This window comes from Vipera ursinii (assembly GCF_947247035.1).
Source record: "Vipera ursinii genome assembly, chromosome: Z".
NCBI lineage: Eukaryota > Metazoa > Chordata > Lepidosauria > Squamata > Viperidae > Vipera > Vipera ursinii.
In genome coordinates this window covers 107689361-107977718 of record NC_139517.1, presented here as the reverse complement: position 1 = coordinate 107977718, position 288358 = coordinate 107689361, and the positions used below count along the sequence as shown (strand labels likewise).

At 37.7% G+C, this 288358-nt stretch overlaps 6 protein-coding genes across 20 annotated transcripts in view; 4 read left to right on the top strand and 2 right to left on the bottom strand.

The window, feature by feature from the left end:
- The window catches only part of LOC310650207 (protein lifeguard 1-like), a gene marked incomplete at both ends in the record, with an annotated part of 9635 nt that extends 6113 nt beyond the window's left edge, over positions 1-3522 (top strand). The window contains 3 exons of the mRNA XM_083379039.1: positions 1661-1750; positions 1850-1987; positions 3373-3522. Coding sequence (XP_083235165.1) covers positions 1661-1750; positions 1850-1987; positions 3373-3522 — 378 coding nt within the window. The remainder of the gene's footprint in view (positions 1-1660; positions 1751-1849; positions 1988-3372) is intronic.
- Positions 3523-4017: 495 nt separating this feature from the next.
- Positions 4018-67029, bottom strand: ANKIB1 (ankyrin repeat and IBR domain containing 1). Of its 6 annotated transcripts, none has more exons than XM_083377258.1 (21): positions 66694-67029; positions 52393-52655; positions 50797-51097; positions 47206-47388; positions 41976-42093; positions 36031-36239; positions 33399-33487; positions 32591-32735; positions 30620-30786; positions 28120-28208; positions 26925-27055; positions 26453-26587; positions 24811-24897; positions 24652-24718; positions 23501-23646; positions 19807-19985; positions 17958-18009; positions 10648-10759; positions 8982-9115; positions 8641-8773; positions 4018-8325 (listed from the first exon to the last, which is right to left on the bottom strand). In XM_083377258.1, the coding sequence occupies exons 2-21, from the start codon at positions 52578-52580 to the stop codon at positions 8039-8041; spliced, it is 2952 nt and encodes a 983-aa protein (XP_083233384.1). In that variant the 5' UTR covers positions 52581-52655; positions 66694-67029; the 3' UTR covers positions 4018-8038. The 6 variants fall into 6 exon arrangements, with proteins under 6 accessions (XP_083233384.1, XP_083233385.1, XP_083233380.1 ...); XM_083377259.1 differs by having other exon boundaries at positions 9072-9115; XM_083377254.1 differs by having other exon boundaries at positions 4018-8773.
- An 80-nt stretch (positions 67030-67109) lies between these two features.
- KRIT1 (KRIT1 ankyrin repeat containing) lies at positions 67110-95324 on the top strand (the record flags this gene model as incomplete). 4 transcript variants are annotated; one of them, XR_014494313.1, is made up of 17 exons in its annotated part: positions 67110-67194; positions 70826-70964; positions 73743-73902; positions 74565-74654; positions 76065-76194; positions 77175-77418; positions 77507-77622; positions 78911-79054; positions 82978-83134; positions 84092-84199; positions 84988-85144; positions 86407-86558; positions 88891-89057; positions 89239-89326; positions 90455-90555; positions 93477-93593; positions 94839-95324. XR_014494313.1 is itself a non-coding variant. In XM_083378580.1 (17 exons), the coding sequence occupies 16 exons, from the start codon at positions 70860-70862 to the stop codon at positions 94902-94904; spliced, it is 2208 nt and encodes a 735-aa protein (XP_083234706.1). In that variant the 3' UTR covers positions 94905-95324. The 4 variants fall into 4 exon arrangements, 3 of the variants coding, with proteins under 3 accessions (XP_083234706.1, XP_083234707.1, XP_083234708.1); XM_083378580.1 differs by having other exon boundaries at positions 90349-90555; XM_083378581.1 differs by having other exon boundaries at positions 67131-67194; positions 70841-70964; positions 90349-90555.
- A 4300-nt stretch (positions 95325-99624) lies between these two features.
- On the top strand, positions 99625-109625 carry LRRD1 (leucine rich repeats and death domain containing 1; the record flags this gene model as incomplete). Its single annotated transcript, XM_083379038.1, has 7 exons — positions 99625-101580; positions 102759-102957; positions 103472-103633; positions 105597-105648; positions 107341-107504; positions 109086-109206; positions 109445-109625. 7 exons carry the CDS (start codon positions 99625-99627, stop codon positions 109623-109625), a joined length of 2835 nt encoding a protein of 944 aa, XP_083235164.1.
- Positions 109626-127977: 18352 nt separating this feature from the next.
- On the top strand, positions 127978-144916 carry CYP51A1 (cytochrome P450 family 51 subfamily A member 1; the record flags this gene model as incomplete). The annotated part of the gene is given in 11 exon segments (XM_083378583.1): positions 127978-128039; positions 128041-128236; positions 131167-131265; positions 132808-132984; positions 133737-133863; positions 134874-135048; positions 137220-137339; positions 138286-138481; positions 142225-142320; positions 142692-142860; positions 144323-144916. Coding segments are annotated over 11 exon segments (1614 nt in total). The 3' UTR covers positions 144520-144916.
- An 853-nt stretch (positions 144917-145769) lies between these two features.
- Positions 145770-265978, bottom strand: AKAP9 (A-kinase anchoring protein 9). Of its 7 annotated transcripts, XM_083378570.1 has the most exons (51): positions 265477-265971; positions 248696-248947; positions 245189-245233; positions 241870-241920; positions 241164-241334; positions 237181-237336; positions 235271-235462; positions 232147-234564; positions 229368-229566; positions 229137-229216; positions 228724-228829; positions 227862-227959; positions 225573-225675; positions 224951-225149; positions 222512-222602; positions 221431-221505; positions 218943-219275; positions 215520-215726; positions 215021-215152; positions 214475-214578; positions 213433-213620; positions 201955-202163; positions 194725-194887; positions 187256-187468; positions 186005-186043; positions 184438-184670; positions 182644-182763; positions 179826-180002; positions 179595-179699; positions 177930-178082; positions 177525-177704; positions 175973-176968; positions 175268-175402; positions 172799-173260; positions 172461-172518; positions 172243-172364; positions 171438-171629; positions 169869-170057; positions 167951-168092; positions 167191-167386; positions 166483-166633; positions 162030-162653; positions 159311-159528; positions 158720-158825; positions 156570-156746; positions 154028-154228; positions 152857-153089; positions 152285-152370; positions 149963-150086; positions 146793-146932; positions 145770-146308 (listed from the first exon to the last, which is right to left on the bottom strand). In XM_083378570.1, exons 1-51 carry the CDS (start codon positions 265522-265524, stop codon positions 146265-146267), a joined length of 11436 nt encoding a protein of 3811 aa, XP_083234696.1. In that variant the 5' UTR covers positions 265525-265971; the 3' UTR covers positions 145770-146264. The 7 variants fall into 7 exon arrangements, 5 of the variants coding, with proteins under 5 accessions (XP_083234696.1, XP_083234698.1, XP_083234699.1 ...); XR_014494312.1 differs by lacking the exon at positions 149963-150086 and having other exon boundaries at positions 265477-265974; XM_083378572.1 differs by lacking the exon at positions 182644-182763 and having other exon boundaries at positions 265477-265972.
- Positions 265979-288358: the final 22380 nt, after the last annotated feature.

Here is a 288358-nt window from a genome sequence, read left to right as displayed (position 1 = left end):
TTCTATGTATATGCCTGCTTATTAGGGCTTTCACACACACACACCCAAGCGGCATTATTACAAAGTCAGCTTAATTGCCCCCAACAATCTGGGTCCTCATTTTACCTACCTCGGAAGGATGGAAGGCTGAGTCAACCTTGAGCCTGGTGGGATGCAAACCTGCACTAATTGCAGGCAGCTGGTGTTACTTAAGGAGGCATTAGCCCACTGCTCCACCAAGGCTCCATAGCTAGAAGAGTGACATTAAGTCCCATTTACTCAATGGAGACCTGGTTATACTTGTTACTTATGAGTTGTTTGCCTATAGACATGGAGTTTGCATGGATAAGTATAATAAAATAGGGGACTCATCTATTCAAAATATAGGTTAAAAATTACGATAGTAATTTTACATTAGAAATACACCTGCACACGTGTGTGTCTCTGTGTGTATACATATACACACACACGTTTGCATTAGATAATTATATGTAGAATTGTAATTATACTGTTAATCATTGTAATGTCATATTATTATTTTTCTATTTTTAATATACTTTTTAAGCATCATGTAATTTTTAAATATTCTATATGCCTGTTTTTTCCTTTTCCTGTTATTTTAAAAGCAATAAAAATAAACAGCACTAATTTGCATTTTTATAGTAATGTGATTAAATATTACAATTACAAGAATAAAAAGTAGTATGCTCAAAAGGTTGTTGAACAAGTAGCTGTTAAATGAGGTATTTGTCTATATTTTGAAAAATAACAAAAACAAAATTTTAAAAATTCGTTCAATAGAAATGTTTGGATTCATCTTTTCCTGAAGTACATTTATTAGTATTAAAATAAATTGTAAATTCTGAGAGTTGAATCAAAGAAAAGACTACTACATAGGGAAAGGAAAGCATCCAAGATATAAAGTGGCATAGAAGATTTTTATTAAGACTGTTCAGTTACTATTGGTCCCAAAGCAGTGGACGGGATCCTTGAGGATCTCATCTGTTTTAGATCTGTGTCGCTCCTGGTTGGTTAAAGCTTTCTAAGAAACATGTAATTGGATCCAAATAGAGGTGACTTCATCTCTGAGGCAATCATACTGGCCCTTCTTCCTCAAGAAACCATCATTGGACCCACAAGGAACATCTCTTTGGTGGGTTTAGAGCTTTGAGATTCGAAAGAGCTTTAAATCCACAGGAGACATGCTTCTTATGAGAAGTAACTGTCTGGTGCACTTGTGGAAAGTCCTGTCTTTCTCTGACCCACTCACCTGCTTTTCATTCGGCTGTGGTTTTGAACACCACTCTTAATGGAGCTGCCTTGTGTTCCTCATTTCTTCTCTGGAAGTTGCCTTTTACAAGGTGCTGAAGACCTGGTTCTTCCACCTTACTGAAATCATTGTGTATGTGTGAGTCATCCATCATCCCAGGTACAATGTTCTGTTTCAATTTTGCATTGAGTTGACTGCCATATAAATTTAAGAAATAAAAATTTAGCAGAGATACTAAGTTTGGTAGGGACTCCAGTGTATTTATTAAGAAACCAATTATGAAAATGTTGTGATGAGGATGAAATGGGATTACTTAGAATTTTTCATTGTATGCATCATATTATTCAGATATTCTAGATCTTAATATTTGTGAGATGACAAAAATATGATTCTATTGTTGCTTCTCTTCAGTGGCAACTTACCATCACATCTGGAATATTGTTAGTCATGTTGCTTTCATTAACCATTACTGGAGTTCTTTGTATCTTCATGCAATCACAAGTAAGTGAAGTACTTTCATTTTTTTGTCTCAGAACTTTTTTGTTTTACCCATTTGATTCTTAATTTCATAAGCTATTTCCTATCTTGTTAAACGCTAAGGAAGAATGCAACTATAATCATTTTAGCTTTTATACTGTAATTATGGTTGCAAATACTTTTAATTCTGCTAAATCAGCCTTTGGTTTTCCAAATTCAGCTGAACTCAGTCATGTGGAGTCTCCTGGTACAGTGGTACAGGTAATATGGCACTGTCTTTTCAATGCAATTGGAGGTACAATTTTTATGATTTTTTTTGGCTGGAAGACTATAGTTTCATTAGAAGTACAGCATTTAACTTTTATATGTGGAATTTTTACTGAAAGCATATCAGACACTTCACAAAAGGTAAACATATTTGGGGAAAAAGCAAGAACTGGTAAGCAGGTAAATGTATAATGCCAAAAATAGTTTAAATGCTAGCTCTCTAGCAAAAAGAACCTGTGGAGCAACACTCTACATCAAATAGACAGAAGGATGAGCCCAATATGGCATATTTTTGGAATAAATGAAGAGCTTGCATGTAACAGGTGGGCCACGAAGGGGCACAGCTGGCATGCAACTTCATATAAACAAATTATCTGGATAAGAAGTCCCATCATGGTAAATTAATTGTTAACTCCCAAAGGGGTAGATGAAGCATATGAAGAATGTCACCACAATTCTCAATTTAGGACCAATTTAGTGAAGTGTTGTCCTATTTTACCCTTACACAGTGCTGCAATGAAGAAGGGTAGAAACATCTGAAGATGTCAAACCATCAAGAAAAGATGGTACAAAAATAGTCATTACCACAGGGCCCTCATCTAACTGACAGTTAAACCCTCCCCCCATTTTTCCCTGTAGTATGTTTGCAGAGCAGACATAGATCATTGGTTCTGTTCATTTTAAAAGCAAAATAGTACAACTCTTAGACAAGTAGCTTCAACTTAAATCTACATCAAATCCTTAACCCAAGGAAAATACTTGCCTTCCAGGAAATGGACAGCAAATCACATGGATACTACTATATTTTAAGGAACCCTAATTACTTTTGTTCCTGCTTAATTCTAATTCAAAATTTGTATTTTGCAGTTGACAGAAGTATTTTATTCTGGTGTTGGAACACTTCTTTTTGGCATAGTAAGTTTTTAACTTAAATTAGCTACAGATCAAATCTATACCACATAGTGAGAGGCAAACAGCACTATGCAAAACTGAAACTCATTACAGCTTATTTCTATTAAAATGTGTCTTAAATGATTATCTGAATTAGGTCATCAAAATTTATGACCATGTCTGTTTTGCTTACTTTCTAATGAGTTTATTTTCTGAATATAAACCTTAAGATGATACCATTGTATTAGAAATTCTAACAATAATTACAACAAAAAGGGATTGTTTTTATTAATAGAGAGCTTTACCACATTAAAATATTAAGATCACTTAACTAGATCTTTGAAGGTTAAGGTGATAAAAACAGTTAATTATGCAAACTGTTATGTTAGGTAATTGCTTTTAAAATAAATTATATCTTCTGTGAGAAGTGAGAGGAAGATTTAGTAACATAAATGCAATAACTGCATTTTTCTTTTGTTTTTTAAAAGTACCTATTGGTCGACACACAACTAATGCTGGGAAAGAAGCATCATTACCGCCTGAATCCAGATGAATATGTATTTGCTGTATTGAATGTCTACATTGACATTCTCAATATGTTTTTATTTATTTTGAGATTTGTTGGTTTCATGAAGTGAAAAGAATGCTATATGGGTTGAATAAAGAAGATTGTACAAAAGTAGCAGTTTCAAGAGAACTTCCAGGCAGAAAAAAAAGAATTTATGAAACATTTATAGAATTTATGCCATAACAACACTACAAAAATTTGAATCAAACAAATATAATTCACACACAGTTAGTCCTTGGTTGATTACCATTTATTCAGCTAGTCCCCAAAGTTATGGCTGATGCAGCAGTAACATGATAAAAATTCAGCCATTTATCAACCTCTACACATTTACAACTTCAGGGGCATTTCAGCTCTCCCATCCACCTATCTCTCCTCCTCCCCTCCATCTTAGTCTTTTTTTACTATCCTGCTCAGTGGCACTTCTTGCTGATGCTGGCAGCGGTAGGGATGAGTTGAGTTTTGCCCAGTGGCATTGGGAGTGCTGCCTCAAGCCACAGCCAATAGCCCTATGTCACTGGGCAAAACTCAACTCATTCCCATAGGGAAGGCTGTTGGCTGTGGCTTGAGGCAGCACTCCCCAGTGACAGTGGTGGTGTGCTGGAGCTTATATAGCTGAGGTCCAGGAATGATGGTGGCCAGTTGACAATGCTGAAGGTCCCAGTGCTATTATATAGGGTGGCAGAGATGGGGGAAAGATAGGCAGGTGGGGGAAGGTGTAGAGGAGGAAGTCCCTTACTTTACCAAGGTTGGGGGCTGACAGGGACTAAGCTGGGAATGGCTTGGTTTGGTTTGGCCCCTCACCTAAGGACCAGTGTCAGGGACTGAAACAGCGACTGAAATTGTGAAATTGCATTTTTCAACTGCATCACTTAGATCGAAATTCTGGTCTCAATTACCCATATCAACAAAGACTACCTGCAAATGTAGTATAGAAATGTTAAAAGTGTAAATAAATATCTACAAAGATATAATATTTCTGAAAGACTTAAGACGTTTTATAATCTAACATTGGAATAAAGGTTGACACCAACTTTATTCATTTATCCTTCTTATAATGTTTATTAGATCTGTTAACAATAAACATTTCAAATGAATGATTGATATTTCAGGGCAAATTTGCACTTCAATCAGTATTCCTTCCTGGTTTCAGTTTAAAAAATGCACAAGTAACTGAGATTTTTCTAAGCAGAACTATTAACAGTGCTATTTATTTTCATTAGAGTTTCAGCTGTTAAATGCTTAATTATCTTTGGACTATTTCTGTTCAAAATACCTATTTCTAACATTATACAATGTTTGAAATAGAATAGTGAGTTTGATCTCAAGATTCCTTTCTGCATTCAGAAGATGTCTTCTGCTTCAGGGGGTTTGGTTTGATTTTATAGGTAGTCCTTGACTTATGGCCGTAATTGAGTCTTAATTTTCTGTTGTTGAGACAGTTAAGTAAATTTTGCCTCATTTTACAACATTTTAACCACAGTTGTTAAGTGAATCACTGCAGTTGTTAAGTTAGTAACATGGTTGTTAAATGAATCTGGCTTCCACATTGACTTTGCTAGTCAGAAAGTCACAAAGGTGATCACATGATTCTGATTTGCTGCAACCATCATAAATATAAATTAGTTGCCAAGGATCTGAATTTTGATCATGTGACCATGGGGATGCTGCAACAATTGTATGTATGAAAGCTGGTCATAAGTCACTTTTTTCAAAATGCAGTTTTAACTTTGAACAGTCACTAAATGAATAGCTGTAAATCCAGGACCACCTGTATTGCAGATGATGTTTGTTCTTTACACAGGAACAAACTACTTCTGTGCAGCATAAGAATTATTAGTAAACCCTCTACTAGAAAATCTCAGCAAATTGTTGCATACCAGTATGAACTTTTTTTATTCGAAACACCATTCTTTCATCTAAAACAATATTTGGTAAAGAAATACAAGGGATAAAAGCAATTAGTTTAAGTAATAAATGTTTAATCAAAATTTTTACATATTATTAATAGCATTCATTTGGCCAAACATCTATACGGTTGTAATATCCTACTGTATATAAAGTGGGAATGTATCAAGTATATACTATGAAAGTGCAAATACCATTTTCAAGATTATAGTAGTTTTGTTTTTCTTTATAAAATTAATTGGTTTACAAAATAGGCTTGCCAAACTTTCTTTCAGAATTCTAAATTCAATTAGTGGGATGGTCTTAAATTTTAAATGTGTCAAGAAAATACAAATTTAATATGCTAAATTTCATGCTCAGAATAAATTTAACAATGGAATATACTTCACAATTTAAACCAAGTTACAGAAAACCAGAACCCACAAACTTCACTATCATCACAAAAAGCACTCATACATATCTTCTCTTAGCTTTGCAAGACATCTTAATGCAATATACAAAACCATGTAATATTCTATTTGGAAATTAAAATTCAAGGAAGCTGTATGTGTATTTAAAATATTTAAGACCAATTAGTGATGACAGTGTCTTCAAGATTTATTTTAACTTAGAAAGGTTTCTGTAATAGCTTTCTAAAGAGATAATTTTCCAAGACTAGAAAAAGGGAATCAACACCAATACTTTCAGGACAGGTCAATTAGAAGCCAAGCTAGAAAATATAATGGAGGTATAGCATATAATAACAGAGAAGCAGACTACTCCTTCCAAATAATGTCAATAAACAGAGTTTTTTAAAAATGGATTAAATAGTTAATATTTAATTTTATGAGCCACAGGGACTGCAAGATCCCAACAGTTATGCTTAAATGAAGGATTTAACACTTTTTTTTGTAACACCTAGTAATCAATATATATACCTTTTCTGCCATCAAAATACCTTACTGTACACAATCAGTAGCAAGTTTTTGTATCAGACATATCATATCAAGTCAAACGAAAAAGAAATGGAGTATTTAATTCATTTTTGCTTCTGTTAACCTAGATTTTGATTATATGCAAGCAAAACAGTAATTTAAAACAATTACTTCTAGTTAAAGTTACAATCTGCATCACTAATTTACAATGAGGTTTTGATGTTTTTAAGCCAATTTCAACAAAACTTTTCTTCACAGTAGGACACTATTAGGGAAGGTTTGGGGTTTTTTGTGTTTTTTTTTACAAAATATGAAACACCAATCATACACTAAATGAACATTGTGCAGTTGAAAAGAATACATTGTAGTGTTTATTATTTCTGAAAAACGTTGACAGTTATGATACTCCCTGCGTAACTATAGTGTCTACAAACAAGGAATTTGTCTGAACAGCTGAATTTCACGCCCACTTTGCAGAGTGCCTGTGCTGGAAACACACACTCTTATTCCTGTGTTTCCCTCTCTTTTCAGCTGAAGCTCATACAACTTCACAGAGGGAAACAAGTAGGCTGGATGGAAATACAGGAGGCACACACAGATACTAATATATGCTGTACTGCCCTCAAATGCATGCTGACAAAGATAGGGTAGGGAGAGAAGGAGAAAAATAAGGCTCTCTGGAATCCTATGGGGATCCTTCAAGGTGTGCATGCTATACCTGTACGGGGAAGGCTTATACCCTATATAGGTACTGAGTGGAAAGGAAAGGCCATGAGTGGTTTTATGGAGGTTTCTGCAGTTCATAGCATAGTATACTCCAGAACAGATAACTAATATTCATTTAACTGTGGCAACTATTTAGCTTAGGCAAAGGCACAGTAACATGTTGTTTGTGATATTATTAATCTTTCCTGGGTTGGGTGGCGGCAAGGAGGCTGTCTCTAGCTTATGAAAGTTGCAAACTTGGTTGTTTTGTAAAATGTTACTGCTCAAAGCAACTGCACTCATAGTGCATAGAATGAATAGAGAAGATGGCACTTCTGTTAAAATGTCTTTTCAACTGAGCCAACTTGGCTGTTTAAAATAATGCCTTTAATAGGAGAATTAGATTTAATTAAGATAAAATTATGCTAATGCAATCATAATGTTGATGAGTGAAATTTCAAAAAGCTATGTCTCTATGTGTACGTGTTCATGTGTATGTGTTCTTTACATCCTTAAAAATAAGAGCATAAAAATAATACTGCATATTTTTATGTTGATTTGCTGCTCAGTTTGGCACATCTGTACTGGTATATAAACATGAAAAGTTTACTCGAATTAGAAAAAGTTCACTTTACTTCAGTTCATACTGTTACTGATTAACTGGGGGAAATAAGACATAATTTTAGTGCTAAACCTTTTTAAAGGATAAGACAAATGAGAGAAAAAGGAGAAAATGTTTTCTTTAAACGAAGAAAGGAAGCCTTTCAAGTTAAGGATCGTCAGCCTAAGGCTAAATAGATAATGCATTATGTTTGGAACATGGAGTACAAGCTTTTTACTTCCTCCAAATAAGCAAGCCGTGTTACTGTCCAATGTAATAGAAATTCCCTGAAAGGTTCAAATAAGCTTCATAAAGAACACCAAGGAAATTTCTGTTTATCCCATTCTGGTAAACAACTGCTAGCGTTGGTCAAAGTTTCCACTATATATTGTACCATTGGTAATTGCCTAGTCATTTTGGCTCCACAAACAATTCATGTTTTTTCAGACTTTTTGTGATTATACCAAATGCACATGTTCAGCCCATTCAGGTGAAGTTTTAGATGTCTGACGCGAAAGATCTGAATTTACAATTTGACTGCTAGTGTCTCCAGAAGCATCTTCACTTGGTGGAACTGTTTCTCCATAACTAATGTCTCCAGCTGCAGCACCTTCTTCTCTTTGAGTGCCTTCATTTTTGATGGCCTCTTCAGAAGGTGCATTTTCCTCTAGAAGATCTTGTCTTACTTGTGGCTGCTCCATTAACCTCTCTTCAGTACTGGGTTGCTCTGAATCATCATCTGCTTCTGTAATTGCGGAAGGAATGAGTGCAATACTCTGAGGATTCATGTCATGGAACCAAGCCATTATGTTTCCAAGGAGATTTTCATTTATATTAAGATCTTGGCTACCTGAGTCAGATTCACCAGATGCTGAATATAAGCCACTTCTTGTATTATTGAAAGTGCGAGAACTAAGATGGTCTGTCAAAAACTGATCACTGTCTGCACTTAATTTTATCAGGCTATCACCAAGTTCTAAAAGTTCAGTGCTACTTAGAGCTGCTCTTGGATTATCTACATTTACTGGGCCAGATTCTAATCTTGTAGGCAAAGAAGTACCTATTGCTCCTAATGAAGCTTCATTAGTCAGGAAGTCTCTAGTTTCATCGTCAATAACTAGGCCAGATTCTTGCAATGATAACTGAATAGCAAGAAGTATGTTTGGATCATCTTCATCCAAGGAACTCAGAGCCTATAAGAGATATCAAAATTAAGAAATGCCTATATACTGTATGCCAGTATAATCAATAATGATTATTTCGGCTAAGACTCTATTTGAAATCTTATGTAGTCAGTTCTATAACTAATAATATATATTTTCTAATAAGCTGATGAAGTTAGAAGATAGACAGATACAAGCTAAAGAAATCAAATAGTAAAGAAAAGATAAAGGACTATACCTGCAGAGAATCCTGGTTTTCAGAGCGACTAACAGGAGTATAGTCATGAAGAGAAGAGCTGTGAAGGATACTCATGGAAGCTGAACTCACCATGGAATTACCATGTCTTCTGTTACTGCCAGCTTCTTGAGTATCTGCTCAAGGAAAGTTTACAAATTAATACAAGGAGCTTACTTGTCTCTCTCCCCGTCTTTTAATCCACTGTTTTTATGTGAACTGAAGTGATGCTACAGAATATTTGGGATTAAAACATCTCTCCCTCTCTCTCTCTCTCTCTCACACACACACCACAAATGTTCTTTTAATAACTTTGGGGAAGGAAAGCCTTCAAGTTAGTCTTTGACACATGGTGACTGCTTAGGTTAGCTCCTCCAGTTTTCTTGGCAACGTTTTCAATTTCCCCATTGTCTTCTTCCTAGGGCTGAGAGAGACTGGTGCAAGATCACTCAGTTGTCTTCATGCCTAAGACTAGAACTCATTAAGCTATATCAAGCTGGGAGGTGGCTTGAAGAATTATATTGAGAAATTGGAAATGTAATATTATTTCAGATGTTAAGGAATGATTATTGGAAATGTGTGATCTATCTGTTCTTGAAAAGAAAAAATAGTATCTTCTATTTTTAGTATTTAGTATTATATAAATACTATTTTAGTATTTAGCATTTAGTAATAGCATTTTCTACTAATCAAAGGATAAAGCAATATGTGTTACTATGTCAGAGATTTTGTGATATTTTACAACATTTTGTACTAATAATATTACAATATTCTATGAGTAAACCAGTAAGTATTGATAAGTATAAAATTTCTTTTTCTTTTCTTTTTTGGTTTGTATTGTTGGTTGGTTGGAGGTTTAGTTTGTATTCTTGTCTTTTCTATTTTTTTTTTTGCTTTGATGTCATTTTTTTTAAGTTTAAAGATGGTTCTATTATTTAACATTTAAGAATGTTAAATAAAAATAAAAAGACAGATTTCCAAAATATCAAGATACAGTGCTTTTTTTTGTCATAGAACACACTGGAACAGAGTTCTGGCACCTTTTTTCAACAGATTTTCCAATTTTAAAAGTAACTTTTGAAAATTTGATGTTTGGTCCACGTGGATGTGAATTGCCCTGTTGAGCGTAGCACATCAGCGGCAAAATCATTAAAACAGTGCATGTGGGCTGCTTGTGTGTCGAGTCTGATGCATGCGTACTTCGTCTGCACTGGTTGTGATGGTACCACTTGGCTTGTGGCACTGCTCGGCTTGTGATCGGTCGTGTGGTTGTGCGCTGAATGCTTACTGTGGGTGGCGACCATTATGTTTTGTTACACAACTGACATGTATGGGTGTGTGTATAGTGATTGACTAAGTGCGAAAAGTAAATAATTTCTTTATTTTTAAAAATTGTTGGTGAATTGAAAATCTTTTTAAAATTTTTGGTGTAAAAGTGTGATCCCAAATTTAAAAAATGGGAAAAAATACTATTTAGTTCTTAACCACCGGTCCTGCTAAGAATTGAATATGTAATTTTTTAAATAAAAGATTAACAAGGTGTGAGTTCTGGTACCTTTCTTCTTACAAAAAAAGCACTGTCAAGATATGATAGTCCTCCATTAAACTTCTGATTAAAAAAAGAAAATCAAGCTAGTTTAAAGGAAAATAAAACTGTAGAAAACGTTACCTAGTGTACTCTCACTTGGATCATCAGGATCTGGGGCATTACTCAGCAAACCCTGCATATCTCCACGTCGGCGCTGTCTGTGTCTCCTCCGATACTGAAATTCAGCATATTCCTGCATAAACCAAATGTTACAAAATACAGGGAAGCATGCAGTAATATATTTGGAGCACAACAAACAGCACGCTTAATGGAAAAAAAAACACTCCCTGTGATTTTATGCACGATAAAATCACTTGTTTCATAAAAAGTAAATAACTAAGTAGCAACCAACACCATGCAGTTTTTGTAAATAAAACTCCAAAAATACCAAAATTTGCTAAATAAATTCAGCTAATAGATTAATGAAGCTGCTGCTGCTGCATGATTGGTTGCATATATATATATATATATATATATATATATATATATATATATATATATATATATATATATATATATATATATATGTGCCTGCATTATTGATATTGCAGTTCTTATTCTTCTTTTATCCACGCTGATACAATGTAGCAGATTTGATGAACAGACTTTTGCTTCCCTTCTACTCTTTGTATAATAAAATAAATACTGCAAACAAAAATTGCCTGGTAATGTCTCTGTTAAAACACTTAGCAAGTACACCAGCTCAGTGTTCTTTTCTTATTAGTTAATTATCAAAATAATCTGCAGCAGTTTTAGTGAGTGTCATATTGATAAATTATACCTTTGGATTTAGTACCCTAGCAAACTCATGGTCATGAATCAATATTTAAAAATAATATTCAGTTGGTCTAATCAACATATTTTCCATTAACTGCTTATTACGTAATGTGAAAAAAAATTCTTGACTTACAGTTCTGTGAAATCCTGGAACAATTTTTGTTCAAAATGAACAGGGTGACAGTTGATTATTTTCAGTCACTTTATTTTGCTTTATCTTGTGCTTTTTTTTTTGAAGGAACACAGAAATCTGTAGCCCAAATTACTTTTAAAGTGTGCCTAGTCCTAACTGACAAGTATTCTTTATTTCAAAAATCAAGAGCGCAGGTCAAAAATTTGAGCACACATCCACAATTGCAATGGAACTCAATGGGGGACATATGAGTAGGCATTGTAAACCTAAGATATCAGCAATATTTATTTGTTGTCCAGAAATGGTATATATTTCACATAAGCCTAACTAGCTTAAGTTTGTGACTAATTAGACTGTGGTGCTAAAGTTTGAGGGAGGGGTTGAAAAGACTGTACATTATAATGTTATTATTTCTAACTAATATCAGAATCAGATGCTGTCAGTGATATAAAATGCATGAAATAGTTTAGAGGAAATTCTTGGGGGAAAAATTGTTGGTTTAGTCAATGATAAGAGTTCTGAATTAGACAAATCTTTTCATCTAATGCTTCTAAGATGACTTTTTTTTACTAACTTGCTTCAACTTTTCAAAATATTCTCATCTTAAATACTGATCAAGTTTAGTTTAGGTAATAATTTCATTGTTTAGCGTTATATAATAAACAGGCTAATTCTCAAATAAATCATTAATTTCTCTCATACCAGTTATACAGCAGTGCAAACTTCAAATAATATTTACTGATTTTGAATAATTAAAATGTTTTATTGCAAACATTTAATTATTGGGGAAAAAAGCCAGCCAGTTTATCTGAATATAAGAAGCAAACTATAGTCTTGCAAGCATAATGCTATCCAGTGACTATAAAAAGGAAATATGCATAAGTATGCAATTGTATAAATCACAAAACTATCCTAAAGAAAGGATTGAAGAAGGAAAAAAACCCCTTCCTCTCTATCCCAGTTAATTAGCTTCGCATTTTCGTATTTATATTTTACATGCCTGCTATTAGCAAGATTTATTTTTTAATTTCCTTTTCATTTCCCCCCACTCTTTTGTACCTGCTAACGACACATTAGGCTGGGGCTACTTGGGCTCTTATAGCTACATGGAAAGTGTTTCTTTGATATTCATTTTTCCAGTTTTTATTCACTCCACTGTGCTATCTTTCACAGTACGATGAACTCGTTCATACAAATGATGCTAATTGTAAGGCACAGATCAAAAACAAAATGCTAAAGATAAAAAGGCATAGTCAACTATGCTTTTACACATGTGAATAATGCTCCTGCATAGTAATTGTGTCAGAGTTGCAGCAGTCTTTTTGCTGGAAGCACTCACCACCAAATGGATACACTTGATCATAGTTTCCACCTGTTCCTTTAATTTCCCAAAACTGGCTCAGCCCTTGAAAAAAAATGAGTCCTTATGAGATGTCAGGAGAGGAGATAATAGCTGAGTGATTCCAGAGATGACTATCTGAAGAACTACAGTCAGAGGTAAGCAATCTGTATTTTTAATCCATAGTCTCTGTGGTTGTTTTGTAAAGATAAGTAACAAGCTTACATTAACAGAGATACAAGAATATGCCCAAACACATAAGTACAAAAGAGCACTACCTTCTCAATTTTTTTTCTGTAATTTTTTTGGCAATAATATTGAATGAAAAATTAGCAGTTATTTATATAAGCCCAATGAAAAGAAAATAACTTTGGAAAAACTTTCTAAAAGAAGATCTCTGCTTGCAAGGTAGTGGATACTCACTTTGCAAAATTGATAAGTAAGGTTAGCCAACTTTGGTAGCATATGAATAACCAAAGCAATACAATCCACACAAAAATCTAATGCACTACAAATATCTAGGATCTGATGTAAAAGAAAGTGAAGCAAGTAAGACAAGTAGTTGATAGGAAGCAGAAACAAATTTGTGAAAAAACATTATATAAAACCAATGTTTAGTTCTTGTAGTGGTAGAAATAGGGATGATCAACTCATAACGGAACACAACCAAATAGACACCATTACTATCACCATGTAACTTTTAATAAAAGATTCTTGAAAAGTAAGTGAAATTAAATTTTGAAATATAGAGTGTAGAAAGTAATTCACAGGTCCCTAACAAGATCAGAAGTAGACTATCTCATCCAGGTGGCTACATATGTGTAATGGGTCCTTTTAAGCCGAAGTCAGGATTTTTATCACTTCCTTTGAAAAGAAATTGGTGGAACATTTCACTAATACTAAAGGGAATGATCTTTTGAGACAACATACTAAAATTCTGCTATTCAGTAAGAACATCTAATTTTTGCAGCAACTGAAAGTTTTATGTGCCATTCCATGAAATCTCTGGCTAACACCAACTCTTGGGATTCTGACAAATAACTTTAAATGCTAAAAATGGCCATCACTGTTAAAACCACAGGAGGACGAAGCCTTGCATTTTAAGAGTAAACCAAATCTAGCCTATTCTCTGGTATATCCATACAGTTTAAAATATAGAACAAGAGCTATTTTATTATTTATTTCCTTTCTTTACAAGAATGCCACTTAAGAGTTTATCAGTTGCTTCTCTAAATACAATGAAAATAAATCCTTGGAATGCAATAAAATTAATCTCCTAGAATTGGGGAAAAGTACTGGAAAATGAGATTGCTGATGATTTGACCACCAGAACCAGAGATCATTTAAAAACATCATCCTTGGGACAAGCTTAGAAATGCTCAATTCCAGAATGTTCTCTCCCTACTGGATAGAATGTCTGAGAATAATATTAAAATTAATTCAAGGCAAATTGATTTGATGGACAATTTAGGGCTTATTGATATATGCAGACAGAATCAGCAATTCAAGAAAATACACCTACTTTTTCTGAAAAACAGGATGCTTTTCCAGGATAGATATGATTTGCATTTCAAAGAATCTGGCTAGTATACTAAGGTTTCTAAAGTAGGGATTCAACCAAAGACTTTTTAAGATCATAATCCTATAGGTTTATGGAAAAAAAATCCAGTTCTTAAGTTTTATAGAAATAAGAAATAGTGGAGGATTGTAAAAAATATTTTTTAGAAATAATTTAGATAAAAATACTGATTTAAGAATTTGGGACACAAGTAAAACTTTTATCAGAAGTTATTTTAGACAATATAATAAGACAAAATAACAAAAGAAGAGGCAGAAGAAAGCATAACCTATTTTGGATGATATAAAGAGACAAGAAGAAAAATTAAATAAATTTCCACTCAAGGCAAGTATGTCTTAACAAAATAAAACGTCTACATTATCAATGTTAAGTTAGAAAAATGGAAATAAAAATGAACTATATAAGCAATAAAACCCTTGAGTTTGCAAACAAACCAGGGAAATGGCTGGCATATAAATTACAAGAAAATAATGTTGAAATTTCAAATGAAAGATACTGTACTAATGGATAGCATAACAATACAGAAAGCATTTTATCAATATTATTTCATCTTGTATAATGCAAGTAACTTATCTCTGGAGAACATAGATGATGCCCTAAAAAACAAAATGTACTGAGAATTACAGAAGAACAAAAATTTTGAATGGATCTATAAAAATAAGCGAAGTTTGTGAAGCTACAAAAAAGATTAGCAGAAAAGGTTCCTGGATTGGATGGATTTCTAGGTTCTTATTATAAATGTTTTGAGAATAAACTTTTACAATCTTTACAAAATACAATGGATATCCTAGAGGGAGGAAAAACGCTAGGAAGTTGGAAAGAGGCTAATATGGTAGTAATACCTAGAGGAACAAAATTTGGCTTTAACAAGGAAGTATGGATTGATATAATTATTGAATAATGACTAAAAGTTGTTTAAAACAATTCTGACTGATAGACTAAAAGTATTTTTTTTTAAATTATTCATGAGGATCAATATGGATTTCTACCTAGAATACAGTTAAAGCACAATATTAGAAATGTGTTAGCCATTTTGAAATATTTGGCATAACATAAATGAAAAATAAGCCATTTGATTTTCTTAAATGCGTACTAGTCCTTGGATTGGACCTTCTTGTTCAAAGTTTTGGAATAATTTGAACGTGGCTTTCTTACTGAAAGTTTTGTAAGATAATGAACTTTGGAAAGAACTTTATATAAAATGGGTAAGATTGATTTATACTTCATAGGAAGCATGAATAATTGTTAACGGATATCAAAGAAAGGATACAGAAAGGAATAGGGCGGGGATGCCCACTGTCTCCTATCTTGTTTATTTTGGTTTTGAAATACCGAATTATAAGACAGGATAAGAGATTGAGGGAGTAATTTTAAAAAAAACACCTTACAAGTTCTGCAGGTTACTTTGTGTTGTCTTCTTAGCAGCATTCACTCTTTCATCAGACAAAATTGTCTGGAACGTATAAAGGCACTTCAAAATTACAGTGGAATTGTGAACATAAGAACATTTCATCATGCTTGGTGGATATGTAGAAAATTTTGGATTCAAATACTGATTCAGAGGATTTTAAAGTTTAAGGGATAACTGAGACCAGAAGTCTTTATTCTGGGATTGATGAAAAAAGATTGGAAAAAAGTCTCAGAACTTGGTTTTTTTCTAATATGATAAGTACAGCCAGATTATTGTACCGTATTTATAAAGTTTCAGCAATACTTACAATGGAAGATTGGTTCATGAAGATGATGAAGATGCTGAGATGGCCAAACTGATTTACTGGATTAAGGAAAGGTTATTATGTTTACTGTTGACTGGAAATCCTTTACAGACTTTTTGCGTATAACAGAATAAATGAATTTATGATTTATGGTTTTGATGATTATACATTAAATTATAAAAAGAAGAGAGTCAGGTTGAGGATTTAGAAAAAGAGGTAAATTTATAAATTGTAGTTATAACTGCTGTAGAAAAGATTGAAGCCACATCTTGTTATCTTTTTTCTTTTTTTCTATTTTCCATTTCTTTCACTTCTAGTTTTTCTTTTATTTCTATCTCTTTTTTCTTGCTTATGTATATTAAGTATTAGTTTTTATCTTCATTTTTAAAATTTTAAATAAAATTATGAAAAAGAAATGCTTAGTTCCAAAATAAATAATATCAACTCCAGAGAAAAGGTTGCCAACAGTCATCACCCATCCCCATTTTCAGATGTACAATTCCTTCAAGCTTGTTCAATGAAGCAATGGCAATGTATACAAGACAGATGAGACAAAGAGACTGTCTATAGTCAGAATACTTCCTGAAGGCTATTTTATATGACACAAAGTATGTAGTTTCTCGAATGGTGTAGGGTGGAATGGACTGAAGCTCAAAGTTGCATGCAGAGCAGACAATAATTTTTTAAAAAGAAAAGGTTTTAAAATGTAAAACTACAATTGTCATCCACAAAGAAAAACAAGAGGAAACAAATGTTCTCTGAGAAGAATATCCAGATGCAATTGCTTATTTTGCAGTAAAAAAGAAACTGCCCAGAGATGGGTAGAAACTACAGCCAGGAATATACATGCTGGAATAAAGATATTCCTGCCAAAAGATCTTCCACAGCACTAGATATTTCCTGTATTTCATTTTTTAAAAAAAAATTATCTGAATATAATACAAAATACAAAAGAAAATAACAGGAAAACAAGGGAGGAAAAAAGGAAGAGAGTGAAAAAAGAAAGAAAAGGCATTGATTTTCTGCCTAGATGTTTCCAACATGAACTCTGTGCAGGAGCATCAACTTTATGGGCAAGATACCAAGAGCACAAAAAAAGATAAATATCTTGGCCATCACATGACAGATGTAAAAAATATGTTTCCATGACACAAAAAAGAAAATTAAACTCTTCTGGTAATCTGGTACAATGTTACATCTAGCTTTTTTGTTTGTGATCCAATGCCTGTGCAGAAAAATAGTTAAAACCTGTCTTACAGGAACATATTTGCACCCATTAAAAGGGAAGAGTTTTAAATACTTATAACTATAAGACTATAATCAAATAAGAAGCATTAAAAAGAAAAAAAATGAAAATTATGTACCAATATCATAGCTACATAGTAAACTCAATTCAGGAGCCAGCTCGGTAAGTGATTGTTGTTTTGTGGTACACTGTTGGCAAGGTTGCTGTGCCATGACAACCTTAAGTGAAGCTTTCATTTTCTAACAATCAGGAACAAGTAGGGAACTTCATTTGCAAGGGATGGAACACTCTCATTTGTTTAACTAAGTTCAAAATTCTGTTTTAGTTGTGACAATTATCACCATTTGCCCTGCCAGAGCTCAAGTAGACCTTGAGAAGCTGGAAGACCAGGGTGCCCGATCAAACCCTTAAGGATAGAAATTCACCGCTAGATAGAAAAAAAAACCTTGCATTTGTAAATCTACAAAAAATAGAAAGCCTATCCACACCTTGCAAACTTTTATACAATTTGCAACAACATTGGGAAGCTATTCATGCAAAGTGTAATTTCTTAATCATTTCTGTAATAAGCAAATTCATATAACTAAAATGACAAAAATTACCTCGGGGGATGCAAATCCTAAATATTCCCAATCCCATGTTCCACCAGCAAAGCTATAAATTAAACATACTTTGTTATTGGAGAACAGAATTAACTATGAACAACTTCCCCTTAATCAGACAATTGAAAAATTATTTGCTAATTAGCTATAATTTTAATAGCATTAATAAGCCAAGAAAATTTAAAAAAATTGTCAAGATTTCAAATTATCAATCTAAACATTCATTCATTGCATGGACACAAAAACATCCCACTCAATCCAATCCCACCAATTTGTTTATTTGAAGCATGGGTAGCTAGTGCTACTTCCTAGTTGGCCAATAAACTGCAACATTTTAAATTATTTATAATTTCAACTTTCTTGGCTACCACTAATAAAGACTCTGGGTAGCTAGCAAGGATTAGAACAGTAGAACAATTAAAACAAAATTCTAATGATGTGGGAGAGGAGGAAATGGAACCAAACAATTCAGTAACATCCAGCCTTACATCCTGCTTTCTTGAAAGCAAGCAAGGTCAAGGATCTGTGGATCCTGGAGGAAATTTTCTGCTAATGCCTCAGGAAAAGGTATAACATACATAAATATTAGAATGGACAATAACTACTTTGAGAACCTAATAGTCTAATGCAATATTTGAATCAGAAACATTCAAAATTATAATTCAACCTTCTATACCTTGTGCTGAAAATGAGTGGTTGAAGTAATATTCTCTTCTCTGAAGCAGTTCAAGAAGAGCCCATTAACCTTGTTAGAAACATTTTCACATTTTTTTCTGTCATAATGATTAATTTTCATGTGTAATTCTATTTTCAAGGTACTACCTTCTCATTTATTTAATTTATTTATATAGCTACCCATCTCACATATCTGACTCTAGGCAGCTTATAATAAAATAAGTAAGAATGCATAAAATATACAATATAGAAAATAAAATTTTTCCTTCTCCTATAAATAATATTTGATATAAAATATTTGATTTAATATGAACATTTACAATGACAATAAATTTTATTTACTAAATGTATAGACTGTCCACTTCATATATATATGAATTTGGGCAGCTCGCATTTAAAACAGAGTGAAAACCAACCACAGTTAAAATAGCAAAAATGTTATCAAAATAGTGTCTGAAAAGGCATACAAATATTCAAACAAGCCATGACACAAGTTCACCTGTGCTATCAGGGCCCCAGGCTCTATGACAAAACCAGGTTTTAATGACCTGTGAGATATCAGCAGGGTTAGGGCAATTAATAAGTTAATCAGACTATATAGCATACTTATCAAATACCACAGAGCTCTAATTCCTGGTATTGGCATGATTCTGTACTCATAAAAAGGTCAACAAATAAAATTCTGTGTTTCATAACACAGCACATATATGCAGAGGCATCTCCATATACATTTTAGTTCAAAATTTCTAAGGAGCAATTCTGCACTGTCACCTCTAGCAAAATGGAACATGTATAACTCTTCTCGTTATTTTAATTTTAGTCACAAGCACCAATGCACTCCATGACTTAAAGTAATTAAGCAATGAATGATTAAACCAACACTGAAAATTTTTAAAAATGAATTATTCAAAGCAAACTTTTAAGAGCTATTTGTTCTATTTTTCTAAGTCATGGATGGGTAACCTGACGCTTTCCAGATATTTTATACTTCAACTCGTATCAACTCAGCTAATATTGGCAATATTAAGAGAATATAAGGAGCCCAAAACAACTGGACATCATCAGTTTATTATACCTTACTCTCAGCAAACAAGGTTGTAAGACAGGCTTACCATACTTGGTACTTACAAATTGTAGCTCTTTTGGGATGCAAATCTCTATTTTATGGGATTACCTGCGCCTTGGAGCTTCTGGAGAATCAGCAGGAGCAACTCCACGGGCTACAGAGGCTAAGAACTCTTGCCTCTTCTGTTGAACAAGGCAAGCTGCCCGGATAATTTTATGACGGGGAGTACGAAGGTAAGGTCTGTTCACTTTTTGAGCAAGATCTTCTGTAACCATTTCAAGGTCTGTCTATAATAGAAAATAATATCCATAACCAACACTTTACAAGGTGAATAATGGTGCAATTTCCAGCAAATATATGCCATAAAAATGCCTGTTAAATAATCATTAATGAAGACAGATACAAATAAATGCATTCCCCATTATAAAGGCCAAGGATACATATAAAATTAATATGGTTCCAGTGAAAAGTGGAGGTTTCAATGACTTACTATTTTATAACTATGTAATCCATTTAAGCAGAAAGCATTACAACAATACAAGAATGTACTTTTTACTGTACCAATAAAAGAATAGGAAATCCTTTGAGTCTTAGATAGGCAGACAACATAGCAAGAGTCTAATCAGTGTAATCCCTTTGAAACATTTTTAAAATGCACTTCAAAGACTTTTATAAGAAAGAAGAATATCCATTTAATGTGGATTAAAATTTATTAATGCAAACTACAAAAAATAATTTGGGCAAAAACTAAGTAAAATGATTATAAATTATAATTATAAAATTATAAAATTATACCAGCTGAAAAGAGCTGGTTACTGAACTATAACTGTTGTTTGCACATTTATGAATGTGCATATCTGGGTTCTGTGTTAGATTCATATATATCTAGATTATTAAGTCTGCTTATAAAAATAAATCTATGAGATAGGTTGAGTTAAGAAAATGGGGCTGACTCAAGCTTATCTACTGAGTTTCTATGGGCAAAGTTAGATTTGAACCTGTTTCATAATGCTCCTAGGACCTAGGCATGTATGGTGAGCTTGTGACATGCCATTATGTTTTGGGTGACATGCCAGCATTCCCAACACCCAATAACTATTCTCAAAAACATGCCCTGTTCTTGTACAATTTTTGCAGGTTGCACAATGCTCTTGTATGTCCTCCAGATCCCCTGGAAATCATACCAGAAGCTTCAAAAACTGTGCAAGAATGGGATGTGTTTTTGCATGATTTTCAAAAGCTGCATAGGCTACAGAACATCATTCTTCAAAACCACCTTAAGATCAAAGGCATGTGACCCAGAGCAGTCTTGAATAAGCCACAGGGGTCTGTCACAAAGAACATCACCTAAAGGTAAGTGGCTCATGGCAGATCCTGGGAAGTAATGGGTTATGGGGGCAATCCCACCATTCCCAAGACTGGTGCACTTTGCGAATGGTGTGAGGCAGCCTTTCTGGGAGGCACTGGGGCTGAAGTGAAGTCGTGGGTTTCTACTTCAGGCTCAGCTTTGACCTTGCTGCGAAGAGCCACAGTTCAGGGTGACTTGGATTGGAGATGGGGGAAATAAGAAAATTGTTTCTGTCTTGTTCAGAGGAGAGGGTGTGACACACTAGCAGGGTCAAGTTTGAATTTTTGATGTACTGAGCCCAAAAGGTTGGCCATCACTGTCCTAATCCAACTTAACAATTACACTATATTGATAAGAATAAAACAAAGATTAAAATTGGGTTCAAGGGAGTCTTCATATAGTGCCTTGGACAAGCAAAGTTTTTTATTTTCCACTATTAAAGTTGTTTTTATATTATGTTTCTATAATGCCAAATCTATCAAAGTCAGTTTTCCCCCCTATGGAATTGACAAAGTATTTGCAATACAATTAATCAAAACACTGGCAGTAAATAAGCTGTGTTTGTAAGGCATGACTAGTTTATAAAATTATGCCTTGAGAAGTGTGGGATGGGGTGCAGAATGCCTAGCCAATTCAACTGACTGAGGTCAGAGTCTTCCTATCAAGCAACTACTTAAGGTTAATGGTGAAGATCCAAGCAGTGCTGAAGCATTAACTTCCTATGTGATCTTTTATTATGAGATGGTAGAACAGTTGGGAAAAGTCATAATTGGTAGCAGAGAGCCATGAATAGGTCAGGCTACGTTTTGGAAAGCTAGTGAGGACTCAAAGCAATGCTTTAAGCTGCATGGAATGATTTATTTGGTCAAGGCTGCATAGTACCGTATATACTTGAGTATAAGCCGAATTTTTCAACCCACTTTTTGGGCTGAAAAATTCCACTTCGGCTTATACTCCAGTCAACAAAAAAACTTACCGAGGACTTGTGCGCGGCCGAGGCTTTGGTGCTTCCGGGATCGCGCGCACCTCTCCCAAGCCACCGCCGTCCGAGACCTGCCGACGTTTGGGGAGGTTTGGGGAGGTGCGCGCGCACCTCCCCAAACCTCCCCAAACCTCCCCAGGTCTCCGTTCCTCCGCGCAGACGTTTGGGGAGGTTTGGGGAGGCGCCCAAACCTCCCCAAACGTCGGCAGGTCTGCACGGAGGAACGGAGACCTGGGGAGGTTTGGGGAGGCGCCCAAACCTCCCCAAACGTCGGCAGGTCTGCGCGGAGGAACGGAGACCTGGGGAGGTTTGGGGAGGCGCCCAAACCTCCCCAAACGTCGGCAGGAGGAACGGAGACCTGCCGACGTTTGGGGAGGTTTGGGGAGGCGCCCAAACCTCCCCAAACGTCGGCAGGTCTGCGCGGAGGAACGGAGACCTGCCGACGTTTGGGGAGGTTTGGGGAGGCGCCCAAACCTCCCCAAACGTCGGCAGGTCTCCGTTCCTCCGCGCCCTGCCTGCCTGCTTCTTTCCGCAGCGGAAAGAAGCAGGCAGGCAGGGCGCGGAGGTCCGGAGACCTGCCAACGTTTGGGGAGGTTTGGGGAGGTGCGCGCGCACCTCCCCAAACCTCCCCAAACTTCGGCAGGTCTCCGGACGGCGGCGGCTTGGGAGAGGTGCGCGCGATCCTGGAAGCACCGAAGCCTCGGCCGCGCGCAAGTCCTCGGTAAGCTCCGGGCGGTCACTTGCTTCGCATCTCCTGAGGGAAGGGGGGGCGACTGGAGCGGGCGTGTTTCCTTGCCTGCTGGGCGCCACGATTTGCCCGGGGAACGCGCGGGCCCCGAATGGCAGCGTGGAGCGAGGAAGCGGACAGCCAGGGCTTCCCCGAGAGCCGCGGCCACACAGGGTATTCCTGTGTATTCAGGCTTGCAAAATGGCGGATCGAGCCTCTGCTGACGGCAGAGGCTTGCAGAACGGCGGATCGGCTTATACTCGAGTCAATAACTTTTTCCAGTTTTTGGGGGTGAAATTGGGGGTCTCGGCTTATACTCGAGTCGGCTTATACTCAAGTATATACGGTAATACCTGTTTGTGTAGATATAATCTTACAACCAAAACCCATTATTTTTCTACTATTTTCTAAAAGGTATTCAAAAGCTAATGCAGGGCTAGATTTATTGGCCATGCCTATAATATGATACAAAAATGCTGAAAGGGGAATAACAGATAAGGGTATTGCTGTGGCAATCAGAAGAGTAATGAAGATTCTGTTGGGAGTTCTACTTAAGTCCATACTGCACACAATATATTCAGATGTATGTCACCTATATATACAATGTTGGTATAGCACACTTGCAAAAACAACAACATAGGAATTGCTATTTTCTGAGTTGGCTATGCAGGCACAGAATCACTTTGTCTGAATCTTGATAAAGAAGAATTGTAGAACAAGAGCCACCACAAGGTAATAGATTTACCTGCATGAGTTCAAATATTTCTTTCTTTGTGCTTTTTGGCTCTAGAAAGAATCCATAAGGATAAGAACACTTCAGAATACGTCGAGTTTTGAGGAGTTCTTGTACTGCATCTTCAATGAATGTGGTATCAGGACAACTTCCTTCTGCTGCAAGACATGTTTGAGTATTGCAAGTAATGTTTATTTTTCTGGTTCCTGAAAAAAACTACTTCAACAAGCATAAGATGTCTTCTGAATTAAGCAAAAACTATATATATATATCAGACTTGACTTCAAATAAAAAAATACTTGCAAATGACCATATTCACTTTCATATTGATGATATTCAGATTTCTGCAATTGGTAAAATTAATTATGATAGCCATCCAAAGCAAATAGATATTTCAAGATATAAACATAACTGGTTTTCTCTAACTGAAAAGTGAACAATTCTTAGTTACATAATGAATTTGAATTCAATGAAGAAACTTTTGAGTGGATAAATTTTAAATTTTAATTATATTCTTAACAATGCTTTATTTCTTCATTCAAATATTTGTAACTTTTTCTATAGCAATAAATGGCTGGCACATTATTAACAATTACTATATAAAACTGTAAACAACCTGCACAGAAACAGAGTAAGTTCTGACCAGTAGTCATTCAGACCAACATTTTTGGTAAATATCCAATTTTTTTTCTTGAAATTAAGAAGGAAACAACAGCACTGGAATTAAAAATGCCTTTCCTTATATCCATAGGTAATGCATAGTTGTGGTGAATACAAAAGAAAATTCTTCACCTTATCTTAAAAAGGACATATGTATCTAGAGAACAATGCGTCCTTAAATATAAAAAGGGAGTATTTAGCTGGGCAAAAATATTTTGGGTTTTGTTCAGACTGAAGCATCAATTCAAAGAGAAATGCAGGAAACGCATCTGTTTGATGCTAGTATATTGTATATCAAAGAGAGATTTAGAATGAGATTTAGTTGCTACAATTTTGTTGCAGAGAATATGACATATTTTTAAATATGCCTAAAATGCTATTATATTTAATATAATGTATTAGATCATTAATCAAAAATAGCGGGCAAAAATAATTAAATTAATGCAATGTTATCATTCTGAGTCCTAGACCACACTGTAAAAAACAAAAACAAAGGCACCTACATCCACCAAGAGCTCTACTTAGCTGCTCCATCTTTTCTTTGGCTGTTTTGAGAAGGCGCTGTTCCAACTAAAAGAAATAAAATGAAGAAAATATGAAAACTTTGTATTTTGAACAAATAAAGTTGGAAAGTGATTTAACACAACTATTTGTAATCATACTTGATAGCTGAGCTCATGGTTCTTAAATCTTGTATAGTAGTGCATAAATCTATCAAGTTCTTGAAATCTTTTGTGTTTCTTTTCAGCCTGGAAAAAAATATTTAAAAATGGAAGATAAAAGCTGATTTTAAATTCTCCTCATAAGCAAGACCAAATATTCCACAATTCTTAAATTGTATACTATAGAAATATACTCTCACACAGTAATGAATATTGCACAAATAGATGCACTGGAAGTATTATATTAAATTAGAGTTTTAAAAGTCAAGCGAGGCCAAACATGTCTGGATACAATGCTCACTCCATTCTAAGATGAGATGGAATAGTGGTCCCATAATGGTTTCCTTAATTATAAAAGGTGTGTTCTAAAAAAAAGGTCAGGTTAGGCCTCCTCTACTTATTAACTAGAGATTCTGGCTTAATAGTTTACAAGAGACAGTTGCTGACTACAAAAACACAAGGTCTCTTTTTCCTTCTGTAGTCCAATATAATGGGCCTTAAAACTGAAGCCTCCTCCATCTCTTTTCTATATTGCCGCTTTCAATATGCTGGTGATGACCTATAAAGCCCTAAATGGCTTGGGTCCAGGATATCTGAGGGAACACCTGCTGCCGGCATCAAGTTCCCTTCGTCCTGTGCGCTCCCACAGGGAGGGCCTTCTCAGGGTGCCGCCGGCAAAGGATTGCCGGAGGGCGACACCCAGGGGGAGGGCCTTCTCTGTGGGCGCGCCTGCCCTTTGGAACCAGTTACCCGTAGAGCTCAGGACTGCCCCAGATTTTCGTTCGTTCCGCCGGGACCTGAAGACCTGGCTCTTTGAGCTTTCCGGCCAGGATTGAGAACTTTTAATTTTTAGCCTATTGCAATTGGGTTTTTAATTAGAGTTAAGGGTTTTAGATTTTAATTAAGGATAATTTAATTTATTTTAATTTGTTATTAACTTTTGTATTGTTATGTTGTTTTAATCGCCTTGTGAACCGCCCTGGGTCCTACAGGAGAAGGGCGGTATATAAGTTTAAATAATAATAATAATAATATAAGGCAGATGGAAGGACATTTTAACAAATTCAAAATATATACCAACATTCCCATGATGCAATTAATGAACTGAACTATTAAGGGTTTTTTTAAGTCAAAGTAATGCAACTATTATTATGAACCATTAAATCAAATTTGGTTGTTGGTAAAGAATATTCTGGCTTACATTTGAAACAGATTTTCAAAAACAATGATTCAGTTCCTCTCATCACAAGAAAGGCTTTAATCTTTTACTTCACATCTGTTTTATGTACCTTTAATTTTGAATACTGGTAGAAAATTTGGTTGGTTTTCAATTACAGCTGATTTTGACCTTTGCTTAAAATTCTGTTATGCACAGAAGACACGGGTGAAGAATGTTTATGAGGCTCATATTACATATATTTTGGAAACAGATGTATGATGAATACTTAACTAACAAAAATACTTTTTAAGGTTAGATTTAACATCATCTTGGTTCAGCTGAACATGGTACTTTTACCTAATGTTAAATGTCTAGTTATGACTCAATTACAGCTTAGCACAATGTATGAACCATCCATTACATTCAAAACAAGAGAATAACATATAATGATAATCTATTTCTGAAAATAAGTCATTTTCTTACCTCTGCTGTCATTTCTTTAGATTGTTCTTCTACATGTTGAATTACTTCATAGCGAGTACATCTATAATATCCTCCAGTAGAAGAACTATGTTTTTTCCATTCTTCAAGGCATATCCAACAGAAATCATATTTGCACTAGAAAGGGAAAAGATTTACATACAATATTCTGGTATATACCATACTACACTGCAAATGGAATTATGTATGTGATGTCTTTAGTAACATGCCTTTATCAATCCTTTAGCAAAGTCAAAAACTGATAAATTATTATTAACTAAGAATAATCTGGAATTATTATCTAGAATGTGATTTAGATAAATGTTGCTTTTTACAACAGCATACTACCCTAAAATATGGTTTGGCTGAACTGTGCCTGTCTTTCTGAAAATACTAAATATACCTTCTGGTTCTTTTTATTTTTCTTTAGACATTGGGTCTAGGAGTGTCATAACCCTGGACAATATTTGTTCACCTTTGCACACTGCATGTGGTTGCATCCTTCATTTTTCTGAATGGGAGATTTACAATTGGCACATGGTTTGGAGTTTGTGAGTAACCATAAGCAGTTGGCAGCATCTTCATAAGCTTCACTAACTCCCACGACTTTGAAGAGGGAAACAAAAATATTAGGTGCATATAATGTTCATATAATATTTTCTTAAAACAAAAGGTTCACTGCACTTCCTGTTTTTTTAAAGTTTGTAACCTAACACTGAAAAAGATCCACTTGTGGGACCATCCCTCAATGTTCAAAGAAACTTTGCATTTCAAAGATAAATCTAACACAGAACTTAATTGAACTTGAAAACCATTTGAGATTATAATTTCATATTTATGTGACACTGACCACAGGGGTCCTGCACCTCTCCCACTTCTCCCATCTGCCTATCTCTCCCCCCATCTCAGCTGGCCATCCAGTGCACCAACGAGTGCAAGGCTGCCGTGACACAGGAGGCCCAAGCCTCTTCCCTACCTGTTACATCCAAGAACCTACGCCAGTTACAAGGCCCAGCAGCATACATAAATTGCTCCACTTACCCTTTCAACTATTTGCAGCTACTGGCAGGTATGTCCAGCCGATGCAAAGCATGGCCTTCCTACAGAGACTGTCTTGTGTCATACTGCAAGTGGGCATCATAGACATGATACTTTGGAACGTTCCTTTCCAAAGTCGTGTGATTTGGAGGAACCTTCCAAAGGATTGGGAGAATGATGCCAGCTCTTGCGATCATTCAGAAGGCTAGAAAGAGGATCTTTTTGAGCAATCAGCTTTACTAGCCTTCTACACTTTCAAGGCTAGAAAGGTAGCAAAGACAAAAAAAGGAACCTTCCAAACAACTGCGAGAATGCTGCTTGCAGAATGATTTGAGGTGGCCTCTGTAACAAGGCCAGGCCTCATGTCAATTGGATATGCTTGTCAGCAGCAACAACAAACTCCCCCCCCCAAATAAAATAAATAAATAAGTGGAGCAATTTGTGCATACTATTGGGCCCTGCAACTGGTAGAAGATTCCCAGCATGGTGGGATGGGGGGAAGAGGTCCGGTTCTCCTGGTCCACAATAGGTTTCCATGCACCAGTGAGTCCTGTAACCTGCATGAGTCTTATAACACATTGCATACAGTTTCTATAAAATAAAGGAAAAAAAATTACAATGGACATTCTTACGCTCTTCAGGTTTCATTTCTGTTATTTTCTGCAGCCAGTTTTTCCAAGTTTCACAATCACAAGGTTCATGAGCTTCACCTAAACACTCCCTAAAAATAAACAAAGGGTTAGAATAAGGGGAAAACTAAACTTCACATTAAAACAAATGAAACACTTACTACAGAATTTTTGAGAATAATTGTAAAAAACTGATTTTTTAAATCTATTACCAGAGCTCATTAAGCTGGCCAGGTGTGAATTCACATACAAGAGCCCCGCGTCTACAGAGTGTCCTGTCTAAAGCCCAAGAAGATTTAGGATGGGAATCCTACCCCTACACAGTGTATGTTTAGGTATTGCTCCCTTCATTTCTTTCATGTCCTACAATAAGAAGAGTGAAAATTGAGGTGCCTAACACTGAAATTTTCCTAAAGTGAAGAAAACTCTACACAGTGCTGTAAGCAACCCAAAAGATAAGATCTGAAATATGGCGTAGAAGTGAACAAAGCTCTCTCTCGGGCACAAATGAAGCCTAGTCAGAACAGGAGTTTACTTGCTTATATTTTACTTATTAGATATACATTCTGTGTTTCCTCAAGACAGCTTACCTGGCAGGTCACAATTTATTTTACCCCCGTGACAATACTGTAAGACAGAATGGCTGAAACAGAAAGTGATTGGCCCAAAGCCAGCCAGTCAGATGCCATAGTTAATTATTGACTTGCATCTTAACTTCCTTGGTTATAATCTAATACCACTATAACACACTTGTTGTTAAAGACAGACCAAATATTGAATATCAGCTCTCAAATAACAGGCCAAATTTATATGATCTAGGTAGGATTCCCAAAATTATTCAAGGCAGTTAATCTTTCTATTTCATCCATCTGCTAGGGCATAATTTTATCTTTTTCTAAAATATTTGAGAATTATATAAATGATACTTCTGAGCATTTGCAGAGAATTAATCCCTCTCTGCAATCTACATGCAGATTGGCATCACTTACTATTTCTCAGGAGTAAGAAACTCCACAGAAAAAAAGCAGAGAGATAATTCTTTTTTTGCAAGTTTCAGCAACCACATTTTTTTGGAACAGGAAAGAATACTTAAAAACTGGTTAAGCGGCAATATTATGACTACTTATACACAGCAGGGCTATTTCCCCCCCCCCCTATCCTTATTCAAAATTCAAACTCACAGATCAGTTTAGGAAATTTTTTATGCATTAGGAAGAATAGCAGGTGCCTGATGGATAAAAAAATGTGACCATGGCTAGGAATAGCCAGTCTTCTAGATACTAAAAGTATATATTGTTTGTTGCAACTACAACATTAAAATGTTAACTTTCAACATCCTGGTTTTCAATATCAATTTACAGTAATATATATTCCTTACATCAGAAGTTGGTAATATTCAGACGTGCAAGTAGTCCTCAGTTAACAATGACAACTTAGACCAGAATTTTCATTGCTATGTGGTATGGTCGTAAAGTGTGACATCATGTGACAACACTAAATTAGCGATGATTATCCCAGCAATCCCAGATGCCATTGTTAGGTGACGATTCTGGATGATTAAGTGGCTTTCAACAAGCAAAGTCAGTGGGAAAGTTAGGAAGTTCACAAGCAGGCTGGTGGGCAGGTAATAGGTTACTGGGTGCAGAAGTGTGTGCAAGAGACCAATGTTGCAGAATACAAACAAGGTGGGGCTTGGGGAGGATGCTGTAGACAGGGACAACATATGAGGCTTGGGTGGTTGCTGCAAAGTGCAAAGAACTAGTGTGGAGCAAAATAAGTAAAGTAGGACTCACTGGCTACTATAGGGTACAGAGGTGGAAGCTGTAAGTGTACATGGAAGACCAAAATAAGCTCAGTAGGGCAGTGTGTTATGAGTGTGACAGGCTTGGGATAGCTGCCCCAGAGTGTAGGATGGACTTGTGTGATGCAAGCATGATGGGGCTCAAAGTGGCTGCTGCAGGGTGTTGGACGGTATATGAGTGGCTGGTGAGGTGCAGTGGACATGTGGCAGGACTGGACTGGTTGCTGCAGGGTGGAACAGACGTACTTGAGTGACCTGAAACCTCCCCTGTCAGCTTCCTTATTGACTTTGCTTGTGGGAAACCAGCAAGGAAGGTCTCAAATTGCAATCATGTGACTGTGGGATACTGTAAGCTGGTTGCCAAGTGCCCAGATGGCCAGAACTTTGATGGTAAGTCATAAATACCACTCATTCAGCACTGTTGTAACTTTGAATAAGTGATTATTAATCAAGGACTATCTGCACTGAACATCCAATTAAAAAGACCACTAAAATCTAATAATTAATTTTTTATTCAACTATTGAACAATTTGAATTAAAAACATTTATTTAAATAAAATCAGAATATTGAAGACAGGCAAAAATATATTTACAAAACATGAATTATATCAGCTCCCACAAGTGTTAATTATTTTAATGCTTATACGCGGCTTTTAAAACTAGTCCAGTAAAATTCCAGGATCAAAATCAAACAAACATTACCAGCAGAAAAGATGTCCTTTCCCACAATCCACAGCAGGGGCTCTTAATAATGGGAAACTAAGTGTTTCTGAACCAGTTGTATTAGATCCTTGTCTTGTTAGCCTGACTGCTCTTTCACAGGCTGGTGTAGGGCACCATTTAATAGAGGGATTATTTTCAACAAAGGCCTAAAAAGAAGATTTAAAAAATGGAACTGGAAATTAGTTTCCATTATGAACTAAATCTTTCTATATAGTTGATGAAAAAGCTGAGTAGTCTGAAGTAGCTATATGGTTTAAAATAACTGTTAAGTATAAAAATATATCAAGCTAAATAACTTTACTGATTTTAAACACGTATCCCAAGAATTATGCGGTACAAATTTTATGCACATTGAATTATTAATATAATTTAAAAACAAAATGTTACAGTGATAGGAAACTTTAATAAGATTCACCTGAGAGCGAGCTACTGAGGACAGAGTAGGTCCTATGTTTATTAAGTAAAACTGTAAAATACCAACATACTAAAATTATTTATTCTCAGTAAATGGCTGATTTAAATGAATTCAGTCAGCCAATCAATCAATCAAATAAATAATTGCAATCAGACAAATTGTTCCCAGCTAATAACTTTTTAAATTACTCAATGGCTTGTCCAAAGTTTATAGTACATGTCAAACACAAGCCCCACAGGCCAGATCTGGCCCACAATGGGCCCAGATTTAGCCTGCTGGGCCACCCTGGACATAGCGAGGGACTGGCCCTGCCCGCCCAACCCATCCCAGGCCGGTGTCCTCCAGTGCACGCACAGGAGGCGGTGAGCACGCAGGGGCCAACAGTGTCTGGCAGCAGTTGCAGCCCACTGGCCCCTTGGCTGGCACACTCGGGAGCTCTGCAGCCCACTGCGACCACTGGGCTAGATATCCAAGCAGCAAGCACAGAACTGTCAGCAGGTAAAGGCAGAGATGAGGTGGGAGGCATATGATCCAGCCTGCTCCTGCCCTGTCCCAACATCTGTGTTTGTGCAGCCACCATGGCTGGGCTGGGGCAGGTGGCTGTGTGGCCGCCTAGCGCATCTGATGAACCGGACTGTGTGCCTCCCACCCACGCCTCTGCTTCTGTCTGCTATCAGTGCTGCTGCTGTGCCTGCTGCTTGGAGGGCTGGCCTGATGGTTGCAGCGGGCTGTGGAGTCCAAGAGTCCCCAAGAGGCAGCTGAGACTCTGCCATCTGCGCAGCGCAGGTGGCTCTGGTGTGACTGCTGGGCTGTCTCCCAAAAGTGTGGGAGAAGTGTGGGAGCTGCCTGTCCCATCCCAACCATGGCAGCCGCGGGCAAGCAAAGACAGATGGGGTGACACTGACCGGTTGAACTGCCTAGCTGTGGCTTGTGCACTCAGCCCCTGCCATCTAATCTCGCCTTCCAGCAAGTTCAAGGGCCAGGCTGGGTGCCTGCCATCCAGGGCCTGGGTAGCCCGTGCTGCTGTCTGTGTGCTTCTTAGCTGCCTGAGATGGTTGGCAAGTCTCCTCTGATGGATCAAGCCCTGGCGACCCACAGGGGCCCCCAACATGAGCAATGGTGAGTTGGCCATTCTCCTCCCAGCCATGCTCACCCAGTAAGCTGTGACCATCCAGCCAGACCCACCCTGGCCACACCTACCCAGTCTTCTGTGACCACTCTGGCCATGCCCAAACAGCCCCCTGAGGGCAACCACAATGCTGATGCGGGCCTCAATGAAATTGAGTTTGACACCCCTGATTTATAGGATGCAAAGCCCAAAAAGAACTTTAAATTATATATACATTCAATTATCAGAGTAATTTGGATCATGACTAAGTGAACGTATAAATTATTTTCCAGTGCAGCAGTCAAATACTCTGATGTTTCTGTGGAGCAGCAATTATTTGCCTGCCTTTCTGAGAGATTTCTTGTCAATTTAGAATAACAAACTCAACCAGATGGTTAAACCACATTCTCATAATCACACAGTTTACCTTAATATCAAACTGTAGGTAGCGTTTATCCATCTCCTTGGAAACCACACTTTCTATTATCTCCACTGGAACAAGCTGAAAGCAATCATACGCTGGGCAAAATATATTATGAGCTTCACCCTCTTGAATCTTCATATTCAAAAATCTATTAAATGTATATAAAGATTAAAAAACAAATATCAGCTCCCTGAAAGATACAGAGCAAAATTAACTTTCAATAATAGTTTATCTATCAGGACTACCCAACAATTTGTAGTTGACAAGTAGTTCTAAATGTTTTTTTCAACCACACTGGAGGTGGTCAACAAAATGAAGAATATACTTATAAAAGATTCACATGGGGTTGTTTCTATCATAATAAACTTTCAATGTTTCAGTCTTATGAGAAAGACTACGGCTTGGTTAAAGTGTCACCCACAAGCACAAAACTCTGATTTTATCTCTCTTCTCCCTTTCTTTTATTGTTTCACTTGCTTTATTGTGCATTTAATCTTTTTATCTTTAGGATAAGCCACCTTCTAGATGGTGATCAGCCAGCCTGGAAAAAACAGGCCCCATCATTAATGGGAATGATACATTCCAGCAAATGAAAGCAAGATTGCAAAAAAGAAAAAAGAAAAAGAAAGAAAGACAAATACACTCAGTATATAATTAATTACATTATCAAATTTTCTACATTAATGTAAATGAATAGGATTTATTTCTGATGATAACTAGCATTTATCTATCAAAACTTTTTAAAAATATAATAATTAGACTTTGGGCCATCCAAAATAGTTTTTCATAAAAAAGTTAAATTTGTACTTACGCTTCCCAACATGCTCTACAAAATTCATGCCCACAAGGCATATCTACTGGATCTTCAAAGATAGAAATGTTACACATACAAATTTCACACTGCAGATAAAAAAAACAGTTTAAAATTAGTCTGTGTATTTAAGATGGTCTGGTCTGGTTCAAAGCCTCTTCTAATTGCTTCCATTTTATTAATTTCATTTACCTTCTACCCTGTCTGATTTTGCTGAAACTTGAGAGTAACAACCTGTTGAGATGGTGATGGTGGTGAAGAGATGTAGTTGAATGAAGATAAAAGTAATAACTTATATTGATTGGTTCAAACATTTCTAGCATTTCAAAAGAACAGTGAACAAAAACCATTCTGTAAAATGTTACTCTGTTTTTTAAGATGAAAAATTAGACTTAACAAGGTCATATTTTCCAAGGCTTAGAAATTGCCATTCTAATTCAACTAAACTATCATTGTTATATATTTCTGAATCCACTGAACAGCCATTTTTACACTGGTTGAAAGAAGACTTTTTATCTGTCTGACTGATAAATCAGGTGTACTATTCTTCCCTGGAGGGAAATCTAATATAGACAATGCATCCACTGCTAACATTAAATTACCAGATTACTGCCATACTCTGTTTGTGAAGTAGCCTATCAAGGCAATATATCCCCCAAATGTAGTAGCAAGGATTGTGAGTAATGCTTTTATTTAATATCATCATCACCTCCCCCACAGCTTCATTAGCTACCCATTATTTTCCAGGCTCTATAAAGCTTTCAATGGTTTGGACCCAATTACTAGAACTGTGTACTCTGGTCTGTCTTGCACTCTTAAGTGCATAGTGAGTCACTTTTTCCAAGTCTCTTAATAATAGCAACCAACAATGCCTTTTCTTACAGGTAGTCCTTGATGTATGACCACAATTGTGTCTGGAACTTCCATTGCTAAGTGATGTATGAGTTGTGCCTGATTTTATGACTTTTTTTTTTGCTATGGTCTTGCAGTCATTAATGAATGTGGCTTGCTCCACTAATTTTGTTTCTCAGAAGCTCCTGGGAAGATTGTAAATGGCAATCACTGACCCTAGGACGCTGAAATTATTATAAATAAGTGCTGGTTGTCAAGTGCCTGAATTGTGATCATGTGACCATGAACAATGTAATGGCAATAAGTGCGAGGATCAGGTTGCAAATCACTTTTTTCAGCAGTATTTAACTTTTAAGAGTCATTAAATGAACTACTGGAATTGGAGCTCCCTGGAACAAGTTCTTTTGAAATTAAGAGTATTTCCTTTTTGTTATGGTTTAAATGGGACAAGAGTACATAAGCCAAGGCCATTTATACACAGGTCATTTATAAATATTTAAATAATGTTTATGCTTGACACTGATAAGGCAAATATGAAAAAACATGATTCTAGAACTTATTTTAAAATGGAAAGTGCGTGTGTAGTATTAAAAAGGGACTGTTTTTCAAAGGGATTTTCCAATTGTAATGAAAAACTTTGACATATTAAAAGTAGCATGCTCTTGCTGATATATGCAAGACCACAAAGTAATAGCCTTCCTCGTCTACTGTAATACCAGAGTATTAGCAGACTGACTTTTAAAATTAGATAGTGATTGCTGTAAGGTAAGAGGGAGACAGAAACAGAAAAGAAACAAGAAAATCTAAGTACAATGAAGGAATTACATACAACAGAAATTAAAATTTTCAATGGAACTAACAAGGGCATTATGTGAACTCTCAATATCAGACCTCTCAATGCAAAACTACCAGAATGAAACAAAATATAGTACTTTTCTTATCACAAAAAGTAGCAGTCAAAAAAGATCATGAAATTAATATTAAAAGGAATTTCCACTGTTACGGTTTTCACCTTTCCTCTCTTAAAAGTACAGGCAGTTCTTAATTTACAACCACAATTGAAATCGGAATTTCCATTGTAAGGGCAGTCATAAAATGAGTTATCCCATAACAGGATCTGATTTTACAACTGTTTGCCATGGTTGTTAAGCAAATCACCTGGTCACTAAATGAATCACACATGTGTTAATCTGGCTTCCACAATGCTTTCCTTGTCTTAAACTGGTGGGAAGAAGACACATGACCTAAACCTCTAATGATTCCTGCATCTCAGCATAGAATTAGGAGTATTTGCTCACTACAGCTTATGAGTTCGGTTCTGCATACAAGGGTATTGCCTAAGCCAGACTAATAAAGCTGTAGTTTAATAGCAATTTTTTTCTGGTCAAAGTGAGATTTCATTCTACTACCTAATATTAAAAAAATGCTGTTGCAGCTACTTAAAAATATGACTCTGTGAGATATTTAACAACTTGGAAATGTAGTGTAATCATGTAATATTACTTGCACAAATAATATATTGTTGTATATTGAATGCTAGCGTGATATACTAGTTAAAATGGTGGATGAAGAAGCAGGAAGACTGAAGTTCTTGTTCACCTCAGACACAGTTACTAGACGACCCTGAGTCAGCCATGTTCTTCCAGCCCAATCTACCCCACAAGGTTCTTACTGTAGGGACAAAAATAACTGAGCACTTATATAGAACGGAGGATACAAATCTAATAAATAAATACAATATTGTATCATTCTAGAAAGTCATTTTAAGAATGAAGCCTACCATAATTGTCTCAATGTCCCCTGGTGAGAGGCTAATTTCATCTGGAGAAGTGATAGAAGAACGAGTAGTCCGGGGAGTTCTTGGTGAAGGAAGTGTATCCCAGGCATTATATCCACTTGGGGGTGGTGTTGGCATTTGAACACCTGAACGCTGGCAGCAGTTCTCTGGATTAGTCATCCAAGCTTCCAGTAATTTTTCCCTGTCCCAATCTTAAACAAAGTGTCAAGAAAGTAGGATAAGCAACAATCTTTCAACAAAATGTTATAGAATTTTAAAGTATAGATGTTATAATCTTATACATACATACACAGGCATATGTAATTGTGAAGAAAAATCTTCAGAATTAAGAATTTAATATTAGGACTAAACACAATATTATATTTAGAGCAGCTTTCCAGCTGTTAAGACATTGGAGGTCATCTAGTCCAACCCCCTGCTAAGGCAGGAAACCCTATACCATTTCAGACAAATGGCTGTCCAGTCTCTTCTTAAATACATTTAAATACATACAAATTTTTAAGATCTACTGTAAATACCAACCCCAAATATCCACCATTATTAGATCTTGATTATCCTACAATCTTTAACAAGTTCCATTTCTAAATCTTATTTCTATCAAAGTCCTCCATTAATCTCTATTATTATTATTATTATTATTATTATTATTATTATTATTATTATTATTATTATTATTATTTCCTTAAATCTAAATGCAGCCCGTGTCATTCTTTGAATCTTAAGATCTTTAAATAAAACCAAGGATTGCACAGCTTCCGAAACTATTTCTTGTAACTGTCGCTCTCCTTCGTCCTTTCCTTTTTTGACTTTTGAGGATGTCGGTAAGCCTACGTTTAATACATTAGAATAAAAATCACGTGCCTTCCCTACTGCATTAAGACAATATCTTTCTCCAGAATAATTCACCACAATCCCCGATGGTATCTCCCACCTGAACCGAAGCTGTTGTTTCTAATTCATCTGTCAGAAAGAAAAAATCTTTCCTTTTTCTCAAAATTCTTGGAGGAATCTCTTTCAGAATCAGAACCTCCTGATTGGCCACTTTAAGTCTTTTATTACAAGAGATTTGAATGATCTCATTTCTAATCCTTCTCTTTGTAAAATACACAACCACATCCCTTGGCAGTTTCCTTTGTTTAGCAATCCAAGAATTAACACGAAATACTCTATCTATCTTCCCCCAAAAATCGTCAGGTTGAAACCCCAAAATAGGCGCCAGGGCATCCACCGTCTCTTCCAGATTCTCCTGCGGATTTTCTTTCAAGCCTCTGATCCTCAAGGCGAATTCCATATCTCTATATTGCATCATCATTTCATCTTCAAGTTTTTCCATTTTATTCTCCACTTCACCCATTTTAGCCTCCAGCATCAGATTATTTTGTTTCACTTCTTCCACACATTCATCCAGATTCTCAATACAGCCTGAAAACACTTGAAGTGCCATCAAAGTATCCTCCCTTATTTTCTTGCTCTCCTTTCCAATAAATTCTGCCACCTTCTCAAATATTTTTTCAGACTGAATTTTTAAGGCATAGTTTAGAGCATATTGTAAATCTTTTAAAGTCAATACAGATGCAGCAGCTTTGGGAGGTAACTTCAAAGACTGTGTTCCAGATTGCTGAAGAAACAATACCTCCACACTTTTAAAAACGGGTCTATGCGGTTTGGGAGCCATTTTTGCAACTAATAACTTTCAATACACACTTTCACTTTCCAGTCCATTTATTACTTTGTAGTTAAACTGTGAAATATCCAAATCTTGAAAATAACTTTTTAGCACCTCCAAATTATAACTAGATCTTTTAAGGTTTTAAAAGTCCATTTTACATATTCCTACTCAGTTCAAACAGTCACTTTACTTTGAAAAAAAAAACACTTTCGCTTCTTGTTAAAAAGAAAAAAAAATCAGTCAGGCACCATCTTCCCCTTCTTTCAAAACGATCGTTGGAGCAGGAAGAGAGTTTGAGTTTCAGAGTTAAAGCTTTGTACTTGATATTTATATTGCTCCTGCATCAGCCCTGCTGCTACCATCACTCAAGATGTCAATCAGATCCGGCAGGAGTGGATTCAGCGTCTTGTTCTGCTAAAGCAGAAGAGTCCTTCGTTCGGAGCATTTCCAGGCTTCGGGGGGGCTCTCACCCTTCATGCCCCAGAACATTTGTTCTGGGGCTCTAGGGGAGCTCTACCCCTACCTGGAAGCTCCCCCTTCCCTCTTTGCCCGAGAAGGGTTTTTGAGCGGCAGAACAGCTGATCGTCAGCTATTCCGCCACTTCAACGGGATCGAAGGGCTGGTGGTTGAATCCGACCATCCTCGCCGCTGAAACGCCACCCAGAAGTCCAGTTATCCTCTTTTACTGTTATACACCTTGCTGTTAGATAAATTCCCAAATACTCAACTTTTTTAACTGTTTGAAGATTTGTTTTTCTTATAAATTGCGTTTTCAGTTTTTCTGTTAAGTTATTTGTCAAAACTTTAGTGTTTTCTCTATTTATTATCAGGCCTGCGACGTCTCAATATTGTTCTATTGTATCCAACAATTTTGTGCTTGTTTCCAAAGGTTCTAATATAAAAACCAGGTCATCTGCAAACGCTTGCAATTTGTATTTTTCACCCTTAATCTCTAATCCTTTAATCTCGCAATCTTGTCTAATATTTCTATTCAGTACTTCCAAGGTTAATATCAATAGTGGTGGGGATAGAGGGCATCCCTGTCTTGTGCCCTTTTTAATACTGAAATTTTCTGTATAGTGTCCATTTACGATTATTTTGGCAGTCTGTTTATCATAAATTGCATGAATTGCATTCATAAAGTTTTCCCCAAAGTCCATTTCAACGAATTGCTGAAACATACCGGTAAACTGCCAATTTAGATTATCAAATGCTTTTTGTGCATCAAGAAATATCAACACCACCTGTTTCCCTGGATGAGCTTCGTAGTACTCTAAAACATCCAGGATTGTTCTTAAGTTATTTTTTATGTGTCTTTTTGGTAAAAAACCATTTTGGTCTGTATGTATAAATTCATTCAAAAATTTCTTAATTCTTTCTGCCATTATCGAAGCAAAGATTTTATAATCCACATTTAATAATGATATTGGTCTGTAATTTTTTATATGTGTCAAGTCTGTATCTTCTTTGGGTATTAAGGTAATATTAGCTTCAGTCCATGTGTTTGGTATTTTAGTTTCCAGGAGAATTTCATTGCAGAAATCTTTCAAGGTTGGAGTTAAGACATCTTGCAACGCAGTGTAAAATTCTGCAGGTAGCCCATCTGGCCCCGGAGTCTTATCCTTGTTTTGCCTTTTTATAGCTTCTGTAATCTCCATCATTGCTATTGGTTCATTTAATATATTGTGAATACTCTGGGGGACTTTTGGCAGGTTTGCTTTTTTTAAGTACTGCTGTATTTCTTCCTTAGAGACTTCCTTTGCTTTGTAAAGTGTCTCATAATATTCTAACAATTTTTTCATTGCATCATTTTGAAACTGTATTTCTCCTTTTGTATCTTGTAGTTTCTTTATCATTTTCTTTTCTTTTTCTTTTTCCAGTCTATATCCTAACCATCTTCCCGGTTTATTAGTGTTTTCAAACAAGTTCTGTTTGGCCCATTTAATCTGTTGAGCCATTGATTCCATGTCAGCTAGGTTTAGTTTATGCTTTATTATTTCCATTTGTTTCCTGAGTGTAACTTTATCTGAGTCTATTTGTAGATCAGATTCTAGGTTTCAAAGTTCCTCCCTCAAAGTTAATTGTAATCATTTCTGTTCTTTATTCTTCTTAGCAATATAAGTTATAGCCAGGCCTCTAAAGTATGCTTTAGCAGTGTCCCAAACATTTTGGAGTGATGTTTCTTCTTTCTTGTTTATTTTGAAGAAAAATTCCATTTCCTTTGTCACTAGTTGTAGAAATTCTTTTCCCTTCAATATCAATTTGTTTAGATACCATCTAGGTTTCTTCTTAATTCCTTTCCAAGTCATTTTTATTGGATTATGGTCTGCCCAGTCATTCGTTTCAATTTCCGCATCTTGAATCATCAATTTCAGGTCCAACGAAATCCATATCATGTCAATTCTTGACCATGTTTTATGTCTATTTGAGTAAAATGTATACTGTAATTTCTCTGGGTTTTTCTCTCACCATATGTCTAGAATGCTGAATTCTTCTATCACCTTTGAAAATGCTCTAGGTAACAGATTTCCTTCTTTCTTTCCTTGCTTAGCACTTTTATAATCCAAAGTTCCATCCACTATTGCATTAAAATCTCCCATTATAAAGAAGTTTTGGCAGTTTAGATCTAATATTATCTTGTGGAATTCAAGATAAAATTGTTCTTGTTTGTCATTCGGCGCATATATTCCAATCATTAATATTTGCTTTTGGTCCATCATAATTTCCACCATTAAGATTCTCCCTTCTTCATCAGCATAGATTTGTTTGGGAGTCATCTTTTCTTTGATATAAAAAGCTACTCCTCTTTTCTTTTGAGATGCCAATGCAAAGAAAAGTGCCAATTTTTGGTTGCTCTAGAATTTTAATATGTTGCCTCTTACTATGTGTTTCCTGAAGACAAATTATATCCGTTTAATTTTTGTAAACGTGTAAATATTTTTCTCCTTTCTGAGGGGGAGTTTAAACCATTAATATTTATTGATAGTATCCCAGTCTCCTCCATCCTTTTCAATTATATTTAGGTCTTAATCTCCTAGTTGATCTTATGTGTCTCTGGTCTCTTGGTCTCGCGCCTTCTTCTGAATAGGAGGCTTTGGTCTCTTCCCTCGCTCCTTGGTCGGCCTCGTCTTCAGCTGTCATTTCCTCTTATTTTTTGGGTTCCGGGGCATCTCTCTCCAGAGAGGCTCGGTGACTATCAAAGAACTCCAGTGCTTTAAGTGGTGTGTCTAATCTATATCTTTTTCTATCCCAGAAAATTAAAATTCCAGCATCATTCCTTATATATTTTAGCTTCCAGTCCCCTGATCATTTTTGTTGCTCTTCTTTGCACTCTTTCTAGAGTCTCAACATCTTTTTTACATCATGGTGACCAAAACTAGATGCAGTATTCCAACTGTGGTCTTAGCAAGGCATTATAAAGTGGTATTAACACTTCACATGATCTTGATTCTTACCTTGAATTTGCACATAAATGAGATCAATCATCTGAACCTATTTAAGTAAATTAGTCTAAATCTCTAAAATTTGAGTTAATTCTTTAAAGAACGTGACTAAATCAAATCATGATCCAAATCTCACCTTATTCTGGATTATTAATTGGACTGTAGAAATATTCAAAAAAATTGTCATAACTCTCCATCCTTGCTATAAACGTAAGAACTGTTAGCTTTAAGTTAATTAGTCTTATCTAATATATTTTATTCTTCAAGAAAAGGAATAAATAATTCAATCTATTTCCCTTCTCTTGCAGCTAAGAATTCCATAAAAGAGATATATCTGCAATTAACATCACTATTAGGATATTCTCAGTGGTGGGATTCAAATATATGAACAACCGGTTCCTTGTGTGGATGCCGCTTCTGGAAGTCCATTCTGGGCCTGGGCAACAAAAAATTAGCTACCGGTTCTGCCAAACTGGTGCGAACTGAATGAATGAATCCCACCACTGGTTATTCTTTCATAAAGAGAAGACCTATCTAGCATCAGAGGAAAATGATTTCCAACATTTAGTGTCCAGGCACCAATAAAATTATTATTTTTTCCATGATGATCATTAAAATGCTAAATATAATCTCACTAGTATCAACATTAAAAACGATTTTATACTTTGCAACATAAGGAATGGATTAAATTACCAGAAATGCAAAATCGAATAAAGTATTTAAGCAATTTGCGTTTACAACAGTCTGTCATTTTTATTGGAAAAGCAGAGGAAAAACATATTAGCATATTTTGTTATTAAAATTTTGCTGATTACCATGAGCTCGGAGCAAAGCTTCGGCAGTAAATAATGGTGCTTGCAGCATATCAGCAGATTCTACAATCAGCATATCTTTGAGCTTTCGAAGATCCTGAGGTCGTAGTCCTTCATATGGCTATGTGATGGAATGAATAAGTAATAAAAATATTTTATTTATAAGTATGTTTCAAAATGAACCGGAAAAAAATTCTTAAAATGAATTTTTTGGCAACTATTCAAGGCAACCTAACCTCCACATTTTTTTACACAATAATCCCTTATTATACCAGGGACCCGAAATTGATTTTTGAAGCCCTCAGAGCCATCAAGGCCTGTCCATTTCAGTGGAAAGTGGAATAAAAAGCTGTGAGTTTTACTTTTAATATTTTTTCCAATACAAATGTGAAGAAAGAGAGAGAGAAGCTTGGTCTTGATTATATACATATAGCTTCACTGAGTGTGCACTATCATCCTGGCCAATGCAGATTTCAGGCCAAAACAAAACCCAAACATTCCCCTATAAAGTTTGTACTTGTCCTTGTAACCGAAACTTTAATGCAAGTTAGTGGAGGGCACATTTAGAAGATTGTTGCTAAATTTTAAAGTTATATATAGTCTGTGTAAGAGTTAGAGATTATGACTTTCAATTTTTAGCCAATTTGAATAATAAAGAATTCAAAATCACTAGAGTAGATATGCAATGTGCTCAAGCGTGTATTTCAGCATATATATGGAGTAACAATTATTTTTCAGATTTTTTTAAAGGAAACTAATGGCTCCTAGAATGTCACGTTTCTTCAGGTTGTCATTAAGTATTTTTTCTTCTCCTATTGAATCTTTCAGAAAGCATGAATTTATACAATGTTCTGTTATGATATATATAACTAGGGCAGGGGTAGGCAACCTTGGCTCTTTTATGACTCATGGACTTCAACTCCCAGAATTCCTGAGTCAGCACAGCTGACTCAGAACAGAAAGGCATCCAAAAAGAGAAGCCACCTTCTGGTTGGTGATTCAATTATAAGGGATGTAAATTTAGGAAAGGACACAGAGGTTTTGAAAGAGGTCAGGTGTCTTCCAGGTGCTACTGCCAGTAGGGACAAGAAGCGTATTTCTAAAATAATCAAGAATGCCAGCAAGGACTGTGATGTGGAGGCTATTGTACATCTTGGCACTAATGATCTGTCCCAAACAGATGTACTCTCTGTGCAGAATGATTTCCAGAGCTTGGGGCAGGAACTTAGCAGAATAGGCTGTAGGCTTACTTTTTCAGAGGTTTTACCAGTGTATAAGGAGCAAAATGGAAAAGGCCAACGTATAGCAGAATTTAATATTTATTTATTTAATTGCTTTTATATACCCTATAGCCCTATTTTATATACCCTATAGCCCTATGTGGCTAAAGGAGTGGTGTAAAGAAGGCGGCTTTGGTTATATTAGTCACGATGTCTGTAGCTGGTCCAATGAAAAAATGTATAAAAGAGATGGTCTGCATCCATCCAAGAAAGGGACTGAATTACTTGGCAATAAATTCACAGCTTTTCTGGAGGAACATTTAAACTAAACAATGGGGACAGTGAGTTAATTGATACAGAACATCACTGTCCCCGGCAATCTCAGAAAATAGGGGAAGCCAGGCACCACACAAGTTATGCAGCAAGTAAACACAGGGTCAGTCATAAAGGACTCAAATGTCTATACACTAATGCACAGAGTATGAACAGTAAGCAGGGTGAACTAGAAATTCAGGTAAATGAGGGCAGATATGATATTGTTGCCATTACGGAAACATGGTGGGACGAAAGCTACAAATGGAACACACAGCTAGAGGGATTTAAACTATTTAAAAGAAACAGACTAAACAAAAGAGGAGGTGGAGTTGCTCTCTATATAAGAAATAACTTTATCTCTACAGAAATAGAGCACAACAATGACGAAAACTGTAAACTTGAATGCATTTGGGTCAATATAAAAGGGGGGGGGATGACATTGCCATAGGTGTATTACTATAGGCTGTCCAATCAAGCAGAGGAAATAGATGAACTTTTTGCTAGTCAGCTAACTAAGGTATGTAAGAAGCACATCACAATAGTAATGGGGGACTTTAATTACCCTGATATCAACTGGGAGACAAACTCTGTACCGTGGAAGATCAAACAGATTCCTGACAAACCTAGCAGACAACTTTCTCTCCCAAAAAGTAGAGAAGGGAACTAGGGGATTAGCCATATTGGATTTAATTCTCACTAACAGAGATGAAATGATAGAAAATGTCAAAGCCACAGGAACCTTGGGGGGAAGTGATAATGCAATATTGGAATTCAACATTCTGGAGGCACAAGGAATAGAACACAGCCAGACTAGAATCTTGGACTTTAAAAGAGCTAATTTCAATAAACTTAGAGAGACCATGGGAAGAATTCCATGGATGAGAATCCTAGAGGGGAAAACAACTCAAGAAGCTTGGGAAATTTTGAAAAGTGAGATAATAAAGGCCCAGTCTAGTACAATACCAACAAAGAAGAAAAATAACAGCTCTCAAAAGAAACCAGCATGGCTGCATAAAGAACTCTCTGATAAATTGAAAGATAAAAAGGACAAGTATAAGAATTGGAAAGAGGGGCACATAACTAAGGCAGAATATCAGCAAACAGCCTGTGCCTGCAAAGATGAAGTGAGGAAAGCTAGGGCTCAAAATGAACTAAGGCTTGCGACCAAAGTCAAAAATAACAAACAGTGCTTCTTTCAACATATAAAAAACAAGAAAAAAGTTAAGGAAATGATTGGTCCATTAGTGGGGGAAAGTGGCAAGAAGGTGACAAGCAACAGGGAGAAAGCAGAACTATTTAACTTGTTTTTTGCATCTGTCTTTACACAAAGGGAAAAAACAGTCCAACCTACCAAAACCAATGCCATAAAAAACAGAATAGAAATGTAAGTTAAGATAGGTACAAAAATGGTAAGTGAACACCTGTCCAGCCTAGATGAGTTCAAATCACCAGGACCAGATGGATTACACCCCAAAGTGCTCAAGGAACTGGCAGACGTGATCTCAGAACCACTGAACTATATTTTTCAAAGATCCTGGAGCACTGGGCAATTACCAGAGGACTGGAAGAGAGCTGATGTAGTTCCCATCTTCAAAAAAGGGAAAATAGATCCAGGAAACTACAGACCTATCAGCCTGACCTCAATACCTGGGAAGATTCTGGAAAAGATAATCAAACAACAAATCAGCGAACACCTTGATGCAAACAAAGTCATCACTAAAAGTCAACATGGGTTTGTCAAAAACAGATCATGCCAGACAAATCTTATTACATTCTTTGACCAAGTGACAAAATTAGTGGACCAGAGGAATGCTGTAGATATAATTTACTTGGACTTCAGTAAGGCATTTGATAAAGTAGATCACAACCTACTACTTGATAAGATAGAAAAATGTGGGTTAGATAGCATCACCACCAGATGGATTTGTAGCTGGCTGACAGGCCGTACTCAGCGTGTGGTCCTCAATGGAACCGCATCTACATGGAAGTAAGTGTGTAGTGGGGTGCCCCAGGGCTCTGTTCTGGGCCCAGTGCTCTTCAATATCTTCATTAACAATTTGGATGAGGGGAAAGATGGGGAACTCATCAAATTTGCAGACGACACCAAGCTGGCAGGAATAGCCAATACTCCAGAAGATAGGCTTAAAATACAGGAGGATCTGGACAGACTCAAACACTGGGCGCTATCTAACAAAATGAAATTCAATGGTGAAAAAAGTAAGGTTCTACATTTAGGCAGGAAAAATCAAATGCACAGGTATAGTATAGGTGGTAACTTGCTCAATAGTACTAACTGTGAGAGGGATCTCGAAGTCCTAGTAGACATTCACTTCAGTATGAGCCAGCAGTGTGCTGCAGCTGCCAAAACAGCCAACACAGTGCTAGGCTGCATTAACAGAGGGATAGAATCAAGATCAAGTGAAGTACTAATACCACTTTACAATGCCTTGGTAAGGCCACACCTGGAATACTGCATCCAGTTTTGGTCACCACGATGTAAAAAAGATGTCGAGACTCTAGAAAGGGTACAGAGAAGAGCAACAAAGATGATTGGGGGACTGGAGGCTAAAAGATATAGGAAATGGTTGCTGGAATTGGGTATGTGTAGTTTAATGAAGAGAAGGATGAGGGGTGACATGATAGCAGTGTTCCAATATCTCAGGGGCTGCCACAAGAAAGAGGGAGTCTAACTATTCTCCAAAGCACCTGAAAGCAGGACAAGAAGCAATGGATGGAAACTAGTCAAGGAGAGAAGCAACCTAGAACTAAGGAGAAACTTCCTGACAGTTAGAACAATTAACCAGTGGAACAACCTGCCTCCAGAGGTGGTGAATGCTCCAACACTGGAAGTTTTTAAGAAGAGATTGGACAGCCATTTGCCTGAAATGGTATAGGGTTTCCTGCCTCAGCAGTGGGTTGGACTAGATGACCTCCAAGGTCCCTTCCAACTTATTATTATTATTATTATTATTATTCCCCTCATTTTCTATTATTATGCTTCGTTATAATGCAGATCCTCCATTTTAACTCTTTTAAAGAAATTGGAGAGTTAAAACCGTAATGTTGTTATACCTATCAGAACTTTTAAAAACTACTGAAAACAGCCCGAGGCACAAAACAGATATATTTTTTAAGATTACACAGGTTTGCAAGTATATTATGCTGCTTTCAGTTTTTACTTGGTTTACTGCTACCTTTCAGAGGATTATCAGCTTTTAACACAATAGGTCGAATCAGGGGTCCCCTATACCCAGGCTGGGAACTAGCACCTGTCCATGGCTGCCAGGAACCAGACTACACATACGAGTGAAACCTCATCTGCGCAAGTGCAGGATCCAAGCAGTGCGCGAAACCATGCCCCACTGGTCCATGGAAAAAACACACTCCAGGAAACCAGTCCCTGGTGACCAAAAGATTGGGGACTACTGGGTCAGTTCAAAGAAGGAAGAGGGAGCAAATCACATTAAAAAACTCTGCTTTCCAAAAGTCTCTGTAGAGTTTGTGTTTATTAGAGAATGCAACAGCTAGATGTATAAATCAAGTTGCTATAAAGCAGTTCCTTGTGATTCTAATACACAAGCCCAAGAGCTTACAATAAACATTACACAGTTCTCTAGTGACTCAGGCTTTTTCTAATAAAAAGCACATTAAGAAGATGCATATTTGGCTAATATAAATCATTCTTCATTTTAATTTACCTCCTTTTTATCTAAAGCAGCATATTCCGCTTCAATACTTTCAGCTTCAGGATCTCGTGAAAAAACCATCTGAGATTCTAAATTGAGAGCTAACTCTTTGTGGTGCTGCTTCTCTGCACAGTCACAGGGAGTATCTTTATTTTCATTTTCAGCAAACAAGTCTCCACCATGTTTTACAAGAAGCTGAAAATTAAATGGAAATATCAGTGTCTTTTTTGATACTACATATAATACTATAGAAAGTCAAGAAATTTCAGGAGCTATTTTTATATAAACATCTTACAAACTTTCAGACGCTGTAGGAGAATATGAAGCAATGACTTTATATGATAGTTTTTTTTCACTGATAGTACAACCAAAATATTTAAGAGAAGTGCAAATTTAAGGTGGCTGCTAGCATGTGTTGATTTAGAGGTTTGATGTGTTGATGTATGATTTTGGCAACTTGGAATATGGTCTTTTTCAACTAAGAGGTGGAAATATTGTTAGATCACGACATGTGAACTGCTGGAGAAGACGGCAAAAGTCTCTGTTGTCCTGTTTAGGCACCATGGCTTGAGGTACAGAACTTGCTCTAATTTGGAGATTTTATCTGGGAGTCCACATGGTTGGTTAATCCCTGGCATTAGAATTCTGGACAGTTTTAAGTTGGCAGTTAACATTTTGGCAATCTGTCTCTATGTCATGAAAGTCTAGGTTTACCAGAGTGGAAGGAAGCAAGAGCTTCAAGAAAGCATGAGGTTTTGGTTGGCAGCTACTGACATAGCATCAGTTCCATTGGCTTATTATTTTTTATCCATTGACTTTTTAATTCATCTGGATTTTTCAGGAAAATGGTTTGGAAGACTGTTTCTTTTTATTATAGTCTGGAATGTGACAATGTCATTGCTGCACTACTGTAACCTGCATTAATGCCTAGGAACTGCTTCTTGCAAAGGACTTTGGAGACAGCACTGGGTTTGGACTTTGGGATCTTGTCTTGTTACGTGGGTGAAAGCAAAGGCTTCAAGTTTTCCATTTTTATCAGGGCTTCCTTATTTGGTGAAAGCAAACTTATGGCACCTAAGCAGCTGATCTAACCTAAAGTTACTGACTGAATGTTCCTTTATCAAAAGGCTGTGGATTTCCTTGGGAGACAGAAAAAGTATTAGCTAGAAGGTAAAGGTCATGGAACAGGACCTTGATTGCAATGCACAAAGTAGGTGTGGTGGGTCATGTTGGGAAAAGCAGATTCCATATCTTTATATGACTCCCTCCTTCTGGATCCTAATCCTCACATCAAGAGCCAGAGCCAGTTCTTTGGATTTCAGGGGCACCTGTACAGCTATTAAATGCTAGAACTCCACAATTGCACTATGCATAAAAGGGCAGACCTAGCTAATATTACCAAAATCTGGAAGGGGGAGAAAGGAGGAAATTACACTCTCAGAAATCTGGCCAAGGATCAGGTTTGGCACTAATCTCTGAGCAATCTGTATTCTCTTTGAAGGATATGTTCTCTTCATGAATAAGGTGATGGAATGGGAAGGGGATTTTAGATACCCTTGGATTTACTTTACTCCCCAACTTTTCTCCCTTGTGAAAACACTCATTATTAGATAGGAAACAGGAATAGGGAAATTGCAGGCTCTCAACTTTAGTTAAACTCCCTTTTTGCTTTCACCAAAGATCAAAGTCTTCCCCCTACTTAGGAATGTTTTCTTTATCAGCCAGCTTCATTTAAGTGTTAACAAGCAATAACTTCTAGAAAGTGTTATAGTGATTGGGTCATACAATTATTTTTTTTATCTCTCCTATAGTGGAGACTGTAAAAAAATATCAATGAACAATTATACACTTGTTTCAAAAATGTATCAAAATTATATTAAATTCCAAGCTTGCCACATGCAAATGGACCCAGTATTTAATATTAGTTTAAATGGTGCTCTAACATTTTTCAATACAGCATCAAGAAACTTCATGCACTGTAGCTGAGGGTAGGACTTCTCCAGCAGTTCACTGTCATATACGTATCACTCATGCCACATGTATTATTCATGGCATACTTATGCTCAGATTTAAAAACCTATAATTCCTCTAGTATTTATTTATTTTTTTATTTTTATTACATTTATATCCCGCCCTTCTCCGAAGACTCAGGGCGGCTTACAAGCTTAGTAGTATGGGATATAAAAGAAGCTTCCCCAAAGAATGTGTACTGTTAACACATTTGAGTGTTCCCTGGGCAACAGGTTATAGCTGGCTAATCCTTTCAATCCAGAAGCATCCAAAGTGTAGTGAGGTGCTCATTTCTATGCAATTAATTTTGCTAGTTTCTGGGCAAGATCTGTTAACTAGTACATATTTTAACCTGATATTTTATATTTTTAATTTTATGTCATTTAGTATGCCTTATTTTAATTGTGACATGAATAAACAAACATCTAATAGTAATATGGCATAGCAGTTTAAGCTCTAGCATGTGTAATCTGTAGTTGTCACCACTCAGTCTTCCTTCTACAATTTTACTTTTAATCAAACATTATTTTTAGCATCATCACTCTTTTCCACAAGCCAGTGGCAAATAATAGGGCTTGGCATTATCTTTTGCAGAAACAACATTTTGTTTTTTTCAAGTGATTCTCTCCAATAAAGAGCCTCGTAGAAATTTAGCTTTAAAAATCTTGTGATCAGATTGAAATCTTGGCCCTTTCTCAGGTCTCTCATCCTGGCTAAATAAACCTAGTCAATAAGGAAATAACAAGAAATTCTAGAGCTGCTGGAAATACTGAAGTATTCCTGGCTTCTCCATGGTAACTATGTAACTTGAAGAATCGTCTAAAAGTTGGTATTTAAGTTTAAATTCAGAGGTTACACTTCTACAACTAAGATAGTAAAACATATGGAATGCCATAAGGTATTTTAAGAATAGCTACTGTGCTTGATGAAGCAAATCTGTTGAAGTTAAACAGTGACTGAATGGAACCTCATTCCAAATTTGATAAGTATTACCTGTAATTCCATACAGAAGAAAAGCAGGATATAAATGTAAAAAATGTAATATAAAATATGGCTCTTGATGTAGTGTGTCTTTAGTGCTTTAACACTCTTAAATTATTAACATTGCCTGATATTTATGACGTTGCTTATCTTCTGTGCCAAGTATATGTTTTTTATTTACTTCAGCAAGTATTTACAGTAGTCCTCAACTTATAGCCACTTAGTGACCATTTGAAGTTACAAAAGCAGTGAAAATATTGATTTATAATCAGTCCTTACACTTACAGTTGTCACAATATCCCCACAATCATATGACAAAAATTTGGACTTTTAGCAACTGGAATATATTTACAATAGTTGCAGAGACCTGGGGTCATGTGATCATCATTTGTCACCTTCCCAACTGGCTTCTGAAAGGCAAGGTCAATGGGAGAAGCTCATTCATATAACAACCATATGATTCACTAAACAACTGCAATGATTTGCTCAATAAGCCTAGCAAGAAAGACTAAAACCAGGCATAACTCATTTAACAACCATCATGCTTAGCAAAGAAAATCTTGGTCCCAACTGTGATCATAAATCAAGGTCTACCTATTCATGAATTTTTACCTCTACACAAGTTTTCATTCCTGAGGCAGCAGCATAGTGCAAAGGTGTATTTTTTTTGTTATCAACAGCATCAATGGCAGCTCTTTCATATTCTCCTTGATCAAGCTTAGCTCCTTTCCATTTTAAGATCATCTGTAGACAATCTGCTCTTCTGAAATCATCTTCAAAGGGTCTTGTCAGGCGAGGTTGAAGAGCTCCATCAGAAATCATAATCTGAGGTCCCATACAAAGCAAGTGCATAGAAGTTTCATTGTGCACATTTCGTTTATTTGGGTTCCCATCTCTCACAAAAAGGAAAGTCCTGTACAAAGAGAATAATTATGTAATTGGAGGACAATTTTTACTACTCTGATTTTTAAGCAGCTCTGAATTATATTTTTCCTATGCTACTGAATTGAAAATGTTTCAGGAAAAATAATAATTAGTTCTTGAATTCTTTCTGCTAAGACATGCAATTAAAATAAGTACTGAACTTTTTACTAATGTGATAGTTCCAGGATAGCTAAAATAGTGAAATCACTGAAGAGAAAATTTTACATACAGTTCTGATGTGTGTAAAACAGTTCACAAGAAGAAAAAAATAAACAGTAATTATACTTTCAGATTTTTAATATGAACTTTGGTCTCTTACTAACAAATTGCAGTTGTAAATAACCAATCACATATTATTATAGCACACAGCCAAAATGCTACAACTGCATATCGAGAGAAAAATAAGTACAAAAATATAAGAAAAACTAAAAAGCATCTCTTGATCATGGCTGTATAAGATATTTCTGCAAGGACAGAAAAATGTAAAACTAATAATTTTCAATCACTTTTAGAACAAAATGGTCATCCATGAAGAACATATTTTACCTCTTTAGAGGTATAAAACAAGTTGTAATTTTAGTATGTTTAAATGATATAGTTACATATTATATCAAGCTATATATAGACTGCTGAATAAATTATAAAAAGCCAGAATTAAATAATATAGACGAGCAAAGCAAAGAGCAAAGCTATTACCGCTTCTTTGGCCAATTTCACATTTTTCACCTTTCTCCTTGATTTATAAATGTCTTGCCTTGCATTTTTGTGATTTAAGATAGATATTTGCATGAGGCACAAGAACAAACCAAGAATTATCCACAATTGCAGAAGTCAAGCAAGCCATTTCACTGACCATCTCACTAAGTTACAACTACAGTCAATAACCCAAGAGCAAACTATGTTTTCAAACAGTGCTTAATGTCCTAAAACTTTTGGCTTATTACTAATCCACCACAAAATAAAATATTATGGCTTTTTATCTAAGCATATATAGCAATCTAGTTAGCTAAGTGAAAAATACGGAAATAGCCTTCCACTTGACATTTTAAATGAACAGAATATTATGTTGCCAGGAGACTTTCCCAGCTTCCATGCATCCTATTGATACATTTCATTGTGTTCGTTTATTTGGGTCTGGCAGAAATACTAATCAGTACTGTCCATGCTTTATGAAATTACATTTCCACTTCAAAAATAAAATCATGTAGGAACCATCTGGTAATAATGTAATCTTATTGTGTGTCTCACTGAAGCAAGATGAAAATGTACGTGTACAATGCTCACCCCAATATTCGATTCATCCCATGCCTAGCAGCATAATGTAATGGAGTATTGTGCTGGTAAGGTTCTCCATAAGAAATATTAGGATCCAGAGATTCTTTTAATTGAGGATTGCTCTCATATATTTGGCAGGCCAAATTTTCATCTCCATTTGTAAGTGCTTTGCGAAACTTAGTAGTTGTATTTCCCATGTTGATACTAATAAGCGTGCTTCTTTTGTGCCTTTTCAATAACTTGGGCTGAAGATCAGTAGCATGTTTTTAAGTCTGAAAGAAAAAAATAGTATTCCAATTCTACTGAAAAATTTTACTATGTTTTGTCAAAACTGATTATACTGAATAATTACAATAAATCATAATCTTAAACTTCAATGACTTTATCTAGACAAAAGGGAATTCTTCTAGCTATTCCTACACAGTTTTAAAATGTATTCTGTTAAATTATAACATCTTTACTAGAAAAACCTAATAAAATATTATGTCCAAAAACACACTTTGAACTCTAACCACTGGAAAAAGCAATATAAGCTTCCATCAAATTTATTCTGCAACAATACAAGATAACCTGCTAATTATAGCATAGTTAACAAAGAATTAAAAGACACTGAAATTGGAAATTGGAGTTAAAAGGTATCCTATACTGGGCAAAATGTTGTTTAATTCAGTTAATTAATTCAGCTAATTGAATTAGGAAATGCTAAATTTTACAATGACTTCTACTTTAAACTAGTATGGAATTAAAATAGAGAAAAATCTCAATGTATTTGGATGAGATGCTGTGTCTTAAGTAAGAATTTTTATGGCAAACACTTTCAGTAAACAGATAAGCCTTTTGTAAGCATCACATGTTCTTTGCAATGTTTTAAAGTACTTTATTGATTTTGTGCCTTTTTGTTCCCATTGTCTAAAACAGAAACTTTAGCATAAAGTTTGTACTATTCGCTACAACTAATAATTTTATTATGTGATGATATCATAAAACTGAGAGATAATTCAAAAGATCTGAACAGGATGTGCAGACCATGGATGTGTGACCCTATTTTTTCTGCCCCAATGGGGTTGCAACATTCATAGCAACTTTGTGCCATAGAAGTTATTTGGGTACAATAAGGTTTAGATAAAGTTGTTAAAGTGCATCTTCTGTGTATTTCTGCCAGAATTCTTCCATAATATTGTTTGTTGTTTAATCTATGTGCTCATAAAGACAAACAAACACCAAAAGACAATAGCTGAACTGAAGAGAAACAAAAACTAGACAAACAAAATGAAAGAAATTAATCTGAAGAGGCAAAGAATTACAGAGATGACTTTGGAGAAACAGTATTACAAAACCATGTTTTAAGTCTGTGAGTCAAAGAAAATTTTTGAAAGGAATTCAAACTGACTCTGCCTTAAATACTTGAGTTATAAAAGGAAGGTAAAGGAAAACATGGCTTGACTTTCAGGATTCTGCCATTATAGCCTAAGCTAATAAAGTACAGTTCCAGTCATTATCAAGACTGTCTCCTTCCTGTTCCATGCTGAAGAGCTGACAGGAGACTAGAGAAAAGCAGGTTAGACTGGAAAGCAAGGAAGTAAAGCTTGAAGATGCAGACATTACTTAACTGTGGTCCTGTGCCAAAAGAGAAGCTAATATTTCCAACATTCCTTTTCATTACTTTACAAGGGATATAATTAATCAATCAATCAAATTTATAGACTGCTCATCTCTCTCATAGAGCAACTCTGTGTATAAAAACAAAAAGTTATCAAAGAATAAATATAATTTGCTGGCATTATCATTATGATTGTATTAAGAAATATATTGAGTAATTGCTTTCTACCAACAGCTTATAAATATATAGTTCACTTTTTACATTACAATGAAGCAATATAATCAGGTTATGCTACTTAAAAGATATTTCCTGTCAGGACATAAAATTTAACAAAATAAGAGAGATTTCATTTTAGCATTTAATGGAATATAAACACTAAGATAATAGCTAAAGTTACTTAAAAGATAGGGAGGAGAGCAGATTGATGGAGCTTATTCCATACAGGTAGTCCTTGTTTAACAATGCTAATTGGGTCTCCAAACTCCGTTGTTAAATAACAAAGTCATAGGTCAAAAAATCTTTGTGACTGCCTCATTTATTTCTGGCAGTTCTGGCTGCTGTTGTTAAGCAAGGATTGTTTGGGTTATTAAGTGAGGCCCTCACATGACTGAATTCCAATTATTATTGGTTTTGCTTATTGGAACCCAGAAGAGAAGGTCAAAAATCATGATCACAGGACTGCAAGACACTGTGACAGCCATAATTATAAGGTCTGCTCATAACTATCAATCATGATTGCAGTCATACATTTGAATAGTCACTGAATGAGTAATTGATAAACATAGATTAACAGTGGAGAATAGACAAATTCCATACTCCATAAACAGTGTACACTATCACAAAACTGTATAAAAATTGTGATTTTCCTTTTATGAAAATCTCAAAATGTAATAATTAACTTCATTTACAATATCAAGGTAATGACCCATTTTGTATTACCTAATTCAGCTTAATAGGATATGAATAAATGTTTGCTATGCCTGTAAATCCATGACATGAACTGTAGTTAAACTAGAAACTATCAGGTTCATAATAGTTTTCTGTTTTATCTGCATCAAGAAAACCAGATCAATGAAAGTCATTCTAGCTCACTTTGGCAAAATACACCCATCCAAAAGAGGTCAAAGTATCTTCTATTCCCAGTGCTTTTTTTTTGTAAAACAAAAAGGTGCCGGAACTCACACATGTCATACAACCCGCCTTGCCTACCCTACAAGGTTCCATCCAAAAAAGGTGCCGGAACTCCATTCTGAGCGTTCTATGACAAAAAAGCCCTGTCTATTCCCAATAACAACTATCATTTGAAATAGTGTGTTATTATGAACCCGTAGTAAAACATGTGAAGTATTACTAAGTCACACTCTGACAAGAATTTATCACAATACAATTGAAATATAATGAATAGATAAAATCTTGACTATGCTTTAAAATAGCACCAATTATCTCTACTAAAGGGGAAATAAATAACTATTGAACCCTATTATGATAGCATTTGCTTTAAAAGTACATATACACGAAATCTAACATTTATATAATCAAAACCATTATTGACTAAAATTTAGGATGTTATTTCAATTTGGTTATATAACAAAAAAAATTATATTGAACTACGAAATAACATAAAACAACTTAATATTTGTGAATGTAACCCAGAATTCACTGTAATTTATTGGCATTGCATAGCAATGCTACACAGAAATAAGGTAATTAAAATAAACAATTAGAAATTGTTTGTTGACTTCAGATCACAAAAAAATATTCAGCTATATTAGTATAGGACTATAAAAGTGGGAAAAACATTTGAGAGCTATTTAGCAACTACAGGATGCATTCTCTTACCAAGTATTACTTCAATTTGTGCTGTTGTTGCTGTTGCCAAGCAGCAGCACTTGGGAACTCAAGAAGAATGATGACACTAAGTAGAGTATTTACCTTTCAGAAAAGTATTAACCTGAACAGATAGTTCATTCATTAAGCAAATACTTTTTAAGACATATACAAAATACCATAACATTTTAACTTATCCAATTGCAAATAGAGATTTACAACAAAAATGAACTTTCCCCCAGTCTACCGAAGAAAAATTCTCTTAACCTTATTCTGAAGATGTTCTTTATGCTTTTTCATCCAAATTAGCTGATTTTGTCAATGCTGAGGAGCTAAGCAGGATCAGGCCCAGGTAGTACTTGGATAAAAGGCCACTAGGACCATAAGCAAAATTAGGGAGCTGGAAAAAAATTTCTGGAAAAAAAGCAATTGGTAAATTGTGTCCACATTTGGCAAGAAAACTACTGTACTGATTTATGTGCCATCAAATTGTTTCCAAAGTGTTTTGTTCTGAGTTACATGCTTTTCGTTTCATGAACATTCCTAAATTACATATATACAGGTAGTACTTGCTTAACAGCTGCCCTGTTTAGTGACTATTCAAAAGTTCCTACAAGCACAGCTGCAGAGGGGGCTAGCAGCAAATAAGTTATGGAGGCAGGTACCATCTTAGGTTCTTTTCTGAATGGATAAGGAGCATCATTTTTCAATCACTAAAATGTGACTACTTGTTAGGGCCCAGCACTAAACGGATTATAGATTATTTGTTTCTTAGGCATGAAATTAGGAAAGACTTACACATTTAATAGAGAATATATTAACCAAGAATGCTCAGCTAAGAGGAAGCAGATATATCAACAGCCTTAAGAAACTTGAATTGAAATATAAATTATTACGCCTAACTATTATATATATTATTCCCCATTGGCTGTATTATTCTTGCCAATGGCATATCATACAGTGAAATGTCTATTAAAGATGTACTGATTACATTAGCTCGTTAATGAATTACTAATGGGGAGAGGTTTCTTCCAATGGACAGGAAGAAATCTTAAGTCGCGATTTCTACTTAGAAGAAGAAATACTTAATCCCTTTCCGTTGTTTTGAAATGTACTTCACAACAGATTCAACTACTTTTTGCGGTCTCCTATAAGGAGTTTTATATTTTTTATTGAAAAATATTTCCTTGATCCTTTTTCTCTAGACTGGGTGGTTAGTAATAAGCCTACAAAGTCTGCATTCAAACATACCGGTAACTTGAATCTCAAGAAGGCATAGGAGCAAAGATGAAATACATACATAAATACACTGCTCAAAAAATAAAGCAACCAGTAATAGTTTTTGCATTTAGCCAGGGCTTTTTTTCCTCATAGAACGCTCAGAACGGAGTTCCGGCACCTTTGTTGGATGGAACCTTGTAGGGTAGGCAAAGCGGGTTGTATGACATGTGTGAGTTCCGGCACCTTTTTCTTTTACAAAAAAGCACTGCATTTAGCACTAACAATCTATTGGAATAAATTTATTTCTCAATAAATCCATAGCTGCTCTTTAGCCCTATGCTCAAATAATTGCTTCTTTACTTCAGCACTTTTTCCCATCCAGTCTAGCCCATTATTACAAGGACTAGAGCAATCTATGCTGCTGTACTAGCTAGGCTTGAAAAATTTTAAATGTTTAAAACAAAACAACAACCAGAAACAATCACACGTAACAAAACAAAAATCCAGCTGCAATGCTCATTAGAGCTCAGAATACTGAGATGTTTCTCAAAACAGCTAAATCTAAGCTTAGTGGGAAAAATATCTTTGGAACATATCTTTTGTATTGAGTTTAAAACATTGAAACTGCTCTGAATTTTTCAAATCCAAAACTATATCATACTCAAAAGTATCCAGCAAAACTGCAAGTACTGGAAAGGTTTTTGTAAATATTCAGTCCAAAATAATTTCATACAATTTGGATTCACCTAAATTGTATGACTTTGATGTAAGTACATTAATCTGTATGTAATTTATCTGATGGGAATATTTATTATGTAAAAATAAAATAAACCATTTCAAATTTGCAGAACCCCCCTACTTTAATGATATAATACTTTCAGCTGAAAGGATGGCTGCTGAGATCACAGAACTGCTTTTTCAATAAATTTTCCTTAGCAATTGTATCTTTCATTCTAAATAAGAATTCTGGCAAGTTTGAAAATGCTAATATATTTTGAATTTCAAAAACAGAAATTGTAACTCTTAACTCATGTTCTGACCAAAACATTGGAATTTACAAAAATAAATTGTGCACATTTTATATTCTAACTCTAAAGGTCTATTAAGTCTGAAACAGGATGTGTAATTTGAATTATCATATAAATCAGGTGTGTCAAACTCAATTTCACTGAGGGCCACATCAGCATTGCAGTTGCCCCCAGGGGGCCTACTGGGTGGGCATGGCCAGTTCAGCATCATTTGCGTCAAGGGTGCCTGTGGAGGCCTGTGCAGGAGTGGGACAGATCTGAGGGTCTCTGGCAGAAGGGGGTGGGACAGGGGCAAGTGCAAAGGCATGGTCCACTGGAGGAGCCTCACTGTTCCTCTCAGGCCATGCGACAAGGGGCTGGGTGGTGCTGCAGGCTGCCTGGAGCCCTGGGCAGCAGAGGTCAAACACCCAGCCTGGCCCTCAAGCACCTGCGGCACCAAGCCCAGCCACACTTCCCCAAGAGGGTGCCCAGCTATACTTACCTCCTCCTCAAGGCTGCTGCTGCTGTGCTTGCTCTCCTTAGCCAGGCTGCTCATGATGGGTATGAGGACAAAGTCAGAGGGAAGCCCCACTCCCTCTCCATGGGAGGAGACCCATCTTTGTATCCAAAGCAATAGGATGGGAGACCCCCAGGATAGGCCAGGAGGAGGGGGCAAGGGGATGGTGAAAGGGCAGCAGGGCAGGACTAAGGCAGGACTTCCCTCAGACCCTCCCTCTCCTTCCTTCCTTAGAACAGAATGGTGGGAAAATATGAGGGAGGGAGAAAAACAGGCAAGAAACGCAGCTGGGGAGGTGTCACCCTTCATGAGGAATGCAGAAATGCACCATCGACTGGAAGTGGCCAGCCCATGGCCCTTGCCTATTTCACATATCTGGCTTGGTGGGCTTTGGGGGAGGGGATGTCAAGAACAATGTGAGAGTCAACGTTACCTGCACAATGCCGCCCAGCCCTCCTGGTTTCGGCAGGCAGCGGTGCGCTCTCCTCATAGCACCGAGAGGCTGACCTGGGCAGTGCGAAGCTCACCAGCTTTGCACCTTGCTGCCTGCTGAAACCAGACAGGCTGGGAGCTAGGCAGCATTGCACTTCTCATCAGATTCGCAACACCTGGCTCAGTTCTTGGTGCTATGAGAAAAGCGCCCCGCTGCCTCCCAAAATCGGGCAGGCTAGGGCAGACATGTCAAACACAAGGCCCGGGGGCCGGATCCGGCCCGCGAAGTGGTTTCATGTGGCCCGTGAAGCCATCTTGGAAACAGTGAGGGAACGGCACCCACTGCCTTGGCCCTGGCCCAGAGACCCTCCTTTTGCCAGAGACCCTCAGATCTGTCCCACTCCTGCCCAGGCCCCCATAGGCACCCTTGATGCGAATGATGTAGAGCTGGCCACGCCCACCCAGTAGGCCATACGCACTTTAGCCATGCCCACCCAATAGGCCACGCCCACCCTGGCCATACCCACCTGGCCCCCTGAGGGCAACCGCAATGCTGATGCGGCCCTCAATGAAATTGAGTTTGATACCCCTGGGCTAGGGGCTGAGCGGCATCACACTTCTTTTTGGATTCATGCTGCCCAGCTCAGCCTCTTGACGCTGTGAGGACAGCGCCCCAGTGCCTGCAGAAACCCATCCCCCGGAGCCCATCAAGCCGGATATGTGAAGTAGGTGAGTGCCATTTGCTGGCCACTTCCACATGATGATGCATATCTTCATTCCCCACAAAGGGTGACACCTCCCCAGCGTGTGCCCAGGAGGCAGGGCTGATGCGGCAAGGGACGGTCCCTCGCTGTTTCCAGACAGCCTTGTGGAGCTAAGACTGAATGTGTTTCAGCATAGATGGCCACCACAAAATTGTACATTGGCTCCCAGGCGGCCTGGGCCGGGGCCAAGGCAGCGGGGGTTATTTCCTCACTGTTTCCAGGATGGCTTCGCGGGCCACATGAAACATCATGGGCCGCATCTGGCCCGCAGGCCTTGTGTTTGACATGTCTGATATAAATCAATAGATGCTTCACTGCATTTATTGGTGAAAAGAACTTTTAACTTCAAATATGCAGCTTTGCAGACATGCCATATTTAAATTATTAACCTCAGAGAACTTAATCAGAAAGTACCCATTTTCAGTCAGCATTATATTACTAAACTGAAGATTCAATACCAGTAGTGCTTACAACTAGTCATTTAACAACCGTTTGAAATTACAATAGCATTGAAAAAGTGATTTAAGTGGTCACTTGTGAAATGATCCTTCAAGGATTTAAGTGGTCCTTAAAAAGTGGTCACAGCACCTCCACAGTTACATGATCAAAATTTTGGCAATTGGCATCCTGGGACCTTCTGATCACTATTTGCAACCTTCTTAACCAGCTTCCGAACAAGCAAAGTCAATGGAAGCCAGATTCACTTAACAACTGCATTATTCACATTAGAAATGCAGTGACTTGTATAATAATAATAATAATAATAATAATAATAATAATAATAATAATAATAATAATAATAAGAAGAAGAAGAAGAAGAAGAAGAAGAAGAAGAAGAAGAAGAAGAAGAAGAAGAAGAAGAAGAAGAAGAAGAAGAAGTTGTTGGAAGGGACCTTGGAGGTCATCTAGTCCAACTCCCTGCTAAGGCAGGAATCCCTATACCATTTCAGACAAATGGCTGTCCAGTCTCTTCTTAAAAACATCCAGTGTTGGAGCATTCACCACTTCTAGAGGCAGGTTGTTCCACTGGTTAGTTGTTCTAACTGTCAGGAAGTTTCTCCTTAGTTCTAGGTTGCTTCTCTCCTTGACTAGTTTCCATCCGTTGCTTCTTGTCCTGCTTTCAGGTGCTTTGGAGAATAGCTTGACTCCCTCTTCTTTGTGGCAGCCCCTGAGATATTGGAACGCTGCTATCATGTCACCCCTCACCCTTCTCTTCATTAAACTAGACTTACCCAATTCCAGCAATCGTTCCCTATATGTTTTAGCCTCCAGTCCCCCAATCATCTTTGTTGCTCTTCTCTGTACTCTTTCTAGAGTCTCGACATCTTTTTTACATCGTGGTGACCAAAACTGGATGCAGTATTCCAGGTGTGGCCTTACCAAGGCATTGTAAAGTGGTATTAGTACTTCACGTGATCTTGATTCTATCCCTCTGTTAATGCAGCCTAGCACTGTGTTGGCTGTTTAGGCAGCTGCAGCACACTGCTGGCTCATATTTAAGTGATTGTCCACTAGGACTCCGAGATCTCTCCCACAGTTACTACTATCGAGCAAGGTACCACCTATACTATACCTGTGCATTTGATTTTTCCTGCCTAAATGTAGAACCTTACTTTTTTCACCATTGAATTTCATTTTGTTAGATAGTGCCCAGTGTTCGAGTCTGTTCATATCCTCCTGTATTTTAAGCCTATCTTCTGGAGTATTGGCTATTCCTGCCAGGTTGGTGTCATCTGCAAATTTGATGAGTTCCCCATCTATCCCCTCATCCAAATCGTTGATGAAGATGTTGAAGAGCACTGGGCCCAGAACAGAGCCCTGGGGCACCCCACTACACACTTCCTTCCATGTAGATGCAGTTCCATTGAGGACCACACGCTGAGTACGGCCTGTCAGCCAGCTACAAATCCATCTGGTGGTGATGCTATCTAACCCACATTTTTAATAACTATGGCAAAAAAAATCACAAAATTGGGCATGACTCACTTAATAATTGCCCTGCTTAACAATGGGAATTCTGGTCCCAGTTATGGCTATAAGTAGAGGATGACCTGAAAACAATTTAGACTTTGTAATAATTAAAAAATTGGGTTCCTGAATACAGGTACCTTTTTACTGCACCCCAATAAACTTTAAGAGATAGAATCACAGTTTCAATACATTTGTTCATCTCACTGCCAAATAATCAACCATTAGTTTAAAAAAATCAAATTTTATTAGAAAACAGTTTCTGTGCTTTTTAATAGTAGTTTTGAACTTTCTGAAAAGTTTGATATGATTTGAGTTGAACAATTTAATAAATATTATAATTTTAAAGCAGGAAAGTGAGCTTAGTTTTTTTAAAACCTAAGCAGCATTTGGCACAATAAAAGCTAAAAAAACATAACATACTGAATGCTGACATATTTTCAAGATGTTGGTGATCAACAACAAATAAACATTAAAATCAGCAACGGTGAGGGCAAAATCTTTCCTTGTTTGTATTCTGTGAAGATTCATATCTTTTCCATTTTTATCCATCATCCAGGTATTCAATTCTATTTTTTTTCAGATTGATTAGCATGAAATAAAGTTCAAAGTTCATCATGTTTATTATCATAGAAAAAAAAGTTTTTCACTTTCTCTGTATTAGATTGTTCAACAATATAGCTAAGTATTACAGCAATAGCATATGCTTTGGGTAAGAACTGTGTATTACATCTTTCATGCTAAACAGTGCATTCTATTTATGAGACTATGTCATATGATTCACTTCTTTAAAAGAAGACTCAATTAAAAGGACATTTCTGATCTTCTGCATTTATTAATAATCTATCCCAGTAGAACAAAGCAAAAGCAGCCACTTTTAACTATTAAAGTCTCTTAAACACTAACAGAAAGACATTTGTTTACAGCTTTAATTGTTGATGCTTTGAAATAGTATGTTTAGGAAATACTAAGTAATTACAAAACACAGAAGGTATTCATATTTATTTTTTAAAAATATCTTAAGTAAAACAAAGTGCTTAATTTTCAATTATCCAAGCCAATATGCTGAAACTGAAAGGCAGTGATCTTTTGAAAACCTTAGTTTATAAACAGTAATCATTTTCTTCTTCTGTACATTCTTCATTAAAAAAGTAACAATGCCTTTATAAATTTTGAAAATTACTAAAGAAATATAAATTGTTTATATACACACATACATACACATAAACATACATGCAATTAAATCTGTGTAAATGTGAAATCACAAATTTTACATATGTGATTAGATCTATATCTATTAGATATTAGATCTATTAGATCTCTCAGCGGCCTTTGATACCATCGACCACGGTATCTTGCTGCATTGTCTTGAGGAGTTGGGAGTGGGAGGCACCGTTCTACGATGGTTCTCCTCCTATCTCTCGGGCCGTTCGCAGACGGTGTTGGCAGGGGGGCAGAGGTCAACCCCTAGGCCCCTTAGTTGTGGGGTGCCTCAGGGGTCGGTGCTCTCGCCCCTCCTGTTCAACATCTATATGAAGCCGCTGGGAGTGATCAACCGTGGCTTCGGGGTGAAGTATCATCAATATGCTGATGATACCCAGCTTTTCATCTCCAACCCGAACCAACCCAGTGATGCCCTCGATGTGATGTCCCGTTGCCTGGAAGCGGTACAGATTTGGATGGGAAAGAACAGGCTCCGGCTCAACCCGGCCAAGACTGAGTGGCTTTACGTACCGACATCACGTTTAGTCCAAGAGGTTCCATCTTTGATTATAGGAGGAGAGATGTTACCTCCCGTTGATAGAGCACTCAATCTAGGCGTCCTCCTGGATTCACGACTCAGTTTTGAAGATCATATTGGAGTCGTGGCTAGGGGGGCATTTGCCCAATTTGTCTGGTACACCAGTTGTGCCCCTTTCTGGACCGAGATGCCCTACGTACAGTCACTCACGCACTTGTTAACTCCTGTATAGACTACTGCAATGCTCTCTACAAGGGGCTGCCCTTGAAGACCACCCGGAGGCTTCAGCTGGTGCAGAATGCGGCTGCACGGGTAGTGATGGGAGCATCCCGATACTCCCATATTACACCCCTCCTGCGTGAGCTGCATTGGCTACCGGTTGCCCTCCGGGTGAGATTTAAGGTGCTGGTACTTACCTTTAAAGCCCTACATGGCTTAGGCCCGGGATACTTGCAGGACATCTGCTGCCGGGAACGTAACAGTACGTAACAGTACGCTCACACAGAGAAGGCCTCCTCAGGGTACCGTTGGCTAGACAATGTTGGCTGGTGACCCCCAGGGGGAGGGCCTTCTCTGTGGGAGCGCCAGCCCTGTGGAACCAGCTCCCCCCTGAGCTTCGGTTGGCCCAAGATCTCCAGTCCTTTCGCCGCGGCCTCAAAACACTCCTTTTCCACCTGGCTGACCTGGACTGACAGGGATTTTAATTATGTTTACAATTTTAACTCTAATCTTTAATTTATTTTAATTTTTAATTTTAATTTATTGTACAGAGACCTTTAATTTTGTTGTTGTTAGCTGCCCTGAGTCCTTCGGGAGATAGGGCGGGATATAAGTCCCATTAATAAATAATAAATAAATAAATAAATATAAAAATATATTCATGTAAGTTTTATATATGTATCTGATTTAATTCTATGGTTTAGCTATTGCTTTCCTTCCCCACTTTTTTAATTTTTCCCCTTTTCTTACCTTTTTTAAAAAAGTATTAGAGATAAAACTACTTGGTTCAGAATTTTTTATGAAATTATAGTAAGAGTCAAAGAGTTGTAAAGGCTATTTGAGCTCCCTGAGTCCAATCTCATTAATCTCAGAAATTTATACTAAAATGATTCCCAATAGATTTTATTTAATTCTGCCCATTTCAGTCCCTAAAGATTATGCTTGCTATAGAATATTAAGAGAGAGAAAAACAAGGTAATAAAATCTAACTCAAAATCAAAACCAAATAAATCAGCTTAGGCTTGATATAGTTTGAAATAAAATTATAGAATTTTATGGAATTAACGTGCATGCAATTGCAATAATCACAAACATCTCCAGCGCTTCCATTGGTATATATGGATGTACATAATATGTTGCTGTTCAGTTGCCAAGTGGTATCCAATTCCCTGCAACCTCATGGTATAGGTATATGCTTAATTATACCTATCATTAAGGAACTTTTTCCTAACAATCAATTCCTTACTGAAACTTCAATAGCCTCCACTATATGGTAATAGGGAATAAGTCTCACCCTTCTTTTGTATGAAAGAAAAGTGCTTTACTGTTTTAGTTGTGATTTCTTAAAGTTATATTATAAAAACACTCATAGAAAGGATTAGTTTACAGTTTGCTGCACCTTTTTCTTTATCAGTTATAGTTTAATTTTTTTTCTGAAAATGTGGCACTCGTAACTGGATAAAGATATGTTGGTTGGATAAATGAGTAATATAATTACTCCCCATACTTTGGAAACTACCTAATTTAAATGCAATTATGCTTAGCAGCCATTCAATTTTATTGGAAATTTCTAAAACATTTTCCTTTCTCAAGCTTTTCAGATAAGGTCCCTTTCATTTAACCACACAAAAGGTTCAATTTAATCCCACAGCTTTAGCCATAAATTCTCATTGTCCATTTTGGGTTTGCCATCTAGCTGAATGCTAGCTGAACTTAAAGGCAGCTTTTAAAAATGGACAAATGAAGGAACATCCTATTCAAAGTGATTGAAATCTAAGAGCCTGTCCTCAGGCTTTTGTTTGTAGAGGATAATGCTACTAAATACATTCAAGTCTAACAGCTGTTTCCATAAACAGTGGGCATACTTAAAGATCAATAATAAAAATAGGATAGCTCTAATCACAATCTGAATTCTGTCAATAGAAATAGAATGAAATAGAAAAATAAAAAGCTTTTCTTGAACCATTCCATGATGTAACAGGGAGAAATTTGATTTGCCTGTTTTGAAAATCACTTTGTTTGCCTAGAAAAGTCAAAGTTAGCAGATAAATTGAATCTGTCACCTGATCAATTTTGTAAGAAAGAAGTGGAAATTTATGTGGTAAATTGGAAAGCACTTCACACTAGCCCCTTACATAATAATTTCTGAGAAATCCGTGCACAGACAGTACTCCATTATCAATCAGTAAATTAACTTTCTACAACTCTAATTTGATGCATGTCTTTCCATATAAAAGACCACATCCTTCAATTCATTGTTAATTAGAATCAATTAGAACCTGTCCATCCTACATCAAAAATTGCCAAAATCTATTGGAAATCTTTATTTTACTTGCTAAACTTACACTGAAAAATAAAACATTTCCCGAGAGGGGGAAAATAATCTACCCCTTCCTCTGGATTACTGTTTACGAGAATAGTCCGAAGGGGGTGGTGGTGTTTCCAACCCGGCTGCTGGAAATCTCAGCCAAACGCTCTGAGGCAAAAGCTAAGCCCCGCGTTTTCTGAACCGGACTTTCTTCCACCCGCCTGGGTCTCCACCTTCCACGGGCCTTCCATAGTACCACAGATCCGTCCAACTCGCCCCCATAAACTCCCCCGAAAGGCATTTAAGTTTCGGCTAGGACCACAGCTTTACCGTTGTTGTTTTTTATTAAACCTTGAGGCTAATCTGCCTACCGGCGCCGAGATTTGCAGTCTCCCCCGGCCTTGAGCGTCTCCTTCCCAGCAGCGCCTACAGGGAAGGGGCATGAGAAAGTATATGGGGATGGGGAGGGAGATCCCTCTCGTACAAACGGTACAAGGGTTACCAAGACTGCGGTTCTCCCTTTTAAGTGCCAGGCGTATCTGGGGACGAAGGAGGAAGACGTCTCGTTCCGAGTACCCTCACACCGTTCCCCTCAGCAACGCTTCCCATCTGCTCTGGGAGCCTCTAACCTTCTTCCATCCACCCCGCAGCGCTCCTGGGGCAACCTCTGCCCGTGTGCCTGTCGCCCCCCCCCCTTCGCGCTTACCGAGCTGCTTTTCCCGGGCGATCGGCCTGCTTTCCAGGCGCCGAGGACAAGGTAGACAGCCGCCGCCGGCTTCCACGGAAGGAGAATCAGGAGATGCAGGAACGAAGCCGGATGAGAATCGGAGCGGCCGCTCCGGAGCGTCTCCACTCCCCGCTTTGTTCCGCGCAGGCTGCAGGGCTGCTCGTAAGGCTGCTCTTCGGAGTGCCGATCCCGTCCGCGGTTCTCTTTCCTCAGCCTCCCCTTCTTCTGACCGGCCCTCACAGCCCCGACTTAAGCCGATCCATCTCCGGCAGCCACAACAAGGCGACTGCTCCTCCCGCGACCAGCGGCGGCGCCCATTTATCAGGCCTCCGACCCGGAACCTTATCGGCCGCCGGAGCCGCACGGGAACCGGATCTAAGGCCGGCTAAATGGGTGGGAGTAGGGCGGAGCCCCGCCGGAGAGAAGCGAAACCCGGGCTTGGAGGATGCGCCTCTTTCTGGAGAGTCTCCAGGCTCCGTGGTAAGGAAAACCGAGAGTTTCCAAAGCTAAAGCGCTCCAGGGCTTTATCTCGCTCTCTGTCCCTTTGGTCCCGCTGCAGATGCTCGTTCAAGGTAGCCAATCGGCGAACCTCCGCAGCTCCTTCCCTCCCGAAATCGGTGGTCCTCTTATTAAGGACCACTTGGGCTGTCTTTGCGTTGGGAATGCGTGGATCTTTCCGACTGAGACCAGTATGGGTTGTTGCTTAAAATCACTGCATGCAGGAAAAGAAATAATAAAATCTGTGTTCGTATTAATATAGCCTGTTCAGCACTGATAATGCTACCCAGTTTGGGTAACGAAACGTCTGCAAGAAAACAAGCAAGCTCAGAGAGCACCATGGACCCAGCAGTTACTGATTTCTACTAAGAAGTTATTGAGCGTCAGTTTGGTGTAGTGGTTAGGGCATCGTGCTAGAAAACGGGAGATCTGTGAAGTCTAGTTCCGCTTTAGGTACAAAGCCAGCTGGCTGACAGAAGTCCCTTCACTTTCTCTCAGCCCTAGGAAGAAGGTGATGGCAAACAACTGAACAGAACTGAAGAGAAACCCCTGTCAAGAAAACTGCAGGGACTTGTCCAGGCAAACTCAGAGAATGATTGTATCTTGTATCTATAGGGACTCCTCTTGTTTAACACTGCTTATGACTGTACTTGCAGTCTGTAATCATCCATTCTAAGAAAATTTGCAGCACTATAATTTTGAGAGCAGCCTGTTTGTTGGAGGAGGCCATGAGTTCTAGATCCACCTTAGGCATGAAGCTAGTCAATCCCTCTCAGCCCTAGGATCAAGAAAGTAGAAAACCACTGATGAATTTTTGCCAAAAAAACCCTCTGCAGAGACAACTGCAATTGCCAGGAGTCGAAAACTGAATAAAAAATCTTGATACTACAGGTAGTCCTCAACTTACGATCACAACTGAGCCTAAATTTTTGTTGTTAAGTGAGACATTTGTTAAATGAATTTTGCCCCATTTTATGACCTTTCTTGCCACAGTTGTTAAGTGAATCAGTGCAGTTGATAAGTTAGTAAGCTGGTTGTTAAGTGACTTTCCTTATGAAAAGGTTGCAAAGGTCATCACATGACCTTGAGGCACAGCAATGGTGATAAGTATGAACCACTTGCCAAGCATTGCATTTTGATCACATGGTCATGGGGATGCTACAAAGGTCATAACTGAAAAATGGACATGCCACTTCTTTTAGTGCAGTTGTAACTTTGAATGGTTACCAAGTGAACTGTTGTAAGTTGAGGACTACAATGGTTGTTCTACCACCCAGAATGGAAATGTTGCTTTGATAGAGTTTTTGTCCACCACAGTTACATTTAGGGGGACACTTTTATCATCAGTTTCTAATGAGCCTATAAACTGGCCTTCTATTTTAGTGTTCTCTATATAGATATCTTAATGCTATAAAACTGAAAAGAACTATTGCCCAGCAATGGAACAAAATAATATAGACCATATAAACCAACTTGTGGTTGATCTAGATGCCAAAATGTGCTACATATTAATATGGTGGCACTCTTAAAAAACTTAATAAACTCAATCTCAACCCTGTGTCATTTTCAAATCAGGCATATGACACATTGCTAACAACCTTTTGACAGTTATATAAGGCAAGAGTCCCATTTGACAATATAGGGAAAAATTTGTTGTTGTTAGCTGCGAAGTCGTGTCCGACCCATCGCGACCCTATGGACAATGTTCCTCCAGGCCTTCCTGTCCTCTACCATCTTCTGGAGTCCATTTAAGCTCACACCTACTGCTTCAGTCACTCCATCCAGCCACCTCATTCTCTGTCGTCCCCTTCTTCTCTTGCCCTCAATCTTTCCCAGCATTAGGCTCTTCTCCAGTGAAAAATATAACATCATAAATGGCAATTTCTCCCATTTTTTAATAATTAAAAGTATCTTTTCTGGAGTTGAGAAACATCAAAGGGAGTCTGCTAGAAGAAACTGACAAATCAAAAGTTTCAACTCTATCTATCATGGCTTCAGTAGTGGGTAGCTTTGCCTTTTAATCAAACTATGGCTGAGTGTGTCCAGTTAGCTAAGCCTCAGGCAAATAACCTACATCCTGGCTTTCATTGTGCTTTTTTATGGGGACAAAGATCATAATCTGAAACAGATAGGCCTGTAAGGGCTTCTAAGATTTAAAAGCAGTCAAACCTATTTTTGATCTTACACAATAGTTTTCATGTTCTTTATCTTAAACAGTGAAAAAATGTGCCACCATTTTTTTCAGTAACAGGTAGGAGGGACAGACTCCAAAAAAGGGAGCTTGAAACTTTTGAGTCTTGATTTGGTTGTTGTGTAAATCTAATCAGATGTTTAAGTATAAATTGTAGTTAAGTAAACTTAGGGTTCATTTGCAGGAACCTATATTTACCAATGTAAAAATTTATGTTATAAATTAATAGATGCTTTGTGAGTAATTATATATGAGTGGCATTCTTCATCATTGTTTATAATCTCACCCCACTGAAAATCTATTCTGTATTTACATTGTAAGCTGGTTAAAAATGTCATGCCTTTAATAATCTATAAAATCATGCTATAATAAATAATAAATAATAAAATTGTACAAGATTTTGTTAGAATAGTCCAAATAAGATTGATCTGTCAAACACTGTACTTTGGTACAGTATATATATTTCATTTAGAATCTTTTTAAAAGATAACTACTTTGACTTTTGAGTTATCAGAAAGTTATAAAGAGCCTTGGTGGAGCAGTGGGCTAATGCCTCCTTAAGTAACACCAGCTGCCTGCAATTAGTGCAGGTTCACATCCCACCAGGCTCAAGGTTGACTCAGCCTTCCATCCTTCCGAAGTAGGTAAACTGAGGACCCAGATTGTTGGGGGCAATTAAGCTGACTTTGTAATAATGCCGCTTGCGGGTGTGTGTGAAAGCCCTAATAAGCAGGCATATACATAGAATGAAGGCTACTGCTAAGCTTGTAAGCCGCCCTGACTGAGTCTTCGGAGAAGGGCAGGATATAAATGGAATTAAAATAAAATAAATAAATAAATAAAATATAAATAACGTAATTTCAGACTTGTATACAATACCTATAAATAGACAAAGGACTGATTATTTTTGCCCACATGTAGTTATTTTCATATCGGAAACTTGAAGCTTGATATTGAAAGCATCACATGAAAATCAGCTTTGCTAAATCATAATGAAATTGTGTTTGCTTTAATGAGATCTTCGAGTAGAAAGGCTGACTGCAGAAATGCAGCACATGGAGAATTTCATATATCTACCTTTTGAAATAAAGTACTTATATGGAAGAGTGCAGTCTTTGTATCTTTATAGGAAGGGAGGTAATTCAGTCTCTCCCCCTCCAGTGTCTAGCAATATCAAAAATGAAAGCATTAGAATCTTTTCAATCTGTGAGGTTAGCTCACAAACATCTGTTGCAAACTGCAAAGTTTATCTTAAAAAGGATACCAACCTAGCTTTAGAAACTACAGATAGACAATTTCTTGTTGCATATGATTTGCAAGCATATGATTTCATGTAATATTCATGTAGACTAAGAAGGACAGAGCAATTGAAACACTGCTGGTTTTGGAACCTTGTTTTCTGAATGTAATTGTTATTTTCAGTTTATTTTTTTCCAGTAAGAAAAGTTAACAACAAATGATGGGAAATCCAGAAACTATAACAGAAGCCTATGTGGCTGTCATTCGTCCAAAAAATACTGCAAGCCTCAATTCTCGTGAATATCGTGCTAAATCCTATGAGGTAAAATAAGGGGGGGGCGGAGTTTACTTTAATAAAAATAACTTTTATAATTACCAGTAATTACATTTAGTTATCAATATATCAGTGGTGGGATTCAAATATGTGAACAACTGGTTCTCTGTGTGGATGCTGTTTCCCAAAGTCCATTCTGGGCCTGAGCAACAAAAAAAGTAGCTTTCCATCTTTCCAAGATTGGTAAAATGAGGACCTAGATCATGGGTGTCAAACTCGTGACATCGTTTGATGTGTCACGACATATCGCGACCTTTTTCCCATTTTCGGCAATGGGGTAAGTGCGATTTTGGCGTGACGCATACAACCTGCGGGCCGGCAGTTTGACACCCCTTGCTTAGATTGTTGGGACAATATACTGACATTTGAAAACTTCTCAGAGAATGCTGTAAAGCACTATGGAGCGGTATTGTGCTATTGCTGTTGCTCTCTCTTTTTACTTTATTATATAATTCTTCAATAAATTTAAAACCATTTAATTGTGATAAACTAATTTCAACCATAAACTTTTAAAATATTGTATTTAAAGCAAATCCATGCTTAATGATCAGAACTGACAGAAACAAATAGTGACAAAAGTTCTATTGAAATGTACCGTACTTTGACAAATTAAAAAAGAAAATAAATGTTATATTTAAAAAAAAAAGATTCATAGAAAAAAATAATCTATAGTTGATTTATAAAAAAACAAGTCTTGCTTCTAAACATGATGCAATAGTTTTTGAATATGTCCAGAAATTTCTTGACAAAGTATTTAGTTACTACTTTCATGAAGTATATATATTTTTGCTGATAATTTCTCCTGACATTAGTTTTATTGCATTTACTTTACATGCAGTAAAGTATGCCCTATTTTACCATTGCTAGTCTGAACTTTTGTGAATTATAATTTCCACAGGAGAATTTTGGATTGGGAAAGATTAGGCTATATTATCCCAAAAGTTAGGTATGTGTTAGTTTTTTAAATAAATATTATCTGGACTGAGTTCGATCCTGTTTCCCCTGATGATGTGGACAGGATTATGGGGAGTCTGAGCTCTACCACCTGTTTATTGGACCCGTGCCCCTCCTGGCTGGTTTTTGCGGCCCGGGAAGAGACACGAGGCTGGTTCCAGGCAGTAATAACTGCTTCCTTGAAGGAGTGTATCTTCCCCTCCGCCTTGAAGGAGGCGGTGGTGAGACCCCTCCTCAAGAAGCCTGCCCTGGACCTAGCTGTTTTAAACAACTATCGTCCCGTCTCCAACCTTCGTTTTCTGGCGAAGGTTGTTGAGAGTGTGGTGGCGCATTAGCTTCCCCTGTTCCTGGAGGAAACTGATTATCTGGACCTGTACCAATCGGGTTTCAGGCCCGGGCACAGCACGGAGGCGGCATTGGTCGCGCTGGTGAATGATATCTGGCGGGCTTGGGACAGGGGTTATTCCTCTGTCCTAGTCCTATTAGATCTCTCAGCGGCTTTTGATAGCATCGACCATGGTATCCTACTGCGGCGTCTCGGGGTTGGTAGTGGGAGGCACCGTTTTACGGTGGTTCTCCTATCTCTGGGCCACTCGCAGTCGGTGTTGACAGGAGGGCAGAGATCCGCCCCGAGGCCTCTCGTTTGTGGAGTTCCTCAGGGGTTGGTTCTCTCTCCCCTCCTGTTCAACATCTATATGAAGCCGCTGGGTGAGATCATTCGTGGTTTTGGGGTGGGGTATCATCAGTACGTTGATGATACCCAACTTTTTTTCTCCACTCCGAACCAACCCAGTGATGCCCTCACCGTGATGTCCCGCTGCCTGGAGGTGGTCCAGGTTTGGATGGGGAGAAACAGGCTTCGTCTCAATCCTGCCAAGACTGAGTGGCTATGCATACCGGCATCTCGGGTTAACCAAACTATTCCATCATTAACTATGGGGGGTGAGGTGTTACCCCCCCGTTGATAGGGCTCGCAACTTGGGTGTCCTCCTGGATTCACGGCTCAGTTTTGAAGACCATATAGGAGCCGTGACCAGGGGGGCTTTTGCCCAGGTTTGCCTGGTGCACCAGTTGCGACCCTACCTGAACCGAGATGCCCTACGCACAGTCACTCATGCGCTCGTGACCTCCCGTTTAGACTACTGCAATGCTCTCTACATGGGGCTGCCCTTGAGGACCACACGGAGGCTTCAGCTGGTGCAAAATGCAGCCGCGCGAGTTGTGATGGGGGTTTCCCGTTACTCCCATGTAACACCTCTGCTCCGCGAGCTGCATTGGCTTCCGGTTGCCCTCCGGGTGAGATTCAAGGTGCTGGTGATGACCTATAAAGCCCTAAATGGCTTGGGTCCAGGATATCTGAGGGAACACCTGCTGCCGGCATCAAATTCCCTTTGTCTTGTGCGCTCCCACAGGGAGGGCCTTCTCAGGGTGCCGCCGGTAAAAGAATGCTGGCGGATAACACCCAGGGGTAGGACCTTTTCAGTGGGTGCGCCTGCCCTTTGGAACCAGCTGCCCATGGAGCTTAAGACTGCCCCCGACCTTCGATCATTTCGCCGAGACCTGAAGACCTGGCTCTTGGAGCTTTCCGGCCCAGGCTGAGTTTTAATTAGGGTTTTAACTGGGTTTTTATATGTTTTATATTTTTTCAGGGATTTAGTTTAATCTTTTTAATTGTTCTTAATTTTTGTATTGACGTTTTTATGCCCTGTAAACTGCCCTGAGTCCTACGGGAAAGGGCGGTATATAAATTCAATAAAATTAAATTAAATTAAATTTTTGCGCTTCGCTAATATTTAATTTTATCACTGCAAGATTTTGTTACTTGAGGTTCCCATTGAAGGACATAAGAAAAAGAGAAGGAAAATGTTATTAGAAACTAAGATTCAGGAAGGCAGTGATACAACCCAAAGCATCCTGGACTATATACTAGAAACCACCAAACCAATTTCACCAGGAAACCAAGGGATTAAAGGTAATGATGGCTTTAATACTTGTGTTCTGTGTTTTCCTATAACCAACGAAAAAAGAAGAATATTTCCAAACTCTAATCCCATCAGTTAATAATCCTGCCTCATGCTTGGTAGCATTCAATCCAACTAAAATATTGTTCTAATTCTCTGAATGCTTGCTAGAAAAGATGCATTTTGATTTCTTTTTGCAGTATAGATGATTTTATCTATCTAAAAGAAAAATGAAAAGTTCCATACCCTTTCTCTTGTCTTTTCTAATCTAATTTCAGATGCTTTGAGTAAGTCCTGAAATGTTAATATATGGTCAGAAAGTACAGAAAATAAGCTTTTATAATATTTAAACAGCTTAGGTCCCAGTTAAATACTTTCTAATGTATTGGTGTGTTATAGCAGTTTTTCCTAAAGATCATCAACTATGTACTGTAAATCAAGAGGCAGGACGAAGTCTTACTTGATAATTTAAAATCATCAATGATCTGATAACCCTTTGTATTCACAAACATTTTTATATCCACTGTTACTTCCAAATCTTCAGATTTTTCAAGAATATTTCTTGAATTCTAAATTTGGAGGGCATCAATCAAGTTTTCAGTATATTTTATATGTGGTAGAAAAATACTGCTTCATCTATTTAATTGACAAAAAAATTCTTATTTATATGAAGGAAAAAGAGTTCTGCTAATGAAGACATTTCCTCTTGGTGAGGACACAGGCAAGGACGCATCTCTTTTCGTTGTACCAACAGTTGTCAAAGGTAAGATAAAAAGTGCATTTTAAAAGTACAGTTGTTAATCAAAAGTGAGAAAATACTCTGTATATATGTATTGCTTTTGTTGGAGAATTTTTTGGATTTCTCTATATTAGTTTTGATGTGGCTTATGTGTTTTTTTTATTTGTTGATTTTTTACGTGGCTGTTGTTTACGTTTATGTGATACAGATGAATAAGTCACCTATGCTGTTTATTTAACTAATCCCATTACTTTCTTTTGCCTAAATGTGCATTTTACAGTGTTTATGAAAACACGTTTATGTCTCAGTCTTTTTTGTTTGTTTGTTTTGGTTATCTTTCACTAATCTCATTAGAATTTTTTTGTGAAATCAGCCATGGAGAAGAAAGTTTTATGCCAGTAGTTACCAATATGTAGGAAGGTACTACAGATGATTCTTGGGCAGGCATTTTTAATGCACATCTAAGGATTTCCTATTTTTTCTATGGTGACTAGTGGTACTACTGCTTTAAAAACTGTCAGTGATGTAATTATCTGTGTAAAACATTGATTCACAAACATTACTCCAAGTTGTCCATGGAGATTCTCAATCTATAGTTATACCGAGGGCTTTTTTTCTCATAGAACGCTCAGAATGGAGTTCCGGCACCTTTTTTGGATGGAACCTTGTAGAGTAGGCAAGGCAGGTTGTGTGACATGTGTGAGTTCTGGCACCTTTTTCTTTTACAAAAAAAGCACTGGTTATACCAAAGGTGGTTTTTCAAAATGCAGCTGGACTTTCTTGTTTTTTTCCTTGAAAACCTTTCGCTGAAGAACTGAAGAAGAACTGAAGAAGCTTCTTGGCCTTTTGGACGACATCACTCCAGGTTCCAAAGATAGATTTTTGCCTTAAAACAAAGATGCTTTCTTTAATTTCTTAAATTATAATATTTTTACTTTACCAGTTTATCACTTAACTAGTTTATCTTCTGGGCTATAATTGTTTTGCCAATACTTAAGTTTGTTAGAGTATTTTAAGTTTATTATTAATTATCATTCACTGGATATTCATCTTCCTTAAAATGATTTGTTTGTCATTATCTGTAAACTATGAACTTTGGCTGTTTCTTTATTAATATCTTAGAGCCATAAGCCATATTTTTTCTTTAGCTTATACAGTTTAGTTTAGACATTCACAGAAAAGAAGCAGGAGCAACCAAGAATCCATATTTGGTTAAAATGATACTTGAAGGACTACAATGACAAATTATGAGGCCTTTGTAAGCAATTTTTTTCCCGCAGAAATGAATTACTGCAGTTGGATGATACGGCAGTAAAAGTATTTCTGTTCAATCTAAGGAGAATATGTTGAAAAATATACCTACGGGAATAAAAGTATGAAAGTAAAATGTAAAAAGACAGCTAAAAGAATTTTTTTAAAAAATTTTCTTTATAGATAATACAAAATATGTTTACAGTCCTGGATGCCCAGTTTTCTACTGTTTACAAGACATCATGAGAGTCTGCAGTGAATCCAGTTCTCATTTTGCTACAATTACAGCTAGAATGTTACTTTTCTTAGATAAGTAAGAAATGTTTTGCAAAAGTACTTGATATTAAAATTCTATCTATCTATCTATCTATCTATCTATCTATCTATCTATCTATCTATCTATCTATGTATCTTAACTTTTCTGAGATACATAGTGCCTGGTGCATGGAATGGAGAAATGCATTTTGTATCTAATATGAAATAAAAACTATGGGACAGAAATTCAACTGAACTTTTCTGATCCAGTTATAATACAGTTGAATGAAACTCAAACACTTCGATAATTATAAGTTTCAGCTACCCCCCCAACCCCCCCGCCACAACTCCGTGGAGAGGTCTGAGAGGGCAAATGTGGTGAGGCATCAATGTTTCACATATCTTTCCTTCTTCGTGGGTCAGCCTGCCTGTCCTCCATACCCCTCCCTACCTGATGGAGCTGTTTGCTGCCACCTTTGAAGTCTAATGCAACATATCCAACAAACTCAGGTGTTCCATTTGGGAAAGTAAAAGGAAAGGAAGCTTGGATAGATATGATGTTGTATTGTTGAATAAAAGGGCAGCAACCAAATGGTGATGTTATTGTGTCTGAATTCAAGTGTAACATATCCAGCCTACCTATCCATTCCTTACATCTTGCTGCTACGTTTCTTTCCCTTACTTCTCCATAACTGCCATCATCATATCTTGCCATTAGTGGCTTTGGGTTTTTCCCATTCTTCTCACCCTAAAATACTTCTGGTTGGAGCATACATGTTTCAGATCCACGTCCTGATGAAATGTTTTAGTCTAAATATGAACCATCCACAAATAGTTGTTACATGCATGTCCCTAATGTATTTATATGTACATTCCTGCCAGAATTCATACTTTAAAAAGGGCATGTTAACAGAAATATTAACAGTATATGTAAAATGATCCCTACCATTTATAAGTGGGGCAGTATGGAGCAATCATCCTGTTTCTTGTCTGATTACAAAGGTAATACTGATGAGTCTAACCCATTCTTTTATGCAGATGGTTAGAAGAACGGCATTCGCAGTCACATTCAATCCCAGCTTTATTCAGACCATCTCCTTTAGAGCGAATTAAAACAAATGTTACAAACCCTGCCTATGCTCTTGAACCCGGACAGAGCGAGAGTTCCCTTCACATGGGATACACTGCGTTGGAAATCAAGAGCAAAATGCTTGCGCTAGAGAAGGCGGACATGTGTATTTACAACCCTTTATTTGGATCTGATCTTCAATACACCAACAGAGTAAGAAGAAATAATTATTAATATCACTTTTGGGCTTATTATTTTCATTTTGGGCTTTAAACTTTTTAAAATTCTGCAATATTTCCAGGTGGACAAAGTGGTTATAAATCCGTACTTTGGACTTGGAGCTCCAGATTATTCAAAAATACAGATTCCAAAACGGGAAAAGTGGCAGCGCAGCATGAGCAGTGTGATGGAAGACAAGTACTATGTTATTTTTATTCATTTTAATTGTTTGTTGTTGTTTTAACCAGTCATAACTGACTCTTGGTGACTTTATACGCAAGTGCTCTCCATGCTGTCCTGTCAAGCACAGCTTTCAATTGTTGGATATTCCTTTTTGTATCATGTTTTATATCAGGCATGTCAAACCCATGACCTCACATGACATTGCGCGACGTATTGCGACTTTTCCCCCATTGCCGGCAAACTTTTTTGGCAGTTTGACATGCCTATTTTATATTATCAAGTCAGCGTGTTCTTGCCCCTTCTTCTTGTTCCACTAACCATTCCTAGCATCATTGACTTCTCCAATGAATTTGCATGCATGACACGGCCAAAGTAAATGAGGTGTTAGCTTCTAATGATGTGTCTGGTTTTATACAATTCAGCATCTCTCTGTTGGTTGGTATGGTTGTCAATACACAATAATTTATGCTAGCAGCACAGTGCAAAGGTGCCAATTTGAATTATATTTTCATTCAAATAATTTTCTTTGTTTAAATATGCCTTTGATAAGCTTTATTTATTGATTTTATTATTGCTTTTGGTAGGGCGAAAGTTCTTAGAAGAGGAATGGCACCTAAGTACCAATACCCAAACAAACTCTGCTGATACAAAAACTTACACAGGATCACTCGTAGTTAATGTTTGAATAGGAGCCCAAAAGGAAATTCTAAAGCAGTAAACTAGACTGGAAAGTTACAAAAACATGCTAAAAATAAACTGTTTCTAGTGCTGCCAAAAAACTATATAGATGAGTGTCTGAAAGCATTGGGAATGGAATTCAACATGAAGTAAACCTTTCTTATATATAATATACAGAACATATTTTAAAAAGGTTTTGTCAAAAGTGAATGGATTTTTAAAATGAAATATGTTACTGGACTAGATCTTTGAAATATAATATAAACTTGGCATGTAATTTGTTCAAGTGTATTCACTTGCACACTGCATTATAAAATTGATTCATACACCATTTTGTGCACATTCATAATATCTTATATTCTAACTGTTTTCTACTGAGACACAATTTATTTATTTATTTATTTATTTATTTATTTATTTATTTATTTATTTATTTATTTTGGGACTTATATGCCGCCCTATCTCCCAGAGGACTCAGGGCGGCTAACAAAAATAAAAAAACCAACAGTACAAAGGTTAAGAAAAAATTAAATAACAGCCCCAAATATTAATTACACAGTTAAAAATTAAAACTTTTAAAAACCCATCATCAATTTAAATATTATATCTTTTTTATTTCTTTTAGGGAACGTCAGTGGGTTGATGATTTTCCTCTTCATCGCAGTGCTTGTGAAGGTGATACTGAATTATTGAGTCAACTTTTGGATGAAAACTTCTCAGTAAATCAGTTGGATAGTGACCACTGGGCACCTATCCATTATGCATGCTGGTGAGTTCAATGCAGTTGCAGATCAACCTAGAATTGTTCAGAATTAAACTGATTTTAATATTTATTTTATTTTTATTACATTTATATCCCGCCCTTCTCCGAAGACTCAGGGCGGCTTACAAGCTTAGCAGTAGGAAAAAAACTCATTGCAAAGCTTGTGACTAAAGTCACAATGCCACATTTCGGTCTCCTTCCTGATTACTCCTTGAGGTGCCAAAATAGAGCTGATCCAACAGCCATCCAGCTCCACCTCTGATATAGCCAAAGACTCCTGGATGAAAAAGCATGTCAAGTTGTGATAGATCAACAAAAAAGGATTGATCTTTTGATGGTGTAGATCAGACATCAATATTCCAGGTTAACAAGAAAATTATATCATCATTCAAAGATAGTCAAATGGTTTGGATTTGATTTTAGTGAGCTAATCACCTGAGATCATTGTATTGAGCTGAAGAGCCAATGGGAAACAACCAAGCCTCCTGCAAGAGTTAGCTTATCTCATGCAAATTCTGTAATTGTTCCTGGGGATCTTGTTCTTAGAATACAAAATCAGCACAGGCTGATAAAGTTTGTGTTGCAGGGACATTTTTCAGCAACAATGGGTGGAGGATTGATGGTTCTTGCTATATGCTGCTCTGCACAATTGGATCAGCAAGACATCTGCCTCCTGCTCCCTATTTGTTGTTTATAAATCCAACTGTATATAGCAATAGCACTTAGACATATACCAATTCATAGTGCTTTTTAGCTCTCTCTAAGCCAGACGTGTCAAACACAAGGCCCGGGGGCCGGATCCGGCCCGCAAAGTGGTTTCATGTGGCCCGCGAAGCCATCCTGGAAACAGTGAGGGAACGGCCCCCACTGCCTTGGCCCTGGCCCAGAGACCCTCCTTCTGCCAGAGACCCTCAGATCTGTCCCACTCCTGCCCAGGCCCCCATAGGCACCCTTGATGCGAACGATGTAGAGCTGGCCACGCCCACCCAGTAGGCCATATGCACTCTAGCCACGCCCACCCAGTAGGCCACGCCCACCCAGGCCACACCCACCCAGCCCCCTGAGGGTAACCGCAGTGCTGATGCGGCCCTCAATGAAATTGAGTTTGACACCCCTGCTCTAAGCAGTTTAGAGTCAACATATTGCCCCCAATATCTTGATGTGTTTGAACCCCCCCCCCTCCCCGGATCCATAGCTCAAAAGGAGGACGATGTCCCAGCCATTCTGTTCTCCACTGAGGGGAGACAGTTTGTTTTCAGCAGTTGAGGAAACAAAATCTGTTAGTGGCTGAGCTGCAACCACTCTTTCCAATAGTTTTCCTCAGATTTTCTAACTTGTATAGAATATTATTTTGTTTGTCTCTTGATAAAGAGCCAAAAGTGCTGATAAGTCCTGCTTCAGCTGAGTCTGGAAAGTCTTCATTTAGTACTTGGGTGTCAAACTCGCAACATCATGTGATGTGTTGTGACGTTATTGCAACTTTTTTGCCATTGCCAGCAATGGGGTGAGCATGGTTTCACTATGATGCATCCAGGCCGTGGGCTGGCAGTTTTTGACATCCCTGATTTAGTAGATCCAACTGACTCCCATGGCTCCACTTTCTCAAATCCAGGGGCAGTGCAGTGGCTGCCTTGGAGTCATCTAGGACTAAGATGGTTGTTTGATATAGCTGACCTAGAATTGAATAGAGGTTTAATCTTTTTTTTGATGAAAGACTGCTGGACAAGATTTGAAACCAACCTAAATATGCTATCTTTTTAAATAACATCAGTAGGATAGTACGTTGTTTAAAAGAAGAAACTGTTATGATTTAAGGCACTTGGGAGCCTTTCAGAAGCACATAGATCTATTTGGCCATGCTGGCTATAAGTTGGCTTAGAGAAGTTACTATTGCTGTCTTAAAATTTCAGCATTTGATATTACAGCTATTAAAAAATGCTGAGAGCAGTCTGTTGTGTCTGCTATAAGCAGTTTGAATTACAAAGATTTTTCTGTAGCAGCTGAGGGAGCTTTGGTATGTGTGAAGCACACTCCTTTTGCCCTATGGAGCTTTAAAGCAGGGGTGTCAAACTGCTGGCCCACAGGCTGGTTTCATCATACTGAAGCCGCGCCCACCCCATTGCCAGCAATGCAAAAAGTTGTGATATGTCACGACACGTCACATGATGTGGCGAGTTTGACACCCGTGCTTTAAAGAGTATTCAGGTAGTATGGCATTTTGTCAGATTGTTTTACTTTTTCTTTACTTGCCCCAGATAAAAGGGTTAAATAGACTGCTTTGATAGACATGAATGGTCCAGTGTAATGCTTTTAAATATAAATTTATATACTGTATATCCTTTCAGCATGTCCGGTTCATGTTTTATGGATGAGGAGTGCTCAAATAATGGAGATCAAAGTTTAAGCTGTAAGCAGGCACTGTTTTGCCATATACTCTATTGAATTTTCCCAGGGGAACTTGTACCTCTTCTGATTTCAGCTTTTATCTTTAAGCTTGTTTTCAATTCCCAAGGCTGGTAGATGGACTAATTAGCTGGAATGAGAGTCCATGAGGGAGTCCTGACTCCCATTTTGTTCTTCCCTAACAGATAGGAATGTTCTGACAGCTGTTGTTGTTCTGTTTCTGTTTGAAGGTTCCATTCTATGGAATTAAATTTGACTGAAATAAAGAAGCATATGTTTTACTTACAGATCCTTCTTGTAAAGTGTTCTATCTTTGTTTGGCTGATCTCTGTAAGGAAGAGTCCAGGCTCATGACATATCACTTCTTTCTTTTTCCCACATCATTCAAGTCCACACAAAAAAAATCTTTATCTAAGCTTTTACCTTCACATTTGTTTCAGCCAAAGTAATATAAACTGACTTTAAAAGATTAAAAATTGTTTAAAATTAATGAGATAGTTAAAAGAAAAGGAGAGACTAGAAAATGTGTGGTACTGAGCTGATAGCTTTTGTTTCCCCTCTGCTCTGAGTGAATATTGCTGTAGTTGATTTTGTGAAGTGGGCAAAGTCTAGCTTCTATATCCCATATTGGGAAGTTTGAATCCCATTAATAAGATTCCGGGAGAGATTATTATGCTACAGTGCAAATCTAAATGAAGCCATAGTGGATGTATGCCCATCATCTACACCTCTATACTATCCCCATGATAATAATAGTATTTCAAAAACTTCTGATGATATTTATTCATTGGCTATGAAAAGATGTTCTGGCAAATCAAATATAATTTGTTTTGTGGAGTCTTGGCTAGTCTCACCTGGTTGTCAGCAGGTGAGACTGCTTTGCTGCTGTTAAGAGCTGCCTTCCTGCTGTAAAATACCTTGAATCTTTGTTGAGAATGATGGAGATTCCTTTTTTTTTAGACATTTGCAGTCAGACAAGAACAGTAAGGTGTTATTTTGTCTGGGCCTCATAGTAGAAGCCTCAACGCTTCCCTGTAAAGGTGCTTTTTATAATTTTGTTTATATTCACTACTGACCATTAGAAAGAATGAGCTAATTGATTTTATTCTTGTTGGAACCTATCAGGCATAAATGACTGCCTTATGCTAGGTTGTATATATGTTATATGTTCAACCCTTTACTGGAATTTAAACTTAGAGGCTGTGAACATTTTATTTGAAAAATCTGGATAAAAATATCTGGCCTCCTTAAGATATTGGGGAAAAACTTACTTCATTTAGAATCCTAAATAAAGGCATAAACAACTTATTTTTTTATTAGATTGCACCTATATTCTGAGGAAGGCAGGGTATTCAAAAAATCTGTTGTGTTGTTTGTACCAGGATTATTGATGAGCAAGTTTAATCCCTTGGAGGGTTTCTAGAATTATTTTATACATGTTTATGTATTTATTTTTATTTTTTCATATAGGTACCCATCTCACAAAGAAGTGACCCTATTTTCTTCTTTTTCTTTTCTTTGGGCAGGTATGGAAAAGTAGAAGCAACACGAATGCTGTTAGAGAAAGGAAAGTGCAATCCAAATTTGTTGAATGGACAACTCAGCTCTCCTCTTCATTTTGCTTCTGGTGGTGGTCATGCCGATATTGTTCAGATTCTCCTAAACCATCCAGAAATTGACAGGGTAAGATTTTTTTGCCAGCTGTATTTAAACTTGCTTAAAGGAATAAATTTTGTTCTTTGAATTACAAAAGTAGGTGTGCTTTTCATTATCTTTATCTTTATCTTTATTAGACTTATATACCGCCCTTCTCCCGTAGGACTCAGGGCGGTTCACAAGGTTTTATTAAAATAACAATACAACAATTACAAAAATTAAAAACAGTTAAAATAATTACATTTAGACCTTGAATAAATATAAAACCCCAATTAAAATCCAATTATCACAGTGGTACACTAAAAAGTTAAGATTCTAAAGGAAAAACTGATTTTTCCTGCAGTGTTTCTGATTTGCTATTGCTAAAGTAATGATTGACATCATTGCCACCCTTTGAACAGTATATGTAATTGACCTTTTCCCAGGAAGGACCGGAAAAGTTTCAAAAGTGCTTTTATTTATATTTAGAAGTGGTTTGAACTTAAAACCTAAAAGATCCAGATCTTAAGTGTTGGAAATGGAAAGCATGATGAGTTATGGAGACTTTTAGATGATAACTTAAGAAGGCTTTTGGGACAGGAAAGGTATTGTACATGTTGCAATTCTTACCCAAACTGTAACATTAATATAGCAGATGTTTTACAGGAAAGCAATCTCAGGTACAAGTCCCTGCAATTCTGCAAATTGGAAAAGATACCTCTGTGAAATCCTGGAGAGATCAGGAACTTTTGTTATGTTGAACACCAAAAAAGAAAAGAAAAGAAAAGAAAATATAAACACACCCCAAATCTTATGAAAAATTACTTTTTGTGACTATTTTGTGAGATTTCAATGCCTTTTTAAAATTATTAAATAACAGTGGCGTAAAAATATAGGTAAAAATTCTTGGGTTAGATAAACTCAAGTCTCACTAAAAGGAAAGTACCATTTGATTTTATATTTGCAAAACTGTATTTTTGCAAGTTGTCTTATTTCTGTTTGTAGCACATCACTGATCAACAAGGAAGAACACCACTGAATATCTGTGAAGAAAACAAACAAAATGAGTGGGGAAAAACAGCTATGTTACTTAAAGAGGCCATTAATAAACAAGTAGGCATCATGTTTCTAATATTATAATATCTACATTTTATAGGTTAAAAACGTTTATATCAAGTATAATTGACTGATTTTAGACCATTATAGAAAGGCCAAGAACTAAAATCTTTGTTAAAATTAATAATGTAATTGAATAAATAATGGTTTTCTAAAACAGAGCAGGGTGTTTCTTTTGCATTGTAATTTTCTTATATTGCTTTCTATCAGTATGATGTGTTTTCAGTAGATTAAAACAAACTTTTCTGTAATTCTTGGAATTTTATGGTGAACTCTACTAATGCTTCTCCTGACCTTGTGCATAGAAAACAGGATGAAAGATCATTCTTGACCTTGACTTGTACTTTGGGGACACTCATACATTGTAATTTTTTTAATTTATTTTATTTTAATTCCATTTATATCCTGCCCTTCTCCGAAGACTCAGGGCGGCTTACAATCTAAAGCACAAATCAATGTGCTTAGCAATAGCCTTCATTCTATGTATATGCCTGCTTATTAGGGCTTTCACACACACGCCAAGCGGCATTATTACAAAGTCAGCTTAATTGCCCCCAACAATCTGGGTCCTCATTTTACCTACCTCGGAAGGATGGAAGGCTGAGTCAACCTTGAGCCTGGTGGGACGTGAACCTGCACTAATTGCAGGCAGCTGGTGTTACTTAAGGAGGCATTAGCCCACTGCTCCACCAAGGCTCTTTTGGGAAAGTTCCGATAACTATGTATTTTGTTTTGCTATTAATACTATGCAAAATTTGCTGATCTTCATCTTCAATTTTCCATAGTATGAAAAAGTACGAATTTATCGAATGGATGGTTCATATCGTTCTGTGGAATTGAAATATGGAAACAATACTACTGTGCAGCAGATAATGGAAGGCATGCGTCTTTCTCAAGACACACAGCAATACTTCACTATTTGGATCTGTTCTGAAAACCTTAGTAAGTAATTAAAAATGCTTTAGTTGTTTCTGAAACATGTTGATTTTAGGGTACTTTTTTTTCTTTTACTTTCAATAGTTTCAACAGCAGTAGAAGTTGTATACAGGTTGTCCTTGACTGTGACCACAGTTGAGACCAATTTCTTTTGCTAAGTGAGACAGTTGTTAAGTGAGTTTGCTCCATTTTATGACCTTTCTTGTCACAGTTGTTAAGTGAATCACTGCAGTGGTTGAGTTAGTAACATGGTTATTAAGTGAATCTGGCTTTCCCATTGACGTTGCTTGTCAACAGGTCACAAAAGTTGATCACCTCATCCGGGAACCCTGCAGCCATCATAAATAAGTGTCAGTTGCCAAGCTTTTAAATTTTGATCACGCAACGGTGGGGGATCCTACAATAGTTGTAACTGTGAAAAACAATCACAAGTCACCTTTTTCAGTGTAATTTTGAACAGTCACTGTTATAAGTCGAGGACTACCTGTACTTAAATTATTTTTTAATAGCAACTGGGCAAAGCCCTTAAATCCTATAAACTCAGTTTGAATGACCATAGAAGCTAGTAAGATCCTAATGACATTAATGAAAAGAACGACATTCTCTTTGGTTGACATGATTTGAAGCAAGAACATGCAGATTCAGATGCTCACCAATAAAGATAGGAGGAAAATCTTAGTTTCAGCTGAGCAGGGTTTTTTTTATATACAAACTAAAAGCTATGGCTTAAATAAATAGGTTTCCTAAGCAAGCTACAAAAGCAATTCAGGCTTTGAAATTAGTTGTGTAGTAAATGAATAGAATTTACTTTAAAATTCAGTGTATGATTTGCATGTAAGCAATACATTTTGAACCTGTTAAGTGAAATTAAATTCTAGTTTATTCCACTCCTGATCATGAAAGTGGGATGAGGATGGCTTAAGATGAGAGCTTGACATTTCATACCATTTTTCTTGTGTACCAGAAATTGAATTATACTTCATAGTGAAAATATTATCAGAATTTGTGGGGGGGAAATGATCAGCCCCATTTCCTCAACTCAAAATGGAGCACTAATATGATTTGCTGGTATGAAAAAGCAGAATTATGAATTACAAATTCTATAGTGATTCAAAAATTATTAATTTCCAAGTATTTAGAATTTAAATTTAACTTGAGGAATAATTTTTGAATTCCTTCCTCTTTTAATCAGTATAACCTTTAAAGCTAAAAAGCTGTCGCATATATGCCTTTGGTATGTACCTTTAAATAGAGCTCTTGTTGTATAGGTCTCCAGCTGAAGCCGTATCATAAGCCTCTCCAGCATGTTCATGACTGGCCTGAAATACTCACTGAATTAACAATCCTGGATCCTCAGAGGGAAACACCTCAGCTATTCTTGAAAAGGGATGTGAGACTACCTTTAGAGATTGAAAAAAAGGTTGGCATTACAAGTTACTCTATGTCACATGCAAGGTCAAAACCAGAGTATGAAACTGGAAGCCAATCAGTAAAGTGCTGTCTGAATGTTCCAGAAATTATTCTATGCACACACTTGACAAGGCAAATGATCTTGCTTAATGGGATACTTCCTATGCATCAGACTAATGAGCCATAAAAACCAACTACTATCATTAACTATTAATTTTTTTGTTTGTTAAATATTTGTCATTGGCTGATTTTTAAACAGTTTGTATATTTGCTTTTTTAATAACTACAAAGTTATTTGTGACTTTGAACCAAGGTGGCATACTGCCCGTCTTTTGAAATAGGCCAGGTAGGGAAACAGTCTCCACAAAGATTACTTTATTGTTGCAATGTGTAGTAATAAAATCTTGAAAGCCTGGCAGAATTTGCTCTGCCCTCATATACCAAAAAGAATCAAGGTGGAACAGTCTTGGGTTGTTTTTTTTCAACCTTTCCTCTCTTTCAGGACTAAGCTAATGGAGCCACTCTTGCAGCCCCTTTTTAAGGTTATCTTGCTATCATTGTATAACCTACACATATTCCATCTGTAACGTATAATAAAATCCAAATTTCACTGATTTTAATTATTATGAAACATCAGTTATTTGTGGTTATTTAAAGGAAGGTTATGGTTACTTCACTTGGAAAATATATACAGTTTTTAAAATGTAGTAATGTACAGTACATCTTCTGAAGTAAATTTGTAGGATTTATTTCCTGAAAAAAAATGACTGCAGTCAAAAGCTGGTTGTTGTTTTTTCTCGAAAAGTATTTATATGATTCGTTATATAACAATTTTTAAAAAGCTAAGAAATTAGTTTTTATGATAAGATCAAACTAATTTTGATTAGTTTGGCAGAGGTCAGCCTCGAGGCCTCTCATTTGTGGAGTTCCTCAGGGGTCGGTCCTCTCACCTCTCCTGTTCAACATCTATATGAAGCCGCTGGGTGAGATCATTCGTGGTTTTGGAGTGGGGTATCATCAGTACGCTGATGATACCCAGCTTTTTATCTCTACCCCAAACCACCCCAGTGATGCCCTCGATGTGATGTCCCATTGCCTAGAGGCGGTTCATGTCTGGATGGGGAGGAGCAGGCTTCAGTTCAATCCTGACAAGACCGAGTGGTTGTACGTTCCAGCATCTCGGGAAATTCGGTCCATTCCATCTTTAACCATGGGGGTGAGGTGTTACCTCCCCTGTAGATAGGGCTCGCAACTTGGGTGTCCTCCTGGACTCACAGTTCAGTTTGGAAGACCATGTAGGAGTTGTGACCAGGGGGGCTTTTGCCCAGGTTCGCCTGGTGCGCCAGTTGCGACCCTATCTGGACTGGGATGCCCTGCGTACAGTCACTCATGCACTCGTGAACTCTCGTATAGACTACTGCAATGCTCTGTACATGGGGCTGCCCTTGAGGACCACTCGGAGGCTTCAGCTGGTGCAGAATGCGGCCGCTCGAGTTGTGATGGGGGTCTCCCGATACTCCCATGTAACATCTCTTCTCTGTGAGCTGCATTGGCTTCCAGTTGCCCTCCGGGTGAGATTCAAGATGCTGGTGATTACCTATAAAGCCCTAAATGGCATGGGTCCGGATTACTTACGGGAACACCTGCTGCCGGTGTTATCTTCCCTTCGTCCTGTACGCTTCCACAGAGAGGGCCTCCTCAGGGTGCTGTCGGTCAGAGAGTGTCGGCTTGCGGCCCCCAGGGGGAGAGCATTCTCTGTGGGCACGCCAGCCGTTTGGAATCAATTACCGGTTTAGCTCCGGATGGCTCCCAACCTTCGCTCTTTCCGCCGTGATCTGAAAACCTATTTATTTGAACAGGCCGGCCTGGTTTAAGGGTTTGGGGTATTTTTAATTATTTATTGTTAGGGCTTAATTAAATTTTACTTTTAACTTTTGTAAACTTTTGTAGTGCTTTTATTGCCCTGTACACCGCCCTGAGTCCTTCGGGAGAAGGGCGGTATAGAAATTATCAATCAATCAATACATACATACATACATACATACATACATACATACATACATAAATGTTTCCCTCTATTGATAATTGACCCAAAGTGCAAAACATCTGATCATTATTCATATTCCACCTTGAGCATCTGTCTGCTTTAATTAGCTGTTAGTTGCTTTGAATCTTCGAGATGGAGTGAACTTGGAATTTAAAGAATGAATGTATTGGCTTGTTACTAAATATAATAACATAAACTTGATTTCACAAATTCAGCATCTGAACTTTGGCTTCATTTGACAGTGTTTCAATTGTATATACATCTATCCATATAATACATCTTTACGTGTTTTCAGATTGAAGATCCACTGGCGATTCTTATCCTATTTGATGAGGCCAGGTACAATTTACTGAAAGGGTTCTATGCCTCATCTGATGCCAAGCTGATCACACTTGCAAGCCTTTTGCTGCAAATTGTCTATGGAAATTATGAAAGTAAAAAGCACAAGCAGGGCTTCCTAAAGTAAGTGCATTTAAATTACTGATATTTCATTGTTTATTCAATAAAATGTTCATAAAAATGTACTACAAAATATTTTACATTTGAAACTTTTAATGCATATTATTTCTCACTTATCTTTCTTAAGGCAAATACGTTTAATTTTTCCCAAGTGTTTTATAATATGTCTGATTTTAATTTTTAGCGAAGAAAACTTGAAATCTATAGTACCAATTACCAAATTAAAGAGTAAGGCACCTCACTGGACAAATCGAATACTTCATGAATATAAGGTAAGAAGCTTATTATAATGTTATAATTACAACATTATAATTTCAGAAATTCAGGCCCTTTTGGAAAAAATAACAATTCTTGTGGAAATTTAAAACAGAACTTGCCTGAAACAAAAGTGCTGAATGTAAATCATTTTATAAAAAATGGAATGGGTTACTACAGTTGGAGTATTATTTTGTGATCACACTGAACACACAAAGATACAGTGGTGCTCAAAAGATTAATCAAAATTATCAGGAAGATAAACTGTAGGAAAAAAATAGAAGATTTGGTCACTCTTGAAGTTGTAGAACTAGGTAGATCATCAGAGGAGGCTAAGCTGTGGAAGATTCAAGATTTTTTTTAAAAAATACTAATCTAGAATCTATATAATAACTATCATATAATGATGATCACTACTTTATTGTTCTTGAAAGCAAATTATTGGAAGATAAGCCTGGCTAAATGTTACTTGCAGATCAGAGGCACAACCTGGAAGATTATGCATATGGATTCTGGTTTTTATGAATGAAGGCAAATATATGTGTCCCAGGATAATGTTGCAGGATCCAATCTGAGTCGGTCACCCAGATCAGAGATTTGTTCTTCCAACCTTTCTGACTCATACTGGAGCCCATGCTCAGGGAACTTCTCAGTCTCCAAGATGCGGAGATTCTCAACTTCTCAATCCTGGGGACTGAGAAGTTCGCTGAGGATGGGCTCCATCACAAGACCCAAAGTTTGGAAGAACAAACCTCTGGTCCCAGTGACTGACTCAGATTGTATCCTGATTTTTATGGTTTTATGTATTTCCTGCCAATGTACTGAAGAAAAATCCAAAATCTTTTGGTTTAACCTTTAGATCAATCCACAACTTATTAGAATTTAACTTCTTTTAACTGTTTATGCTTATTTGAAACTCAATAGCACATTCATTTTTACAAGGGGTTAAATTTTTTTAAAGCTTTTAAATTTCAAATAAAAGCTAAAACTATAAAACTAAAACTATATTCTTTGTGGGCATGTAAATTTGTATTTCCAGAGTCTCAGTACTAGCGAGGGTGTGAGTAAAGAAATGCATCATCTGCAACGCATGTTTTTGCAAAACTGCTGGGAGATTCCTACATATGGAGCTGCTTTTTTCACAGGACAAGTATTCACAAAGGCAAGCTCAAGCAATCATAAAGTCATCAGAGTTTATGTAGGCATAAATGTCAAAGGGCTCCACCTTCTAAATATGGAAACAAAGGTATGTGTGGTGCTTTTGTTGTAATACTTATTGAGCATTATTGTTGAATACAAAAGATTTTAAAAGGTGATATATAGAAATATTCAAAGGCATTCCTTTGAAATTGATGTTTCCCAAGGTCAGCAAGTTTAAAATGTGTAGATGTTAACTCCCAGTGTGCTGATTGGGGAATTCTGGGAGTTGAAGTTCATACATCTTAAACTTGCTAAGTTTGAGAAACACTGCTCTAGGATAATTCCAAATTAGTTGACAGTTTCCTAAATTTAGTATGAATGTTACTGATATTTCTAGAGTCACTATTAAGCTAGCTAGCTGTCTTGCTGTATATATTGATTGAAAAGGGAACAAACCATTTCAGTCACAACCAGCTTTTAGAGGTCTACAATTTTATAATAGAAGTGCAATAAGCATGAAATCAATCTGTCAGTAGTTGCAATCTATTACCCAAATTAAAACTATTTCCATTTATAGAGGGACAACCATCCCAGGGCTTATTTGAACAGCTAAGCCTTTATAGACTTTCTGAATGCTGAAAAGTGAGGAAGCTATTTCAATATCCAGCGGAATGCTGTTACAAAAGAAAAGGCAGAGCTAGAGAATCAATACTTCTGTGGCTCCTGGAAACCAAACTCATGAGTGACTCATAAGTCTGCAAGTAAACAGCCAAGATTAGAGAGTTCCAAGGACCCCATGAACAAATAAACAAACGACCCAGGGAGAGACTGTACTTATTTGACCTTATTCTTTAGATAAATATTATCCAGAATAAATAGTTCTTCAGACATTCATGATCTGAACCCACATAAGGCTTTCAAATTGGTAGCCTGTGCTTGAATTGCAGTCAGAAGCCAACTGAGAACCAGTGCAGCTCCCAAAATAATGGTTGATATGTGCACAAGAAGGAGGGTTGTGACTACTTGGACACTGCAGTCTGGATTAGTTGTAGCTTCTTAAAATCTCATGCAGTGTGCATGTGATAATCCTGTCTAGTAAGGAAGTCATGAGTGATGGTGAACAAACTTCTCATTCTAGAAAGAGTTGTGCAAAAGCCTCTAGCCATAGCTGCCTCCTGCTCCTTGTATAGGAATTGTGGGTCTAGAAAGGTTTTGTACCACTACTTCATATTGTTTTTAGCTAATTTAATTTAAATTATGTTGAAAATGCTACTCATGGAAAGAAAAAAGGAAGTTCAGTAGAAATAGAATGATTTCCTCATATTTAGTGATTTTTCCTATCTGATAGTTGTATTGAAATATTAGTCTTGAAACAGTTCTTTGTGATTTATTCACCAATAAAAATGTGTTTCCTTTGAAGATACTTCAGACTTTAGAAATTATTGTCCATTTCCATTTTTGTTTTTCAAGCATCCATTTCTTTTAATGAAATAATAACAATACTACAGAAAATATTTATAGTTACTTTTAAAAAGTGAATGTAATATGGCCAATAGAAATTCTCAGTACAGTCACATGATTAATCTGACAATTATCCAAAAGGCTTAAGATATTGATACCAAGCTAATATTCTGTGCACATCCTTGATATGGCTAGTTTAATTCATGGTGGAGCCTGGATTGTTTGGTTCAATTCATAGGAAAAGAAACTCTGAATATTAAAAATCCCAAAATCATATTTACTTACTCCAGAGTGGTCAGTATTGACCCCCAATGATTGATGGTTTTATCCAAGGGTAAATGGCTGGAAGTTAAAAGGATGTTAATAAATGATTGGGAGTCAATAGGCAATCAATAAATGCTGGAAGTTCAATAGGGATTATTTAATCTTTGGAGTTTCTGTTGAGTTCCACCCCAATCCTGAATGTGAGGTCATTAATGATGAAGCAGTGTTATTCAGGATTGAATGAACAGCCACCTGCTGTTCATACTCAACCTTGAGAATTTTCATATAATAAATGTGTCAAAGCAAAAACATTTGGGGGGAGGTCGATAAAGAATCTGAAAATTCATGAATTGATCAACTGAAGATTTTGGGGATTCCTGACTTATAGATAAGCTTTCCATTCTAATTAAGCCAAGCAGCACAGTTTCAGGCATTGCCAAAAGCACAGGTTTATCAGGAAAAGGTTTAGTGAGGAAAACATTTGTCCCTTTTGGCAGCAGAGTGTGAACAATAGTAATTTTCACCTATTAAGTATTTTTCTCCTACTAAGCAACACATTAGGCTTACTTCCCTAACTGACGCCGATATATAGGGGATGCTGCATTATCACACACAAAGGATAGAACTGGCTCCTAGAAAAACCAGTGAGGAAGTGAAGAGGAAAACAGGTTCACATAAGAGAAAATAGTGAAACGGCACCCATTTGCTATACCTCAAAATATATTTTGTTTTATTTTAATGTGATAAGTTGTTTATTTATTTATTATTTATTAATTTAATTTATATACCGCCCTTCTCCTGGAGGACTCAGGGCGGTGAACAGGGCAATACATAAAAACTAGATACAAAAATTAAAAATTATTAAAACGTGATTAAACAATGCCCATAATAAATTAATACAGATTAAAAATAAAAGTTCATTTATAAAAATCCCACCCCGTCCCATCAGGCCAGCCCAGCTTGTTTAAAGAGATGGGTTTTAAGATCGCGCCGGAAGGAGCGGAGATCGGGCGCCATCCGGAGCTCGACCGGAAGATGGTTCCATAAATCCGGTGCACCCACAGAGAATGCCCTCCCCCTGGGGGCCACCAGTCGGCATTCTTTGACCGGTGGCACCCTGAGGAGGCCCTCTCTGTGGGAGCGTACTGGGCGGAGGGAGCGTACTGTTGTCATTCTTGTTATTATTTATTAGATGTGTTTTAGTGACCCTACTTCAAAGGACTTTGAATGTTTAACTCATCTCAATTCAGGACTTATTCTGGTTTGTCATTTTTTTCCCTTTTGTATTTTTTTATATTCCAGGCTTTGCTCATAAGTTTAAAATACGGTTGCTTTATGTGGCAGTTGGGAGATGGCGATACCTGTTTTCAAATACATAGTCTGGAAAACAAAATGAGCTTTATAGTTCACACCAAGCAGGTATTTAAATTACACAGTGTCCTCCCTCTAATATTCCCTAATGGTAAATCTTCTCAAATTAGAAACGTATACTCGACTGGAGCAAACAATATTAGGTTAATGTAAAGTTATTGAATGAAGTCTTCACAATTCGATCAGACATGTTCTGGCAGCAGTATAGAAATATTCTCAACTATAAAAAAAATAATAAAAATGAATTCAGAATAGCTCATGCAAATAGTCTGATAGTCTGCTGTTTGGAAACACTTGAGTGGTTAAGGCTGGATAAATTATTAATGGCATTTTATATAATCTTATACTTACCAAATGCCAAACTATACTCTAGAAAAGATTTCAATTTGCATAATTTAATATTAATCAAAATGCAAACAAGCCCTGGCTTTACTTTCAACAGAGAAGAAGCAGATGACGTCCAGCATTTAAACAGCTTACATTATTTTGCTTTTCCTTCCAAACTGTTTGGCCTGCATATACTGTACTCTAGTTGCTGACAATAATATTCTAGCTTACCTACTGGAAATGAAGGAATTTGGAAAGAAAACTCAACAGCAGATGAGACAATATGCTTGTCTTGTTATCCCCAAATATTTGGGATATCTTTATGCTACTCGTCAAAGAAGACTGGGTTGTGAGTCCTTGGCAATATTGCCTAAAGTTGTATGTAGCATGCTTATCTGCATAATCCTCAATTATCAAGGTTACCCTTGAGGAAGTTATGGAACTCTGTTCACTTAGCTTTGGTCTATCCCTTTAATCTTGGGAAACTCATTGAAATACTTTACTATCAAAACCCAATTTTGGCTTTTTTATAATTTAATTTTTGTTCATGTTTCCATGTTTTAAGAGTTATTTTAACTATTGCTGCGTTGTATGTTGCCCAAAATCATATATAAGATGGACGCCCATATGAATTTGCTAAATAAATAAAAATGGTAGAATACAGTCTCTTTTAAGAAGAGACTGGACAGCCATTTGTCTGAAATGGTAAAGGGCAGGGGTGTCAAACTTCCGGCCCACGGGCCAGATGCATCATCCGGAAGCTGCGCCCACCCCATTGCTGGCAATGGCAAAATCGTCCCGATACGTTGTGCGACATCACGTGATGTCACAAGTTTGACATGTCAGGTGTAGGGTTTCCTGTCTGAGCAGGGGGTTGGACTAGATGACCTCCAAGGTCCCTTCCAACTTTATTATTATTGTTGTTACATGACTTTTATTACAATTTAATGTGTTTTTCTTTTTTAGGCAGGTCTTGTCATAAAACTTCTGATGAAGCTAAGCAGTCACCTGATACCTGAGAGAAGTGATTAAATTAAATGGAGAGCAGTTGTGTTCAAATGTTCCAGTTTGATTAATTGAACAGTATAAAAGACATTGCCTGATGGAGGTCATACAAAAATGCCATGTTCATTTGTAAATTTATATTGTACAGCACTATTGTAATATAATCATTTAAAGTACTTGGTAAAGCCACAAGAATAATATGTAATTAACAGAAATTCAGGAAATAAAATCAAGGCTATAATTCTAGGTACAGACATGCTGACAAGGGAATTCTGGGAGTTGAAGTGCAGATATCTTAAAGATGTAAAGGTTGAGAAACACTGCACTAAGAAATTAAAAAATAAACATATCTGAGTAAACATGTTTTAAATAGGTTTAACTCTGTTCTGTGTTATTATGAATATGTTCTATTTCTAGATTGCACAATAAACTACAGGTTTCACTTTATGACAGTAATGGAACACTTATGACACATGTCAAAGGTCATATGCCACAATGTTTTGGATGACACTCCAGTGTTCACCAACATCAACAATTATTCTCAAAAACGTGTTTGTTCTCACATGATTTTTGGAGGCTGTAGAGACAGAAAGAATGGGGTGTGCTCTTGTACAACTTCCAAAGCCGTTAGATGTCATGTGAAAGGGCTGTACTCTTGTGTGGCCTTTAGAGCAGAGATGGTCAATTAATTTTCCTAAGAGGCTACAGGAAAAACGGACTGTTGTGGTGCCACCATTTCACACACACACACCCATTCACCCCACTTCCATGGACCAAACAGGGATAATCAAAGGGCAGGCGGCTTGCAGGTTGTAAAATGCCCAGATCTGCTTTAGAGGCTACAAACATCGCATGAAAATGAGGCTTAGAGAATGGTTTCATTTGGTTTTCGGAGTCTGCAGAGGCCATGGAAAAGCATTCTCCAAAGCTGCTTCAAGAACGAAGGCCTTATGTAACCTAGAACAATCTTGGGTAGGTGCACAGGGGCCTGTCAAGAAAAAAGAATACTGCCTGAAGGTAAGAGCACATGGCAGTTCCTGGGGACCTCTGGGCTATGGGGACAATCGCACTGTTCCCCAAGGCTCACATTTCTTGAAGAACACGATTAGGCAGGCTTTTTGAGTGGCACCTGTGGTACTATTGCTGAAATCAAGGCTGTGGCCTCTATTGGTGCTGCTGCTGAGTGCCACTGTTCAAGGTACCCTAGATGCGGCAGGAGAGGGGAAGACAATTGTATCTCTTATTCTGTGTGTGTGACATACCAGTAGAGACACATTAGGCATTTTTTTGAGTTTTTGACACACTGAGCCCAAAAGGTTTCCCATCACTGCTTAGGAAGACTTCAAGGCACTGGCAATTCAATATAAATCTTAGAATTTAGTGAATCCCTCAAAAACTTAACATTTAATTTGACAATATACAGTGAATGCTAATTGTTAAAACATCTATGAAACATTTGCATGGGATTTTTTAAATTCCTTCTTATTTCTGGTGTTGTGGTTAAAATGTTGGATTATGAGTGGGAGATGCATATTTTAAATTGTCCACAACCACAGAATTTGACTGCATAATTTCATTATTTTTGTCTTAGGCTAGTCTACCTCACATGCTCTTGATGGAAAAAATAGGAGGGGGTGCCCTTAGTATGCCTTCCTGAGCTCCAAAATAGATGGTGCAACATGCATCTCACAAATAAATAACAGATGCATAAACTATACGTAATTTGTGGGATATGGGAATCTCTAGGGCAGCATTAGTTCAGTGTAACTGGCTACACATTGGCATCTCAAAGATATTACATATGTTGAATAATTTATGGAACATGTCAACAAGACTTACTTTACATACAATTTGAAACATACAGTCTTATATCCTTGCTGTATCAGACAATAATTCTGTTTTTAAATTCTGTTTGAAATACATTGGTTAAAATATTTGTACATAAGCTCAACAATTTTTTTAAATAAAATGTTTGATTAAAATATGATTTGGTCAATATTTAAGTATTTGGTGATAATAGAAAGTTCCTTTACAAAATTAATTTTATATATTCAGTATAATGAAACTTGGGTTTAATGAACTACAAATGTGGATGAACTTTCTAATTTTTTTTCTCATTTTAGACCATTTGTGGGTGTCATGTCATTTATGGGTGGCATAATGTCTCTCCAGCAACTAGGATTGACAAACATTTCTTCCCTTTAGTTAAGGGAAGCTCTTAAGTACAGTAAGCTCTAATTACAGTATGTCATTTTCACCCATATGGATGATCCTACTAGCAACTCCTATCAAATATAGTATAGTAGGAATATCTGGTTCTTATCCAAACAAAAGATAGAACTCAGTCATTTAGTGTAATTTTCTGTGCAGAAAGTCAAAAATCAGTCTGGTATTTCACACTAAAATGTTATATAGCCATTGTGCAGCTTACGTATGATATTTTCCTATATCCTTTATTCTCACTCAGGTCAAAATGTATCAGCCAAGACAATTGAGCAATGTTGAGGAATGCAAGAATGCTGATATTCTACATTTTCACCTTTTTTGGTGAAAATAAACAGCTGGACTCTTTAGTAAATCATTCCTGTTGGCAGCCATTGCTCTGTCTAGTGCAAGGGTAGTCAACCTCAGCTCTTTTATGACTTATGGACTTCAACTCCAGAAACTCTGGGAGTTGGGTAATTAGTCATAAAAGAACCGAGGTTGCCTACCCCTGCTCTAGTGCAATGTTTCTTCAACAATGTTTCTCTGACTTGCTGGTTAGAAATATAACTACCATCAATGTGGCCCAGCATTGGATTAGAACTATGTAAATTTATCTTTTTATTAAAGTTTTTAATCTTTTTAAATTTAAATAATTTTCCCCTTTCCGGTTTTTGCATTTCTGACATAAGACGAGATGAGATAAATCACTCCTGTTGGCAGTCATTGCTCTAATGCAATGTTTCTCAACCTCAGTAACTTTAAGATGTGTGAACTTTAACTCTCAGAATTCCCCAGCCAGGGAACTCCACACATCTTGAAAGTTGCCGAGGTTGAGAAACAGTTTCTAACAGTATGACTGGTAGGCATCCCATGGGCAAGACTTGAGTTTCTTTCTTCATATTTTATCTATCCCAACCTTTTCAAATCCAATATTAAGATGTTATATTAAAGTACCACTATAAATGGGGAAACAAGTAATGCTTGGTTATACGAGCAAATTAGAAGAATTAACACATACTCTAAGCAACTGTTTCTCAGGTGCAGTCCTTATAAAGGTAGAATTGTGCTAATAGTCACAGGCCAGAGAATTGAAGACCATGTTTTATAAAGTTCTGTATTAATTTACTTACAAAATTTATATTCCATGTTATAATTCCCAAACTACTGATTCTTTTTTCCCTCGTTTTATATCTCTTTTTAAATGACCCATATGACATATGTTTCTACATCACATTCCAGACTGGACTGTCTTTATTTACAAAACATTACATTGGTCATTGTGAATTCGATTTAAAAGCACATTCCCCATATTTAAAACATCCGTAATTAGGATGTATGTTATTCTTTTCATCCAAATTTCTAAAATTTAAACAGGAGTTTGAAATTGGGTAAACTAGTACACAAGAGGATGGAAGTGGACTCTTCTTAGTTCATTAGTCATTTGCACCATGGAACAGAATTCCAATGTAGTGAATACCAATAGAGTGAATCCAGAAGACCTTTTTCCCAGGGGCCTGTATTTTTGTTTGTTAAACTGTTAAACAAATAAAGATCTAATCATATGAGGCACTTTGAAAAATATTGCACTGATGTGCTTTCTAAAGGAAACAAGTTTGTACGTTCACAAGATCACAAGATAATCTCAGAGCTAAAGAAACAGACTATCAATTATTTAAGAAGAACAGTTTGTGATAAACTCAAAAATTATAGAACTCAAATCCTACATCTAAACAGAATCTCTGACTTGGTGAGAAAAAAAAGCCAATCAGAATTGTTTTAAACTGGAACTTCCATTTGAAAATCTCTGGCAGTTGGAAGTTCTATAAGATGAGGTTTAAAAGAAGAACATGCCGTACTTGATATATGTACTCTAGCTTTTTAATATTAATGACAGAAGGTTCACAAATGGCAAATATTCTAGACATCACACTATATGATCGCTACAGAGACCTTCAAATTCAATTTTAAAAAGATGCTTTGCAGTAATGTATATAGATAGTAGCTGTGGCAGTTCTTTGTAGTAAAGAAAGAAATTGGTCTTTTAAAAGTTGTAGAAAGGTATAATTTTTGTATCCAAAGCACTGCAAAACCTTAATATCTAGGCATAAACGAGAATTAGCTTTATTTCTAAGAAGCATGTTTAGATTTGAATTGCACAGCTACAGCCATGAATGAAATAAGGGGTAAACCTTATCTGAATAAGATCATACAGTTTTACCATAAGTTTTATTGTTCTTAGAATAAACTGGTGATATTATTAGAATTCTCTTACCTGTTTTTACGAATTAATTTTAAAAGATAGATTATTTAAAATGTAAATGTGATGGTTCTAAGCAGTTACAAACAGCTAAAATTCAATCTAACAGTTACGACTACTAAGTAATATTTTTGCTTCATTATTATTTCACTAACGTTGTCTGAATCCTGTTTCTTATATCATGCCATTACGTTATGATTTTTCTCCTTTTTATTTTTTAATAAAGGCTGGAATAAGCAGTAACAACTGACACTGGTTTTTTCAAAGAAGAACACATAAAAGAAGATGGAGTCAATGAAAGAGGCTGAAAATGGCAGCATACAATCTCTTAAAGAACATGATGTAATTGAAAGTTCTTCAAATCAAGTGCTGAAAGAAAATCAGCAAGAACCCACCAATGCTAATGAAAGTGAAACTATCTCACAAGCATTGGAAACATCGGAAATATCATCAAGCAGTTTGCCCAAGGAAAAGGCGAGTGAATTTCAGGAGATTAAAACTGAAACAGAAGCAAAAAGTTCTATAGGTCCTTTACAAGATGCAGAGAAAGTGGAGTCGCTAAAAAAAGTTTCAGTAGATTGGACAGTCGATACAAAGCACGTTGAACTTCTGGCATATCTATATGCTGAAGGATTAGCTGAAATTCCACAATATTTTTTTGAAGTTCAAGCTAAAAAAAGTTTGCTACTTTCCGTAGAAAATGCTACAGTATGTCAGAAGCTATCCAAAGAATCAATATTTGAAATGATGCTTGATGAGTTTACAGTTCAGTTACACACAAGAGGGCTCATTGAAGTTCCTTCAGGGATTTTTGACACAAAGAAGTTGAAGTTTTTGAATTTAAACAATAATGAAATAAAGACCCTACCAAAAGAGATAGGTTTGTTGAAAAACCTGGAAATACTATCTATGGAAGGAAATCAGTTAACTTCATTACCTCCTGAAATTTGTCTTCTTAAAAAACTTAGAACTTTGAATCTCAGTTATAATCAAATATCATCATTCCCACAAAACTTTTCTGAACTATCAAGACTCAGATGTCTTTTGCTCAGTCATAACAATATTGAAAAAATCAACTTTGCTTTAGAAAAACTTGAAAGGCTAGAAATGTTAGAGCTCAGTGGAAATAATGTGACCCTCCCAGATTCTATATCTACCATGAACAAATTAAATGCGCTCCTTTTAAATTCCTGTAACATTTCAATATTTCCAAAAATGATCTGTTACATTCCAAATCTAAATAAGCTTAGTTTGTCAGAAAATCAGATCCAAAGTTTACCAAAAGAAATCAAAGAACTCAAAAGTTTAAAAGACTTTTCATTAAGTAACAACAAGCTTACATTTTTGCCTCTACAGCTTTTTCATTTGGTACATATTGAAAAACTGAGGCTGGATAATAACCAGTTAGAAAGTCTTTCAGATAAAGTGGAAAACCTTGAAAAGCTTTGTGACCTTAATCTTGCTAAAAATCTACTAAAAATAATTCCTGATAGTCTTTGCAATTGTATCATGATAGAATGCCTCAATCTTAATGACAACCAATTAAGAGAGATTCCTTCTACTCTCTACAGATTAAAATATCTAAAGGAATTGTACCTAAACAGAAACCAACTGATCTTGTTAGATGAAAAAATAGCATACATGAAAGAACTCTTAATTTTAGAAATATCAGGAAATGTATTAATGTACATTCCTATTGAAATAAAAAGCTGTACTGAAATCATTAAAATTGACTTAAGTTATAATAAATTGGCTATGTTTCCACTTGGATTGTGCGCACTAGCTGCTCTTAGTCACTTAAATCTCAGTGGAAATTATATTTCAGAAATAACTATTGACATTTCATTTATTAAAAATCTCCAGCATCTAAATTTCAGTAAGAACAAGTTGCTATCGTTTTCCATACACCTTTGTACTCTTTCTAGACTGAGCTATTTAGATCTAAGTAACAATGAAATAAGCAATGTTCCAACAAGTGTGCACCAAATGCAATGTCTTCAGGTTCTGCTATTATATCATAACAAATTTACTTTGTTTCCCAGAGAATTGTGTGTTCTAAGTTATTTAAAGGTTCTTGATCTTTCTGAAAACAAAATACAGTTCATTCCTGACGATATTAAGCAACTATCAAAGCTAAAAGTCTTAAATCTATCAGACAACCAGTTTGCATCATTTCCAAATGAAATATGCCAACTTTTATCATTGCAGAAGTTAACTCTGAGTCAGAAAAATGGATTAAGGGTAAGCTACCTAAAATTATGACTCTTTATGCTGGGTGGGGAATTCTGAGAGTTGAAGTTCAAACTTCTTAAAGTTGCCAGGTTTCAAAAACATGACATATGTTCTGGTATGCTAGGCCCAACAGCGCAATCAAGATTGATGACTTTTTTACCATTTTAAAATTACACCTTATGTTTCACAGATCTTCTAAACCAGGGCTTTTCAATCTTTTCACCCATTGTACCACTTTTAGGATATGGCAACATCCGAGTACCACCAAGTTGCCTAGTAAGATGTCAAAAAAAAAAAAAGGAAAAAAGTGATGAAGTACAGGTAGTCCTCAACTTACAACAGTTCACTTAGTGATTGTTCAAAGTTATAATGGCACTAAAAAAGTGCCCCCCAAGCCACAGCCGAGCAAGACACCTGCCTGCCCGACCGGCGGTGCTCTTCCTTCTGTCCGAGGTTTTCATTGTTGTGAGCATTTCTGTTGAGGATTGGCAGCGGGGGTGGGGTGGGGGTGATTGGTTTTTATTCCCCCCCCCATCTGCTGGGTGGTTGCAGCAGGTTTTGGTCACTTCACATGATCCTGGGATACTGTGACCGTCATAAATATGAATCAGTTGCCAAGCATCTGAATATAAATCACAAGACCCTGGAGATGCTGCAACATTCCAGCTGATCAGCGCTTCTTCCAGGCTTAGCAAAAGCACTGGGATCAGCACCAAGCTCCAGCTGGAGCCTGGTGCTGATCCTGGTGCTTCCGCTGAGCCCTGACAGCTCTGCAGCTCCAGCTATCTCTCGCTCAGGCTTGTGCGGTGCTACCACTGGTTCAGCTCATTCCCCTCCCCCACTACCACTTTTCTAGGATGATTGCGTTCCACCTGCCAGGTGCCAATGTACCACAGGTGGTGCCCGTACCACTGGTTGAAAAGCTCTGTTCTAAACTCTTACTTCCTCAAATTGAATCCTCCTTAAATTATATCTGTACTCTGACTTCTAGAAATCTGAAGCAACTCCTAAGGACCAGAGAGCACCAAGTCTCTACAGTTCAAACCTGAGTCATTATCCTTGTTTTGTTTTGTTTTGTTTTGTTGTGCAGCACTGTTTTAGCAGAATCTATTCAACATTTTCTTATGTAGGTTTGTAACAAAACAATCCCTCTGTATAAAAATATTCTTAATTGCTTTTATTTTCAGTTAAAATCACTGACAGAAGAGATATCAAAGCTGACATCTCTTAAAGAGCTGGATATTTCTCACAATGAATTACAAGAAATACCAGAAAGTATAGGGGACATACAAAGCTTGGTCACTTTGATAGCAAACAACAATTGTTTAACACAACTTCCCTCAAGTTTTTCATCACTCTGTAATTTGCAGCATCTGAATCTGAGAGGTAAGCAGTTTTATATTCATTATCATAAGAAATGATACTCAGGTGTAAAAATACTGTGGCCTTAATCCGATGAAAATATGCAGAATCAAGTTGTGATATGCAGATCAGATGTAGCAAGTATACAAAAGTGAGTATAAACATATACAAACTTGTATTCAGCTGCAATAGAAAGCTAACAAATATTATTTTGACAATACTTGGATAACTGGAGAGGTGTGTTCTTAAATAAAGGGTAATATGGGTGTATAGGGTTTTTAATTACATAATAGAAATATTTATAATTATTTGTCAGCTTATAAATGAAATAGAGTCAATTGCAACATGATAAAAATGAATTAAAATAAAATTTTAAAAATCAAATGACTGATATAGTATAACCCACTATTTCTGTCAATTTAACCATTTGTTCCTTAATATTAATATTCCTGATTGATAACTCCTCAAAATGGCAATCAGTTAATAGAATGCAAATACAGCCCTATTTATTTATTTGTTTGTTTGTTTGTTTTACTAGAAAACAAGCTTGTATACTTGCCCAGTGATATGCACCTTCTTCTGCAACTAAGGGATATAGATTTAGATGAAAATACCCTCATCAGGCCTCCTCTGGAAGTCTGCAAAGGGAAACAGCTTCTCCCCATCATACATTACTTAGAAAATGCTGACCAAAGAGATGGTAAGTTTAGATTAAATTTCCCAATATCAGTAGACTTCCTACTCATGCCTCAGATTGCTTTCTTTGGGCTTCTGAGACTTCCTATCTACCATGGGGGTAAGGAGGTAGGGAGCCACCCTTGTTTCTTGATTGCTCTGATCACATGGATTAAGCCATGTGAATTAGAAGTTTGCTGACTATTTTATAGCATTAATAGATAATAGATATTGTTCAAAGATGTTCTAGTTATAAGCCTCTTCAATAAGATGTAGCAACAAATTATGAGTGTCTGCAGATTATTTGCTGAACATAAAGACATAGCTTGCTGTACCAACATAAGTCACCTTAATTTACACTCTGAGGAATCCTCCTTGATACTCTTTTAATGGATCAGTTGCTTGCAATAAGCCTCTTTTTCACCTCATTTGGGACACCAAATGTGGCAGAGATCTTTGTAAATGGAGAGGGAACTAACCTAGAAATTACAGAAAGCAAATGCTGGACTCTTCAAAGATGTAGAGTGTTGTGTACTAGATTCTTTGCTTGAGTGAAGAGACGAGGCGAGTGAGGCAAGAACATTGTTTATTTGCTTGTAGGAACTGAACTGAGAAACAGGGCTACAAATGCAGCTATTTTACACCCTGGCCTCTAGATGACGGCCAATAGGTTTAAAGCAACCTATTGCCGCCCTAGAGGCAGCCAATGGCAGCTCTGGAGACAGGTTGTCTGAGGAGCTGGGAGCCATTAGCCAGCTCCTTGCTTAAGCAACCTTCCAGCATTCAAAAACACTGGTACACTCAGCAAAACAAGGCCCAATACATTAAGTAGAGAATCTGCTGAAGCTTTATTCCTCCCAATCTTTTGAACATTTAGAAAGTAAAATTGAAACCAAAACAAATTATTTGGAGCCTCAGTAGTCCAAATTGAGAATCAAAGGTAACATTCAAAATAAAATGTCTAAGCAAAGAGATAAACTCATCCAGAGGATCAGTTTGAAGTTTCTATTCTCCTGTTTCTGCGCCAACAGTCTTAATAATCCTTCCAATCCTTCTTGAATAATCTCTGACCACTTCCTTCTTATAGAAAGCTTTCCAGGTTGAAGAACCAATTCTCTTGCTTGGTATCTGATATCAGATACAGATCTGATAAATTAATCCAACATGTTTTCTCTGCTGACTTCTGTCATCCGCTCTCTCCCTCAACTTTCTTTTCTAATCTCTTAGTCCTGTATAAAAACAGCCTTTATGAGTCATAGGCACTGAGTTTGCAGTGACTTATATTCTGCTGCTGTGGTTTATTTAAAAGAAGGATGCATTTTTCCTTCCACATAAAATGCATCCCCAAAGAACATCCTCAATTACTTTCTCTTCTACTAGAGACTAAATTACATTAAATATAAATTTGTTCATTGCAAATACCTAGAGTATCATATACTCAAAATTCAGCTCAATATTTTTTGGACCTTTTCCAGGACTCATGCTTGTTATTTGGTCCTACCCACCCTTTCATAAAATTTCCATCGTTTCTTCACTTCTACATTTTACATTTATCAGAAGATGAGTGGATGGCCCCAGAAAACATAAATCAATATCTATTACAAATCAGGAAAAACAATTCCATTTAAAATGTTTTTCTAAGCAGACAACTATAGTCTATCAATAATCTAAATAAGATACTACAAATCAGGGCTTTTTTTGTCATAGAATGCACTGGAACAGAGTTCCAGCGCTTTTTTTTTGACAGATTTTCCAGAGTTGCATTCTTTTCCTATTGTTTCCCTTCCTATCTATTATGTACTAACAGTTAATGTATTTGATTTAAATGTGTCTCCAACTTTTTTAGAGGAAAACTGAAGTTTGTATTTGAGTGGGAAACTAGCTTTCAATTTGATTGGTCACCGCCTAGTAGTGGCATGTATAAATAGCTGTCAGTCTATCTGTTGAGTTCAGTTCTGTTATTCTTGCAAATAAACCTGTTGCATTAGATCGCTCTGGTCAATGTCTCCAAGAATCCACTACACAACAGTGGCGACGAAGGTGGGATCTTGCTGAAGGAATGATGCCTATTACAGTTGAAGTCACAGGGTGTTAGCCCAGGCAGAACAGGGTCGGATACTGTTCTGGGAGGAGAAGCATTCTGTGGACGGGAGCCCAACACCCCCTTAAAAATAAGCTGAGACTTCAAGTCAAAATACAAGGGGTCCCTTATTCCATGGAGCTAGACACTGGTTCAGCTCTGTCCATCATTTCTTACAAGACTTTTAGTTATATCTGCAGACAAGACAAGAAGTGAGTTCAACTCAAACCATCAAGCCTTGTTCTGACAGATTTTCAAAATTGCTGCGTTGCGGTGAAGGGCGAAGCCTCCATAAGAATCAGATTCAATGACGTTGTGGTCGTTGAAGGACAGCATACAAGTCTAATAGGATTAGACTGGTTCAAAGCCCTGGGCATCCAAGTAACTGGCATAAACTGCACTCAAACAGCTGATCTGGCAGCAGTATGCCAATAGTATGCTGATGTGTTCAGTCCTAACCTAGGACAATACAAAGGGGCACCCATCTCCCTTAATCTTGATCCAGCTGTTACTCCAATCAGGATAAAATCGCACAGAATGCCTTTTGCATTAAACCAAAGATCGATGCAGAGCTGGACAAATTAGTGCAACAGGGAGTGCTCCAACCCATGGACAGTAGCCTGTGGGAGACTCCCATAGTGACCCCAGTGGAGTCCAATGGGGACGTCCATATCTGTACAGACTACAAGCGCACAATCAACAAGGCACTACAGCAACATGCTTACCCAGTTCCAGTGATAAGTCACATCCTTGCATCACTTCAAGGAGGCAGCCATGTTCTGAACTGGGTGTTGAGGGGATGACCAGAAAACAGGCCAAGTCCAGAGTTCCAGAACTATGCCAGCAAAAAGGATGAGCTGTCAACCCACAAGGGTTGTGTATTATGGAGAAGCAGGGTGATTGTTCTGCCCACATTGCAATCCAGAGTACTAGAATCTCTGCATGAGGGGCATCCTGGCATCGTTAGAATAAAGGCACTTGCAAGAAGCTACTTGTGGTGGCCAGGTCTGGATAAGGACATTGAGGCTCAAGTAAGGAGCTGTCAGGTTTGCCAAGAAACCCGGCCAGAAATGCCTCAAGCACCAGTGCACCACTGGGAGTCCACACAAACTCCATGGTCTCATGTGCACATCGACTTTGCAGGACCATTTCAGGGACAAGTATTCCTCATTGTAGTGGACAGCTATTCAAAATGGCTAGAGGCAGTATCTGTCCAATCTATGACTACTACCAGGACCATCCAGGAACTGCACAGGCTTTTTGCTACATACAGCCTGCCAGACATCATTGTGTCAGACAACAGGGCACAATTCATGGAAGCAGAGTTCCAGTCCTTCAGCTCCATTCCATCCAGCTTCCGAGGAATTTACAGCTGGGTGAGCCTGTTTGGACAAGAAACTATGGGCAGGGGGCACCTTGGGTAGTTGCTATTTTGACAAAGGTGTAAGGGCCACTATCCTACGAGGTTGTGTGGTCCGATGCCATATTGACCAATTGCGGCGGTGGCAGGCAAGTCAGAGTCTTGGAGCAGAAGGCAAGAGGACTATAGACATCTATAGGGAAGCTGCCATTCCCAAATTGCCCAGACCCACAGAAACTGTATGAGTGGAACCAGAGTCACCACAGACCAGTGTACTGTGTTTGCTGCCTAGTGATGCGAGTGAACACAGCAGTACAGGTGTACCCGGTATGGACCATCATAGTAGCACTGGTCTACCTGGTGTGGTCAAACATAGTGGCATGGGTCTACCAGGTATGGCTAACCAGCAAGTTGATCGGGAGCCCCAAACAGCTTTGTGGCACTCTGAAAGAACCCGTAATCCACCAGCATATTTAAATGATTATGTGCATAAAATGTACTGGGATGACTTTGTCCAGGGGGAAGGGGTGTTATCTGCTAACAGTTAATGTGTTTGATTTAAATGTGTCTCCAACTATTTTAGAGGGAAACTGAAGTTTGTATTGAGCAGGAAACCAGTTTTCAATTTGATTGGTTGTTGCCTAGTGGCGGCATGTATAAATAGCTGTCAGTCTGTTGGTTGAGTTCAGTTCTGTTATTCTTGCAAATAAACCTGTTGTATTAGATCGGTCTGGTCAATGTCTCCAAGAACCCACTACACAACACTATCCTTGTTTGTTTTTGAAAATGCCCCGCTGGCGGTACAGTGAGGGCAGGGTCCTCTCCGGCACTATCTGCCTCCTCTAGGAGGAGCCATGAGGCACCAGAGCACCACAGCCAGAGCGTGGCTTGATTGGCTGGGTCAGACCATGCGGTGTGGAAGCCGATGGTGGCGGTGGGAGACACATAAACATGGCGGCCCTCTTTCATGAAAGGGTGGGCAAGCCTTTTGCCTTCCCTTACAGAAGGTGGGATGTGAGGTTAAAAAGAGGTGAAGCGAGAGGGAAGAAAAGCGGCTGGCGTAGAAGTTTGCCCGACAGTGAAACTTTGCTGTTTTGGTTCCTTGGGTAGTTCAAAGGCTGGGATGTCTACAAAAAAAATCTCTTTTTAGTCTTTTATACTTTATATTCAAAGTGCAGAGGGGAAGAATAAGAATAAAGCCTACATCTTGTGATTTGGAAGTATTGTTATTAATAATAATATATATTAATAATGTATTGGTCAGATGTACGTAAAGGTAGACTTACAGTATAAGGTTTAATCAGATCTATTTATTAAATTGGGTTTAACTTAAAGGTAAATTAAAAGTACCGGTAATCTGTTCACTGACAAAGTTTCAACTTTAATTTGTTTCAAGTCAATATCCATATTAAACTCCAAATGTAAATTTTTCCACCTTGTTTGACAACTTCTTAAAAATAATTCAATCTTTTACAAGCAACCAAATTTTGTTTTATTGGGCCAATTTCATTCCACATAGAAAGGTGACATTTCCACTCATTAAACTAAATGGGTATGCCAGTGGTAAATGTCCCAAAAGATTAATAAAATGCCTTCTTGTAATTTAAAGCCACACGGTGCATGGTAACATTAATACTAGTATTAACTTACCTTGAACAACATCCTAGTCTTTTAGATACACTAAAAATTAAAGGATTGTTTTTTCAACTACAAAGGTAAACCTTGTAGAGTAGGCAAGGTGGGTTGTATGACGTGTGTGAGTTCCAGCACCTTTTTTTTTTTACAAAAAAAGTACTGCTACAAATTAATAATTGCCTCTACATACCATTCTGGCTATATTAATACATCCACAATTAAATTTCTACTTATGGATACAGTTAGTCTCAAATCGTACATTCTTTTCAGTTCAGATGCATATTGAGTTGTGATATTGATCTATTCTGATTAGAACAACATTTCCCAGAATTGTATTTATAGTCTAAATAGTTTGCAATATCAAATTACCATTTTCTAATATTTATAATGTGTTTATTTTAGAAAATGTCCTGGAGAAAATATTCAAAACCATTAGTAAAAATATTCCTCTTGATCATTTGGATCATTTTTGCCGAAAAATGCAACTTGACAATGATACAATTGTAGATATCGAAAATAATAGGTTAGTGATTTTTATTGATCAATATTCAATGAGATATTCTATCTTGTTTTGTATGGATTGATTGTGGTTTCCCTTTTTTGTAAGCCACCGAGGGTCCCATTGTCTGAGTTGAGTGGCCATATAAACACTTACATAAATAAATACAATGTCTTTCCCCCTTCTTAGTAGATAAAACTTTTAATCAGTAAATCAGTAATCTTCATAGGAAGATTAAGTATTTTTCTATTTATATTTTTAGGTCTCTTACGTTAGAAGGAAAAGTTGCTGAAGCCTTGAACTCCTGGAAAACAGCAAATCAAAATTTGTCTCCAGCTGCTATGGTAGACCACATGATCAGAATATTGATTATATCTGGCCGATATTATCTGTCCAACAAAATCAAAGCTTTAAAGCTGTGTTCAAGATTGGTAAAGTTTTGAAAAACTCGTATTTCCAATTCAGCAACTTGAACATATCTCGAACCTAAATACATTTATCAGCATTCAGTACCTCACTGATTTAGTGTGCTCTTCATGGGTTGCCCTTGAAAACCACATTGGAAGCTACAATTTGTGGCTGTGCTTCAAGAACACTGCTATGACCTGAGTTGCATTGGTTTCAGGCAATGCCAGATGTTGTCATATATAGCTTATCTGGATATTTTGGAGACTGTTTCCTATTGTATCTGTCCATCCAGTAGGACACATGACTTAAGTCCAATCTACAGAACAGAATCATCTCAGGGAAGCGAGAAGGTATTTTTCTAGATAACTGTACATTGTTCCTGAAACAAGATGCCCCCTGGGATCTGCACAGCCTGCCTTCAAGAAAGTATATAAAACCTGGCTATAACACTGGTTAGGCTATCTGGAGTATTCCTATTGCCCTGTCCTTAGATTGAATATTATATAATTTTGGGGTATTCTTTATCCCTTTAGCCCTTCAGTTTTATACAAGTGGTGGTGGGGAAATAAAAGTTGAAATTATATATAAAAATAACTATTATTTAAGTTTAAAAATGGATTTCAAAGAGAATTGCAAAATAATTGTGAAATACATAATACACAAATACCATAGAATTACATTCAGTTCAGATTCTATAACTGCTTGGACCTGAACACAACTTTTAAGCCCAATGTAAATTTACAGTCCTATCTCCAAAAATCACAATCCTACATATATGATTTGATTTACATTTACAGCCAGACATAATATTATGATATGCTTATAAACTGCATTATGACCAGCACATAGTGTTGTAAGACTACCAGATTTTTAAACATCAGATGAACATCACCACCATATGGATCTGTAGCTGGTTGACAAACTGTACTCAATGAGTAGTCCTCAATGGTACTACATCCATATGGAGAGAAATAAGCAGTGGGGTACCACAAGGTTCCGTCTTAGGCACAGTACTCTTCAATATCTTCATCAAAGACTTAGATGAGGGAATTGAAGGGGAACTCATCAAATTTTCAGATGACACCAAACTGTCAGGAGAAGACAAACTCATGATCCAAAAAGATCTAGACAAACTTGAACAATGGGCCCTATCCAACAAAATGAGTTTCAATGTGGAGAAAAGCAAAGTTTTACATTTAGGCAGGAAAAATCAAAGGTACAAGTACAGATTGGGGGGAGACCTGGTTTAAAAACAGTAACTGTGAGAGGGACCTTGGAGTCCTAGTGGACGATCACTTGACTATGAGCCAGCAGTGTACAGCAACAACCAAAAAAGCTAATACAATCCTGGGTTGTATAAACAGAGGCATAGAATCAAGATCACGCAAAGTATTAGTACCGCTTTATAAAACAAAGTCAGAATATGACACAAAATATTACAGAAGTGAAGACTCAGCTGGAAGAACATGATAACGTGTAAAAAAGTTAGACAACTATGATGCATCAGGTGAAAAAGGATTTGATTGAGATATGTGATCATCAGCGCCAAATTTACGTATACATGGATATCTGGAAAAAAGTGAAGAAAATGAAGCAAAATTGACTCAAGCAGTACTGGATTGGGCTATCTTGATTCTCCCAAATGTCCCCTGTAAAAGATATGGCCCAAAAAGGTTGGGAAGAAAATTGCCGAGAATTATTGTGGTGCGACTCTGGACATATGCAAAAAAGAGCAATTGATGTGCAAATTGCGAAACATGTCACCTATAATGTTTTGGGGGAATCAGATACAAGTTTTTTCAGATTTATGCAATGAGACTTAACAATGGAGGAGAGAAATGCATCAAGTTTGTCAAATATTGAAGAAAAACAACATTAACTACAGCTGGGGATATCCAGTTTTATTTTAGATTTTCTTACAGTGGAAGATTTTACAGAGTTGAAACAAAAGGCTGATGGAGAAATTAAGGGAGCATGGAATCATCAGTAAAGAAGATCTGCAGGAGAAAGGGAAGCTGGATGAAGCAACAGGAGTTACAAGTTCATTGTAGAGATAGAATATAAGTATTTGTAATGTTATATGTTTGGGTGTGGAAATTAAGGGTAAAGATGGTCGAGGGAGGTGGAATGGGTGACCAAAGTCAGTGCAGGGATAGCTCCTCTTCCCCCCCCCGCCCCAGAGGCCTGAAGCGGTGGAGAGGAGGAAGATCTCCTGAAGAAGGGAAGCGGGACAATATATACGTATATGGATGGCTAAGAGGTTATTTATGTTTTGGGACAAAATGCTTACTTTGTAGTTTTAGTTTTGTAAAATTTATGTTAGAGCAGATATGGAGACCAAAGAGAATATGTAATATAAGGAATAGATGGGGAAATCATTGAAGGTAGCTACATGGAATATACATGGCTTGGGGGGGAAATATAAAAGAGCAAGAATTGAAAAATCAATTAACAAAGAGAAAATAGATATTGTATTTATACAAGAAACACATCAAAAGAAAGAAGGGGTGAATGAACTTAGGTTATATCGGTCTGATGTATATGAAAAGGCATTTGGAACATCAAAAGCAAGAGGGGTAGAAATCATAGTAGCTAAAAGATGTAAATTTAAGATAAAAGTATAAAGTATAATACAGATTTAAGAAAATTTATTAATGGAAATAGATTAAAAGATGTTTGGAGAGAATTACATGGCAATCAAAAGAGTTATACATATTTTTCTAGTAGACATAAAATTTTTACCAGAATAGATTATATATTTGTAACATCGGAAATATCTAAAATAATGAAAGCAGAGATAAAAATAATTAAAATATCAGATCATGCAATGGTAACTATGGAAAAGGAAATAGATTATGATTATAAACAGGCAAGTAGATAGAGAATGAATTCAAGGATTTTTAAAATAAAGAGATTTAGAGAAAATGGAAAGATGGACTATAAATGAAAAATGGTCTATAAATGAAGAAGGAGGTAGTAATATAGTTGTAATATGGGATGCAATGAAAGCAGTAGTAAGAGCTTTAGGGATAAAATATTCTTATAATATAAAAAACAAAAAGAGAAACATATAAAAAGGTTGGAGGAGGAAATTAAAGAACTAGAGAGTAAATATATAGAAAGTAGAGAGAATAAGATTATGTTAGAATTATAAGCTAAAAGAAAAGATTTGCAAAATATTGAGTTAGAACAGGTTCAAAGAAATCTAATTTATTTAAATAGAGAATTTTATGAAAATAGTAATAAAAATTCTAGAACGTTGGCTAGAGCCACACAAGTTAAAAAGGCAAAAAGCCTGATTGGAGTAATAAAGAACAATAAGGGAGAAAGATGCCTCTCAGCTAACAAAGAGAGAAAGAGCCTGTGGCCTAGAGGTTAGAACAATTGCCTAATGTGTAATCGGCCCACGTTCGAATCTCAGAAGGGTATGGCTGACTGATGAGAACAAGTGAGTTGGAAATGGCCATATTAGTCTCCCTTTAATTCTTTGTTAGCAATCCAAAAAAATTTACACACACACACACACATATACTGTTCAAAAATAAAGGGAACACTTAAACAACACAATGTACTGTATTTAATAGTAGGATGTCTTATTTTGTGTTCCCTTTTTTTGAGCAATATATATATATATATATATATATATGTGTGTGTGTCTGTCTGTCTGTGTGTCTGTATATGTATGTATATATATACTATATATATATGTGTGTATATATGTATGTATATATATATGTGTGTGTGTGTATATATATATATGTATATGTATGTATGTGTGTGTGTGCGCAAGCGTGCGTGCGTGCACATGTATGTGCTTGTATGTGTGTGTTTATACATACACAGAGTGTTTCCCCGAAAGTAAATTCTACTTCAAATGTAAGCCCCAGCTGCTTTTTGTGGGTGGGCCTAATATAAGCCCTATCCCAAAAATAAGCCCTAGCATAGGGTGGAGCGAGTTGGCCCAGATCTTCTGTGTGACAACCAGAGTGCCCCCACCACCACTGGCCTGGCAGGGCCCTTTGCCAGCAGATGCCGGTGAAACTGACTATTGCTGGCCCCACCCTCTCCGTCCCACTGTCTGCTTGCCTGTGGCTGTAACAAACCAAACCCTTGGTGAGCCCCAGCCTCTGCCAGCCCTGCCTGCTGGCCCTATTGCTGCTGCGTCGGGTGCCGTGTGGCAGCCAAGTGCCTACCTGTGCTGCTTCTGCCTCACACGGCTCTTTGCCCCCCTGGCTGCGCTGCTCTGGGCTGCCCTGCTGGGCTGCTCCTATCTAGCATGGGCTACCTGCCTGCCAGGGCCCTTCACCAGCATCCGCCAGTGAAATCACGCTGCCCATGCCTCTCCCTTTGGGCTGCTGAGCACTAGCCTGCATGCCTACTTGGTGCTGCAGGCACCAGACTAAGGGAGGGCACTGCAGCTCTCATGCCGGTTGGGTGCTTTTGGCCTCTACCGGCTGTTCCCTCTGGATCACCTTCCATCTGGCTGGTTGCTGCCACTGCCATGACATGAGGATGCGAGGCAGGTAGTGGAGGGGTGTGTGGAGTTGCTTCCCTCTGTCTGCCAGAAACCTGCCAAAGCCACACAGGGTAAGGTTGCCTCGCCCCCCCTCCCAGATGCCCTTGCCTTCCCTAACTTGCTTTCAGTTGCATTGCCTTTTTCCATTCGCTTCTCAGCTTTCGCCATGTTTGTGGGAGTAAAAAAAAAAGTTCAGTCAGACTTTCTAACATCTCACGAAATCTCAAGAAGTTAGCTAAAAGGCAGGTTAGTAAAAAACATTTTGGGGAGACGAGGGCATCTGGGGGGGTGGCAATCTTACTGTTCTGTTCCCCCCTCTCAGAGTACAAACAGACAAGACTAGCAAGAGTTAATTCTACAGACTTTAGTTAATTGCCTTCTGATAAGGCCTTGGCAGCAAAATAGGCTCATTACCTTAAATTTCAGCTGGAATGAGATAACGTCCAAGTAAACAGTCCAGTAGCAGATGTACAGAAGCATTGCCAAGAATGCAGACTAGGGTTTCAAACATGAAGCACAGTTCCAAAGATGTGACCAGAAGTTGTTTAAACTATTGTTCATCACAAAGTTCTGAGAGCAGCCACACCCCCTTAATACCTTATGGGGTGTGGCTCAATGACTCAGCTACTCCCTGGCCCTCCTACCCAACCAACGTTGCTGCAGATGCTTGGCCCTGCATCTTTCTCGAGGGTCTACCCATGACTCATCTTCGGTAGACTGCTGCAGCTGTTCGAGCACCCTCCCAACCTGGCTGCTCCCTGGCTGTTCTTCTTGGCCTCCAGATGGAGACGGAGGCCTTGTCAGAGAGGAGGGCCCCGAAGAGGGAGGCCTTGCCAGTTCCTCCCCATCATCCTCAGAGTCCTCTTCCTTGGTTAGGACAGGCATGGGGGTTGGGACCACAACACTTACCCTGCACGGCTTCGGCAGGTGTCTGGCAGGCGGAGGGAAGCAACTCCACCCTCTCCAAACATATGCCCTTGCCTCTTCCAAGCGTTTTTTTTTTACTAACCTGCCTTTCACCTGCATTGCATTTCTCCATTCGCTTCTCAGCCTTTGCCTTGTGTTTGTGGGACACACACACACAAAAATCAACTTTCTCACTTCTCGCAAGTTCTCAAGAAGTTAGAAAGTCTGATTGATTTTTTTTTTGTCCCACAAACACACAGTGAAGGCTGAGAAGTGAACAGAGAAACACAATGCAGCTGAAAGGCAGGTTAGTAAAACAACGCTTGAGTGAGGTGAGGGCATCTGGGGGGTGGAGTGGCAACCTTACCCTGCGCAGTTTCGGCAGGTGTCTGGCAGGCAGAGAGAAGCAACTCCACCCTCCCTTCTCTACCTGCCTCTGCTCATCTTATGGCGGCAATGGCAACAGCCGGCTGGGTGGAAGGCGATCCAGTGGGACCAGCCGGTAGAGGACAAAAGCGCCCAGCCTCTACCGTCTGGTCTGGATCTGGGCTGACTTGCCCCATGCCAAGCTCGGCAGCCTTTCCACCCCTGCCTGCCATGGCTGCACCGATATCATACCTCACCATCACAGTGCTTCTCCACCACATGCACAGGCCCTGCCCCACCCCCACACGCTTGAGGCCTACTGGTACCAGAAAAAGTAAGCCCTCCCCGAAGGTAAAACCTGGTGCTTATTTCAGAGCCCAAAAGAAAGTAAGGGTCTTACTTTCAGGGAAAGACGGGTATATTATTATACACTACAAAATAGTGATTTTTAAAAAGTAAATATCCAAACAGTATTAATCTAGATCTAGCTCAATCCTTTAATGTTTTATTATATCCAGACAATGTTTTGCAAACCTGGCGACTTTAAGATGTGTGGACTTTAGATCCCAAAATCCCCCAACCAGCATGTTGCCTGAGCAAATCTGGGGATTAAAGTCTACATTTTAGTTGCTGAGATTAAAATCTAGTGGTCTAGACCATACAATAATATATTTTGTTCTTCTCATTTTTAAATATAAAAACATTTCAAAAATTGACAAAGAACACATCTCTTTAATCATTCTTTGAGATTTGGAATACTGCTTTCTTTCCACCAACACAGGTTAATTCTCTTAGTCAATTATCAGGCTTGATAGAAGCAGTGCTCTTCACATGGTGTTAAATTCCATATTTTTCAACCATCATGGTTTCATATTCAACTGTGTCATTTTCTCCAAGATGTGATAAATGGCATGGGTGCGGATTACCTTAGGGAACACCTGCTTCCCATCATCCTGTGCGCGCCCATAGGGAGGCCCTCCTTAGGGTTCCGCCGGTTAGAGATTGCCAACGGGTGATTCCCAGGGGGAGGGCGTTCTCTGTGAGTGCGCCCGCCCTTTGGAACAAACTGCCGATGGAGCTTTGGACTGCCCCCGACCTTCGCTCGTTTTGCCGAGACTTAAAAACTTGGTTGTTTGAATTGTCTGGCCTGGACTGAGGGATTTTAAGTTATATTAATTAAATTAAATTAAATTAATTTTAATTTTTAATGTTATCTTAATTGTGGGCTGTATTAATTTTATTTTATTTTATTCTCTCTTTTGTATTGTTTTTAACTTGCCCTGTGAACCGCCTTGAGTCCTTCGGGAATAGGACGGTATATAAATTCAACTAATAAATAAATAAATAAATAAATATGCAATGACTTGAAACTAAAGGAGCCATAATGAAACACAAGCAATTCATATCATGCCTTGCTATTTCTTAGAGCACCAATACAAAAATCCGATTATCTTTCCTTGGTTAGTCCGTGGAAAAAGAATTTCCAATGACTTAATGTTATTGCTAGGTTCAGAGTATTCTACTTTAATACTGCATTTCTGCTTGGCTGCAGAAATTTCAGCAAAATAGAGACAATAGTTTCACCAAAAAAAATTCCCACAATCTTTCCCTTGTAGAAGTTACACTAAGGGCCAGATATCCTCTGAACACTTTTGACAGGATCTAGCTCTCAAAAGGCACCATGTGCACTGTTTTATAATGTAAGGAGACTGGTTAATATCACTGTACTGTGGAGATAGTAGTTGGAGTTGTGCAAAGGTGCTCCTTCAGGGAAAGTAAAAAAAAAACCACATTGCCATCGTAATTATACAATCAAAGCCCCATCCCTTGTGTGGGTCCCAGTCACGAAGAGCTTCAGTCAAGTGGCTGTGATCACCATTTGACTCTTTGAATTTCTCTGAAGATTCAGCTGGATGTGTAAGTTTGAAAATGTTTTGGAAGTGCTTCAGAATTGCACAACAAAATATACTTCTTCTATTGAGTGATCTGTCTTTTCTCAGTTTTCTATGAAGGTCTGGAAAGTTTGTGGCCTGTTTTCACTTTAATTATCAGGTCTTTAAAACTGCAATGTCTTTTCTCCCACTCAGTGCAGAAACAAATAAGCAGGTGTCCTGCAATATGAAACAATGCTTAGAGCAGTGATGGCAAACTTTTTGGAAAATCTGGAGGGTCTGGAAGCCATAGGAGAGCATGAAGAAGTAAATTCTGGAAGGTCCGGAAGATGTGTGAGAACGCACCCCATTCCTGCATGGGCTCTGAAAAACATGTGACAAGAGAACACACTTCCAAGAGTAGTTGTTGGATGTTGGTGAATACCAGCATACCACCCAAACTGATGTGGCATATCGCTTTGACACACATCACTGGCTTAAAGTCATTAAATTTGCTATTGTTTATAGTATGTTGGTTATGAAGAAAATTAATGTTGGCCAGGAAATTAAGAAAATTGCAATCTGAACAGATCTGTAGAGATGGAGGTCAAGGATATGAAGGGACCATGTGCAGAAAACTGCTTGCCTCAATATCTTGTTTACCACATGTCTATGAGCTCACTCCAATTACCACCGCCAAGGACTGCCAGGAACCATCAAGATATGTGAGACTCTACCCTGGCTGGGATGTTCTTAAAGATTGACAAGGGAATACACCAATAAACAATGCTTTTGATGTGTGCTCTTTCCTGCTTGTTAAAACTGTATAAAAGTAATAGGCAGACAGACATTTTGGATACCCTGCGATGACTGGTCTCTGAATCCCATATTTTGGCACCCGAACAGGGACTTTCCTCCGGGAGAGCAACTTCCAACATACTTACCTTCGTCTGGAATAGACCCCAAGGTGCACCTTCGTCCTATGGGACCCCTCAGAGGTAAGTATGGGTTGCAATCTATCTCATCAACAGCAACAGCATGTACTTCGATTCCTGCTACAAAAGTCAGGGCTTACAGCGCCTGAGGCAGAAATAAGGAAGCTGGTTGGACAGATAGGGAAACATTATCTCTGGTATCTGGAGCGCGGGACGCTCCGTTTACAGGACTGGGTAAAGATAGGGCATACTTTACATCTATGATTTCAATACCATCAAGCAGTAGAAAAATTTGGCTCTGATACTTTGGCAGGACAGCAGTTGACCACAAAACCTCCACCTGATTATGATCAAATAAAAATTTCCCCCCCGAAATCATCTTTAATTGAACCTTCAGCTCCTCATGAAGAGGTTAATTCTTCTGCTTCTTCACGGCCATTGTTTACCCCCATGAGGCAAATTATAGAGGAACAATTAGCAAAGGGGGGGAATGTAGAAGAAATTGCTGATGGGTCTGGTCACTTTGCTCCAGTTGATGCTCAGATTGTTTTACCAGCTGCCACTTTACAGGTTTCTTCTGAATGCGCTTACTGAGCATTTGGGAAAATGCCTGTTTCTGGCAAGCCTCATCAAGCCTTCTCTAATATCAGGCAGAAGGCTACTGAGCCGTATCCTGATTTTGTTAACAGATTACAGGCTATAGAAACAGCCTCTTATCAAACCAATTTATTGGCAGCTGCTTTATCGCAAGGCAGCAAGCCTCAAGGAAAGTGTTATAACTGTGGTAAACCCAGTCATTATAAAAGGGAACGTCAAAATCCAGGGGCGGGAGTATGTCTGCAGCATCCCGCAGCCCTTTCTATCAAAGGTTGAAACCAAAAGCAAGGTTTTTTTCCTGTCTTTTTCTTTTAATCTGGCTCTTTGGATTATTCGATTCTTTTTGTCTGAGGTGAGGACACATCCCACTTCACACCTGCAAAAGACCCCAGATTCAATATTCTTTTCCCCACTGTCTTTTGAAGTTGGTGGGACAAATTGTAAGTAACCATAAATGTTCCCATTCTTTTTAATTAAAAGAGAAGGACTGTTTTGGCCTCAAACTCCAAATTGATGTGTGTTTTGTTTTGTTATATATATATATATATTTGTACATTTGGAACATTAAGCCTGGACTTGTAATGGTGAGAAAAATGGGAGATGGTTAAAGGACCATATAAAACCATGTTTGGTTGGAATCACCTCCTGATTTTTCTCGCTTCTTGCAGGACAAGCCATATGTCTAAATGAATGCTGTTTTACTAATATCTGTGTATATAGGAGCCGTGACCAGGGGGGCTTTTGCCCAGGTTCGCCTGGTGCACCAGTTGTGACCCTATCTGGACCGAGATGCCCTATGCACAGTCACTCATGCGCTCGTGACCTCCTGATTGGACTACTGCAATGCTCTCTACATGGGGCTGCCCTTGAGGACCACTCGGAGGCTTCAGCTGGTGCAAAATGCAGCCGCGCGAGTTGTGATGGGTGTTTCCCGTTACTCCCATGTAACACCTCTGCTCCGCGAGCTGCATTGGCTTCCGGTTGCCCTCCGGGTGAGATTCAAGGTGCTGGTGATGACCTATAAAGCCCTAAATGGCTTGGGTCCAGGATATCTGAGGGAACACCTGCTGCCGGCATCAAGTTCCCTTTGTCCTGTGCGCTCCCACAGGGAGGGCCTTCTCTGTGGGGGCGCCTGCCCTTTGGAACCAGCTGCCTGTGGAGCTTAGTACTGCCCCTGACCTTCGATCATTTCACCGAGACCTGAAGACCTGGCTCTTCGAGCTTTCCGGCCCAGGCTGAGTTTTAATTGGGGTTTTAACTGGGGTTTTATATTTTTTCAGGGATTTAGTCTAATCTTTTTTAACTGCTCTTAATTTTTGTATTGTTGTTTTATATACCCTGTAAACCACCCTGAGTCCTACGGGAAAGGGCGGTATATAAATTCAATAAAATTCAAAATTCAAATTCAAATATGTCTGTCTATGTTGTTCTGTGTTATTCCAACACTTGGAAGAGGGTTAAAACCCCCTCTAATAACAATAAACAAAAAGGCCTTATTTAAAAACAAACAAACAAAAAGAGATTTGGAACAAGGAGCTCATTGGCTTGTAAACAGCTCCCTGAAATTATAATAATAGTGATTGGTTTGCCTGGAGAAAGTATGAAATGAAGTTTTTCTATGTGAAATTGTTTATGCCAGCAGTTGGAATGGACATGAATGAGTTAATTTGCTGATGTGTAAATGTGTGTGTGTTAGCCAGTGCTTTTTTTTTCTTTAAAAAAAAGGTGCTGGAACTATCATCTTGGCAGCTGCAGGAGGCGGGGGGGCGGGGGGAGCTTTGCTGCGGTCAGGGGTGCGAGGGGTGTTGGTGGCGGGCTGCCCCTCAGGCCTGGAGCTGGCACTGATGGTGCTGTGGGAGCAGCGGGGCCTGCTTTATATGGCGGGGCTACGCAGGGCGGGTGGTGTAGGCGGTGTGGGCCAGGTGATGCAGGGTGGCCACTTAGGCACGCAGGGCGAGGTGATGGTGGCACAGGTCCAGCATCAGGTAGGCCACCAGCCTGGCTGACACAGGGGAGCACAAGGAAGGAGTGCCAATGAACTCCTCAGAACCCACTTCCCACTCCTTTTCCTCTTTTACTTACCTAGTTGAGATAGTGTAGTTGGGCAGCAGGGAGGTATGCAAAGTTCCTGCCAAATCACCTTCGCTGCAGACAATTTGCCGGTGCAACATTTGCCGGCCAGGTCTTTTGGCACACTCAGCAGCAATTCCTATTGGCTTTCAAAAGCCAATAGGCTTTTGAGGGAGTACAGTAGCATAGCTTGTGCAAAAGCTTTTTTCTTTTTGTGCAAAAAAAGGGTGCCAGAATGCCATTCTGAGCGTTCTATGAGTAAAAAAGCCCTGCTTTTATGTTTTAATCTTATGATTTTAAAAATATTGTAAGTTGCCCCAAACTTCGCCAGGTGCATACAAATTGCATACAAATATTATATAATTGGTAAATAAAGGTAGAACATATGTTAAATATACATCAAATGATAATATGCTTCCCTACAAAGTCAATTCCTGCTCAATGACAGACCAAGGAGTTAACTCGGAAAGGCAAGAGGAAAATCTAGAAGAGGTCTATGCAACTTGTAGAAGGGAAAGGCCCACACTGATAAATTAAAAATCTGGTGGGCTAATCAATAATTTGGTGACTAGAGCAGCATCTACAGTGCTGGAGTTCGTGGTCATGGTAAGCCATGGAGGCACTAGGCAACATGACTTTCAGGGCAGTGGTGGTGATTTTATTACTTTAAAAAAAAAAAAACAAAGTCTGTACTCTGTGCAAGAGTGCTTGGTAGGCTGCATGTACAGGCCTGGTCTAGAATTTATTTTGGAGCATTCAACTATCTAGAGCAGGCATGTCAAACTGATTTTGTTTGAAGCAACTTCTTATAAAAAAGAATTGGCATTAATTTGTTTTAATAAAATAATTTATATCAATTTTTCACTTGATTTCAAATTAAATGAATTATATTGGTTGACAACGAGATATTTTTTTTAGTACAATTGCCAAATACAATAAATTGGTTTTAGGTATATGTGTGCACTAATTATTTCAACACCAATACATTTTAACAACATATTCCATTTGTAAATGAATGCAAATGCAAATTATACAATTTTTGTGCAAAAATAAAATAACAGATTTAAGATGTATGTACCCAAATTATCAACCTAAATGTTGGAGGTGTGGTTGCGACGATGCAACATACTATCATATATGTTGGACTTGCAAAAAAAGTTAAAGCTTTCTGGATCAAAATTTGGTGGAATATGCAGAAGATATTTAAGAAAAAGATAAGGTTTTCTCCACAGTTATTTCTGTTGGGTATTATTACAGATTGTACTGTTATAGAAACTAAATTGATGTTGAATTTAATAACAGCAGCAAGACTTTTGGTATTTTAGCCCTCAAAACCCTACCACCCCCACCTCTGTCCCAGGCTGTGAAAGGAAAAGTAAATTGCTGATTTTATTGTTGTAAGTGTTTGCATGAGAAGAGTTTTATGGGGGATCTGTAAGTGAATTTATGGAAAATGCATGTGAAGGAGAGCAAGCTATTTTTTTAGTGGTGAGATTTTTTTGTAAAATTCCTTTTACCTTTTCTTTTCCCCTCCAGTCTCTTTCTCCCGCCCCCCCTGTGTTACTTTGAGAGAGAGAGACGGAAGAAGGCTGGTCGTTTTAACTTTTCCCCCCCTCTTCTTAGAATTCTGGTCTGAGGAAGGAGGGATGGATGTGAAATTTAATACCCACTCTTGCAGTTTCAGCTTGCAGTTTTTTTCTGGAAAGAGGAGACAGTACTTTGTTGGACAATTCTTTTTGAAATCTTTGAGTTTTAAAAGAAATTACTCTGCATTGTTTTGTTTAAATTTGTAAGTTTTAACCTACTTGACGGAAGTTTGTTTGCATCTGATTGGAATCTGATTAAATTGGAATTTGATTAACTATATTGAAAGCAATACTAAAGTTTAATATAAAACTCTTTCAGTAACTCAGAATATCTCATTCAGTTTGTTTATTTTTTTGTGGAGTTGTTTTTTCTTTTTTCTTTTTATGTTTTTGTGTCTGTGCAGGACACATTGATGGATGATGATACCTGGAAGGTGTCTTACACTGCAATACAGTCGTCCCCACTACGCTCAGAATTGTCTGCTGCTATTTTAGCTTTTCATACCTTTTCTCAACAGCCTTTTAATTTAATTTCTGACTCTCATTATGTGTGTCAACTTATTTTAAATCTTCCAGGTGCTTACATTACACCCAGGATTGACTCCAATCTCATGGCTCTATTTTTAACTTTGCAGCAATTACTACATTTATATTTTGTTTGTCACATATGCAGTCACTTGTCTCTTCCTGGACCTTTCTCTGAAGGCAATAGTCATGCTGATACTGCTGTTCATGTTTTGCCCACTTTGTTTTCAGATCTTTTCTTCAGTCACTCTTTTTTCTATCAAAATGCCAGGGGGTTGGCACAAGCTTGCCATATTCCACTTGACCCAGCCAAGCAAATTGTTTCATCCTGTCCCCAATGTTCTGGGGCATCCCCCTCAGGGGACACAGGAGTTAATCCCCATGGTTTTGCCTCTAATCAACTATGGCAAATGGATGTCACCCATGTTCCCTCTTTGGCTCCCTGGAAGTATATTCATTTATCTATTGATACCTATTCAGGAGCACTTTGGGCCACACCTCAACGAGGGGAAACAGCTAATCATGTTGTTTCTCATCTTTTTTCAGCCATTACTGCCTTGGGCAAACCCTCCTCTTTAAAAACTTCTTCATCAGCCTTTTTGCAATTCTGTACAACCTGGAATATTGTTCTTACTCATGGACTACCCTACAATTCCACAGGTCAAGCCATCATGGAACGTGCTAATCGGTCCTTTAAGGACTGTTTTCACAAACAAATAAAAAAGGAGGGATCTCGGGTACCCAATTTGTTGTGGGTAACACAACAGGTTAAAAAAGTATTATTTACCTTAAATCAATTGAATGTCTCTATTCAAAATTCGACCGCTTATCAGAGACCCTTTCAACAGAAAACAAGCTTGCCTCCCCTTCTAGTATATTTTAGGGCATTACCAGACAAAACATGGTTAGGGCCGGTCCCTCTGATTAACTGGGGAGGAGGATACGCTGCTGTGCTTGCTCCTACAGGACCTTTGTGGATTCCAGCATGTTGCATCTGCCCAGCTAAGGATGTCATGGCACCAGTCCCTGAGTCCAGTTCAAGAAATGGCCAAGATGACTCTACAGATGGCACAGCAGCCAATATCTCGCCAGACCAGCCGTCCAGTAACATGGGGAGGTATGAAAAACCTGACCACCAAAGAGCAGGCAGTGCTGCAACAGCAGCATGTGGAGCAAATCTCCAAGAATTTATGCCCTGCCATTTTTGCGGTTTTAACTGCCTGTTCCTTATTTGTTTATGTTTAATTGTTTAATTGCTGCCCTTTAGCAACAGCAGCTGTCATCTGCCAAACATTCACTTGAGCAGCAAATGAAGCAAAACCTATGGGTTCAGCTCGCTAACATCACACAAAATGAAGTCTTTTGCTTATCTGAATCGTATGACATGGAAAATTTGCTTTCTACATGTCTGGTCCCTGTTTGTACCCCTTCTGCAGCAATTCAAAACTTCACTGACTTGAGCAAATTTCTATTGAATAAAAATTTTAACTATGGGACTATATCTAGTTGGGAGTTGACTGCCTATGATCTACCCCCTGATGTAATTGCATTGCACACCCCAATAGTAGCAGTCCCTGAGAATATAACATGCGCAAAAATAGTTAATTGTACATCTTCAAGTAAAAAACCTCACTGTCTTTGTATTAGTTCACTTGTTTTAAACTGTACAGCTTTTGAGGAAACTTCCTTTAATTTTGCTCATGTTTGGCTCCCGCAAGGATGGTTTTTTACATGTGGTCAAGAAACTTTTAATTACATTCCTGCTAATATTAGTGAAACACAGTGTTGTCTCAGCTGGTTGATTCCTGTTTTGCTTTCCAAACAGCAAATTCACTCAAACCGTTCTCGACGTGGAGTCACGCTAGATAGCACTTGTGACTCTGAAACAGCTTTACTTAATAAAGCAGAATACGTAGCATTGGCTATATCTATAGTGGGTGTGCCAGCGCTTGCTGCTTGCGCTCATCTTAACATTAACGTTGTTGCGTGTAATTTGGCAAAAACAATGCTACTTCTATAGCTATTTCAGCAATCAACCACGAGCTGCAAGCTTTGCCAAAAGGTATTTTGCAAAATCGTGCTGCTATTGATTATTTGTTTCTGTGTCAGCATTTGGGTTGTGAAAGTTTTGAAGGAATGTGTTGTTTTAACCTTTCAGATGAATCACAAACCATCCAGCACCAGCTCAATATTTTACACAATTTGGCCTCTGATTTGAAAATTGATACTTTAGGATCTTGATGGAAAAGCCTTTGGGCTTGGCTACGCACAGGTTTATTGGGAAATGTCGTACGCTATGTAGTTATTATTTGTGCTATTTTAATTGGTGGGTGCTGTTTTGTTCACGGTCTTCCTTCCTTGTGCAACATATGTATCACAGCTTTTTGCCCTAAACCCCCTCCCACACTGCCTCAGGGTCAGGTATATGCCTTGTATAAGCAATTGCAAGGATATTCCTCTTCTGATTATGAACCTTTCATTAACCCTTTTTACAAAACCTTGGCTAACAAAAAAGAAGAGTGAGATGTAGAGGTGGAGGGACCATGGAGGGATATGAAGGGACCATGTGCAGAAAACTGCTTGCCTCAGTATCTTGTTTACCACATGTCTATGAGCTCACTCCAATTACCACCGCCAAGGACTGCCAGGAATCATCAAGAAATGTGAGACTCTACCCTGGCTGGGATGTTCTTAAAGATTGACAAGGGAATACAGCAATAAAAATGCTTTTGCTGTGTGCTCTTTCCTGCTTATTAAAACTGTATAAAAGTAATAAACTCTATGTAGGCACACAGACATTTTGGACACCCTGCGATGACTGGTCTCTGAATCCCACACAGATCTACTTCTAAGAAAAGGGAGCTGTTGGAATATTATCTGCACAGGAATCTGAGAGTTATGATAGTTGTTTATTTGCACACTCTAATACTGTTGAAGGGCAGCTAAGTACAAAAATGCAAGGATACACCAATTAAACGTTAACCATTAAATTCCTGATGATAGATAGATAACCTTTATTGTCATTTCTTACTGTGGGCACAATGGCACACATTAAAAATAAAATTTAGTTGCTCTCAAAGTGTACATACATAACACACATTTAAACATACTATATACCACATATGTATAGATCTACACCCTTACATATAAGTAACATACAAACATTATACACTATCCATCTTGAATACTTTACTTTTGGAAGAGCTCTTTACAGCCTTTGCTGCCTGTACACCATCTTGGCTTAGAAGTGATGCTTCTAAGTGATATATCCAGGGCTTTTTTTCTCATAGAACGCTCAGAACGGTGTTCTGGAACTTTTTTTTTTGCAAAAAAACCAAAACCAAAACCAACCCAGCTCCCTTATTGGTTTTCCTAAGCCTATTGCAGGGCTAGCAGTCTTGGCTCTTTTTTATGACTCGTGGACTTCAACTCCCAGAAATCCTGAGCCAGCCATGCTGAGGGGAAAGGGAGAGGTTTCCAAGCTGAGCCATGCTGGCTCAGGAATTCTGGGAGTTGAAGTCCTTGAGTCATAAAAGAGCCTGCACTAGAGGAGGACATTAAAATTATTTACAGGATTACTTTCTTAGGAACTACACTTTTAGAATCTAAAACAGCTAATTCAGAAAAGTCAACAGGAAAGAACCGCACATTTTTCATCTGCTTCTGTCTTTTGGAAGGTAAAATTAGATAACAAAATAATCTATTTCTTATGTTAACATCTCTGCAATGAAATCAAAGGTAACAGGAAAGAAATGAGAAACATTTTTCTCAATGTAATATGTCTAATTTAGCTGATTCTAGAAAAAAATAGTATCATTTGTACACTCTTGAAAACTATTTTGAATCTAAACAATTCTTAAGAATGAAATATTCTTAATTTGGACTTTACTTTTACTGTTTGGACTGTTGTGTGTTTTGAAAAATAGATTATTTAGAATCTAGTTATGTTGCACTTCAGTCTTTAAATAATTAACCTAGTATATACATAACAATATATGATGTTTTCCCTGGTGAGCTTAACATCAATAACAACATTTATTAAAAAGGCTAAAATAATTTCTGGGGGTATTATCTGTATAGTAAAATTTTGGACAAGCAGTGATCATGTTACATATGTGCATAAGCGTAGTCAGTAGCATATGCCTTTTTAAAAATATCAAACATGCAAAGAAACAAAAATAAATCCAAAATATATGTATTACATCCAGAAATGTCAACTTTGCAACCAATATTTCTCATCCATAACTATGGCACCCTAAAAAGATGTCGAGACTCTAGAAAGAGTACAGAGAAGAGCAACAAAGATGATTGGGGGACTGGAGGCTAAAACATATAGGGAACGGTTGCTGGAATTGGGTATGTGTAGTTTAATGAAGAGAAGGGTGAGGGGTGACACGATAGGAGTGATCCAATATCTCAGGGGCTGCCACAAAGAAGAGGGAGCCAGGCTGTTCTCCAGAGCACCTGAGAGCAGGACAGCTGCAACACTGCTGGCTCATATTTAAGTGATTGTCCACTAGGACTCCGAGATCCCTCTCACAGTTACTACTATTGAGCAAGGTACCACCTATACTATACCTGTGCATTTGATTTTTCCTGTCTAAATGTAGAACCTTACTTTTTTCACAACTGAATTTCATTTTGTTAGATAGTGCCCAGTGCTTATCCCACAGCACCAGCCGTGCCGGTTCCAGCCCCAGGGAGGGGAGCCCGCCGCCAACACCCTTTGCACCTCTGACTGCAGTAGCACCGCCCCCCCACCCCGCCTAGATGAGTTTTTTTTTAGAAAAAAAGCACTGGATTCTTTCTCTTAAATAAGTGACTAGAGAAAGATTCATAAGGAGAGAGAGGTTAGTTTCCACGCCATCCCCTCCCAGTTTGCAGCCAGTCCAGAGCCGGCCTCATCGTAGCCTATAGTCTATAAATACGAGAAAAATGTCATTCTCCACCCAGTCCTCCCGTTGTCACCTCGTCTTAGCGAGGTTGCCGATTGGCTGCTGTGTGCTCTTCGTCAGATGGGCAGAGATCTGCCTAGCCGCGGCGGGCTCCGCCCAAGTGTGCTTGGATCTCGCCTTGTGAGAGCAGCGCGTTGTGTTCTCCGCGGCTGAAGGCGCTATGGAGCTCAGCTGGTTCGAAGCGGGTGGCTCTCTGCTGGAAAGGATCGCGGCCGGCAGCTCGCTGTCCTTGCTTTTGGCCGCTTCTGCTTTTGCCCTGAGCTTGGGCTACTTGTTCCAGCTCGGCACTCGCCAGCAACGACAGTCTCCCGGAGGCCAGGTAAGTTGATGCTGGATGACGGCCACTAGGCGATACAGCCTTTTTTGGTTTAAAGATACTTGTGTGCGCATGCGCCTTCCCCATATGGACTGTCGAGAAAAGGGCTTTGATGTGACTTGGGGTGCAAAAGGACACCAGAGCATGTGCAGGTGTGACATGCATATACAAACATTGCCTCTCTGCTCTTCACGGGTTGATAATGAGAACTCCTGTTGTTTCCAAAATAAAAAGACCAAATAAAAAGGAGGATGTGGACAGACTTGAACACTGTGCGCTATCTAACAAAATGAAATTCAGTGGTGAAAAAAGTAAAGTTCTACATTTAGGCAAGAAAAACCAAATGTACAGTTATAGTATAGGTGGTATCTTGCTCAATAGTAGTAACTGTGAGAGGGATCTAGAAGTCCTAGTGGACAATCACTTAGATATGAGCCAGCAGTGTGCTGCAGCTGGCAAAAAAGCCAACACAGTGCTAGGCCGCATTAACAGAGGGATAGAATCAAGAAAACGTGAAGTACTAATACCACTTTACAATGCCTTGGTAAGGCCACATCTGGAATACTGCATCCAGTTTTGGTCACCACGATGTAAACAATGTTGAGACTCTAGAAAGAGTACAAAGAAAAGCAACAAAGATGATTAGGTGACAGGAGGCTAAAACATAAGGAATGGTTTCTGGAATTGGTATGTCTAGTTTAATGAAGAGAAGGATGAAGGGTGACATGACCATGGCCCCCGACCTTCGCTCCTTTCGGCGCGATCTAAAAACGTATCTATTTGAGCAGTCTGACCTGGTCTGATGGGTTAGGGTTGGGGTTTTAAATACATCTTAATTATTGTTTTAACCTTGAGCATTTATTTAATCGCTTTTAACTTTTGTATCCTGTTTTTGTATTTATTGCCCTGTACACTGCCCTGAGTCCTTCGGGAGAAGGGCGGTATAAAAATATAATTAATAATAATAATAATGATAGGGTTAGGGTGAGGGATGACATGATAGCAGTGTTCCAATATCTCAGGGGCTGCCACAAGAAAGAGGGAGTCTAACTATTCTCCAAAGCACCTGAAGGCAGGAGAAGAAGCAATGGATGGAAACTAATCAAGGAGAGAAGCAACCTAGAACTAAGGAGAAACTTCCTGACAGTTAGAACAATTAACCAGTGGAACAACCTGCCACCAGAAGCAGTGAATGCTCCAACACTGGAAGAGACTGGACAGCCATTTGTCTGAAATGGTATAGGGTTTCCTGCCTGAGCAGGGGGTTGGACTAGATGACCTCTAAGATCCCTTCCTCCTCCTTCTCCTCCTCCTCCTCCTCCTCCTCCTCCTCCTCCTCCTCCTCCTCCTCCTCAATATTCCCCGATAAAGGTGAAAGCATGGAAGGACTGCTTAGTTCATTGTGGTGTCTGGCTATGACACATCATCTGGCTCCCATTTGATGCTCTTCACATGCATTGGGATTGTGACTTACAGAATCCTCTGCCAGTGTGGCCAGTAAGCATTGGCAAAGGTGATGAACAATCAGCCTTTCTTCCCAATGCACAACGTCAGTTTCCATCACCTTTCAAAGATGGTTTTATAGCAACTCCAGAGTTTTAAGTATATTTTGCTCACCGATCCAAAATATAAAGCATTTGTCCCCTTTCCTATTATGGAACATCGGAAGTGAGCATTTTGGGGCCTCTGTGTAGTGGTCATCTACTATGAGCATCTCTGCTTAACAAGCACAAAACTAATTGTGGAGGGGGTAGGACCAGTAGCACAAGCTTTAGGTTCTTAGCCAAACATTTATGTGCTGTGGGATTCAGAGACCAGTCATCACAGGGTGTCCCAAAATATCTGGCTGCCTATGCAGAGTTTATTCTATTTATACAGTTTTAACAAGCAAGAAAGAGAGCACAGCAAAAGCATTGTTTATTGGTGTACTCCCTTGTCAGTCTTTAAGAACATCCCAGCCAGGGTAGAGTCTCACATATCTTGATGGTTCCTGGCAGTCCTTGGCGGTGGTAATTGGAGTGAGCTCATAGACATGTGGTAAACAAGATACTGAGGCAAGCAGTTTTCTGCACATGGTCCCTTCATATCCTTGACCTCCACCTCTACATCTCACTCTTCTTTTTTGTTAGCCAAGGTTTTGTAAAAAGGGTTAATGAAAGGTTCATAATCAGAAGAGGAATATCCTTGCAATTGCTTATACAAGGCATATACCTGACCCTGAGGCAGTGTGGGAGGGGGTTTAGGGCAAAAAGCTGTGATACATATGTTGCAAAAGGAAGGAAGACCCTGAACAAAACAGCACCCACCAATTAAAATAGCACAAATAATAACTACATAGCGTAGGACATTTCCCAATAAACCTGTGGGTAGCCAAGCCCAAAGGCTTTTCCATCAAGATCCTAAAGTATCAATTTTCAAATCAGCCAAGGTAGAGTCTCACATATCTTGATGGTTCCTGGCAGTCCTAGGCGGTGGTAATTGGAGTGAGCTCATAGACATGCAGTAAACAAGATACTGAGGCAGGCAGTTTTCTGCACATGGTCCCTTCATATCCTTGACCTCCATCTCTACAATGTGCCCTAAATTAAAATGCTTATTTGTTATATTGTTAAAATAAACTCATTCATTTTAAGCATCATTGGTGTACTCTTGATCTGTTCATCTAGCATTATTTTAATTTCACTTTCAGTTATAGTTTTCTGATTTTCTTGGGTCAGTTCCATGCAATTTTTGTGTGTGCATAAAGTCTCTTCCTTAAAAATGTTATCCTCCTAGCAATCAGATTCATCATTTGTTTCTCATAAGACAGAAAAGCAAGTGATACAATAAAGATTTTAAAGTTGTTGTTTAAAACCAGTCTGATTAGATGTGTACTGCTCTCTGTACAGTATAAAATAGGGTGTTTTTTTTCTCTGTCTTCTTTCTGTCTGTAGAAATATCCACCTTACATTCCATCAAATATCCCTTTTCTGGGACATGCAATTGCATTTGGAAGAAATCCTATCCAATTTTTAGAAGATGCCTATGAAAAGGTGAGCCTAATTCTTTTGCACTGCTAACATGATAGTTCTGTAATAATACAGCTATACCAAATATTTAAACAGTAATATTTGTTTTGGATAACTGAAAGAATTAATGAGCCCATATAACTGAATAAGGACAAACATAATTGCATATCCAATAAATCTAAGAGTGAAACATAGAAGCAGAGTATTATATTTAATCTTTTCCCCATGTCATCTCCTTCCCCAGTGTCACGTTATTAGTGTTTCCAAGATTCCATTTAGGGGATGCATGTGAAATCTTACAAAAACTTACTCCTAGGTCTGTGCAAAACAAAGTGATAAAACAATATGGAGGTAACATTATTTGCTTTGCTGAAGTGAGAAGGTGGCAATTTGCCTCAATGCAAAGGTCAGGTGGCTTTGAACTACTTCAAGCCAATGCTACAGAAGGAAGCTACACCTAGGATTTTCCTCCAGTATTAGGTGAAAGTACTTCTGGACTGAGGACGCTTGCCATACAAGCCAGCAGTCCTCATCATAGAGGAAGATCCAGGATGGGCAACTCCGCCCTGTATTCTGAACCCATCCAATGTTGGAGATGTTGCTTCCTTTGCAATATTGACAGGAGCCTTTGGTGATGACTGGCATATACCATTTCCCTTTTGTAGCTGCTGCAGGTTGTCTTCCATTGGCATGCACTGCGGATAATGGTTACCCAGTCTACAGGCTCACTGTCTCTGGTACATGCTGCAGGATATCCTGAAACATGTCCCAAAGTCACCTGGCTTGGAAAATCTTAGGTGCTCAATATGGGATTCCAGATTGAGCAAGCTTCACTTGAAGGCCTTCTTAGCCACTTTCTCCAATGCTCACTGAAGAAGGTTCCTCTATATTACAGGATATAAATCAGTGTTTTTGTGAGATATGGTGCCCATGAAAGGGGAATTGTTGTGATGGATAGCATGAAGGGCATAGGACATTACCGAAAGAGAGGGGAAACAAGAAGTAAAGATATAGTCTAACAAGAATTTATATTTTGGGTACAAGCAAATAAAGAACTGAACTCTGAATTGTTCTTTGTTGCTCTTGGATTTAGCCTGACCAATTTCCAAAGTTGGCAACTTTCAGAATGTGAACACTCAGAATTTCCCAACCAGCAAGGAAGGTGAAGTCCACATATCTTAAAGTTAGTGAGTTTGAAAAACACTGATCTAAACTATAATTTAAGTAAAATAAGAATATGTGAAATTAGTATTTTATTGACAAGATGAAAAAGAATGAAGTAGGCACCAAATAACCTACAGGTAGACATTTTAATTAGAGCAAGGAGCATTTCGATACTTAGCTTGGTTACTTGTCATATTGGAGGAACCCTTCCAGTTACTTATGCACGATTAATTAATTGAGGAGGTAGTGTTGAGCATCACTATTTAATCATGTTTTTTGTCACATGTATTTTATGTATTTATCTTGTCACTCTCATGCATTTATGCTAAAAATGCCATTGCTATACACTTCTGTTTTTCTTTGTTTTTGTTATTTTCTAACTACTCAATTTTCCCCTTGCAGTATGGCCCTGTATTTAGCTTCACTATGATGGGAAAGACCTTCACCTATCTCCTGGGCAGTGATGCAGCTGCTCTATTGTTCAATAGTAAAAACGAAGAGTTGAACGCAGAAGAAGTGTATTCACGGCTAACTACTCCTATTTTTGGCAAGGGAGTAGCTTATGATGTACCCAATGCAGTATGTATATTACATGAATTATTAGTTTAGTTAGATTTCAGTACTGAATCATATAAATAGAATGTTAAAACTGATGTAACAGATTAGGTTTAATGATAAAAGAATGTTTCTCTTAAAGATCCCTGATTATAAAAGTGTACTGTTGACAAAGAGCTCCATTTGGAAAAAAGTTAGTAACTAGGCTGGATTTGTGATGAGAGTGCAACTTTCATCTTCTGACTGCCTGTTCAAGGGCATAGCTTATACCTACAATTAAATTAATGGGATATTTGGATGATTTTGAGGGATGAGTGGAAGAGATGCAATTTAGGATTCAATCAAATGAGATGGAGGAGCCCAAAGCAGCTTAATAGTCAGAAAAAGAAACTTGGAAAGGACCTGTCTAATTGATCAGGCAGTTAAAAAATAGTGGGAGGAATTTTGTATCTTCAAACTTGTGAGATTCTGATAATGTGGCCTTACAATAAAGTAGAGTGAATTTATTGAATCATGTTTCCAGTTTGATTTACCTGGGAAGGGTGACAAATGTTTGTTATTAGCCAGAGCAGTAGATCAAGAAAATTTGGCCTTGGAAAAAGGTAAAGAGCATTAATTTGATTGATCTTTCTTTGTTTTGGGGCTTTGCAATACAGAACAAATGCTAGCTTGTTATTCTGGGAATTTAGATTCCAGTGTCCTGGAAGACACCATTTGAGGAAGGCTGGTATAAGCAAAATATTTTGTTTTGAAATTATTATTTTTTATTTTTAAAGGTATTTTTGGAACAGAAGAAGATGCTAAAAACTGGTCTGAACATAAGTCAATTTAAAAATCATATACCAATAATTGAGAAAGAGACTATAGAATACTTTAAAAGGTGGGGAGATGAAGGAAAAAGAAGTAAGTATACAATTTGAAAAGTTTTACATTTGGACTATAAGATTTACTGTATTCAATCCAAGGAAGGCAGATGTGCTATCTTATGTAGGAAATGTATGCCAAGCCAAAAAAACCACCTCTGTCATAATTTTAATAATTATACCAATTCCAAACCCCAGGAAATTCTGGTAGTTGTTTTCTTGCTGCATTATGTGTGGGAGATGGTACTAGCTGTCTTGCAGAAACTTGATAAAATTCAGTTGAGATCATGTGACTAGCAGATGAAACTCATCTGTATAAATTTGACAAATAAATAAATATATAATCTGCTTTTTTGATGGCTGTTCATGGCTTATACTAGGGCTGGTCCTAAATGCTGTTGAGCTTCTGCACTATTGTGTGATTGAGTGTAGAGGTTTTGGATTGGCCTTCTATTAGATAGAATGCAGACTTTGGCTAAAGGAGTTTGCCTGTGATGTTTTCGATTTCAGTGTACGTAATTTACTGATCTTATCAGAACTAAGTTGCAAGCTTCAGTGGTAATAATAATAATAATAATAATAATAATAATAATAATAATAATAATAATAATAATAATAATAATAATAAGAAGTTGGAAGGGACCTTGGAGGTCATCTAGTCCAACCCCCATTTCAGAAAAATGGCTGTCCAGTCTCTTCTTAAAAACTTCCAGTGTTGGAGCATTCACCACTTCTGGAGGCAGGTTGTTCCACTGGTTAATTGTTCTAACTGTCAGGAAGTTTCTCCTTAGTTCTAGGTTTTTTGGGGTGTGTGTGATGGCTATTCTTTGACAATGAGGTATGGACAAGGAAAAAAAATCAACTTATCCTTTCTCTCCGCCTCCTCTGCCCTGCTCCAAAACATCTTTTTTCTTTCTTTCTTTCTCAAAATACCTACCAAGGAATCATCATAAACATTTAGAATGATCTTTTTATGTTCCTCTTAATTTTTCTAATTTTAAAAGTGGGCTGGAAATGCTATTTTTAAAAAATCCTTGTTAAATTTCACAGATTTATTTGAAGCGTTTTCAGAACTAATCATTTTGACTGCAAGCCACTGTTTACATGGGAAGGAAATAAGAAGCATTCTCAATGAGGAGGTAGCACAGCTCTATGCTGATTTGGACGGGGGATTTACTCATGCTGCATGGCTCTTACCAGGGTGGCTGCCTTTGCCCAGCTTCAGGTATTTAACAGCTTGATCAGCCAAGAATAGTATTAATGAAATGTAATGGTATGTGGGAATGACCTTGAAGACAGGATGAAGAGCTGTAGCTTATTCAGTGGTCTGATAAATGAAATTTGAGATGAAAGGAGGAGAGATGAGAAAAATGTCTCAGAAGAGAGCCTCCCAAGAAATTGAAAGAGTAAAAGTGAGGAATGGGAAGAGTATTTTCATACTTGCAATAAGTCTGTTAATGCTGCAATAAAAATAAGAGCTAGTAATCCTGGTTACTAGTTTGTGATGAGATTGTCTTGTAAGGCTAACACTTATTCATTAATCATTAACAAGTTACGGGTTTTCTGTAGATAACAGAAAAGAGATAATCTCACTTTATGCCCAGCATTGTCCATTGAATTTCACCACAGAATCCAATCTTCCCTAGCTGAATTGCAAGTTGCTTTCAGTTTTGCCCCATCAAATGCTAGAAACCTATTTTTCAAGTACCATGTATACTCACAGATAAGCCCATCTGTGGATAAACTAATCCTTGAAATTTTCAAATATTTTATTTTTCACAATTGGCTTACGTGTAGGTGACACTTTTTCATGGCAAAAAAGTATTATTGCATATACTTATGCGTAAGCCAATCCAAATTTGGGAGTGTATTTTAGAATCTAAAATTGTCAGTTTATACAGTAACCCTATAAATGAAAAAGTCTTCAAAACACTCATTCAGGATTAAAAGCTAATTGTAGGGATTTGTGTTTCTTTTCTGTTAGGTATAACTATTTTCCACCATCATACATTGTGGTTAGTATACTCAAGAGTGGCCTGTTAACCAGCATCTGAAACTGGATAGTATTGTGATTATACCAGCCCTACCATCTGTAAACTGGAATAATAGAATATAAGGGTTGGAAAGGATCTTGGAGATAATCTAGAGCAGGGAGGTTTTTCTGTGGACCGGAGGGGGCGTGGTTTCATGTACTGCCTGCATCCTGTGAATGAGGCTGTCAGAATCCATTTATATCACATTCATAAATGTATGTTTAAAACATTATCCCCTCCCTATGGATTCTGCCATCTCCCGAGGAAGGAGGAGCATATGTGGATTCAGCCTGCCTTAGGTTATTTCAGAGGCCAAGGGAACCTTTTGAACTGGGGGGAACAAAAGGGAGGGTTAGAGAAGAAGGTATCTGGCTTGTGTCTTCTTTTAATTCTGGAGAGGAAGAAGGCAATAACCATAAAGATTTGAAGTTCCTTTTTCCCCCCACGAAAGGGATGACACAAAGTAGAAGGATGTGGGCTGACCAAATGGGGTTGAGGGAAGGGGGGTTGAACTGGGTACCCTTTATAAAATTTCAATTTGTAAAACAATACTAAGTCCTGTCTTGTATTCCCACAACCAAGCATGTCCTAGTAAAGATTCCTTTTGGACTAGAACTGACTCAAAGAGTTTTTGTTTTCCCAAGACGTGGATTGGGGTGGGTCCTGACAGAGGCTTCGCTTGTTTGCGTGGCCAGTTTCTGCCATGCTGCGGCCCAGTGTCAATCCACGGACTGGAATTGGGGACCCCTGATCTAGAACAAACATTAAATGCAATTGAGTAATAGGAAGACCAGCTAAAATGTATAGAAACCTTCAGAAAAAGCAATTTGATAAGAGGTTGTTTTTTTAAAAATAATCCCTTTCCCCCCCATATATAATTCAAGGGTGCAAACATTTTAACATTCCTTCTTCCTCTTATTTTCTGTGACATGGGTTGAACTTAGAATGACTGCCTAGCCAGTTTTGATGCCTAAAGCAGGACTAGAACTCAGTGTCCTGATTTCTAGGCCAGCACCTTAACCAAAAACTGATTCTCAAAAATCTGTTTGGTTTTATTCAGCCTGCTTATGTTTATTGTAAGTTACAGAGTGCAGGCAATGACTTCAAATGCCAAATGAAGTGTACTGGGTCAGTTCTTTAAATGCAAAAGAAAAACAATTCTGAACCAAGTTGGGAATTGCAGACTGGACAATGGATTGCTTTCAGTAAGTTGTCAGGTTTTGGCAATGCACTATGATAGCTCTTTTTAAAATTGGACATATCTTTTGTGTAGGGCTAAAAAATAATTTAAGGGGCAATTAAACATTCAAAAAAATCTGCAAAATCCAAGTCTTTCATTTTTACAACTTGTTTTTAATTTTAGATGCAGAGATAGAGCCCATCGTAAACTAAAATCTATTTTTTATGAAGTAATTCAGAAACGAAGACAGTCTTCTACGAGAGAAGATGACATGCTGCAAACACTACTGGATGTTACCTACAAGTATGTGAAATTGTTATAGCACCTGGATAAGGATTACCATAATCCTAATGGGAATAAAAACAGAACTGTGTGAAAATTTGTGCAAAAGTTCAGAAGTCAGGATAAGATTCAGAACTTTAATCTATAAAATGCATAACAATTTTGAAATGTAGTTTGTTGTGCAAGAGAAGAAAGCAGCATTGAATTGAAAACAGAAAAGTTAATCTCTAATACATTTAATTTTCAGTGAGAAAACTTATGTGGTGGGGAATCACAGATACCATAAGAAATTTGTGGGGACTTAGCTTAGGGTACAGTGCTTTATTGAAGAAACCATGGTTAAATCAGATTTAGTCTCTGGGCTCCACACATATTAAACTGTGACCACATGTCCCATCAAGTGTAGACAATGCATAATAATTCAGATTTTAAACCTATACTGCTATCATCTCTCATCGCTAGCTTATTGTCTAAATCTGATGGAAGTTTATTTTAATTCCATTTATATTTTTTATAAGTTGAATTTAGAGAACCACACGTGGCCCACCCCTGCCGTAAAGTATTTATCTTCTAAATTCAGGAGTTATTTGTTGCTAGGAGCCAAATTTCTATAAAAGGCAAACTTTGATCCATGCTGAAAATTTTTTAAGATTTTCTGTATAGGCATAGTAGTATTTAGAAGCTTTATTGTAAAATATTTAAATAAATCAATGTTTAGAAAGACTTGTTAAGACATTTAGGAAGAAGACTGTTATGTCTTATTACTCTTAGACTTGTATTTTAAATTTGTAAGCTCTTTAAGTTGAATTCAGTATAGAAATGGCAAGACTTAAATACTTTAGTAATACTGACGTCTATGCTAAAATTCTATATTGTAAAATATTGTGGATTTTTGTCAAGCGGATTGACAAAAAAATTGGGGATTGTCCTTCTCATTCTGGTATGCTATCTGTATCTTAAAATTCAGAGACGGACGACTGCTAACAGATGATGAAATTGCTGGGATGCTTATTGGATTGCTCTTAGCAGGCCAGCATACATCTTCAACCACTAGCACTTGGCTTGGCTTCTTTTTGGCTAGAGACAAATCAATACAGCAACAGTGTTATGAGGAACAAAAAACTGTGTGTGGAGAAGATTTACCTCCCTTGACCTATGATCAGGTTTGTAGGCCTGTTTCTCCTTTTTAACTTACCAATATAGCCTTTAAATCTATATGTGCCATGAGAGCAAATTTGCATTAATGAGATAATTTACTATTCTAAACCTGCAAAGTTTTTTGCATATGGATATTAAAAGAAAAATGTATTTAACAAAAAATTTCTGTATGTCACAGTTTCTGAAAGTAATTTTGCTTTGCAGGTGATCATTTATACTTTCAGCCTAAAAATGGGTGTTCAATGCATTCAATGCATTCTTTCTTCTTTCTTTCTTTCTTTCTTTCTTTCTTTCTTTCTTTCTTTCTTTCTTTCTTTCTTTCTTTCTTTTCTTCTTTTCTTTTCTTTTCTTTTCTTTCTTTCATCTGTAGATTTGCAGTAAATATGTGCAAAGTATGTTGTTGTTGTTAGTTGTGAAGTCATGTCCGACCCATCGTGACCCTATGGACCTCCAGGCCTTCCTGTCCTCTACCATCTTCTGGAGTCCATTTAGGCTCACGCCTACTGCTTCAGTGACTCCATCCAGCCACCTCATTCTCTGTCGTCCCATTCTTCTCTTGCCGTCAACCGTTCCCAGCATTAGGCTCTTCTCCACTGAGTCCTTCCTTCTCATTAGGTAGCCAAAGTATTTGAGTTTCAACTTCAGGATCTGGCTTTCTAAAGAGCAGTCAGGGTTGATCTCCTCTAGGACTAACTGGTTTGATCGCCTTGCAGTCCAAGGGACTCGCAGGAGTCTTCTCCAGCACCATAGTTCAAAGGCTTGAATTCTTTGGCACTCAGCCTTTCTTATGGTCCAACAGCCATACATTGCAACTGGGAAGACCATAGCCTTGACTATACGCATTTTTGTTGGCAGGGTGATGTCTCTGCTTTTTAGTTTTCTGTCTAGATTTGCCATGGCTTTCGTCCCCATGAGCAAGCGTCTTTTAATTTCTTGGCTATAGTCCCCATCTGCGGTGATCTTGGAGCCCAGTTAAATAAAATCTGTCACTACTTCCATTTCTCCCCTATCTATTTGCCAGAAATTGAGAGGGCTGGATGCCATGATCTTGGTTTTCTTATTGTTAAGTTTCAAGCCAACCTTTACACTCTCCTTCTACACTCACAACAAGACGCTCTTTAGTTCCTCCTTACTTCCTGCCATTAGAGTGGTATCATCTGCATATCTTAGGTTGTTGATATTTCTTCCGGCAATCTTAATTCCAACTTGATTCATCTAGTCTTACCTTTCTCATGATGTTCTCTGCATATAAGTTAAACAGGCAGGGCAACAATATACAGCCTTGCCGGACTCCTTTCCCAATTTTGAACCAATCAGTGGTTCCGTGTCCAGTTCTCACTCTTGCTTCTTGACCCGCATATAGGTTTTTCAAGAGACAAATAAGATGGTCTGGTACTCCCATCTCTTTAAGAGTGTATGTTGGAAATTTGACCTCTAGTTCCTCTGCCTCTTGAAAATCCTCCCTGTACTTCTGGTAGTTCTCGATCCACGTACTGCTGGAGTCTAGCTTGTAGGATTTTAAGCATAACTTTACTAGCAGGTGAAATGAGTGCAATAGTTTGAACATTCTTTGGCACTGCCTTTCTTTGGAATTAGAATGTAAACTGATTTTTTCCAATCCTGTGGCCACTGTTGAGTTTTCCAAATTTGCTGGCAAATTGAGTGTAGCACTTTTACTGCATCGTCTTTTAAGATTTTGAATAGCTCAGCTGGAATACTGTCACCTCCATTAGCTTTGTTGTTGCTCAGCTTTCTTAAGGCCCACTTCACTTCACATTCTAGGATGTCTGGCTCTAGGTCAGTGACCACCTCATCGTGATTATCAGGGACGTCAAGCTCCTTCTAGTATTGTTCTTCTGTGTAATTTTTCCACCTCTTCTTAATCTTTTCTGCTTCTGTTAGGTCCCTGCCATTTTGGTCCTTTATCGTGCCCATTTTTGCATGAAACGTTCCCTTCATCTCTCCGATTTTCTTGAAGAGATCTATGATCCTCCCTATTCAATTGTTTTCTTCTATTTCTTTGCACTGTTCATTTAAAAAGGCATTCTTATCTCTTCTAGCTATTCTCTGGAATTCTGCATTCAATTGGGTGTATCTTTCTTTTTGTTTCTTTTGCCTTTCGCTTCCCTCCTTTCCTCAGCTATTTGCAAAACTTCCTCAGACAGTCATTTTGCTTTCTTGCATTTCTTTTTCTTTGGGATGGTTTTAGTTGCTACCTTTTGTACAATGTTGCGAACCTTCGTCCATAGTTCTTCAGGCACTCTGTCTATCAGATCTAATTCCTTAAATCTATTTGTCACCTCTACTGTATATTCGTCAGGGATATGATTTAGTTCATACCTGAGTGGCCTAGTGCTTTCCCCTACTTTCTTCAGTTTAAGCCTAAATTTTGCAACGAGAAGCTCATGGTCTGTGCCACAGTCAGCTCCTGGTCTTGTTTTTACTGACTGTATAGAACTTCTCCATCTTTGGCTGCAGAGCACATATTCAATCTGATTTCTGTGTTCCGTCTGGTGATGTCCATGTGTAGAGCTGTCTCTTAGGTTGTTGGAAAAGAGTGTTTGCTATGACCATTGTATTCTCTTGACAAAATTCTATCAGCCTGTGCCCTGCTTCATTTTGTACTCCAAGGCCAAACTTGCCTGTTATTCTGGTTATCTTTTGGCTTCCTACTTTAGCATTCCAATCCCCCATGATGATAAGGACATCATTTTTTGGTGTTAGTTCTATAAGGTGTTGTAGGGCTTCATAGAACCGGTCAATTTCATCCTCTTCAGTACTGGTGGTTGGGGCATAGACTTGGACTACTGTGATATTGAATGGTTTGCCTTGGATTCGAACTGAGATCATTCTGTCATTTTGGGGATTGTATCCCAGTATTGCTTTTCCTACTCTTTTATTGACTATGAAGGCTACTCCATTTCTTCTGAGGGATTCTTGACCACAGTAGTATACCTGATGGTCATCTGAATTAAATTCACCCATTCCTGTCCATTTAGTTCGCTGATTCCTAAGATGTCGATGTTCAGTCTTGTCATCTCTTGTTTGACCACGTCCAGCTTTCCTTGATTCAAGGATCTTACATTCCAGGTTCCTATGGAGAAAAAATCTTTACAGCTTCGGACTTTCTTTTCACTACCAGATACATCCACAGCTGAGCGTCCTTTCGGCTTTGGCCCAGTCGCTTCATTCTTTCTGGCACTACTAGTACTAGCCCTCTGCTCTTCCCCAGTAGCATATTGGACGCCTTCCGACCTGAGGGGCTCATCTTCCAGCGTCATATCTTTTTTCCTTTTGGTACTGTCCATGGGGTTTTCATGGCAAAGATACTGGAATGGGTTGCCACTTCCTTCTCCAGTGGATCACGTTTTGTCAGAACTCTCTGCTATGACTTGTCCATCTTGGGTGGCCCTGCATGGCATAGCTCATAGGTTCATTGAATTACCCAAGCCCCTTCGCCACAACAAGGCAGTAATCCATGAAGGGGATGTGCAAAGTATGTGTATCTAGTTTTGTATATTACTATCAATACTAACAACCTATTTCTCTTTGTTTGCTTGTGAGTAAATTCTTCTAAATGCAGTTTTATTTCATTTGTATGTATTACCTTCATACTTATATCAAAGCTGTTTGGCTCAATAAATATATTTGCAATATCAACTACAAGTACATGAAATTATAGCCTATAATTATATACATTTAAAAACGTTTCCTGAATATAAAAAAATGTAAATAAACTTTTTTTTAGCTCAAGGATTTGAATTTATTGGATCGTTGCTTGAAAGAAACATTAAGGCTTAGACCACCTTTAATGACCCTTATGAGGTTGGCCAAAACTCCCCAAGTAAGTAAGTTTTGTTGCTCAACTAGGTAACATTATCAATGCAAAAGTATGAGGTTTATATATACCGTAATAGTTTGCCCTTCTAGTATTGGTGGGTGTGCATTTCTCATTGGTAGTTCCTTAATAAGGCTGTTGTTTTTCTATTTATTTGTTTGTCAGGTCTTAATCCTGCTTATCTTGAGTATTGATAACTAGAGGATGAATTGTTTTTTGTTTGTTTCCTTAGCTTTTTATTCTCTTTTTGGAATGGTGTATGAATGTAGTCTATGTGTCTATTGATAGTTGGTGTGTCTGAATCACAACTCCTAATATATCTCCTTAATAATTTAGGCATCAATAAACTTTACTTTTATATTGTCTTTTGTGTTTAGACTATTGCTGGTTATACAATTCTACCTGGTCATCAAGTTTGTGTATCTCCTACTATTAATCACATAATTAAAGATTGTTGGGTAGAAAATGTAAAGTTCAAACCAGACCGGTACCTTCAAGATAATCCTGCAGCTGCAGAAAAGTTTGCATTTGTGCCGTTTGGTGCTGGTAAGTTTATTTACTACATCTCTATATGTCCAATTTTCCAATTTTATCACTATGAATGGTTGCTAGCAGTGTATCCTTGGAGCTGTCTACAATTAGGTACTATTATTCCCCCACCCCACCCCAAAAAGAGCAAAACAACCCATGATTTGAACTACTCATAAACTGGAGCTGTTGCGCGGAACATTTATTGTTAGGGGGGAAAAATTACCATGTCCAAAGTATAGTCATTAGTACTAATGTGTCAAGTATTTGAATTTTCTTTACAAATTCAAACAGTGCTATTAAAAAAGTTGAACTCAGTGATGTAAATGCTTCCAGTGATCAGCTTAGTTAAACAGAGAGTATGAAGGAGGAGAGGCGGCTTTCCTGTCTAAATAATCTATCTGGCCGTGCAACAACCAAAACCAATTCTGGAGATTTCCCTCATTCCCAATAAGCCTGTGTTTCGTTGCACCCACATACATGGACACATACTTATTCACACTCACTGGCCTAAAGCTACTCCCAAAAAGTTCAGGGTGAGAAAAAAAATCAAGATTAAATTGAACTAGATGCCTATTGAGTAAGTTGTTTTATTTATAAAATTGATTCCTGCATATTCCCTCCAGTAACAAAGCAAAAAAAAAAAAGAGCATCTGGAGAAGGCTATGCCTGGAATGGAAGAACATTAGATAGGGATGCAATATTTATTTATTTATTTATTTTAATTCCATTTATATCCCGCCCTTCTCCGAAGACTCAGGGCGACTTACAAGCTTAGCAGTAGCCTTCATTCTATATGCCTGCTTATTGAGAAAGCAATAACTGGAAAGGAAAAGAGGAACTCCTTTCTGGGATTACAAAAAGGATTAATATTCATTCTGTATAGGAGGTTGTTTTTTTAACCTTATTGTAACATCAAAATGCATATACAAGTAGTCCTCGACTCACAACAGCTCATTTAGTGACTGTTTGAAGTTACAATGTCACTGAAAGTGTTTTTCACGGTCAGGACTATTGCAGCATCCCCTCATAAGATCAAAATTCAGATGCTTGGCAACTCACTCATATTTATGATGGTCGCAGTGTCCCAGAATCATGTGATCATCTTTTGCCACTTAACAACTGTGGCAAGAAAGGTTGTAAAAGGTGGCAAAACTAACATAGCAAATGTCCTGCTTAGCAACCAAAATTTTGGACTCAGTTGTGTTCATAAATCGAGGACTACCTGTACAGAAGATGAGTGTATGCTCTCCAGCCATGAATTTCACATAATTTTTCTAGAATCTTTTTGAGGGCAAAAGCTGCACCTTCTTTTTGGTACATTGCTCCTTCAAAGATCATTCATGGGAGTGGATGTGAGAGTGTGTGAATAATTTTGTTTGTATTTTATTTATAAATAATTAAAATTCTATGTTTTTAAAGTAGGTTAAGTGGAAATAATTTTTAAAAATGGAAACTTAATGTGCTTTTTTCTTTTTAGGTCGTCATCGCTGCATTGGAGAGAACTTTGCATATATTCAGATTAAGACAATTTGGTCAACTCTTCTACGTTTATATGAATTTGACTTAGTGAATGGATACTTTCCTGCCATAAATTACACAACTATGATCCACACACCTATTAACCCATTAATTATATATAAAAGGAGATCACCAAATGAGACACATACATTGTAGAGCTCTTCTAGCACAACTAAAGAAATTGATAGTTTTTTGGGCAGAGAAATTGAATTTTTGTGTTAAAGTTTGCCCTTTATTTCATGTTTCAATAACTTGAATGTATTTTAGTTAATTTTTCTTTTTTAGTGAAAGCTTTTACTAAACTTAATTTGGAAGGCTCATAGATAACAAATGGATGAAAAGAGATGTTCAGGAACGTAAGATGGCATAATTTAAACATGGAAAAAACCCCATAATGCTATCCATGAATATTTAGAATTTCAGGTTACTATAACTTTGTAGATATTGGCATAATACATTTCTGTATGATTAACAAGACTCCTTGCAAAGCTCGCTATTAACATGCTTATCAGAAGTGACATTATTTCTTCTAAAATGAAATTTGGAATAGTTTTTTAAAAAGCAATTTAAAATCATTGGGGAAAATCAAATCTTCCTTTTATCTTAATGTTTGTGACTACTAATGCCTAATAAGTTAATATAAAGCAAGGTCTCTTCCAAGTACCATCTGAAATGTTTGCTATTACAATATGGCAACTCTCTTAAGAGGGATATTGCAATAAAACCTGCAGGATTTTAAAAATAATTTGTTAAAGTGATGAGGTATTTGTAGCTCTTTTAGAGAAACTAGGAACATTCAGTCATTGTGGGGTGATTAGGAATATTAATTTGTTAATTTGTTAGAGATATTAGTAGTTCTGCAGAAACTTGAAATGTTTAATCATTGTTATGTAACTAGGAATGTGGAAGTGGAAAAATGTTGTCATTTAACTATTTGACCTTCAGTAATGCTTTTAATTAAAGAGAATGAAAACTGACCAGTACTGTATAACATGTCATATATCATCATTTATTGTAAACAGGTGGATTTTTAGTATTTCAGTCCGATTCATCCCCTTTTTGTTATTTTAATGGAATATATATTCTATATTAGAATAGATAGAATTAGAATTAGAGTATGTATGTGCGTGTGTGTGTGAATATATCAGCATATTCATATGAAGACACAACAGTTCTTTATCCATTTAAATGCTATCATCTTTATGGCAACAAGCTTTTGTTAGCTTGGGTCTACTGTATTTATAGCCCCAAGAAACCTACCCTGAAGCTGAGTTATTGCTGTGAAGGACTGATCAATGTAGATGTCAATACAAATACCGGTAATTATTTTCAAGCTTTTAAAACTACATTTTTATTATTTAAAATCAGAACACAAAAGCCTATTTTAAAATAGTTTCAGACACATATTAAAATGATGAAATCATCTTTATTTCAGCACTTTGACAAAATAACCAGAAATTCCAAAAGTTCTACCTGTACAAAAATAGGTCTCTAGAAGTGATATTTCTCTCTGCGATGCACTAGCAAATAGAATAAAATTGTGAAAAGTCCTTCACTTAGACCTTGTTGGGGTAAAAGTTGTGCTCCTATGCATTCAATAATCTCAATACTTAAAAACGTTTCACCCTCTCACCCATTTGATAAATACACACTTTAATAATTTAAGTGTTTAAATTAGCATTCCACAAATATACATGAGATTTAATAATCAGGCTCAAACAACCATAAAGAGTGCCTATATACATAAGTTCTAATCTTTGTGTGGTATTAGCAAGGTGAGCTGCATACAATCATTTACTGTGTTCATGTTGGTCCCACAACGTACAAAAGCACAGCAGCCAAATAATTTGCAGAAGGCATTTCATTTGATGTTACTATCGGTGGCAAAAATATTTCAAAGATTATCTTCGGAGAGCAGAATGCAGCTGAGTTTGTGAAGCAGATGCTGTGGGGCAAAAAGACAAATATTCAGAATCTTGTATGATCAACATAACCAGCGAAAGCAGCAATACAGGATCACTATTTAGCCTAACATTTCTGTTGCTAAGTAAGACAGTTAAGTTTGCCCTATTTTATGACCTTTCTTGCCATAGTTATGAACTGAATCACTGCAGTTAAAGTAGTAACATGGTTATTAAGTGAATCTGGCTTCCCTATTGACTTTGCTTGCCAGAAGGTCTTAAAAGGTGATCACATGACTGGGATACTGCAACCATCATAACATGAATCAGTTGCCAAGATTCCAAATTTTGATCACATGACCATGCGGAAGCAGCAACGGTTGTAAATGTGAAAAATGAACAAGTCACTTTTTTCAGTGCCGTTGTAACCCTAAATAAACTGCTGTAAGTCAAGGACTACAGGTACTATAGTAGAACAACGTGAGTCATAGACCAGGAAACAGCAACTAAAAGAACAATGATATCTACCTGGCTGTACGTTGCCAAGTCGTCTCTGTAGGGACTCCAGACGATTAATATAATCTGTTAAAGCTCTATCAGGATCATAATTCTGCAGCTGAGAACATGCAAGGGAAACTGGGCTGAAATCAGTAGGGATGCCCTGAAACCTTAGATATAAAACAAAAACAGATAAAAATGTTAATGAAACAAGAGTGTTGTAAAATAACTGGAAGTTTACCAATACTGAAAATAACCCAATTTCCTAGATATTAGGAAAGTAAATATATTGTATACTGTAATGCTCTGAAGTCACATAATCTATCAATTTAAACCTACCAGGTATTTTTCCTGTCTATTAACTTTAAACAAACCCTTAGTTGGCATCACTGACATGCATATTTAAAAAGAGCTTTGCAATTAAAGATTCAATGAAGGAAATGGAGGCAGGTTACTTTAAAAAGTAGTCTACAATTATTTCAGTTGCACTTGATATACATATTATTTGAAGTTCTTCAATCTACTTGCTGAATAGCCACAGAGATTTTCAACTGATAAATATACTAACAAGGTAAAAGTTTTCCTGCCACTCGTGTCTAACTAAGGCATGGTGCTTACCTCTGTTTCTTGGCTGATGTAGCCAGTATTGTCCAAAGATAATTTTGGTGGTCATCTGGCCAGCATGGCGATACACCAAAGGGACATAGAATGTTGTTTCATTCCCACTGAAGTGGTACCTATTAATCTAGTTGAATTTGCATGCTTTTAAACTGCTAAGTGGGAAGGAACTGGGGCAAATCATGGGAACTTATCCCATTGTGTCCCTTCATGGATTACTGCCTTGTCATGGCGAAGGGGCTTGCGTAATTCAATGAAGCTATGAGCTATGCCGTGCAGGGCCACCCAAGACAGACAAGTCATAGCAGAGAGTTCTGACAAAACATAATCCACTGGAGAAGGAAATGGCAACCCACTCCAGTATCTTTGCCATGAAAACCCTATGGACAGTACCAAAAGGAAAAAAAGATATGACGCTGGAAGATGAGCCCCTCAGGTCGGAAGGCGTCCAATCTGCTACTGGGGAAGAGCAGAGGGCTAGTACTAGTAGCGCCAGAAAGAATGAAGTGACTGGGCCAAAGCCAAAAGGATGCTCAGCTGTGGATGTATCTAGTGGTGAAAGAAAAGTCCGATGCTATAAAGATTTTTTCTCCATAGGAACCTGGAATGTAAGATCCATGAATCAAGACAAGCTGGACATGGTCAAACAAGAGATGACAATGCTGAACATCGACATCTTAGGAATCAGCGAACTAAAATGGACAGGAATGGGTGAATTTAATTCAGATGAATTAGGTATACTACTGTGGACAAGAATCCCTCAAAAGAAATGGAGTAGCCTTCATAGTCAATAAGAGTAGGAAAAGCAATACTGGGATACAATCCCAAAAATGACAGAATGATCTCAGTTCGAATCCAAGGCAAACCATTCAATATCACAGTAGTCCAAGTCTATGCCCCAACCACCGGTGCTGAAGAGGATGAAATTGACCGGTTCTACGAAGTCCTACAACAACTTATAGAACTAACACCAAAAAATGATGTCGTTATCATGGGGGATTGGAATGCTAAAGTAGGAAGCCAAAAGATAACCAGAATAACAGGCAAGTTTGGCCTTGGAGTACAAAATAGATTTAAGGAATTAGATCTGATAGTGCCTAAAGAACTATGGATGGAGGTTCACAACATTGTACAAGAAGTAGCAACTAAAACCATCCCAAAGAAAAAGAAATGCAAGAAAGCAAAATGGCTGTCTGAGGAAGCTTTACAAATAGCTGAGGACAGGAGGGAAGCGAAAGGCAAGGGAGAAAAAGAAAAATACACCCAATTGAATGCAGAATTAAAGAGAAAAGCTAGAAGAGATAAGAATGTCTTCTTAAATGAACAGTGGTCATACGATGGTCATAGCAAACACTCTTTTCCAACAACCTAAGAGACGGCTCTACACATGGACATCACCAGACGGAACACAGAAATCAGATTGAATATGTGCTCTGCAGCCAAAGATGGAGAAGTTCTATACAGTCAGTAAAAACAAGACCAGGAGCTGACTGTGGCTCAGACCATGAGCTTCTCGTTGCAAAATTTAGGCTTAAAAAGAAGAAAGTAGGGGAAAGCACTAGGCCACTCAGGTATGAACTAAATCATATCCCTGACGAATATACAGTAGAGGTGACAAATAGATTTAAGGAATTAGATCTGATAGACAGAGTGCCTGAAGAACTATGGACGAAGGTTCGCAACACTGTACAAAAGGTAGCAACCAAAACCATCCCAAAGAAAAAGAAATGCAAGAAAGCAAAATGACTGTCTGAGGAAGTTTTGCAAATAGCTGAGGAAAGGAGGGAAGCGAAAGGCAAAAGAAACAAAAAGAAAGATACACCCAATTGAATGCAGAATTCCAGAGAATAGCTAGAAGAGATAAGAATGCCTTTTTAAATGAACAGTGCAAAGAAATAGAAGAAAACAATAGAATAGGGAGGATCAGAGATCTCTTCAAGAAAATCGGAGAGATGAAGGGAACGTTTCATGCAAAAATGGGCACGATAAAGGACCAAAATGGCAGGGACCTAACAGAAGCAGAAAAGATTAAGAAGAGGTGGAAAAATTGCACAGAAGAACAATACTAGAAGGAGCTTGACGTCCCTGATAATCCTTTTGCTGAGTTATATATTTCTATGAAGACTTCCCCAATCTTTTAATAAAGCAAAATAAGATAAAGTTGAAGAACTTTTTAGCATTCAAGAATTCTCCCACTATAAATTAATGGAATGGTAGAATATTTGGTGCAATCCAGCACAGGCCTGAGATGTATATGGTACGTAATGGTTTCATAATATACTTGGGGAAAAAGATGCACTTTTCAAGTTCAAGTTGCGACATTACTTCACAAAACAATAAAAACTACCACTGAATACTATGATGAGTTGCAAAGATTCACATCAAAACATTTCTAGCATTCAGTTTCCAGAGTCATCAAGTATGTGCATCTGGAGAGCTAATAAAATAATAATCATGATCAAACAATAATTGTTTTGTCAACAGCATTTCATATTCAGAAGGTGCATATATATGCTCTAGCAACCCAATCTTTGAAATGCAGGCAATATATCAATATAAATGCAGCATATATCAATATTTACCTATGCTGATAAGAAAAAGGAGATCTGAGAGATTCCAGCTCTGATCTGGATCTATAAGAAGCAGCTCTGTGTTCTCCACAGAGTTCCAGACTACCAGAAAATGAATCAGACCGTAACTCGTTACCTACACAAAATACAAAAATAAGCTTATTTTAGAACTCAGGCAGTTTTCTTTAACATTTGGCAGACTGAGTCATAAACTATACTGCCTTCATGTATGATGAAGCCATGAAAAGTTTAAGGACACCAGTAAAATATGTATTTGATTAAATAACCAACAACTGAAAGCAGAATTGAAGTGCAATATTTAGGCTTTTCTTTGGCTTAAGAGCCTATAAACAGTCTGAGAACTTTTCAAATTTTTTTTTGAGAAAGCTTTTGGCATAGTTACAAGAATGAGAGTACAAGATTTTGTTAAGTTATGCCTCCAATGATTACTACTGTTAGCCAAATGTGTTTTGAAATTTCTTTAGTATTCTGGAAAGAATAAACATAGATAATTTTTAAACCAAGTAGCAACAGATATCTTTTTTACAACCATACAATATAGAACAATAAATATAAAATTCAATTAAAATTAATTAAAACTGAGTCTTAAATGCTTGCTATTTCCTGGTGAAATTACTTCTGGGTAATACCATATGAAACAAGGAATATGTGGTTATATTTCACTCTTCTTGTTCAGAAGACATCTAAAACTGAACCTTACAAAAGATATCATGTTCTTATATACAGGTAGTCCTTGACATATGACCACAATTGAGCCCAAAGTTTCTGTTGCCAAGTGAGACATTTGTTAAGTGAATTTTGCCCCGTTTTATGAACTCTCTTGCCATAGCTGTTAAGTGAATCAATGTAGCTGTTAGCTTAGTAACATGGTTGTTAGGTGAATCTGACTTTCCATTGACTTTGCTTGATGGAAGGTCACAAAAGGTGATCACATGACACCGGGACACTGCAACTGTCATAAATACATGCTAGTTGCCAAGCATCTGAATTTTGATCACATGATCAGGGTGCTACTGCAATGGTCATAAGCATGAAAAACAGTCATGTCACTTTTTTCAATGCCATTCTAACTTCGAACAGTCACTAAACAAACTGTTGTAAGTTGAGGACTATCTGTACTGAAACTGAATGCCCACAGCCAAATGCTAATTGCCCAATGTATGCATTGTTTTAGATATTTAAGTATTTCTGTTAATTCTCTAATAATCCTTAGGAAGTAGCTATTAGATTGCGCCAAGTTAAGTTATACGTGGAACAAGGTAACAAATATTTCCACAAAATTCTTAAGAGAAGTAACACAAATTTATAAGGATCTACATTATTTAAACAGGAAGGAAGGGTGTTAACTTTTGACTTCATGATAGTTGGTGATCAGCTGTAGGCACCCCCTCTATAAAACATGTATGCAATACATAATATATAATATTTGTTGTTAAGTTCAGTTCTAGATCTGGTTTGTAAAAACTAGTAGCATGACTAGCAAATATTGTTGGGGGCAATTCAGCTGACTTTGTAATAATGCCGCTGGGGGGGGGGCAAAAGCCCTAATAATAAGCAGGCATATACATAGAATGAAGGCTACTGCTAAGCACATTGACTTGTGCTTTAAATTGTAAGCCGCCCTGAGTCTTCGGAGAAGGGCGGGATATAAATGGGATTAAAAAAAAATATTCACTGCCTCACATGTTGTTATTCTCATCATTTCACCAAAGTTGTTCAAAAAATTGTTGCAGGGCTTTATTTTTGTTTTTCTGTACAAGGCAATTAATAAATTGACCAAAGCTCAGTTTATAATGGAACTTATAATCATGGAGATGTAAAGGGTCATTTAAGTTATCAAAATCCAAAACCAGGTTCAATATAAAAATCTAAATTATAAGATCCCAGATTGATGGCTGCCACATCACCTCTCTTTAAATCTATTATTCTGTTTCTGGAATAAATTCCAACAGATCTCAACCATTTTCTTCGTAACACTGCTATTTTAATCTCCAAGCCTAAATATTCCTAGCTTTTTTGATCTCTCTTCAAAGAGATTAAAAAAATGCTTGTTTCAAAAGAAGAATATCATTTTATTCTCTTCTCTCAAAAAGTTATTACAATATAATTGGCACTACAGTCAATTATAATGTTATGTAATGAGATTCAACAGATGAAAACCAGTTACTTTAAAAAAAGTTTATACTATTGCATTCTATATATTGCGCACATACTTTTCACTGGATGACAAAATTTTTGGAAGAAGGAAGAAAGGCAGAAGGTAGACACATAATTCTCTATATTGTAAGGTCTGAGTTCAATTGAAATATTTACCTGTGTTCTGGCTATAACCATCTCTGTTGATGCCAATTAAATGATAACCAGTAACTCGTTTCCACCTTCGAACTAGGAACTTCATTCTGCATTTATAATAAAGGGAAATATGTTGTAATATTTAGGACATCTGATATGAAAAATTGAATCAATCCAAATAAATAACACTTTTCATGTCCATATATGAGAAATTATTGCTAGATAATCAATTTATTAATTTACTATCTCCCTACTTGCTTTCTAAATATTATCTATGTACTTTGGATAATAGTTCCCTAGATAGAAGGCTTAGTATTTACTTAAGTACCTTGTTTTCACCTTTTTATCACTTTATATATAGAACCAGCTTGATGAAGGGGTTTTAGCTTTTAATATTGTTTTAATTGTTGGGCTTAAGTAATTTAATCTATTTTAATTTATACTATTTTTATATTGTATTTTATGCTGCCCTGTAAACCACCCTGAGTCCTTCGGGAATAGAGTGGTATAAAAATTTAATTAAATAAAAAATTAAATAAAATAAATATATCATGTTTCTTATTAAAGAAAGAATTGAATCCTTTATGTCTTACCTTGAAATTGCAATCAACACTCTAACAGCTGAGCGAAAACGTGTAAAACTTTTTGAATGATGTGTAATGACCTCCAGTTGAGTGTAGGAAGGCTGCCCGCCCATTCTTGCAATAAGAGTTAAAGTGGCTTCTTCACACTCCTGAAACCCACCCAGTAAGAGCAGCAAATATTTCTTCTGATAAATGAGAGCCTTCCGGAAGCTCTCTGCTCTCAGGTATCTTCCATAAACTCTCTAGAATATAAATTAAATAAGTGAGAATTACACATTGTGAAGTGTTACATGCAATCATGCAGTGGAACAATTTGCCTCCAGAAGCTGTGAATGCTCCAACACTGGAAATCTTTAAGAAGAGATTAGAGAGTCATTTGTCTGAAATGGTATAGGGTTTCCTGCCTGAGCAGCGGGTTGGACTAGAAGACTTCCAAATTCCCTAACCTTATTATTGTTGTTGTTGTTGTTATTAAATAAAAACTTTCAGTCTTGTGAAAAAAGACTAGTTAAATTGCTATATTTATGGCATTCAGTCCACTTTATCATCTAATAAAGCAAACTGAGACTGACAATAATTTATGTTCTTAAACTACCATTCTTCTGAGTTGCTAGCTTTAGTAATACAGTATGGATAGATGAAGTTTCCAATTATAAGTGGGCAAACACTTCCTTCTGAAAATCAGCCAGTTATGGGAAGTTGATTTCTCCTTCAATTTCTCCTTCATATATTTGGGCAAGGGATTTAACTCTGGTCTCCCTGTTGTGGGCTACACAACATCTTTTATTGATGTAGTCATATCACCACGATGAACAAGATAAAGAACTTTCAGGCCATTTTATACTAGATTTTGAAAGGAATGAAAATGACAACGTTTCCCATTTTTAAAATCTTCAAAATCCCAGTTGAGTAAAAAAGATGTCACCAAAGCTCAAGCATTTTACTACCCAGATTGGGAGGTCGTATGAGAACTATTGGCACCTATATATGTTTGTGGGACTGTCACCCTTCCTTAATTAAAAAAAAGATATGGAATGTTTTGCAGCTAAACTGAGGCAAATAAGGGTGCCACATTTCAGGCTTGGATCATTTTGATTTCAGATTGCCATAAAAAGCAAATCAGTGTGCAATGTCTAATGATAGAAAAGGTCCAATAAGTTATTAAGAAAAAGCTTTTCACCTTTAAAGCAGCATTTTCAGAATCTGATCCCAGTTCTCTCAAGAAAGCCTCATTTCTTAATTCTGCTTTCAGTTTGGCCAGTTCGACTTCTGCCTGCTTCAGGGACTGTTGAAGACTTAATTTCTCTTTATGCCAGATTTCTTTTTCAGAAGCAATCAGTGCATCAACATTTCTTCCATTATGTAGTGACTGTCTAAAAGTCTTATGAAATTTCAAAAGAAACAAATTAATTAGTACTATAACCTATTCCTTGTTACTAAGAGAAAATAACAAATGTAATGTATACAGCCAAACAATGTACAATAGCCAAGAAAGCAATTATAGAAAGGTATTGGTGGTTCACTCTGGCATTGTTTATCACTGGTTGAATACATATGCATATAAGTGCTAGGAATTATTATCCTCAAGAACTGTGGGAAAACCTTAATGCTGAACTCTACAACTTAAACATATTTGCCTCTTATATATAATATGTGGATACAATATAAGGCAAGCCTAGTAATATGTTGTGCTCATCTACCCATTATGCTTTTGCAGATTGATATTACTATAAGTAGTCCTCGAGTTACAAATGTAATGGAGCCTGCCCATTCCATTTGTAACTTGAATATTCATGGAAGTGAATCTCGCACCTCAAACGAGATCACTCCCTGCTCGTTAAGTGCACATGAGGTATCTCAGGATGGGGAAGGCCATAGGGGGCCTAGTGATGGAACAGGCCCCCAAGGCCTCCCTGACCTACTAAGATACCTCATACTTCCCCCTCCCTTCTTGCCACACTGGACTCAATTACCTTGAAAAGATCTGTCATCTCTCTGCCATCATTCCTGCTTTTGAGGGACAGGAGAGTCGATGAAAGCTTCTGGTGCTGTAATATTGCGTGAGTTCAGGCACACATCCTCTTTTGCAGAAAATGGGTGCCTAAACACTCGTGCTGTTTGTGGTGCCAGCCTCCGGCTACCCCACAATTCTGTACCTACATGGCCGCCATCCCTGGAATGGAGACTGGGGGAGGATTCTGCATGCCTCTAGAGGTCAGATCTAAGCCTTGGAGACCTCATCCAGGCTGCTGCTGCCCAGAACAGAGGTTGGGGAAGGCTTCTGCATGTGTCCGGAGGTTGGATCTAGGCTTTGGAGGCCTCCTCCATGCTGCTGCCGCCAAGAGTGGAGGTCGGGGGAGGTTTCTGCATGCCTCTGGAGATCAGATCTAGGCCTTGGAGGTCTCCTCCAGGCTGCTGCCACCTGGAATGGAGGTGGGAGAGGCTTCTGCGTGCTTCCAGTGGTCAGATCCTGGCCTCAGAGGTCTCCTCCAGGCTGCTGCCACGCGGAATGGAGGTCTAGGGACGTTTTTGCGTGTGTCTGGAGGTTGGATCCAGGCCTCGGAGTCTCCTCCAAGCCAGTGCCGCCCAGAATGGACTTCTGGAGGCATGCAGAAGCCTTCCCCGACCTCTTTCTGGGCAGTAGCAACTTGAAGCAGGCCTCTGAGGCCTGGATCCAACCTCCGGAGGTATGCAGAAGCCTCCCCCGGCCTCTGTTGCAGGCGGCTTGGAGGCCTCTGAGGCTCTGGTGTCACTTCCTCCCCAAGCGTGGCGAGCACCAGCGGGCTGGACGTGGATGTGAGGGGCCTGGCCTTCTCCCTCAATTGAAGGCTTCAGACCTGCCCTCAGGCAGAAAGGAGTTGAGGGCAGGAGTAGGAGACAGGGACTGCAACCACCTTTCGTACAGAGAATGAGTTTCTGAGGTCTGTGATTTGGCGCAACTTTAAACACTCACATGAGATCATGGACTCCAGAAACTTCCATTCTTGGCTCAAAAAGCTTTCCAAGCTGACTCACCTCTCCCTCAAAGGGAAAGAAGCCACGGCAGAGATAATATTTGCAAGGTAAATGTATCTGGCGCGGCAGAAAGGGAGGGCAAAGCAGTTGTGTGGCGGGGGGGAAATAGAGTGAATGTTGCAGAGTCTCTGCGGTCATTCGTATTGGCGAACGACTGCAGTGGTACTATAAGATTTGTGATTTGGGGATTTGCTCGTAAGCACTAGGTGGCACTTATTGCATAACTTCGAACGGGTGCTAAGTGAACCCTCGTAACTTGGGGAGTTACCTGTATTACCGTAAAATCATTATCTGTGAAAATTAGCCCAAGAATATGCAACTGTTTGCAAAACGAACGTTCTTCAGTAGTAACCACTGCGTCCTCATTATAGTGTCTGCATAGGATTTCAATCTAAGTACTGAATTACATAAATGGTTAAAAATAAGTTTCTATGCATAAGATCTAAAATATAAATATTAAAAGAAAAGCTGATTATACTGCAGAAATTAAAAGAAAATCCTTATAAAGACATCCCTTTAAATTATTTCCACTGGAAGGAAATCCCCATTAAGTCTATTTTTATTTTTTTTAAAACTGTAGGTTAAATTAAACATTTCATATTTAACATTACACTTGGCTTGCAAGTTATTTAACAGTCTGTCCAAACAAATAAGTATTTAAGATGGAGTGGAAACTGATACAGTTTCAACAGACGGAAAAAACATACTGAGTCTCCATAAGATCCTGTGCATTGATATCTTCTAAGTTCCTCCTCCAGTTTCATGACTGTGTTCCTCATATTGTTCTTCTCCTCACTCAATCTACTAACAAACCCAGTCAGTTCAGCATTCTGTTTTAGCAATCTTTCAGTCAATGAGGCTGAAGATGGGGTGTCTGAATTGATCTATATAGGAGAAAAATAGCAAGTAAAGAAGCTCAAAATATCTTGAACTCATCTGCAATTAGTTCTGTAATATTGCTCTCTAAGAAATGGAAGCCAAGTCAAGTCACAAATATAATGTGTATTTAGACTGCATACAAAATCTATTGCTTTGTTTCAGATAAGATCTTCCAGGAAAGATTGTACTTTGCTTTATGTACCGTATTTTGTGGCGTATAAGACGACTTTTTAACCCATGAAAATCACCTCAAAAGTTGGGGGGTCATCTTATACGCCCAGTCGTCTTATACGCTGGAAAATCAGCGATCGGGCGGGAGCCGGCAGGACTGCCCTGCGCACACGCACGCTCCCCAGCTGTTAAGGAGCACTCCTTAGCAGCCAGGGAGTGCGCGCGTGTGCAGGACTGTACTGCCGGCTCCCGTCCGACGCTCTTCCCTCTTGAGGCAACATCCCCGAGGACTCCTTAGGAGCCGGGGAGCGAGCGAGCGGGAGAGCCAGCCAGCCAGCGAGCGAGCGAGCAGGTGGGCGAGCAGCACCTGCTTTCGCACCGGAATTTCTCCTGCGCTTGTGCACCGGCCTCCCAGATGCCCCTCGCGCAAGCTCCGGATGCTGCCGCACGCCGCCCGCCTTTCTAGTGCGGCTTTGTCTCTTTCACACTGTCTTGCGGGCGCCGCCGCCCCTCAACGTGCGTCCCCCCAGCCGCAAGAGGGTGTCATTTGTCTCAAAAAAAAAATTGGAATTGGAGGAAGCGCCCGACGTATATGTGGGCTATAGGTAACCCAACCCTAGACCGTGGCAGCAGGCGGTGTTGGGATAGGGGAGGCGAGGCGCGCGTTCTTCCTTCCCTCTGAAGAGGCAGCCCCGGCAGTTCTTCTTCCACCAGGCTTACTCCTTTTGCTGAATCTTGGTAGTTACTTAAATAAGTGCTAGGCATTTTTAATAGGTCGCATCCTTTCTTTTCTCCACGTATTGGCTCCTCGCCTTTCTACGCTCTTACCTCTCTGGCTCTGTGTTTGAATACACCTACATGCTGCATGCACCGGTAACTTTAACAAGCCAAGATGACGTCAAAATGATTGTACCACTGATACGAGAAAATCATTGTACCACTGATATGAGGGTTTGGTCATTAGCATGCCTCCACATGCCTCCCTTTCCCCGACCCGTGAATCCTTTGCAAACACACATGATAACCATCAAAATCCCTTTTCAGGGCAAACCATATTATGAATTCTCTTTTTTCCCCCCAGCATTTTCTTACATGAGAGATTATAAATTAGTCCTAAGGAGTGCTCGTTAACAGCTGGGGAGCGCGTGCGTGCGCAGGACTGCCCTGCCGGCTCCCACCCGACGCTCTTCCCTCTTGAGGCAGCATCGCTCCCCGGCTCCTAAGGAGTCCTCAGGGATGCTGCCTCAAGAGGGAAGAGCGTCGGGCGGGAGCCGGCAGAACAGTCCTGCACATGCGCGCATTCCCGGCTGCTAAGGACTGCTCCTTAACAGCTGGGGAGCGCGTGCGTGCGCAGGACTGCCCTGCCGGCTCCCGCCAGATGCCAGCCTGCTCTGCTTCCTCCACAGTGAGAGGGGAGGGCGTGCCTTCCCGGGCTCGCTGATTTTTCGGCGTATAAGACGAAAAATCTTGAAAATCATCTCAAAAGTTGGGGGGTCGTCTTATACGCCCAGTCGTCTTATACGCTGGAAAATACGGTATTTAGATTCATTGTAAATTGCCTGGATTACGTCCCAGAAATGAGATAGAACTGATTCAAAATTTTAGGCATCATGTGGTAAATAATAACTAAAGACTCAACTACACTCTTCCAAATTACAATGTTAAAAACCATATGCTTTAAAACAGCAAAACAGAAGTTATCTTATGCTTACAAACATATACCAACTAATTCAATTTAAATAAACCATTTTCTCATCTTAAAAATAGGCCAAAATAAGTATTTCTGCTCCCTGTCTCTGAACATTACCTCCAGGCTATATAAATCAGAGAGCACTTGCAATTTCAATAGAACTTCTTCAATGTCAGTTTGTATTCCAATTAAGTCCTCATCATCTGATTTTTCAAAGGGTAATCTGGAATAAAAAATATGAATTTGTGTAGCACAATTGAATATGAAATACACATAATCATGTACTGTATGCTTCCTCATTCATGCCATTATTCTCCCTATGCCACCCACATTATTTTTCTATGTCTATCACAGATTATAAATGCCAGAGGTTCAATAATAATGTTTTGTGAAAGATGACATACATAAAAGTTATTGCAGAACAAGTATTATGATTATAAATAAATCAAAACTGAGTTAAGACTGTTATCTATGGTCATTATTTTAAATGTAAAACATAAAATAATGGAAAATACATGATTCAACTATAGGTATGGCTTAACACTGTAAAATTTTTAAAAACTTCTTCCAGAAATTGTTACTTTTATTTATAACTTTATACTAGCTCATAATCTGGCTTTCTATTACTCCACATACTCCTAAATTGTAAAATACATTATATACAGGTCTTTTGTTATTGTATTGCTATTAAAAATAAATACATCTAACCTGCAGGCAGCTTTATTGGCCAAGTGTTTCAATGTGGAAAACACATTTTTGAGCTTCTGCCGAACTATCTCAAGCTCTTGAGATTGTCTGGTGGCATCACCTCCTCCTCCTCCAATACACATTAGGGAAGAATAAGACAATTCTTTTGTTTCAGCTTGTCCCATTTTCTGCTGGAAAATCCACTTTCTTGTTCGTTCGTTAGATTCATCCAAAGCAATCTGCACATAAAAGGAGGAGAAGAGAATAAAACTGCTTTCTACTAAATATATGAAAATTCTAAAGTCAAGAAAAACCATTTATAAATATGTAGCATTTGTATTTTTTATACAAAAATGCTTTTTCCAATAGACCGTTCCTACAGAAACAAGCCAGGAATCTCACCCAATTAGGGTATTCTGTGGCTTGTTGCTGACTTAAAACACAACTAAAGGTTGATCTTACTCTAGAACTCTACCTTATGAAAACAAGAGATTCCTGATTTTTAGCCTCTTCCTTCAGCAAAACAACTGGGTCCAGCATTTTGGAAAATAGAGAAAAGTACTCTATTCTCTTTGCCAATTATTCTTGTTGCTGGTTATTGTTCATAAACCTTTACGCAAATAAACTGATTCAACATAATTTTCCCCTATGATCTATTGCATCATAGATATTTCAAAGTATTTATATTGTAAAAAATTAGCGTAACAATAAGGAGCTTTGGAAAAATCGTTCAAATGAAATCTATTGTATTTCCTAAGATCAAATTTATATTCTTAGTTTTATCTTTCATTTGTTTTTGTTTTCATCCTGTTTTTAACTTTTTAACTTACATTTTAGGTTGCTGCCTTGTTATTTTATTTTCTCAGTTAGAGGATCAAACAACAGCAGTAATTACAAATAGGAGGTAGATTCATAAAGGCTATGAGTATCAATAGTTACTAGTTATCACAGCTATGTACTACCTGCAAGAATAGCAGTCTCTGAACATTCATTGTTGGAAAGTATCAGAGAAAGCATTTTCTAAAGTAAAGGCTTAATACTAATAACAGTTACCCTGTTGTTGACTTGACAGCATAGGAGGAGTGTATGGGAACCCCAACAGCATTGGAAGGAGGACAGTTAATCCTCCCTTACCAGCCACTCATTCAGTGATTGTTCAAAGTTATGAGAGCATTGGAAAAGGAGGGTTATGCCCAGACAATGCCCTTGTGTAACATGATCATGATTTGGGAAACTGGCATCAGGCCCACATTTATAATAGTTCAGCCTCCCATGGTCATGTGGTTCACAGTTGTAACCTTGACAGCCAGCTTCCGACAAGCAAAGTCAATGGGAAGCCAGCAAGACCTGACAAATCATGGTTACATGATGTCATACATAATGCTGTGATTCACTTAATGCTGGAACTGATATTTTCAGTTTCCATAGGAACGTGATGATTCATTAATGACACACGTTTTACTGATGGAGTTGCTGTTCCCCTATTGTGGTTGGTAAATGAGGATCGTCTATATATGGGAGTAAGAACAGCTACAATAATTTGGATCTAAGTCATGGTCCCAGAAAGCAAGGAATAAGCTGTTTTAGCACCATTCTGTACTTCACAACATTTCAGCAGCTTTCAATACTATCAAACATGGTATCATTTTCGATTAGCTCAAGGGCTTGAGAGTGAGAGACAATATTGCTGTCATTCTCCTCCTTTCTCACAGACCAGTTCCAATCAGTGTTGATACGAAGACAGCAGTCTAGCTCTAGACTCCTGCTTTGTGGTGAGTCAGGGCTATATTTTTCCCCTGGTTTTTTATAGTCTGCATGAAGATGCTGGGGGATGTGATCTGTCAGCACATCTGTCTCTCCCCCATCCTCTGCCTCAGGCTGACCAAGTGGTGCTCTAAGGTTCTGTCCTAGTGTCTTGAGATTGAAGAATCTTAGTTGCAGAAGAAAAGGCTTCAGATCAGGGGTGTCAAACTCAATTTCACTGAGGGCCGCATCAGCATTGCAGTTGCCCTCAAGGGGCTGGGTGGGTATGGCCAGGGTGGGCGTGGCCTACTTGGTAGGCGTGGCTAGAGTACATATGGCCTACTGGGTGGGCATGGCCAGCTCTACATCGTTCGCATCAAGGGTGCCTATGGGGGCCTGGGCAGGAGTGGGACAGATCTGAGGGTCTCTGGCAGGAGGAGGGTCTCTGGGCCAGGGCCAAGGCAGTGGGGGCCGTTCCCTCACTGTTTCCAGGATGGCTTCGCGGGCCGCATGAAACCACTTCACGGGCCGGATCTGGCCCCTGGGCCTTGTGTTTGACATGTCTGCTTCAGATCAACCCTGGCAAAACTGAGTGGATGTGGGGTTGGGCTTCCCTCACACTAAAACTAGATATTTCCATCCTTGGCTCTGGCAAGGGTTGCATACATTATCTGGGAGTCCTCCTGGATTCCCTTTCTGCTTGTGCACCAAATGGCAGCTGTGACCAGAAGGGCCTTTGCAAAATATGCCTATTCCCACAAATCCTGCTTATGGACATTCTCCTCATAAGGTTAGTGTCATCTGCATTATAGGAAACAATGAAATTATTTGTAAAGAGCAATAAACGAAGGAAGATTTTGAAGATTACTCTGGACAAATAACAAACATAAATGTATTAATAAGCACCCAAAATACTTAAAGGCAAAGTAAGTTTGTCTCTGAGGGACACGTATCTCATTTACAGCCTGAAATTTGCTTTTTCTGCCCGCGATCCCACCTCTTTTCTCTGCATTTTTTGCTGTAATTCTTGGACCATTTCTTGCTGTTTCTTTTCATCACCCAGCAACTGAAGAACTCGTTGTCTCTCTTCATCAAGTTGCCACTGCAAATCTTCCACTTTGGACTCCAGTTCATGTATTTTTTTATGTGCCAAGATATTAGCATCTTGTTCTACCTGTAGAGTTTTCCTGTGAATCTGCCTCTCTTTTTCCACCTGCTGTTTCAATTTCACAGATTCCAATTTGTTCTCTTCCAATTCATTAACCATCAGAACTATGCGGTTATGCTTTTCATCCAACTGTTTTTGCAGATCTTTGAACAATTCTTCTGAATGTGTAGAACTTCCATCCCGCTTTGTCTGTTCAATCATCTGAAGCTGGGTGCGTAAGTCTTTTTCTCTCTCTAGGGCGCTGCATAACTCAAGAACTTTGAGCCTCTCAGATTCCAACAGTACTTGGAGTTCAGAGTTACAGCTGTGTTCCTCAGATAGTTGTACTGCATTTAGTGCTTCCTGGGATTCAATCTTCTTTTGCAAATCATTTGACAGCTCTCTTTCAAGCTCCAGAAGATTACTCAGTTCTATATTTTTCTGTCTTTCATTTTCAAAAGAAGATTTCAAATCCTTACAACAAAAACAAGAAAACTGTCAGTATATACAGCTTTGTAAAGACTATGGGAATGTACCATAAAAAACAGTAATTCTGAAGATCTTAGAACCTGATACTGAAAAGCTTGGGAAGACTATAGTCAAATGCCTATCTTACTAGGATTCTAATTCAAATTTTAATTCAGAAGTCTGTTCAGTATTTTTTTTCTACACTAGTATATTAAGGATATGTCATGGTTCCGACTAATGAGACAGATCAAAGAACATTCCAGCATTGTTTATTCTAAAAAGTCTATAATAATGAGAACGAAGCATTGGCACTCATGGATGGATGCCAGAATCTGAATTCTCCTCCCCCGAACACATCGCATCATACACAATTCTCTCCCTTAATTACACATCATAAATCACATTCTCCAATTAGTTTAACATGCAGTTTCACTTCCTTTCTCTAGCACCCATCCATTATCTTAATTAAAACAATGGGTTTAACATTCCCCCCCACCCCAGCTTCATTGATTCAAAGCAAAACAGTTTAAAGGAAAAGGCTGCCTCTTATATTGTCAGAGCAAAAACACCCAATGTTTGCAGCATTGACAAGATACACTTAACACTGGGAGCACTTGCAATTTTAAGAGTAAAGTTATAAATTATAACTATTTATTTTAGTGTTAGCAAAGTCATCATCTAGCACAGCGGCTCCCAACGGTTTTCCATACCCTGCACCCCGAGATCGCTTCTTATATATTCTTGCACCCCTTACAAAAGTTCAAAATAATGGCAACGAATTTTGCATATACACTATAATTTTGAAAACTCAAGTTTTTGCACCCCCTGGAATATCATCTTGCACCCCTGGTTGGGAACACCTGATAGCACAACATGTTTGGATGTATGTTGTAAGTGTTTGTATTGGCTGGTTCAGTGGTGGGTTTCAGCCAGTTCACACCAGTTTGGCCGAATCAGTAACAGCCCAGAAAGGACTTCCGGAAGTGGCATCTACACAGAGAACTGGTTGTTCACACATTTGAATCCCCACCACTGTTCAGTATCTTCCTTGCCTAAGCTGGTGGACACAGTCTTTAATGAAAAAGTCTCAGATCTGGTTTTGAGATTGGGAAGGATTGACAAGGAATTTATAATTGGTATGATGCAATTCACTTCATGGTGAAATGTGAACTTTCTCTGATTACCTTCTCTGAAAGGGAGAAGTAGCCATGCACCCTCAGAGATAATTCCTAAATATTCTTAAAATGTTTTTAGATGCAATGGCTGACAGTACTGTGGAAATCACTGTATCTCTGTACCTTGATTAAAAATTAACACTATATTTCCCAAGAGCAACTTTGGTTATGAATGGGTCCAAAATGATCCTTAGCTTACAGACCAAATATCAGACAAAGCAAATAGGCAGAGAATTACTGACTGCATAGGTAGCACACATCTTGGGAAAATACCACTGACCATATTTCAGACTGCACAATTCATTTAAGCAAGTTGAACAGCCCTGTTAATACAGATCACAACAGTGCAGGAGTAGATCAATCTCAGTGGCAGTGCTCCAAATATAAAATTCTCCTGAGGAATGTTACATTGGCTACTATTGCTGTCTTTATCCAGAAACAAATGGGGTCAGAACTGATTAGTATTTAGAAATGAGATTACCAGGAAATCCAGAGATGCAGGCTACTGAAACACTGGGCGGTTGAGAAAATCCTGGAAGAAGGCAATGGCAAAGTTCTTCTCTATTATTGCCAACTAAATTATATGTATATGCCCGTATAGTCACCATGAGTCAAGCTTTTTACCAAAGTTTTTATAGTATAACAAGATAACTGGTTATTTTGCTTTTTCTGTTTTTGATAAAAATAATTTTGCTTATATTTTCCATTCTTTGTAAGAATGGTTAATTGTAATGCCTTTACGGCTAAATTTATTGATCTCATATAAACTGGAAAAACAAATTTTTTTGGAATAAAATAAATGCCCAAGGAAATAATATTTCAAATACGTCCTCATATATTAATTGATTACACAGTTTATTAAACAGTGGTTATAAAACAGTAAATTCAAAACTCATAAAAAACTCAAAACTCATTTTTGTCAATTTTGTTGCTTTTTTACTGTTAGACCAGTATAAGAATTTAAAGGCCATCCAGGCATTTATATATATTGTACCTGGTTCTACACTGATACAACATAATAAAAACTTTATGAGAAAGTGTATTATATTTTATATACTTATTATCAGCAAATGGTATCTCATGGAAGGATCCAGTATTGAGTATTTATATAAAGACTTTTACTGGCTTATTGTGTCACATTTATAGCTCAAATAGTCAGCTGATAAGTGGCATGCAAGACTTCTGCCCGAGTTCCTGGAGTCCCATTGTTGACTAATATTGAAAACATAGTTATAAAGCAAATTCTTCCATCTTAGAGGGAGATATTTTTTTGTGTAATAAAACAAACATTCCACATATCTACAGGTATTCCAGCAGACTGTTTATTCTTTCATAACCCCCACTGCTGATCATGGATTATAGAGCTGAAATATGCACAGTTCAAAGTTTGGTAAAGTGAAGTAGATTGGCACTATTCCAAGTTCAGTAGTAGATGTCATAGTGAACTATCTCAAGCTCCCAGGATCATACTGTCTTATAAATACATAACAAATTTTAAAACATGTGTACCATAAGTACTTCTGTTGTTGCCTTCCCCCTCACAATTATACTATGTAAATACAGGTAGTCCTCAAGTTAGAACCATAATGGAGCTTGCCCATTACAGTAGCAAATGCTGGTTTTCAGCAAAACTATGGTAAAATACAGTCACATGAACCTGGCATAATGCAAACAGCCAAAAGTGTGGCCTCACTGCCAAGTGCCTAAAGTGTGGTCACATGACTGTGGAGGGGCAGCAGCGACCATCAGAACTTTGAATCCAGCTTGTAATTGTCTCCACCATGTCCTCAGGATTTGACTCAGGCTGGTCCAGGGGCTCATTGGCCTTACCTAGAAATTCCTCCTGCACCTTGCCAAAGTGCAACTCATGAGCAAGCAGCAAGACATTGAATTCACCAACCAGGTTTGATCACAGCTGTGCGCATTCTCAGCGGACAGAGTGTTTAAGTTCCTATTGGCCTTTTCCTAGAAGCAACTCCAGAATCTGGTTTGTCTATCATACACTTAGAATCTACTTATTCACATCCCTGGCTTGTTGACTGACCTTGACCTAGTTTCTCTCTTGATCTGGCATGGTAAATCTTCAGTTTGACTTTGGACTGCTCAATTGGGATATTTGCCTTGCTCAATTAAGTCTTATCTACAATTAACTGTGTTTCTTGCTTTCTTGTTGGGATTTATAGAAGCAAGTCTCTTTCTTAACACTCTGTGCTCCTAGGAACTGAGTTTGGCTTCTGAACCCACCTCTGAGATCCATGCTATATTTGAACAATTGTTAGGTGACGACTCTTAAATTGAAGACTACCTATCTATTAATCATATTCATAACTTGTTACATTAAGCCTATAGAAAAAGACTTTTGTTAATGATTTAGTGGAAAAGACTATATCTGGTAAAAGGAAACTGCTGATAATAATAATTACAAATATCTAGTTTTGATCACTGAGGCATTTGGAATGAACTCTGCTTTTTGCAATTTGTGGTTTTAATTCTGAGCCTCTGTCTGCAAAGTCTGTCAGGAAATATAAACATTAAAGGTGCTGGCGTAATTCTCAATCTTTACAATGTAAAGCATCTTATTAAATATATACTAAAGCATGAATCATCATCTGCCTAACGATCCATTCCACTGTACATTTTGAAGAACCAAGATTGGTTACCTCGATTTCTTCTTTTTCTCTTTTACCACCATGTTCCACTTTTGCTCTCTCCTTCTCCAGGGCCCACTGAAACTCCCTTGATTTCTTCTGTTCACTTGTAATTGTATTTTTTAAGATGTCAAGTTCAGTTGCCTTTCTCTTAAGTTCATTTCTGATAAAAGCCAAGATAAATTCATTTTAGTTATTTGAAAAATAATTAAAATAAGGGGAAATATTTATATCCCTTTGTGTGATGAGCACAAAACTGTCTATTACAAGGCAAATCTGCAGGTTTTCTTAAATTTTACTTCACAATAATTGTGAGATGTGAACGAAATAATTGTGAGATGGACATAATAGTAATACTCTAGTAGTAAATATTACCTCTACTACTAATCTTCCCCTATACTCTTCTTTTGATTGTCTAACCACTGAACATTTAGTGTATAAACTGTCAATATTGTTTTTCTTGTATCAATAACATTCAGCAAACAAATCAAATTAAAATATAATTAAAATAACTTGATTAAAATAATCAACTCCATACAATGTCTGCTGCAAAAGTGTCTTCATTCCAATCATTTTAAAAATGATTAAAAGCAAAAGAAGTCAAAGTGAATCTTGCATTAAAACGAATAACAGCCTCACTTTAAAATTGATTTTTAACAGAAGTGTAAAAAAAAATGGTAAGATCTTCCACAGGGCTAGAACATTCCTTAAAAATTGTACCTGATGGATTCCAGATCTCGTAAGTGCTTATGTTGTGCTTTTAGGGTTGTTTCCAGTTCCAGCTTGGTTTGCCCAAGTTCATTCTTTAGTTCTGCAACCACCATCCTTTCAGAGCTGAGCTGCTCTTGAAGTTCAGCTGTTCTGTCCTTGGTATTTTTAAGCTCTATTTGCATTTCCATATTGTATCCCAACAATTCTAGGGAGTACATTGTCACACAATAAGAAACAGGCTAAACATGCTAATTTGTCATATTGAAACAAAATCCTGAACAAAGAGCAAAATCAGTATCTTATTTATAGAAAACATTTAACTTCAATAATAACAGTGTGTTTAATCTGTAGTCCTTTAATGAAACATGGATTAATTCTATTACAGTGTTCCATATTATAAATTATTATCATGTAATAATTTTAAACTCACTACAAGAATTTCAGTTTAATTAGGCCACTAATTTTTACATGTCCAGCTCTTGGACTAAGATCTGTTGCCTCAAATGTCTTTAACCTGAGAGATCAAGGAGCTATCAAGTAACTGAACCTTGTAGCCTTGAGATTATTAGTGCTACTTTCTGTTTTTCTGAAGCTGGCTAAGATCCTATGATAACATTGTCCAAGTTTAGTTTTGGTACCCTTATGTTATTAATTCACATATACCAACAATAACACACAAACCTTTCTTTTTTAAATGGAAGCCTAGAAAGGAAGTCTGATGGTAGGAAAGTGAGGGTAACCCCATTGATCAAACAATTTTACACATTACCTTGACATTTTGGATGAATTTCTATTTCTTCCTTTTCATCATCTTTCCTGTTGAGCTGTGCATGCAAAACGCTGATTTCCATTAACAAACTTTGTCTCTCTGCATTCTGAAGGAAATCCAAAGCACTCCTCTGATATGTCATCTTTTATCAATTATTAAGAATAAAAAGCAGAAAGAAATACCAGATTAATGAATTGCACAGAACTTGCCTTACTAATCAAAAAGTTAAACAAGTCCTCATCTCAGGTAAATTATAGGAATGTAGTGGATTTCATCAACATAAGAATAAAAAAATTTTAGGAGATCTTTTTTATGTCATATGCGGGTGTTCTTAAGTGGTAATCCTTCAGTTTTTTAAACGTGTTTCATAGAATATTCATAACAACACTGTTGCAATAAAAGAACACAACATCTTTATCTTTATTACAATTACTTTCTAATTCCCCATGTATCTTTAGGATGTAGTAGAATTATAATTTTTCCCCCAGTTACAATGTTTACTTCCCACTGTTGGAACTATTTTAAAGTAAAAAAGTAAAAAAAAAGAATTTGCTACTGAATATGATGGAAAGTCTAGAAGGCCAATAGTTGATTATTTGCAAATTTATGTCAAATGTTCCCAACAGCTATGAGTATGAAAAATAAATCATAAAATTGAAGTGTATACAGTAATAATAAATAGCATAAACATGCAAGACTATACAAAATTGTCCAAGCTTTCTCTACTTGTAACAAAATTTGTATATTGTGAGAGGTTTTTTCAGTTTGAAATAAACATGTTCTGTTTTGTATTTAAAACAAAAAGTTATCAGCATTATCCCAGTTTAAATTTGGAGGATCTGAGCATATATGATTACATTTTCCCTTGGTAGCTTGGTAGAGTTTTTATAATTTCCAGTGATTAGTCCATTAATGGTGACCAGTTATGTTCCTGTTGTTACTGGGGTAGACTGAATGAGTTTTCTGGCCATTTTGAGTGTTTTGACTGTTCAAAGTAACTGTGACTGAGCCATTGTTTGTAACTCATGACTAGATGTTTTTGTAGCTGAACCCAATAAGCTGAACCCAACTAAGTAGTTTTTGAAGGAATGGAGAATTACAAGGAAAATAATAGGAGTTAGAAGACTTTAGCCTGCATGGCTGTTAAATACATTGCTTTATTAAAGAAAAAAAATATTTACCATGAGAAACTCAAAATTTATAAAATTGGATTATGGAGTGTAGGTGTACTGGGCATTATTTTGCAGGTGCTTCATGCAAACACATGTTTGTATAAGCTATATGTTTTACTACATATATTTCAACTTTTATTCTAATAATACAGATAAGATGGAGAGTTCTCAATGGAATTGTTTCTAATGAAAAAGAAATAAAGTCACTTCCATTCCCACAAAGGTAAAGAATATGTATCACTTCAAAAGACAAAAAAGTCTGGGTGAAATGCTTGAATATTTGAATAGACTTCAAATCCAGCAGTTTTTTGAACGTCAAGTCGTGCTCATTTACTGACCACTTGCTCAGCAACTGTAAGATGTAACATTGGTACTGAAAAAAAACCCATTATGGCCAATTGGAAATCATTTATACCTTCACAATATTCCTCAGCCACCTGAACACTATTATAATCAGTACAATTGTCCTGTTTTTAATTCCCCATCCTGCTTTTGCAGAGAGATTGGAGAAGGATTACAAGACTATAAATCTGTTTGCTCTTCTACCAATGTTGGCAGCTCATGACTGTGGGGCTGCAAGCTTGTTACATGATCAGTTTGCAATACTTTCTTGAAATCTCTTCTTTTCATCCCTCTGCTCTAATAAAAATACCATAAACAAAGCATCTTTTTGACTGCTAAAATAAATATTTTTTTTTCAGTGATTACCAAGAAAAAAATCATTACTTTTATCTAGTATAATTTACCTGTTCTTGAAGTCTCCTTTCCAGCTGATCTATTAGTCCCACAGCATCTTGAACACAGACTTCTGCTAATTCAGTCCGAAATGCTGCTAGAAGAATATCCTTTTCATTTTGGAAAATTTGTTGAACAGCAGAGAGCAGCTCTGCCCGCCAATCTGAGACAGTGTCAGAGGTTTCAGATGCTACATAAAACTAGAAGAACACAAAATCAATAGTGTGTAAGTATATTAAAGTTTTTAAAAGAATAAATTGTTCTGACTTTTTGTTTATGGTTTATATTATATTTATATGTTATTGAAAATTCTTAGCTCTCTGACTTTTTTATTTAATTAACAATATAATGATTTCCAGTAGTCTTAAGAACAGATTTATGACTATATGTTATCATGCATTTGGTATGCTTTGGCAATTCTTGCTTTATATGAACTTTATATGAACTTTTCTCTTTAAAACACCTTTCCCCATCATGGAAGATTTCCCATTTTCTCTGGAATTCCAAATCACAGACCCAATATACTTGCAGACTGGGGAAAGCTGCTTTAGCCTCTTTAAAGTCACTACTGAAAACAACTGTGAAACTGAAGATTGTTATTTAAAGCAGAGTCATAACAGTCAGAAACTCTAAATAATATAACAAGTTTTATTTTTTCTCTAGGAATTCCTGTACTAAAAATTACTATATATATATATGACTAAAACTATAATGCAGTACACATTTATCAGACATATGAAAGATTGGACTGATACAATTTTTTGAAAAATTAGATGAAGGTTTGTCTCAGCTGATTCTGGTTAAATAAAAGAGGCATTTCCAAGAGATCAAATATAATTTTATGATGTATTTATAGAAACATAAATATTTCTATAAGGAGAGAATTGTCAGGAGAAAGTAACTAGAAACACTCATGAATAATCCCACACAAATATTGCTAGTGATGACATACAAAGCCCTACATGGCGTGGGTCCGGATTACCTACGGGAGCACCTACTGCCGGTGTCAACATCCCTCCGTACTGTGCGCTCCCACAGAGAGGGCCTCCTCAGGGTGCCACCGGTCAGAGAATGTCGGCTGGTGACCCCCAGGGGGAGGGCGTTCTCTGTGGGCGCGCCAGACCTGTGGAACCATTTACCGGCTGAACTCCGGATGGCCCCCGACCTTCGCTCCTTCTGGCGTGATCTAAAAACTTATCTATTCCAACAAGCCGGCCTGGCCTGATGGATTTGGGTTTTAAAATTATTTTTCTAATGTATTCTTACTTTATTGCTCTGTACACCGCCCTGAGTCCTCCGGGAGAAGGGCGGTATATAAATCAAACAAACAAACAAACAAACAAACAAACAAACAAATAAATTTCACCAGATTGACTGCATTCCTTTGGGGATGGCAAGATTCAAGGATTCTGGAGGAGGTCTTACTGCAGTGCAACGACTATAAACTCTGATTCCTCTTAACCCCTCTCCACTTTAGCTGGAGGTTCCACCACAATAATATTAATAGAATATTTCATAATATATGTATGTAGCCAGCACAAGTACTGACTACAGTGCAGCCATTCTGGGATCATAATTACCTTAGTTTGTCTGTGAATCTGCATTTTGGCAATTAACTCCTTCAAAGATGAAATACTGCTTAAGAAAGCCATACGTTCCTCTAGCCAGGGTTCTAGTTCTTGTTTAATAGGGACAACTTCACCTTCACTGTAAGGAAATTCTGTGAGAGAAAGTACCTGTATGCCTTCATGATGAATAGCTCTTAGCAAGCCCTAGGGGGGGAAAAACATCCAAGCATGATAGAATTGAGAATGGATCATTGCTATACCTTTTCCAATGTTAAGAAACTACTTTAAGGATGTGTAAGTGGGAGCGGAAGGAAAGTTTTAATTAGAATTGATAAATAATTTAACTCAGAGTAGGTATCTGGACATGAGGGACGCGGTGGCTCAGTGGGTTAGGACGCTGAGCTTGTCGATCAGAAGGTCAGCAGTTTGGCGGGTCGAATCCCGAGCGCGGCGTAACAGAGTGAGCGCCTGTTACTCGTCCCAGCTTCTGCCAACCTAGCAGTTTGAAAGCACGTAAAAATGCAAGTAGAAAAATAGGGACCACTACTGTGGGAAGGTAACAGCGTTCCGTGCGCCTCTGGCATCTAGTCATGCCGGCCACATGACTACGGAGACGTCCTCGGACAAGCGCTGGCTCTTCGGCTTTGAAACGGAGATGAGCACCAGCCCCTACAGTCGGAAACGACTAGCATGCATGTGTGTGGGGGAGGAACCTTTACTTTTACCTTAGGTATCTGGACACTCATGAAACTGCAAGGATTTTTTTTTTAACCTCATCTATTTTCTACTCAAAAAAATCAAAATGGATCTTATTCACCTTGATTTTCTTTGGAAGAAAATCCATTGTTGTTTCACCTTCATCTCCTACAGCATCTGATATTGTTTCTGATCCATGGCTCAGAGCCAGGTATATTCCTTGGTTCCAGCCTGAAGCAGAGTCTGAAATAATAAGCTCAGCTGTCAAATCATACGTTTTTTCAAGGTTTTGATAGTCACTCTAAAAATAAAGTTAACCAAAAATTAATATTCCCTTACCATTATATGAACTATCACTGGCAATAGAAGTTACAGACTGTGCTATACCTGGGATTGTCTAAAATAGAACAGAAATTATAGTTAACAATATGATTCTATAAATAAAAATTTGTTTCAAAACTTAAAACTATAGCAAACGCATCAGCATAATACAATTTCCATTTTAAACAACAATAGCAAAATATTCAGAAACAGATTTGATACTTATTCAGTTATTTACTGCTGGACAATGCAAGATCAAACTGTTTCATTGGTGTGGTGCCTTAATAACATTTGTAGAGCAATGAAAATTTTGGCTATGAAAACCAGGTATTGTTAGTATTTTACATAGCACATACCTCTTTATTTCTTAGGACATCTATGGCATTTTTCAAGGCATTACATTCTTCTGTTAACTCTTGTACTGCAATAAATTGTTCTCTTTTCAACAGTTCTGATTCTGAGATGTGTCTCGTTTCCATATCCATTATTTCAGCAGCATGTAATTCCTGCATTTGTTCAATTTTTTCATTAAATTCTTTTATAAGTTCTGTAACTTCTGCTGAAGAATATTCATTTTGTAAATCAATCTGAATTCCTTCACTTTTCATAAGGAGTTGTGAAGTCTGGTTGGAGCTACTGGTATGCTGTGCTTTTTCAGTCTGACTTGATGCATTTATCCATTTGGTATCTATTTGCTCTGGTTTTATAATATTATTTTCCTTGTTTATATATCCAGCAATTTTTTCTTCTGCCTGGGCTAATTTATTTCTGGTTTGCTCTAGTTCATCTTTAAGACAGATCAGGTTTGATTCTTTTACCTGTAAACAAACAAAAGTTCAGATGCTTCTCTTACAGAAAGAAAATATGAATAGTATGGTCTTATTACACCACCCAGTTCTTTGCAAATATTTTGAAATGACAGTTTTCCATAAGTATACATTTTGGACCTGTTTGTAATTCTGCTGCCTTATATTCTCCTTCCACTACAGAAACTCATGAATATCATATCAGTACTAATTAATAGGTAGCAAGTCTAAATTTTATTTTTGATTATTAATACACAAGTGATGTACTATATAAATTCAAGAATGATGTACTGAGCAGTGGAGAGCAGGGCACAGCATATAAAAGTAACTGTGCAATGCTGTTCAGGAACATATTGTGGTTCACAAGTTGAAAACATAAAAACAGGCTAACAACAAGCAGTCGATGCACACAGTGAGCAAATCTCAGTATGGTGCAGTAGTTAAGATGTTGGATTGGCACAGGTTCAAATCCATCCTTAGCCACAAAAGCTCATTTTGCAACTGCCAGCCAGCCCCTCTCTGCAAACCTAGCCTATTTTACAGGATTATTTTTTTCTTGTGGGAGACAATGGAAGGACACGGTACTATACATCTTGGGCTCGTGAATGGAAAACAAAATAAAAATCAAAGAAATAAAAATAAAGTCAGCTTTTGCCAATAAGGGGAGAAATCAATCCTGCCAAGACTGAGTGGCTGTGCATACCGGCATCTCGGGAAAACCAGTTTTGTCCATCGTTAACTATGGGGGATGAGGTGTTACCCCCGTTGATAGAGCTCGCAACTTGGGCGTCCTCCTGGATTCACGGCTCAGTTTAGAAGATCATATAGGAGCCGTGACCAGGAGAGCTTTTGCCCAGGTCCGCCTGGTGCGCCAGTTGCGACCCTATCTGGACCGAGATGCCCTACACACAGTCACTCATGCGCTCGTGACCTCCCGTTTAGACTACTGCAACGCTCTCTACATGGGGCTGCCCTTGAGGACCACTCGGAGGCTTCAACTGGTGCAGAATGCGGCCGCGCGAGTTTTGATGGGGGCTTCCTGATACTCCCATGTAACACCTCTATTCCGTGAGCTGCATTGGCTTCCAGTTGCCCTTCAGGTGAGATTCAAGGTTCTGGTGATGACCTATAAAGCCCTTAATGGCTTGGGTCCGGGTTATCTGAGGGAACACCTGCTGCCGGCATCAAGCTCCCTTTGTCCCGTGCGCTCCCACAGGGAGGGCCTTCTCAGGATACCGCCGGTTAGGGAATGCCGGCGGGTTATTCCTAGGGGAAAAGCGTTCTCTGTGGGCGCACCTGCCCTCTGGAATGATTTACCCGTGGAACGTAGGACCGCCCCCGATCTGCGTTTGTTTCGCCGGGACCTGAAAACCTGGTTTTTCGATCTATCAGGCCTGGACTGAAGGGGTTTAGCTTTTTTAAATGTTGTTTTAATTGGGCTTAATTAATTTAATGTATTTTAATTCTATATTATTTTTATATTGTATTTTATGCTGCCCTGTAAACCGCCCTGAGTCCTTCGGGAATAGGGCGGTATAGAAATTTAAATAAATAAATAAATAAATAACTGCCACCTGCTCTTTAAGATTTCATTTAGCAAATTTTATTTAGTTTGGGCCACTGTACTATAATAAAAATTTTCTTGTCAGATTTTTCCATCTGTAGATCACATTTTAAGATTATTGCTATTGTCTTCCTTAAAGTGTATACATAAATCTAGCTCAATGTTTACTTTTAAATAAAAGCCTTAGTAATAGTGCTTAATTTCTTACTTGTTGACAAATCACGAAAAAATATATCTCACAGCAAATCTTCCAAATATTTGAAAGTTTAGTTCTAGATTACATCAAGATAGCATGACAGTATAAAAAGCAGCTATGTAATAATCATAGAATTAACTGAAATTCTCTATGTCCTTCCAATATGCTTTTAATTATTTAATGCTTTTATTTTGTACTCTTCAAATACATTGCTCCCAACTTTCAGTGCAAAATGCAACAATGTTTATTTTATTCTTACCAGTAATGCTTCTTTCAATTTCTCTGCTTTTTCTTTGTAGTTATTAAGCTCTTCCTTGACTGCAGCTGACTCCACTCTGACTTTTTCTAATTCAAGATAATTTCCTTGCTTGTTTTCATCCAGCTCTGTGACCATCTAAATTATTAGTACCAAAACAGTAATTCATGCAAGTATAAATTAACTTACATATATGAATTCAGTATTTCTTAAGTTACTATGTTAAGGTAGTATCTCACATTGGTAGTAGTTTAAAAGTATAATGGAGGATGAGTCCTGACTTAAATTAACCCTTGGCATAAAGATTTAAGCATTTTCCCAGTTCACTGCCCAATGAAAGTGGTTACTGGTATGAAGCTAAGATGGCAGAAACATATATGTTGGTAAAGTCTTCATCACCAGTTTTTGTAACAAAAGGTAACCACAAACAATGGCTTTACTGTCCATGTATCACTTTTTTTGTAAAATGCCTGATGATGGGCCAGTCTAGTGCTGTTTTAGACATTTTATTGGTATTTTACATTACAGTTCTTTTATTGTTTGAATTTGTACTTGGCTTTGTTCTGTAAGATAATATAGAAATACTTTATTCTACTCATTTTCAGTTTCTCCATTTTCAATTGTTACAGCCCATTTTTCTCAAAATGATGTTTGAAGAATAACTGACTCATTTAATATTTGAAGAAAACAATTTCAAGCCATACATACCTGCATTTGCATCTTTCTTTCCCCAGAGCTTGACAATTTCTCCCTTTTATGTCTTTGTTCTATTTCTGTTAGCAGTTGTTGAAGTTTAACAAGTCTCTCTTCCTTTTCTTTTGTCTCCTTCTGTACTAATTCCAGTTTTGTTCTTTCTAGTTGAAGATTATTCTGTGCATCTGCAAGTTGGCTCTGCATCTCTGAAAGTTTCTCTGGTAACTCTAATAACCTAACTGTTGCCTCTTCCCTACCGATATATTTTGCATTTTCTAATGGAATACATAGGGCTTCTTCTTTGCTATCTTCTGGAACTGCAGCTACCAGGGGAGAAAGCTGACTTTGCTCCAGAATCAGATTCAATTCAACCTGATTCTGAAGGGATGCAGCAGCCTTTTGCTCAAGGGCTTCTTCTAACTCCATTATTCTTTGTTTGAGCTTGTTTGACTCCATATGGGCTTGGTCTTTGAAATCCTTGAAATGCTTGTTGCATTGGATTAGCTCTAAATCCTTTTCTTCTAGATCTTTCTCAAGTGCCTTTAAATTTATACTTATTTTCGAAGCATCTTCTTCCATCTTTGTACTTATTTGTACATTGCCACTTCTTATTGGCATATACTTATATTTTTCTCTAGTTTTTTCAAGTTCTTCTTTCAGTATATCTAGTTCCTTCTCTAACTTTACTATGTTAATTTGTTTTCCTTCAAGTTCATTCTTTGCAACGCATAACTGCTTAACATTATTTTCCACTTGTATCACTAAATCATCCTTTTCTGCCATTACAATATCGAGCCGGTGTTTTAAATTATCTATATCATCTTGGGTCAGTGAAAAGTCCAAAGGTATCTTGTGTTCAATATTCACCATTTCCTGCTGGAGTTTTTCAATAACTTCATTCAGCTGTTCTATTTCTTGTTCATTTTTCTGCTTGACACGTTCTTGATCACTCTTTAAAATTTCTATTTGGGCTTCGAGTTCTTTTATGTGCTCATTTTTCTGCTCAACCAACTAAGCAGAATTGAAATAAAAACAAAGAAAAAATATTATGAAGAGCAAAAATCTTGTCTTTATGTCACTAATTATATTTCTTTATATTAAATTAAATATACCAATGCTTTTTATATAAAATTTGTAAAAGGTAAATCAGAGTAATTCATATTTTATTTAAATGATAAATATTGTTTTATTCAGATGTAATATTTTAATGTATTATGGGGGGGTTATTGGTCACTGTATGCATTTAAAAACCTATTTAGTTGTGAGCAAATAAAAGCTCTCCACTATGAGAAAATAATTGGCAGAAAAAATAACACAAACCAACCACTAACAATTAAAATTACAGGAAACTGTACCAATTGTAAAAGTTCTACTATGCCACAAACTGTAAATAAAGAGAGAGATAATATGGAATATTAATTATGTATTATAGATTATAAAGTATCTTTAAGAAACATCCATGCAAATTCTATTTTGAAGTACAATTATAAGTATTTTAGTCCCTGTCCTAACATGTTTATTACTTGCTTAAACAGATGGTATCACTAAGGATTACATAGGTTATTACTTTATTATCTTTTGTAATTTCCAGCTGCTGTTGCAATTTTGAAGTTTGTTCATGGAGTTCATGGATTTTCTGTTCCTTTTCCTGTATAATCTGTATATATTTCCCAGGAATTTGATGATGACCTTTTATAGAAGTATCTTCAGGATTCTGGATAGCTTGACCTAATTTTTTCATGCCCTCCTACAGACAAAAAAACAGTAACATGAAATTAACTTGTAGATTCCCTTCACTAATTATTTTCATTTTGTCAGAGGAATAAACTGAAACAAGAAAATATTTTCAAATAGCATTTTATAAATAGTTAAATACATAGAGATTTCATACTTTTTCATAATTTTCAGATTTCACAAACTCAAGTTACATTCATTCAAAACAGGAAAGAAGAACTTGCTTTCTTCTCAATACCTTAAATGATTTATTTTCTTGTTCAAGTTCTTGTTGTCGAGTTGTAGACTCTTTTAGCTGAATTTGTAGCTGCATCTGTAACTGCTGCACTTCTTCATTTTTGTTTTCTAGTTCTTCACGGAACTGTTCTAATTGTTCCTCAAGATTTATGATCTGTATATCCAAAATAAGTGGCAAAGGAATAATTTATTTTATGTAAACAAGAAGAGAATTTTTTTTAGCAACACTTGTTTTGAGGAACAAGCTACTAAATATTTTCTTTTAAATATTAAAAAGATATTCTCAAACCTTCAAGCATAAAATATGATTTATTCATATATCCTCAATACTACAAAGATGAGAGTGAGCATTTGATAATTTAAAAAAGGCAGATGATGCTAGGGTGGAATTATGTTATATGGCAATTTTAACATAATTTGGGTATATTTTAAGTGTATCTCAGTGAATAACCTGTTTGCTGGATTTCAAGCTAAATTTCCTTCTTTGTTCATAGATAACTTAATGCATCCTTCCATCAATGAAGTTCTAAATCATTACCATTTCTCTTATCTAAAAATGAATTAGCAAAATCATGTTGATTTACCTTCAGTGTGGATTCTTGGCAAACAACTTCCAATACAGTTTATCATATCTTATCAATATAGGAGAATTAGAGAAATGTCAAATATTTGGTTAAAACTCAATATGGTCTTCAAAATAATTAAAAATATCATACAAAAATATCTATGACGCTTGTAATGTGTGCTGAGTATATAATGATACTAATATTTATGGTGGGGATTAGAGCTGCATTTGTTTTAGGGTTATTTTGTAACTCTTTTGTAACTTTCAATTGAGTGTGTATTATAGGCCAATAGTTTTTGAATCAAGGTATCTCAAAAGGGCTAACTTAAAAGAATGTTTTCCAAAATCCGGGATCTGTTACTTCTGTGAGATTGAAAATTCAAGGATCCTCAGACCAGTTGCAATGGCAAAGGAGTGCCCTGCAGCATTGCTTCACCACCCTGCAACACTGCCATAGTCACGTGTGGTTTCTGATGCCCCCTGCTAGCTTCGCACAAACAAAAGCCAATTGCAAAGCAGGCAGGAAGCTGCAAGTTGCTCTTGCTCCCACTGCTTTTTTGCCCATCCATGGTAATTTTATTTATCTATTTAGGTAAGGAAATTTTTTTGAAGCAATATGAATGAATGAGTCATGGGTTATCTAGTAGTAAAATAAATGGAACATGGTGGTTTTTTTTAATCTATAATTTGTTTTTACTCTCTCTGAATAATTTTCTGTAAGTTTAACAAACTTTTTTGAGCACAAACTTTTTTGATCAACAGAAAACCAAGCTTATACGGAAACATGAATTCTTTTGCCCCAAAGGTGCTTTTCCAGAAGGCAACTGGGCCTTCTTGGTTTTTCCCCCCCTTGAATATGTTTTGCTTTTCATCCAAGAAGCTTCTTCAATTCAGCCAGAACTGAAGAAGCTTCTTGGAGGAGAAATGAAACATTTTCAAGGAAAAAACCAAGAAAGTCCAGTTGCCTTTTAGAAAAGCACCTTTGGGACAACCATGATTTGGATAATTGAGAATCTGCACAGATATGAATTCCTTTATGCCTCATATGAAAAATTCAATTCAAATAGTGAAAATTCTGAATAATTAAAAAAAATACTCTACCTCTTTTTCCTTTCTGTCTACAGCTTCTTGCTCAGCCTGTAGCTGTGCTTCCAGAGGCCAGTCCCCCTTTATAGTTGCAGACCCAAATTGCTTTCTTTCTTCCACCTTTAAAGTAAGTATATTTAACTATCACTTCTTTAAGTCAGTTCTTTTGATTATTAAGTAAAGCAAGTTATGTTGATAATAACACTGCACAAATAATTATAAATAAAATGGTCTACCCAAAAATACCTTTTGCATATTGTCTGCATTGATCATTAAAGCTTGTTCCAGTTCTTGGATTCTACATTCTAATTTCTCAATTTCTTCATTCCGTTCTTGCACATCTCTCTGAAGTTGCTCCTTAGAGAGCAAAAGCTCACTGCATTTGTCTGTTTTCTCTTGAAGATGATTTGTTAATTCTTCAATCTGGTGGCAAACCAGAGGAAATGCATATAGGCTATAATTCAAACACAAATTTGCTACAAACTATGGTAAGTAAAATTGTATGAAATAGGAAAAAAGAAGGATGTACATGTATTTAAAAAACCTTAATGTCTGGAGGAAATCACAAGCAACCAAAATCAAATAAGTAAAGAGAAATCAGAAAAATGGAGAATGCTGGCTGTTTGGTTTTGAGCTAACTGGAACATTTCCATAGCAAGAAAATATTTGGACAGAGCTGGGGGTGGGGAGGGAAAAAACCCCAGACTAAGTACTAACCAATCACAACTACCTTCAGGGATCTACCAATATACTACAAACTGTAAGTATAGAGAGGGACAATATAAGAGAGCAAATACGTATTTCTCAAAGGTAGATTTATTTTTATTTATTTATTAAATTTATATGCTGCCCATCTTGTGATTTGAGGCGACTCTGGGCAGCTTACAATGTAATAAAACAAAGATATAAAAACAATTATAAATATAAAAACTAATTAAAATTACAAAAGATTAAGGACAGACTAAAAGACCATAGTTTTGAGAGGAGCAGCAGTGGTGCCTTCTTTATTACTGCATCAACTACCTACAGCCTACAGCTTCTCTTTCAGGGCCCCATGCCAACCAGCACATTCATATTTTAAAGTTCTTCCTGAAGGCCAGAAGAGCAGGCAGAGATCACTACTGGCAGCAAGATATTCCAAAGAGTGGGGGCCACCTCAGAAAGACTCTTCTCCTAGACCGCACCTGGCCAAAATTCCTTGGCTGATGGATGTGATTGAGGCAGGCCAACTCTTTCTGCCAGTGTGAGTTAGGCAGGCTGATCCCATTGGGGAAAGATGGATTCTCAAGAGATCCTGGACCAGTGCTATAAAGGGCTTTAAAAGTAATGACCAATACATAATCTAAGGGTAGATAACCAATACCCATCAAAGTGAACTGTGGCGTAGGTTTTAAGAGATTATTTCATATACTGAAATTACAAACATATCCATAGACATACACACACATGAAAACATACAAGTCTGATAATTGTGATTTTTTGATGACAGAAGTCCTTCTATGTTCAAGTTATAATACAGAATTATAACTATTCTATATTATACCTATTGGAATTTATGGCCTTTAGGCTAGATTCTGTGTTTGTGTATGTGTGTGTGTGTGTGTGTGTGTGTGTGTGTTCAGAACTTATTGTGCAAAGTTACATCAGAACTGAAAAAGTAGACAGATAATCCACGCCTGATGTTGTGGCCAAATGATCAAAATTCAAGTGTTTGGCGGTCTTACTGCACTTAGAAATGCAGGGGCACTTCAACTCCCCCCAGCCTGCCTATCTCCCTTTTGGCCATCTTGCACCATGCTTAGAAGCATAGCAAACAGTCCCAGCTCTTGGGCCCATTCTAACATCCCAGGAATTTTCAGCTACTACTATACAACTCAGCAAACATCAGCAAGCATTTGTTCATCTAGCTGTCTTCTTTCCCAGTTCTCTCCAATAGTTTCTCATCTTTTGTACCCAGCCACCTCTGCTAAAAACATAGACACCTCACTGCCTTTGCTGCCTTGTCTTTGACTTTTGGCTACCATGCTACCTCAGGCACACCAGTTTCTTCAGCAAGTGCTTCCTACAAGTGGCTCTCCAGACTGCCCAAGCAGTGTGGTACCAAGCTGAAGCATCCATGAACCCCAATAAGCACCAGCAAGTTCACCTACCTACCTTCTCTCCCAGTCACCCACACCAACCTTTGTATTTTTCGCATCCAGACGTTGCAGCCAGAACAGAAGCACTTCACTGTCTCTTTTTTGCACACAGCTTCCCTGGTGAATGTTTTGTACATGTAGCCCCCTAAACCTTTGGAAAGCTGTGCTGCTTTTAGAGGATGGGGCGGAATTGGAGACAGTCCCTCACTCTACTGAAGGTCAGGACAGGGAAGGCTTGCCTTGGCAGGGCTACTTGTTTAAGGATCCATGATTCTTGGTTAATGATTGTAACGGGAAGTGCTGAGATTGCCATCCTAAGTTGCTGTGGTCATGTGACATCCCACTTTACAACTGAGTTACTTAGCAATGCAAATTTCATGCCGATATGGTTATAAGTTAAGGACTACCTCTCTGCAAGTGTTCTAAGGGTGTGAGGGGTTTTTTTGGGGGAAAACTACTGATCGGCTCCTCCCCCTCCTCTGTGTTTCCCCAGGAAGCTTTATATATATATATATAAACTTACCTCCTACATTACCATACAGCCATAGTTTATGCATTCTTTGCAATGCTTGTGCTTTGCCATACTTTGTAAATCTTAATTACCATAAAAATTACTGTAAAAAGGGGCTTAAACACAGAATAGCACTTGTCATTAAATTCAAACATATGTATATACCCATAAGATTCTGCAGAGTCTCACCATTAATTCTCAAAAAGCCATATTAGCAAAAAGGCAGCTAAAAATTTCAGAGGAAAGATTTAATATGTGCAAGTTAATATGGAAAAAAGCCCTAAAGAGTTTATTCTCACTTATGCAGCTCAGTCTAAATCTTATTCTTCTGGTTGATTATTAACATAAAAACTAAGGGAGTGCCACATAGTCACAGTTCATACAATGTCACAAATGAATTATCCCTTTATCTTACCTCTCTATTTTGATGTTCACTGACTGGTTGCAATCTCTGAGGAATTTTAAGCTGTTGCTCAAGCTTTTGTATTTCTTGCTGGAAAACATCTCTCTCATGCTCCCTATCAATTGCCTGCTCCTGAAATGTAAGCCGTTATATATGTGTGTATTTTTAATGGGAAATATCAAAATGTAATGCACAATACAGATAGTTCTCGACCCTATGACCAATTGTTCAGTGACTGTTCAAAGTTACAATGGTACTGAGTAAATGAGGGTTATAAGTGGTCCTTGGACTTCTGGCTGCCCCAGAATCTCCATGGACATGTGATCATAATCTGGGTACTTGGCAACCAGTTTCACTTACTATCAGTTTCCAAATGATCATGGAGATAACATGATTGCCATTTGTAACCATTCCTCTGGCTTCCCCAGAAGGTCAATGGGGAAACTATGGGTAGGTCACAACTCTTTAGAATAAGCCTTTCCAACTCATACATCCTATTTCAGCTCCTCTATGCTGCAAAAGCCACTCATGCACCCCACCCAGCCTCCCTGACCCTCTCTTGAACCCCTGTGCAACCTCTCTGACTCATGCCACAACTACACACAACTTCCTTGACCTGCACAGTGACTTTTGTGCACCCCTTCACATCCTCTCATCTCTTGTGCAGTCATGGCTACATGGCAGTTTTTGTTTGTTTCCTCATACACTCCTTGAGATAACACTTCTCACTCACTTTGCCTGCACAACACTTCACTCCCTCCCCACTTGGCAACACCACTTACTTGCCTGCTGGTTTGGCACTTACAACTTCCTGCTGGCTTTTCTATGAGTTTGGCTGTTAGAAGTTGGCAGGAAGTTGCTCAGATAATGACTGTGAGATTCAGTTAACAACAGCAACTGGGACTATAAGGATTTCTATTGTTAAGCTTAATGATGGAAATTCCGGTCCTAATTGTTATTGTAAGTCAAGGATTACTTATATCTTGTTTTCAACTTATTACAAAATATAACAGGAACCACTGATGTCTTAAAATACTATTAAGTTAGTTCCATAAAACCTTAGTAATGATTTGTGATAATTAGAGTGTGACAAAAATTGAGAATGGGTATGTGTGTATTGTTCTTCATATGGAACATCAACCCCATTCTGTACATTTACATACAACACTACACAACTTAGACAAGCAATACACAAAGTAGCAGCATCTTTTTTTCCTCAGATCTTTTGCAATGTGATTCAGTAATCAAGCAGTTACATTACTAAATGTGATTCAGTAATCAAGCAATTTGTTTACATTATTCATTAGAAACAAAATCCAAGTAGATACTCAGCAAATATATAAAATCAATGGCAATTTTAGCATAAAATTATGCTATATGTTATGTCAGAAAAATTGTAATTAGTTTTCCAATCTTTTTACACAGAAATCACTTTAGGTTTGAAAAGTTATAGAAGTCCAATTGTACTGGAAATCCTTTAGCATTGTTTCAACATTATCAGAAATGCTTTACTCCTGAATCAAGGCTTTTTAAAGAGTTTAAGCTGAGATTGGTTCAAATTAAAAACATTTTTCACAGTTTACAATGATAACCTTGTATAAATCAAATTAATTTTAAATACGAAAACATAGCCATCTTATTTTTTTTTTTACAAAAAAGCCTGTTTACTATGCTATTTTTTAAAAAAAGTCTAAATTGTGTATGACATAAGCATTTTAATGCATTGTGCTAATTGAGGTTTTGTTGAATTCTCTGTTTTTATTCTGTTGTAAATTATGTGTGGATTGAGCTCATCGTTTTACTTACATCTAGAAATTTTTTTGTTTTCTCAAGCTGTTTCTCTAGAGCTTGGTTTTGCTGCCTTAGATCCATTAGCTCTGCATTTTTTTCTTGCTCTAGCTCCAAAAACTGGTTGACCTGCTCCTCTATATCAGTTTCCAGTGCCTTCACCTGCTTTTGAAGGTAATTGTATTCTTTTTCAGCCTGCCGCTGCACTTCTATTTTTTCTTTCATTAACTTTTCTGTCTCCGCCAACAACTCTGTTTAATAAAGCATAACTTATTATATGTGGATAGTTAATATTGCTTTATAAAATAAATTCACTCCCAAGATGACAAGTTTATGCTACAGTATAATAAAGGATGAAAATAACTTTGGGTTTCACCAAAATTATGTGATAATTTTCAATAAATAATAATAATATCTGCATGGTTTAACTTTCCTGATAGAATTATATATTTATTTTCATTAATACTATAGAAAATGTAAATGGCATTAAAACCCAACTGTCTTCTCATCCTGTAGGATTGTTCCAATTGAAACATAAAAATTCTCACAAATGACACACACAACATTTTAATGTAAAATAATTTAGACCTTCACCTGGTGAGTTATAGGAGAAACCCTTCCCCAACTATTTCTTACCTTCACCTGGAATTTTCAATCAGTTAACTTCCTCCCTCCAATTTTTTAAAGAAACTTTTAAAAGACAAATGCAAAGAACTGAAGAACTTAGGGATATGTGACAAGGGAGCTATAGCTGCAGATGTACATTCCAAAATGCTCCAGTAACATTGGCATTTTAATATGATTTTGAATGCTATGTTATTTCTATCCAAAATACAGGTAATTCTCATATCCTAACAACCTCTTCCGAATTGCACTGATGGTGGCAAGAAACATCCAGTGATTTTTTTTATAAATGACCTGAAGCTTCAGATGCTATTGAGCAGCATATAAAACTTCACATGCCAAGACAATTTCCAGTTTACTGAGGTAACATCAAAGGGGAAGCATAATGCATACATTGCTTAATGTTATATATAATCAAAAGTAATACCAAGATTATATACGTTATGTTTCAGTCCTTTAATTGGTATACATGCTGTAATCATGAATCATTTCTTGATTGAGAAATATTAAAAATAATAGATTTTTGGATTTAAGTCTTTGCCAAATGAAGAAAAAAGCATCACCGGATAATGGTCTTTTGGCAGGGTTTTTTTTTTGCATCTTACTGTATAGATTTTTGTACCATCATCTTCCATCACACTTGCTTCCTCAAATATCACACATGAGTTTTATTTGACAAAGATCTCTATATGCAGATTATTATATGAATGCAGAAATTATTAGCTGATTAAGATGATGGTTACTGAAGTAATTAGAATTTTAAAAATATTAATACTGTAAAATTGTGAGCAATTGTTATTCAAAATAAAGGTATGAACATGAAACACAGTATCAAAGCTGCAGGCCAGTAAAGTTAATGTCAGTAAGCCGAAAGCCCAAAGAGAGACCATGATTAACAAGAGTCAGTAGCTGTTAAATCTTCCACCCAATGAAAGATTTGCCATGCAATATACAAACACACCTGCTTGGGAAGCTGCATCGACTGCAGCATCTACTAGGCCTAGGAGAACAGAAAAAAACAAGAAGCAAAGTAATTCACATGCCATCTCTAGCTTTCTCAAGCTGAAATACAATATGAGAAAAATGAAGCCGAAGACAGAATAAAGAGTTCAGTAAAATGCCCAATGAATTAAAAAAATGTGATTGATTTATTAAACACAACTGTTAAGATATTTTTTCCAAGTTTCCATTTATTTTTCTCTAAAATGTTGCAGACAGCTATTCACATAATACTTTTATTATACATTAGAATATTGTTGAATTAAAAAGTGGCATACCTTCCTGCCATTTTTCTTATCTTCTCTGTTGCTCTGTTATCTATCCAATGTATCTACTGTACCTCTTCCATATGTATCTACTGTACAATGTATCTACTGTACCTCTTCCATTCCTTCCGTCCTCATCATTACCAGTTTGTATATACTTAACATACTCATCCTGCATGTGACCACCATGCTATCTCTCTGAGGCCATGTCTATTGCCAGTCTTTCATCTTCCCAGTGCTTAAACACCTCTCCCCAAAAAAGTTTTCCACAACATGTGTGCTCTGAACAAAGTATGTGCTACACTCTTGGCATGGACTGCCCAACAGTGCCTGATCCATGCAGGGAACTCTCCATGAAAATAACATTTTGGATATCCATTACCCATTTTGACTAGTCTTTCAACATTTAAAAAAATCAATTCTCTCCATGCATCTTTTTAATTAGTTAGGTGCCATAAATTGGAGAAGACCCTGTTAACATTATGGATAAATGAGTGTCACCTCTAAATATGCTTGATGCTCCAGATCAATTTTAAAAGGTATCAAAGGAGAAGAATGGTTCCTTTCTCAGTTCTGCTGATGAAAGCAATTACATTAAAGAACTGTACTAAATCTTGCTAAATATAAAATGAATATGTTATTAATGCACTTCCATCTATTGTAGCAACCTATACATTATATAAAAGCAGAAACAAAATTGAGTGAATGACTCTTTGTTCCCAGTAAATGCTGTCTAAAAATGTCTGGATCTGAGGCATTCCTCCCCAAGTCACCCCCTGCATCTCACTGACTTTATATCCTGGAGATCTTTTGAAATGCCCGGTCACACAGAAAACAACTAACTCAGAAGGCTTAGATCACCCATTACACATCTATAGTCTGTGAAAGTCTATTAGATATTAAATAATAAAACCATACATATTTGGAAGACTCAAAAAAATACATACGTTGTTCTATGGGTCCTGCATCAGCTTTCATAGCATCCTTTTGTCTGAAGAGCAATTCTTTCTCTTCTTGAAGGTGGTGTCTCTCAGCCTCTAATTCCTGTAATTTGTTACCTGTACGAAGTAGCTCTTGTTCAAGATGCTCTATTACCTCTGCCTTTTCCTGGATTTGTTTTTCCCTAAGTGATTTTTCATCTGCATAAACATCAATAAGATCTACGGAAAAACAGAGATGTCCAAATGAAGCATAATAATTTTTGAGTAAAATATTTTAAAACCTTCTGGAAAAAAATATGAATAGCATGATCACAGCACTGTAATTTTATACCAAAAAAACTTTATCTGCCCAAGTAATAAAAAATGAAATACTATACTGTAATATTAATGCTATATTCAAAGATGAAACATTCATTTTTTAAAAAAAGGAATTTTTATGGAGATGAGTGTCAATATATGAATTTGATAATGTTCTAAAAAATATAAAGAACAGTTGCTGGAACTGGGTATGTCTTGTTTAATGAAAAGAAGGACGAGGGGGGACTTGGTAGCAGTGTTCCAATATCTCAGGGGCTGCCACAAAGAAAAGGGAGTCAAGCTATTCTCCAAAGTGACTGAAGGCAGGACAAGAAGCAACGGATGGAAACTAGTCAAGGAAGTAAGGAAAAAAATCTACTTCCTAGAAGTAAGGAAAAATTTCCTGACAGTTATAACAATCAATCAGTGGAACAGCTTGCCTTCAGAAGTTGAGAATGCTCCAGTACTGGAAGTTTTAAGAAAAATTGGACAATCATTTGTCTGAAATGGTATAGGCCCTGCCTTAGCAAGGGGTTGGACTAGAAGACCTTCAAGGTCCTTTCCCCTGTTATTCTGTGTTCCATATTCTGTTACATATTCTGTATTTAGTCTCCATTGTTAGAACACTGTTATAATGGAAATTTAATAAAGCAATGTCCTAAAGTTGATAGAATTCCAGATAAGGCATGGTTTCTGTTCATTTTCATTATATGTGAAGTCTAACATGTATATTTCCTTATTTGTGAATAAGTGTTCCTTTAATACATATATTATATGATACAATATGGTGGTATCTACACATTTACAATTTTTAGCTGATTGCCAATTGTACAAGACTATAGTATTAAATGATTATGATAGAAAATATTCATTGGAAAGATGAACTGATATAAAAAATGTGTGTGTAAATGTGTGTAGACAATTCACAATTTTTTCCTAGCTGAAGAATGGTTACAGCTAAATCTTACAAAGTTATGACTTTTTTGTTATCCCTGTATTTCACTTCTTACAGTATGTAACTTGATCTATCCTGAGAACAACTAAGAACATTCATAGATATATAACAACTAAACAAGCCTAACCATTCAGTTCAGAACTTTTCCTTTATGCTAGTGTAAGTGATTTTAACATATGAATTGTTCATTTATGAAGAAAATGTCTTGGAAATAATATGTACCTATTAACAAAACTTAAGTGGTGTTTATTGTTCAGTTTAATTTTTTTAATAGTTCAAAATCTAAAAAATCAATAATTTTATGAGAATTGATATATACACATTTGTAAAACTATCATTTATTGCAAACATAATCTGATTACCAGCAGGCAATATTCCAAAAAGCAATAATAAATATTAGTATGTCTATACTAAATCTAATAAACTGTGGATGAATGATTAAACAATAATACGTTCCCTTGCACACTTCAATATTATCAGTATTGAATTATGTTGAAACATCTAATAATGCTCTCAGCAGAGAGTTTACTGATGATAAATTCCCAGATTACGTATATGCAGTAATACAGGCAGTATTTCAACAGGTCAAATTTCAACAATTCAACATGTTAAATTTATTACTTCACAGTTGAATGCACCACAACACTTCAGTGTTAAACTCTTTCTTGGGAATTTCTTTTGTTAGTATCAAGAATTGTACATAAGTAGACTTGGTTTTTCATTAAAAAGATCCTCCAAGAACGAAATTACAGAATGTGTGTGTCTGTTTTTGTGCATTTGGATCAAATGCCCCACAATTAATAAGGTAAAATTCCCCAGAATTATTATATAGTAAAATATTTCTATATCTTAGAAAAGTAGTCACTGTAATGGATAACATGCATATATAGATATCCGTATATAGAAGGGCACTTTGCAATAAGAATATATATCAGAAGAGTATAGATACTTTGCTATGCTGTTTAGGTTAATACACATGTGAATGTGTTTTAAGAATAGATTGTGAAAAAAATCTTAAAATTTTATTCAGGACAGCTGTTTTAAAAATGCTGAGAAGCATAAGTATCTGCTAGAAAATGTTCATCTTCAGATGAAATGCAGATGCAATTCCAAAGAGCTCTTTCTAAAGATTTTATAAAGATAATGTGTGGCTGTATCAGTGTACTAGTTATAATACAATCCTATTACTGCTTATTTTAAATAATTTACATAAAAAGAAACACAATTTTTGAATGAGGGGGACTATTTTTTTTTCATTATTTGGGGGGTGGGGTGGGCTGCAGATTTTTTTTGGTAACTTTATCATATGCAGAATGACAGATGGTTCTTAGCAAATAATAATAATAATAATAATTAATAATAATAATAATAATAATAATAATAATTATTATTATTATTATTAATAATAATAATAATAATAATAATAATAATAATAATAATAATAATAATAATGATTACTAGTAGTAGTAGTAGTTGGAAGGGAACTTGGAGGTCATCTAGTCCAACCCCCTGCTCAGGCAGGAAACTCTATACCATTTCAGGCAAATGACTGTCTAGTCTCTTCTTAAAAACTTCCAGTGTTGGAGCATTCACCACTTCTGGAGGCAGGTTGTTCCACTGATTAATTGTTCTGTCAGGAAGTTTCTCCTTAGTTCTAGGTTGCTTTTCTCCTTGACTAGTTTCCATCCGTTGCTTCTTGTCCTGCTTTCAGGTGCTTTGGAGAATAGCTTGGCTCCCTCTTCTTTGTGGCAGCCCCTGAGATACTGGAACGCTGCTATCATTTCACCCCTCACCCTTCTCTTCGTTGAACTAGACATACCCAATTCCAGCAACCGTTCCTTATATGTTTTAGCCTCCAGTCCCTCAATCATCTTTGTTGCTCTTCTCTCTACCCTTTCTAGAGTCTCAACATCTTTTTTACATTGTGGTGACCAAAACTGGATGCAGTATTCCAGGTGTGGCCTTACCAAAGCATTGTAAAGTGGTAATAGTACTTCACTTGATCTTGATTCTATCCCTCTGTTAATGCAGCCTAGCACTGTATTGGCTTTTTTGGCAGCTGCAGCACACTGCTGGCTCATATTTAAGTGATTGTCCACTAGGACTCTGAGATCCCTCTCACAGTTACTACTATTGAGCAAGCTACCACCTATACTATATCTGTGCATTTGATTTTTCCTGCCTAAATGTAGAACCTTAATTTTTTCATCACTGAATTTCATTTTGTTAGATAGCACCCAGTGTTTGAGTCTGTCCAGATCCTCCTGTATTTTAAGCCTATCTTCTGGAGTATTGGCTATTCCTGCCAGCTTGGTGTCTTCTGCAAATTTGATGAGTTCCCCATCCCCTCATCCAAATCGTTAATGAAGATATTGAAGAGCACTGGGCCCAGAACAGAGCCCTGGGGCACCCCACTACACACTTCCTTCCATGTAGTTCCATTGAGGACCAGGCACTGTGTGTGGCCTCTCAGCCAGCTACAAATCCATCTGGTGGTGATGCTATCTAACCCACATTTTTCTATCTTATCAAGTAGTAGGTTGTGATCTACTTTATCAAATGCCTTACTGAAGTCCAAGTAAATTATATCTACAGCATTCTTAATGCTTAGGTTAATGAATAGAGTAGAGGCTTCATAAGAAAGCTTTTCTCCTTCCCCTTCAACTAGAGTCCTGGTAAGGACATAGCCGAGTTGTGATCAGAAGCGAAGGGGGCAATTGTTTAGATACTTTCTAAGGAGTAATTTTGTTGTTTTTTTTTTTACAAGGATTGGTACCTGAAAATTAAACTGGAAAATGCTATACGCAAATTCTCAGGGTAACAGATCTAGACTTAGCAGAATTTAGATATAACAGACAAATGTCTTACTCAGACAACACTTTGAAAGAATAGATTTATTCCTTATGTAGGAAAGCTATCTGGATTGTGCTTACTGTGTCCTCAAAGAAATGGGTATGCTTCTGTGCATGCTTCATTTTTGAGTCCTGGATAAAGGAAGCGAGAGGCTAAGAAGATTGGGAAGGCTCATAGGATTAAGGCTGGTTTCCTGATGAGGAAAGGAGAAGAGGAGGTTCTAGGTCTAGGAAGATGGGCAGATAGATAGGTCACATGCTATAGTGGCAACTGCTGTATTAAGGAAGAAGAATAGAAAGAACTGAGAATATCAGGTAACAACGGGTGGGCCAATGAATACATATTGGAATAGGAGAGATACCACTGATTTCTCTACTACATTCTAATTCTATGTGATAAACACTTCTTTATTGACAGAACTGGCAAAAAAAACGAACCTACAATAATCCCTAGGAGTGGCACCAAGAATGCTATATTTTAGAGAGCAGCCTTCTTAAATGTTTGCATTTGATCTCTGAAAAATAAAGAAAAAATGGAGGGATTTTTCCATTTAACAGAAAAATAAAGAAAAAAGACAGAGATTTTTCCATTAAATAGAAATTTGGGGTTAATAGACAATCCTGCTCTCAAAAAAAACCCCCACCCTTAAATCAAGATTTTCTTTAATATATAGAATTACTGTCTTAAAAATAGTTTGTCTTTATATAAAGGTAAAGGTAAAGTTTTCCCCTGTCCAGTCATGCCTGACTCTAGGGGGCAGTGCTCATCTCTGTTTCTTAGCTGAGGGAGACAGCATTATCAGAGGACATTTCCTCTGATAATGATCCTGGGGCCAGCATGACAATAGACTGAAGGCACATAGAACACTTTTACTTTGTCACCGAAGTGGTACCTATTTACCTATTTGCATTTGCATGCTTTTGAACGGTTAACTGGGCAGGAGGGCAAGTAACAGAAGCTTACCCCACTGTGCGGCACTTGGGTCTCAAACCCAGACTGTAAGCTTTCCATCAACAAGCCCACCATCTTAATTGCTGAGCTGTTGCACCCCTCTTGTTTTTATATACTGGACCTAAGATGGCGGCGCCTGGAATGGCTGCGGCTGCATTGGCTCTTGAAGGCAAAGTTTTGGGAGGGATATTAAGGGATAGTATAGGCCACATGATCAGGAAGATTTTAATGTGTTTCAGCAACATGGTGGAACTAAGGTAACATACGACCAACAATCTTTGCTGGCATGGCGAGTTTCTAGTTGTTTTGGAACTGTTGGTGAGACCATTAAAAGTCGTTGGCACTGTTTGAATTTGTTCTACCAACAGCAAGATCTGACTGCTGGCCTAGTGATGGATTGTATTGAAAATCAGTGCTGTTTCCAGAGGAGGCAGAGGAGGAGAGGACCTAGAGCTTATGGAGCGAAGGAACTGGATGAGGCTGTCGGCAGGCCCAGAGGAAGAGAGAGAGGCTTTTGGAGGAGTTGGTGGTGGCGGCAGCATGCTCCAGGGGTGAAAAGAAGCAAGGCCTCTTAAAGGTAAAGGTGGAAGAGTCAGGATCAGAAAAAGGAAAGAAGGCGAGGTTGTCAGAATACAAGCTAACTTGAGGGCTAATCCACATGGAGCCCCATTTCCATCTGTCCTGTTTGCCATCGTTCACTCCCTAGAGACTAAAATGGACAATGTGAAATTTGAGCGGGCCACGAACAAGGAGTATATATTGGAGGTGGTGACCCTTTGAGAGCTGTATGCAACAAAATTTCATTTTGATGTATGCCGATTGGTGTACATTCAAAGTGACAATAAAGTTATCATAAAGTAATTGCCAATGCCAATACACAATACAAGAAAATGCTTTGGGGGCAATTCTACAAATCTCAAGATGTTAAGGAATAAAGTATACAAACTCAACTATGAAAATATTGTACATTGCATTTTATATTGTGAAATAACAATGTAATATATTAATCTGAATCTAGTGAATAATAATACATATTGTTTTAAAAGATGAATCTATGGAGATCATCTTTATACTTTAGTATATCACCATTCAAAGTACTGATCATTTGTCACTCAAATTTTTAAATATTTTGATGCATTTCAAATAACTGGGATCATGGACATTTCAGAGAAGTTAGCTAAGAAATGAAGTCGTATTTGAAAACATATCTGATATGCATCTGCTTATATTTAAATATTGTTTGAAAAATAGTTAAAAATAAAGCCTAACTTAAATGCATATTTTATTCTAAGTGGCTCTTAAAAATCACAATCAGCAATAGTATATTAATTGTCAAAGAAATGTATTATAAAGGTTGAAGATCTAAGTCATATACTGAATAACATGCTAATGGTCACTCGTGCTAGATTTTTTCCTGCTTGGGATGTGCAACATGCTCTACATAGGGCTGGTCTTGACAATTATGTGGGAGATACAATGGACCTAGAATTTGGCAGTGTGGGTTTTTATGGGCATTGCCACAGTACACTCACATTAACACTTTTTTGTGAGTTGCACTGACTTCCTATAGGTTTCTGGCTGCAACTGAAGGTGGCGGTTATTTTCTATTAAGAGGTTCATGGTGCAACACCAGATTATTTGGGAGATATCCTATTATGTCCGCTCATTCTATGGGGTTCAACACAGAAAGCATGTTTCAGATCCCTTCCATGCCAACTAATGGAAGCCAGGAAGCATTTTCTACATAATATCAGTCTTTTGGAACAGCATACTGTCCCCAAGATTCAGTTGGATCTATCCTACTGATCTTTTTAAGGCTTTAAAAATTTGGTTTTTCCCTGACCATGTTGGATGATCCTATCTGGAAAACTGGTTTAAGAGTTTGAATAACTGGTTTAAGAGTTTGTAGTTTGGGTCTTTGTGCTATAAGATATTGTGTTTTGTGCCCATGATATTGTGTTTTGTGGATTTTATTATTATTTATTCTTTATCTTGATTTGTTCTCAATCCTGTTAATCATCCATGGTCACATTTTGTGAAATACTCAGTAATAAATGTTTAAATATATATATGCTGATCTAATGAATCTAGAACTTTTATTTGGTACAGTATGTGAAAAAATTTACAAATCTTATAAATATAATTAGCTGACACCCTCTTCATTTCCTCTTTATAATAATATCTTATTATCCTATCATTTCTGTATACATTCTCTCTTGAATGATGATTGCTTTTCTTTCTTTGTGATTTAATCAATTTTCTATTCATTTGTAATCTATTCTCAACTGTAAAAAAAAACCCCATAAACCATCTATAATTGCCTAAAAATTAAAGTAACTGCTTTATAATTTTGGATTGGGGGAATGTAACATTGTATAATTACTTAAAGCACTCTATTGCAAACAAATCAATTACTTACTCTCTGCTTTGCTAAGCTCCAGTGCTATCTGCTCTCTAGCTCTGACCTCTTCATCAAACCTTTCTTGCAATTCTTCCTGACATTTGGTTAATTCAGTAGCTTCATGTTCCCATTTAAAGGATTCTTGCATCAATTCTGTTTGTGTAGCTTTTGCATGTTCAAGCTAAAACAGAATTTAAATGTTGAAATTTTTAATGTACATTTTAAAAAGTCCTGCATACGAACATTGTCAAGTTTGGGAAATTAGCTTGAAATGAGAAGTTTACTGCCCTCATACATTATGGATAACAAGATAAACAAATATTTGTACAATGAATGACTTTATTACACGTCCATATCCGTGTTCAAGTACCGGATCTTGAGTCTGTCCAATTTACACTAAAAAGAAAACCTTGAGGTATTAATATAAACTTCAACATGTACCACCCACAGTAATTTTTATTAAACGTTTGACCTAAATTGTTCAAATTGAGAGGGTTGAAAATTGTGCAAAACAACTAATTTCATATCTCAAATAATTCCACTTTTTCATAGTTTTGTGCTTTCCTCACTGATCAGTGAATACTATATGTAGATTTGAAAGCACTCAATTATTTAACAACTTTCACTAATCAAAGTTGTTAATGAAAAAAAATCTTACAATTAGTGTTTTTCAGGATTTAAAGCTTCTTTGGGTTAGTGTTATTCATATTCTATATTTTCCACTCAATGTATTGGATTGGGATTTATTTAACTAATAGACTTAAAATGATATGTCACGAAAGGGTATAATACCTTTATTTCTTAAACCACACATGTGAAAGATCAATATTTCACATTCCTGCAAACGTCTGAAATTCTGCCTCTCTAAACTCAATTATCTACAATATAGTTTTCTCAGATCAACGTATGATAGCAACCATCTTAAAAATGTGATCCTTTTCTTTACTTCTGATTAGCAGGTGAAAAAGTTAGCTCTTTAACAAGAATATGAGAGTACAGGCATTTCCCCTGCTATTCAAATTACAAAATGACAGAACATACATTGTTTACTTTCCAGAAATAAAACAGCACACACCTATGTTTTTCTAAGTGTGGTTAAAGATGAATAGCTATGTCATACAACATTTGTGACTAACAGACTATATGCCTTGGATAATGGTCTGAAGACATGAAACAAATTCTCAAGATCCATAATTAAAATGAAATCAGTAAAACTGGAAGATACATTTTCCTCTTACAATATACAGTTACAGGTCTCAGCTCATCACTGTCAGCACAGTATATCAAAAATCAAATTAAAGTACACATTAAACAATGTTAAGCTTATTTTCCTCAATTCAAATAGGTTAAATGAAAGTTTAAATTATTACTTAGAAGTATGTTAATACACTTAAGGTACTGATATATATATATATATATATATATATATATATATATATATATATATATATATATATAATGTAAATGTGTAATATGTAAATATTAATATTTAATATTTATATTCACCAGTTAAAATGGACAATATATTATTTTTAATATATTTTCCATTGTCAACTGTAATAATGCTACATTGCAGAAATGTTCTTTCAAGCAAAATCTTCTGTATACTGAAACTTTAAAATTAATTCTGTAGTTAAATTATTAGTTTAATCAGCTATAATTCAGTTACATGAAGCTTGTATAAAAGAGTTAAAGTGATGAACACTAAAATTAGTAGCTTTCTTAAAGACATTATAGGAATTCTTTATATCATATAAATCAACAATTTGAGAGAAATCTGATTAAGTACTTCTACAAAATTACATCTGACAGAAAAATATTGTTGGATAATACAAATTTACAGTAACCATGGAAAAGAAAAAAAATGATTTCTCTATTTTATCATACTTACTGAATATGGAGGTGTAGGCAAAGAAATTTTTGAAACAATTCTTAATCTATGTCCATTTTTCTTGTGCTTTACATAAAGAAGTGACGTATTGATAACCACAGAATTATTATCATCCAATTGATCAGAAAACGGAAAAGGATAAGGTAAAGGCACACGAGATTCAACTTCTAAAGTATTTTCCTCTTGACTTTTTTCAGACCTTAGACCACTCCACATATTTGATAACCAGTATGTACGGTAGGAATCCATTTCATAGTAATCTATTGCAGTTCTTTTTCATCAAATAACTTGCCCTGATATAATAGTTTTAACTGTTGGTAAAATGCAGTTCATTAACTATCTGCCTGTTGCAGAGGGCAAGGAATGATAAATTCACACTCAGACGAGCAATCCAAAAACATCAGGAAGTTCTAGGTAAACATTCAGATGGGGGGGAAAAAAAGCAATGTTTGCAGTCCTCAGAGAATTGACATTTCCTCTCATGGAACCAAATGGAAAAGGGCATTAAAATAAAAAGAAAACCAAGGAAAGCATTCATCAACACAAAAGATTATCTTCATAATTGGATACGATATTCTGCAGCAAGCCTCCAGACCATTTAAAAAAAATTCCTGCAGCAACTGTCAATATTTAAAATTCTCCACTGAAGTAAGCCAATAACATACTAAATTAAGATACTATTTAGTCTTTTCCCCCCCTTAAGTTGTAGAAATCAGATAAGCTTCTCTATGCAAAGCAAGAGCTGTGTCTCAATGCGAGGAGAAGGTCAGAACAGTATTGTAGGAGTGGTTAAATTACTTTACTGCAGGTACACAGGGATTTGGAGTTTGAATTAACACACCCACCTCAAACCTTGTTCAACAAGATTCAGAAGCCAAGGCAGAGTTCATAAATGAATGTTTGAAGGAAATAAAAAGCATTGTGATTGCCTGATCCATTTCTTAATTGCTTTTTAAAAAAGTCACACCCAGTAAATAAATCGTTCTAATTAGTATCGCATACTTAAAATAATTTAATTTTACTTAATTTAAACTAAAATTGACAGAAGCTAATAAAGAAAAGACTGAAGAGGTGATAGTACTCCTCTATATGTAGATGACACCCAAAAGGTAGTCAAGATGTATTGGCTATCATTGCAGAATGCTGGATAAGGAATAATACACCGACATCATACATTCCAACTCAACTTTACCAAAATGTTTCTAACAATAAGGGCAATTCAACATGGAACAAATTCCAAGAGACACGATAGACTTCCTTCACTAGTTGTGTTTAAGCAGAGATCAGATATCCATTTGGGATGCTCTGAATCTGGATTCTTGACTTGCACAGAGAAATTCAATAGATTCTAAACAGACCCTATAAAATGTATTTATTCCATGTGAGTTTTGTGTCCAGCAACAATGTTGCTTGTAGAAAGTAAATACATTATCCATATAGTGATTCCTTTGGAATTCATGGCACAGTAGAAGATAAACAACAGTAAAATAATCATTACATAGTACACCTCCCACGGCTGGACCGTGGGTGCGCGGAGCCAACCAGATGGTACCGCCCCAGGCGCCTAATGGACCCTGATAGGTTCCAGGCAGCGCTTGGGAACCCACCTGCACTCCCTGCTCACAGCTCGGCGGATGCCTTAGTGGAAGCCTGGGAAAGGGCAGCCACAGAGGCACTTGACCGAGTTGTACCCTTGCGGCCCTTGACCCGGCGCAGATCCCAGTGAGCCCCATGGTTCACCGCGGAGCTCCAGGAGATGAAGCGTCAGAGACGGGGCCTAGAGAGCCGTTGGAGATCCAGTCGATCCGAATCCGACCGGTTGCGACTAAGAATCCACACCAGGTCTTATCTCGCAGCGATAAGGGCGGCGAGAACCAATTACTTTTCCGCCCTCATCGCGTCCGCAGATAATCGCCCGGCTGCCCTGTTTAGAGTGACCCGCTCCCTTCTGAACCAAGAGGTGAGGGAGGAACCCTTACAGGGTCGAGCCGAGGAATTTGGTCAATATCTGTTGGATAAAATCGCTCGGATTCGAACCGGCCTGGACTCCAACTGGGCAGTCTGATTAACATGACATGGGCAGTCTTGTCGACGTCATCTGGGAGGAGTTTGATCCTGTGACTCCAAAGGAAGTGGACAGGATTATGAGGAGGTTGAGCTCCTCCACATGCTTATTGGACCCGTGCCCTTCCTGGCTGGCTTATGCAGCTCGGGAGGGGACACGAGGCTGGTTTCAGGCAGTCATCTCTGCTTCTCTGAGTGAGGGTCACTTCCCCGCCTCCTTGAAGGAGGCAGTGGTGAGACCTCTCCTCAAGAAGCCCACCTTGGACCCAGCTACATTGAATAACTTTCGTCCGGTCTCCAACCTTCGCTTCCTTGCAAAGGTTGTTGAGAGTGTGGTGGCGCATCAGCTTCCTCAAGTCCTGGATGAAGCGGATTATCTAGACCCATGCCAATCGGGCTTCAGGCCGGGCTACAGCACGGAGACGGCATTGGTCGCTCTGATGAATGATCTCTGGAGGGCCCGGGACAGGCCCTGGTCTTATTAGACCTTTCGGCGGCTTTCGATACCATCGACCATGGTATCTTGCTGCGGCGCCTCAGGGGATTGGGAGTGGGAGGCACGTTTCTGCGATGGTTCTCCTCCTTTCTCCTGGGACGCTCGCAGTCGGTGTTGGCAGGGGGACAGAGGTCGACTCCGAGACCTCTCGTTTGTGGAGTTCCTCAGGGGTCGGTCCTCTCGCCTCTCCTGTTCAACATCTACATGAAACCGCTAGGTGAGATCATTCGTGGTTTTGGAGTAGGGTACCATCAGTACACTGATGACACCCAGCTTTTCATCTCGACTCCAAACTGCATCAGTGATGCCCTCGACGTGATGTCCCGTTGCCTAGAAGCAGTTCGGGAATGGATGGGGAGGAACAGGCTACAACTCAACCTGGACAAGACTGAATGGCTGTACATACCGGCATGCCAGGATACTCAGAGCATTCCATCCCTTAACATCGGGGGTGAGTTATTACCCCCTGTTGATAGGGCCCACAACCTGGGTGTCCTCCTAGATTCACAGCTATCCTTGGAAGATCACATAGGAGCTGTGACCAGGGGGGCCTTCACTCGGGTTCGACTGGTGCGCCAACTACAACCCTATCTGGACCTGGATGCCTTACGTACAGTCACCCATGCACTTGTGACCTCTCGCCTTGACTACTGCAACGCTCTCTACATGGGGCTGCCCTTGAAAACCACTCGGAAGCTTCAGCTGGTGCAGAGTGCAGCTGCACGAACACTTTTGGGGGCTTCCCGATACTCCCATATCACACCTCTCCTCCGTGAGCTGCACTGGCTTCCAGTTGCCTTCCGAGTGAAATTCAAGGTGCTAGTGATGACATACAAAGCCCTACATGGCATGGGTCCGGATTACCTACGGGAACACCTACTGCCAGCGTCAACACCCCTCCGTCCTGTGCGCTCCCACAGAGAAGGCCTCCTCAGGGTGCCACCGGTCAGAGAATGCCGGCTAGTGGCCCCCAGGGAGAGAGCATTCTCAGTGGGTGCGCCAACCCTCTGGAACTGCTTGCCTACCGAAATCCGGATGGCCCCCGACCTTTGCACCTTCCGGCGCGACTTAAAAACCCACCTGTTCCAGCAGTCTGGCCTGGCCTGATAGCTCTTGGGGTTTCATTTGTTTTTTTACTATTGTTTAACTGTATACTGACCTTGCTCTGTACACCGCCCCGAGTCCCTCGGGAGAAGGGCGGTATATAAAAACAAACAAATAAATAAATAAATCTTATGATAAAGGAATCACAAAATATGAACGTAATGGTTAATATTTGATTGATAATCTTTGCTTCCTGACTTGGAAGACAATACAGACTTTAAGATATTGAATAGTCAGAATGGAACTTGATAGAGATAATATAGTTTTCTTGGAACATAGTTGTGCTTATAAAGTTAAAAAAGGTGCCTGATCCACCATATAGTGCTTTTTTTTGGTGGGGGGGAAGAGTTCCACTGTGATTACTGCAAAAAAATAAGTTTCACAGAGGACATGTTTTTTTGCTTCACACTTAAATAATAAATAATAAACCTTTATTGTCAAAGTACAACATGTGTACATTGAGATTAGCTGAGCCTCCCCCGTGCTCTCTCCCCCCCAACACACAGTAACAACAAACCCTCCATCCTACCACACCATGTGAACCAACTACACCACACACCGGCCTCCCAAGTCAATTCTGTATAAGATTATGTCCCATTTAAAAGCCTAACAGCCCACGGATAAAAGCTATTTTTCAGCCTGTTGGTACGGCTGGCTATATTCCTATATCTCCTACCGGATGGTAGGAGAGTAAAGAGATACCGTTCAGGGTATGAGTCATCCCTGAGAATCTTCCTCACTCTTCCAAGGCAACGAGCCCTGGCGATGTCATCCAGTGGTGTCAGGGAACAGCCCACAATGTCTTGTGCTGTGCTCACTACCCTCTGTAATACTTTCCTGTCCGCGGCTGTCAGACCAGCATACCAAACCACAATACCATATGAGAGGATGCTCTCTATAGTAGACCGGTAAAAGAGGGTCATTAGCTGTTGTTCTACCCTGTTCTTCCGCAAGACCCTAAGAAAGTGAAGCCTCTGTTGGGCCTTTCTAGCCACCTGGGTTGTGTTAATTTTCCAGGTCAGATCTTCACAGAGGTAGACTCCCAGAAATTTAAAGGAGGAAACTCTCTACACAGATAATAATAAATAATAATAATAATAATAATAATAATAATAATAATAATAATAATAATAATAATAATAATAATAAATAATAGCCATTTGAAAATTATCTTTATTACAAGTTCATTGCTCATTTCAAACACCATTTTCTGTTCAATTATTAATGTTACCTTGCTCAATAATTATTTAAGTAAGAGGAAAATAGATTTAGTACAGAAATGCACCCATTATTCTAAACATCATGCTCCTGATGAGAGATAAGGAGAATAAAAATATTTCAGTACTTTCTAGAAAATGCTTTGGAATAGTGAGAGCATTAACTACAATATGTATCCATAATTTTTGAAGCAGCTGTGCTCTTCCTAAGACTCCAGGGGCAGCTGTCATATAATCTTGAAAAAAAAATCAGAAGATTTAACATCATGATGTCACATGAGGCTAAAAGAATCTAACTTGTAATCATAGTAAAAGTCCATGCAAAGAAACCATTCTCAGAAATCCTTTTAAAAAGGGGGAAACATTTTTAAAATGTATGCAGAAATTAAAGAAACAATTTCTTGATTTGTGTATCAAATTCATTTTTTTCTTTTCCACTCAGACATTCTTTCAAGGCTATAATTAAACAATGTTACCTGATTAGCAGTTTCATTTATTGTTTGAAGAAGTTTTTCAAATACTGCTTGAAGTCGGGTATTGATATTTAGAATTAACTCTTCATTTTTTGCATCTATTTCCATGCCAAGGAACTGGGTGAGTTCAAACTCTTCATCTGTGACTTCTGACCACATGATGTTGTCTTGAATTTCAAGATCATTGCCAATATACTGAGATGATTGCCTTTCTGTATAACAAAAAAATAAAAGAAAAAACAATGTCCCAGTTTGGTTTTTTTGTTTCTAGCATTAGCAGGATTTTTCTTATACAAATTAATGAATATGATCAAATAAACTATATAGTAAACAGAAATATTTACACTGAGAATGAAGAACATCAAGCAATAAAATGAATTACATCTTGCAATTAAATTACACAAATGAAGTTAGTTAATTACAAAGCAGACAGCAAATAGAAAAGGAGATACTAACAGAAGAAAAATATTTGAATATCAGCACATTATGAAAACTAATCTAATTGTTTAAATCTATCTATTTACCTATAGGGTTATATTTCAAGCATTACCTTCTATTTAGGGATTACAGTTATTTTTCTAGTATAAGCTACCACACATTGAAAGCACAGAGATCATCTGATTGCATTAAAATTCCATTTTGAAAAAACACTAACATTCTGCCACTAATAAATTATTTTTAAACATTTTAATTCAATAATTGAATATAGATTATTATTATTAATGGAAAACAAAGAATTCAATTTGTATTTATGTGAAATGAAAACAATCTGATCATCGAAGATGTTTGATCCTATTAATGAAAGATATATGATTCTACCTTCCTTTTCTTAGCATGAATCTTCAAGGATCAAACATCTTCCTTTTGCCAATTGTTTTCATCCACCAAAAATATGCTCTAGGGAACTGTTCTAAAGCAGATCTGTATAAATCTAAAGTGTCTTGATATTTGTTGATATAGAAACAAGGTTAAATCTCATGCATGTCTATTTATGACTTCAGTTAGACTTTCAAATAAATATGAATAGCAAGTTAAAAATTATGTTTGCAGAGTAGTATAAATAATTATTATGTACATGAATATATGAAAATATGTTATCAAAACAGCAACATGAAAATCATTTCATTGAGAAGTAGTATTTTACACAAATGTGACTGCAGTTGAAAATCTGGAAGTGTTTTAAAATGCCAATTTTTGTCCCATCTCATTTTCATCTGGGAATTCAAGTCAACCCTTAGATTTCCCAGCAGACAATTAAGTTAATTTAAAAATGGATTTTAAGGAGTCAACCTGCTATCTCTGCCTTTACCTTTTTATTAGCTTTTACCAATCTTAATCTTTATTTTTTAAAAGTATATCAATAACACTTAGATTTATATATCACTTCACAATGATTTATAGCCCTCTTTAAGCAGTTTACAGAGCCAGCATATTGGCCCCAACAATCTGGGTCCTCATTTTACCGACCTTGGAAGGATGGAAGGCTGACTCAACCATGAGCCGGTCTGAATCAAACTCCTAGCAGTCAGCAGAATTAGCCTGCCATACTGCATACTAACCACTGTGCCACCACGACTCTTCTATATATAAAACATACTGTAAGCATACTGTTGCTTTGAGGCTTTATGTTTAAAGCACCAATTGGGAAAAAAAGACTTGTTTCCAGTGAAGAAGGCACTGAAAATTAATTTTTAACAAAAAGCAAGTTAAAATACCTGATCTGTCATTAGGATATAAAGGAACATCATACTGTCACAACAAATGTATGCTTATGGTCAGTGACCTAAAAGATGTATAAATTTGTAAGGATAAATTTTATTAGATTAAAGTCCTTAAATATGACTCAGTACAATTCAGTAAACCTTAAAAGGGATAATCAAAAGTGACCCCTTGGTCATTTCTTTTGAAAACCTAACTGGTTCAATAAAAGTCCCAAACATTCTGATTATCTTTTAAAGTGGTTGGTTCCACATTTTAAATTACTCTTTATAGAAAATATGAAATATTTTCCTAAATGTTATTACTGTTATATATCTCCTTTTAGCTTTGTAAATCTAACAAAAATACTAATTGCAATACTTCATGAAAATAAAACTCAGTTTTTTTATGAATGAAATGAATAACTGGATGAATTTAATTTATGTTCACTTGGCATCTTTCATCTGCACGGGATTTCAAAGCACTTCCATGTCCTGCAGAAATAAAACTCCTAGGCACAATGTGCAATTTGCTCAAGGATGTCTGACATGTTCTATTAGCCAATTTACTATGGTATGCAATGAATTCTTAAAAGGCAATACTTAAAAATTATTAGACTTAACCATTCTCACTTTGAATAATATGTAATGTATAAATAGATCAGGGCCAGAAGATGAAAGAGCTTTAATATCCACAGAGCAGAAAGGACAATTGCAATGGACATCCAGGATATTGTTTGTCGATGCTATACCAAAACATTGGTTAAAGCTGAGTTGAGGGAAGATCTACCCTCTACTGAGCCATCAACACCACTTACTGATGCAACTGATGCTCTTTGAAGTTCACCCATCTTAAGAACTGACCAAGTAAGAGACCCTGCTCAGCTTCTGACAAATAACAAGTACAGTAAGCAGAGCTACAGAAAAATACAGTCAAATAAAAGGATAAATTAGTTATTGGGTATTCTATACTATAAAGCAAAGAACAATGAGTATTTATAATTAAGGATAAAACCTGCAATGTGCACTGCACAATATCCATGGTTTAGCTTTGGAATTCTATTTTTTGTAGCTAAAACAACACACTGAATCTTTCTTCTCTCTGTAGACTGGAATAATGACAAAAGATTTCCAGGACTTAGTATTTAATACTTTGGGTTCTACCCACCCCTGCTTTATGCTATGTTTCTGGAAGACTTTTAATAAAATTTGCCTAAAGGAAGACACTGAATAAGTAGAGAAAAGGGTTTTGGGGGCTGTAAATCACATTCTGTAAATTTTACTCTATTTTAAGACTTTTAGTACCAATTGACTATGCTGGCACCAAGCTCCTAACAATGTATATTTCTGCATTAAATGAATTACTGAATGAAAGCAATCCAATAAAGCAAGAGAATTGCATAATGAATTGCATAATGAATCCAATAAAGAGAGAAGAGAAACCTACACATAAAGGTAATAGTCAAGTTCCCATTGAGTAATATTGACTCAAAGTAATTTTGCATTGGACAGCCTATAAATGTGATCTATAAAACTCTTGGCAACCTACTGGGAGGTTTTTTTCTGTGAATTCTCTAATGAAGCCAATATCCAGGATATCTCTTGGGGGTCTTTCAGCAAGGGTTAACCAAATCTAAATCTGCTTAGCTTTTTTGAGATGGTTAAGGATAACTGGCTATCATTATAAATTTGGACTATCGGCTATTATGTTCTTCCTGAAAACAAAACAAAAAAATCCTTATCCTTTAAGTTATAGACTATGGTAGTCTACTATTTTTGAAGATTAGAGAAAATAAAAAAATGAAATATTTCATTCAGATATTTACATTCGTTTATCATACCCTTTAATCTTGATCCTTAGGAAATATTTTCTGTACAGTTTGATGTTTTCTATTATATGAACTATTTTGGAGTAATACTATTTCTTTAAAATTCCATAATTTTAATTATTGAAATAGATTTATCCCTTTAATTATTGAATCAAAAAATGTATCCTTTTAAAATAACGGAACAAGGGAAAAGCAGGAGAGTTCCTGGACTATGTCTGGTTTTGCTTTATTGAGCATGATAAGGTTTCTGACGTAGCAGAACATAAATTGTGAACAGGCTTCAAAATCATGGAGGTCACCTCACTGCCTGTTGAACAATGTCTATGCTGGCCATGGAATAACAGTTACAATTGGGAACTGAGGAAAAAGTAAACCAAGATTTACAGTATATTGTCACCATATTTATTTGATATTCAAATATAAAATATTTTATTTAACTTATATGCAGATATATCATTACCAATTCTGGACTAAAATATACTGATAGCATCACTTTGATTATTGGAAGGAAAGAAGATTTAAAGAGATAACAGAAGAACTATCTATGGAGATTCTCAATCATCCAAGTCAAAGTATCCAAAGGTGCTTTTCCAAAAGGCAACTGGACTTTCTTGCTTCTTCAGGAACTAAAGAAACTTTTTGCCAAGAAGCTAAATGTTTTCAAGGAAAAAAATTGAGGAAAGTCCAGTTGCCTTTTGGAAAAGCACCCTTGGGACATAAAAGAGAGTACGAAAGTTAATCTGTTGCTTAAAATTACAAAAAATGAAGATTACAACAACAAGCAGTGCCAATCCAATGCAAAGATAAAGAAAAGAAAGTAAAATCACAGGCTATATGTTCTTCCACTCGAAAGTTCAGAGTGTGTTTACTTTGGCCAGCAAATAGAAGTCTGTTATGTCGAAGACAGACAACAGATCTAGACTGAACATTTAAGTGCAGGCAAATCACACTGACAATGAATTCTAGTATACTAGAATTTTCCAGTACTCATATATAGTTGTGAAAACCAAACCATCAAAGTAAAAAAACAAAACTTCTTCATAAATAGTGAATTGTGGTGCTAGAGAAAAATTGTTGAGAATACTTTGGACCATAAGACCACATTAATCAAAATTAAATATAGGAAAACTAATCTGCTCACAGGAAGCACTAATAATAAAGCTGAAGTTTAAATATTTTGGATATGCAAAGACAAAGGCTAAATGAAACATAGTAAAAAGCACAAACATTCTTTAAAAAATTAAATAAATGGCAGAATAATTAGAACTAATGCAAAACAAAAAAACATTAAAAGCACCAGTTAAAAACTTTACTAAAGATATCTATTGATATATAAGCAAATATCTCACTATTCTAGCAATTAAATATCTATCTATCTATCTATCTATCTATCTATCTATCTATCTATCTATCTATCTATCATCTATCTATCTATCTATCTATCTATCTATCTATCTATCTATCTATCTATCTATCTATCTATCAAATTTATTTGCCTCTTATCTCACCATGGACTATTCTAGGGAACTTACAACAAAGTAAGCTCTCAGGTATCATTCTTAAAACTTGAGTAGACTTGAGTACAGTTGTAGCTGATTTTTAAAAACTTGATCCCGGGTTCCAGGCAGCGCTGGGATCCCCACCTGCCTCCGTCGCTCACAACTCGGCAGATGCCTTAGTGGAAGCCTGGGAAAGGGCAGCCGCTGAGGCACTGGACCGAGTTGTACCCTTGCGGCCCCTGACCCGGTGAAGATCCCAACGAGCTCCATGGTTCTCCGCGGAGCTCCGGGAGATGAAGCGTCGGAAACGGGGCCTAGAGAGCTGCTGGAGGTCCAGCCGATCCGAATCCGACCGGTTGCGGTTAAGAACCTATATTAGGTCTTATCTCGCTGCGATGAGGGTGGCGAGGTGTAATTACTTCTCCACCCTCATTGCATCTGCAGATAACCGCCCGGCCGCCCTGTTTAGGGTGACTCGCTCACTTCTTAATCAGGAGGTGAGGGGGGATCCCTTGCAGGGTCGTGCCGAGGAGTTTGGTCAGCATCTGTCGGATAAAATCGCTCGGATTCGGACCGGTTTGGACTCCAGCTGGGCAGAGTCTGACGATCAGGACACGGGCGGTCTTGTCAATGTTATCTGGGAGGAGTTTGATTCTGTGACCCCTGATGAAGTGGACAGGATTATGGGGAGGCTGAGCTCCACCACATGTTTATTGGACCCGTGCCCTTCCTGGCTGGTTTATGCAGCTAGGGAGAGGACACGAGGCTGGTTCCAGGCGGTGATATCTGCTTCTTTGAGTGAGGGTAATTTCCCCACCGTCTTGAAGGAGGCGGTGGTGAGACCCCTCCTCAAGAAGCCTGCCTTGGACCCAGCTGTGATGAACAACTTTCGTCCAGTCTCCAACCTTCGCTTTCTTGCGAAGGTTGTTGAGTGTGGTGGCGCATCAGCTCCCTCTGGTCCTGGATGAAGCGGATTATCTGGATCCGTACCAATCAGGTTTCAGGCCCGGATACAGCACGGAGACGGCATTGGTCGCTCTGGTGAATGATCTCTGGAGGGCTCGGGATAGGGGATGTTCCTCTGTCCTAGTCCTATTAGACCTCTCAGCGGCTTTCGATACCATCGACCATGGTATCCTGCTGCGGCGTCTCAGGGGATTGGGAGTGGGAGGCACGGTTCTTCGGTGGTTCTCCTCCTATCTCCTGGGACGTTCGCAGTCGGTGTTGGCAGGGGGGCAGAGATCGGCCCCTAGGTCTCTCATTTGTGGAGTTCCTCAGGGGTCGGTTCTCTCGCCTCTCCTGTTCAACATCTACATGAAACCGCTGGGTGAGATCATTCGTGGTTTTGGAGTTGGGTATCATCAATATGCTGATGATACCCAACTTTTTATTTCGACCCCAAACCACCCCAGTGATGCCCTCGCTGTGATGTCCCATTGCCTGGAGGCGGTTCGGGTCTGGATGGGGAGGAACAGACTTCAACTCAACCCTGACAAGACTGAGTGGCTGTACATTCCGGCATCCCGGGACATTCAAAATGTTCCATCCCTTTCTATGGGGGGTGAGCTGTTACCCCCCGTGGATAGGGCTCGCAACTTGGGAGTCCTCCTAGATTCACGACTTACCCTGGAAGATCATGTAGCAGCTGTGACTAGGGGGGCTTTCGCCCAGGTTCGCCTGGTGCGCCAGTTGCGGCCCTATCTGGACCGGGATGCCCTGTGTACGGTCACTCATGCGCTCGTGACCTCTCGCCTAGACTACTGTAATGCTCTCTACATGGGGCTTCCCTTGAAGACCACTCGGAGGCTCCAACTGGTACAGAATGCGGCCGCAAGAGTTGTCTTGGGAGTTTCCCGGTACTCCCATGTTACACCTTTGCTTCGCGAGCTGCATTGGTTACCAGTTGTCTTCCGGGTGAGGTTCAAGGTCTTAGTGATGGTTTTTAAGTCCTTACATGGCATGGGTCCGGAATACCTCGGGGATCACCTGCTGCCGGCGTCAACTCCCCTCCGCCCTGTGCGTTCCCACAGAGAGGGCCTCCTCAGGGTGCCTCCGGTCAGAGAATGCCGGCTGGTGGCCCCCAGGTGGAGGGCCTTCTCTGTGGGCGTCCCGGCTTTGTGGAATCAACTGCCGGTTGAGCTCCGGATGGCACCGGATCTCCGCTCCTTCCGGCGCGGGTTAAAGACCCACCTATTTGAACAAGCTGGCCTGGCCTGATGGGGAGTTAATTTGGGTTTTAAATATTTGTATATTTCATTGTTTTATCTTGGGCGTTAATTTAATTCTATTTTAACTTTTGTAGTTTTGTATTTTTATTATATGCCCTGTTCACCGCCCTGAGTCCTTCGGGAGAAGGGCGGTATAAAAATTTAATAAAACTAAAACTAAAAACTAAATGTTTTCGCCCACAAAATAAAATAATATATCTTAATTTAGGAAATGAATTATGAGATAAGGTGGATAGGTATAATATGATTTAAACAGGCTTTCTAAGTTCTGAACTTTACAATTTATTGTTTGCATACTGAGATCTAAAGCAATTTATGATAGTCAGGGATTTAAACAGAGCAAATGCTATTGAGGTGATTCTTTTTTTTCTAGGAAAAGTTGTAACTCCTGAACTAGCCAAGGCTACAGCTAAATCTTGTACTACCAGTTTAATTTTCTAATAGTAAACCAGAATTTCAGAGTCATATGCATATCTTCATCCAGATGACTTGAAATAAATTTCATTTCCACCGAACACAAAAAATGGCACTATTTACCACTCTATGACATTAAATATTAAAAAATGCCATTTTGTGACCACAATTGTGTAGTAACAGCGGAATAACATTATTTGAAGACAGCAATCTGTTTCCAAATTATGTATGCAATTTAAACCACAAATCTATTGCATTTATTCTTTTAGTCTAACTAGCATGTTAAGACAGAATTGCTGCTTTGAAATGACATTTCTTTTTCTGAATTGTACTGCAATATAAACATGAGCATCCAAATTCTATATTTCTTTAAGGCAGAACAGCAAAACCAATGCAGAAAAGCAACTGGATTACTACTTCTAAATTACATTTTTTAAGTCTATTGTGGTATAAAAAGTTGTATTGTATCCATGAGAGATGATTATCCTAAATCTAGTGCCATATTTATAGAAGAGTCAGATTCTAAAAATAAATGACCAACTGCTCTTACTATTAAAATTCCAGAAAAATTGTCATCATCAATTTGGCTGTCTAGGTGACAACTTTTCTAGAAAGTGACCAAATTCCTTGAGATTGCAGCATAAACAATCAAGAAGGACCAATCCAATGTGAGAATTGGGTAAGGTAATCATTGCTGATAAATCTATCCAACAGATATTAATTAAGCCAATTAAATGTTTATAACAACATACTCAATATAGTCTCCTATGATTGCCAAGACAGTAAAGGAGAAATTATGTTTAGGTCAGGAAAAATGTGGGAAAATTTAGGAAAAGGTACTTTATCATTTAACTCCATTTAAATCACCATTACATTTGCAAAATCAAAAGTTATTTAGGTAAACCTCTACAGGTTTACCTAAATAATTGCGACCACAATTGGGACCAGAACTTCCACTGTTAGGCAAAGCAGTCGTTAAGCGAGTCGTACCTGATTTTAAAATCTTTTTTGCTATGGCTGTTAGGCGAATCACTCAGTTAAGTGAATCATGTGGTCATTGAGAAAATCCAGCCTCTGCCATTGACTTTGCCTGTCAGAAAACGGCTGGGGAGGTCATGAATGGTGATCACATGACTTTGGGGCATTGCAACTGTCATAAATATATGCCAAGTACTTGAATTTTAATCATGTGATTGTGGGGCTATAATAGTTGTAAATGTGAGTACTGGTTGTAAGTCATTTTTTCAATGCTGTTGAATAGTAATAATAATAATAATAATAATAATAATAATAATAATAATAATAATAATAATAATAATAATAACAACAATAACAATAATAATAATAATTAGTAGTAGTAGTAGTAGTTGGAAGGGACCTTGGAGGTCATCTAGTCCAACCCCCTGCTCAGGCAGGAAACCTTATACCATTTCAGACAAATGGCTGTCCAGTCTCTTCTTAAAGACCTCCAGTGTTGGAGCATTCACCACCTCTGGAGGCAGGTTGTTCCACTGGTTAATTGTTCTAACTATCAGGAAGTTTCTCCTTAGTTCTAGGTTGCTTCTCTCCTTGACTAGTTTTCATCCATTGCTTCTTGTCCTGCTTGCAGGTGCTTTGGAGAATAGCTTGACTCCCTCTTCTTTGTGGCAGCCCCTGAGATATTGGAACACTGCTATCATGTCACCCCTCACTCTTCTCTTCGTTAAACTACACATACCCAATTCCAGCAACCATTCCCTATATGTTTTAGCCTCCAATCCCCCAATCCTCTTTGTTGCTCTTCACTCTACCCTTTCTAGAGTCTTGACATCTTTTTTACATCGTGGTGACCAAAACTGGATGCAGTATTCCAGGTGTGGCCTTACCAAAGCATTGTAAAGTGGTATTAGTACTTCACTTGATCTTAATTCTATCCCTCTGTTAATGTAGCCTAGCACTGTGTTGGCTTTTTTGGCAGCTGCAGCACACTGCTGGCTCATATTGAAGTGATTGTCTACTAGGACTCCGAGATCCCTCTCACAGTTACTACTATTGAGCAAGGTACCACCTATACTATACCTGTGCATTTGATTTTTCCTGCCTAAATGTAGAACCTTACTTTTTTCACCATTGAATTTCATTTTGTTAGATAGCGCCCAGTGTTCGAGTCTGTCCAGATCACTAAATGAATGGTTGTAAGTTTAGATCTATCCGTACTTAGGCCCTAAACTGTTAATTTGGAGTAGATTTTCCAAAGATGACTACATACTTTTCCAATAGCACAATGTTAACAGGACAGTCATTGAACAATACAGCCACCTCAGGTTGTTTTAATACATTGCTAAAGTCTACCTCATCACTAACTGTCCATCTCTAATGCTACATCACTCCTTAAATCCTCCTCATTGCATCTTCTCCAAATTTATTTAAAAGGCTCTAATTCTCCAGGTGAGATTTGTGAAAGTTGTGAGATTCAATTTGTCCTTCCAGTGGTGCCTATTTTTTCGTACAAAGACATCATCAGACTTCTCTAAATGCATATTAGAGGTCATATTTCTGAAGTCAGACTAAGTGCCTGAACCTTACCAGAAGCATTGCAAGGTCAGTAGTGCCCCATTTCAAGCTAAAAACATTTTCAGTGAATAATCTGAACTGTTTTATGTTCTAAGTGGAATTTCAATCTCAAAATGGTTTGTTTAAAACTTTTGCAACAGCGGCAAGAATTATATTCACGCAATACTGGAAAAATGAAGGACTACCATTAGATGAAGAAATAATAAAAAAATACTAGAAGGCGTAGAGATGTATAGACTGAAAGAAAAAGAAGAAACGGAATACTATCAAACTTGGGACTTATTTTATCGATGACTAGAGGAAAGAATAAAGGATTAGGAATTAAATATGTATTAGGGGATGTAAACTCAGACAGCATGTTTGTTGAAAAATTATTACTGAATGTATGGGGAAAAAACCAATAAAAACTTTTACAATTTTTTTTTTGCATATTCTTAGTTCAAATCATCAAAGAAAATATGTAAAGTTACTTTATGAGATTTGTTGGATAGACAGGGCATATTTTTGATTACTAAGATACAAAGGGACATTGACTATAAAAATGGCAGATTTATTACAGTTGATAGGCAACTGTTTTTTTTTAAATGGCATTATATAATTTCTTACTGAAACAAACTTTAGCTGTGATAGCAGCTAATGTGACTGATGTTATAATAGGGGGATAACAGAGTCACCATTAAGATCCCATTAATATACAATTATGGTCTATTAGTAATTATTTATTTGATGGGTAATTAGAAATTTCCAAGCATATCTAAGATATTAGCATAACTTTGAAAACAAATCGTGGATTCAAGGATGAAAAAACTGCAAATGGCTACAAATTATGAATTTACATTCTTTATGGATCAGAAATATTAAGCTTCTGTATATATTTACCTTAGAAATTGAATTTTAGGGTCTCTCAATGTAATGAAATGTGTACTGCAGAACAATGAGGGAGACATTAGACAACTAAAAACTTTCCCAGAAAAAATCCCCGATTAAGGGACTGTGCAGCCTAAAACTGGATGGAGAAAAGGTTCAGGATAGCCACATTCTAGAATTTCTCAGGATACATTTAGGAGGAAAGAAAGTTATAGAATTAGTTTGGTAAGATTCTGCCTATTAGGTAATTAGCTACTAAAGGACTGGATTCAATTATCTTGCCTCTGCTCTTGGACCTAATACTCAACATGTTTCAGTCTGAAATTATTAATACTAAATATCACAAATACTTTTCATATAAAAGACCTAGAACATAACCTTACATAACAAGTACCTGGCTCATATCCCACATAGATGCTTGATTTTATGATATCTTCTGCTCTTGCAGAAAACTGAGATTTTGGTGACTGATCTAGAAGTTTCACAACAAGGTGTCCAATTGTTTCTTCTACAGCTGCAGTAGTCTTCACAATATCCAATAGAATCTTCATCAGCTTACTACTGGCTTTCTGCAAAGTACATCTGAACTCATAAAAAATAATTCAAATTAAATACATTATGGTGTTTACTTCCACAGTTTGTCTTTTACACAAAAACTAGGACCCATAGCACTATTTAGTTAAATCATTTGTATCAAGACAGGAATTAAAAAAATAGAAGTGGATTATTTTACAATTTAGAAATTATGAATTAGAATTATATTGAGTTAAAATATTTATAGTATCAGAATGTGTACAAACTTTAGAGAAAATTAACAAATAAGATTGCCAATTTGCTAAAACTAAAATCAAAAACTGTTTACTGAATCCTACCCCACAATTTCCAATTGCTCATAAAAGTTTTTTCCTCACAGATAATGGCTATTACATTTGATCTTAGATAACATACCATGATCAAGAAAACATCAAACATTCTCTTGAATGTAAGAAACGTACTTTAATGATCTCCCAAAATAGATATTTACTAAGCAATTGTTGTTACAAATTATTTTTCAGAAAACAGTCACTACAAAAATATTCACGTATTAAAATATTTAATAGCTAGAATTCATTTACTACTATAACATATATGATATGCAATGTGATATATATCAACTGAGCTTACTGAATTAAATGGAAGTTAATTCCAAATGAATAAGCATGTATACAGTATATGCCAGATTATTTCTTTATATAGGGATTAATAATTTGTAAAGTTAGATCCCAGAATGTGTGATCATGCTTTTAATTAAGGAATGAAATTAAGTAAAAGGAATAGATTAATTCTTATTAATAAGAATCCCATTAATAATTAATAGAATGGATTAATTCCACTGAAATGATAGAAAAATTGAACAAACAAATAACCTAAACATTTTAGCCTTTCTGACAGCTCACCTCTCTTTTGAAAGAATATTGAGAGAAGTTTGTCCATGTTTTTCTTCCCCATCTTCACCTTCTAAAATATGCTCTTCATTTTCAGTCTGACTTACACTTTCATTCTGGGTAAGTTTTGGTAATGGGAGAGAAGAAAAAAGAGACAAAAATCCTGTCATATTCCAATCACCATATGTTCTTATTCATGCAGATATGCAGATGTTTATAAAATAATAATTCACAAATTTCAAACAATTCTAAATAATAATTAACTATCTTGTTATCGGACATCTAGTTCTGGAAAGGGAAGAACTATAGTCACAGCCAGTGAGAATTAAATAGTTATGCTAAGTAAATAACTTCTTGCTTCCCTGTAGGATGTTACTATAGCAATATTAAAATAAGACTTTATTTTCAATAGAGTATCAGCTAAACTCCACCTCCCTATGTGATCAACACCCATTTAAGTAAATCTGACAATCATTTGGAAATGACCTACAGTGCCTAGTCACAGGACTATTGTTTTTCTATATCAGAGCAGCAAAAATCAATCCAAGTTACTACTACCTGTGTTTGAGTACTGTTGTTTTTTAACTCAGAGAGTTCTTTTTCTCTTCCAGTTATTAATTGCTTCTTTAGTGATTCTAGCTCATGTAAAAGCATTTGTTCTCTTTCTGTTACGGCATTTTCATTAATAATCTAAAAACAAAATAAGACATCTCATATTAGAAACAGTGCAAATGCAACAAAACCAAGATTTATAAATAAATGCAAAATAAAATATAATAGAGTGGCAGTTCTATGTGGTATCAGAGTCTCCTATATAATTTAAGATAATAAATACTCCAGCACACTGGGATTGACTTATCTCTTTATTTGCATACAAAATATAAAATTAATGATATATGGGATATTGTTAATAACTACAAACAGGTTTCATCCTCGCAGTAAATGCAGCACATGAAATGTATTGAAATTAAATTTATGATTTTTAAGAGAAATTGAGCCTTGAAAATTGGCCAAATACATAAAATATTAGAAGTTCCAGTTCACAGGTTCACATTACCTCTGCTAACTGTATTTTAAGAACATCAAGCTCTACTAGGAGAAGTTCTTGATTTTCTTTCTGCCTCTCCATTTGCTGCATGTGACTCTGTTTTAATATTTCTGTGGCCTGCTGATATTCTTGATGCTGACGAACAAATTCTTCACGCATATCTTCTAGACGCTCCTCATAAGACAGTATCTGGGTTGAAGTTACTTCATTTGTACTCTGCAATTTTTGTTTATAAATGTTAAAAATAGAGTATCAGCCATGAAAGAATTGTCATTTTATAATAAGCAATTGTAGAAGTGGTCACAGTTATAAAAAGTAGTTGCGCTGAAGATGTTAATCTGTTGCAATGGCAAACAGAAGATCCTCAACCTGTATTTTTTACTGTTATGCTCAGTAGAAATGTTTGCTGGGTAAATTAGATAAAATATAAGAGGGAGGAAGAATTGTTAAGAAAAAGAATGGAATACAGATAGTCCTCGAGATACGACAGGTCACTTAACTTAATTCAAAGTGAGAACCATGTCCCAAAATTACATATGACCGTTTCAAATATACGATGACTGCAGCATCCTCGTAGCCATTCACCTTGATGACTGACCAGCGGAATGCAGCAGCACTTCCTGCCTCTCTCCCCTTCTCCCACCCCAACAGGACCTTGCAGCACTTGGTCTGCTCCCCATGCCTCCTGGAAACAGATGCCGTTTTCAGCACTCCAACAATTCCCTGTGGAAATTGTGGCTCATTTTGGAGCTTTCTGACCTGATTAGCTGGCTGTCAAGAGACTGCAAACCTTCCCTGGCTTTTGCCAGGCTTTGGAAAGTGACAGGGGTTGCTGCTAAATGCCCATGGTCAATCTTAAACTTCCTGATCTTTCCCCCCCCCACACACACACACTCACACATATGCAGACAGCATTAGCTGCTAAAACTAAAGTCTCTATCCCTTTTATAAACCTAGATTACAAGATGAAGAGTTAAGGGAAGGAAGGAAGCAAAGAAAATCTTTCTGCAGCTTTTTGCCTTGAGCTGAAGAAAAAAAATGCAACTCAAAAACTTTAAGCCTTTAGGACCCAGCTTTTTGCTCTTTTTCTCACTGACTTTAGGACCCAGCCAAGACAATAAACACAAGTCCTAACTGGGTACTAAAGTCAGTCAGACAACCAAAGAAAAATTTTCAAGGATCCATTTTCTGCCCCGTCTGCTGAACATGTCGTGCTATAGCCTAATCTTTATGAGTTGATTTTTTTTTCTCTATAGGTCCCCTAGGCAAAAACCTGCATTTTCTTACTGAAGAAATGTGGTTTTCTGGGGGGGGAAGAGAGTCAAAGCAAGGGAAAGGTTTTGGGAAGCTTGTTCTGAAGCTACTGCCTTTGAATGTAGAGGCTAGCTTCCCAAAGCTTAGCAAGAGCCAGGAGAGATTTGCAGTCTCCCGGTGACTAGCTGATCATCTCAGAAAGCTCCAAAAGGCTAGGGAACTGTTCCTTTTATTGCTCCAGAAAGACAGAGGTACCTTGGCAGAAAAAAGGGCAGCAGCAGAATCAGGAAAGGCCCAGTGTTTTCTTTCCGCGTTTTTTCTCCCTGGAAAAATAGTCAACTGTGATATAGGGCCATTTGCCAGTGGGAAAAACTGGGGAAAAAAAGAGCTAGCTCCTTTTCCCTAGGAGATATTCCTCTTTCCTTTCCGAAAGCAAGCACCATTTTGAAGAGCCCACAATTCATTACAGCCCTCTGAAAATGGCACGTGCTTCCGTGTCATAGGCGTGAAGTCTAGGGCTGCTGCTGGAGCTTCCAGAATGTGGTGTAAGGTAATGGGTAAACAGCGAAAGAGGTGGGGATGAACACGTGGGACTTCAAAGGACACAAAGTGGAGTAGGGGGTATCTCAGGGAAGTGGGGAAGCCCTTCAGGGGCCTAGGCAGGTGGACTTGTGTCTGCACTAGTCCTACCAGGATCTCCTCTACCTCGAAGCAACCCATGCTCCACATAACAACCCAAACATTGATTTAACAAGTGCAATGGGGAAAACAGGGATAGCTGATCATTACTTGAGGCAGTTCATTTAATATTTGTCCTGAGTTCCAACCCTAAAGGACAGGCTCCATTATAGTCATAACTCGAGGACTACCTGTAAAAGAGAATAGAAGCATAAATCTTCGATATGATAACGTATCTTGGTTATAGGTAGGAAACAGAGTTCTAAGTTTTGTATTGGCCGATTTCAATGTTTTGTTAGAAATCATTCCATTATATTTTAATTTCTGCTTACTTAAGTCTTCAGTCCAAATAAAATGCATATTTCATTTTGTTTAGGAAATTCCTTTTAATAAACCGGAGGAAGGGGAGATATGTCCCAAATTAGTAATGATATCTAAAACATGAATATAACTTTCCCTTAATACAAAAAGCAGGCCACAGCATTTTGCTGTATGCTGCAAAATGTAGTAACTAAGGAGCAAGCCCTGTTCATCACAGTATGGCTTATTTCTAAAAAAACACACCCACAGGAATCCATTACTTGTTTTTGTTTGGTGTATGTGTGTATACTTTTTATACTTTTAAAATTTAGTTTTAAGATGGAATTTATCTATATACTTATTTAGAAACACTGAATTAATTCAATTTTAAGAATGTATAACTTAAGGTTTTTCTCTTAGGTCTCAAACTTCATTTTATACAAAATTCTAAAGGGCTGCTGCAAAAAATTCAATTACAAAAAAATAATATCCATTCCCTCTCCTCCCTCAAATACTGTTGTGATGCCTCATTGTGATGGTGGGGATATTTCTGGAAGTGAAGAACATATGGAATGTGTACTCGGAGTATATATTCCGAACAGAGTCACGCAAGGCACAAAGATCATTCCACTTCCACCTAAAGGAACCAGGCACTTGTATTGGACAGCTGTGATACAGGAAAATGGCAGAAGTAGATGATCATTTTAATGACAATGGAACAGCATCAACTCATACTGAGAAGGAGAAGGTAATGGGAAACCACTCCTGTATTTTTACCAAGAACAACCATGTAGATAAAAAGTACAAAGAGAATTTTGTATTTACCTAAGTGGTTGCTAAGAGTCAACAATGAAATAGATCATTTTCTGCTAACAGGAGGAATTATATTAGGAAACTGGGCTCACATTTATTTAGTGTTATATGAGAATAGATTTCCTGAGTTCCTCCTATTTTAATTTCTTTGACTTATGATTCTGATTTGTTATAACATGCCAGAGACCCCAATTCTTATGCATTTATCAGAATTCTTCTGCATTATAACAATGTATAAACCACAGACACAATTTGTTTAGCTGACTGTTCTAAAGAAATCTGATATTATCAGGTAACAACCATGCTAACAAAACATTTGCTATTATGCACAGGTGAAAGTAAAAAAGAATCTCAAAAAGTTAAAATGTATTCTTAAAATTTATTTACCATAGGTATCTTTTCAATAAATTCTTCTTCATGGGAGGAAGAACATGTTGAAAGCTTTGTATTAAAATGTTGCACTTCATATAGTGTAGCTTCTTTAGCATCAAGTTCAAATTGTCCTTCGAATGATGACATTTTATCACACAATTCTTCAGGCTCAGTGCATGTCTTCTCATTTATGTGACTATTTAATTCTTCCAGATATTCATTCTTATGACAATTATTTTCCAGCTGAGTTCCCATTGGTTTCATCAGTGAAATTTCCTCTTGCTTTAGATTAGCAATTCTTGCTAGTTCAGTTTTCTGTGCAAATTCTATACTCATGGCTACAACCACCTTAATAAAAACATTGAAACACAAAGAAGAGCTACTTTATTCATGCTTCCATATAAATTAATGAGTAATCTATTTCCACAAATTAAACATAAGCCAGCTGTGTGGCACAGCTAGTAAGACAAATACTAACTTGAAGTGCATTAACATGAAGAGTCTAAATCACAGGAAGTAACTGTTCCACTCTTCTCTGCCTTTGATGAATCTGCCCTACTCATTTGGAATATTGTGTTTACTTATAGGCACCATAATTAAAAAAGGATAGTGACAAATAGAAGTAGGTTCAGAGGAAAGCTATTAGGAAAGTTAAAGTTATAAAAACAAAACCATGAGGATCTTTAGCCTACAGCCCATGGTATCTTTAGCCTAAAGAAAAAATAAAGGGGACAGAACAGTAATTTTCAAATATGTGAAGTGCTGTCACAAGAGGAATCAATCAAAGAGTTAAAGGGCTAAAATCTCCATACAGGAGGTTCAGGCTAGACACCAGAAAATGCTGCCATATGATATTATGAATTTATCCTAAATAAATGACTTCAGAGGTTGGGTAGTTATATATCAGAGATGTCCAGTGCAGCCTACACTGAGCAAAAAGGATGAACTAGATCAGCAGTCTCCAAACTTTATGGCTTGGCAGTCTGGCAGGGGGAAGAGGAGAACTAGCCCACTGATGATGCAAGTTGAGCTGTCCAAGCGCACATGCATTGGCCTGCCACCCACACAAGTGGAGCGGTGTGTGTGCATGCTGGCCAATAGCTTGTGCAAGTTGAGCTGTGTGCATGTATGCACCAGATGCTTGTGCAACTTGGTTCTGAACAGACCACGGTCCAGAAGTGGGCTGCAGCCTGGGAACCCTGAACTAGATGATATATAAAATTTTACCAAATATATGAGTCTCTGCAAGGGAAACAGCTAAACATGGAGCTTCCAAAAGAGTGATCAGAATTTAAAAGTAAATGATAAAATGATATATGAAACTGAAATGAAGTAATGTGGGAAGGATGTTTTAGATATTTGTATGGAAATGACACGGTAGTATTATGTTGAATGGTGGAAATAAAATGAATGGTTTATATGTTACGTATCACAACTAAAATGTTGTGAAAATATTGAACACAAAATAAGATTTTATAGTATATATGCATGCACACACCACTCAAATAAAAAGGAAAATGTTGTGAGTGTTGTAGATTGGTGGTGTCATATTATAATTGTTCCCATAGTCCTTCTTCCTAAAAGGATGAATGAAATTATCTGGGAAGGAGAATTGGGCTCAATGAGTAGTCCCTTGTTGAGTCTTACAGGGGACCATTTTCTCTGCCCTACAATTTAATATGTACATGAGCATATTTATGAAGGTTATCTGGGGTGATTAATATGATTAATGTAGGCACTCCAGGCAGGACTAGAAATACTGTGAAAGTTTTCATCCAGCACCTTGAGGTTATGGGATCCTGAATAAAATAAAACAAAGGTGAAGTTGAATCTTAAGAAAAACGAAGTTCAGCTCCAATTATATGTACAGCCCCCAAATTCTATTCGATTCACCGTTACTGCTGGATATAAAGATAAAGACTATGGTTAGGGGGCTTTTGCTGAGATTTTGCTGGTGTGCCAGTTGTGGCCCTACATGGAATGGGAGGACATGGCAACAATTCCTGTTTTCATTAGAACCAGAGTAATCCAGTGCAATGTACACTATATAGAACTATCTTTGAAGGTATTTATAAACTGCAATTGATACAGAATATGTGCATGACAGATACTACAACCACCGGCACTTTCATAGATTTTCAAGTATAATTCAAACTGCTAGTTTTTACCATTAAAACTCTACATGACTTGGTTCTTAGCTACCTCCAGAATCAGCTCCATCCAACACTCTCTTCCCAGGATGTTGAGTGTCACTTACTTTCATGTGAGTATGTACATCCAGAGATACTGTTTGATGACAACTCCCACTTTATGGGATTCCTCCTGCAATTTGGGACCATCTGCCTAGTAAGCTGTTAAAATGCAATTTTTCAATGGGCTTTTGAATGTTAGTGTTGCCCTCATTTGAGGGGAGCACCGGTGATTACTCTATTGTATTGCATATATTTTTATTATTATTTTTATTGGTTTTAAACTTTCCTATGGTACACTAATACAAATATACCTTTGCCACTTCTTGTAACAGCTTTTCTTGGTACTGTTTTTCCAGCAATTCAGTTGCATCATCTTCATTAGATAACTGAGAAAAAAAGTGGTCATTCTTAATAACATCAGTTCTGAACATGTTTATGTCACAAATGATTATATATTTTGAATACCAACAATATAGAAATATAATGGATAATGGATTGCCTTAAAAGAGGTAATAATGGAAACTACATTAATAGTGCATTATAACTAAGTGCTTTCCTCAAATAATAAAAGCTCAATGGTCTTACACTTATCGTAGCACAATGTTTTGTAGACAGAAACTAATCCATCGAATCTAATAAAGCCAAGAAAAAAGCAGCTTTTAAGGTACTGAAATAAATATATATGTAGATCTTTGGTCATTCAGGTTTTTCCCCACGTAGAATTGGAGGTATCAGGGCAACGTTTCGACGAAATCTCATCCGTCATCCTCAGGCTGGTGACTTCGCACACACTTCTCCCAGAAGAACGAAGCTGAAGTCACCAGCCTGAGGATGACGGATGAGATTTCATTGAAACGTTGCCCTGATACCTCCAATTCTACATGGGGAAAAAACCGAATGACCAAAGATCTACAAACACCCGTGAAAACCTCAGAAAACACACACACACACACACACACACACACACACACACACACACGTGTGTGTGTGTATATGGTATAAAAAACAGAGCTAATTGCCTTTCTAAAAGTAATGCTAAAAGCTTTTCACATACGAAAAGAGTCACTAGAGCCTCAAAGGTAAGGATGAAATGGCTTCAGCATCGTACAAAAAAATACCCTAATCAATTTCAGTCTTTTATAACTATTATGTATTTATATAACATTTGTTATATATTAGTGTATACACACAAGCACACATATACACACAACCACACATAATTAATTTATATAATCAAAATAACATGTTTCATTCCAAATGTTTCATTTCAAATAATTCTAAAATATGTAGGTTTTGTTTGCACTAGGATTCTGCTTAAGTAAAATACAAATATAAAATACATTTTTATATTTTCTACCCAATATACATTGTGTAAATAGATTAATGTACTACCTCTATTATCTTCTGAACATTTTTTTGAGTACCACTTTCAGCATGTCTTGCCTTTTGCATATCCTCATTTACACGTGACTCCACAGAAACACTAATTAAAAAAGGTAAGAAAAGGTGAGAATTTGGATATCTTTTCAATGTAATTTCATTAGAAGTTTTTAAAACAGGGAATTAGGGCCTGACAATTTCTAACCGTAAAGGTGTACTTGAATGGGATTTCACCAGGAATTTTATACTTTCCCAATTTGCAATCTAAGCAGCCTTATTCTTTTCTGCATGGTCAACACTGAGATGGAACAAAGACTTTTTGATCCTTCAGTTGTTGCTCACAGTATTGTTGTAGCATTTAAAAATTGCAGTTAGCAGATGTGCAAGAAGGAAATGTTATATGCGATAGTTTAGTTTGTTAAATGCAAATCACTCCACCTCCTTTGGAATCCAGATTATAAATTATCCTTGAAGCAGAGGACTGCCCACATATTGCTACAGTTCTCTTTTTAACTTTCTTCTATCTTGAACAGCAACTTAAATGGAACAATAGGACTCCAATTTCTTGCTGCGTTGATAGGATTCAACACATTTTACTAAGACATAAGCTGCAGCTTCTGAAAGATTATATTTCATCAATAAAAGGCAATATCTGTATCTCAAGACTGAATTGTGGGGTCCTTGGTGCTCTATGAGTTTGATTGTTTTCTTGCAGATATTTCATTACCAAACTAGATAACATTATCAATGCTAGGAGGGAATGGATTTTGCTCTCATTTTATATACTAGTGAACCACCTCCTCAGGGTTAGTGGGATTAGGCCATTGTTTGCTGCTGGCCTGTCTGAGTTGGTATTCCACTACTGGGCTATTTTGTTCATTGTGTAGAGATGTTTTGATATTTTCATATCCTTTTTGACATTTTGATTGAGTCTTGGAATGGTATATAGATATTTAGTTGATAGCTGATTTGTTTGAGTGCCAGGCTTCCAAAAATTCTCTGACCATCATGTCTTCTGATTGCTAGTTGGCTGTTCATGGTTGCATTCGTGTTCATAAACAAGCTAATAGCAACCAACAGCCTAATCAAGGATCCACCAAAATCACTTGTAAAGGTCACAAGTAGCAATCATAGGACAGCGGGATACTACTGCTGTCTTAAGTTAAACCTACTTTTTCAGCACCACTATTAAGTTCAAATAGTCACTAAATGGGGAAGTCCTTAATTGAGGTCTAACTTTATTTTAGATTATCATCAATTTTCTGTTTTTCAGGTTTTAGGAACAGTGGGGCAATACAGAAAAGTTTTTTCACCTGAGAAAAAAAGAGTATCAGAAAATGATAACCTTTTTTCAATAGTGAAAAAATCCTGCAGATAAATACCCTAATTAGGTATTGATTTACACCTAAGTGAAAAAAAGTCATCAAATAGTAGACAATAGTTATTTGGGAAATACAAAATTATGCAATATACCAATAGAAAATCTACATTTTTACTTGATAATTTATTAATGAATTAAGTAATAATTTGTATGACAATTTTCACGATAAATATTTTAAACAATCTTTTCTCTTTGGAATTCCGATGTATACTATACATCCTCTTCATTTTACTGATTCCAATGAACACATAAATAGACTTTTCTTTCTCTACTCTCCCTTTTGCAAACAGGACATATGTATACAGCCATTATCCTGCCCATCTATCATATAAATCAATTATGATAAATTGGAGTTTTTTTAGCGCTACCTAGAAATGCTGAATATTATATCTGGGATCTTCTGAATGCAAACCCTATGCTCTATAACTACGCTGCAGCATACACTTCACACTAGATCAGGGATCGCCAACCTCCAGGCTGTAGCTCACTACCAAGTTGCAGCCTGTTCAAAAGCGGGCCACACAGGTGGTAGGCGAGCACATGCACTTGTATGAAGTTCCCCTCACACAAGGGGCAGCCATCTTGCACTCACACATGAAGCTCTCCTCGCATGAACAGTGGCTGTCTCCTTGCCCTCACATGAGCAGCAGTCATCTTGTGCTCATACACAAAACTTCCTTTGGATAAGTGATAGCCATCTTGCACTCGCACACAAAGCTTCCTTCACACAAGCATTGGCAGTCTGTGTGAGCAGCTCCATTTGCCCGAGTGGCATGTTCGCCCACCGCTTGCTCAAATGCAGCTGGGGGTACCTGTGTGCACCCTGCCTACCACTCACAAGGAACCATCCCCTCTCTCCTCTCCACCAAGCCAGAAATGTTGGGGATTGCTGTCCTAGAATATTCAGGATACATAGTATCAAGTATGAAGATCCAACTGTAGCATCTTTCCCTTCTTTTAAATGAAACACAGCTGGAATTGGGAAAATCTAATTAATTCTGAGTACACAGAAAAACTGTTGAAATCAACTCAAATCATAAAATAAAAATGAGGTCCAAAATTATAAATACCTGGAATTTTCAGAAGACTCACTGACAATTTGGAGTCTATTCTGCAAATGAACCATTTCTGCAAAATATTTTTCCTCAGTTTCTTTTAATTCCTGATGGAAATATGATCGAAGATACTCAATTTCTTTGGCATGTTGTTCTTCAAGTTGAAATTTCAAATTCTCTACTTCTTCCTGTGAAATTGACTTAACTTTAATGCCTATAAATGAATAAATAAACATTAGTTTACTTAATAGAAAAATAACAAATATCAGAATAACATATTTTAAGATTTTATACACACACATACAGACATATAGTATTTTAGATATAAGCTGTGACAAAATTATGACCATAGGCAACTTCAGCTTACCATGCCTACAGAGTTCAAATATGAAAATAGACAAGAGCTACTTTGATTTGCTGAAAAGTATGAAGCTATTTAGTTCTGAATTAAATTTTTTAAATTATGCATATTTTAAGGTATCAAATATATACTCAGATTATAAAATATAAGAAACTAAGATTGTTATACTATACTATAATTTTCTTTTGTATTTTTCATATGCCTAAAAGTTTTTAAACCATACATGTCTATTTATATTAACAATATAAGTCAATAATTTAAGGTGCATATCTTTACCAACTAGATCTTGAGATGCAGTAGGCAAAGATTCTACATTTTGTTGAAGAGAGCCAGTCTCTTTATCATTATAATCAGCATGGTATGTCTGTTGGTCTTCAATCTGAAAAATGTAAACAAAAAAAAGTAGAGAAAAAAAATATGCATGTTATTTTTTAAAAAACTGTCAGAGTAATCATATTTGTCAAAAAAATAGAAACTTTTCCACCACTATAATGTTCTGAAACTTCTGCACCTCTAACAGTGTACTGCTCATAACATATTTCATGAATTCAGTAATAATCATCTCAATACTTGTATAAATAATACATAGGAAATATTTATATATCCAATATTTATATATCCAGTTACTATTTCATTATTCAATGGAATTCTATGCTTATTTATTAAACAAAAATTGATTTTTATATCTCCAAATATACCAATAAAGTTAAGTATCCAGGTAATGCTTTGTTTTTTAAAAACTTTGTCAGTTTTATTTTACTAAATATAATTTTATTTATTAATAAAAAACAGCAGCCCAAATAATTCCAATAAGATTTATTTCTTAGTGCACTACATATATTATATTTCAAATCATAATATATTTAGGGCATTAGAACATTTTTAATTTAGCTTCTTCTGAAAAACATACATTTTGCAAATGTTTGAGAAAGTCTATAGCTATTTATGTTTCCTACACCATTTTTTTCCTCTTATGATACAATAAGTTCCAATATCAGGAGTCGCCACAATGAAGAGGAAGTCAAGCTATTCTCCAAAGTACCTGAGGGCAGGACAAGAAGCAATGGATGGAAACTAATCAAGAAGAAAGCAACCTAGAACTAAGAAGAAATTTGCTGATTGTTAGAACAATTAACCAGTGGGACGACTTGCCTCCAGAAATTGTGAATGCTCCAACACTGGAAGTTTTTAAGAAGAAACTGGACAACCATTTGTCTGAAATGGCATAGGGCAGGGGTCCCCAACCTGCAGTCCACGGCCCACTACCAGACCGCAGAACAGGCTGGCCAGGCTGGTTTTCTGCCTCAATAGGGGGTTGGACTAGAAGACCTCCAAGGTCCCTTCCAAATCTGTTATTGTATTGTATTATATTGTATTAAGTAATAAAAATTATATTATAAAAAAGATTAAGTTCTAGATTTATTAAAGTAAGTTGAACAGAATGAATGCAACCATATCTGTTATTAATAGTAGTCTTGAGAAACAGAATACTCATTGGCCTGTTGATTCAATAGTCAGCCCATTGTAATCTCATAATTCTAAAGACTTCCACAAAAAATACCAACAGAATTAGAAAACATTCAATCCAAATCACAAAAACAAAATCAGAGAGAAAAAAATTATTAACAAGAAGTACCAGTGATTTACCAAAGGGTCTTTAAAAAAGCTTCCTTTTAAATAATTTCCTGGATGTTACCCAGTTATGAGGCAAATATGATTGTCTGGAGGGAGAGGGGAGGGGATTTGATGCTACTATACAGAAACTGCATAGCTTTGATTCATCTAACATCTCAGAACTATGGGACACCAAAGTTTCTCTCTTGTTCCAACAGGTATGCCAAAACTACTTTAATTTCTGTATTTATCTGGAAAGCAATCTAGTACAATATAATAAAAGATAAGCATTAGGTATAGACCAGGGGTCAGCAACCTGAAACAGTGAAAGAGCCACTCAGAACCGGTTCCCTCACAAAAGGAAAAACTGGGAGCCGCAAAAAAATGTGTGCGCATGCGCGTAGATGCGCACATGTGCAGAACAGGGTTTGACTGAAGAGTGGAGCCAAGGCAAGATATGCACCTACCCTGCATATTTGAATTTATTGGTTGAACTTTTTTAGTCCCACTTTTTTTTTTTGGACTGCACATGGCAGAAGACTGGGAGCCGCAGGAGATGGCTGAAAGAACCGCATGCGGCTCCGGAGCCGCGGGATGCAGACCTGTGGTATAGACCTAAAACCTTTTCAATTGAAATTGATACAAATTTGGTAGTTACAGGATGAAATCAATGAAATTGTGTCATGACTATCAAATGGACCTGTAGCATTGTACTACAGATTAATAAATCAAGATTTAATGTAGTCTCATGCAATTTTATTCAGAAATATATCTCATTGATTTCAAGACCCAAAGGTGTTTTTTCCCCAAAAGGTAAATGGACCTTTTTCTTTGAAAGCATGTCACTTGTCATCCAAGTCCCTTTTTGGGACTGCTGAAAAGACTGTATTGTAAACAGGAGATAGGTAGTGTCATATCCTACCCTCTCTGTTCAACTTTAATGAATCTTACCTTTTTTCTGCTATCTATGAATTCTATTTGATATTCCAGTAGCCTCTGGGACGTTTCCATTATATTATTCAGGAGACTTTGTAGGGTTTCTTGCAAAACTAAATTACAGAGAATAAATAAAATGTATATACCATTATTTCATTATTCTAGTGTAGATTTTATTCTTTATTTTAAAATAACAATTTTTAAAACAGTATTTTTATTCAACAGTATGCTACTGTTCTTTAACACCACTAAGATGTTAATCTTTGAAATATATGTTGAACATAGTCTAAACATGAATTTTCAGTTTCTGCCAAATACTTCAAATAAAAATACTGAATTATGAGTGATTTCTCTACGCACATCACTTGTGCTCCTACCTGCACTCCTGTCTCTTCCCATTGAATGGCCTAACACGATTCTACAACAGCACATAGGACTGCATCATTTAGCAAGGGACATTTCAGTTCCAACTGCCGTAAAGGTCTACCTGTACTATATGAGGACAGGGGAAACTGCAGAACATAAAAGGGATTTCATACTTCCATAGCATTTTTTCTCCCCAGGAGAAAAGGCAACTTTTGGTAGGGGTGACTTGCAACTTTCCTTGCTGGCTTCCCCACTGACTTTACTTGTATGTGGGGGCTAACAGGGAAGATCACAAATGGTGATCATGTGACTGTGAAGTGCTGCAATGATCAGAACTTTGCAGACCAATTAAAAGTTTCACTTGTTCAGCCTTATCCTAACTCTGAACAGTCACTGCATGAGTGGTTGTGATCTGAGGACTTGTTGTAACTCTTAAATTCTACAAACTTTTATATAAATAAGCCTTGTGGCCACATACAGAAGTATACAAGAAGAATTCACTTGGAATTACCTTGAGGGTCTTCTGCTGGCATTAATGCTGAATTAGATTGACTTCTCTCACCAACATCAAGTTCAGTAGCATTTGAAAAAAGTTCAGGAAGAATTTCATGCACTGACTACAATAATAATAAAAATCAATATTATAGCTTTATAACTGATTATATCTATCTACCTGGGGAAAAAACAAAGCATTCATAGGAATACTATTTTTCATTCATTAAGAATCACAAGATAATTTTATTACAGGAAAGATCACTTAGGTAAGTGCCTAAAATATTCACCCGTATTTTCCCCAATCCTCATACTTATTCTATAGCCTAACAATATTATAAAAATGCATGGGATACCATTTAACATTTTGTAAGATTAGACCAAGAATGAAAACACAAAATTTAAACAATTCTAAGGCAATTTGTTCTTGACCTTAGTGAGCTTTGAACATTCTTCAACTACTTTCTTGCTAAGTTCTTCCAGATGCACCCATGCAGACTGGTCTTTTTCATCTGTGGAGACAAATTATCACTGAAATATTTATTTTAATAAGTTTTATTTTAAGAAACTACAGGTATGGCCTAAGGGGAGAGAATCTACTGGGAAAGTATTATAAGAAGCTTGGAATTCCAAAAATAATTTCCTTCTGGTTTATCCATTTACCTGTTTTTTTATTGTCCACAATCTGATTTTTCTTTAGCTCACACAACTCTTGTGTATGACGTAGCTGGAGCTCTTCTTTAAGAGCAGAAAGTGCAGTCTCTTTTTCATTTTCCATATATTCGCGCACCTGATTCACATGCGCTGAGTAAATCACAGAGAGACAAATACGTTGGGCCTCCATTTGCAATTTTAAATCGTTCTAGAGAAAAAAATGCACCATATACAAATTTTAATAATCATTTTATTCCCCAAGATGTTAAACATATAAATAATTTGAGTTGCAGTCTCACTTATTAAAACTGCACGCTACCTTAATCTGCAATTTTTCAAGCAGTTTACAACAATGTTCGATTTCAGCAATATATTAATCCAAAACATCCAAGATACCGTAATACTTAATATTTTACAAATTAATTGAAGATGTCAAAAGCAACCTTTCTTGCCTTGTAAATCCCAGTGACTTGTGGTGCTTGATTTTACCCAGCCATGCTAGGATGTTGCTAGAGTTGGTGAATGGAATAGGAGTACAGGAAGTAACTATTTCTAGTAAGCCTAGGTGCTAGGACAGCATTCTGGTTGAGGAAATAACCCAGACGGTAATAAAGGGAGAGGTTGTAATCACAGGTGACTTCAACATGCCCACATTAACTGGAATCTTTCAACTGGACTTACAAGCAGTGGCAGGGATATGTTAGAAGCATTAAATGGTGCTTCTCTAAAGCACTTAGTAAAATGCCCAATAAAAGCGGACCTTATTCTAGAGCAGCGGTAGGCAACCTCGGTTCTTTTATGACTTGTGGACATGCTGACTCAGGAATTCTGGGAATTGAAGTCCACGAGTCATAAAAGAGCCAAGGCTGCCTACCTCTCTTCTAGACTTAGTCTTGACAAATGGGGATAGTGACCAGAAGTTGAGGTGGGGGAAACCTTTGGTTTGACATTAAAACTAAAACTGATAAAACATACACTAAAACTAGTATTTTAGACTTCAAGCTAATTTTACCAAATTGGGAAAGTATTTAAAACATAAACATATAAAAAATGGTGGTTGGAAATGGGTATGTCTAGTTTAATAAAGAGAAGGACTAGAGGTGACATGATAGCACTCTTCCAGTATCTCAGGGGTTGCCATAAAAAAGAGGGAGCCAAGCTATTCTCCAAAGCACCTGACGGCAGGATAAGAAGCAATGGATGGAAACTAATCAAAGAGAGACGCAACCTAGGACTAAGGAGAAATTTCCTGACAGTTAGAATAATTAATCAGTGGAACAACTTGCCTCCAGAAGTTGTGAATCCTCCAACACTAGAAGTTTTTAAGAAGGGATTGGACAATCATTTGTCTGAAATGGTATAGGAATTCCTGCCTAAACAGGGTGTGGGAGAAAAAGATCTCCAAGGTCCTTTCCAGATTCTATTCTATTCTATTCTATTCTATTCTATTCTATTCTATTCTATTCTATTCTATTCTATTCTATTCTATTCTATTCTATTCTATTCTATTCTATTCTATCTATTCTAAATTACTTGAAGGGTGGCATAAAGTGACAGGAGACAATGCTCAGTGGACACTGATAAAACTGCTATTTTGGAGGCAATTAATGTGAGGCACATTAGTAAAAGCAAAGGAAAGGAAAACCCATTCTGATTCATAGCAGATGTGTGTAGGATAAAGGAGAAAAAATCAGCATATAGCAAATTATGAATAGAGGAAATGTGCTGATAGATAGGTGTTTAAGATCCTACAGAAAGAAACCACACAAGTTATTAGTCCTACTAAAGCACAGAAAGAGGAGGAACTGGCTATCTGTATTAAAAAGGGGAATAAAACCTTTTTAGGTATATTAGTGACAGAAAGAGAAAAAATTATGCAATCACCAAAATAAAAAATACAAACAATTCTTGTTAAGGAAAACCTGGCAAAAAGCATGTAAACAAATATTTTTGCTCATTCTACTAAATGCCAGTAACAAAAACAGGTTGGAAGATCATACTAGTCCTAGCAGTGCAGGTTCTTTTGCAAGGTTTTTAGAGATGAAGGTGGGTGTGAGCTAGCCCACTTAAGGCTTGAGAAAGTAATGTTAGGATAATACTCATCTCAGAGTTCTGAGGGAACTTCTAGGTGTGCTCACTGGACCATTAACTGATCTGTTTAACCAGTCTCTTCTAACAGGTAAAATTCCTGAGGACTGGTGAACAGCTAATATTGTACCCATCCACAAGATAGAGGCTAGGGAAGAAGCTAGAAACTAGGCCTATGAGTTTATTGTATGTAGAGGTGAAGTTAATGGAATCATTCCTGGAAAAAAAATTAATGAACATTTAAAAGTGCACAACATGATGGACCCAAACCAGATTCAGGGCCAGATGAGGACAGATCATATCACATTAAACTAAAAAAACTAAACCTTTTTAAATATGTCACAAATGGTTCGGATGAAAGTGGTACCATGAACATAAATTTTAGCAAAACATTGATATAGTTCCACATAATGAGTTCATAAAAAAGTTGTACAGGATAGGGCTTATCCAAGTGGTTCAGTGGATAGGAAGGTCTTTTTCTGCCATTAGTTTTTTGTGTTTCTATGTTAATATGTCTCGATTTGCCCAAAATACCTGTGAACTAATTTCACACATTCAAGGAAAATCATATAAAACAGATATGTAAGTGTACATCCTCAAGAGAATGCCCTTATACAATAAGTCCTTATTAGCACATATTAGCCTACTGAGAAAGCATGCAGAAATACATATATTCATGCTTTCATATGTTGATCCATACCTGTTCAGTTTTCAACATATCCAGCTGTTCCTTAAGCTTGTTTTCGTTTTGCACAAAATCCACACACATAGTTTCTCCCGTTATTTCATGCATTTGATTAAAGTTATCTAACAGCGATTCTGATTCTGGGCTTAGTTTTTGTTGAAGTATCTCTTCCACTGGAATGCTGTGAGTCAACAGCTCACTTGATATTAATTTTCCTTCTTTTTCTCCTATCGATCTGTAAAATTTCTGACTGAAGTCAGAAATAAAGTTTCCAGATTCATTAGACTGGTCTTTGGCTAGTTCCATACTATAATTTTTTGTTTCATGTTCAAAAGTGTTCTTATTTTCCTCCGATTTGTGACCAACTACAAATTCTAATTCTTTACATCTTGCTGAAATGTGCTCTTTATCTTGTTTTAGGCACATAACTTCTGCATTTAATTGGCAGATTTGATGATGCTTTACTTTTAACTGTTCAGAAAGATCAGAAAGTCTTAATGAAAGTTCTAAATTTTCATGATGAGCAAGCTCAAGTTTTTCCATAAGTTCTGTTGTGTCTTTTTCTATAACTTCCCCAAAATCATTTAAGACTTTTTCTCTCTTACTGTGAACAACTGTACTTTGAGTTTTCAACCCAATAGGAAAACCTCCCTGTGAATGTTGAATCTTTTCCACCAAACCCTGGAGTTTGGTTTTATATTCAGCTTCATTCTTGTTCTTGCTTTCTTCTAATTCCAATTTTACCTTTAAAAGAGAAGTATAATTTTCTTGGAGTTCTTGGTAATTACGGTTAAAATTTATTTCAGCAAGTGAAAAGGATTTTTTTAGTGTATCAATCTCTTCCTTTTGTTTAATGTCTTGTTGTACAAGTTTTTCATTTTCAGCTATTAATTTGTCTATTCTTTTTTGTACATCAAAATCCTCTGAATTGGAATTGTCACTAGTTAAAATCAAGTTCCCTACCACATTCTTAATTGTGCATTTATTTAATTTCTCTTGCAAAGCCTTGTTTTTACCTTCAAGTACAGTATTTTGTGCTTCAAGTAATAAATACTTTTCTTGAAGACAATGTGCTTGCTCTTTCATTTGTTTCTCAAATAATTCTGTTTTAAGTTGCACCTCCTGAATCTCCTGTTCAAGTACACATTTTTTATTTTCTTCTTGTCTAAGAACTTCTATCTCTTTCTGGAGTTTATTTACCAGAAGCATCATTTCTTCGGAGTTAGTATTTATTGTAGGTGGATGCAAATCTTTTAGTCTTGCTATTTCTAATGTGAGTTGATTCTTATTTTTTATTAAATTATCATTTTCAAATTGCACAGCTTCTATTTTTATATTCATTTCATTTTGTAAATCATCTAATTGCTGTTTAGCTTGCATAGCCATATTATCTTTAAGGTTTTCAATATTTATTTTGTGTTCTATTTGTAAATCATCTTTAACTTTTGATAATTCTTCTTCATGACTAAATAAAAGCTGAGTCCTCAATCTCTCTAGTTCTGCTTCTTGAGATTCTGCCATCCTATCCAAAACAGCATCCTTTTCTTTTTGCAGCATTTCAAGTTTTATTTTGTAGTTGATAATTTCTGCCTCATGTTTCATTTCTAGTTCTTCCCTGATCTCTGAGGCTGAAGCAAGTTGAGCTTTTAGATCTCCTATAGTGATTTTTAACATATCTACTTCTTGCAATTTGGATTCTTTTTCATTTATAGTCTTCTTAACTCTTTGGATCTGTTCTCTTGCAAAGCTCAGTTCTTGACAAAGATCTTCCACTTGATTTTGAAGAGAAGATTTTTCCAAGGATAACAATTCAACCTGTTTGGACAATTCTTCTTTTACTTTTTCTTTTTGATAATTAGCATCCTGAAGCATCTGATTCAGCTCATTAATTGCAGTATTCATTAAGTGCATTTGGTCTTCATTAGTATTATCAGAGTATAGCTTCTCTAGATCTGCTTTTTGTTGGGCAAGGAGCTTTTCAATTTTTGCTGAATGTTCTCTGATTAATTCTTGCTTCAGTTGTACAATTTGCTGGCCATGCATTTCTTCCAATTCTGCCCTGAGGTCTGCAAGTTTCCTTTGGGCTTCAAGTTCCATTTTTTCTTTAATATCATTCTCATGTTGGGTATCTTTGTGAAATCGCTTTTGCAGTTCTTCCACAGTTCCCATTAACTGTTTTATTTCATCAGAGCAAAGTCTTTCTTTTTGTTTAGAAGTTATTAGTTCAAACTTCACATTATCCATCTCTTGATTTTTTTCAAAAGTCGCTTCTTTTAATTCCTCCAGAGATTTCTCAGCAATTGATATTTTTTTCAGATAAAGAAATATATTTTCTTCATGTTCTATACATTTTGCTTCCAGTTGTTCAATAGTTGTTTGTTGTTCCTGCATTTTTTTCTTTGTAGAACAATCTTCTTCATCTTTCCATTTTTCCTATAATAAAAACAGTTCCCTTATTTTATTTACTTTAAATTTCTAATGTGTTGTACTTTTATATATCTCAGATTTCTTAAGTTCTGTATTACCATGAAAAGAAACTATCAATTTAGAAGAATACATTACAAAAAAGTTAATAAAATGAGTACAGGATTTGGATTCAAATAGTACATTAAATTCTGTAGCTGGTTTAAAAAAGTAACTGTTCTGTTTGATAATACATGTCTACTCAAATAAACTACATTGTGCTTTAATATGAAGATCTTATTCTTAAAATGGATTTTAAAACAATGGCTAAATTTCCATGACATACTACTCAATATATGGCAGATGCTATATAATTAACCAAATGTGTTTAAAAGGATAAACAAAAACAAAGGATAAAAAACAAACAAATAGTGCTGTTCTATATAGGCAAACTACAGAAATAAAATAGCTGAATGATAAGAAAAATGTGAATCAGTCCTTCACATTATCCACCATTCAACAGTATATATTACCACTGTATGCTTTAACCATGGCTAATTTGGCTAAGTGAAACTTGCCTGGTGCAAGAAGTCATAAACATACTTCAAAAATAAATATTCAGTTCTCCTCATCCCATATTTTATATTGTGTATCTATAAGTGACAGACAATTGTACCATTTTTAAATCTCTTTCAAACAATAACTATGACAAAATGTATAGCCTTAAAATACAGACCATGTCCATGATTTTATGTTGCAGAAGTGAAACCTGCACTTCAAAATCTTCATTTTTCTTCTGATAGTTTCTCAACAGCTGCTCTTGTTCTTCAAGCTGTTGCTGATAGGCAAATATTTGTTGCCTAGCTTGTAATAAGTCAGCAGCTGTACTGCTGTGACTGGTGTTCCTTAAAGTTTCACTTGCCTGCAACTTATAAATAGAACAGTGTATTAAGAGACATTGTTTGAAAAAGTGGCTTCCAAATTAAGCATTCTCAGTAATATATTTTTATTTCTCTCCCAGAAAGACATGTATTTTGCATTTTAAACAGTGGAAGCATTCTTATTCTCAAAGATATCATAAAGAGCAAGATATTAGCAATCCCTTAAGTCCCTTTTCCTCCTGAATTTTTATAACTTACTTCTCTAATGCAATCAACCATAGGTCAGAGTAAATTATCCTGAAAAAGACTGAACTTACAAGGATATGCACTTTGGAATTACAAAAGATAAAGGAACTTCATTCAGGGAACCTACAATTAGTTGATACAGAAAAACACCCCAAGCCCTGGATGACAATCCACTACTGGGCCATACCTATTTGGAACCGGGCCACGCGAGCGGATGTGCAGCTTAACTTATATGACCAATGAGCTGGCGTGCACATGCACAGCTCGACTTGTGTGAGCGGCAGGTTGGCACACACAAGCATAGCTTGATTTGTGTGAGTGGTGGGCTGGCATGTATGCACATGTGCACATGTTGGCCCACCACTTGCGCAGGCTGGTTCCCTTCTCCCCCCCCACTGGGCTGCCAAGCCAGAAAGGTTGGGGACTGCTGCAATAGAATACTGACAATATAATTAGTTTAAAAATATATATTGATCAATCAATTATGGTCACAGACCAGCATTATAAATAAAAGCATAAAAACAATAATAATGTATCTAAACATAGATATCTAATACCAAGCCTATTAAAAATATTTCTGACATTTTCAAATTAATGTAATATGGTTCACCCCAAAGCAAAATATGTTTCTAATATTTTCAACAAGCCATCTTACATTTATGAAATCACTTAAAAATAACTTAGTTCCTTTGATATAAATAACTAGCATTTAGCATTAATTTCTGATACTTCCCTTCCCTTCACTGGATTTAGAAATGTGAATGTCCCTTTTTAGTCAGGAGAACACAGAATTCTTCCTAATGGCTCAATACAATATAGACAGTAAGATGCTCCTAACTGATCTGGATAAACAAAATAGTTTTTTATGGGAACCTCGTTGAGTTTGATTCTCTGTCCTCACACTGGAAATATTTTTACTTAGATCCTCCTTGCATTTCACAAGACTTTGAAAATCATATTGTTCAAACTTGCTTTTGCTAAATTAGGATAGACTTTCTTTTTTCTTATTACTTTTTGAAGTGTTTGATGTTTCCTGATAATTTATTGTATACTGACCAGATTCAATGTACTGATTTATAACCAAAACAAATCCTGAACACAGTCTCATCCATTCTTCTCCACCTCAAGCTGTTAAATAAAAACCCAGTTTGATCAATTTGCACTTTCCATTTTATCAGAATAGTCAAACCACTGTTTGTGAACTCTCTAAATCAGCACTGTTTTTAGCTCATAATTCTAATTTGAAAGGCTCCCTTAAAGTAAAATTTTGGAATTTGGATAGAATCAATGGGCCATTATTCATAAGACAGAGAACTGAAAGTATAATTTGCAAAGTTAAAGTTTAATATGAATCCAGTCACCGAATAATGTATAAAATCAAAATCAATTTATTACCTCAAAAATGGCTCTACCTAATGGGAAGGTAGAGAAGACGATAGAAACATATATATTTTTCCTTCAATAACTGGAATGATTTAAGAATATTTTTTAACTTTAATAAAATATTATCAGTACTTACATGCTGAAATTGAATTTGCAGTTTTTGACTTTGTTCCGTCAGTTCCAAAAATTCCCTCATAGTTTCATCTTTTTCCATCCTGGCTTGTTGCAGATTAGCAGTGAGTTGAGTTATAATGTTGTCTCTTTTTTTGATAGCAGTTTCAAATTCCTGTAGCTAGAGAAAGTTATGCTAAATATTAACACCATTTAAAAGGAACTTTATATAAGGTCAGATGAGTCTTGGATGCATACAAATATGTCCTGATATTTAGAAAACGCAAAAATAAAGCATTTTTAGTATAAAGACATCACAGTGTATACACTACAATGTAACATTATCAATGGAGAATAGGGCTTGCCGACTTTCTCCTTGATGGTTGCTGATTCTCTTTGTTTCATCAAAGAGAAAGCCACATAACTACAAAAACTATCAGGGCAAGCTAATATAAATAAACAACCAGCAAATCTCATTGGTACCACATAATTTATGTAGCCTGGCAATGAAATATCTGTAAGAAAACAAAGCTCTGAGTGCTAAGAATTCTATAGTACAACACTGAGCTATATATATTCTATTTTATACATATAACAGAATATTGTTTTCCTTGCTAATGATATTATTTTTACCAATTAATACTTTAAAATACTAATGTAAATACAAGTTTTTGTCTCGCTATAATTCTAATATTAGTAGCTTATGAACACTTTTTTACATTTCTAAACATTTTTCCAAGAACTGATTTTCAGCACAAGCCCCAAATAATTTTTTAATGTTTGCAAAAGAATATGGGACTGCTTATACTTTTTATACTCTCTTGAACAGATCTAAAATCCAAAGAACTAAAATTTCAATCATCAAACAATTAGCAATCATTCTAATATCATGCTCCAGAAAGATAAAACAAAAAGACAAATGGGGACAACGTTAAAGAAGAAACTGAATCCAATGAAAATTACTCTGTTGGATTGAAATAAATATTGCGACATACGCAAGACATAAAATCAGTGAAAGAAACTGTTTTCCCAACAATCAATCCAATGCAGTTTTAAGTTGTAAGATGCCTTAGTTTCTCTTTCAAGGCTATAAAAGAACAAAAAATGAGCTCAACGTTGAAAAAGCAAGCATAAACCAAATATTTCCTTCCATCAATTGTAGCAGATGATATAGGATAATATAAATGGTGTCAGAGAAGTAAGGAAATGGTTTTGCAATATTAGACTACAAACTGGAATCTCAACCTCATTTTCACTTTGAATATGTTCAATTTTCTCATTAAAAAAGCTAGAAAACAGTGCTAAATTAAGAAAATCAAGAAAGCTGTATTGTATAAATATGCAAAACTAGAAAAGAGATTAGAGTTCTTTTTCAGAAATAGATTCCTGCACTTTTAAATCAATCCAATAAATTATTTTTTAAAAGTTTTTACCCTTAAACATTCTCTACATTTAGCAAACATCCTAACATACATTTCTAACTTATGACAATCAATTACACTCTTAGTTCTCTATACCTGCACTTTGGTACATTATGATATCTAGTAACAAGTTATCCAAATTATACCGAAACTATTTTCATGCCTTCTTTGATGAATATAATAAAACATAATTGTGATATTAATTTGGGCAAACAAAAAGCAAAATATCAAAAGATTATATAGCAAGAGATACAGACAGTCCTCAACCTAAGATTGTAATTGAGCCATACTTTTGGACATAACACCGTGACGGTTGTAAAGTGGGTCACTATTTGACCAAATTCAATTTTATTATCTTTTTTTGTGGAAGACATTAAAAAAAACCATTGTTAAGCAAACTGTTCACTCTGGGAAAGGTTTTGCAAGAAACTGGAAATAATTGCTGGTTTCTGGCAAAGATGTCATAAATCACAGTCAACTGCAAGATGCTGCAAACAACCATAAATATGCCAAGCGCCAAAAATATAGTCACATAACCCAGGGAGCATGGACATTGGAACTTTGAATCCAGATTGTAAGTCCCATTTTAGGGGTTCATCATAACTTTGAACTTAGCTTAGTGACTGGTCATAAGTTGAGGACTACCTATAATGGAAAGATGAGGAAAGAAAAGCACTGTAATTATATCCTAGCTTTTTAAAATTCATATGCCCAAAACTTCAGTAAATACTTTCTCCTGCAAATACCAAATTAAACTAACACAATGATTTTAACATGTTAAGATGTTTAATGTTTAATATTAAGACTTATAAAAATCTTGTAAAAGAAGTTGTTTTTATTGAGTGTTTATCTTTTATTTAAAAAATAGATATACTGCAACCTACAATAACAATGTTACATTATAAATTTAGTAAAATACAAACATCTAAGGTGTGATAAAATGCACTCTGAAAACTCCATGTTTTTCTGTTACTAGAAATTACTATTAACAGTTTGTAGCTTTCTATAAACAGAGCAAATTTATTATAAGTTACACATAAAGCAATAAAGTTGGGATAGAAATCAATCAATCAATCAATCAATCAATCAATCAATCAAATAAATGTTATATCATTCCAGATGAAATAATTTAAAGATAAAAGGTAAAAAAACATAACTGCTTCAACAAATCTTAAGTAGTTATGACTATTACTAATTATTCATACATGATATAATATAAATTTTGGATGGCCTGGGACCCCCTACAACGTACCTCATAATGGAACATTTCTTTGTTTTTAAGGATTTTATGCTGTGTATATCACACACCATATATTACATTTCATTCTTTTAGCAGAGAATACTTATATTTTCTGGAATAATATTTGGAAGGACAATGAAGGATAGAATAGGGGTACAGAGAATCCAATTGTTTTACAGAAGTAAAACAATTCAGATTCTGACAAAACCCCAGCACTTAAAACATTTTAGGCATAAAAATAAATATTTACAAGTAGGCTATCACAAAAAATTACTTCAGCATCTTCCACAGTTCAAATCTTATTCTATTTAATTTCTGATCAGTGTGTTTCTTTTATCTTTTATAAAGAGCCCGTGTGGTGCAATGGTTAGAAAGCAGTATTGCAGGCTAACTCTGCCCACAGCCTGGAGTTTGATCCTAATGGGGCTCGAGGCTGACTCATACTTCCAAGACTAATAAAACAAGGACCCAGATTGTTGGAGGCAGTATGCTGAGATTGTAAACCTGTCAGAGAGCGCTGTAAAGCACTACAGAGTGGTATGTAAGTTTAAGTGCTATTGCTATTGCTATCTCTCTGTTCACAAATGCTCTGGGTCACAAAGCAAAGCACCACAAAAGTCTACATCATTCCATAAGTGTATAATGCCTTACAGTAAACATACACCTTATAGGTGCATTTTCTGAAATCTTCCTGTAATTATTGTATTTATCATAATTTGAAAAATAAAGGCAAATGATATAATCTTTATATAAGAGGAGAGAAACCAGATATAGTATGAAAAATGGGATAAAGTTGCCTACTTTGAAATGCTATTTCCCATCACTATTTCATCAATAATCCAAAAGGACGATAAAGAATGTGTACACATACTAAATATGCACAATAGCAATGTAATGTGCACAGAATATGTGTATACATTTTTATTGTTCAGACATTTTAATTTATATTGTATACAACCCATCTCACTATCCAAAATGATTCCTTAGTGTTGTCCTAAAAACGAATCCAGAAATGTAATTGATTAGCATAGATTTATATATTATCCAGGTTCCAAGACGTGGGTAAATTTTATTGCACCATTAGGTTATCAACCACCTTCTCGATTTATAAGAGGAATGCTTATAAATGCCCTTTCTCTAACAAAACTAGGGAATATTAAAAAAAATAACCCTATTATTTTTTATAGAATTAAAGTCAAAACTTAAGAACTGAACCAAAAAATGTGGAAGCTGAAGCAGTTATACCGATACTTCTAATATTAGTATCAGTAAATGAAACAAAAAAATGAACATTTTTAGAACTCAGATTGTACCAAGCATGCAGAAAGCAACATAAGGTAATTATACCTGTTGCAATCCATCTGTACCATACGCTGCCCTCATTTCTTCTAGCTCTTTATTTAGCTCTTCAATCTCTTGCTGCTTTCCAGCCAATTCATTCTTCATCATCTGCAGTTCTGTTACAGTATTCTGCACCTCATGATCAGTATACTTCTCTCCAAATTCCAATTCTTCTTCCTAAACCAATTCAAGGTTCTTAAACCCAGCATGGTACAATATTGTTTTAAAGTGAAGATATGTAAAATATTTTTTTTTTGGCAAAATGAGACAGTACTTTAGAGCAGTGATTCCCAACCTTTTGGGCACCAGGGACTGGTTCCGTGGAGAGAGGTTTTTCCACAGCCTGGAGGGGTGTGTGGTTTTGTGTGCTGCCTGCATCCCATGGAGCTTCAATTGTTTGTGTGGCCTGGTTTCTGGCATGCCGCAGCCCACTACCAGTCCAAATACTGGGGGTAGGGGACTCCTGCATTAGAGCATTGCTATGGAAACTAACTTTATCTATAAGAGCAACAGCATTATATTAATTCAAATTAAATTTTAAAATTTGTCTTCTCAATAGTGTAAAAATGCAACAGAAGGATAGAGCACATAAATTAGAAATTGTTATGGCATGCAAGTAGAAGAATTGCAGTTAATAGTCTTAATTCATTTCTCAAAGCAAATCATTTAGTGTTTTAGTATTAATTGCCATGAATTAATGTAAATACTGTACCCTAATAAAGTCAGAAGGTACATCAGTTGTCAAAAAATTGCCACCATTTATCTGCATGAGAAAAATGTCTATATAGGTTACACCTTAAAATACAACTTAGAATGTAATTGATGTCTACTTAGAAATAACTACCTATCCTCTAGTAAGTATATACTAGTCTCATTTTTACTCCTGATTAATTATACCTCCATTTTACTTAATCAACACAAGTAAAATTAAATAAGGGCAAGGTCATTTCTTGAAATATCTTTCCCCAACAAAGGCTTGAAGGATGAAAAAAAATGTGTTTAAAGATTACATTAAAAAATTAATATTTACAGAATCAGGTTCTTTTTCCTACGGGAGAATTATGCATAAAGGCTTGATAAAGATATCGTGGATAATTTATGTATTTTAAAGAAGAAAATACTTCAAGGTTTCCATTGCATTGTTAACACAAAATGTATTTCCACCAAAAAGTAATACAAATCTAATACAGTTTCTCATCTAATTTGGGGGAACTATAAGAAAGAGTTATAAAGGTGGAACCATCTAACCAATACTGGCAGATCCTAACAAAGCTAAATTAGGTCAAACCCAATTAGAAGTACAACTGAGAGGGGGGAAAACATGGAAGAAATCATTATAAGTCACTTCCATACTGCTGCGAAAAAACTACATAGACACATTCAGGTGATAGCAAATGAACTTAACTTGAGGGTAAACTTATTGGGCAGCATTCCAAGACCCAAATGGAAGAAAACAGAAGTGACAATAATAAATAATTTATATTTTTGAAAATACATCACAGATTCTGTTATTCCAAACATATCCAGTATAACAGCTGATACAAAACTCTTGAGGTTTTCAAAAACTTGAATTCTGAATTGAGGAATAGAATTTGATTTGTTGGGTTGGTAACTAACACCTTACTTAGGACACTGAAAAACAGAACTCAAGTAAACTGAAATATTAGATATTCTGACAAAGGTTAAATACTAAATGTCAGATATGCATAAATTGTTAATACAAACATATCAGAAACAACTTATCCCTCTCACAATTTATCCCTGTCTTTTTGGGTCATCTTATAGCTTCAGGGCCTTACATTCTAAGTTACTGCTGCACTTATTCAAATATTCATGAAAAATGAAGCACAACAAAAACATGAGTTATCGAATATTTGACAATGCTGTATTAAATCATACATTTCAATGTACAAGTTTTCTGAAGTAGCCTTTAAGCAGTAGCCCTGCTTGCGTATGGGGGAAAGGACAGAAATGTCAAATCCTTGTTCTCACCATGATCCCACTATCTTGTTTGAGCAGTTATGGATACTAATAGAACTCTATGAAGTCCACTAAATAATTTGACAGAGGATGCAAAAGATGCGCTCAACTACAACTTGTTGAGTCTCTCCACACAGTCTCTTTGTACCCCGCATGAGAAATAGTCCTATGGGTGGAGGAACCAATATGAGTTGGACAATGGCACAGAATATGGAAAAGTTTGGGTTTCACTACAGCTCTGTAACCTGTATTCAGTCACCCATGACCAGGGGTCAGCAACCTGAAACAGTGAAAGAGCCACTCAGAACCGGTTCCCTCACAAAAAGAAAAACTGGGAGCCTCAAAAAATGTGTGCGCATGCGCGTACATGCGCGCATGCGCAGAACAGGGTTTGACTGAAGAGTGGAGCCAAGGCGAGATATGCACCTACCCTGCATATTTGAATTGATTGGTTGAACTTTTTTAGTCCCACTTTTTTGGGGGGGGACTGCACATTGCAGAGGACTGGGAGCCGCAGGAGATGGCTGAAAGAACCGCATGCGGCTCCGAAGCCGCGGGTTGCAGACCTGTGCCCATGACTGTCAACCTCCTGGGAGGAGAAGACTCTTGAAGAAATAAATGTCATGCCTGCAAAGAAACTCTTTCTCTTTATTCTAAAAGCATTATTTATGTAAAAAAAAGAACTGTCACTGGAAAGCACTGCTGCTCTCCTTTTGCACAAAAATATGTTGCCTGTAAATGAATGGTAGTCAACATGGCTATAATTATTTCCTAAGCTTCTAATTATAGGTCTCTTCTGAATCCATAACTAATTCAAATTTCAAATTCTAATAATCAATTTTATAAGTATATTTCTGTAGCACAAGGGAGAAATCCCATCCCTGAAAGGTCAGAAACAAAAAAGAAAAACTTAAAGCTGATCTGCCAGTCAAATTTAAACCTATCAATCTAGATCATGGGTGTCAAATTTGCTGTCACGTGACGTATCACAACATATCGTGACTTTTTTTCTCTTGCCGGAGCTGGGATGGGCGCAGCTCCACATGATGCAACCGGCCCGCAGGTTGGCAGTTTGACACCCCTGATCTAGATAGAAAATAGAGATTAAGGAAATTCAAGAAATTCAAACTCTAAAGAACCAATAAGGAATATGAAAATTTACATAGGCTTAATTTTTCCTTTGTACTTTGCTTTTATGGAAGGAGTAGAACAGGTTTATCCCAGCTGACTCAAAGGCAAGTAAGTAAAGCCCTAAGTTTCGGTGATGTGGAGCAATGAAGCTAAAAGCAAAGTAATGTTTTGGATCTGCCTTTGTTTCATTTTATTTTTGGTGATTTATTCCCTTCTGCTCTATCCTATATGAATATTCCTTAGTGGAGAAGCAAAACCTTTTCAAGCTAATTATTCAATTCTTTTTGTTTTTTGTCCTTTGTGGATTCTGTTAGTTCCTTAATTTCAATTTAAATTAAACAAGGGTTGGATTTCTTTGCTGAATCAATCCATTCTGAAAGGTTTTTAACTTTAACTTTATTCCTGCTAGGCTGAGCTACTGAGAAAAGTCAAAGGAGAATCCATTTTATCCATACATTAAACCACTGCAAAGAAGTACTAAAGAGGGTGTTGGCAGCATACTTAATAAGCTGCTCACAAATGTATGGGAGAGTGTAGCAAGTGAGTTGTAAATGGAGGTACAAAGGGGACCAGTCTATCACATCCCTTCTCATTACAATGTTCCAATGCTTTTATATATGCATTATAAAAATTATATATTGTTATATGCTTAATGTATTTATGCTCAAACAGTAAAAGACACATTCATACCTAGTACCATTAGACTATATGTATATAATAAAATAAAATTTCTACAGGCCTATAACTATATCTTTATGTGCATTTATGCATGTGGATATATATGTAGTGTATGTGTATTGTACATCGACACATTTACACATCACAAAATAATCCAATAATATTTGATAATTATTGATAAATCCACTTTTGCAAAGCTATATCATTTCATTTAGTCAAAATGTAAGACATCATCATCTTACCTCTGAGCTGTAATCATCTGCTGGGGTGGAAATCTCACTTTCTAGCTAAAACAGAAATAAAAATACAAGAATTTTTTATAGTATTTTAACAGAAAGATAATTAAAATCTTCAGTATCTTGAACAACAGTTGCTAGGCAACATCTCTTATTGCTAAGACTACTTAAAATTAACAAACATTTTTAAAAGTGCTTATATTGGAAAAATGAAGCTAAATGTAATGACTTTTGAAAGTAAGACTTGAATAGTAAGGCTTGAATAATAGACAAATGTACTCTTGGCAATTGGTAATTTGAATCTCCCTTGATATTTCTCTTTCCTGGAATTAAATTGCAAGAGAGCCTATAATCAAGTTGAAACTTGTCTTCAGGCTTTAGAAATCATTTTATTTTATTGACTTTGGGCATATTTGAATCCTGGTACAAATCTTAAGTATAAACGAACATTATAGGGAATTCAGTTCACAATGGTGACATTCCTTAAAACTGACTCTGGTACTACATACAATTGCAGGTGGAAAAAATTCTATTATTACAGCCCAACTCAATAAAAGTAGTTTTAGCTTTTCTGTGAAATTGATTTCCTGGTCTTGGTTTATCTAGTGAGGCTGAAAATTGGGCCAGAACACGTGTTGTGCTTGATATAAGCTGCTCAGATTTGTTCAGCAGTTTGATGGTCTCCAAATCCAATAAAATAAATATTAAAGCCTGGTCCTTTTTGGTCTCTTGCTAACTTTGATGCATCAATCATGGTATCCTTCTGGACCAGCACAGGGGATTGGGAATGAGAGCGAGGTCTTGATGAAGTTCTATTTCTTCCTTTATTGTTGGTTCCAATTAGTATAAGTGGGAGAACAGAGACCTCTTGCTAATGGGCTCCTCAATCTCCTTGCTCTAATATTTACATGACACCATTGAGAAACGTCACCATTCAGCAGCATGAAGTTAGGTGATATCAATATGCTGACAATATCCAGTTACATATCTCAGCTCTGTGCCAACCAAGTGAAGTTGTCAAGCTTCAATTTCAGTATTTAGAGGCTAGGAGTTTGGGTGGAAACAGATTTATGCTCAACCCTTGACAGAACAAATGGATATTAATTTGGGGAGCATTCAGTTCCAGGGATCTTTCACAGTTGTATGTAGGGTTATGATATCCCAGACAAAAGTGGTATGTAATTTTGAGATCCCTATAGATTTGTGGTTCCACAAACCATCCTGTGTGATAAGTGCAGTCATTTATGAATTGCAGGCTCTATTCATAGTCAGTGGCATTCTAGTTGTGTTTGATCTGGATTATTACAATGTGCTTTACATGCTGCTGTCCTTGAAAGCCATTTAGAAACTACAACTGAATGTGTAGTTGTTCAGTAGAACGTGTAAAAAATTGTGGCAGCATGAGTTATAGGTGTACGTGTGCACTCTTATGTAACACAGCAAATGTGTAACTCCACTGATTGCCAAAGGAGGTCAAGGTACAGTTCAAGGTGCAAGCCTGATAATTTTCAGGATAATCATGGTTCAGTTATCTCTTCCTATCCAGTATGACCCAACAGGATTAGTATGCTCTGGATTCTATAAAAAGCCATGCCTTTTCTGTTGCAGCACCAGTCCTCTGGAATTGCTTTCCCTTCCTCAAATATGGTCTGTCCCAACCCTGTCAGCCTGAAGATCTGTGTCTTCCTTCAGGAACTGGTTCAATTGTATCTACAGGTAGTTCTCCACAACTGTTCATTTAGTGATCATTTGAAGTTACAACTTCACTGAAAATAACATATGATCATTTTTTACATTTACAACTGTTGCAGCATCCTCATAGTCATGTGATCAAAATCCAGGTGCTTGGGAACTGGCTCATATTTATGACGGTTGCAATGTCTCAGTGTGATCACCTTTTGCAAGCTTCTGATAAGCAAAGTTAATGTAAAGCCAGATTCACTTAGCAACCATGTTACTAACTTAACTATAGCGATTCACTTAACTGTGGCAAGAAAGGTTGTATAATGGGGTAAAACTCACTTAACAAATGTCTCACTTAAAAACAGAAGTTGTGGGCTCAACTGTGGTCGTAAGTCAAGGAGTACCTGTATACTCATTGTATTTAATGCTTTTATTAGCTATCTAAAGGTTTCTGGCAAGTGGGCAGCCGGATGGAAGGAAGGAAGGAAGGAAATGAACTTTAGCTAGAGTACATGCTAGTAATATTCTGTGTGGGAGTACATATTTTATGAATTCATAACTTAATTAGATAGGCAACATTTTAAAATTTCACTTATATTTCTCCATATTTGTAGTGTTTGTAATTGTTTAAAAAATAAACAAAGGATAAATTTAGTCAAAATCTGTACATCATAAATTGTTCTCTAAAATTACTATTTATAAACTGACAAATACTAACAAGGTTGAGAGTATTTTCACATTTATAGAAACATCTGATTATTTTTGTTATTATTATTATTGTATTTTTGTGTCATGTACTGATACGATCTATGAAGACCCACAGAGAATTTCCAACAGACATACAGGTAGTTCTTGTCTAACCTCTATTTGTTCAGCCAATGCTTGAAGTTAGGATACAGCTGAAGGGACTTACAACTGATCCTCAAAGTTCCTAATTGGAACTTTTGCACACTAGTGAAAGAAGCTTGGTATGTGAAAAAAGGCAACCATCTTTCACAGGTTGAACTTCTTTCATGAAAGAAAGCCCTAGGTTCCATGTGAACTGAAGCCCTGGGCAGGGTGCGAAACAAGTCCTAGCTATACCAGTGTGAAAGAAGGCAGCATGAAACAATGTCCTGGCAGGTGTGCAGTGCAATGGTGGCAGTAAAGCTGGGCAGCTGGATAGGCAAGCATCTAAAAGGACAGAGATGGAGTTAGATAGATAGGTGGGGAAAGTTCAAGAAGAATATTATTTTACTGAGGCTCAGTACTGGAACAGACCAAGAAAGAATAGCTTGGGGAGGGTGGATTCCCTTAGTAATGACAATGGAGATTCCCTTAATAATGACAATGGAGACTGCCAGGATTGCTAATGTAAGTGATGTGGTACACCACACTTTACTACTAGTGTTTAGAAATCCAGTTACAATTATCATAGTTTGCATGTATTACATTGCAATAAAACCAACTATTTTCAATATTTACATATTGCCAATAACCAGTAATATTTCAAATAAACATCAATGTAGAATATTTTGTGAAATCCTTTTAAAATACCACAAATTCAATACATTCTACACAAATTTATTATTTTTAACAATGTAATCTGTCTCAATTCTGCCAGACTTTGCGCTATAGCCTCTTATGGTGGTGACTTTGAGTTATTAATATTATGGCCCTTGTAAAATATAGTGGTTATTAACAGCACTACATGAGAAAATTACTTGCTCTTACTTTTGAAACAAAAATGTTTAAGAATGTTTACATTTAATTTACTACACCATCAATAAACAGGCTCTAACTCGAACCCGTTTTTTTTTTTTAAAAAATCTCAAAGTCTGAAACACTTACATCTGTGGTATACGTTTGATCATGCTTGATCATTTCATCAGTGTGCAAAGTTTTCACCATAACAGATTCAGATGTAGCAGCTGCTCCTTTCTGAAAGTTATGTGGGGATGCTTCTTCTGTTTGCAATTGGTTAATATCCAAACCTTCTTGTATCAATTCTTCATCTTTGACTTTAGATATCTTTTTCTTCTTTTGCTTCTTAAATGCATGCTGCCCATCAGAGTATGCTTTGCGTTGTCTAAACTGTGCAAGCTGAACATAAAAGGAAATCCTGTTAGACACGGGGATTTTACAGCCTGTGGGCCACATGCCACCCTTTAACTGTCCCTGTCTGGCCAAGGCGGCAGTGGCAGGATGGCAGAAGTGGCATGGAGGTAGCAGCCCTCCACGACAGCCCCAGTTCGGCTCCTTGGGAAAATTGCCAGCCCTTGTGTTGGAGTAAAAGATTTCTAATATAATATATTTGAAAATATTTTTTAAAAAATGTATGGTGTTCTACAAAAACTTGCAATGTAAGTATAGGTTAATACAGACTAAAAGTCAATACTCGCTTAATTTATATACAAAATGTGAAAATAGAATCAGAAGACGTTGTAGTCCAATAAGAGAATCAGCATATAGCCTATTTAATATATACCCTTAAATCTTCAAAGTAGTCAGTAATTGCTTAGAAATATAATAATAATAATAATAATAATAATAATAATAATAATAATAATAATAATAATAATAATAATAAAGTTGGAAGGGACCTTGGAGGTCATCTAGTCCAACCCCCTGCTCAGGCAGGAAACCCTATACCATTTCAGGCAAATGGCTGGCCAGTCTCTTCTTAAAAACTTCCAGTGTTGGAGCATTCACCACCTCTGGAGGCAGGTTGTTCCACTGGTTAATTGTTTTAACTGTCAGGAAGTTTCTCCTTAGTTCTAGGTTGCTTCTCTCCTTGAGTAGTTTCCATCCGTTGCTTCTTGTCCTGCTTTCAGGTGCTTTGGAGAATAGCCTGACTCCCTCTTCTTTGTGGCAGCCCCAGAGATATTGGAACACTGCTATCATGTCACCCCTCACCCTTCTCTTTGTTAAACTACACATACCCAATTCCAGCAACCGTTCCCTATATGTTTTAGCCTCCAGTCCCCCAATCATCTTTGTTGCTCTTCTCTCTACCCTTTCTAGAGTCTCAACATCTTTTTTACATTGTGGTGACCAAAACTGGATGCAGTATTCCAGGTGTGGCCTTACCAAAGCATTGTAAAGTGGTATTAGTACTTCACGCGATCTTGATTCTATCCCTCTGTTAATGCAGCCTAGCACTATGTTCAAAATAAATTCAAAGTTAAAAACTGATAATACTGTATTGTTGTCAATTTACTTCCCTTGCAGTCAGAAACAAATATATGATACAAAAAAACAATGAATCTGAAAACTTGAACTTTAAACAATGTAATCTGACTTTATTCTTATGAATGTCAACATTTTTAAACATACCAAATATATATAAACAAAAGCAGTCATCCTTACTATTTGTGAGATAAAAATACAAATGTATCCTGCCATTTGAATAAACAAAAAAACAATTTGCAGAAAACAGAAAAAAGAAATTATTTGCAAATCAGGAACATATTGCATATGTCTCTGAAATAAAATAATTTTTGCCATCTCCTTCCCTAGAGTATTGATAATCCAGCATTTGGCTTCTCTCCCATTCACAGGAGGATCTTGAGATTTGTAGAACAAAAATATTCACCTATATATTTAGCCATTGCTTCCTATTAGTCTTATTTGCCTATTAGATTACCCAATTAACTAATTTATTTATTACGTTTTTATGCCACCCATCTCCTCTGTAAGGTGACCCTGGTCAGCTTAGCAATTTCTAATTCTAAAATAGCAACAATTACTTAATGAAATCTTATGAAAGCTGAAGTATTTCATGGGGGAAGGGAGAGAGGAAAAAAGACAGGAGAAATTTCCTTAGCGTTCTTTCCATTCAGCTATCTCCCATCAAGCTCAGAGTAAACAATAGTAAACACAAGAGACTTACTTTCATAGCAAGACTCTTTCTATTCTCTGAAACTATTGTTATCACAGACATTTAACATCAGCATAAACAAAACCCTGCAAATCTGCTCATCTTAATCTTATTAATTACAACTGCAGAGATATTTTTGTTATAATCAGATATATTTATTAACTATAATCAATAAATGGATACTTGGCATTTATGTGACTGATTCTCAAGGTCAAACAATCTGATTTTTAAATGACTAAATAAATGAATTTAAATTTTAAATGACTTGGTCCCATATTTAAAATATCTACTATAACTCAATTAAATTCTAATTAAAGATAGAATTAATTTGACTTTTTTAAATGTTAATAACAGAATGGAAAAATATGACTATTTCAGGTAGTCCTTAACTAACAACCATTCATTTAGTGACTACTCGAAATGAAAACCGAAGGTCGTTGAGAGCGTGGTGGCACGACAGCTCCCTTTGAACCTGGAGGAAGCTGAATATCTAGATCCGTACCAATCGGGTTTCAGACCCGGGCACAGCACGGAGACGGCATTGGTCGCGCTGGTGAATGATCTCTGGCGGGCCCAAGATAGAGGTTATTACTCTGTCCTGGTCCTATTAGATCTATCAGCAGCTTTTGATACCATTGACCATGGTATCTTACTGCGTCGTCTTGAGGGGCTGGGAGTGGGAGGCACCGTTTTGCGGTGGTTCTCCTCCTACCTCTCGGACCGTTCGCAGACGGTGTTGGCAGGAGGGCAGAGGTCAAGCCCTAGGCCTCTTAAGTGTGGAGTGCCTCAGGGTTCGGTGCTCTCGCCCCTCCTGTTCAACATCTATATGAAGCCGCTGGGAGAGATCATCTGTAGCTTCGGGGTGAAATATCATCAATATGCTGATGATACCCAGCTATTCATCTCCACCCTGAACCAACCCAGTGATGCCCTCGATGTGATGTCCTGTTGCCTGGAAGCGGTACAGATTTGGATGGGAGAAAACAGGCTTTGACTCAACCCGGCCAAGACTGAGTGGCTGTACATACCGTCATCTCGTTTAGTCCAAAAGGCTCCATCTCTGACTATTGGAGGAGAGATGTTACCTCCCATTGATAGAGCACGCAATCTGGGCGTCCTCCTAGATTCACGACTCAGTTTTGAAGATCATATTGGAGCCGTGGCTAGGGGGGCATTTGCACAGATTCGTCTTATATACCAATTGCGCCCCTTTTTGGACCGAGATGCCCTACGTACAGTCACCCACGCGCTCGTTACCTCCCGTATTGATTACTGTAATGCTCTCTACATGGGGCTGCCCTTGAAGACCACCCGGAGGCTTCAGCTGGTGCAGAATGCAGCTGCACGGGTTGTGATGGGAGCTCCCCGATACTCCCATATTACACCCCTCCTGCGTGAGCTGCATTGGCTACCAGTTGCCCTCCGGGTGAGATTTAAGGTGCTGGTACTTATCTTTAAAGCCCTACATGGCTTAGGTCCGGGATACTTGCAGGACCATCTGCTGCCGGGAACAAATCCCCATCGTCCAGTACGCTTGCACAGAGAAGGCCTCCTCAGGGTACCGTCAGCTAGGCAATGTCGGCTGGCGACCCCCAGGGGGAGGGCCTTCTCTGTGGGAGCGCCAGTCCTATGGAATCAGCTCCCCCCTGAGCTTCGGATGGCCCAAAACCTCCAATCCTTTCGCCGCGGCCTCAAAACACTCCTGTTCCACCAGGCCGACCTAGACTGACAGGCATTTTAATTAATTTATATTTAGTGCTTTTAATTTATTTTTTAAATTCTCTAATTTAATTTATTGCACAGATGTTCTCAATTTTATTTCTATCTTGATCTCTGTACTTATTATATGTTTTGCTGTTAGCCGCCCTGAGTCCTTCGGGAGATAGGGCAGGATATAAATCCCATCAATAAATAAATAAATAAAACAGCCCTGAAAAAAGTGACATGATCATTTTTCACACTTATGACCACTGCAGCATCCCCATGTTCATGTGATGAAAATTAAGGTAACTGGCATGTATTTATGATGGTTGCAATATTCCAAGGTCATACAATTATGATTTGCAATCTTCCCAGCTGGTTTTTGACAAGCAAAATCAATGGGGATAGCCCGATTTGTTTAATGACTCTGTGATTCACTTAACAACTGCAGTAATTTGCTTAATGACCCTGGCAAAAAAAAAAGATTGTAAAACTGGGCACAAATTAGGAAATTCTGGTCCCAACTGTGGTCATAAATCAAGAGCTATCTGTACTAGCAATCCGAAATTACTGATATTTAACGCAGGTTAAGAAATATCTCTCTCTCTCTCTCTCTCTCTCTCTCTCTCTCTCTCTCTGTGTGTGTGTGTGTGTGTGTGTGTGTATGTGTGTATAATCTGTTTTAAACAGTTCCAGTGACAGAATGCCAAGTAAGACCATCACCGCTTGGCTCCTTATTACTGCATGCATAGAGGTACCCTGGCAGTATTATAGAAATAGTTGCTATTATCTTTTTTAAAAATACGTTTCTGATAACAGCATAATTAGCTATTTATTTATTTTCTTTATTTAATTAGATTTGTATACCGCCCTTTCCTGAAGGTCTCAGGGCGGTTTACAGGGTAATTAAAACAAGAAATACAAAAGTTAAAAACGATTAAAAAAATTACAACAGTCCCTGAAAAGTAAAAGCCCCCAATTAAAATTAAAATTAAAATTCTCAGCCTGGGCCACAGAGCTCGAGGGTTTTCAGGTCCCGGCGGAATGAACGGAGGTCGGGGGCAGTCCTCAGCTCCACGGGCAGCTGGTTCCAGAGGGCAGGCGCACCCACTGAGAAGGCCCTCCCCCTGGGTGTTACCCGCAGCCAAGAGCTTATTTCACATACAACAGCAATTGGACTGCATGGCAAACCTGAGAAAATACTACAATGGAGGAAGACTTATTTGGAAGGAAGCACCAATAAATTCAGGATTTCGCTGCAAGTTTCATTTATAACTCCTATCACGAGAAGACTAATTGACTGTCCAGATCCATCAATGCAATGATTTCACTTCATTTCTATTGAAAGCAACAGATGCTAGTCCAGTTAGCATGTTGAGTTAATTACTCAACTGATGGACATTTAGCACTTTTGAGTCTGCCTGAGCAATGTGCTGTTATTTATTATCTTCCCTCAGCAACGCAATCTAATTTCTCAAAAGAACTCACATAAATGCCTCCAGCAATCATGGGCACTGGAGATTTTTAAGAAGCTAGACAGTCACTTGCCTGAGATGGTATAGGTTCTCCTAGTTGAGCAGGTGGCTGAACTAGAAGACCTCCAAGGTCCCTTCCAGCTCTATTCTATTCTAAATTGTATTCTAAATATTCTCTATTTATTGTACCATGCCATAAAGGTAAAGGTTCCCCCACACATGTGTGCTAGTCGTTTCCGACTCTAGGGGCCGGTGCTCATCTCCGTTTCAAAGCCGAAGAGCCAGCGCTTGTCCGAGGACTTCTCCGTGGTCATGTGGCCGGCATGACTAGACGCCAAAGGCGCACGGAATGCTGTTACCTTCCCACCGTAGTGGTCCCTATTTTTCTACTTGCATTTTTACGTGCTTTCTAACTGCTAGGTTGGCAGAAGCTGGGACACATAACAGGTGCTCACTCTGCTACGCAGCACTTGGGATTCGACCCGCCAAAATGCCGACCTTCTGATTGACAAGCTCAGCATCCTAACCCACTGAGCCACCGCCATACCTTTGTGTAAATAGTAATATTATGTTCATATAGTTATTAGTTTTTAATTGAACCAGTGGATAATTGCCATGAAATATTATAAACTGAGTCAATACTCCTGTTTCTGTTTCCGACTCTTGTCCTCAGTCATAATCTCTCACCTTCCCCAGTATTTTTCTGCTCTGAAATATTCTGTATACCAATTGTTTCAATGAAGCTGAAAACCCTGTTAGATCATGAGAAAGAAATCAGTTGGCAAGTTTATGGACTATAATAAAGACACATTTAGTCCTGTTTTAACAGCAATCTTAAAACAAATCTGAACAGTATTAAAAAAACAGCACAAACCCTATCAAGCAGATTCATTCCTGCACTGGCACATGTCTACATCTAACCTCTATTTACCTTCCTTTGTTTGCCCAAATTTCCATTGCTGACAAAGAATTAGCAGTAGGAAAATTCATCACCAAGAACAGTGTGCAGTGATAGGAAGGATGGAAAAGTTGCCATGATTTAGTCCTTTTTAAAGACTCCTAAAAATGTTTTGTACTGCTTAAATAATATTTACAGGTAGGTTACCATTAGAAATCTGAATAGTGCGCAATTGTGACTTATAGTCCAAATTATAAATAGTTACAAGCTCACATTCAATGCAAGCCAAAATTCAGGTAGTATAAGACTAGCACAACATGATTAAGACTAGCATGCAGTTGCCATTGGTGTTTTAGATGCTAACTGTCCTTTGGCAAAATGGAGAAAAGGAAGAACCCACTCATGGAAAGTTCAGAACTATAGCAGAATATGTGAGGTAACAGGCACACTTTGTATATATCTTTGTCTTCCGTTACTATTATATAGTATTTCATAAATAAACATATAAAAATTTAGGTTTATCATACTGGAACCAATTATCCTCTTTTCCATAGAAGTACTACTTGAAATAGTGCAAATTTAAATAATGTGATCATTGCATGGAATTCATTAACTACACTAACTGACAATTTCTGTATCTATTTAGTTGATATATCCCACAAGACGGTATGCATGGGAAGATGAGTTGAGAGGGAATCATTAGTTTTATTTATTTCATCACAAGGCTCACTGAGCTGAGGATGGTTTGGATCAGAAGTTTTCCTAGTGCAGTGGTGACGAACCTATGGCATGCATGCCAGAGGTGATACCCAGAGCCCCGTCTGTGGGCACACGTGCTGTCGCCCCAGCAGAGTTCACTAGTGTAATGAGCACATGGCACTTGGAAGTGATATGGTGTTCTGTACCAGCCTGCTACCGGCCCTGCAGCAAAAGCAGGGACAACCCTTTTACAAACGGCAAGAGGCTGGAATAAAGCCTGCCAAATTTATTAACATAAAACAGAGCAAGACAAGACACCAACCATGAAACAGGAGCTATGAAACAGGAACTATCCAAGCGGTTGCCTTCAGCAAACCAGCCCTCCCACACATTCCCCTTAAATACAGTTCAGGGCATGGCCTCTCTCTGCCTCCTTCCGAGGTGCCCCATTGCCTTCCTCTGTTTACTCCTGATTGACTGCCTCCTGCGTCGGGCGTCCTTGAACAGGGCCAGCTGTGGGTCATCTTCATCCACGCTGTCAGGCTCACACAGCTCGGTCTCCGTCGTGACCAGGTGGGAGGGGCCCGGCTGAGGGCTCTGCGGAGCCTCAAGGCCATCATCAGCAAGCTCTTCAACACCCCCCTCCTCCTCCTCTGAGTCGTCCGACCCAACTGCCGAACCCACAGGCTGACCCTGAATCACAACACATGGCAGGAAGTGAGTGAGGAAGCGGAGTTGACAGCATCTGGCAGCAGCAGCTGCGTAGCCCGCTGTGAATAACAGGCCGGCCCTCCAGCAACAGTGCTGCGGCAGAACTGGCAGCACACAGTGTCGGGGGAGCACGTGAAGTGGACCACTGGAACGCCTACTCCGTCCCATCTTTTTTGGTTGGATAGCTGGTCGCCACTGGTCATCTCCTCAGCCCCCTTGAGGGTCTTGCCTGCGTGTGGAGCGCATTCCCCTCATGCACCTTGGTACCTACCGCAGACGCCAACCGCTTGCACAGGTTGATTAGTCCTCTGACCAGAGCTGCAGGCCTGCCCAGCACAATGGAGACAAAGCGGTTAGCTAGGAAGCCTTGTGTAGAGATGGTAAAGCATGCCCAGGACCAGCAGGCAAAAGGCCACGCTGAGTAGGGAAAGCCGGATCATCATCATCATGGCCCCCAGGCCCAGCAGATGGGGGGGGAAGGCACACAATTCTAACTGGGCCTGGGGGCCATGGTGACGATGGGGATCCGGCTTTTCCCACTCAGGGTGGCCTTTGGCTTGCTGGGCGTGGGTGTGCTCTACCACCTCTACTCAAGCTTGCTAGCTGGCCATTTTGTCTCCTTTGTGCTGAGTCGGCCAGGTGCTCTAATGGACATGTGCAAGCTGCTGGTGGCAGCAGCCCAAGGCAGGGCCAAGGTGCATCGGGTGCACGAGGGGAACAGGCTCCACGCACAGGCCAAGGGTAAGATCTGTGAGGGGGCTGAGATGACCAGCAGTGATCTGCTTTCCAACTGCAAGCAAAAACAGATGTGATGTAGACTGCATCTGGCAGTCTACATCACATGCCTCCCCCCTCCACTACTCAACCTGCTGCTGGAGGGCTGGCCCGGTATTGGGAGCAGGCTGCGGAGCCCCAGAGTGCACCGGCTATGGCTGCTGACAGACACCATCAGCCCCCATGCGCTCGCTAGCCTGTGTGTGCAGGGGCTTATACAGTTAAGGATGTAAAGAGGATAACAAAACAAGAAGATATGCATGAAGATATGCATTGTACTCTCAAGCCATGCACATCAATCAATAGACAAGTTACATAGTTATTCGATATATACATTGCAAAGGATTTCAGTTCTTCCAAAATACATACCCATTACAATAAAATTTTAAGATATTCCAAGAAAAAGAAATATAGTGTGTGTCTAGTAATCATAGCCTGAAAAAAGAGATGTATTCGTGAAGCCAGACATCACATAACTGCATCGCTTAGTGACAGCAATCCCAGTCACAGAATTGTGGGTCAGCTGCATGGTTCTGGAGCTGCTAACCATATCCTAGGAAGTTATAGCCATCCCAGTGCAGTCCCAGCAACAGTGGCCCCCCCCCATCCCACATTCCAAGACCTGTCCTGCACTCCGCCACCATAGCTGACTTTGGGTGTTTTCTTGCTCTTGCCACTGACAAAGTGGGCTTTGCCTGGTTGGGGCTGGGCTTTAACTGAAACAACAACAACAAAAAGCCAACAGTAGCTACAAAGCCAGTGCAAAATAATAAGCAACTTTGTGCTGCAGCTTAGGGGCTGCTTTTGGCTATTTTTTTATCCTATAGCTACAGCCCATCCCCAGCCAGGCATGGGAACATGGCACAAAAGACTTTTTTGGCCAATTGCGGCTCTGGGACTGCTGCTGACTTTTAAAATTCCCACAGTGCAAGCCCAACCCAGGATGGCTTGAGTTCTAGTCCTGCCTTATACGTGAAAGCCAGCTGGGTGACTTTGGGCCGATCACTCTCTCTTAACCCAACCTATCTCACAGGATTATTGTTGTGGAGAAAATAAGAAGGGGTATCATATTTTTCATTGCCCTGAGTAATTTATAAAAATATATAAAGGTGAGATGTAAATAAATGAAACAAAATTTATCCATCCAAATAAAGTGCATATAAAGCATCTAAATTTTTGTCCCCACCGAAATCAGCACACCAAGTCTTAATGTAGGATTAATCTATAAACCGACAAAATGTCATTAGTCTTCCTCAATCTTTGAGCAAAACAAACAGTTTGAGAAGCTTAATTCTTTGGAAAAAGATATACTGCTTTTCATTAGAGTAAACCACATAATCTCCCCTTAGCCTACTAATAAGATTGGAGAGAGGCACAATTTTTATAATTCAAAAGTAAAATTCTGCTGTGCAACTACTATAAAAATCTCCAAGAGCATATATACTGTTTTCAACAGTAATATAAACTTATACATTCTTAAAAATTAATTCTACTAAAAATATTGATTTATTTGTAATTAAAATAATATATAATTCCATTGTCAGTTACTCTGACAACAGTGATTATCAAGTTTATAATATATTTTAATCAACAAAGATGAACATATTTCTTTTTTTAATCCATTGGAAACATCTTCTAAATATTTTAAATTACCTTTAGAATTTTTTAAACCCTATAATACACACTAAAATATTTAGAACATTTCAATAATAAAGCAAAGGCTAGGATATCAGCTATTATACTGGATATAATTATTCACTTATATTATTCAGAGATGTACAAGTGCTTTCTTTGTTCTACAAACAAGATTATTATTCACTATCATCATGTTTTACAAGATGTTCACGCCCCATGCCGCATGAGCATAATATTAATCTCTAACAATTAAGTACAAGTTATTCATTTCTAGGATTTCCTGACTTCTACAGAATGTTAAAGACAGGATAACAGAGATAACTGGTATTCGGAATGTCTTCCTTAAGCAGCTGGATGTTTTGGAATGAACACAGAAAGGGAGACACACCTATATAATGAATGAAGATTACTTCAGAAAGAAAGGAATCAATCTTACAACAGAAAACTTGGATTTGACTACGTCTCTATATGTTTCTTCATCAAGAAACATAAATTAAGCAAATGACTAATTTTGAGAAAGAAAATCGTGTTTTACAATTAATCCATTAATCAGACTGCAATAGTATACCAAAAGAAAAAGCAAATTAGAATAGAATAGAGCTGAAGGGACCTTGGAGATCTTCTAGTTCAGCCTCCTGCAAACCTATACCATCTCAGACAAATTACTGTCTAGCCTCCAGCACTCCAGTGATGGAGTGCCCACGATTTCTGGAGGCAAGCTGTTCCACTGATTAATTGTCCTGTCAGGAAGTTTCTCCTTAATTCCAGGTTGCTTCTCTCTTTGATCAGTTTCCAACCATTGTTTTTTCGTTCTTTGGTGCTTTGGTGAATAAAGTGATCCCCTCTTCTATGTGGCAGCCCCTCAGATCCTGGAATACTGCTATCATGTCTCCCCTATTTCTTCTTTTATTTAGACTAGTCAAACCCAAGTCCTGCAGCCGTTCTTCGTATGTTATAGTCTCCAGGCCTTTGATCGTCTTAGCTGCTCTTCTCTGAATTTTTTCCAAACTCTCAAAATCTTTTTTGTGATATGGTGACCAAAATTGGCTGCAGTACTCCAGGTGTGATCTTACTAGGGTTTTATAAAGCAGTACTAATACCTTGAGTGACCTTGATTCAATGCCTCTGTTTATACAACCCAGGATTGTATTAGCTTTTTTGGCTGCTGCTGCACACTGCTGGTTCATGGTTAAGTGATCATCCACTAGGACTCCAAGGCCCCTCTCACAGTTACTGTTTTTAAGCCAGGTCTGCCCAATCTGTACTTGTACCTTTGATTTTTCCTACCTAGATGTAAAACCTTGCCTTTCTCCGCATTGAATTGGATAGGGCCCATTGTTCAAGTTTGTCAAGATCTTTCTGGATCCTGAGTTTGTCTTCTGGGGTGTTGGCTACTCCTACCAGTTTGGTGTCATCTGCAAATTTGATGAGTTCTCCTTCAATTCCCTCATCTAAGTCGTTGATGAAGATATTGAAGAGTACTGGGCCTAAGACAAAACCTTGTGGTACCCCACTGCTTACTTTTCTCCATGTGGATGTAGTGCCATTGAGGACTCCTTGTTGAGTATGGTTTGCCAGCCAGCTACAGTTCCATCTGGTGGTGATGTTGTCTATTCCAGGGCTTTTCAACCTTTTCACCCATTGTACCACTTTTAGGATATGGCAACATCCGAGTACCACCAGTCGCCTAGGAAGGTGTCAAAAATTTGATGACGGAAAAAAAAACAAAGAAAAAAATGATGAAGTACATAGTCCTCAACTTACAACAGTTCACTTAGTGACTGTTCGAAGTTACAATGGCACTGAAAAAAGTGCCCCCCAAGCCTCAGCCGATCCTAGCGCTTCCGCTGAGCCCTGACAGCCCCGAAGAAGTGCTGATCCTGGCACTTCCACTGAACCCTGACAGCCCTGCAGCTCCAGCCATCTCTTGCTCAGGCTTGTGCGGTGCTGCCACCAGTTCAGCTCATTCCCTCCCCCGCTACTTTTCTAGGATGGTCACGTACCACCTGCCAGGTGCCAATATATCACAGGTGGTACCCGTACCACTGGTTGAAAAGCCCTGGTCTATTCCATCTTTTTCTAGCTTACCAAGGAGTAGGTTGTGGTCTACTTTATGGCATACATATATGTGAGAAAGTGCAGAAAAATAAACTGAATTCTAGAAATTAACTAGCATAGAAACAGGCTCCTTTTAGTGCAATCTCTGGTACCAAATTCATCCATATGAAGATTCTGTATTTGGTTTATTGCAAAGAATAAAATAAATGAACACACAGATGCACAAAGCACTTTGGTGGTTATTTTATTTTACTTTATTATTTTGCTTTGAAAAATTGTGTGGAGAAATGTTAAATTATGGGTGTGAGTTGCTTATGGAATAATTGTGCAATTTGCTTGACAAATGTGTTCAAGATTATCAGTGCCAGATAATTGGAGGAATATCATTAGTGGTCCTCTGTATAAAGATAGCATAAGTGAATATAAAGCCAGTTAAAATAGAAAATTGATGAAAAATAAACAGAGATTAGGTAAAGTTACAGAATGTGAATTACCATTTTAAATAGCAATAAGATTCACAAATGTTTAATTTGCAGGTTGGATAAATATACTTTCTGTTTTTGTGCCTTCAAGCCAGATTTAACTCATAGTGATAAGTCTCTGCAGCTTTCTTGGCAAGATTTTCTGAAAGTGATTTGCCTCTGCCTCCTTCCTAAGACAATAGAAAGTGACTGCTCAAGATCACCCAGTTGGCTTTATACAAGTAGAACTAGAACTCATGGTCTCCCTATCTCTAACCTTGTGCCTTAATCATTACATCAAACCAACTTTCTGAAAAATATAGTGTATTGGTTATATGCTTTCAATGTTTTATTTTGAATATTTTCAAGTATGGCAAAAATACAATAAGCATATTACAAAGATTTTAATGTAACACAGATTAAAAGTAACAACTCCTGTGATTAACTTCAACTTCAGAGACATTTCTTAAGAAGAACTGAAGAAGCTTCTTGGATGAGAAGCGAAACATCTTCAAGGAAAAACAAGGAAGTCCAGTTGCCTTTTGAAAAAAGCACCTTTGGGACAACCATGACATGGATGACTAAGAATTTCCAGAGACTCCATATTATATTCTTAGCAACAATATGAAAAACATTTTCCACTGCATTTTTCCAGGATTTTTTTGCATCTTCCCCAATTAGGCAGCAGGCTTGCAATTTCCCAGTGGCCTCCTTTCTAAGTAATCAGTTCTATAGGTAGTGCTCAATTTATGATTGATTAGCGATTGGTTATTATTCAAAGTTATCAAGGCCCTGGAAAAGATTCTTTATAACCAGAATTTCCAGCCATTATAAAATTGTAAGTTTGGTGCTTGGCAAACCTTTCACACTTAAGACTGGTTGCCAAGGGTCTCATGATCATGTGATTGCCATTTGCAATTTCCTGTTGACTTCCCCAGAAAATCAACTGGGAAGCTGGGAAGGAAATTTGCAAGCTGCTGCCACTGCTGAGAGGACTCTCTCTCATGTTTGGGAGCTGACTGAAAGAGCTGCCAGTTAAGAGCTGAACTCTTTTCATGGATTGGAAAAAAATGGAGCTCAGATTCCCGTATCCCACTGAAGGAGCTCCCTTCCATGCATGGAGGAGCTGAACTCCTTCAATAAGAATGGAGAAACAAACCTCAAATCATAATAATTTCAACTCTTTTTCCCACACCTTGCGAAAGAAGTTCCCTTCTCGGTCGAGAACTAACAGTGGTGCAAAAATGGAGCTCAAATCCTGAAGATTGGATTCTGTTTCTCATACTAAAAGAGGTGGAGAAAGAGGAGAGATGAACTTTGGCAGGATGGAAAAATAGAACTTAGAGCCTGACGATTTGAGGTCTGTTTCTACATCCTATGGAAGGAGTTGCCTCCTGAATGGAGGAGAGCTTAACAGAACTTAATAGAATAACAGAATTGGGAGTGACCTTGGAGACCTTATAGCCCAACCCCCTGCTCAAGCAGGAAACCCTATACCAGATATGTGAAACTGCCAGCCCGCGGGCTGGATGCATCACGCCAAAACTGCACCCACCCCATTGCTGGCAATGAGGAAAAAGTCGCAATATGTCGCCTGACATCACGGGTTTGACATGCCTGCCCTATACCATTTCAGATAAATTGCTACCCAATCTCTTCTTAAAAACCTCCAGTGATAGAGCACCCACTACTTCTGAAGGTAAAGGTAAAAAGGTAAATGTTCCCCTGCACATGTGTGCTAGTCGTTTCTGACTCTAGGGGCTGGTGCTCATCTCCGTTTCAAAGCCGAAGAGCCAGCGCTTTTCCAAGGACGTCTCCATGGTCATGTGGCCGGCATGACTAGACGCCAAAGGCGCACAAAACGCCGTTACCTTCCCACCGTAGTGGTCCCTATTTTTCTACTTGCATTTTTATGTGCTTTCGAAGTGCTAGGTTGGCAGAAGCTGGGACACATAACAGGTGCTCACTCTGTTACGTGGCACTCGGGATTCGACCCGCCAAAATGCCGACCTTCTGACTGACAAGCTCAGCATCCTAACCCACTGAGCCACCGCGTCCCTTTTCTGAAGGTAAGTTGTTCCACTGATTAATTGCTTTTACTGTCAGGGAATTTCTCCTTAGTTCCTCTTAATTAGTTTTCATCCATTCCCTTCAAGCGCTTTGGAGAATAGGTTGACCCTCTCTTCTTTGTTGCAGCCCCTTAGATATTGGGACATGCTATTATATCACCCCATAATCCTTCTTTTCATGAAGACCAGACATATCCAATTCCTGCAACCATTCTTTGTATGTTGACATCCAGCTGAGGGGTGCAAAACCAAAGCTCAGATCCTGATGATTTGAGCTCTGTGCTTGCCCCCACTGAAGACTTCCCTTCAGCTGGCAGCTCTTTCAGCCAGCCCTTACAGACAAGAGGGACCCAAAATCCAATCAGGACTTTTAACTCCTGGGTGCAGAAGCAGCACAGTAAAGAATGTGGAGTGTCTTAAGCAGATGAAGAAAGTCCTGGGTGGCTCAGAGCAGGCCACATACAAATTTCTCTTCTCTCAAGACTGAGAATTCTGTTTGGCTTTCAGAAGCGAGAATTTTTAGGTCTTGATTGGAGCCTACTGTTGTTGTTGTTGTTAGCTGCGAAGTCGTGTCCGACCCATCGCAACCCTATGGACAACGTTCCTCCAGGCCTTCCTGTCCTCTACCATCTTCTGGAGTCCATTTAAGCTCAAAAGCGAACCTTACCAAAAGGAGCCTACTAGGGTCTCCCCAACTCCAAGCATCCTATGCTCCTTATCTAGGACTCTATTCACTTAATGACCCCCGTAATCAACTACCTATAGTTCTAACTTCTTTCTCCCTAGATCTCCCAAATCTAGTTAAAAACCTAGTTATTTGTTTATAAAATTAAACTAAACTTTCCATTCATCCCTGCTTAAATTTCAGATATACATTTATGGATTGAATAAAAAGATTCAAATTAAAATTACTTCAGAAATTAAAGAACTCATCATCTGAATTAAGCAAGGCAGTGTTTTAAACCTCACACAGAAAGATGTTGAAAAGGACACTGTTGTAGTTACTTACAGGCAGTGCTTTTTTTGTAAAAGAAAAAGGTGCCGGAACTCACACATGTCATACAACCCACCTTGCCTACCCTACAAGGTTCCATCCAAAAAAGGTGCCGGAACTCCGTTCTGAGCGTTCTATGAGAAAAAAAGCCCTGCTTACAGGTATCTCATAATTAAATTCTTGTCAAGCATTATGTACATTAAAATGTTATACATTTTCCACATTTTTAAAGAAAATTACAAATATATGATGCACAGGAATGTGCCTTTTATAACATAAACTGCAGTGCAGGCAAAATGATTTTAATTTTACTCTTAAATTAACAATGCAATCCATGTAGTGATCAAATTACTTGCAGTTATGAGCTCACTGGCCTATTTAGGTATCCCAAAAGTACAGTATGCTATAATGCGTACTGAGAAGCCATTCATATATTCAAGCCCCTTACTGCAGTTAAATATTTAGACATTTATAAACCTCTACTATGCACAGAGCTTACATTCCAACTAATAGTGGTTGCAGCAGTGTATTCAGTTTTAATTATCAATTTTACAGTGACCTTATTCATCTTGTCTGCTGTACAGTGAGTTTACATTATTTGCCTGATTTGCAGTATTTTTGCTTTGCAAAAAAATTTGCAATAGTTTTGCTTTGGTTTTTAAGGCACCTATTTATGAGCAAGAAAGAATAACTTGCGATCTCTCCAGCCCTATGCGATCCCTTGCTCTTCTTGCGCTTCTAAAATAGAAATACCAGTTGGGACCTGTGGCATTTCCATGGTATGTACAACCTCTTGCCAACAGCAACAGCTGTTCCCGAGCCAATGGCATTGATACGTATCACAAGCAGAGAAAAAGAGCCTTTCTTTGGATCCTACAATGTGCAGACCCAAATGCTATGACATTTCCACGACACTCCTTCTCCCACCCACCCACACAAAGAAAGAAAGAAAGAATCGTGCACAAAGGAAAGCGCAACATGGAAAAGTCGCCAGGGAACGCCTCGCTGCCTCAGCCATTCGCGACTGAGCCTTAATAACTCCGTCGCCGCTCATGACAGCGGAAAGGGGGCGGACGGGCAAGCTATATATTTTTACTAACGGAAAAGGGGCGGGACACAGGCAAGCTATATGTTCCTTGCCCCATGAACCACAAGCTGCCCCGCCACCCCCTACTTTCCCCCCCGCCACCTACCTACATACCCACCCACCACCTGCGACCGCATCCAGGCCTGCCGCCCGGTAGCCTTCCCACCCCCGCGGTCACTTCTCATCTTACCTTGGCTTTGCCGGCCTCCAGCTTCTTCTGCCTCTCCTGCTCGTCCATGGCTCCTGCGCGGGAGACAAGACAGTTACGGTGCAGCCAACTAAACCCAGAAGTGGGGGACTTGCCCTAAACCTCCGAAAGGTCTCTCTCGCTCGGCGTCAGCAACACGCGCTCTGCCCGTCTACGGAGTCTGAAGGCGCCGCGGTTCACCCACCGGCGCCGCCATCTTCAGTTCCACGTAAACATGCGGCCGGGGAAAGTGACGTCCGCGCCGCCGCTCTAAGAACCACCTCGAGGCTTTGTCGAGAAGCCCCGCAGGCGGCAACCGGGAAAGGGATGGTGCATTTCGGCGGTCGAGCTCGTTTCCTCATTTTACTAGCTCGCCATTCTGTTTTGTTTTGTTTTTTTTACTTTGGTGGCTGGAGACAGAGAGCTCCAGCCACCTACTTTCTCAACAACAACCCTGTGGGTAGTTTGGGCTGAGAGGGATTGGCCCAAGGACGCTTTGGCTAGTGCAGGGGTAGGCAGCCGTGGCTCTTTTATGACTCGTGGACTTGAACTCCCAGAATTCCTGAGCCACCTGTGCCTCAGGAATTCTGGGAGTTCAAGTCCACGAGTCATAAAAGAGCCAAAGTTGCCAACCCCTAGTGAATGAAACTTGATTGCCAGTTCTTAGATCAATACCTGTGATTAAATTGCAATACAGCAACTCCCTAAATGTAAAATGTACCTGAATCATGACAAGAATAAATAATAATTCCATGAATGCTAAAATTGGGCAAGAAATGAACAATTAAAATTTTAGCAATAATGCTTAATGATTTAGTCTGTTGCTATGTATTCTGATTTTTGTATTATAGTCATTTTTTAAAAAAATTGTTCCCCATCCAATCATTTATTGAGATGGCTGACCAGATAAATAAAATTTAATGTATGTATCACAGATTCTAAAACTGCAGGGTAAAGCAACTGCCCATTGGTAAAATAAATTTTTACAAAAAAAATTGCTACTTTAGCTACACCAGTCTGTTTTCAAAAGCAAACCCCATTGTTTGAGAAAACTTGCCTTAAATAAATGTTTTTAAACATGATTTTTAAGTTTATATTCCATCTTCATTATTTTTACAAATAATAAGGCAGCAAACATACAACACACATTTCTCAGGCTGAGAGAATGACTGATCCGAGGTCATCTAGCTGGATTTGAACTCACAGTCTCCTGCTTTTCTAGCCATGCACCTTAACCACTAGCTCAAACTGGCTCTCAACTGGGGAATTCTGGGAGATGAAGTCCCAGTATCTTAATGTTTCCAAGTTTGAAACTTATTGCCTTTAAATAGTATATCAGGGTGGTCCTTCAGAGCCAATTAAGGTTTAATTTTAGCTTTATTTTGAGCTTGTCAAGTGGAAATAGGAAAAAATACATTGCTTAATGGTGCAGCTACAAAAATTTTACATCATGAATTTAGTGTTCTCATGGAAATAGAGGGAATGTCTTACATCTTACTTTGCATGCAAGAGTTCAGGGCAGAGTAGGCAACTCCCCTCCTACTCTTTACCCATAACAAACATGTAAATAAATTGATCTGATCAAAGCCAGTGTACTTTCCTGCCCAATATATACACTAAGCACAACTGCTGCAGGGGAGGACACCCAGTAGAAACAGTGAATGGGGGCATTCTTGGTGGCAGCTCCCCTGCTAGGGACATTAATGGACCCCCAGTAAGGATGGTTCACATTCTCAGTAGTGTGCAGCAGACCTTTGGGAATTGAGTCTGGGGAACCATTGACACTGTGGTTTGTCTCTGTTTAATTTTAATGATATATTTATTATTTTAATATCTGCAAACTATCTACAACTTGCTAGGATTAAAGCAGATAAATTATGTAAATATTTCTAAATATGTTAATATGCTTTTAAATAGTTTATATTTTTAACCCTATTTTCACTGATTTTGAACATTTCTGTACAAGTGAAAACTCAGCACCCATTCCCTTAATATATTTGAAGAACAATGACTCAATAGCAATGCAGAAAATGAGTAAATAGAATAGATTTATAATTGTAGCAGCGTCCAGCTGCCATTATCTCATGAATGTAAATTTCTTTTTTAAAATGCTGTGGCATAAAACTTTAACTGTTAGACTCTGGAAGCTATGGCACTTTGGTTATTTATGCTAAGCCTGTTTGTTGCTGCTCTTCCAATCATCTGCCATTTTTTTGGCAATAATTTGAAGAAGATCTTCACACTAAGGCTCTAACAGCATTGGAATATGCATTGAAATACTTATCATTACAATAAGGTTAAAATATTTTGCTGAAATATATTTAAAACTAAATTCTAGTTCTAAGTTCTATTCATACCAAGATATGGTATGGGCCTACCTGACAGATTGATTTCTTTAGGTATTATACCTTTTGCAGATTTACTTGCTTGAAATACAGGAAACAGTGGAAGAGGATCTGCTTTGCTGCACTGGATTTGTTGCCTTTAATCATAGAATGCATTTATCCAGAGCATAATTAATAAATTAACCTAATAGTATAGATGTTCATGAATGCAGCACCATTAACCAACCAGCTGGGTTTACAGAAAAACACTAAAACCACAAACTAATCAGAGTAGTTTTATTGTATACAGGCAATCCTCGACTTACAACCACAATTGAGATCAAAATTTTCTTGTTAAGCAAAATGGTAAGTGAGTCATGCCTAATTTTATGATCTTTTTTGCCACAATTTTATGCAAATCATTCCAATTGTTCATTGTATCATTTAGTCATTAAGCAAATCCAGTTTCTCCCATTGACTTTGTTTGTTGGAAGCTATAGGAAAAAGACACTAATGGCAATTACATGATCCTGGGACACTGCCAACATTATAAATATATTCCAGTTCTCAAATGCACAAAGTTTGGTCACATGACTGTGGCAACTGTTTGAAAGTCACTTTTTCAGTACCTTTGTAACTTTGAATGGTTGCTTAACAAATGGGTGTAAGTCAAGGACTACTTGTTAATCAGTCATTATTTCTTCCTGATAGTCAACTGTGCATATCTATGAGCTGAAGGAATTTTCAGAGTACTTGCTATGCTTGTCTACTACTGTAGTAAAAACTGGAAAGGATTCTGTTTAATTTTCTTGTGCAAACATAACCATTTTTTTCAACAAAGTGAGGAAATAATTGGAGCAATTAGGAAGTAAGGAAAATGACAAGTTGAATTGCTGTAAGCAACCTGGAGGAAAGTAAAAACAATCATACATTTAGAGATTGCTAAAAGCAGAGCCAGTATGAAGTACTGATTAAGATGACAGCGTAGAAACCAGAAGAGTTCTAGCTCTGCCTTAGGCCTTGGTGTCTTTAGGCTAGTCATGTTGCAAAAAAGACTACTGAATAGAAAACAGTATCTGAAAGGGAAAGTTAAAAGTGGGTGAAGAGAGCCTAGCTTAGCACCACTCAAGAACCATTTACCAATTCTGACACTTTGTACATAATAGCTTGATTTTTACACAAATGATTTTATCTTTCAGATGAAAAGCTACGAAGAGAGTCAGTATTTATTGATTGTAGTCATCTGAAACAGTATCTATTGATTTGATTACAAACATCCCAAAACAACCTGTCATAGGCACTACAATAATCTTTGGGAATTGTTATACATTAGGAATACTTTGGGGGAAACAGCAGGTGACTTATACCCATATTTCTGAATCCCTTTGCAAATGATGTTTTTAGCATTTTTTTTCTTCTTCAAAGTCATTTTTCTAATTGGTACATGCAGGTTCGAGTCCCACCAGGCTCAAGGTTGACTCAGCCTTCCATCCTTCCGAGGTAGGTAAAATGAGGACCCAGATTGTTGGGGGCAATTAAGCTGACTTTGTAATAATGCCGCTGGGGGGGGTGAAAGCCCTAATAAGCAGGCATATACATAGAAAGAAGGCTATTGCTAAGCACATTGATTTGTGCTTTAGATTGTAAGCCGCCCTGAGTCTTTGGAGAAGGGCAGGATATAAATGGGATTTAAAAAAATGTAAATTCCAACTAGTTGCCCAGTTTTCTCAGCCTCTCTTTGAAAATCTTTGTCAAACAAGGTTTTTAATTCAATTTACCAAGAATGTTCTAACAGAGCTTTACTTTTTTCCTTTAAGTTTTTTAGTTTAGTTTAGTTTAGTTTTTATTAAATTTTTATACCGCCCTTCTCCCAAGGGACTCAGGGCGGTGAACAGGGCATATGATAAAAGTACAAAACTACAAAAGTTAAAATAGAATTAAATTAATGCCCAAGATAAAACAATAAAATATACAAATATTTAAAACCCAAATTAACTCCCCATCAGGCCAGGCCAGCTTGTTCAAACAGGTGGGTCTTTAACCCGCGCCGGAAGGAGCTGAGATCCGGTGCCATCTGGAGCTCCACCGGCAGTTGATTCCACAAAGCCGGGGCACCCACAGAGAAGGCCCTCCCCCTGGGGGCCACCAGCCGGCATTCTCTGACTGGAGGCACCCTGAGGAGGCCCTCTCTGTGGGAACGCACAGGGCAGAGGGGAGTTGACGCCGGCAGCAGGTGGTCCCCGAGGTATTCCGGACCCATGCCATGTAGGGACTTGAAAACCATCACTAAGACCTTGAACCTCACCCGGAAGACAACTGGTAACCAATGTAGCTCGCGGAGCAAAGGTGTAACATGGGAGTACCGGGAAACTCCCAAGACAACTCTCGCGGCCGCATTCTGTACCAGTTGGAGCCTCCGAGTGGTCTTCAAGGGAAGCCCCATGTAGAGAGCATTACAGTAGTCAAGGCGAGAGGTCATGAGCGCATGAGTGACCGTACACAGGGCATCCCGGTCCAGATAGGGCCGCAACTGGCGCACCAGGCGAACCTGGGCGAAAGCCCCCCTAGTCACAGCTGCTACATGATCTTCCAAGGTAAGTAGTGAATCTAGGAGGACTCCCAAGTTGCGAGCCCTATCCACGGGGGGCAACAGCTCACCCCCCATAGAAAGGGATGGAACATTTTGAATGTCCCGGGATGCCGGAATGTACAGCCACTCAGTCTTGTCCGGGTTGAGTTGAAGTCTGTTCCTCCCCATCCAGACCCGAACCGCCTCCAGGCAACGGGACATCACAGCGAGGGCATCACTGGGGTGGTTTGGGGTAGAAATAAAAAGTTGGGTATCATCAGCATATTGATGATACCCAACTCCAAAACCACGAATGATCTCACCCAGCGGTTTCATGTAGATGTTGAACAGGAGAGGCGAGAGAACCGACCCCTGAGGAACTCCACAAACGAGAGACCTAGGGGCCGATCTCTGCCCCCCTGCCAACACCGACTGCGAACGTCCCAGGAGATAAGAGGAGAACCACCGAAGAACTGTGCCTCCCACTCCCAATCCCCTGAGACGCCGCAGCAGGATACCATGGTCGATGGTATCGAAAGCCGCTGAGAGGTCTAATAGGACTAGGACAGAGGAACATCCCCTATCCCGAGCCCTCCAGAGATCATTCACCAGAGCGACCAATGCCGTCTCCGTGCTGTACCCGGGCCTGAAACCCGATTGGTACGGGTCCAGATAATCCGCTTCATCCAGGACCAGAGGGAGCTGATGCGCCACCACACTCTCAACAACCTTCGCAAGAAAGCGAAGGTTGGAGACTGGACGAAAGTTGTTCATCACAGCTGGGTCCAAGGCAGGCTTCTTGAGGAGGGGTCTCACCACCGCCTCCTTCAAGACGGTGGGGAAATTACCCTCACTCAAAGAAGCAGATATCACCGCCTGGAACCAGCCTCGTGTCCTCTCCCTAGCTGCATAAACCAGCCAGGAAGGGCACGGGTCCAATAAACATGTGGTGGAGCTCAACCTCCCCATAATCCTGTCCACTTCATCAGGGGTCACAGAATCAAACTCCTCCCAGATAACATTGACAAGACCGCCCGTGTCCTGATCGTCAGACTCTGCCCAGCTGGAGTCCAAACCGGTCCGAATCCAAGCGATTTTGTCCGACAGATGCTGACCAAACTCCTCGGCACAACCCTGTAAGGGATCCCCCCTCACCTCCTGATTAAGAAGTGAGCGAGTCACCCTAAACAGGGCGGCCGGGCGATTATCTGCGGATGCGATGAGGGTGGAGAAGTAATTACACCTCGCCACCCTCATCGCAGCGAGATAAGACCTAATATAGGTTCTTAACCGCAATCGGTCGGATTCGGATCGGCTGGACCTCCAGCAGCTCTCTAGGCCCCGTTTCCGACGCTTCATCTCCCGGAGCTCCGCAGAGAACCATGGAGCTCGTTGGGATCTGCACCGGGTCAGGGGCCGCAAGGGTACAACTCGGTCCAGTGCCTCAGTGGCCGCCCTTTCCCAGGCTTCCACTAAGGCATCCGCCGAGTTGTGAGCAACGGAAGCAGGTGGGGATCCCAGCGCTGCCTGGAACCCATCGGGGTCCATTAAGCGCCTGGGGCGGTACCATCTAATTGGTTCCGTATCCCCACGGCGGGGGGTGGTAAAACGGAAGACCAGCCGCAGGAGGTGATGATCCGTCCATGACAGGGGCATAATAAATGGAGAGCCCCCACCAAGATCATCCAACCATCGTCCAGATAAAAAAACTAGGTCCAGGGTGTGGCCTCCCTCATGAGTTGGTTCAGAAATTACCTGCGTCAGGTCCATGGCCGTCATGGAAGCCATGAACTCCCGAGCCAACTCAGATGACCCTCCCAGGGATGGTAGATTGAAGTCACCCAAAACTAAAAGTTTGGGGAACTCAATCACCAAACCGGAGAGGACATCGAGTAGCTCAGGCAGGGCTACTTAAATTAATTAAATTAATTAAATTAATGCAGTCATTTGAAAGAAATATTAATAAAGTAACTGTTTCCAAAAACATAGAGTAGTCAAAGTCCAAAGCTACATGTGTTGCTTCAGTCTACATTCCTCAACAACATCATTCAGTTCTTTGGCTCCAATTCAGTAGTCATTCTTATAGACTTGTAATTTAAAAACTGTTCTTTACTGAAGTATTGTACAAGTTTTCAGAAAAAGTACAATAACATTTATTAGACATACTTAATGAGTTTAATGATTAAAAATAATTACTTAGCTGAATTTAAAATACTGCTGTATTAATTTTGCAATGCTCATTTTATAAGCTAAATTTTATAAGATAAACTGTATTTCTTGGTGTACTCCCTCAGTTCTTGCAAATCTGATAATAATTATTCTTACAAGAATTCAGAGAACCTAATAGAAAATTGAAAATACATTTTCTTAAAGATAAAAACCAGAATCAATTAAATTGATAGCCACAGGGGAAAAACCATTCTAAGTGGTGAAATGCTATATGCTCATTTAATGTGGCTGCTGTATCTGTGGATCTTTTGTGTTTTCTGAGATGTGGTTTTGACAAGCAGCTTGTACATTTGTTAAAAAGATAAATAATTAGTGTGACTACTGATTTTTAATTTCCGAAATCTAAAAAATTCATTTGTCAGATAAATAAGGAAAGTATTCAGCATCAAGGCACCATTTTTCCTATCTTTGTGATAGGATCATAATGTTTTTTGATGTCATTGCACTGCTAACTAGTTATTCTTAAAATAAAAAAGTATGTACTTTTATTATCTTTTTTCCATTGTGGGTTCTTTCAAGAAGAATATAATTTTAACTGTAATGTGGCTTACCTCCTAAACTACAAAATTAATTAAATATTTTCCATAAATGTTAATATTAAATTTAAATAGTTAAATTTATTAAAATGTATGTGTTCTATTGTATTGATTTTTTATAAAAACAATCTCTCAATTAATTCCCATTATATTCATATAGTTACCATACTAGTCCCAAAAGTGCTTTTTTTTCAAAAGGCAACTGGACTTTCTTAGGTTTTTCTTTGAAAACGTTTTGCTTCTCCAAGAAGCTTCTTCAATTCTGTTTTGGAATGTTTTCAAAGACAAAAAAAGAAAGTCCAGTTGCCTTTCGGAAAAAAGCACCTTTGGGACAACCATGACCTGGATGATTGAGAATCACCGTGGATATTTACTATACTAGTGTTCAATTTAGGCAGATGAGTTTATGGTGTGTGCACCTTAATTTCTTTTATACTTGAAATCATACAGGATACAGATATAATGTGCTCACTGCCATCATCTGTTTCAGACTTAAGTGCCAAATCAAATTCTCATAAGCCATGTGATTTTTAATTATACTATGTTAAAATACCCTTGTTGTACTTTGTAAATTACACATGAGTTTTTTTAAAGAATCAGCACAAATAAGAAATTTGCTTTTAATTTTTTTCAGTAGATTATATACAACTTTTTTTTGTTTGTATTTTCAAACCAATCTTGACTCCTGGCAGGTGCATAAACAAGACAATTTTCTTGACAATATTTTTTGAAAGTTTTCCCATTGCCTTCTCCCTAGGGCTTCAGGTACAATGATGTGTCCAAGGTCATCCATCTGGCATCTGGGTGTAAAACAGAACTAGAATCTGGCTTTCCCCACTCCTAAGTCACTCTGGCATCTAATCACTAGATCAAAATGTCTATAATGTAAGATAGGAATTTTAAAATCTAGAATCTTTGTTTAATTATCCTTATTTTAGAAATACGGTATATAATTTATAATATATGCAATAATTACTATGAAGCATCAGTTTGTTAAAAAGTAATATTTTTTCCTACCTTTTATTTGTTTTGCTGATAGTTTTGCTGGCCATCAATTCTAATTTGACCATTTCCATTATACTTGTTTTTCCCCATGAGTAAAATGATCAGTTTAGCTTCACTAAATAGTGGGAAGTTTTCTTTCACCTAATTATTTTAATAAAATTCTATCATTGTGTGAGACCTACCAGAACAACTGAAAAATTCAAATTCCTTTACTTTTTGATACCACAATTCATTCATATTGCCACTTGATCTCAACCTGATAACACCAAAAGAAGCAATAAGGAATAATTTCAACAGCAAATACATTTATTTTATTTAAAAAAATATTAACCAAATTATTGGTGAAAAATTAGCCTTCTAACCCTGTATTGTGTATCTTTAGCTTTATCATCTGTCAATTGCATTAAAATCTGATAGAATGAAATGCTGCCAAAAAATTCATGACTTAAATGTTTGAAGTGCTATGAAAAATAAAAGAGACACCTACATTGAGGGAATATCTGTGCCTGAAGCATTATTTGATTGTTCTGCTCATATTTCCGTGAAATCTAATAGATGTTTTCATATTGCTTTCATAATGCTAGGATGCTGATTCAAATCTCCAGCTATCAAATTATATATTTAAGGTGAGCATGAAATTTATTACCATAAAAAGAAACATTGTTTAATTAGTATTCATGACCATTTGGTACATGATTTCTTTCTTGTTCACTAAATTGTGCAGTGTTAATTATTCCACAATGGAGCTGAGCACAGCATTATATCTGGATATCTGAGAAGACAGTGGGGGTTTTCTGTTGCTATGGGAGCAACAAGAAAGAGCTTTAAGTAACACTCAATATTTGCATAATTCTAGAAGATAAAACAGAGTTTTGTTCCTAAATGGATGTAATACAGAAAGAGAATTTGCTGAGAAGCCTGTGTCACTATTGAATTTAGACTATGTTTAATCTATTAATCTAAATGATTTCCACTTACACAGTTCCATTCTTAAACTATATCTGGGAGTTGAGTCAGCATAGAAAAGTCTAAAATCCTGAACTTTTAGATAATTTAAATAAACTCCTCAAAAAATAATGGTTCCTAATGATTACATAGATGACTTTGAAAATACAGTGTCAATATTGGGTGATAAACAGAAAAACCAACACTATCAAAATGATCTTATATTGCAAAGGAAGAAGACAATTATTCAAAACTATATACAGCTACATGCAATTAACACGCAGCATCCCAGCATCACTTGTATGCTTCTTTAGTTTCTTTCTAAATTTGCATTATGGCTTTTAATTGCTACTCTGCACAGTCATCCATGCCAAGGTTAAAGAAGAAAAATTACATTCTGCTGCTACAAATATTAGAACAATTCAAAGGAATATTTGTTTAGGATTGGAAGTTAAATAGTATTAGTTATGATAGACAAAAATTGTGAATAAGCAAAACAAAATGTAGGAATATAATCTTTCTTGACAGCTTTTATTCTCATTATCTATCTATCTATGGTAATGTCAGCTAAAAATCATTATTGATTTTGGCAGAATAAATTATTATCTATATTAAAAAGTATATGTAAGAGAATATGTGGAACATCTATCAATTGTTTTAACAGCTTTTCATTGTGTATAGTAATTATATTAGAATTATATTTTACTCCATAAAATAAATTAAAAACTGATGTCAAATGTTTTACAAGATGCCCTAGAAGGGATTAGAACACAAGAATACTTTAGAAGAATTGGAAAACTAATGAAAAAAGCATGATACATGTATACATTTCTTTACATTTAGCCACATATACTCACAGCTGTATTTTCATGTTCCTACATTCTTACATGCATTCTCATTCTCTTGTTTCCTAAGCAACAAACATATCAACACATTGACCTCCTATTGTAAAGAGATCAAGGTATTCATTAATAAATAAAGCATCAAACATAGATCTCTAGAAATACTGCAATAATACATACCCCCCGAAGAAAAATCTCTTTTTACTCTGGAGCCTGGAGTTGTGCAGTTTATAGTTTGACAGATTGTAAGCTCCACATAAGCCTTTTGGGACATTCTTGATTATTATTGTTTATCTTTCGATTAAACAGGGAATAATGCTTGGGTATGTTGTTGAGAAGGAACTTCTGCTTCAGCTGAAAAGCAGATGGTAGCTTTGGACAACCTGAAAAAGGTTTGTGAGATAAATAATTTAGTTTGCAGGTATAATATATCCACGAGGATAATTAAAAAGCCTGTAATTGATAATTAATTACCATTACTCAGCCTCTAGTTGAACCTTACTTTGCAAATTATATACATAACATTATTTTGTACTATAGTAAGTCACTTGCTAAAATCATATGGCTTTCAAATATTCAAGGTTTACAAAAGTGAAGGTATATTCTAAGGTATGGTCTGGATCAACTAAGATATTTACTCAGGGCTGATTTGCATCTTATGCTTGCTTTTCTGACAGAAAACTCTAGCCACTAGTTCTTGAAGTAGGAACACTCAAATCATTTATAAATTTCCAGGAAGGCAACTTCTATATATATTTTCTTGATCTTCATCAAAAGTAGTTTTACCAATACTAGCAGAAACAAAGCTTATGCTCCAATTAGCTAATGGACATCCATTGGGTTATTGGCTGCTGGTCTCTATGGCTGTCTTGTCCTGACCTAGACTGTGAGCTGACTATGCCCTTCCAAAGGGACCTTGATCACATAAATGCTCAGAAAGTACTGATGAACAGTTGGATTTTATTTCCATAACACCAGTAGAAAGTAAAGGGGTATTTTTCTTCTCCTTTCACTTTTTTAAATCAGCGAACTGGTGGTGAAACATTTTTTTTACAAACCAAAAAACAAATGCCCTTTCCCCCATCTGTGAAGTGTTGAAGTTGGCAAAAATTCTATCATTTTTTTCTTCTAGCTCAAGTGCTAACAAGAATGGCAGAATACTTTACAGCAGCATTGGCAATTTTCTGTGTAACAGCCAGAGGCTATGCTGCTATCATCACTGCCCTTCATATAGATGGACTTGTAGGTCCATCTACATTAGGGTGATTGGTGAAGCTGTTGCTAAAATAGCTGTCTGAGGAATGGTAAGTACTTTTTCTGAAATTGATCAGATGAATGCATTTCTTTTTAGGATCATGGGCCAGATAATTTAGGTTGCGGGCCATAGGTTTCCAAACCCTGGTCTATGTTCTTTGGTAAGACTGTCCAAACAAGGAAATCGTGGAAAAGTTTAATGGAAACCAGAGGGGAATCTATCAAACAATTGCTGGTAATTGCTGTCTGGACTGAACTATCAGAGCCAAAGAACAGTTTGAATTAGAAACAGTAATTTCTTAATCCAGCTTCATTTCCAGATTGATTAACCAAAAGAAACAGATGAAGTCTGCTATATGGATAAGCCATCGTGTTAAGGTATCAAAAAGTGGTTATCATATCTGAGAGGAGGGTTGCCTGCTTATTGTATCAACATTTTCTTTGTAGAGCTTTTGAACAAAGGATAAAATGGAAGGGCAAATAGCATGATGCATTTTACCCGCATAAACCCATAATCTGAATTAAAATATATTAAGCAGAAATTCTGGGACTTCCAGTTCCTGTTTTCAGCGGAGCAGTTGTAGAATTCGAAATGTCGGATCCTCCTGCTGAAATTTCTTTTTTGGGGGACCCTAAGGGGCCAGAATCCACCCTGAAGTGGTGGAATAAAGGAAGGAAATCCCAGGGACTTAGGAGAGACGGCGGTCTCTCCAAACAGTCCAGGAGAAGCCTCCCAGAAACCAATGGAAGAAAAGGCTGGCTAACACCATGTTCAGTCATAGCTGAAGCAACGGAAGTCATAAGCAATTAAACTAAGCGAAATAATAAACAGCATGCTTGAATCTGGGTAAGAATACTGATTTTCTCTATCCTACCTACTTTCCTGAAGAAGAAAATCCCCAAAATAAGAGATCTCTAAAGAAAGAAAGGGGGAGAGGGACTTTTCTCCCTCCCTTTCAGTTGGGCAGCGAAATTTACCCTTTAGAGAAAGAAAACAACTAGAAAGACATGAAAAATGAGCAAATGCTGACACCTGCTGGTGGATGAGGATATTTTTTTCTTTTCTTTTCCCTTTGAACTTTTAAGCTTTCAGAAAATGCACCTGTTAAAACAAAGATAACACAGCTGAAGCAATGAATACTTTACAAAAGGAAACGTGATGAGCGACAACAATACCAAAGGACAATGACTTTATACAGAAATTGAGAGTATGAACCAACTCATTTTCAACTTAATTTCACTCCAAGAAATTTGTCAGGAAAATACAGTAGAGATGACTGAACAAGATTCTGAAGACAGAGACTCAAAGAAGGAACCTTATAAAACGCTCATTTCAAAAAAGGAAGTATATGATAAGCAGCAAAAATTTCAAAGGACAATGACCTTAAATTACAAGGAAATGCAGAAGAACTTTGAGAGCATGAATCAACTTATTTTCAATTTAATTTCACTTCAAGAACTTTCTCAGGAAAATATAGCAGAGATGATTAAATATAATTTTGAGGATAGAGACTTGAAGATGGACTCATATAAAATAAAAAATTATGATTTAATTCAATTGGGAAATATTTTAATTACGCCTAAACAACTTTGAAGATAAGGAATATAATGAGAAAAAGTTCCCTTTAGGGAAACAAATGATGCAGCAAAACATGTTGATTAAAAAAGACAATGACCAGAGAAAAAAGATTAAAATGAAACTTTAGGAAAAAGATGGGATATACCAGAAAGAATACTTCAAAAAGAAGCATTTGTTTGAATATGGCTAAGAAATGGGAAAATTTTGAAATATACTACTCTTAGAGGGAAATTTTTTCTTCTTTTTCTTCCTCTAAATTAATATAATTGTGTTTTTTTGTGTTTTTTCTATTCTTCTGAGTTGAATTGATTTAAACAAAAGCAAATGTTTTAGCTACTTAAATGTGATGATAAGAAAAATATAAAAATGTGTTTTGAATGAGATTTAAAGGATTAGATGATTAGAACTATTGAATGGAATGTTCAAAGTTTAAATAGATTAAATACATTCGTAGCTATGGTTAAAAAGAATGAGAAATTGAGGGAATAAATATATATTAAATTAGGAGAAATACATACTTTCATATGTTACTTTTTGTAGTCTAGTACTTAAATCCACCAATGTAAATATAGTTAAATGTTGAACTGATTGTTATTTGTAAGTACATTTAGAATTTGGAGGGAGAAATAAGCTGCTCTTCTTTCTTTTTTTGTTTCTTTTTATTATTATTTTTACTTATTGATTGGGAAACATAAAAATATGAGAGGGTATGGGAAAAACAGAATGTGTGCTAGTCGTTTCTGACTCTAGGGGCCGGTGCTCATCTCCGTTTCAAAGCCAAAGAGCCAGCACTTGTCCAAGGACATCTCCGTGGTCATGTGGCCGGCATGACTAGACGCCAAAGGCACACGGAACGCTGTTACCTTCCCACTGTAGTGGTCCCTATTTTTCTACTTGCATTTTTACGTGCTTTCTAACTGCTAGGTTGGCAGAAGCTGGGACGAGTAACAGGCACTCACTCTGTTACGTGGCACTCAAGATTCGACCCGCCAAACTGCCGACCTTCTGATCGACAAGCTCAGCATCCTAACCCACTGAGCCACCACGTCCCTTAAGGTAAATATAGTTAAGTATTAAAAAGACTGTCACTTGTAAAAGTATTTAGAAATTGGGGAAGAGAAATAAGCTGAAATAAACATGGTGACAGGATTTATGATAAGGCAACTAAAATGATACACAGGATTATTGAAACTATATATTGAACTGGTTAAGCAAATAAAACTTAATGTAATGTTTTGCAAAGAAAGATACGTTGGGGAAAGGGGAAATCAAATAATTAACATACAGAATATAGATTATAGAAATTAATTGTTAAGGACTGTCTTATAAATGTTACCCAGACAACATTCTATTTTATAATGATTTATGTTATGTTAAAAAATTCTAATAAAATATTTACAAAAAATAAAAATAAAATATATTAAGCAGAAATTTTAGCTATTACACAAAAGAAAAGGCTTTAAAACAAAACCAGATTGTGTAGAAGGCACATAATTGTCGCCAATATTCAACATCTTTTATTTTTGTAATTTTTAAAGGAAAAAAAGAACACAAGCATGTAGAATATATTTACAGAAGCAAATTTATCAAGAATGTTCGTTTGACACATGTTTTTCAAGTACAGTATATGTCACCATTAATGTACACTGAATCCTGTATAATACTTACAAAACGCTAATGTCTGTCATCATTATGTCAATGAGAAGCTTTCATTTTTGGGCTTCCGGTTTGCCAAGTCAGTTGACATAGACATCTGGAGGATGGCTCTCATCTTCCACGTCCAGTTTTGCATCGCTGGGGGGTCCTAAAAGGGCCGAAGAGCCGCCTTGGAGGGGCAACCAGATAGAAGGGGCTTTTGCAGAAACATGGGGGAGCCGCAACCCCCCCTGTTGGTTCCTGCATTCCCTTTGTACCAGTGGACGAAAGACTGGCCATAGTAATATGGCCAGTTACTAGGCTGCAGACAGCCGAAGTCAAACTTACCATCAGGCAACATTAAAGCAGTGTGGAAGAGACAGGGGTAAGATTCCTCTCTTATACCTTAATCTTCTTCTTTTCACCTAAATAAGCTGCTAAGTACCTTCCCCCCATGGAGGGGGGGAATTCAACCCTCCCTTCAAATAAGCGGCGAGCAAGCCCAGGGGTGTTTTTAAAAAAAACGTTGAAAAAAGAAACTGACTCTCTACATGGGGCTGCCCTTGAGATCCACTCGGAAGCTTCAACTGGTGCAAAGTGCAGCGGCACGGACACTCTTGGGAGCCTCCCGATACTCCCATATCACACCTCTCCTCCGTGCGCTGCACTGGCTTCCGGTTGCCTTCCGTGTGAAGTTCAAGGTGCTAACAATGACATACAAAGCCCTACATGGCATGGGTCCGGACTACCTACGGGAGCACCTTCTGCCAATGTCAGCACCCCACCGTCCTGTGCGCTCCCACAGAGAGGGCCTCCTCAGGGTGCCACCGCTCAAGGAATGTCGGCTGGTGGCCCCCAGGGGGAGGGCATTCTCAGTGGGTGCGCCAGCCCTCTGGAACAGCTTACCAACCGAAATCCGGACGGCCCCCGACCTCCGCACCTTCCGGCGCGACTTAAAAACCTTCCTGTTCCAGCAGTCCGGCCTGGCCTGATAGCTTTAATTGGGGTCCCAGTTTGTTTTTACTATTGTTTTTATTGTTCAATCTGTATACCTTCCTTCCTCTGTACACCGCCCCGAGTCCCTCGGGAGAAGGGCGGTTTATAAAAACAAACAAATAAATAAATAAATAAATAAAAGAAAAGAATTTTCAAAGTACTTGGGGGACACCCAGTGGTTAAACCTGAAATTGCAATCTGATTTTCTCTTTAAAAAAATCAAGAAAATATTTAAGAAAAACAAGATAAGATTAACCTTGAACACCAGATGTGAAACTTCACTATGGAAGAGTTTCAAAAACAAATTATGCTATGTGGGAAATATCTTACCTAACTTATCAGTTCCTTTCTTCAGCTGGCGATGAAATAAGAGCTTTTGGAAAAGAACTAGAAAGCATCTCGAAGAAACAAACTCAAATTGTGACTACAACTAATATTTTATTGGAACAGAACAAAAGAAATTGAACAATCAAATACATTGGCAGAAGAATTAAATATTCAACAAATACAGACTTTTGAAGATTATAATGGAAAACAGGTGGAAAAAAGTCTATTCAGACCAGGAAAATTATATGAAGAGGCGAAAATAATGAGAAGATTTGGTGCTGTTAACAGACTCCTCAATCCTTCAAAAGTGGAGACTGGAGGGCCACTTCAATATGATATAACAACACAAGAATGCTTTGATGACCCTGAGGCAAAGAAGCGAAAAATGACATGGCAAAGGAAGAAAGCAAGAATAAGATTTAAGAAATATGGACATTCTTAAGAGGCCTGAAATAGATAATACCAAAATAGGATTGTACTTGGATTACGAGAAATTATTTTGATGAGTAGATAAAAATACTGACTAAAAAAAATAAAAATAAAACACAGATGTTTGAATACCAACATTGACATATTGAGTTCCTTAAATGATATGGATTAAGATGTATATATGTTAAAAATGATAGAATGTAACTAATACACTTGGATGTAGTGACATGAGTTGTTGTTGTTGTTAGCTGCGAAGTCGTGTCTGACCTGAGAGGATATATTAAATGTTGAAACAGAAGAATTTTGGTTAATTTTTAATATGTGTAAACTATAAATGAGAAACAAGAATATTATATTGTCCTCCTCTTTCTCCTCCTTGCAATTGTTATTCTAATGACTACTATTCTAATATTCTACTACTAATATTGATATGGAAATGAGATAAATAAGCGTATTACATTACTAGGTATTAGAGAAAATTGTATAATAATAATAATAATAATAATAATAATAATAATAATAATAATAATAATAATAAGAAGAAGAAGAAGAAGAAGAAGAAGATGATGATGGAAGGGACCTTGGAGGTCATCTAGTCCAACCCCCTGCTGAGCTGGACTAATGGACTGTGGTACACCTACCAGACTGTGGTACACCTACCGGACTTAATATCATCAATATCATCAATCCACCCATTATTAACATCAGCCCTATGCAGACATTTTTACTTTTGTATGGTTCACCTGCATTACTCTGGAGCCGATTTGTATGCCCTCAGGGGGTTTCTTCCTCCTGGGTTTGACCTGCCGCCCTTTCCTGCACTCCCCTTAATGATGGGCCCAATTGTTGGGACCCCGAGAGGTGGTTGGGCTTAGATAGAGGCCTCGAGTGGAGACGTATTAAGAGGCCTCTGATTTACTTTTTAGCCGGTTATTTTAAAAGGTTAGGGAGGGTGACGGTGGGGAGGGAATTATTAACCGGCACTCAGTCTGGCCCGGTTAGGGGTCCCGGCAGCACGGGGTTTGGGGTAGAGGCTGCTGGTTCTGGATGTGTTGGGGTGGGGTTTCAAATCCCGACAATAGGGAATGGTAGCAGGTGTGTGCACGGAGGGCCGTATCGACATCCAGGATTGTGCCCCCACTGTCTGCGAGCAGTGATGTGCTCCGACCCTCCGGTTAGCACCCTTTTGCCCGGGGGTGAGGGTGATCAGGTCCCTGAGCTCAGGCTGGTTTACCTTAATGCCAGATCTGTTGTTAATAAGGCTCCCCTCGTTCGTGACCTGATCGAGGAGGAACGTGCGGAACTGGCATGCATTACGGAAACCTGGTTGGGCTTGGAGGGAGGGATCCCTCTGATCGAGTTATGCCCCCCAGGTTTCCGTGTGCTACACCGGCCACGGGCTCAGGGTAGGGGTGGTGGGGTGGCAGTGGTTATTAGGGAGACCTTATGTCCGCGGGAGACCACCTTTGTCCAGATTGGTGGGAGTGAGTCCCTCCTCCTGAGATGTGGCCCTTGGGTTCAGATGGGCTTGTTGCTCACATACCTGGCGCCCAGCTGTGTGGCAACAGCTCTGTCCGAGCTGCTCGACACCCTCTCAGGGTTGGCGGTGGAGTTCCTCAGGCTTATAGTGCTGGGTGACTTCAACCTGCCTTCCCTGGGAGGGTCGTCGGAGTTAGCCCAGGAGTTCATGGCTTCCATGACGGCCATGGACCTGACCCAGGTAATTCAAGGCCCGACTCATGTGGGGGGTCACACTCTCGACTTGGTGTTCCTGTCTGGACAGTGGTTGGATGATTTGGGAGGGGGTTCACCGGTCATTGTTCCCCTGTCATGGTCTGACCATCATCTCCTGTGGCTGGTCTTCCGTTATGCCACCCCCCGCCACTGGGCTGTGGAACCGACCAGATGGTTCTGCCCCAGGCGCCTAATGGACCCTGAACGGTTCCAGATGGCGCTTGGGTATATACCCATCGCCCTCACTCACAGCCCAGTTGATGCCTTGGTTGATGCCTGGGAAAAGGCGGCAACTGAGGCACTCAACTGTGTTGTACCCTTGCGACCTCTGACCCGGCGCAGATTCCGTTGGGCTCCATGGTTTTCTGTGGAGCTCTGGGAGATGAAGCATCGGAGACGGGGTCTAGAGAGCGTTTGGAGGTCCAGCCGTTCTGAATCTGACTGATTGCAGCTAAGAACCTTCATAAGGTCTTATCTTGCTGCAATGAGGACGGCGAGGGCTAATTACTTCGTTGCCCTCATTGCGTCCGCAGACGCAATGACTCACTCCCTCCTTAATCAGGACGTGAGAGAGGAGCCCTTGCAGGGGTGGGGTAAGGAATTTAGTCATCATCTGATGGAGAAAATCGCTCAGATCCGGGCCGGTTTGGACTCTGACTGGGCAGAGTCTGAGCTGGAGGAATCAGACAGTCTTGAGCATGCCATCTGGACTGAGTTCGATCCTGTTTCCCCTGATGATGTGGACAGGATGATGAGGAAGCCGAGCTCCACCACCTGTTTGTTGGACCTGTGCCCCTCCTGGCTGGTTTATGCGGCCCGGGAGGAGACACGAGGCTGGTTCCAGGCATTAATAACTGCTTCCTTGAAGGAGGGTATCTTCCCCGCCGCCTTGAAGGAGGCGGTGGTGAGACCCCTCCTCAAGAAGCCTGCCCTGGACCCGGCTGTTTTAAATAACTATCGTCCGGTCTCCAACCTTCGCTTTTTGGCAAAGGTTGTTGAGAGTGGTGATGCATCAGCTTCCTCTGTTCCTGGAGGAAACTGATTATCTGGACCCGTACCAATCGGGCTTCAGGCCCGGGCACAGCATGGAGACGGCATTGGTCGCACTGGTGAATGATCTCTGGCAGGCTTGGGACAGGGGTTGTTCCTCTGTCCTAGTCCTATTAGATCTCTCAGTGGCTTTTGATACCATCGACCATGGTATCCTACTGCGGCGTCTCAGGGGGTTGGGAGTGGGAGGCACCGTTTTACGGTGGTTCTCCTATCTCCTGGGCCGCTCGCAGTCGGTGTTGACGGGAGGGTTCTCTCTCCCCTCCTGTTCAACATCTATATGAAGCCGCTGGGTGAGATCATTCAGGGTTTTAGGGGTGGGGTATCATCAGTATGCTGATGATACCCAACTTTTTTTCTCCACCCCGAACCAACCTAGTGATGCCCTCGCCTTGATGTCCCATTGCCTGGAGGCGGTCCAGGTCTGGATGGGGAGAAACAGGCTTTGTCTCAATCCTGCCAAGACTGAGTGGCTGTGCATATCGGCATCTCAGGTTAACCAGACTATTCCATCTTTAATGATGGGGGGTGAGGTGTTACCCCCTGTTGATAGGGCTTGCAACTTGGGCATCCTCCTGGATTCACGGCTCAGTTTTGAAGATCACATAGGAGCCGTGACCAGGGGGGCTTTTGCCCAGGTTTGCTTTGTGCGCCAGTTGCGACCCTACCTGGTCCGAGATGCTCTACGCACAGTCACCCATGCACTCATGACCTCCTGTTTAGACTACTGCAATGCTCTCTACATGGGGCTGCCCTTGAGGACCACTCGGAGGCTTCAGCTGGTGCAGAATGCAGCCACGTGGGTTGTGATGGGGGTTTCCCGACACTCCCATGTAACACCTCTACTCCGCGAGCTGCATTGGCTTCCAGTTGCCCTCCGGGTGAGATTCAAGGTGCTGGTGATGACCTATAAAGCCCTTAATGGCTTGGGTCCGGGATATCTGAGGGAACACCTGCTGCCGGCATCAGGTTCCCTTTGTCCAGTGCGCTCCCACATGGAGGGCCTTCTCAGGGTGCCGCTGGGTAAAGATTGCCGGCAGGTAACACCCAGGGGGAGGGCCTTCTCTGTGGGGGCGCCTGCCCTCTGGAACCAGCTGCCCGCAGAGCTTAGGACCGCCCCCGACCTTTGTTCATTTCACCAGGACCTGAAGACCTGGCTCTTCGAGCTCCCCGGCCCAGGCTGAGAGTTTTTAATTGGGGTTTTTATATTTTTTCAGGGATTAAATTTAATTCTTTTTAATTGTTTTTAAGTTTTTGTATCAGTGTTTTAAGTACCCTGTAAACCGCCCTGAGTCCTTCGGGAAAGGGCGGTATATAAATCCAATAAAATAAAATTAATAATAACAAGAACAAGAACAATAATAATAATAATAATAATAATAATAATAATAATAATAATAATAATAAGTTGGAAGGGACCTTGGAGGTCATCTAGTCCAACCCCCTGCTAAGGCAGGAAACCCCTATACCATTTCAGACAAATGGCTGGCCAGTCTCTTCTTAAAAACTTCCAGTGTTGGAGCATTCACCACTTCTGGAGGTAGGTTGTTCCACTGGTTAATTGTTCTAACTATCAGGAAGTTTCTCCTTAGTTCTAGGTTGCTTCTTTCCTTGACTAGTTTTCATCCATTGCTTCTTGTCCTGCTTTCAGGTGCTTTGGAGAATAGCGTTACTCCCTCTTCTTTGTGGCAGCCCCTGAGATATTGGGACAGTGCTATCATGTCACCCCTCACCCTTCTCTTCATTAAACTACACATACCCAATTCCAGCAACCGTTCCCTATATCTTTTAGCCTCCAGTCCCCCAATCATCTTTGTTGCTCTTCTCTGTACTCTTTCTAGAGTCTCAACATCTTTTTTACATCGTGGTGACCAAAACTGGATGCAGTATTCCAGATATGGCCTTACCAAGGCATTGTAAAGTGGTATTAGTACTTCACGTTTTCTTGATTCTATCCCTCTGTTAATGCAGCCTAGCACTATGTTGGCTTTTTTGGCAGCTGTAGCACACTGCTGGCTCATATTTAAGTGATTGTCCACTAGGACTCCGAGATCTCTCTCACAGTTACTACTATTGAGCAAGGTACCACCTATACTATACCTGTGCATTTGATTTTTCCTGCCTAAATGTAGAGGGTGATAGATGAGTTCCCCATCTATCCCCTCATCCAAATCGTTGATGATGAAGATGTTGAAGAGTACTGGCCCCAGAACAGAGCCCTGGGGCACCCCACTACACACTTCCATGTAGATGCAGTTCCATTGAGGGCCACACACAGTATGGCCTGCCAGCCAGCTATGAATCCATCTGGTGGTGATGCTATCTACCCCACATTTTTCTATCTTATCTAGTAGGTTGTGATCTACTTTATCAAATGCCTTACTGAAGTCCAAGTAAATTATATCTACAGCATATAAATTATATCTACAGTAGTACTTTTTGCTGGCGTTAACTTCCCATCATCTTGTGCGCTCCCATAGACAAGGACTCCTCAGGGTGCCGTCGGTCAGGGAATGTCGACTGGTGGCCCCCAGGGGGAGAGCATTTTCTGTGGGCATGCCTGCCCTCTGGAACCAGCTTCCTGTTGAGCTCCGGATGGCTCCCGACCTTCGTTCTTTTCGCTGCGACCTGAAGACTTGGTTATTTGAACTTGCCAGCCTGGACTGAGGGATTGGGGTTTTAGATTTTAAATTCCAAATTTTAAATTTTAGAACATGTTTTATTGCTTGGGCTATTTGGTTTAATTTATTTTAATTTTTGTATATTATGTGCTGTATATTGTGTTTTAATTGCCCTGTACACCGCCCCGAGTCCTTCGGGAGAGGGGCGGTATATAAATCCAATAAAATAAATAAATAAATAAATTCCTCTGGCCCACTAGTTTTGTCACTTGGTCAAAGAATGCAATAAGATTTGTCTGGCATGATCTGTTTTTGACAAACCCATGTTGGCTTTTAGCGATAACTTTGTTCTCATCAAGGTGTTCGCTGATTTGTTGTTTGATTATCTTTTCCAGAATCTTCCCAGGTATTGAGGTCAGGCTGATAGGTCTGTAATTTCCTGGATCTATTTTTTTCCCTTTTTTGAATATGGGAACTACATCAGCTCTCTTCCAGTCCTCTGGTAGTTCCCCAGTGCTCCAGGGAAAGGAGGTTATTTAGCAATATGAAAATGAGAAATTTTAAACGTTTAATTTTAATATTAATGTAAAATTAAAACTAGAAAAATATATAAGGTATTTGATGTTTTAAAGATGGAATGTTAAAATATAAAATATACTAAAGTATTGCTAAATATAAGAAAACTATTAAATGACTGATGGATATCAATGAGAAGTATGTTAATTTAGATAAGTGATAGTATGTATTAAAAGAAAAAAGAGAGAGGAAGTATTGGTTACAACAATTTGGAGATTTGTAATAATATGTATT

What these genes read in the sequence shown, in the direction of transcription:
- ANKIB1 (XM_083377254.1), bottom strand. Translation starts at nt 52,580, where the DNA reads ATGGGAAATACAACTACTAAGTTTCGCAAAGCACTTACAAATGGAGAT. An exon ending in AAAGGACATCTTTTCTGCTG is followed by an intron (nt 28,209 to 30,619) that starts GTAATGTTTGTT and finishes GTTTATTTTTAG; the next exon opens with GGAGTGTTTAGGTGAAGCTC. An exon ending in TAGGATTTGCATCCCCCGAG is followed by an intron (nt 10,760 to 17,957) that starts GTAATTTTTGTC and finishes TGGTTTATGCAG; the next exon opens with GAATATGCTGAATTTCAGTA.
- AKAP9 (XM_083378570.1), bottom strand. Translation starts at nt 265,524, where the DNA reads ATGGACGAGCAGGAGAGGCAGAAGAAGCTGGAGGCCGGCAAAGCCAAG. An exon ending in GTACAGATGGATTGCAACAG is followed by an intron (nt 237,337 to 241,163) that starts GTATAATTACCT and finishes AACTTTCTCTAG; the next exon opens with CTACAGGAATTTGAAACTGC. An exon ending in ATGCAGACAATATGCAAAAG is followed by an intron (nt 179,700 to 179,825) that starts GTATTTTTGGGT and finishes CTTACTTTAAAG; the next exon opens with GTGGAAGAAAGAAAGCAATT.